At 45.8% G+C, this 285889-nt stretch overlaps 3 protein-coding genes and 3 long non-coding RNA genes across 13 annotated transcripts; 4 read left to right on the forward strand and 2 right to left on the reverse strand.

Annotated features, from left to right (window-relative positions):
- Positions 1-4445: 4445 nt before the first annotated feature.
- On the forward strand, positions 4446-11627 carry CNIH1 (cornichon family member 1). 2 transcript variants are annotated; one of them, XM_064659610.1, is made up of 6 exons: positions 4446-4604; positions 5783-5851; positions 6122-6169; positions 9389-9501; positions 9794-9937; positions 10716-11627. In XM_064659610.1, exons 1-6 carry the CDS (start codon positions 4524-4526, stop codon positions 10741-10743), a joined length of 483 nt encoding a protein of 160 aa, XP_064515680.1. In that variant the 5' UTR covers positions 4446-4523; the 3' UTR covers positions 10744-11627. The 2 variants fall into 2 exon arrangements, with proteins under 2 accessions (XP_064515680.1, XP_064515681.1); XM_064659611.1 differs by lacking the exon at positions 6122-6169.
- Positions 11628-13771: 2144 nt separating this feature from the next.
- Positions 13772-20205, reverse strand: CDKN3 (cyclin dependent kinase inhibitor 3). 4 transcript variants are annotated; one of them, XM_064659602.1, is made up of 8 exons: positions 20108-20205; positions 19950-20032; positions 18122-18177; positions 17437-17481; positions 16307-16529; positions 15289-15320; positions 14791-14894; positions 13772-14067 (listed from the first exon to the last, which is right to left on the reverse strand). In XM_064659602.1, the coding sequence occupies exons 1-8, from the start codon at positions 20159-20161 to the stop codon at positions 13984-13986; spliced, it is 681 nt and encodes a 226-aa protein (XP_064515672.1). In that variant the 5' UTR covers positions 20162-20205; the 3' UTR covers positions 13772-13983. The 4 variants fall into 4 exon arrangements, with proteins under 4 accessions (XP_064515672.1, XP_064515671.1, XP_064515673.1 ...); XM_064659601.1 differs by having other exon boundaries at positions 13772-14070; positions 20108-20201; XM_064659603.1 differs by lacking the exon at positions 17437-17481 and having other exon boundaries at positions 13772-14070; positions 20108-20203.
- A 348-nt stretch (positions 20206-20553) lies between these two features.
- Positions 20554-182958, forward strand: BMP4 (bone morphogenetic protein 4). Of its 4 annotated transcripts, XM_064659596.1 has the most exons (9): positions 20554-21766; positions 49867-50059; positions 56930-56995; positions 58557-58667; positions 65373-65534; positions 69835-69986; positions 168621-168823; positions 180525-180901; positions 181892-182958. In XM_064659596.1, exons 8-9 carry the CDS (start codon positions 180532-180534, stop codon positions 182731-182733), a joined length of 1212 nt encoding a protein of 403 aa, XP_064515666.1. In that variant the 5' UTR covers positions 20554-21766; positions 49867-50059; positions 56930-56995; positions 58557-58667; positions 65373-65534; positions 69835-69986; positions 168621-168823; positions 180525-180531; the 3' UTR covers positions 182734-182958. The 4 variants fall into 4 exon arrangements, with proteins under 4 accessions (XP_064515666.1, XP_064515667.1, XP_064515665.1 ...); XM_064659597.1 differs by lacking the exons at positions 20554-21766; positions 49867-50059; positions 56930-56995; ... (1 more) ...; positions 65373-65534; positions 69835-69986 and adding an exon at positions 163874-164051; XM_064659595.1 differs by lacking the exons at positions 20554-21766; positions 49867-50059; positions 56930-56995; ... (2 more) ...; positions 69835-69986; positions 168621-168823 and adding an exon at positions 179784-179907.
- A 35247-nt stretch (positions 182959-218205) lies between these two features.
- Positions 218206-222287, forward strand: LOC135416443 (uncharacterized). Its single transcript, XR_010431581.1, has 3 exons — positions 218206-218343; positions 218682-218851; positions 222116-222287. It is a non-coding gene; the product is annotated as an uncharacterized LOC135416443 (long non-coding RNA).
- Positions 222288-245082: 22795 nt separating this feature from the next.
- Positions 245083-245580, reverse strand: LOC135416812 (uncharacterized). Its single transcript, XR_010431750.1, has 2 exons — positions 245412-245580; positions 245083-245256 (listed from the first exon to the last, which is right to left on the reverse strand). It is a non-coding gene; the product is annotated as an uncharacterized LOC135416812 (long non-coding RNA).
- A 112-nt stretch (positions 245581-245692) lies between these two features.
- Positions 245693-248006, forward strand: LOC135416813 (uncharacterized). Its single transcript, XR_010431751.1, has 2 exons — positions 245693-245876; positions 247568-248006. It is a non-coding gene; the product is annotated as an uncharacterized LOC135416813 (long non-coding RNA).
- The last annotated feature ends 37883 nt before the right edge of the window (positions 248007-285889 follow it).

The raw sequence follows: 285889 nt of genomic DNA on the forward strand, positions 1-285889 counted from the left end.
GAGTACACATTGGGCCCGAAGGTGCTGGACTCCGGGCCACACAGGATGTCTGTGGGAGAACAGGGACACCAAAGTCTGGCTGTTGAGAAGACACTGAGCTCTGAACAGCTTATTTTTGGGGGGCAGAAACAATAAGGATGTTAATCCCCATCCCTGGAATTGTTCAAGGCCAGGCTGGATGGGGTTTGAGCAACCTGGTCTAGTAGGAGGTGCAGGAGGGTTGGAACTGGATGATCTTTAAGGTCCCTTCCAACTCAAACCATTCTGGGATTCTAAGAGCTAAGGACCAAGGGTGACATTTTTGGAGTCATCATTGCTACAGATAGGCTAACCTAGAATGTTTGGGAAAGTCCCTCTCTTTGTTAATGAGCAGCCAAATCCTGAAGCACGTTATAAAATAGTTCTTGAAAATACAATTATTGGTCCCTTTGCTTGTCCACACACTGGTATCATGTCTTGGTCTCAGAATTGTGCAGAGAGCCATTAACAGGAGCTCTGTGCAGCAAGAGAAAAACAAACCCTGTTGTTTAGAGGACAGGTTGAATATTCAGTATTTAGCCTATTAAATGAAAACTGTTGCCATCTGACAGTAAATGTTGGAGGGATTGAGGCCACGGATGGATTCTGTAATGAGTCATGGTGAGATGCCTGGCAGTGTCCATGCTTTGAAATTGCTTTTCAAATGTGATCGTTTCTCTCGAGACTCACTTTCATGTGCAAATGAATTTATAATGTTAATTTGTTTATGTGGCCATTACATAACGGGAGAGCCTAAACAAGGATTCTGGGGGTGAGTTAATCAGTGCTACAGGAAAGGATATTTGCCAGTCTGGACTTGCAAGTCCAGGCATCTTTTCATCCTGTGTATCAGACTGAACCAACACCCCCCGCCCTGCTGTCTCTTGGTGCATCAAGGGGGGAAGTGGGTGAGCAGTTCTGTGCTTGTGCTGCTCCTGACGAGTCTTTAGAGCTGTGCAGGAAGGTGACCTTGGCTGGGCTGTGCCAGAGGCACCGGGAGAGCCTCTGCTAAATTCACAGAATCCCAGAATGGTTTGGGTTGAAAAGAACCTTAAAGATTATCTTGTTCCACCCTCCTGCCATGGGCAGGGACACCTTCCACTATCCCAGGTTGCTCCAAGCCCTGTCCAGCCTGGCCTTGGGACAGTTCCAGGGATGGGGCAGCCACAGCTTCTCTGGGCAACTGTACCAGGGCCTCCCCACCCTCCCAGCTAACAATTCCTTCCCAATATCCCATCTAACCCTCCTCTGGCAGTTTGAAGCTATTCCTCTTTGTCCTGTCACTCCATGCTCATATAAAAAGTCCCTCTCCCTTCTTTTTATAAGCCCCCTTAAACTGTAGATAAGTATTCAGATTTTCCTCTCCTGAAAACCTGTTAAGCAAAGTCTTTATTGAAGTCAGCAGGATTTTTGTTACCAGGTTCCATAGTATTAGATTCTTCTCTGATGTCTATAACTGAAATGCCAATTTTCCCAGGGATATTATTTTTGATGTTGAAGGATGTGGTTAACCTGTGCATTTCTACCATGATAATTCAGAGAAATTGCTCCATAATCTTCCCTCACAGCTCTCTGCCAAAATCTTCCCTAAAAACAGGCTGTAACACACTGAATTATAACTGATTATATGTCTGTTTTCTGATAAGGACAAGTATTTGAGAGGGATTTAAGATGAACAGGCACTGACATTTTCCCTTGAGATTCCAATCAGGATTAAACTCTATGTGTCCAGACAAAAGGGAAAGTGCATTAAAAGCTGTGGGCCATCTCCAGAGCTCCACTGTGGCTTCCTGGCATTGTTTATGAAGTTTAATCCGAGAAAATTCTGAGAAAATACTCAGCTGTTGTTTGATTTGAGATCCCAAATAAATAAATGAAATGGGTATTGATTAGACCCCTTTCTGCAGAAGTTGCTTTTCATTTCCTTTTGTGTTATCTTAAAAAGAACAACCTATAATACAAGAAATCCTTCGATGCACAAGTCTTTGTTGTGCAAGATTACAGCTGCCTTCCGCTTTTCCTGACAGGATAATTGCAGTTGGATGGTGTGCCAGCACCCGAGGGAATAAACCACTGCATTCCTTGAGGCAGAATCTGGATTAATTGCAAATGCAAATGCATGGCTGACACACCTTTTTTACTTCTGATGCTGCACGTCCCTGTTGCACAACATTCTGATGTGCAAGGAAACACTGAATGCAGTCGGCAACGTCACACCACCTTTGCTTATTGGGGTGTGGAGAGTCCTTAGTGCAGATTTATGTGCGTTTATGTGTCTCAAAGTACAAATTTCTGATGCAGCTGAGCCTGGTGGCTTGTAGTGTGTCTGGTGAGGAGCCAGATCTCCTTCATGAACAGTATTAATAGCTGTAGTGCCACAACATCTGTAATTCCACTGGGTTTAGTCTCTCCAGGGAGGCTCCAGGTATGACAAAGCAGTGTTGGTCACTACATCTGGGTTGGTTTTAGGCAAATATTTACCTTGAACGATCAAACTCCTGGTTCCTGGCAGGGACACCTTCCACTAGACCAGGTTGCTCAGGGTTCACCTTCACTAAGCTTTATTTTAAAATCTATTTTCTGGGTTTTACATGGAGGTTTCATTGGTCACAAAGACACCACAGTGATTTTATTGGAGTAGTTTGTGGATGAGATGAGTGATTTTATACTGAAACATCAACTTTATCTTTGCAACAACCGATTTTCTACAGACAGCTCATTTGCTGCAGTTTTCCCTGTATTTTGTTGAAGGAAATAAAGCATCTGCTCATCTCTCATTGTGACACTCCATTAGTTGCTGTAACGCTTTCCGGCAGATAGCACTGGAAAATATTATTTACTGTTTGGCAGCTGTTAGTTTTATGGAAATTATTCCTCACGCTGCTCCAGAGGAAATGATTGCAGCAATGCCACCCCAGCTTGCCTTTAGTGAAAGGTGACACTGTGACTTTTATATGTCCCTTTGGAAGGACAGTGTGCGCTCCTGTCCTCAAACTCATTTCTCATCTTGCTGTCTCCTTTGAGCAGGCTCCAAGTCGGATCGATTTGAGATCATATGGCCAAACACCCCCTTCCCTGGGGCACACACAGTCCACCCTTCTCCAGCGTTTCTTCCTGAATTTGCCAGCTCCTTTTTCTCCAGACATAGTTTGTGCTGACCAGGTAATCTTACACGGTCAGATAGGGACAGGACAAGGGGGAACGGATGTAAACTAGAAGAAAGATTTAGATTAGATATTGGGAAGAAAGTCTTTACTGTGAGTGTGGTGAGGCCCTGGCACAGGTTGCCCAGAGAAGCTGTGGCTGCCTCATCTGTGGGAGTGTCCAAGGCCAGGTTGGATGGGGCTTGGAGCAACCTGGTCTTGTGGAAGGTGTCCCTGCCCATGGCAGGGAGTGGGACAAAATGGACTTTAAGGTCCCTTCCAACTCAACTACTGGAAAAGCCAGCAGTCCACAGCTTGGACAGGTGCACTGTTTGCTGCCTGGATGGCCAGGCCTAGAGAGTGGTGGGGAGGATCACTGTTAGGGCCAATCCTGTTTAATATCTTTATTGATGATCTGGATGAGGGGATTGAGTCTACCCTTAGTAAACTCGTGGATGACACCAAGTTGTGTGTGAATGTCGATCTGCTGGGCGATAGGAAGGCTCTGCAGGGGGATGTGGACAGGCTGGATTGATGAGCTGAAACCAGTGGTCTGAGGTTCAAGACCAGGTGCTGGGTTTTACACTTTGGCCACAACAACCCCATGCAGGGCTGGGGGCAGAGTGGCTGGGAAGCTGCCCAGCAGCAAAGGGCCTGGGGGTGCTGATCGACAGCACCAGGTGTGCCCAGGTGGGCAAGGACGCCAATGACATCCTGGATTGGATCAGGAAATGTGGCCAGCAGGACCAGGAAAGTGATTCTTCCCCTGTACTTGGCACTGCTGAGGCACCTCGAGTGCTGTGTCCAGTTCTGGGCCTCTCAGTTCAGGAAGGACATTGAGGGGCTGCAGCGTGTCCAGGGAAGGGAACAGAGCTGGGAAAGGGTCCTGGAGCACCAGAAGTGGCTGAGGGAGCTGTGGGAGCTCAGCCTGGAGAAAAGGAGGCTCAGGGGGGACCTTCTGGCTCTGCAAGTCCCTGACAGGAGGGGGGAGCCGGGGGGGGGTCGGGCTCTGCTCCCAGGGAACAAGGGGCAGGATGAGAGGACAGTCTGAAGCTGTGCCAGGGAAGGTTTAGGTTGAACGCTAGGAAGAATTTCTTCACAAAGAATGATTACACATTGCAGTGTCTTTTCCGACCTAAGTAATTCTTTGCTTCTGCGATTCCACGATTGTGTTACAATCCCGTCGCGCTCCGCGCCTCCCACATTTTAACCCGAACCCCCCCGCTCTCGCCCCCCTCCCCTCGCACGCCCCTCACGAAATGGCGGCGCGGGCGGGCCCGGCAGGGGGCGCTGCGGGCGCGGCCATGGCGGCTGCGCGGGCGGGTCCTGAGGCGCCCGGCAGCCCCCGCGCCCGCCGCCGCCATGGCCTTCACGTTCGCCGCCTTCTGCTACATGTTGGCGCTGCTGCTCACGGCCGCGCTCATCTTCTTCGCCATCTGGCATGTGAGTGTGGGGGGCCCGGGGATGCGCCCGGCCCGGGGACGGGTCCCGGAGAGCCCTCAGGGGGTCCCCGGAGAGCCGCGGAGGGAGCGGGGGAGTCGCATCCGGAGCCGCCCTCAGAGGGGGAATCGGCCTCTGTGCGGATAAAATGGGTTTTTATGCGGGCAGATAGTGACTGAATGAGGGGGAATGGCTTCGCATGGACAGAGGGCAGGGTTAGGTGGGATACTGGGAGGAAATTCCTTGTTGTGAGGGCGGTGAGACCCTGGCACAGGTTGCCCAGAGGAGCTGTGGCTGCCCCATCCCTGGCAGTGTCCAAGGCCAGTTTGGACGGGGCTTGGAGCAGCCTGGTCTAGTGGAAGGTGCTCATGGCAGAGGGGTTGGAACTAAATGATCTTTAAGGTCTCTTCCCACCCAAACCATTCCATGATTCCGTGATTTCTTTCTCGAGCCCGGCACAGGGAGAGCAGCCGAACAGGTCCCTGCCAGGGGAGGTGCTCTAGGGGAGGATGTGATGCTTGGCAGGCATTTGTTCTGTAGAAGTGGCTTTTTTACTTCACGCTGCATCTTTTTTTTTTTTTTTAAATTTTTTTTTTTCTTATTTTTATGGCATGAAAAGCTCGAGTGTTCACATGCTTGGGTTTTTTTATGGATGCACCTTTTAGGCATATAAAGTCACCTGCTCTAGGTGACCCTGCCTTGCCAGGGGGGTTGGACTGGATGATCTCCTCCCAGCCCTAAAAATTCTGTGATTCTGTGATATATGTGGGCTCAGCATTTACTTAGGCAGTGAGGCAAAATATTTGGCAGCTTTTAAGCTTGCTGTTGCTTTTTCTGGACTAAGGAAGCCCATCTCTGGTTCCTGCTGGGCCACCAAGATAGTCCTGTGTGAGGTTTGGGGTCTGGGGTTAAGAACTGATGAAGAGGATGTTGGAAATTCATTGCTGGTGGGGAGGTAAAAATGTGGAGAGTGGGCAGAGGTCTTTGAATACCTGAAGAATCTTCTGCTTTCTTGTTTATAAAACCCATTTCCCGTGTGTTTTACCTGTGGGTTTATGATGTTAAAATGTCCCTGAACACAATGGCAGCAGTTCTGTGACAAAATGTCACTTCTCGTGGATAAAATACACCGTTGCTCCTGGACTGAGCAATCACAACTGTTTCATTTTTTCCCCCCCTAGATTATAGCATTTGATGAACTGAAGACTGATTACAAGAACCCCATAGACCAGTGTAATACACTCAATCCTGTAAGTAGCACACTAGACTTTTTGTTTTGTTAAATAAATATATGTAAAGTGCTTATTTTTTTTTTGGTGTTATCTTGATGCAATCTGCCTAGGCAATAGAATTGCATCTGGGTTGACAAAACCTTGCTGTTGGTAGCAATTTTAGGGAAATTCTTTGTCTGATTCTTTACTTTCAAGTTGAATATTCTGACTGTTATTAATCTGTTGGTGATCTTGTCAGCTGTCGTACTAACATTCTTTCAATCTGCTTTCCACATTTTCGGCACAAAGACAGTTGAAAAGGTCAAAAAGATTAAAAGAGTCAAAATTGCATTAAAGGTGTGTACTGCTTTTCAGTTTCGTGTTTTTTTGACGCCACTCCCCTCTCATTTTGTTAGGAACATTTGTAATACTATTAAGCTGTTTTGTTTAGTCTGCCTGTCCATCTGCTCGTTCTTTGTTCCTTGGGGTTTTTAACAACTTCATGGATTTCCATATTTTGTGCAAAAACAATTCTGCTTGCTTACCCAGCGGCGTGGGGAAAACTGTTACATGCCTGTCAGGTGTCAGAAAGTAACTTCAGGCAGAAATAAATCGTGTTTCCCAAGCCAGATTTACTGAACTCTGGGGTTAGAGGAGAACAGTTGTTTGTTTTAAGCACTGACCAACTCAATTCTGATCTTTTTTGGAGGATTTAGGTGGGTGGAAGGCGATAGGAATTATCTTCACTCCTCTATTTTGTGTTCCAGGATCAGGAGTGTGTCCCGGTGTCCTCTCTTGGATGCAACTCTGACACTCCTTGGCTTAGGAAAAGAATTTGAGGCAAACTATTTGCCTGCATCTCTTACAGGCCAGCAGCAGAGGGGAGGCTTGTTGAAGGACAGACAGTTTGATCCTGCAGGATTTTGTGCATTTCTCCTGGTTTTTACTCTGTGTGTGCCCAGGCCGGGGGAGGACGGAGGGGCAGCACAGCAGCGTGGCCTGGGCTGAAACTTTACTGTGGTTTAAGTAAATTATGCAAGTTATAAATGAATTTACAGTAGCTGGAAGGGGAAAAAAAAAAAAGGCCTTTTAGATTTACAGCACACAAATTAAAGTGGTCTTACGGCGTGAGGAGAGTGGGGAGGAGCAGAGGTGCCAGGCAGAGGTTGCAGCTCGGAGAGGGGGTTTCCTGCTCGGAGAGCTGCGCATTTAACAGTTTCCCTTGCTTGGTCTGTTCCAGCCATTCCTGCTGCAGTGTGGGAGAGGCCAGTTCTCATTACATGGATGCATTATGGTCTTCCTGCCACCTTTGTAGTGCTCAGATGCGCATGTTTAACCAAATCTTAACCCTGTGCATGGAGTGTCCTTTACATGGCAGCTTTGTGACCTGGGAGTCTGAAATAACTTCATGTTTGCTGTTCCTGTGAGAGCAGATGAGCCCCTAAAAGTGGAGTTGGGATCCAGGCTCTTAAAAGGAATCTGGTAAATGATGCTGGACAAACACACAGGAGGGTTGTTCTCCTGGACAAAGAATCAAAAAATCCTGGTAGGAATTGAGACACCTCAGTAGAAAGATTATCCCAAAATAGTATCTCCTTAGTACACTGCTGATTCCTTCTCTTCCCTGCTCCTGTTATAGTCATGTCTTTTCTCAGCAACCAGATTCACCCTCCCTCGTTTCTGTGATAAATATGGCAGAATGTGATGTAATTAATTTTCCCTTAGGACAGAAAGGGAGGATAAAGTGTGGGAGATTTGAAAAGAGGCAGGTATTTCAGTGTGGGAGTGGGGTATAATAAACAAGAGAAAAGAAAAACAAATTTTGAGCTGTTGTAGGTAAATAAATACAGACTTTTCAGGCCTGGTGGATCTGTCTGAGCAGGCTGCCAAATGCATTGTGTATTGGACAGGGTGGTGGTTGTTCTGCTATAAATAATTGCCATGTGTAAATGGTAAGTATGCAAAGAAGGGTCTGGGTGAAGATAATTTCCTTGGAAAATTTTGTGTATGACAGCTGAATTTTGGTGGTGTTGATGCAAGTTTCCTTTGTTATTCTTCATTTAGAGAGGCAGGAGGGGGTAGCAAAGGAGGTGGTGAGAATGTTTGTTGGTAGCTGTTAGATTTCTAGGAAGATATTTTTGGGGCTTTAAGAGAAGAAAGAAAAAATTATAAACCACTGAAACTTCGATGTAATCGCCCTGTGCAATGTTAGTCACTGCCCAAAAAAAGAGGGGCAGAGTGTGGGGTGTGTGTGCACACACAGTTTAAATCTTTGGGTGGAAATGGAGTGTTTTTCCTGAGGAGAAGTTTTAGTGGGCCTGAGCTGAGGAGGAGAAGCTTTTACAGATCTGCTGCTTCTCCTGTGGAGTCAGGGTGGGACAGCTGGGGGGATTCAGCCTGGAGAAGAAAAGGGTCCAGAGAGACCTTAGAGCCCCTTCCAGAGCCTAAAGGGACTCCAAGAGAGCTGGAGAAGGACTTTGGACAAGTGATGGAGTGACAGGACAAGGGGGAATGGCTTCCCACTGCCAGAGGGCAGGGTTAGATGGGATATTGGGAAGCAATTCTTGGCTGTGAGGGTGGGGAGGCCCTGGCACAGGTTGCCCAGAGAAGCTGTGGCTGCCCCTGGATCCCTGGGAGTGTTCCAGGCCAGGTTGGACAGCGCTTGGAGCAACCTGGGCTAGTGGAAGGTGTCCCTGCCCATGGCAGGGGGGTGGAACTGGATGATCTTTAAGGTCCCTTCCAGCCAAACCACCCTGTTATTCCATGCCTGATCCCTTCTGACCCGTGTGATCAGGCAGTAAACAGCACTTGGGGGTGACCTGTCGAGACCTTTCCTCTCGTGGTGGGCGTGAGGTTCCGCAGCCCTTTGCATGTGTTTCCTCTCTGTACCTCTCCATGTTGTTCCTATTAACAACACTAATCCACCTGGCATTTCATGCTTCCTGTGGTTCCATGGTACCCTGATGATGAGCTCTGTGGGCTTCTGCTGGAAGCATGGTGCTGTAAGGCATGCACAGTGGGAGCTGGGAGGGAAAACTGCCGAATTCCCCCCGAACTGCCCGTGTGGAGCCGACCCGTGTGTGTGACTGGTTTGGTTGGGTGAAGCTCTGCCCGGGGTGTTACATTTTGGCAGTAATTTGACTTTGAGAAGTTGTGGATGTGTGGATACCAAAACAAAGCTGTGAACCAGGAGAACACAAACATCCTTCTGCCTATGAGCCGTTCTAAGGAGCATGTTTCCTGCTGATATTTCGCTGTTGCATGAGCAGAAATATCACGATGATCTTTTCTGAGGGCCACATGTAAAGTGTGGAATCTGTCGCTTTATTAGAAGCAATAAAAAAAATATCGATCTGAGCATCTGATTTTATAAATTTTTCTACTTGGTCCATGAACATCATGTGAAAACAGCAAGGCAGCACTGCTGGCTGCTGCTTTCACGTTCCACAGTCTTGTTCTTGTTAGTGTTGGTTTTAAATATGATTTTTAAGCAAACACTCACCTCCAAAGCAGCTGAAACGCCACACGTTTTGCTCTGTGTGATCGAAACCTCTAACTCATCTTTTTCTTTTCCAGCTTGTACTTCCAGAGTACCTCATCCATGCATTCTTCTGTGTCATGTTTCTCTGTGCAGCAGAGTGGCTCACACTGGGTCTCAATATGCCCTTGTTGGCCTATCATATTTGGAGGTAATTTTGGTGTGGCTGTGCTCAGTGAATTGTTCTTGTTCTCCCGTTGCCGTGTCCTGTCCCGTGTTCTGTGTCTTGGGAAAACAAAGACGCTTTTTTGACACGACACCGTGAAAGTCTGTGGCTGCACAATAAGAACCATCACGTGGCCTCGTTGGGTGTTTTAATTTTTTTATTCTCTTGTGCTGTGCAAGAGTTGTGTTGTGTGTCCTGGTATTCCTTGGTGGGTGGGGGGTAGGATCCAATGTTTCCCGTGGCCCTCATCCCACACCTCCCTGTGCCCCCGTTCCAGGTACATGAGCAGACCCGTGATGAGTGGCCCGGGGCTCTACGACCCTACGACCATCATGAATGCAGATATTTTAGCCTATTGCCAGAAAGAAGGATGGTGCAAATTAGCATTCTACCTTCTATCCTTTTTTTACTACCTATATGGGTAAGTTTTTTCCCCTCAGTCTGAAGTTTTGGCTCAGTGCACCAGAGAAATATTGTACACAGGGATATATTCCTTCCAGTGCCTCCAGGAGCCTCCAGGAGAGCTGGAGAGGGACTTTGGACATGGGCATGGAGTGATAAGACCTGGGGAATGGCTTCACACTGACAGAGGGCAGGGTTAAATGGGATATTGGGAAGGAACTGTTGGCTGGGAGGGTGGGGAGGCCCTGGCACAGGTTGCCCAGAGAAGCTGTGGCTGCCCCATCCCTGGAACTGTCCAAGGCCAGGTTGGACAGGGCTTGGAGCAACCTGGGATAGTGGAAGGTGTCCCTGCCCATGTTGGGGCATAGAACTGGATGATCTTCAAGGTCCCTTCCAACCCAAACCGTTCTGTGACTCTGTGTTAAGGTGTTCATACAGTGCCAACTTTCTTGGAAAAGAACCCACAATCACCATTAATTCTGTTTCAAACACGAGTCTCAATTTGGTCGGAATTACTGGTTTGAGTCTGTATTCCATGGAGCTGGAAAGCTCCAAGCTTTTCTTTTAAGCATAATATAATAAACCCTCAGAGCATTTCCATTAAGAAGCTGAAACATGAATATTTTTAGAGTAAAGTATTTGATGTAAATGTGAATTTTGTTGAAGTAGAAGAGTCATTGTGTCAAATCTTCAGTCACAATCCATGTATCTCACATGAACTTGTTCCTTAGAATATACATTAAATGTGTAACACTGATCAAAGTGATGCATGTTCATATTTTTATTTTCTTTTGCAGCATGATTTATGTCCTGGTGAGCTCTTAAGAAGACACTCAGCAAGCTTTGTTCCAGTTAAGTGCATGCAAAAGCCACAAAAAACCATGGATTCTTTACAACAAGAACCTCTGACCAAGAATTAAATCCGGAACCCGACGACCGCAATTGCATTAGAAAACAATGACTCCCCTATTTTTAAAATGTTTCCACATTTTACACTTGTGGAAAGACTGTTTTCTTATATTTTCCCGGGACGCTGAAATTAAAGAATTACGTGTAAATTAATATAAAGGTGACTGGGGTTTGGAAAGTTTTGCCTTTGCACTGCATAAGGAACAGCCATAACCTTCGAGTAGCTGTTGGTTACTACTAGCCTTAGGACAGCTAGGGATTTGCTTTAGGCTGGGCTTTGTAGTGGCTCACTTGGACTTGTGTATCCCACTCTTAACTCTAAATCAGCCGTAGCTCCGAGTGCTTGGGAAGGACTGGAATGCTGTGTTTTGCCTGTAGGTGACGTTGGTTTTAGGATATGAATTCATGGACACAGTTGCAAAAATAGTTCTATTTTGGTTTTTTTTTTTTCTCTGTCTGGTTAGTCTTTCCCTTTTTGTGCATGGTCCAGGTCCTTCTGTATCTCTTCCAAACATTAGCCCTGCTTTAATCTCAAGCCTGTGTCACTGTGGTAGGAGAAGCTGAATTGTCCATGGAGGAATGAATTTAAATAATTATTTTTTTTTTAAATGTCTGTGCTGTCTGATTAACAAATGGATAAACCTCCAACATTTACCAAGTCCAGTAATGAAAACACTCTTGGGTTTAAGAGTAATAAATACTCCAGACTTTCTCAAAGCAGAAAGTGAGATTGTGAAACTGCCCCACTGTTCCTTAGTGCAATAAATGACAATAAAAAACAAATCTCAAATTCAGCAACACCTCCTTTCATCTGGTGCCTTGTTTTGTTTCTAAATTCGGCAGATCCTCGCTGTGTCCATCGCTCAGATTTACATGGATAATTGCACTCCCTCTAAAAATAGAACATGGAACCAAATTATGTCTGGAAAAGGGAAGCTCTCATTTCCTGCCTTTTTTTCATGAAGTTTAAATAGTAGATGGGGCAGGGGAAGACGTTTCACATAAATATTGTAAATTGTGACTGCAAACAGCTGCTTAGTTTAATGAGTAATAATTAGGAGTCTTTCTCATTTACCTGTGCTGGAGAACAATGCAGAGTTTCCCAGTTCTAGTAAAACTTTTTCTTTTGTATAAACGGTGTATTTGTTCACTTTGGGTCTCTGGGGTGTCAGAGGCAACAAAAGTTGTACCAGTGTTTGCACTGGGGGCCACCAGAAATCCAGGTACTCCAGTACTGGTGTGTTGGGCAGTGGCAACAGCTGAGGAAGAACAGTATGAGACAGGGCAGGTGTTGAACATCTCTGCCTGAGGAGTGAGAGAGAGTTTGGAAATTTGAGTGTTACAGGTGTCCTGGGAGAGCTTTGGCACCTTAAAGAGCCCTGAAGGGCTCCTCTGCCATCGGTTCAGTTGCTTTCTGAGCACTTTTATAACCTGGTATGGAAGATCCCTGAACCTCAGAATGGTTTGGGTTGGAAGGGACCTTAAAGACCATCCAGTTCCAACTTTCCACTATCCCAGGTTTCTCCAAGCCCTGTCCAACCTGGCCCTTCCAGGGATGGGGCAGCCACAGCTTCTCTGGGCAATCCCAAGAAAGTGAGTTCTGCAGTGGAATTAATTACTGTTAAACATACTTGTTCAGCAGTTCTGCCAGATTTCATTTGGTGCCCCTAAACTCCTATTTCCATGTTATTTATGCTGTTATTTATGAGTGATCTGTTAGAGCAGAGAATTCTGCTTGATCTCTTCCTGGTTGGAATTCCTTTTGTAGCTTTGGGTCTGTCCTTTCTCCTCCACAAATTTTCCCTGTTCCAGGCTATTACCACACCAAGTTTGGGTGCCCAGGGGATGCAGAGTGGCAGTTTCCTCCTCTCTGCTCTGAATTCTTCTCTTTTTACAATGTACTGGGACTAAGAGAACTCAGGCTGTGGTAACTTCAAATCCTCATCCTGAAGGAAGAAGAATAGTCCTGAGAGCTATTAAAATACATAATACATACATAGAATTGCTTTTCTGATTGTCATTAGTTTTGGAGTTCCAGGAGGCAAAAGATTATGGAGAGAATAAAGAACATTTCTCTCCCTGTCAGCAAGTTTCCTGCTGAGTCATACAATAAATACTTAATATCTGAAACCCATCAGCTGCAAGGATTAAACACCGGGGCACATTTGGAGCAGAGTATTTTCTCTAAGTGGAAACTGGAGGAGTTCCTGTGTCTGCTGTAGGAGTGGAGAAGGGAATGGCAGTAAAAATTAATTAATCTGTAGAAATCACCTTCAAACCTGTGCTCAAGTGTCTGGTTTTAAACATGTTAAAGGGAGAAATTTAAATTCAAGTCAGTTCTCCTCCAACTCAAAGCCACCGGAGCTGTGGTGGAGTCTCATGTCACAACTTCTGACTTGGGAAGGTCCTGAAAAAATCAAGGTTTTATCAAAACCTGCCTGTTCACCTTCCCTTCATGAGTGGATATAGTGGAACAGGAGGGATGGGGACTGTTAGAGGAGTGTTCCTTTGGGATCCTCTCCGGCTCACAGCTGATTGTTTGTTTACTGTCTCTGCTGTCAGCAGGCAGAAGGGCTGTGCCAGAGCCTCACCCACGCAGCTACAGCAGTGTCTCTTCCCAGCAGCCACCTAAAAACCCACCTGTTTGGCTTGTTACAGATCTGTGGTGCAACACCTCCTACTTGTGGAACGAGGGGACCCATTCCTAAATATTCCTGAACACAGGGAGCGGAAATGTGACGTTTTAGAACGAGTTCTTACAGCTCATAAGGGGTGAGCCCTCCAGCCTGGCTTCGCTGTAAAGCAGAGCTGAGTGTGTTTGTAAACAGCTCCAGTGTTGTAATTTTTATCCAGCTCCGTCATCCCAACATGAATCCAGATTATTCTATGGAAAGCCAGGCGTGCAGGCCACCAGAACAGCAGTGAGCACAACCACACTTGCAGATGTGTTTTTAAGGCAGTGAGTATTAAAGTCACCAAGGAGGGGGAGATGCTGCACATCCTGCAGGATCTCCATCCCCACCCCCAAGTTTCACAGCCGGCTTTGGGAGGGAGCAGCTGTGTCCCCCAGGCAGGAGCAGTGAGGAAGTCAAGGTCAGGGGAGAGGTGTCTCATCCACGTGTGTTCCACAGACAGAGATGCCCAGGGCAGTGCCAGCTACCGCGATGCCGATCTCGGCACCGTGTCCGTCGTTGCCAGGTGTGCAGCCAGGTTCTCCCGGAAATCATGGAGGAAATTGTACTGCTGGAAAAGCACAACCAGGTCTGCAGTGAGTGCTCTGTGCTGCCAGAAGAGGCACCGCCCCTCTTAAAAATTTGTTTGATACCCCAGGAGGAAAACTGCACCCTCTAGTCTGGTTTGTTCTTCTTGTGCTTGATCCAACCCTCTGGAATTTTTCGCTGTCAGACACAGATTACAGGGATCTTGGCTTGGATCCCGTCAAGGGCAATGTGAGCCCAAGGTAATGCAAAACATGGTCCTCATAGGTGGGAGGTCAGTGTCAGAATTTAAAGCTGCTTTATTTTGCATCATGGAATGATTTAGGTTGGAAAAGCCCTCCAAGATCATCAAGTCCAACTGTTCCCCCTGCACTGCCAAGGCCACCACTGACCCACGTCCCCAAGTGCCACATCCACGTGGCTTTTGAATCCCTCCAGGGATGGGGACTCCACCACTGACTTGGGCAGCTGTGCCAGGGCTGGACAATCCTTTCCATAAGGAAATTTTCCTTAATATCCAACCTAAACCTCCCCTGGCACAACCTGAGGCCATTTCCTTTTGTCCTGTCGCTTGTTCCCTGGGAGAAGCTGTTCAGCAGCTTCAGCAGGGAACAGCTCAGACCCCAGGGAGCAGCTGTGGAGCATGTTGGAAAGACAGAGGGATCCCTTTGGGAATGGCAGGAGGGGCCTGGCCGAGCTGTCCCTCATGTTTGGACACGTGTGTCACCTGCTGCAGCCCCGTTACCTTGATGGTCTGTATGGCCCCGGATCCCCTCAGGTTCCTGAGGCTCTCTATCACCTGCTGAGGTGCCAGTGTGTCCGAGAGCTGGAGCAGGAGACAGGCAGCCACTGCAAGGGAAAGGTGTGTGCACATGGATGCACAGCCACAGGCTTGTCCCGGGAAAGCCACCCCAGCAAAACTCCCGTCAGGGTCACACATCTGTGGGGTTTTTTTCCTGAATCCTATTTCTGGGCACTGGCCCATCTGCTGCTGCTCCTGTCCAAGCCTGCAGGCTTTGGAAACATTGTTTTACCCTGCCTTCCTAGCAGCACTTGGGATGCAATTCCTAGGCTTTTCAAGAATGAGTGCCAGTACACCCAGTTAATTCCCCTTCGTGTCTCCTGGCAGTATCACCACCCCTTCCTTCTGGGTCACACACGGGAACTAATGCTCTGGAACACTGGGGTGAAGGAGGATGCAGAGGAACAAGCCCATCCCCTTTATAGTAAGACAAGTTCTTACCGAGACAGGAGCGCCCGAGGCCACCGTAACAGCTGGGAGAGAAGGAAACATCTGGTTGTAAGAAGCTGTGGGAAACTGCAACACCCAGAGACCCCCCCAGTGCATAAATATATGGACACAATTCTCACCTCAGCATCATCAAGAGCAGCAGTGGCACAAGGGAGTCAACAAGAATTTCTGTGTATTTTATATATTCTATTTCTATTCCTACAGGGATATCTCCTATTGGTTCTTCGGATCTTCCTTAAGTGTCTTCCAGAGAAACTTCAGTTTTAAAGTTCCCTTTCATTCCTGGCAATAGTCCCAAAGGCATGGGAGGACAGAAAATGGCACGAGGATGGACACCCTGAATTTTCTTTAGATCCTACTCCAGATTAAGGTTTTGAGGATACCTGTGAGGACAGCAGGGTTCTGCACCAGCAGGAAAACCAAGGAGTCAGTGGATGTCTGTGCTGGGTCATTCAGGGAACATGGAAAGCTCTTCCCCCCTGAGCTCAGCTACAGGTGTCTAAATAAATTACTTTAAACCAGTTTCATGCAATTTAAGAGGGAATTTTGCACTGCTGGAACCCACTGGGTTCCCAATAAACAGCCCAGGGGCCTGTTATAGAATCATAGACTGGTTTGGGTTGGAAGGGACCTTAAAGACCATTCCAACCCCCTGCCATGGGCAGGGACATCTTCCACTGGACCAGGTTGCTCCAAGCCCCGTCCAACCTGGCCTGGAACACTTCTAGGGATGGGGCATCCACAACCTCTGACAAGAGCTGGTTTAGCTCACATCTCCTGCTGCACACCTGCTATCCAGGTAGGCTGGGAGCAAGGAGCCCTTCAACACACTCTCATGGACAGAGCAAGGGGAAATGGGACACTCTAATCTTACAAAGGACGAGTTCTCTCCAAAAAGGTGGAGAAGGAGGAACAAGCAGCTTTTCACAGCTTGAACTAACCCAAAAGACTGCAATTACCATTTCAAACCCTTCTGTTTCACCTGCTTATACATCTCACCAGGACCTACTGTATCATTGTTTTCCGGTTATTTTCCAGGCAGCTTCTGAGCTCTTCCAGGATTTCGCAGCACGTGGCAATGTCAGGAGCGTTCCCATCAGGAATGGGATGGTGGTGCACACACAGCCCGTGCTGTTGGTAGGTGTCTATCAGGTTTGGCACTCGGTATTTTAAGAGCTCTCCTCTGGTACAGAGCACAAATATGTCCTGGATCCCACAGTTCTTCAGTTCTCCTGCCAATGGATTAATACACTTGCAAATAAACAAAAGCCTATCGAGCTCAGGGATACACAGATAAGCTGCTTGGTTCTGAGTCTCTTGTTTAATCTCTGAGGTTAAGACAACAGGAGTGAGAAATTTTGCTTTGAGCAGCATTTCCTTCCACTGAGTCTCCCCCACGTTCGCCTTCAGATGATCCAGGTGAGGAGTTTTCTCAGTTCAGAGGAGTCCTGAGAGAAGCCTCACTAGGAAGCACATCAACACTCAGGAGAGCATGTTGACTATTAAAGCATCTTTCTGTCCCATCTCCAGCTTAAAATCACTGAGTCCCAGAATGGTTTGGCTTGGAAGGGACCTGAAAGCCCATCTCATTCCACCCTCCTGCCATGGGCAGGGACACCTTCCACTATCCCAAGTGGCTCCAAGCCCCGTCCACCCTGGCCTGGAACACCTCCAGGGATCCAGGGGCAGCCACAGCTTCTCTGGGCAAACCCAGGGCCTCACCCAGGATTTTCTTCCCAAGCTTCACTTGTCCAAACACTGTGGGGTTTGTGCTATCAGCCTCTGCCCTTCTAGTGCTCACAGGTGAATACTCAGCACAAATCTTTAAATAATCCCATCTTTCTATCCCAACCTCACTTTCCTCTGGGAAGGGGATGTTACAAGTTTGTAATTCATCTTGACCCCAGCTGCTTTAAAGATGCCTCATGGTTCCTGTGAAGGACACACAGATGTCTGTGTTGCTCCAGCCTGGAAATACCCCAACTATTTATCCTGTATTTGTAGGGAAGCCACAGGGGAAGTGGCACTGCCACATCTAAAAGTGATCTGTGACTGTGCCAAGATATTTGCTGCAGCTGCACCTTTTCCTTGCCCTTTACACGAGCAAGAGGCACTTTACACACTGGCCAGAAGACTCACCTACATCCTTCTGAAGATTCCTCCTGACATCCTTAAACCTGCAACCTGAAACAAATTGTGGACAAAAATTCCCACTCCAGGTAAGTGACATTTATGGAATGGCTGCTGCAGCTGAAGAGCAGAGCACAGGCAACCTCCCCCCAAAACCAGAGCGAGCAACCAAGCCACACCCCAAGCACAACACAAGTTCTTTTTTTTTTTGCAAGTAGATCCCTGGCACAGGAGGCAGTTCAAGCACCATTATCTGCTTAATGCTCTAATGTAATAGGATTAAAAGAAGAAATCTGCCCAAGGTTTTAAGCTGCTTTGGGTTTTCCAGATAAAAAGTTTTGGAAATTTTAAATCAGGGTAAAGCATAAAAAGACACAAACAAAAAAAAAATAAAAAAATACAAGAAATAAAAAGGGTGGATAAAGATCAGTTAAGAGTTGACTGGTCTGGTGACCACAGGAGATTCACCATGGCTGCAGTTTTGGTAGTTAAAAATACAGTGGAAGCTTGTATGTTTATTCTATACATTAAAAACATGTGATCTTACATTAAGATATTCTATGGATTTGCTTTATTGTTTCCAAAACAATTATTCCAGTGGTAGATTACAAAATAAGCCACAGAGAACTTTGGGGTACAAGGTATTACCCCTCTTCAGCTTTCAAACATGCAAACTTCAGTGAATGCTTCTTACCTGGAAGGGAGCATAATCCCAGGAACTTGGAAGAGTAGAGAGGAGACAAAGACAACCTATCAGAAAATTAAAAATAAACATAAATCAGAAGGTGAGAGTTGGATTAGTTAAATTTATAAGCATCTTGAGGGCAGGTGTCAAGAGGATGGGACCAGACCCTTTGAGTGGTGCCTGGTGACAGGACAGGGGGCAACGGGCACAAACTGAATCACGGGAGGCTCCATCTGATTATGAGGAAAAACTTTTTGGAGGGCGACAAAATCATAGAACCCCAGAAGGGTTTGGGTTGGGAGGGTGTGGTGGTGCAGTCCCCCCTCCTCACCCCTGACTGTGATCTGAGCAGTGCTCGTTAGGCCTCGGCCTTGCCAACGCTCAGGCTGAGCTGCTTGGAGCTGGTCAGAAATCCTGTCTGTTCCCTGTGCTGTGCTGTGTGACGAGTCCCTTGCTTTTCTAATGAACATCCCTGGAAACTTTTTGCCTGAATAACACTTTCAAAGTGTAAGAATGCAAAGTGTGGCTGAGGTGACAGGTGACTGAAGCCCACTCTCTTTTGACCCTACAAACAGTGTCCCAAAACGAGACCCGCTCAGCTCTCCTGGGCTGTGGCAACCAGAGACCCCCCCCTGAGCTGGGACACCTCTCAGAGGTGGCAACTTTCATGTTTGCTATTTCCTGACTGACAGATCCTGGGCTGACATCTCACTCCTCCGTCCTTCTCCCGTTGGGGAGAATGCAAAAACATTCCAAGTGAGTATTTCACGGAACTCCAGGGGAATTTTTCACGGGTGTCTTGTGCAGACCCTTTGTGTCTGTGTGCATATGCTGTATAAATGTGCCAGGGACACTGCTTTCTTAAATTCTTAAGTGCTTTAGGTTTATAAGTAAGTGACTGTCATAGTATAGTAAATCACATATAGATCCAAGTTAAATTGTTAATAGGTTAAGAGTTAAGTTATAAGTTAAGTGCTGTTAGATTAAGTGAAGTCATAAGTTAAGTGTTAAGTTAATGGTATTAAGTGTTAAGCTATAAGATATAAATTTAAGTGTTGTCAGGCCTTTGGGCTGTGTTGGGCTGTATTCCTTTTTGTCCTTATACCTTCTGTCCTTTTGCCTCACTTACCTACCCCTCCACGACCACAGCCTCCACAGACATGGAGTCTCTGGGCTGGTACTGACAGTGATTTTAGATTTTTGTGTGCTTTTTCTCGGTGTATTTTAACTGTTTAGTAAGTAGTAGAGTGACCCTTGCCACGAACTCTGTTGTGCCATTGCCTTTATATTAAACCTGCTTTCACTGATGCCTTTGCTGGTGATTTTTTGAGCGGCCTTAAAACGCTCGTTTCATGGCAAAGGGATTAAAACTCATCCCATTCCATCCCATGCCATGGGCAGGGACACCTTCCACTAGACCAGGTTGCTCCAAGCCCCGTCCAGCCTGGCCTGGAACACTTCCAGGGATCCGGGGGCAGCCACAGCTTCTCTGGGCAACCTGTGCCAGGGCCTCACTGCCTTCACAGGGAAGAACAGAGCCCTGGAACTGCCCAAGGAAGATCTGGAGTCTCCATCCCTGGAGACATCGAAAACCCACCTGGATGTGATCCTGCTCTGGGTGAACCTGCCTGAACAGGGGGATCGGACCGGGCGGGTTCCAGAGGCCCCTTCCAACGCCAGCCACTTCCACTGACAGTTCCCCGGCACCGCTTTAATCCGTTTTCAGGGACATCGCCATCCACCCACAACCCTGGCAGGTGACCAGAGCTCCTCTTTGTCAGAGGAGGGATTTAATGCAATTTCCTGAGGGAAGGGACCCCCGCGGGCGGCGCCTCACCAGGAGATGTGGAGCGGGCTCGGGTCCTCCTCGGCGGCCTCGTCGTCTGAGGAGGCGAAGCCGTCGGCGGGCGCCGCGCTGGGCTGCGGGGAGAGCGAGGGGCTCACCTGGGGGCCAGGACCCTGGGCTGTGCCCCGGCCCCCATCCCGATCCCTCACCGGGTTCACCATGGCGCCGCCACCCGTTCGAACTGGCCCCGCCCACCTCAGCATCGCCCAATGGGAAGCTGCGGCTCACAGGGTGCGTGGAGAGCCAAGCGGGCCTCCCCCGGGGCCGCATGAGAGGAGCGCTCTGATTGGTGAGCGGGAGAGGAGGGCGGGCTTTAAGAGACAAACAGCGCAGCCTGTTGTGGCGATCTCTGCGCTGATTGGCTGAGGCCACTTGGCGGGAAGGGGCGGTCTCGCGCCCCGGGGGGCGGGGCTTCGTGAGGGCGCTGAGAGAGCGCGCGGGCACGTCTCCCTGGCGTCGTTCCATTTTAATCCCTGTTGGATGTGTTTCCACCGCTGTTCATGTTCCTGATAGCCATAAGGCCCTGGCGCAGGTTGCCCAGAGAACCTGTAGCTGCCCCTGGATCTCTGGAAGTGTCCAATGCCAGGTTGGATGGGGCTTGGAGCAACCTGGGCTAGTGGAAGGTGTCCCTGGCCATGGCGGGGGGTTGGAATGAGATGACCTATAAGGTCCCTTCCAACGCAAGCCATTCTGTGATTCCATGATAAAACACGGAGATGGATGTGAGCCTTCTGTCCTAGCACATAACAGAGCAAGAATGTGCTTGAGCAGGTGCCCTGTAGAGTTTCGGGATGATCATTTTGTGTGCAGAAAACAGGACTTTCTAACGGCAGAAAATGAGCAGTCTTTGCTCTCTTAAACCATGATCTTAGTGCCAAATGTTCTTTTCATGCTCCTTTTTTTCTGTTTTGTGCAAATAGGTGTTAGGGCTGTTGCACAGAGTTTTTACTGGACTTTAACTAACGTGGAGCTTTTAACTGGCTTTGACTTTATCTAGCATGGAGTTTTTACCTGAATTTAACTAACGTGAAAGATGGTTCCAGGGGGAAAAAGAAGATTTTTGGCTGCCTCACTTGTAAGAGCTGGGCTGCTGCTTGTCCTCAGGGCATTCAAATGGATCTCTTTTTGCAGCATTTTTTGTTATTCCTTCAGTAACTCTGGCTGTTAATGAATAGGAAGAAATGCATAAATTGATAGTTTGGGATTTTGGTTTTCAAAATTACGTCAAGGCGTTTCTGCAACCTGCGTTTAGACACACACAGAACTAAGTTGTGGAGGAGCCAGGCACAAGCAGGGATTTTTGGCATCAGTTTAGACAATAATGTCACGGGGACTTCCAAGGGTGTTGTTTGAAGTGAAAGGAATGGCTGGGCACAAGTGGTTTGAGTTTGGTGGGATTCCCAGTAGGGCCAGCGCAAGATCTCCAGGTGGGGAGATTTTTGGTTTTTAGTTCTACATTAGTAGCTTCACTTCCACAGCTGGAGGTTTTAATGAAACCTACCCCGAGAAGGATTGTCAGGACAAATTGCTTGGAATGGCAGGATTTAGGGTGGGTCCAGGGAATGAAGAAACAGATGATGGAAGGATCAAGGAGAAGACCAGTTTATTAAACCCCAGAATATGATAGCAGAGGTACAAAAATTACACGACTGAGCATAATGGAGAATTAAAACAATCCAGATGTTGCAGACCAAGATGAGCAGTGGGAAGAAATACATCATAAGGATTGAGGCAACGTGAGGACAGCCAGTCCCTGTTGCTGTAAACATCATTTTAATAACTCCTACAGCCACTGCATGAAGGAACAGGTATGCTGTTTGCTTTTATTTTTAGCTCTGGTGCCTTTAGAGATTATGTGCAACACTCGAACTCCTTGATAAAGATGTGAAATTTGCTGTATTTTTATTCCCTTGGGATTGATTTTGCCTCTTCAGGAGAAAGGTATCACAGACTTGAACTCTGGGGATCACACCTTTATGGAAGCAGCGACATCAGACTGATAAAGAAATTAATTAACAGCAGCAATGGTAAGGGTGCTGGTTGTTCTTTGAAAAGATCAAAGGAATTCTCTGGAGTTTGGTGCCTTCACGTGGCAGAAATCATAATAATGTTGTGTGGAATCTGAAGTGGTGATAATGGCTGTGGCAGAAATAAATAGGGATCATCTGTAAGTGGGAAATCCAAACTAAGTGTAGGAAAAAATTTGGGGAAAAAAAAAAAAAAAAGCAAACTTGAGGAAGTCCTGTGAGTTTCCTTGTTACCCTTGGCACCTGGCAGAATTAAATGACAAATGTTTGTAGCTGATTACTTGTTAGGGTTTTCTGGTTATTTCTTGAATTGAGCTGTTGTCCAGCACATCAAGTTGGGATGTGCTAAAGCTTGTTTATGGTGTATTTTATAGGAAGGACTAACAGGAGTTAGTTTTCTGCCAAAAAAGCGTCCTTTTGGCAAATCAAAAGGAAATGACACCAAGGTTTTACCTTCTGGAAGTTTTTGTCAGTTTGATGATTGGATGCCTGTGGAATGCGAGGAAAAATGGCCACACATAAGGGCTGAAATATGTAGTTTGGGAGATTTAATTGGTGAAATCAAATTGGTGATTGAACCAGAATTTTAATTGGGCTTTTGGTAATTGGTTGGGGCAGAAACCGCTGTTTATGAATGTCTAATAGGAGGGTCTAAAAAAGAAATGGAGCCAGAGAGGTGTGTAGCAGAAAGAGAAGAGATGGTGGACAAGAGTTGGATTATGGGAAGTCTTTATTTCGTATAAGAAAATAGTTTTGTTGTGAGTGTGGACAACAATAAGAAATTGAGTGGTAATTTTGGGCTTATGTGTAGCTGTTTGGGGTTATGAGGTTTTTTTGGTTGTGTTTCTTTTAAGAGATAATAACGCTTATGTTACGTGACACAAGACACTGATGCCTCTGATGCAACAATAAACACCCTCCCAGAAATATTAAAGATTATTTCCGGTGAGGAGGGGGTCAAACAGCAAGATTTTCTGAGGAAAAATTCCTCAGAATGTCCCAGGTTTTAAATACGTGTACACAGAACGGGTTTGTGGCCTGGCAGCAAAATTTGTGAATAAAATGCTTAATGTGAGAAAAGGGTGTGTGAAAATCCTGACAGGTCTGGTGGGTTGGCCAGGGATGGTGCTCGAGTCCTGTGTGCTGCTTTGGGTCTGTAATTTAAGAAGGATATAAAGCTGGAAGTGCCCAAAGAAGGGCCCTCATCCCTGGGGACAGCAGAGGGCTGCAGGGGTATGTAGCATCTTCTCTCTGTCATCCTGCACTCAGGTTTCACAGATAAAATAAATAATTGATTCAATTCAGGTAAAAGCTTGGAATGAACCAGTGTGTGTGTGGCAGAGACAGCTGGGGACTAGTGTGAAACAAGTTGAGGAACTTGATGGTGTATCACAGGTAAAGATAAACCTTGGAAAAACAAGCCATGTTCTCTTCCTGCAAGGAGCCAAAATCAGATCAGGAATGTCCAAACCATCAAAATAATTTTAAGAACGTTGGTAACTGATTACTCCAAACAACCACCTGTAACACCAAAAACTTGTTAGTCACCTCTCAGCTGATATCTCTGATTCTGGAAGTTGTATTTTGGTAAGACTAATTAACACACGTGGTGTGCCAGGAGAGGCACTGTAATGCCTTTGGGAGCACTCCACCAGTGATATCACCACAAGATCCCACAGGGGATCGTTTCACTTCTCCAGATTTTTTTTTTTATGGAGGGAGAAAATAATAGGTGGAAGAGATTTTTCAAAATTTTCAAGAATCTTCTCTTTTTTTTTCCTCCCCTTCACTTTCAGTTGTCTGTCTGTAGAAAGTGGAACCATTACATTATGAGCTTTACATCACACCCCCCAATGAGGGGTATGAATGGAAAATTCCTGTTATGTGAGATAAAACTGTGTCATGTTTGGAGAAACACTTGTAACTTGAGACTCAAAATAAACCTTTCAGAATGGCAAGCCCAATTTGGGGAGATTCTGTACATTTTCCACATCATTAGCTCTTCAGCCACGCTTGAGTTTCTGTTTGGAGTTTGTTCTAAAACTGTGCCAAAAAAACCACTGACAGAAATCTCTGTGAGTGCTGATTGCTCTGAGCCAAAGTGTTTGTGAGGTGTATTATTTCAGAGGAACAAGCAACTCCCCTCCTGCTCCAAGTTGTTCGAGGGAACTTTATATACTTCATGTGCATGTGGGTTTTTCTTGCTTTCCATCCCAACCCAGATCCAGTGCTGGTAGTTACAGACTTGGGTTTATGGACAGTTTTGCCAGGAGAGCACTGTGGAGTTGGAGTTGCAAGGCAGACAGAGGGGTGGAAGCTCTGTCTAGCCCTATAAATTCTACTTGTTTGTTGAATTAAAACCAGAACCGAGTTTTGGCCCTAAAGCTGGTGATGGAACAACAGTGTTTTATGTAAATAAAGTGGTTTTTATTGACCAGTTTATAATGGTGACTGGCAGTTGTTAGTGGAGATCTACATTTCTAGGCAGGGTGCAGCCCTGCTGTTATTGAGACTGATGACATAGCAGGATACATTGACTTGAAGTCTTCAATAAATCCCTGTTTATTTTGGATTGAAATTTGAAGCCTTTTATAGCTACAAAGAAGTTCTAGTGCTATCTAGAGTCAAGAATTGTACTGTCTTGTGCAGCTGATTCAGAATGGTGCATGTTTCTTGTTTGCCCTTCTTTTATCACAGTTCTCCTATTTATATATATATATTTTTTTCTGTGTTAAATACACAAAAGTGGTAAAGCAGATCTCTGTATTGGTACTTTTTGTTTTGTTTTCATGACTTGTTCCTTCTACAGTGGTCTGTATGTGACCTTGAAGAATCTGTTGTAATGAAATAATTATTTAAAAGCAAATTTTTCCCCACTGCATGATTCCTTTTGTATTTCAGGCTGAAACTGCCTGCTGAATGGAGAAAAAAATGAACCCAAACCTAAAAGTGTTTGTAACTTAGTTTTTAGCACAATGTGGGTTGATTATAACTTGACTGAGTCTTACTAGAATACAAGTAATAATCAGTAATTCCAGTACCTGAAGGGAACCTACAAAAAAAGGTGGAGAAGGACTTTTTACAAGGGCCTGGAGTGACAGGACAAGGGGGAATGGCTTTAGACTGCCAGAGGACAGGGATAGATGGGATATTAGGAAGGAATTCTTTGCTGTGAGGGTGGGGAGGCCCTGGCACAGGTTGCCCAGAGAAGCTGTGGCTGCCCCATCCCTGGAAGTGTCCAAGGCCAGGTTGGATGGGGCTTGGAGCAACCTGGGCTAGTGGAAGGTGTCCCTGCCCATGGCAGGGGGTGGAACGGGATGAGCCTTAATGTCCCTTCCAACCCAAACCACCCTGTTTCGGTGATTCTCACTATTTTCCTCTCTCCTGAGCAGTAGAGGGCGATCTTGTATTACAAATTTGGGCTTTACCCCGATCGCTGCCGTTCCTTTGCGAGTTGTTGCCAAAAGAATGAAGGTTTTTATCTCTAGAAACAAGCAGGATCGGATGTCCGTATTATTCTGTGTAAATGTTATCTTTGTTAGAGATACTCGCAGTAACTATCAGGTTTTACACCACACGGCAACGTTTCTCTGTGTTAAGTGAGAATTACTGAAGTAAAACCATTATGATACCAATGGAGCAAATAATAGAATGCACTGTGCAAGAACACTGTAAAAGTCTACTGTCTTGAGTAGTACTCAAGAAGCGTTTTTAAATTAACTTTTTTTTCGACTTAGAATAAAAATGGTAATTATTATTAGTAAGTTACATGACAATTAGGGAAAGAACACTCTAAATGTGTTTTGTGTCTGGGAAGGGGCTGCCATTTATCTGTGCACGTGGAGATGCCTGACTGCAAACTGAGGTGCTAAACCAAGCTCTGCGCTCAGTGAGTAGTTCTGCTTACACAGACTGTTCTTGGGAGTGTGGACAGCCTGACTGACCAAAAGCTCAAAGGTTGATGCTTGAGTTACTCAGACACAAAGAACATGAAGCACGTGACTGGGGAGGGAGTTATTATTGTATTTTCTGGTGGCAGAGTTTTTAAACTGTGTTTTTAGCACATTATTTTGTATAGCAAGTTTGTATCCCCGACGTCACCGGGAGCCTGCTGTGCTGAAGCATTTGGCCCCTGTGAAGGAGAATGACTGAACTATTGCAGATGGCCTGGCTTGATAAACTTCTTTGTCAATTAATCTGCTGCAAATGCCCCTCAGTCTTCCAAGTGGGTTTTCCTCTCACAGCCCTGTGATAGTTCCCTGTGGCTCCAGGATGGAACAATCCTGGGCAGTAAAGAGATTGAGATAATGACAGTCCATGGTGACAGCAGGGCTGGCAGAGCCAGCCTGGGGGAAGAAAGACACAGACTTGCCAATAGAAATACCTCCATCCTTTGGGAATTGTAGCTTGGGAATCAAAGCTGACCTCATAGACAAGAATGATGGAGAACAAGCTTTTGATTTATGACTGGATGAAGCTCAAAGTCTGCCCTCCTGATCCTTCTTTACAACACACCTTTTGTATTTTATATGAGCTCTTTCACTTTATTCTCCCAATGTTATCTCCTGGGGTATCGTTTTTAAGTCTTTCAGTATTGTAATAGTTCACTCATCTCCTTCATAGTAGTTAGTGGTTTTTTTTAAATGAAGCTAAAATCCCCTTTTAATATCACAAACAAACTGTCATTTATATTTAACGTGACTGATCAGCTGCTTTGCTTTTTTATTATTATTTTTTCTGGGTTTCATGAAAGGTAAACCCGTATTCACCTTCTAAACGGCATCCAGGGAATCCCATTTGCATTCACTGGTGCCTTGGCTGCCCCAAGTACCTATTTGCACTTGAATATGCAAAAAAATGCATTTTTGATACTGGAATTTCTGGGTCAGATCCTCAGTAAGATGTTGAGCTCTGCTGAGTTTGATGAAGCTGTGCTGCCTTTCACCACCCATCTCTAATTAAGGCATCCACTGTAATGATTGGAACAATATGTCCCTCTCTGGGGAATTCTTCTCTCTGCCACCTGGTCACTTTGCCTTAGAGGTTTTAAGCCAAATTGTGAGCTCTCTGTTAAAAACATGAACGTGGGTCTAAATCTTGTAGCCTAAGTTATGCATTGTTCACATTTTCCAAATCTTTGCTCGTGTCCTCCAAGCCGTGGAAAGGGCATGAAAGGATTGTTTGTGGCTGGGGAGGGCTGTGACAGCACAAGATCAAGTGCAGCTCTCGGGGAAGGAGCGTTCTGTGCATCGGCCCCGCGGTATCTGCGTCCGGGGTGTTTGTGTTTCCATCGGTCTGTCAGTCTGTCTGTCACTGCCTCCCCGTCCCCCTGACTTATGCGGCTGTTGATAAATACGCCCCGCTGGTGATTAGGAGGAAGTGACCTCATCAGTTTGTCCTCTCGGCCACAAAGGTTTGGTTGTAACGTGACATTCCATCCTATTCCTCTGGTTTACACCAAATCCAACAGCTCGTGGCCTGCAGATACTCAGGATAAAGAGCAGAGAGAGACTGACCTTGACAACCTCATTTCTCATTCCTTTCTTGTTATAGGTAATATAGCTGAAAATGTGGTTTTAATTATAGTACTAATGAAAACTGAAAATCCAGACAGACACTTGACAAACTCTGGTACGCTTTATATTACATTTGTGCTAACTACAAAGTATCCAGCTGGGTGTAACATTATATCTCTTTTCCTTGAGCATCCGCCTGACTTAAGCTGTATAATTAATGTGTACTTTGGCTGCAGGTCAGCTTACAGTTGGTTTTTTAGAATTTTTACATTTTTTAAGATGTTGTAATGAAACGAATATGTTTATTACCTCTGTGCCTGCATTCCCCAGGGGGGGTTAATACCTGTGGAGGAACACTGACTGGGAGAACTTGGATAAAATGCCTCTGCCAGCTGAGCCTGATGCATCAGAAGCCTGTTTTCAAAAGTGTGTGTAAGGAACAGAATCAAAGAATGTCATGTCCACAGATGTGTTTAACTTTGATTCACCTCCTTTGTACGGTTTGTTGATTTTAAGTTATGACACCGATACACAATTGCCCAGAGTAGAATTTGTGAAGGGATTTATTTCTTTTCTTTCTTTTTTTTTTTTTGGAAAGAATTTTGTTTTCAGAACTCACCAACGAGAAACTGATGTTCTCAGCTAGAGCCAAGAGCACTAAAAGCAGGTTCCCTGCCAAACCCCAACCAGTGCACCTTCATCCTGACCTGTCTTAGCTCTCCTATTCCAGCTGGGCATCTGACTGCACCAGCATGTGTATGTGATAGTGTTAAATAAAATCCTGCTTTTCATGATATGGACAAATGCTCTCCTGGGGCTTGGCTGAAATTAGCTTTGAAGGAATTTTATTCTGATGTAAGGCAAAGCTGAAATCAGGTTACAAATGATAAAAATCTGAATACTTACGTTGCACTGCTGTCCTTCTCGAGGACCTGCTGCGGAATCTGAAATTCTCCTTAACAAAAATATTAGTGTGTTTCTCGTGCCAAGCTCCCAAAAACCACTTCTGACATAAAAGGAAATGGCTGCAGCACAGCCACACTCACAGCAGGGGCCACAAGGTGTTGCTCGTAGAAATGAATGCATAATGATTTTCAAATGAACTTTTCTGGCATGTTCCCGTGGCCATTAATGTGGTTTGATGTTTGTGTGAGTGCAAAAGCTCATATCTGCACAACCTATCTGCAGCTGTGCTCTGAACTTGTTTGGGGATACAGATCATCTGAGGCAAGTTTGATTTTTCTCAAACAGCCTCAGATTGTTTCTGCTTTCTGCCAAACATGGATGTGGAAAAAAAAAAAATAGCTCCTCACGAGGAATTATTCATGAGCAGCTTTTGCTAATGTTTAACTGAGTCTTGGAAGACAAACTGAATCCAACCGGTCAAAAGGTCTCCCTGACAGGGTAGAGCAACAGGTGATTGCTTTTGAAAACCACCTTTCTAGAAAGGATTGCTGGGTAGAGTTCCCTAAAGGCTGTGCCTCGTCCTGGAAGACATTTTGGAAAATATAATGCCAAAGTGGTACATTTTCTTTGTTCACAGGAGGGTAGAGATTTTGGAATTTACCATCTTCTCCTGCGCTTGTGCTCCGTAGATGCTGAGAGGCCTTGCCCCAACTCGAGCTCTGTCAGACCAAGGGCACAGTCAGACACAGCCTCTGCTCCAAGGGCCTGTGCTGTGAAGAGATGCCGTGGGCAAATCCCAATCCCAGTTTCTCCCACAAGTGCTTAACTGGTTTTCGTGGTGTCTCCCGAGTGCCCCTTTGGCAAGAGGGAGATGCACCAGTGTCAGTTAAAGGCATTTCCCACCTCAGAGAGGAAATGACACCTGGTCTCCAGTTAGTAAACAGCTCAAAAATGAATTAAGCCAGATGTTGCCGAGCCCTTGGTATTGACACACATGGCAGTGCAGCCTTTATAGTGTCCCTCCTGTGGCCCCTCTGGTTATATTAAGATCTTATTTCCATGCTATAAACATCATGGGGAATGATTAAGCAACAGTGCCCTGTTCACGTCGCGTGTTTTGCCAAGAAAAGTTCATGGCTGCATTGTTTGAGTGAAAGCATGATGGGGGTAATGTAATATCACTCATTTGTAGTTGCATTAACTGTGCTAAACAGACTTACAGGGCAGAAGTACCTGGAAGTGTTTTATGTTTGATATTTGTGCATTGTTATTGTTTGGCTGTTTTTTAACTCGTGGTGATTTGGACTCTATTTCTCATTCACTTTAACCATCCTGCTGAGTGGTCCCATTAACCTCAGTGGAACTAATGCTGTGTGTTCTTTGTTGGGTGATACCTCTGTCAGGCTACACTGACTGAGGAGGGACCTGCTGCTCTCTGAGCCTTTCCCACAAGAACTCAGTGCCTGCAAGTGATAAATCCCCAGCAGTGGGGGTGTTAAGTGGTTCTGGTGTGGAAAGGAGCTCCAGGTAGAAACAGGAGGCTCCTCATGGCAGCACCCTGCACTGTGCCTTTCAGTTCAAGTGTTGGTGTGGTGGCTTTGACAAGGTGCTCGTGCCTTTGATTGTGCAGCACCTGGAATTTCCTGGGGAAGGTTTCTCAGATGGAGCAGTGTTGTTATCATATAACATTTCAGAGGAGTGGCTGGAGGAAAGCTGAGAGAGTTCTGTGTGATGGGAACAATATTGGAAAACAGATCTGTCTGGAATAAAACCAAAAAACCCCCATGCTGTGCTCATGCCATAATTCTGTAGGAAATGAGATGTACTTGTGCACGTTCCTGAGTATTTTGTGTTTAGATCTCTGACTTATTGGAGCTTGCAGACCTGTGGAAGTAGATTTTTCAAGTGTGGCTGTTGTTTGTGTGTTTTTGGTGGGTCTCCTGTCTCTGGGGGGCACTGTCTGTGTTCATGCTCTGACATGAGCTTCTCTACATGTGGGTGTGCTCAGCTGAAGTGTGGATGGTTGGGCATTCAGGTGCTTCATCCTCCTCAGATAACCCTCTGCAAAGCTTGATCTGCAGATCAGCAGCTCCTCATGGATGGACTCCCAGGGTGAAGACTGGAAATTACAGTTTGGGCAGCTGGACATCTCTCTCTTGACCACACAACTGAAGGGGATTAAAAATTGGAATTACCCCAAAGTTACTCGAACTGGCTGCACGTTCTATGGTACAGAGAGAAAAAGAACACAGAAAAATTCCCTGAGGAGTTTATAAGCTAGATTATTAAGTATTTTACTAATATTTTATACCATGTGCCATATTGGCTTGAGCCTAGAATGTTCTCTAGGTCTAATTTGTGCAGATTCATATCTGTTGTCTCCTTTCCTCACTGAACACATTCAGTTCTAGAGCTGTAATTTGAGGCGACAGAAACAGTGTTCCCTAAATAGAACCCTAGTCAAGAAAACATTTATATTTATATACATATACACACTTTGTTTCCCAGACTGGCCCTTTTAAGTTTTGGAGCTGGAAGATAATAAGATTCTTACCACTTTAATCTCTGAAGTATAGTCATGAATAATGGATCTAAGAGCAGGATTTGGCACTAAACACTAACCGTGGTTCCAATGAGTTTATAGAAAGAAATCTATAGAAACCACTTTGACCTTTTTAAAATTAGGAAAAAGAGATACTTTAAAGTAATATTCTTCTGTCTGCAAGACCTAGATCACATAACCTGTGAGATCCATTCTCCCAGCTGTGAAGTGCAGAGTATATCCAGCATGGCAACAATATATTTCTGATACTTTGAATTATGCTCCACGTGGTGGCCCCTGAATTGTGTGTGGAATAACCACAGTGCAGCCCATGGGCTGGTTTGTGCCTTGGATGCAGAGTTTTTATGATGGCCAATACTCTGAAACTCATTCAGGCAATAAATTTACTTGCCTTTGAGTTTACAAGGCAATAAACAGTTGAGGCCTTTGACCTCAACATTTACCAAATACATTTGCAGCAGTTGTGTTTATTGACAACTATTTATAGGGAAGTATTTTATACGGAATTTCACATGTGAAAGAAAACAGTGTAATTTTGCAGCTCTTATTCTTTCTGATTTCCATCTTTACTTCCTGTCTCCTTGACTGACTTTAAATACCTGAAGTTGCAGGTTAATGCTGCAAAATCCTCAGTTATTGACAAAACAGCTAATTCAAAGCTTTGTGTCAGATTTTCAGATGCTCCTCTATTTTCATTTTGGGTGACTGAGCTGAAGGTAGATGTATGAGGCACTGTATAAGTTTATTTTAAATTCTCTTACTAATCTTAATAGGCATTTAGTAACTTGAAATAATCTACCATGGTTAAATGAGAGAGTGTCAGGCCTGAGATTACTGGAAAGCAGAGAGGTAACAGCGACTTCCATCCCTCCTGTGACTGTCAGCTGAGCTCAGACTGGGTGCACCTGATGATCTGTTCCCAAAACAATCCCTGCTTTTGGAATTGATGCTTTTAAACTTGCGTTGGCCCTGACCCAGCCAAATCCTCGAGCTAATGTTTAATTCCAGACACAGAACCTGGGGCTTCAGCGTGGCTGCTCGTGAGCTCAAAGATAAGCACATGCTCAAGTTCCCTGTTGGGAAACAGCCAGCACACTTTTTATCTTGCAGCATCACTCCTGTGAGATACTCACTGCAATCTGGTGAACTCTGGCTGCCCGAGTTCTTCTAGAGAAAGGATTTCAGGTGCTGTGGAATTACAGCCACTCGTGTTTGAATAGCTCAGCAGATTCCTGCTCCGTGTAACTTGCTCCATGCCAATTTGCAGCAGTCGAGGATGTGATGCAGAGTTTTGATCAGGAGTTCTTTATGCCTTTGTGTAATTGGACTTTTTTCCTTGTTGCTGAGGTTTTTAGCATTAGTATCTGCAGGCCAAGTGCAGCAACATTTTGAAGCCTATTAGAAAAATCCTATTTAACCAGATGGTCGACTCTCAGGTGGGTTACACCAAATATGTTTAGAAAGCAGTGTCTTGTGCTTCAATAAATCACCATAAATGGGTCCACAGTAGACGGTCGTCCAGTGCTGATTTTCATTCATGTGACATAAAGAAAATGGGCTGATTCTCTAGAGTGGGTCTGTCCACACAGGAAGAGGTCCATAAACAAGATGTTTTATGTCTTTGGTGTGTTGAGTGTTTAAAAGAGTAAGAAATACACTTTATCAGTGCAGCCTTAACTTGCTTCGTGAGTTATGTTTACAGCCCATATCCCAGATTCACGCCCTGGAGATCTGTGGAAATCATAGGAAATGTCACTGGCGTTGAGGTGGTGACAAGCTGGAGTTGTGGGGTGGGACACCACTTTCCTGGTGTGTGCCTGATGAGGTGGCAGTGACAGTGGGATGGAGTTCAGGGCCTCTGATAGGAAGGTGTGGGGGAAAGCCCGTTGCTTTGTTGGGTTGGGTTTTGGATGAGCACCAGAACCCCCTCAAGGAAATCCCTTATAGGGATGCCTGGGAAGCTGCCTCAGCGTGGATGTTTGGCTGAGCTTGCTGGGAAGCTTAAAGAGGGAATTTGGGCCCTCAGTCCATAGGGATGGGTGTGTGGAGCACTGAATTTGAGCCAAAGAAGTAAAATGACATGGAGGGGACAAGGGGGGAGGGACATGGCATGAGCAGCCTGGCTGTGACAGCGTGAAGGGCAACTCCAGAGCTGTCAGCACAGCTGCATGTGCAGCAAGCCAAGAGCCTGGATGTTGTTCCTGCTGCTCAAAGGCTGTTTTCCACAGGTCACTGCTGGGCCCTGGCGATGGAAATCCCTGCCCCACGTAGGGGCAGAGCTGTGGGACCTTATTCCTGGCTGGGGAAGTGAACGTGGAGGAAAGGGAGGGATCTTGTGCATGTTTGTGTTGATTTATGGACTAAAACCAAATTAATTTGATTTTGTAGCCAATTTAAAAGGGGGGAGGTACTTTGAAACAGTTACTTACATGTTTAGGTAGCAACATCTGCTTCCACTGTCAGTGTGTGTCTCAGCCATTGTCCTCCCCAGAAATGCTCATTTCTAAAAGGGATAAGAAATAAATATATTAATTATAAAATGAATTGTACACCTCTCATTAGCTTAACTTGAAATCATCCTTTATCTGCTTCGTCTTCCTTTGCATTTAAAATAGATTTCCCATTTTCCTTCGCACGCACCCATCCTAAAGGATTAAACCTTCTCCTGGCACACATCCTGGGGGGGGGAGTCCTACTCTGGAAGAGCATTTGGAGGCCAGTGGAAAGAAATCCCCACTAAAGCCACAGAGCCTTAAGGAATTACAGCATTATTCCTAGATCCTGCTGTCCCACTGGCTGCCCTCTGGGATCACTCTGTGTTCCTGTGGAAGCAGTCACAAAGGTGCTGTTCTTCATGGCCCATGAGGAGTTACTCAGAAAAAAAAAAACAATAAGGAAACTTAAAATAAAAAGTTGCATCAAAGAGCATCCATGGCCATAAATATGCTGTTGACTCTTTTTTGTCAAAACATGCAGACTTTTTATTTCGTGTGCAGACAATATCTACCTTCATGGAAATTTTTGAGTAAATCCCAAAGGCCATTTTATGCTGAAAATCTATTTTTTGTTGTATCGTTGGGGTTTTATTGATTGAAATTAATTATTTTCCACTGGAAATTTGTCCTATTGGTCTACCTTTCCTTGACATTTTCAGGAAGAGGAAAATCACTAACCATTTTTCCAGTAGCTTTAACAAGCTTCTAATATTTTTTCACTATTCAGTACTTTTTGGCTTTTATGTGTTCACCATGACCCAGAAATTTGGGGTGTGAGGGAAGAACTTGGTACTCAAATAGTTGGAAGAGGACAGAATAAAGCACTGTCATGAGATTTCCTTTGTGAAGCTTCCCAGCTGACTGGAGTTGAATCCCAGCTGCCAGGAAGTGATTGTTGGATCTTGTTGGTGCTCCACAGAAATTGCACACCTGGGAGGTGCCCAGAGGGAAGAACCTTTATGGGCAGTGCCTGCAGGTAACAGGATCCCTTCTGTTGGGGTGAGAGTGTTTTACACTGATATTCCACTTTCTTTTCCAGGTCAACTGGCCTAACCTACCTTAGCCTGCTGTTCCCTGTTATTTACCTTACATTCAAGAAACCTCATTCCTAAATTTTTATTTTATATCTCACTAGTTATCCCCTGAAGAACCCAGAGGCTTCAAGTACATATTGCACTGATTTCTGTTCCAACTTTTTAACTGTTTCTAATTAACAAAACTCACTCTACTAGAAATGCATTAATAAAAAAACAGTGTTTAAATCAAACTAACAACCCACCAGCAAACCAAAGGTTCATCCATTCTCATTGTGAGCTTTGGACAAACACTTGAAATCTGGAGTGGAAGTTGTTCTGATATCAAATGGAGATCTCTTGGCATCCCTATTAAAATTTTCCCAAATCTGACCAAGCTGTGTGGCTCTCAAAAGATTTTAGTTCACAGATGTTTAGTACAGGCTTGTTGGAGTTTGGCAGCTAAATTCTCTGAAGTTTTCATCTCATGATTCTTTCTCTTTACTGTTAGTGCTTTCTCTGAAGTATAGGCAGGACAAATAATAGGAAGAAACACCTGATTGGAATTTCAGTGGAGAAAATGGAAGTAGAGGTAGCAGGAAATAAGAAATTATCTGAGTGGAAGGTACTAATTCTGTTCTCACATATGTGTTGTGAAGACAGACTTTTTACCTGATGTGGCTTGGGTGCTATTCCAATAGGATCACAGGAATGCCTGCGAGGAAAGGGATAATTCTGTATTAAATGTGGAGTTTAAAGGCCATGTGCAGGAGAAAGCCTGGGGCTATGTGTTGAAGGGAAGAACAGGAAGAAGCATTGAATAACTGCTTGTTTTTGGAATAAGTGAGGTCTCTACAGAAGCTCTGTCCTAGACAACCCCAGTTCTTTCCTCGAGCCATCCCTCACCTCACAACCAGAGAGATGCTGGTTTAGTGGGAAAAAATTGTGTGTGATCCCATAATGGACACCTGAATCATGGAGTGCCCTCAGAAAAGGGCTGTACAACGTTTGTGGCGTTTCCTAACTTTTGGATTCTTGGCATTTTAACACAGTTTTTGGATGTCATGAGTAAAAGCGATGCCTTCGAAGCCTGTATTCCATCCTTAGCTCCAGTGAAGCATTCCTGATCTTCATCTGAATGAGCCTAAAGGGGCTTGTCTGTCAGACTGGGGGTCAGTTTTGCAAAACAAACCTCATGCCAGGTTTCCAAGGATCCTCCAGCCCTGCAGGGATGGGAACAGCCACTTCCACGCTCAGAAGACATTTCCCTGCGGAGCTCAGGAGGTGGGATGTACTGTAACGTAGCTGCAATGTCCGTGTGGATTTGAGTGGCTTTCTTCTGGAAACTGCATTTGGATTTAATGCTTGAAGTAGCATGAAAGCCCACATCCCATTTCCCTTGTAGTACAAGGGAGCAGTCCCTCTGTCAGTGCAGCAGGAACACTAATGAGGGTCCTGGCTCGGAGCTGCCCTCTGTAAAATGGTGAAGCATATTCTGATTGTTCTTATATCATTAAGGCCCTACTTAACCCCACCGACTTAATGAGGAACGTGCAGCTTTAAAGGTAATCACAGACATAAATACTCTGCTGAAAAGGGGTTGATTTAAACCTGATACAACTCTGTAACTCATCCTGTTCAAATTCCTGGCTTAGCTGCAGGGCTGGTCTACACCTTGTGGACATGGCTCGGAGCAGCAGCAGCGTGGAGCTGAACTGCTTCTCCCAGAACTTAGGAGCAAAATAGGGCTGAGAGACACCTGGAGGGGTTCTTGACCCACAGTGCACACCCAGAGGGTTAAACCAGTTTGCAACCTGCTCCTTCTTTCTTGGAAGAAACTCATGAAGCTCAGACTGTTGGCTTCTGGAGTTGTTTGGGTGATGGAAACCTGAGATCACGACTCCTGTTTTCCTTGTAGGGTTCCTGGACTTGTGTTCCATGAGGTGCATGGTGCCAGCTGTGAGCTCCTGTGAAGAATATCAGTGAAGTGTAGACTACCACCTCTGGAGCAATTCCTCTGGCTTGTTGTCTCCATCTTCCCAATTATCCCTCTGAAAAACTAGGGACAGCCTGTTCAAACTGATCCAGCACACATCCATGATTCTGTTTTTTAACAAGGGTGTGCTGGGATGCTTAGAGGCTTTCCTGAATGCATGGAAAACAGAGAGAACTCCCCCTCCAGGAAGTGCCATTCCTGCTATTTGAGGACCTCAAATCTTGTAGTAGAAGGACAGGAAAAATTATTCCATACAGCCAGAATGTCTGAATACTACTCACCTAGTTTGCTTCCCGGCCAAGGTGGGACTCGCTCTACCTACATCTGTCCTGACAGTTTTGTGTTTATATAAGTTTTTTCTATATTCTAAAACTAGTTATTGCTCTTTTTTTGAACAGTGTCTCAGAACAGAGGTATGAAGTTTTCCTCCTGTCTGTGAGTGCTCAGTGGTGTATTGTGTCAAGGGCAGCAAATGCAGCGTGTTGTATCGCAAGGCAGAGACACATTTGGCCAACAGACTGTGAGTCCTCACGGGAAGTGGTACAAGGGTTTTCCAAACCTCAGAACTGGATGTTGAAAATAATTGTCTGGAAGGTAATAGTCCCCCAGAATGGACTAACAGCCTGCCAGGTTTCACGTTTCCTTGAGTCACTTTTGAATTCATAAAACGTCCTGAAATAACTCTGATCCAGGTTTGGTGCTCAAAAAAAACTCATGGGATGAAACTTTGCACTCCAAGGTTTTACCTGAGGAGGGCTCCTGTTTGCCTTCCACCTTTGGATACCCTGAGTGAACCAGGTGAGCCACTTCCTGTTCACTGTCAGTAGAAACTCTGTGAAAACCCTGAATGAGGGTGGTGGTGCTGTAAGTGTCCAGCTGAACCGGATTGATCCAGAATAGTATTTCCCTGGCAAGGTTTAGCATTCTTAATGCAAAGTGAACCCTCCTAGCAGGGCCTCTTATACTTTAGGGTTTGTACTTTAATGAGGTAGATATTTAATCAATTTTAGGGTATACTGGTATCTGCCTTTTGCACATGTTTCAAATAACAATGAAATTTATCCACAGATGAAGTAATTGAGGCATAGCCCGATTTCAGAAGGGTGCACAGCCCTCACTGCAGTGTAATTCGAAGAGATTGAGGATCAATCAAAATGTTTTAAAATTAAGAGTTTTCTGCAGCTGGGACACTCCCAAGTTGAGCTACTTCGGTTTCAGTTTATAGCTCAAGTTTTTTTTTTTTTTCTCCCCCAAGTCAAATGGTTTATTGTACCCGGGATTTTTTTAACCGTCACATCTGAAAATGAAAAGTATCTTTAAAAAACCCGATATCCTGGAGAGGTCTAAACCCACATTGAGCTGCGTGACCCAAACATACCCCGAACTTTAATGGCAAGGAGTTTCAAATTGAAATCCAGGTCCCCATTTCACATGAGTTCCTATCCTTGTATGTCAGAATTTGAATGCAATATTCGGCTAAAATACCTTGGAATTTGCCTTTGCTTAACTGCTCTCACACGAGAGCTCTGGCAATTGTTTATTGCCTCTGAGCATGATTTTAGTGGTTATTTAGAAAATAGCCCTTTTCCTTATGGTGGTCCATACCACACCATTTGGTTTATATCTCTCTCTGCAAACTCTGGAGTATTTGAAATTCAGATACAGATCGTGGGGCCAGAACCATGACCAGATTTTCAGTGTTGCTTTACAAATCTTCTCACTTCTGTAATGAGTTTTCAAACTTTCTTTGCTGGGAGAGTATTATGAAGTTATTCCCTGAGGTTCAATTCCTTTACCATTTCTTGCAGTAACACCACATTTTTGGGGGAGTTCCCCATGGAGTAGAAGCTGTTCATTCTGGGGATAAAAAAAAGCAGAATTTGGCCATCGAGATCGAATCCAGGACCCACTGAGTACAACAAAGGTCTCTCATTGCTTAGCAGGGCTTTGTATTTATGGTTGAAGAATAGGATGATCAAGTCATCAGGAGCAAAAACTAAGACAAATTGGGTTTAACTGATTCTCAGAATGATGTAGTTTGTTTCTGAGCTGGATTCTGAATTTTATAGTTGACAATTAACTTAGAATCTCTGCTAACAAAGAACCTCACCTGGCTGAATGATCAGTCTTAAATGCATTGCTCTAATATTCCTAGGTGGGTTCCATGAGACAGTTCCATGGGAGTCATTACAGGATCAGGCCCTGAAGTATGGAACCTACACCAGACACAAACAAAACTATGTTGAAAGAATTACACTGCACAGGAAAGCAGCGTTGGGTTTTAATGATGTTCTCAGTAATTTGGAACAAAACACTTAAAATGCTTCAGTGGGTTTTTTTGCAAACCTTTACACGGTTTTCTATTAAAATTTTCTTTCCCATTTGAAATAAATGACTTGGCATCCTTCCTGTTAATTCAAAGTGCCGTGAAACAGTGTTTCAGTAGGAAAACCTTAAAATAAGCTGTGTGCCTCATTTTTCAGAGTTCCATCTGAGTGCACTGCTGAGTGGAGTCTCATTAGGTAAAGGATGCACTTTTTCAAAATTCCTTCCAAAAGAGTCTATTTTAGGATGGTGTGTGCAATTCAGAAATAAATGATATATTGCACTTTAGATCTTGATTAGCAGCAAGAATCAATATCAGGTTCTCTAATGGAACATAGCAGCTGGCAGCTGCCCTGGCACTCTGTGCTTATCACTATTTCTTCCTTTCCCTGGAGTTATTATTTATTTAGTTTTCCTCCCTCACCTGCCTCTTTTGTATCCACACAGGTTACATGGAGCATCCCCACGGAGCAGGTGGGAGCCAGGCTGGCCGTGGGGGCTCAGATTCCCTCCTTTCTGACCCTGGTGCTCCTGCTCAGAACAGGTTTATTTATTTTTTTTTGAGCCCTTCTGTGCTGCTGGCGTAGGATAAGGGATGGAATTGGGGCCACTCCTCTTTGGATACATTCACTAAACCTTCCAATTCCCAACGTGCTGGTGGCTCTATTTTAGAAGGGCTTGCCATGAGCAAAGTTCTCTTTTAGAATATTAATTTCAGGGTAAATTACAGTGGAGTTAAGTAGGGGAAAAACTCCAGGCAAACCACAACAAACTGTTTAGCAAAGTAAATATTTGGAAAAGTGAGCTAAATTGTCCAACTTTAGCACAGTGTTAATGGAGTTACGTGGGGAACGTGAAAACACATTAGCAAGTCCATTCCACTTGAAAAGAGGAAAAGAGGGGGAGTTTCCCTCGTGTGAAATATCTGACAGCAGCTTCTGATCACGTACGTGGGGGACACAGGGCTTGGGGATGAGGAGGGTTTTAGAACAGAGGATTCTCTGTGTTTTGTCTTTTCTATCAATAAATGAAAATAGAAGTTTGTGGTTAGAATGTGGCTTTAAGTGCATAGATAAGAGCCCGAGTAAATACCAGCACTCCTCCATTCCTGAGGGAAGTTGGTGGCCTGCCCATATAATTTGCTGATAAAGTCCCATCTGTGAAAACAAAGTCCTGCAGCACGAGTAATAAATTTCAGGCCAAGACCATGAGAGGTTATTTTTGCATGAAGGTCTTTGCTGAGCTTTATTTTAAACCAGAAAAAAAAGCATTTGAAGCTGAAGTCGAGATTATGCCATTGGCTTTAAGTTGGCTTTACACTTTTACAGGGCAAATGAGAAATCCTGCCCTGCTTTATTTCCCTGGTAAACAGTGTGGCAGGATAAACTGTGAGGAGAATAAAGTCATGGGGAAAACTCTGCTTCACAAATGACACACGTAGAAAAACAGCAGATGTCTGATGAAGTAAAGACCCGACTTATTGCCAAGTCTTTGGAAAACAAAATTAATTTCCTTTCGTCTTTGATAATGATGATGTAATGTAGTTAATAGGAAGAGCCTGCCATGCTCATGGAGTTATTAAAGAAGAAATGTTAGACATGCAGCAGGTCAGAAATATGGGTTTACTTACCAGGGCCTTTTCCATGAGAGCATTTATAGATGTGGGGGGAAAAGAAAGTTGATAGTGATGTAGGATGTTGCTTTTTGTCTTGTTTGGAGCAGAAGAAATGTGTAATGAAACAAGACTTGTGAACGTCCCCTTAATGAGTTCAGAATTGCTGTTGTTCAGTGCAAAGGAGAACATTTTTTGGTAGGCAGCTTTTTCTGTTGAGATCTTGCTTCAAGGAATTAAAATACTTTTCTGGATTGAAATTAAAAATAAATTAATTGCCATGCTTTTTCCTGATGAGGGTTAAACCGAGTGAAGATGGTGGATGAGTGGACACGGTATTGGCTAATTTAATGGCTAGAAAATAGCTCAGCACCAACCACTGCAACGAAATAGACTTTAACTGAATAGATTTTAATAGATTTTAACTGAAGAGTGTAGGAAATAGATGCGGTGGGTATTTGTTTGCAATGTCTTTTTTTGGTCGCTAGATGTCCCTGCCTCCTGTGGGAGGAACAGCTACCTGGGAAACAACAAGGTGAAGCCAAAACCAAAGGCGGGCAGATTCCCGGAGGGTGTGGAATCATAGAATCATTTAGGCTGGAAAAGCCCTCTAAGATCATCGAGTCCAGCCCTTAACCCAAGCAGTCCCCAAGTGTCATGTAGGAAAGTGTCCAGTTTAGGAACATCTTGTGCTCTCTGTGGGTGCTTAAATGGCAGGAGAGGTAGTGCAGGAATGTGCTTTTACCAGAGATACAGGATGAAAATGAGATTTGTTCATGGAAACTTTCGAGGAGCTGCTTACTGGGATGGCTGGAGCAGTCAGACATGGTTGGGCAAAGCCTTGGTGACTCAATCTCCTCCCCAGTGATAAACACTACAAAGTATTCTTACTGTAACTGTGAAGGTGCTATTTAAAATTGGAGTTTAATTGCTGAGACATGAGGATGACTACAATGCACATACATATATGTCTATATGTGTGTGTCTATATCTGAGAGAAATCCCACAGTCCTGCCATCGTGGTGATTAATGTTTGTTTTAACAATGTCCACGATAACAATCTCGACAGTCAAGTTTTGTGCCACACAGCAGATTTTATATTGTGTGACAAGGCTGGGGGTAGCCCCTAATTAACCAGAAACCTGATGTTGAAGAAGATTCGCATTTATTTCTAAAATGCCTCCCTTTGAGTACAAAATGCACAGGGTTTGATAAATCTGGCTGCTGAGCTCTACCCTGGTGTGAACAGACCTGTTGCTGTGGAGTCTCGTTCTCATGCTCAGGTTGTAGAAATGGGTTTTGTCTTTCCAGTAACGACCCGTTTGCTGCAGATGGAATCCAGGGCTCACTCTGTGGAAGGTCAGCTCTGGGGAGAGCTGGGACAGATGCTGTTCCCCTGTCAGGAAAGCTTTGGGCTTTAAATATTTGACAGTTGAGTGCAGATCACAAATACAGAAAGCAGAGCAAAACGCTGCAGAAGTGATTGTGGTCTCCAATTAACAAGTGAAAAATAGTGCCAGAGTTGAGTGTAAAATACCAAACATAACTCTCAGGAGAAAAAGCACATGTGACTGAAACAGTTCCCTTCAGCTGAAACGTGGGCACGGGGACTGCTAAACTCTTTTATTGTGCAGTTTTATTTTTTTGCATATATGGCTAAAAGTTTATGGGCATTTAGTTTAGTGTTAGACTGCCCTGTTCCCAATCTGACTTGCCACAGGTTGTTGTAAAAATAAAATTATTTTGGGTTTTTCGAATACCTACAAAATTGTGGCGGTTATTAAAACACACACACGCCGATAGACTGCGTGTTCATTAAGCTTGGGTACTCGTCCCTTTAGAGCCCACCTGCCAGTGAATATTTCACTCCAAAGGAGTCAGTTAAAGTTCAGCAAATTAATTTTGCAGTGGGTAACTTCGTGCAGAGGTGAGACCTGCTACAGTGCCATCCAAATGTTGAGAGGAGTGAATTCTACTGGTGTTGCAGACCCGAGGAGGTACCTTGCCCTGGAAAGCTGCTTTTCTGCCTGTGGAATCCCCAAACTCTTTAGGAAATGAAAATTTGAAGGTTCTTTGTCATGCATCTCATGAGTCCAAACCTCTCTGTCCCCTCGCCCCCCTCACCCTCCCACAAATACTCTGTGGGTTGAAGAATTCCAAAGAATAATTTCCATTGGGCTGCATTTGTTTAGATTAGGGAGTCCATGACTATCCAGCTGGAACAACGGCTCTTAAAATAAAACTGATCCTTTGAAATTTACATTTAGTACCTATTTTTTTCTAATTTCAACTGGGTAACTAATTTTTTTTATTGTGCTAATGGGCTGTTATGCATATGTGGAAGCCATTTACTGCATGCCCTAGATGGAAACAGACTCATATTTCAGCTCTGAATATTTAACACTTAATAAGGTAACCACCTGCTTTTAAACTTACTCCAGCATATTTCAGTGGCCTTTACTGCTCATTGTGAACATCAGAATTATTTTTGATCTCCTGCAATGAAACAAATAACCGAGCCAATTGAAGCACTGCATAAAAATAAAATAAAAAACCCCATAGTCTCTCTATTTTTCAGTAATTCAAACAACTCTGTGATATTATGAGTCGCTTAGAAAGGGTTCTGTAGCTTTAAAAGCCAAGGCTGCACATGGTGAAGGTTTGTCCTTGTGGCCATGACACAGCAAGGGCAGGTGCTGAGCTCTGCCTGTTCCCATCAGCCCTCCCCAAAGCTGTCTGGAGCATTCCTGCTGAAACCTCAAAGCAGGAGAAACCGTTCCCTGCATCTGTTCCACTTTGCCCCCAGATTCTGCTGTGCCTCGTGAACCTGCCTCTGGGGAGGATGGAGTTGGCAGGGAGGCACTGCAAGTGTGGCTGGGAGCCATGCACTTACTGCTCACTTTGGAGCTGGCTGCTCCAGACTTCAAACAGCTTGGGAAACCTCATTGCCAGGGATTGGCACAGCTGAGGGACAGGATTAGTTTGGAGTGGTGGTTTGTGGGGGGGAAGTGTTACCTTAATTCAGCATTTCCTGTTCCTCTCGGTTTTGCTGTTTGATTTTGATGGTGACTCTACGGGACCAGAACGTGATTAATACCCTATTATCAAGCTCCAAAATGCCAACCTTTTCCAGGCAGTGCCAGCAAAGCTGGGGGCTGCTGAGGTGAGCTTTCCCTCTGGGAATTGCCATTCCCCAGTGCAGTCAGCTGCCAGGTTAGCACTGTTGCCTGCTTCTCTGCTTCACTTCTGGTGATTATTTACAAGAAAACCCTACTTCTTTCTAGTTTTGAAGCATGGCAGTGCATGGATTGTGTAAAAGTGGGAAGAAAAGTTAATGGAGGAAGGGTCCCTTTGGTTTGCTGTTTATTGGGTGAGTTGAGCTGTGCATTTTTCATATGGAAAAGAAGGTGGGAAGGCTTGGGTACAGCAGAAAATGTCCTACTGCCTGGCACCTCTATTTGCAGGGCAATAATGCTCATTTTAAAGTCAGCTGTGACAGAATCCTTGAGAAGGGAACTCTGGAGGTGGCACTAGGCTTCTAGACTGATTTTCTTTGTGCTATTTGGTCCCTTAGAAATAAGGGTGAAAACTTCCTCTGAGTCCAGAACTCGCTTTGTGTCCTTCCAGTGCGTAAGTGGGGCTTACAAGAGATCTGGAGAGACTTTGGACAAGGGCATGGAGTGAGAGGACAAGAGGGAATGGCTTCCCACTGCCAGAGGTCAGGGACAGATGGGATATTGGGAAGGAATTTTTGTCTGTAAGGGTGGTGAGGCCCTGGCACAGGTTGCCCAGAGAAGCTGTGGCTGCCCCTGGATCCCTGGAAGTGTTCCAGGCCAGGTTGGACAGGGCTTGGAGCAAGCTGGGATAGTGCAAGGTGTCCCTGCCCATGGCAGGGGGTGGGAACAAGATGATTTTTAAGTTCTCTTCCAACCCAAACCATTCTGGGATTCCATGAACTCAAGAGAGTATTTTATGGACAGCCAGTGTCAGAGCAAGGAAACAACCTGCCCGTAGTTGCTGTGGGAAGGAAGTTGTGCTGCAGCCCTTGGTGCCAGCTGGAGGTTCCTTGGTGCCGATGCTCAAAGTCCCAATGGAGCACAGTGCCACGGCCAGCTGGGAAGTGAGGAAGGCATTTATCCCTGAGGCTGGGCCGTCACGTGGATATAAAGCATTTCTCACAGATGCTGCTGTTGGAGAGCTCAGTATCAATAAGGAGAGAGAAACCTTGTGGAAGCTGGACTCTCTTGGTAACCCCTGAGCACGTGTCCTCTCTCCGAAGGAACCGCAGCGCTCCTCGGAGCATTTCCCTCTGCCCGCAAGCCTGACCTCTGTCCTGCCGAGCCTCAGCTCCAGCCAGCTCCTGCTCTTCCACGTGCTGATCTTGGCGAGGCACCGGGACAACTGGACGTCTGTTGTGTTCTCCTGGGCTGTAAACAACAGGCACAGCCACGTGTCATCTCCGAGCTCCCCGATCCAAACAGTGGCGGGAGCACCGTCGGGAGCAGCTCTGTGCAGTGTCCGGCGTGCGAGGGGGTCAAAGGGAGCTGGGCCTGCCAAGGATCCTGAGCACTGACGAGGCTTGGACACGTGTGCTGGACCAAAGCAGAGCAATAGTGGCAGAAGGGCTCAGTGAAGCAGCTCGAGTCGTTACAACCACTGGTTTTCCTTCTTTCCATGCAGATAACAGGGAATGGTGCTTTTGGAGAGAATGGTTCCCTGTTGAGGGAGCTGGTGGATGTCAGAGGAGGGACTGTCGGGATCGGTGATGATGTCAGCAGAAAAAGAGCATGCTTTTGTTCAAACTTCACATGGGAAAGGATTTTTGTGAAGAAAACAGTTTTTGTGATATGAGAATTTCTCTCCACTTCTGGAGCGAACCAGGGCTTTTCTGAAGCAGATGAGTTGTGTCAACTCTAGGGCCTTATTGAGCCTTTCTACCCTCAAAGTGGAAAAGATTGAAATCTGAGGTTTGTACAGCAAAGGTTACTAAAACAAGGAGAAAACTTGGTTCTTTTCCTGGGTTTTGGAAGAAATCTGATATGTAATATTGAGGAATTTATTTCACCTCTGTGCCTTTCTTTAACCATCTGTAAAATGGGAATGATACTGGCTATGTTATGTCAGGTGCTTTAGGATGTGTAGGACAAACGAGGCAGGGAACAAGCCAGATGCTGATTGTATTGGATTATCTTCCAAAACCCTGAATCTGGCAAATCCTCACTGTACATGGATCTGTCATCCTCCTTCACTCCCAGTATCAACCCCATGCAGAATAATCTGGAGAAATTCTTCCCTGTGAGAGTGGTGAGGCCCTGGCACAGGTTGCCCAGGGAAATCCCTGGAAGTGTTCAAGGCCAGGTTGGACAGGGCTTGGAGCAACCTGGGATAGTGGAAAGTCTCCCTACCCATGGCACAGGGGTAGAATGAGATGTTCTCTAAGTTCCCTTCCAACCCAAAGCAGTCTGTGATTCCATGAATTTGAAATTCTGTTTTCATAAGGAATATGTACTCTGTTATAACTGCCAGTGATGGGAAGGCATAAACAGCTAAACAGCTTCACCACTAAGAGCTTTTTTTCTTGTAAGGGTGAACAATGTACAGATCCTGCAGCATTAGCTGCCACTTATTTTATTTTTAAACAACTCGTCCCCGTCTGTAACAGGGAACAAATTAACTTGAGCAGTGTGACAGTTTGCATATTTTCAGTCTATTCATCTTCCCAGAGGAGGCAGAGCTCGAGCTTTTAAAGCAAGAGCACACGAAGTGCAGTTCCAATCTTTAACAATCCTCCTGTGCCCCGTTTTCATGCCCGGTTATCATCTCCCTCTCTCTTTTGTGGGTCCCACAGAAAGCTCAGAGCAATCCTCATGCTGGGCAGTGGAAGTGTGTGGGATGAGCCAGCAGTGCCTTGCTCTCCTGTGGATACAGGTGAAACTGGTGTCTGCTACGTGCTTGGTGGAAGGATTCCTCCCAAAATCTACGTCCAGCAAGAGATAGACAGGATATAATCAATATCCTAGATATCCTGTATCCAGTTAGAGCTGACTGAGGATGTGGTGCACCCCAGGACATACATCACACACATTGTGCCTCACTCCTTCCTCTGCTGGGTTTTCCTCTGCATCCCATGAACTCCATAGGAGAGAACCTTCAGTGATGTGCTGCTAATGCTCTGTGTGTGTTACACAGGCTCTTGGTGCAGGAATGCTGACCCAAACAAAAAGGAGATAACTTGGAAATTCTATTGCTCCATTTATGTTATTATTGTAGTTAATGGTCTGTCAGCGTTTCCATTATAAATCCCTATTTTTCAGGGGTTTATAACTCAGCCGTAAAAATTCTCTCCAGGCTGAATTTGGCATGTGTGTTTTCAGCCTGAGAGCACATGTGTTGTGTTTTTTTTTAACAAGTTTAAAAAAAAAATTAGAACTGCATTCACAATTTTCAAGATATAGAATTGCCAAAAAAAAAAAAAAAGGCACCAACAAAAAATAGGTGATTGGTTACAGATGCTTTCTTTGCACTCGTATAACTCAAAAATTGCTGAGTTATTTCAGCTGTAATTGTGGGTATGTGTAAGGTTAAAATGGTGGATTTAGTACTATTCCTTTCTTTATGGTGTTGGTATTTGACAAGCAAATAGAAAACAGACCCCTGTACTGTATACACTCACGTATAAGCTGACCCGGGTGTAAACTGACCTCCCAAACCTGCCCCACACCCCCCTCCTTGGGGCCACGTTGTTCCAGTGTCAGCAAGGGTGGGGGTGCTGGGAGAGGATTTTAGGTTTTGGTGAGTTCCTTTGCCTTTATCCCATCACTTCCAAGGTCTGTGCCGGGCTGTGGCCGCGGAATCCACATGGACCAGGTGGTGTGGGCAATAAAGAGCTACAATAGACACGTGTTCCCCCAGGCTCTGAGGCCCAGCTTTGTCCACCTTGTTTACAGAGGGCCTGCCCTGTGTCTGGGATCACCCCGGAGAAGTTTACACGAAGAGGAGTGTAAACCACATGTTTCACTCCGAAGCATCTGAAAGGAAAAGAAACAAGGGGAAGACCAAGAGATCCTGTCTGGATTCTTTGCTGTCTGCACACACAGATTTTCCTTCTGATCTCCCCACACTCTTCACTTGTGTTTTGTTCACCAGGGCTGGAACAGAAAAGGGTGACCAGCATCCAGAGAAATTTTATTTTACGGTCTCCAGATCTCCTAATTCCCAAACTAGTTTGCTTCCGAATGAATTGATTGCCTCAAGAACTGACTCCCAGAACAGGCTGCAATAGGGTGCACAGATTTTTATATTTTTTTTTTTGCATGGAGGGTTCTTTCTGCATAACATTTTATTATGCATAAAACCAGAGCATCACGTGCCTTCCGAAGAATGAACAGTTCCTTTCACACTAAGAGAAAGTGCAAGAAATTCCAGCAATCCTGTGCCATGGTGATTCCTGCCACGTCTGTACTTTGGCACCGTGGTATCTATAAAAATGTGTAAAATAACGATTATGGAAATCTATAATCTGATTTTCTTTTTTTTTTACATTTATCAGACAGATCTTTTTGTAAGTGTTCGGTTCTTTGCGTTTTTGCTGCGCACACTGGATTTGCTCCGTGATGTTTTTAACGTCCTGTGATATATAACATCCCATCATATCTTAAACATTCCTTTACATCAGTATGAAAGGTCATGTACTTGGGCTGTTTTTCATTTCACGAACATCTGGGCTTATGAGATTAACAGAACAGTACAGCATTGCCTTCTTTTTGGTCTCTTTTATTAATAACTTGTGAATAACACTTGTCTTCTACCATGTGGATTATACTTCTGTTGGGGTAATTTCCTCACTGTACTAATGGCTGCTGGTTAACCCCTTGCTCACAACTGCTGCTGTTACCAGCTCAAATGGATTTTTTATGTTCAGATGTATAATCCTGTATGTTTTCATGGGGTAGGAACAGGTCATTTCCCTAAAAAACGGGGATCTAGCACCATTTTCATGCTGTAAGATGTCCCACCTGGGCTCCAGTTGTTGCTCTGGAGAAGGCCTGGGGCTCCTGTAGGTCCTCTGGTGTATCTTCCAGATATCCCTGAGGCTTCAGTGTCACTGTGTGCCTGGAATTATGTTAGATTTTTATATTTGTGATGAGCACAGTCAGGAATTGGGGTCCTCCTACAGTGCAATGGGAGGGTCACATTATTTAATGGTGATGGACGAGGGCCTGGAGTGCCAGGACAAGGGGGAATGGCTTCCCACTGCCAGAGGGCAGGGCTAGATGGGGTATTGGAAAGGAATACTTCCCTGTGAGGGTGGGAGATCCTGGCACAGGTTGCCCAGAGAAGCTGTGGCTGCCCCTGGATCCCTGGGAGTGTTCCAGGCCAGGTTGGACGGGGCTTGGAGCAACCTGGGCTAGTGGAAGGTGTCCCTGCCCATGGCAGAGGATTGGAAATGGATGATCTTTAAGGTCCCTTCCAATCCAAACCATTCCATGATCCTGTGATTTCTGGTTTGCAAAACCATGGAACAGGAATGAGAATAATTGTGACAGTAAAGGCTTTACCTGATTGTGAGGTGGTTTCATATTGTGCAGAGACCACACAGCCAGTCATAAGTGACATGAGAGGTGATCTGAAATCACCTGAAAGGCCAAAAAAGTGTTTTCTATGCTTAGATCATAGAAACACAATATGGTTTGTGTTGGAAGGGGCCTTAAAGACCCCTTTGTTAATTAAATCTTTTACTGGAGTTCAACTGTCAGAACTGTGGAGGAATTGGTTCTACACCTGCAAACAGGAAAACACTGAACTGAGAACTACAGACCTGGAGATTAAAGTCTCCATAGTTTGTCACCAGTCATTTAATCCCTCATTTCTTCTCTTTTGTCTGTGTGTTTATTGTGGGTTTTGTGCTCGGGGTTGTATCTCCCATAGCAATTCCATGGGGTTTGGCCACAAGATGGCATCTGATTTCATGATCTTCTTTTAAAATATCACTCTTTTTTTTTTTTTTTTTCTATCTTGATGGAGTAATGCCCAGTTTTTCCTGAAGCAAATTATAACCTATTTTTCTCCTCCCTTAGGGAATGCCTTCAGGAGCGAATGCAGTAGGATTTTCCATGGCATTCTTGGTTGCTGATAGTTGGAACCACCAGCAGAGATGATGGGTGACAGTTGCTGTGGATCCTCTGCCCTGTAACCCCACTCCTCCACCCTTCCAGGGTGTAACTGCTGCCTCTGTTATGATTGTTGCCTGGCAAATGAGAACTGACACAAAAACTTCAGCTCATTTCATCTGTGAAGTGATTCAAAGTCCCTTGAAGCTGTTTAACAAACTCTAACTGGCATAGAATAAACTTTGCCTGGGTCCCTGCTTACAGAAAAATATCCTACAGTTTCTTAATTCTCACTAACCTGCCTAAATTTAGGGGTGATGTGTTTCCTTCTTATCTCTGCTCCAGAGCATCTCCCATGTTCCTGCATTTGGGGAATGAGGAACAATCAGATTTGAAGGACAAACAGCTTCATTTGAGTAGACAGGGAATTCTGCCTCTACAACTACAGGAGAAATGGGTAACTGAGATTTATCACGGGATCAGACCTACAGCAAACTGCAACAGTTGGTTCTTGGAAGCTTATGGAACATGAATTGGAGTAAGTAGGATCTTGATTTCCAAAGGGAGAACTAAAATATTCAAAAATTATTCAAATGGGTTTAGCTTAACAGTGTGAAAACCAATGATTCAGTGCAGCTAATCAGTATTTAGATAACATGTTGTTTGGAAGCTACTGGATGATGTGGAATAGGGCAATTGACCTTTTTCTAAGTAACTTTAGCAAATAACAAAACTGTGAATTGCTCCAGAATATTTTATCACAACTGACCTTGCAACAGCTTAAGAAGGCAAAAAGTGAAAATGGAGTTGAATAAGAGGTAAGAGAGATTTTCATACAGTTCTTGGTGGCTTTTACAGGTGGTTGTTTGGTCCAGCCCTGGCTGAGAAAGTCCACGTCCCTTTGATTGCTGGAATTGATTGTTCCAGTTCAGCTGGAGAGAAAAGCCTCAGCAGTGTTGCAGAGGCAAGTGTGCTCTACATCCCACTGGGAAGGACTGGGGGAACTCTTCACAGATTAGAGGCCACAGGGTAGGAACCCTCTGTGAGCCAGGATGGGAGAGCACCCAGGATTTCAGATGTGGGGGGAACCACACAGGGAACGTGGGGCTGTAGACATCAAATGGTTTGGCCTTGTTGTTACTGCTGAACCAATGGAGCAAGAAAAATGGGAGATTTAATCTCTGCAGTCTGGTAACCCTGTATGAAATGTAGAAGAAAAGGTAGAGGAATCATCAAATTGTTAAGGTTGGAAAAGACCTCTAAGATTATCAAGTCCAGCAATCAACCCAACACCACCACCATGTTCAACAATAAACCATGTCCTCAAAATGCTCACAAAAGAGAGACAAACTGATAAAGGGTGAAACAGTGAAAAGGATTTTTAAACAAGAATTCTGGCAAATTGTGGTCTCTCTGTTGGTGAATCTCGTTACTGGAGTTTCTGGTTAAAGTTTTTCTGTGTTTGGGCAGAGGTGAAGGCTCTTTGCCCTGTGGGTTCCTGCTGCCTGGTGGGGGCTGAGCTTGTCCCACAGGGTTTTCTCTGTGGTGGGACACAGTGCTGTGCTCTCTGTCCTGTAACAGAGAAAAAGTACCTGCTTTTAAAAAATTCAGTGTCTTTAATTTCTCTGAAGCCTCTTACTCTCAGTCTGGTCACTTATGGCTAAAATGAGCAAGTGGGGATGTGTGTGGAGAGGACAGACAGACAGTGTATGATCAGAGAGCTCAGCTAAATCCTCTGGTTTTCAAAAGACATTTTAATACAAGCTCTGTTAACTTTATCAAATGTCTCTTTCTGTAGATACTTACCCTGACATCTGAGAGACTTATCTTTCTTTATTCCTATAACATTCTAGAGAAGCAAGGAAGGGATGCTGTCTTATTTTTCACTTGAACAAGTGTAACACAGAACATTTTTAACCCAGATGACAAACCTATTTAACTGTATAATTCTGAGTAGCAACTTAAGGCTCTGCAAAGACAGTCCCTGAAGGATCTAGATCCAAACATTTTGCCCGAGGTGAAGTTGAAATTGTGTAGCAGAGCAGTGAGGCTTGACTTCCCTACATGTGGATCTCTCTTGATGGAGGCAGATCCTGCACTGCACAGCAGGTGAGGTGTGGAAGGAGGTTTGTGCCAACCTGCTCCAGCTGCTCACCTGCCCTTTTGCCTCCTCACAGCCACCCCAGCTGTCCCAGCAAGGTGCTCCTGTGAGTCCTGTGTCAGGCTCAGGGACGAGGGCTAATTTAAAGGACATAAATAGCAGACCTTCACTAATTCTTCCTGATATACATTGCTTCCATGAGCAATTTTCCTAGGAAGCTGACAGGGCTGAAGGCTGTCCCATTTTCCACAGGTATTGCTGGGTCCAGGAGAGGATGTTTGCAGAGTAAGTAACTTTGCACATTTCCACTCTGCCTGAGCCTCCCTTCAGCTCCTTGTGGTTGAAGAGTCAGGAAAAAGCTGCTGTTGGCACAATTTGCTCTTGTGCTGAGATTTGGCCTGAGGAGCTCAGGGGTGTGTCTTGGTGAGTTGTCCTTCAGGTAATTATTTGCCTCTTGGTGCACTGGGTGGTACCAAAGCTCTGTGTGAATGTTAAAGAGCAGATTTTCAACCAGCTTTCAGCCAGCCTAGAGAATATTCCAGCTAACGATTTATTTTTGTAAAGAGCTGACTCTCTTACCGAGAGGGGCTGTCTTTGTTTGGTGTGGAGAAGTTTCAAGCTCTTCCACTCCAGGTCTTAAGGAAAGAGATGACTGCAACACTGAGGAGCTAAGGACAGCTATCCACTCACACCTCCATTTTCAGCTTTCCACATCTGGTTAAGTGCATTATGGCATTTTTGCTTTTACATATGAATCATTAGCTCTTGGCTGTGGCTGGTAGGAAAAAGAGACAGCAATTTTCATGTGCCTGTCCATATTCTTATATAGAAAGGGGATAAATATTTTTCTAAAATACACTACGTGAGTGCTTCTGTTGCATCTCTCATCTAAGTACCCCCAGGTTGTCTGCAAATTGTAATCAAGTATGATGAGACAATTAAAACAATAAGGGGAAATATGAGATCAACTTCCATTTCTTTTATGAAGCCAGGGACAAGCACATATTTCTTTCCTGCTGAGCAATGAGAAGTTCCTGTTTCATTCGGATGCACTTGAAATGTGAAGTGGGACTACAGTTTATCCTTACTTTTGTTTTTCTGCTAATGTGTTCAAAATGGGGTTAATTTGGCAAATATGCTTTCTTCAGCAGAACTCAATCTTCATCTAAAGAGCCCTTCCCAGTGTAAGCAGGACAGTAAGTGGAAAAGGAGGTTATTCCTCTATTAATCTCCCACATGGCTCAGTAAAGTTCTGGCAGCCTCTTGTGTGACTTTCCTGTGTCAAATGGGAAAAACTTTTATACTTTCTAGTTCTCACTTCTGTACTTCAGTCCCAACCCCAAATTTCCTTCTCTGTCAGCTGCTGCCTCTGTTCCCTTTGAAGTTCCACCGTGTGACCCAGAGAGATTTGAGCTGTGTTTTTGTGCTTTGTTGTCTCACCTGCTCCCGTTCTGACAGCTCGGGATGGGTGAGTGAGGCAGACAAGCAGCTTTCTGGAAAGGCTCAGGCTGGGGAAACCTGTGTTCAGGGACTGCTGAACTCCTTGGCAAGGCCACATTTCCCCAGGGTCTGAGTGACTTCCAGGCACACTGAAGGTACTCTGAGAACATTACACTGACCCTGGTTGGCTGCCCAACAGGCTTGTTGTGACAGTGACACTTTCTGCCTCCAGTGTGCTTCGTGCCGTCTCTCCTACATCCACAAAACCACCCCAAATGAGCTGCTGCAGAAACCTGTAGCATTTTTTTTTCCTGTAGATTTTGTGAAGACAGAGCAAGTCTTGCTCCTTGTGTAAGGAAAAAAGTCTTTTTGGGTGTTAGAGAGGCGTTTAAAATATGGGACAACACTGTGCCTCAGTAATGGTAGTTGTGAGTCTGCTCAAGGGATGGGAATTCTGGCTGGTTGGCTCTTTTTCTAGAAGGAGCATTTTCCACTGAGCCTGTGATTCCATAGCGGTCTAAGCCAAAATAAATTGGTGTGCTGTGGTCTGGTGCTACCCCTCACCTCTCCTTGCACATTCCCATCCCATCTCCATTCTGTGGACGAGGCAGGGCTGCTCCCTGTGTGCAGGGAGGTTTGCAGTGTGGCAGGAGGGAAGGGCAGAGGTGCTGTGCTTCTGTAACACCCAAAAGCTAAGTCACCACCTGGCCAAAAATTCTGGGAACTTGTGGCCTGCCTTAATCAAACCCACATGTCCAAACAGGAAGCCACTCAGTGCTGTTCTGCATTTCCATGAGTAGCCTGGGATGGAGAGTGGGGAAGACACTGTTGAGTATTTTTCCCAGTTCTACCACTAATTTATGCTCTTTCTGACCTTTGGCAAAACAATTTAATTTGCAGATGTCCAAACTGTACAATGGGGCTATCAATACATTCCATCCCATAGGGAACTTGCTCAGTGACACTGTGTGAGCCAAGACATTTGAGATCCCTGGGCAGAAAGTGCTTCTGAATTGGTACAATTATGATTTTGTTAGTTATTTGCATATTTGTAAACATGGGGCAAGAAGTCTGAAAAGATACCATAAATCTAGGACTCTGGAAAAATGTCTAAAGGAATATTTAATTCCTTTCACTCTGAAGTTTGTAAGTATTAGAGTCCGTGTTAGGAAAAAAATATTTGTATGCATTCTGTCACTTTTCAGATATAACTAGTGCAATTCAAAAATATTGAAATCAAACCAAAAGATTGCTTGTAATTATTTCCACTTTGATTTTTTTTCTTGAGGGGAAATAAAGGATGTCAGAAGGAACCCAGAGCATTACCCTGTCTGTGCTGTGCTGCACAGGACTAGTTCAAAACTGAATCATAGAATCATGGAATGGTTAGGATTGGAAGGGACCTTAAAGATAATCTCATTCCAACCCAAGATCCACAAGATTCAGTATGGAAGAATAAAGTGAGAGGAGCCCAGCCAGACATCTCTGCTTGTGCCAGCTGTTGGAGTTTATCGGGGTCTAAACTCCACGCTGGTCTTTGTGACCCTCATGAGAAAAGCAGAACAGGTCCCCAGTAATGGAAACACTCAGGAAAATGGTTTTGTTTCCCATTTCAATGTTTCTGCTCTTGCACATGTGCAGTCAGGGCGTTTCCATGGGCAGCACTGCTGGAAGCCTGTTTCCTCCTCCACATCTGGGGTGACAGTCGGGAGTGAACGCGGGAGACCAGGCTGACAAAGAGCTGAGTATTATCCCGAGGATAAATGAGTTAACCCATCACTGCAAACACTGTGCTGGCGGATTTTAGTGCAATTAGCTCCACAAATACCAAGACATGCAGTCTGCAACCAGACTAAAAGGTCTCCTAAACAATTAGGGGACCACGGCCCCATGGACCCCTGTCATGCACATTAATGTCACTGGCCTTAGCAAAGGGGATGTGTGTGCTTTGATGCCAGGGGAATCCAGAGTTTGACGGCCCCATAAACTTCGTCCCGTTTTTGGTCCCACGACTCAGTGGCATTTTATTTACTGCACCTAATAACATTTAGTCAATAAACACGTACAGGTTGGAGAGAAGGTCTAGTGTGAGCTTAATTACCTCAACTCTCTGCCTTCTCTTTTGTTATGTACATCATGGATACTTGACAGCATTAACATTCCTGGAATTGTATCTGCCATCCTTTGTAAAAGGATTGAATACTACGCATTAGTTCGGGCTCGTGGGGCATTTGTGTCTCCAACAACAGCTTAATTATGGACATTGTTTACTAATCAGTATTAAATTGACAGACTATGAGGGCTAATCTGGAGATTAACACAATAGCTTGTTTTCATTTTGTTCTTCTAGCAGTTTATTGAATGCAAGATTTAAAACAAGACCCTTTTGTGAGCTTTACCTTCCCCATCACAGCTGTGTGAGTGGAAAAGTCTGTGCATTTCTGTAACGTAGAGTTTGGGCACAAACATTTTGCTCAAGATAGAAGAGCAACCATAAAAAATCCACGTTGTTCTGTTGTAAAAGCAACACAGGGTGTCCTTTCTGTAGGATCAGCAGTTCACAAATCTTTAGGCACATTTAAGCCTCCTGTTTGTTCTGTCTCACAAACTACACAGAGTATCATCGCTCAAACAAATACCAGCAGAGCCCAGGCCCTAAGGAGTAATTTGTGGAGTGAGAAGATGTGATGTCACTGCGTGCAAAGTCATTCAGTGAAAGCTGTGGGCACTCCTGGGCCATCTGTTTTGCCCATACAAATTATTGAATTCCCTGATAGTTCTGATTTCCCTTGTCAGCCCCAAAAGCTGAATGTCTGTTCTGCACGGACAGGTGCCTGTTTGATTATGAGAAATAAGAGGGTTCATTTAGGGAAGGACACACATGTGAGAGAGTCTTACCCATGTTGTATCTGTGTGTCCTTCCTGTCTGATGGCAGCACTGGAGATTTACAGCAGTGACACTGATGTGTCCAGTTCCCAAAATATTCATATCCACATCCCACTCTGATTTTTCAGACTGCTGAAAACACCTCGGGTTTTGTAGCCTGGGAAACTTTGCATCCTGCTGGATTACTTGGCTGATTAAGTATAAATGAATGAAAACTCACTTAGTAATAATGAGATAATCTCTTTCTAGTCTCTTACTTTCTCCAAGAGTGATGTAGCACGGGAAGAAGTGATGCTACAAGAGATGCAGAGTGGGAGAAAGTGATGCTACACTGAACTTCACAGCACCAGTGACATGGGGAGAGTGGATAAAACAAGCAGAAACAAGTGGAAAGGGCTGTTCCCACCCTGTGTCCCACACATGGCACTTCTCCTGTGCAGGGTTTAATGACAGCATGGCACTCCAAGCTCTGTTATGGAGCAGCAGTCTGGCAAGAAAAGAAGACAAATCTGACCAAAAAATCTGACAAATACTTCTGAAGTGCCCAGCAGAGTGTCTCCAAAGTCAGCTCTCTTCTTGTCCATGCACTCCTCATGCTGGAAGTAATTAGTATAAAAGCCCTAATCTTTTTTTGCATCCGAGCCACGCGGTATAATCCAGCCTTTCAGGAGGATAAGTCAGTATTTCTGAGCTCACTTGGATTTAATGTAAACAATAAAGGGCTAATTCAATAAAATGGCTTTGACCCATCAAAATCTACTTTCGGGAGCTGTTCTGCAGGCTGGGAGCCCACATGGGGTGTTGTGCATGCAGGAATCTTCAATCCTGCCTCCTTGGAGAATAGCTGAGAGTGCACATGGACCAGCCCTAAGGAGAGCCACTTGTTAGGGATTTTGCACCTTGCTTTGTGGGGTCATTCTTCATTCTTAGAGAACTTGCTTGTCAAATACAATATGACAACATTTCTGATTTATTCACAGGTCTTAGAAAAAACAAAGGAAGAAAAGGAAAAGGAGAACAAACAGACAAGTAGCTGGGACAAAAAAGTAACTAGTTTTTCTTTTTTTAATTTTTAAAATTCTCTTGTGTTTAAGCTTCTTCAGAGGAGTGTAGTTTTCAGGACACTTTGAATATTTCTACTGATCTGTCTCCTAAAAAAAAAAAAAATCACAAGAATGGTGTTAAAAATTAAGGCATCCAAATGAATTTGTTGGCTTCTGAAAATTGATGCTGGAGGGTTCCAAACATTTCAGCTCACAGACTCTGAAAAGTCTCCCAGAAGAGGTGTGGACTCTTGCAAGTGAATTTAAAACCGTGGCAAATTATTGTGCTCCTGACTCCTTACAAATTGTCTGTTATTCACAGGTTCAAAGTGATATAAATGATTGGTTATTGTAGCACAGGCAAGTTTTATTCACATTTTACTTTTGCTCCTTTCTGCTTAACTCAAGGGGTTGGCAGGTTCCCTGCCCATAGCAGGGGTTGGAATTAGGTGATCTTTAAAGTCCCTTTCAACCCAAACCATTCTGGAATTCTCTGGTTCTATGGTTGTTCTTCTACCCAGGGAGCAGCAGAGTTTTACAAACGGATTCATGTTGGCTTCATACCTGTGAATGTACATCACAGACCAGGGATTTTAACTATTGTGCAGAAAGATTAACAACCTGCTCTCTTGATCCACCTTTTTTGCCATTGCTTATATTCAAGTCCTTTTTTTTAAGCAACAGTCTGGAAAGGGTGGGCACTCCATGTTTTCATGGGACTCTTGGGAAGCTGATAAAGTTTGCTGGTTAATCCAATAAAGCTGAGTCTGTTGCATCAGACCACATCAGTCAGATCAGTTTACACTCTGGCTTTTAAAGCAGGTCTTTGTTTATTTTATCAAAGGAGTACCTGCTACCTGTACATGGGCTCTCCAGGCAGGAGGGACCACCCCACTGATCATCTCTTCCCAACCCCTGTTTCCACAGGCCACACAGTGTTTTCTGGAAGCTGCATTGAACTGTTAAATTAGAACAGTATCTTAAAGCCTTGCTTAAAGGCTCAGAAGAAGAAAGTCAGCCAAAGTCTGTACTAAGATATTCCAATATTTAATAATGCTTATTACAAAGAAATGGCTTTTTATTTCAGAGTTGAATTCACCTGTCTCCACTCCATGCAGCCACAGGATTTTGCTTCTGTTAGATCAAGAAGTTCCTGGTTCTCAGGTCACATCTCCACGTGTTAAGCTCAACAGACTGAGCTCCTTAAGCCTCATACTATATAAGCTTTCCTTTGCAATATCTGAATTTTTTTTGTAACCCTTCTTTGAGTACTTGGAATATCCAAACCTCCTTCAAAGCATGGGCATAAAGCAGCTGCTCTAACAGATGTCTGGTCTGTGTGCAGAGGCAGTGTTGCATCTCTGTTCACAGCCATCTTTTATCAAATGAACCTCTTTTTGCCACAGCATCTGAGAGGTTTGTGTGTGTCCATCACCCCTTGAATCCTCACTGCTTTCCAAGTCTCTCTCCCATCCTGCTGGCAAAACCTACCTGTTATAATATATGTTAAAATGGCCAAGTCACCCATCCATGGTAATAAAGTTTTGCTCTCTATCCATTACAGACTGAGACTTGAAAACAGGTTTCCTCACACCTGGATGCACATTACTGCTCACTTAGACCCTTGGAAGCTTTCAGGCTTTGTGTTCCTGTGCAATCTCTGACAACCTAACAGGTCAGTGTCCACAAAAAAACCTGAATACCCTCTGTTTTCTCCTTTCTTTAGAGAAGGAGATGTAACCACTGCTTTCAACATTCAGGTTAATTGACTTATCCCCAGGTTTCAACTGTGTAATCATTCCTTGTTCAGGGAGAGAAGGAAAGAAAAGGAGGGTTCTTACACCTCTTTTTTACTACTTCTCCTGCTATTACAACGTAGAGGTTTTTAAGCTTAGTCTCCCTCAAACCACACCTTAAAGGGCCTTTAGACATTGTCTTCTAGGTCTCTTTGTGCCAGTTGAGGATATTATTTTATCCTCAGCTATTCTTCACTAACAGAATGTGAAAATTTCTTCCTCCCAGCTCATCAAAAATCAGCCTGTGATTAAATCAGAGCGTGTGTCCAAACAGTTTTAGTCTCTCTAAACCAGAGCTGCAGTGAGACAGCCTGGAGAAGGTAAAACCATTGACTTGACTCTAACTTCTTGTTATGGTTAAGTTGCAGTCACATGAGGTTCCTTTTGTAATTTAGGCAGAAATCTCTAGACTAATCCACGCCACCTAAAATTCTGGTTTTCTTCCTCCCCTTTTAGGAAATCTGAGGATAAATTTATATGATACAGTTGAGCTGACTTAAAATTGTGCCCTTCTGTTGAAAGAGATAGTTCTGCTCCTCCCCACTGTACAGTTTCATGATTATCCCATTTTCAACCTCCCTTTACACAGTTTGGTAAGAGATTCTCAGCCCACCTTCCCAGAGGCTGTTAACCCTCTGTGTGAGACTAAAAACCGTGTTCTCTGTAAAAATTGTTCCAGAGCTCAACAAAACCAGATTTTCCCTCCTTCACTGCTTACTTAATGAGCTAAACTTCCACTTACTGTTCTTTGCCTTGCTTGGAAGGTTTTTTGAGAAGTTCATTTAAAAGCCCTTTTCTGCAGTCCATCAGGATGGTGCCTGGTGTAATGTCATGGATGTCAATGTGGACTGTACTCAAACAAGTACAGCTGGACTTGATGAGGTCTTAGAGGTCTTTTCCAACCCTAATGACTCTGTGATTCTGTGAGTCCTTCCTGAACTTTGGAATCTTCCATGTTCATTGTTAACAATATGTTGCCTTTACTCCCGGAAAACTACTGTTTTTCCTCCTGTCTGCCTTTTGTCTCTTGCAGATCATCTTAATCCCTTTCCTTCACAGGGTTCTCAGCCAGGACTATCTGTAGCCTTTGGCAAGTCAAGGGTTGTGTCTTTGACCCCTGAAGTTCCTCCAGCTTATTCTTGCAAGGCAATCTCTTCATATGTCTACAATGTCAGGTGCAATTAAATACAGCCAGTGATAAAGATTTGGGGCTTCCTCCTTGCTGTGACATGTTTTCAGTCATCTTTTGTTTCCTTGTCTCTGCTTTTTATGTGATTCCCCTGGGACAGTGTGTGGGAGTCCCTGTTGAGTGATTGGAACCTACCTATTGAGGAAAGATGTTTCTCTCAGGGACAAACTTTCTCCTCCACCTGAACTAAAATCTTGTGCTCCATAAAGGCAAAAATACATCTCCTTTGAGGGAGGAACAGAAATCTGGCACATCCAGTGTAGTGGTATAAGCTGGTGACTCTTGTTCCTGATGGGAAACTGCACTGCAAAGCAAAGCCTCAAGCTCAGCTCTGGGAATATTCTCATAAATTCCACTGCCAGTCACTTGCTTTTTGCAGTTTATGTTCCCTCAGTACCATCCCCTTGCAAAGAGTTACAAACAGGCTTAGGAAATCACAGTCAGAACCTACAGCACATCCCTGTACCTCTTGAGTAGCAAACTACTCAAGAATCCTAAAAGCAATTACACAAACCCCAGAAGACCCTGAGGGCAGGCTTTACACAGCCTCCAAAAGTGATGCCAATGGCAGGGGCATCACAGAACTGCCAGGTCACACCAGGGCTCCTTAGTTGTCACTGTTTGGTTGTATCACTCTCTGTTCACCATTAGGAGTCAGGGGTTGATAACTCGGTTTCTGGTGGACAGGCCCATATCCCTTTGCTTCCTGCTTTTCTCAAAGCTCTGTACCCAGAAGGAGCCAAACCTGTTTAAATTACTGCCAGTCACAGAGATGCAAATATCCATCAGGCTTTTTATTGGACTTTCCTTTCCATAGCTCCACCTTGTGCTCCAGCAAAGGAAGCATTCAGAGAGGAAAGGAACTGCCCTGCCTTAATTAGAGACCCTGCTTTTCCCAGTGACAGGCTATCACTAATTACAACTCATCAGTGACCCCCCACTTGCCTCTGATGCTGCTGCTTGGTGAGCTAATGAGGGGCAGAGGAGGAGCTGGAGCAAGAGGTTGTCCTGAGTGGTTTGGAGTGGTGTAGGGAGTGTTTAATTCCCTCTAAAAATGGAGTTTGCGCTGTAAGATTGGGCTTTACAACAGCAATGCTGACACTTTCCTGTGAGTTGATATTTGAAATGTTGCTAATGCTGTATTTGACTAATAAACATTGCAGCACGTGCTTGCCTTTGCTTCTGAGGGGAAGGAGGTCTGTTCCCATTCCTTGTTTGTGTGCAGATGACCTGCTCCACCTCATTAGCTCTGCAGTGCTGGCTGGTGTGCTGGGAAGGATGATCCTGAAAGATCCACCCAGCTGAAAGGGATGAGGAGCGGCAGCCCGGACAAAGCTGCCATCCCTGCTTCCCACGTGGGAAGTGATTCCATGAGGCTGGAGGAACAGGGATGCAAAGGAGCAATAAGTCTCCCTAGTAGGCAGTCAGTGAAATGGATAAGAACGTTCCAGCTCTGATTTTTTAAATCACATACATGCATTTAATATTAAACCACATTCTATAATCAACAGGTCAGGTCCTGATTTGGGTTAAATGGTCCTCAGCTGGGGTGCTGACCTTCCTGTCCCTGGGACATTGGAAAGTGCCAGCTGCTGAGTTATTTTAGATGTTTTCTCAAGGACACAATGCACAGCTAGATGCTGTGATCAACCCCTGAAGGAAGAGAAGTGCTGTCCCTTTGAGTTGTGTAGAATTATAGATTTAAAGGACTTTTGATCCTTAAAAAGCTCTTCTGTAGCTGGATGAAAAAAATCCCTCTTTCCTGAAAGCTAATAGAACTAGCAAACTAACCAGTCAACTAAAATAATACAATAACATTTTTCAGAATTGTCTGATTCACCTCAGCTCTCGAAACCTGATATTTAAATAACATGTTATGACAATTCAAAACACTTCAGTGAATTTTACCAGACATTGTGGTTTAAACATATATATCATATCTCTTTTGACACCAGGGAGATTTCACTCTGTACTCAAAGGCACTACAATGTTTTGCTGAACAGAGGTGTTATAAAATATGTCCTTAAATTAAAATTATTCTTACAAACCTAAATTAGTGAAATGTCAGTATCTGTTATGATGCAGTATGTTATGAGGCATCAGTTAGACTTGATTTGGGGTCACTCAGTACCGTTAGAAGGGAGAATCACACATTTAGGAGGGATCCAGAGAACCAAGTTTCAGGGTGAAATGATCTTCTCTTGTGTGTAAAGCAGTTGTTGAAGCCTCAGGAAGAGGGATTTGTACTGGGAATGCCGTTGGCATAGTGATAACCATCAAACTGAATGGAGTCTTGGAAAGAACAACACTTGATAACAGCTGTGTTTGCATTAAACATTTTTAGAGTTCAGTTCAGAGCAACTCTGCACCATATATGTAGAATTTTTATGCAGAATTTGCATACAGAAAGCACGGAATGCTCTTTGCTGGGGAAATTATTTGCTTCTGCTATTTATTACACTCCCCCCCATCCCCTGGGCACACGTGGCTGCAGGGATTCGAGTTAGTAGAGAAAACAGGTGTGCCTGGTCAGAAGAGCAAAAAAGCAAGTATTCAAGGGAAAAGCAGGATTTTTGTTTGGAGTGAGATGTATAAAGCAGCCCTCCCTCTGGGTCCAGCTAAACTGACCTTCTGGCAAGAATGAATCAAGGCACAGATACCACAGCCCAGATTTACCTCATCTAATGCAGATGCTTTAATTCTGTCCTTATTAGGCAAAGGATTTAAGAACAATCTTAAGTCAGGAATATTGTTGTACTAGACTTAGTCTCTCTTCCAAGGAAGAGGGGTTCCTCTGGGTAGTTCTTCAGGTCACCAGTGCACTGAGCCATCTTCTCTCTCTTCAGAGAGACCAGAGGGAACTTGTGTGGTAAAACTGAACCAGTCCAACAGCTCGTGGCAGGTGACAGGGACATTCTCACTCCTTGCCCTTCTTCCCAGGGATGTGGATCACTTTCCTCTGGTGCAGCGCCTCTCCTGCTTGCCTGACTGCACAGTAAAAGCTGAATCAACTCATAAATCTGGAAGAAAAGTATACTTTTTATTTGGTCAGATGGAGCAAAAACATTCCTGCAGGCTGAGTGAATCACATCCAGGGTCAGGAGAGTGCCAGGGAACACATTAAGGAATCCTGCAACATGAAGGATTCTTTTCCATCAGAACTGGCCTCAGAAGGTTGTCTCTTGCTTTCCAAGAGGCCAAGGATCCAGTAAGCTGGTCTAGTGGAAGTGTCACTGCTCATGGCCATGAGATTGGAACTAGATGGTCTTTAAAGTCCCTTCCAACCCAAACCATTCCACGATTCTCTGATTCTCTGATCCCAGCACAATACTCAGCCTGTGAGCCTCACCTCATGTTATGCCTGGATTTGGGTTGGGAAATGGAAGCCTTGTGAGGGTACAGCTTCTTTGGAGTTCTTCTGGCAGGTTTTTTTTATCATGAGCCTCAAAACAACTGAAAGTGAAGCTCCCAGAGCTGTGCATGTCCCACCTGCCTCCCTGCTCCCAGGACAGCATGACCTGAATGTGTTGGAATTTGGCTGGAACTCTGCAAATGTTCTTTTTCACCTGAAATGCTCATTCTCATTTTAATGACCCGAAGTGTCAAGTACCTGAATTTTACATGTCACGTGTAAGATATCATCCCTGGCAGGTACTGCCATCAATCCCATTTTGGGTCATCTCCTCTGCAGTGATTTAGGAAGTGGGATGCAGCTTCCTGGCTCAGCAGGATCACTTGCAGCACTTCAGAGGGTGCTGCCTGAGACAGTGACCTGGTCCCACCTGACCTGCATAGCTCATGACATCTCAAAGGTCCCATGACCAGCTGATTTCACATGTGTCTGAGGTGACCAGACCATTTTTCTTTCCTTCTGAGAGAGAGGTCCATGAGTAATAGCAGATATTTTCAGTTCTTTTGGTATTTTTGCTTTTCTAATCACAGTTTATTTTTTTCCAAGTCTTTGAGCTGTAGATTTTTCCCCCCTTTTCAGTCTTTCTGCAGAAAAAAAAAATATCTCAGCAGTGGGTTTTCGTGTAGGCCAGCAATAAGAAAGATGCAGTTCTGCTGTGGTTGTGCCACCTGTGTAAAATCTGTATCCAGGTTTTAACTCCTAGTTGTTGCCTGGAGCTCTCTTAGGCTTCTGGAACAGAAAATCCACGTAGAACCATGGAAAGTGCTCTCTGTGTCCGGTGTTACCATAGTCAGAAGAAAAAACCCAACACTACCTGTCTTGTGAACCAGAATTCTGCCTTTTGGGTAGAATAACACTGTTTTTTCTTGTTTTAAAACGAGTTAAACCATAAAATTAGTGTGAGACAGGTGGTAACCATCATACAACTGTGAAGGAACGTGCTGGCTGGTTCTCCTTTAGATACTTGGTGAGGACAATGCCTGAATGTCCAGAGCTCCTTGTGCTGATTGTTCCTGTTCTTACCAACTGGAGATTCAGTCCATCTTATCTCTTCCTTATTTCTTCAGTCTTCCCTCAATGCCACATAGGGGTGGAGGTGACAGCAGGTGCCACGTGGGGTCTGGTGTCCCCAGAGCTGAGACATTCTCTGCCCCCCGTGGCTGAACGCTGGTACACAATCGTGGAGCAAGAGTGAACTTATCTTCCACGTTCCTCCTTTGTGTGCAACCTATAGAAGGCTTTAAAAGAGGGATTCTGGGCTAAGGGAGAGCTGTGCAGTTATGGAAACTTTTTTTTTTTTTTTTGTTGTTATTATTTTTATTCAGGGTGAGAACAGAATTCCTCTCTTAAGGCTGCGTTTCACGTGGAGGGAGGCAGCTGCGTTCCCATGGTTTGAAAGGGATGGGGTGTCTACGGGGTGGGACCTCCCCACTCTCAGTGTCCCCTTGTGCTTTCCAAGTGCTTAGAATTCCTTACAAATTACAGTCTTTTGTGGTACAGGAAACTGTGCTGTTTTAACTGATTGGAGGGGTGGTGGTGCTGGGGGGGAATATAATAGGTTGGGAAGTATTTTCTTACTGTGCTTGATGGTTTGTTTAGGCTTCTGTCCTGCATCAGGGTCTGAAGGAAGGGACCTTTCCATGCCCAGTGGGACTCCCTGCCCTCTACTATCACATCCCTAAGTGTGGCTTCATAATAAAATCTACTGTCAGCTGTAGCACCTCCATATACTTAAACTGCTCAAACAGTATAAAGGAGTTATGAGATATAAATCCCAGAATACTGATAGTTCCTGGGCAGTGGGCAGGTGTTAGTGTTCATTTCAGGTGGTGGAATGATTATTAAATCCCAGATCACTTGAATCCACTAGGAAACCTGAAAAAAAACCCACACACGAGGAAATAGTTTCCAAGATGAAAAACATTGAAGTTTACACTGGAGAGACAATAAGCAAATTATTGACTTCAAGAATCCCATTTTCAGGAGGCTGTGAAAAGTGCCAGGAGAAGGGTCCAGAGATCAAAAGGAGACAAAAATGTTAACAGATCTTCCTGAGAACAAGAATGTGGCAGCAGGAGGGAGACTTGTCAGAGCCATCCAGGGTGACAGCATGGAGGGCAGAGAGAGACCTACATACTCTATAAGGTAATCTAAAGAAACTGGCCCTCCCTGCTCAAAGCAGAGAGAGCTGAGAGCTGGCAGTGAGCACCAGGAAGCCCTGGGGAGCTGCTAAACAGCTGTATTGCTTATATTGTTTTTAAGATTTGTTTTCTCAGAATGGTTTGGTTTATAAGATCTGCCCAGAGTCTGTAGATCTGGGCTCTTCACGCTGCCAGTGGTAGAAAACAAATACTTGGAGCAAAGTATTTTTAGCTTGAGCGTGACTCTGTGGACAAAAATCATCTGTGGATCAAATATTGTTTTTCTAACTTAAAAAAAAAAATATCTTTGACATCCAGTTCTTCAGAATTACAGTGAATTCTCACAGCTTTGCCCACAATTCATGTATCCATCCATCTCTTCATCCACACAAATCCAGTCTAAATTGTAAATTTAAGCACACACTTAGGTGAGTGCCATTTGTTTAACACCTGGTGCACTAAGGTGCAATAAGAAGGGCAGTACATGGGCTGATGTCAGGAATCTGTCAAGGATAAATGTTATTGATAATAAATGCTGAATATGCAGCCAGTAAATATTCATAGATAACAGCATTGCCTTTCTTCCTGCTGTTTTATTTATTTCATTAATTTTTATGCGTACTATGTCCTAAAAAACATAGGATTTATTCTGAAGAAATCCCTACACAGTTCTTTGCTTTTAGGAGAAGAGCAAGCTCCTCAGTTTAAGGGTAAGAATATATTAGAGGTAGGAGATAGTAACTAGAAGAAAAGTAGTTGTTTCCCAAAGGTATGGTGGAGTGGGAGTTGAAAGACAAAAAGAATTTGCTGCAGTCTTGTGAGAAACAATCACCCCTTGGGATAATCCAAACTAATAAACCCTCTCTTTTGCACTATTAAGAAATTTCTTCCTACATTCTTAATCTACCACATTTCCTGGTGCTAATGATGTGGGCACTTCTTTCCTCAAAATGTGTCATTCCCATTATACTTGGTATTCAATGGAATCTCATTTCTCCCCTTAAGATGCAAAGGAACACAAGCAACAGGAAACAATTCTGTATTTTGAAAGACCTGAAACTCCATTTGGTTGTGTCCCAAGTAATTTAATAATATGTAAGTAAGGGTTTACCTTTTCCTTTTTTTTTTGGTGTAAAATGCCCATTTCACAGCTGTGCTACCAACGGGAGCTCAAACCCATCCATGTGCTCCGAGTTACACCTCAGCAACGGCTGCAGCTCACTTCCCACCTGGCTTTGGCTCACACCAGTCAGGTGCAAAGAGCTTGGAGCTGCCTCTCCTTGGAGCTGTGCTTGGGCACAGCGAGGGAGAGAACCAGGTTGCTCAAAATGAGAGGATGCACCAACAAAACATGAAGACACCCTGTGACTTGTGAGCACCTCCTCACAGCTTGCACACCCCGTGTGCTGGGGCTGTTTTCATCTGCTGAACTGCAAAGATAAGTACCTTTCTCATCACTGTTCTGCAGATTCCCTTTACTCATCTCCAGGTATGAGTAGGAAGAGCAAGAGCTTATATAAACAGAAAATTGAGAAGAGTAGCTACTTTAATGTGTCCCACAACTGAGAATGCCAGCTGTAACCCTAATATACAAAGAGAATGAAGGTGACTGGGGACAGGAGGAATGTTTATGCAGGGGGGATCTCACCTCCTGAAGATGCTGCTCTTTTGAAGGGGGTCTGCTTCCCTGAAGAACTGTGGAGTTGGGGAAGGATTGCTTTCTTTGCCATGGAAATCTATAGAGCCCAGTCTGTGACTCGGATGATTGGCAAGAAAACATTCTTTTAAAGATCACTTCTGTTGACCTTGATAGGAACTGTGCCACTGCCTTCAGAGGGACCTGGCCCTGATCTGTTGAAGAAATAACAGTGACAAGGCTGTTTTCCCTCCTGGCCCCTACTTTTGGCTCCTCTGCCCACCCCCGTGTTTATACTTTCTGAAGCTGGGCTGGTTTGATTGCAGCAGCACAGACAGTCCCTGTATCCCTCTGACCCAGCACTGTGTGGAGCTTTTTGCTCAGCCAGCTCCTCCAATTATTAAGGGAATAGCCTCAAAGAATCTAAGGAATCACAGATATTCTGGGGGGGGGGGGAAAAAAATCTGTTGGCTGCGAGTGAGTGTGTAGAGAAGGAAAAGAATGATCTAACATCTTGATTCAACATGTCTGTTATATCAATCAGTTGCTCTGAGTGGGTAGCAAAGATATGATCTAATAGGTGCAGGATTCTTATTTCCTGTGAGAAGCTAAGCATACCTTTTGGGTGAGATCAGAATGTTTTTATTTTGGTTTATTCACTAAGTATTTTTATCAGCTAACTGCAATGGCCAGGTGGCAAAAAGCATTTAAGTCATTATGCTTCAGACTATATAAATATCAATAAGATCTTCTAGTAGCTCTTTTATAAAACTTTATAGTATATATTCTCTAAAACTTTTCAAGTGATGTGCTACTTTTCTCCCTGTGTTGCCCAAGCCCAGGTTCATATTTAGGTATAAAAATTATTTTTTTCCTTTGAGAAAATGCATTTAATAGTAATGCAATCATCCTCAGAGTTAACTTCCCTCAAATTCAAGAAAAAGAGATAAATTAGAATGAAATCAGAAATACCATCATCTGTCCTGGAAATCAGTGGCTGGATTGATATCCACAATCATATTTAGGCATCTCACTCTGCCTGGGTTTCCCTGGGAATTCAGACACTTAATTAGGATTTGGTTTGATTATCTCTGTGCACCTGGCTCCCTGCCTGGTATGAAGTGTCAGCAGGATCAGCCCCCTCAGCTCATATGCTCAAATCTTCCAGGATCCTTCTGTAGGCAAGGCCTTGTGCTCCCCAGTGACTCCAGTGGAGTCAGGAGAGCCTGGAGGCTGCTTCTGTGGAGCTCGTTTGGGAATCTGAGTCTATGTTTTATTACGAATGAGGAGCTTTCCATATTTTTTTTTTTTTGTCTGTGGGGTGATTTCTTTGCCTTTAAGGTATCACAGAAGCAGAAGTAACTGGAAGAGGTTAGCAAAATACAAGATACAGCAAGGAATTGTTCTGGTAATCAACTTAAAAAAGGCTGGGACACTGAGTTTCCTTCAAGGCTGCTTCCTTTCTCCTCCCTGGACTCAGAACTAATTAGTGTTCCAGTGTATACAGCACAAACATTTCCACTGGGAAAGGTTTGGATTGACTGGAGTGACTTGAATGCAAGTGCTCAGAAGGCAAAATTGTAACAAATATATTCCAAGCAGAACCAATCAGCCCTTAATGCCAAGCCAGGCTTGCACTGACCTCGTGACGCCAAGGCCTTGCAATTGGGTGTATTACAAGGTGTATAAATAGACAAATGAGCTCCACCTACCAAATAATCCAGATCAAATTTGTGGATTGACATATCCTTGTTGTTATTTTTCCCTTCACCCAGCTTTGTGCCATCTCCAGTCTTTACCAGCAGCAATGCTGCCTCTTCCTCTGAGCTCTGGGATATGACTGAATGGCACTGCCCACAGTAAGACCCCTGTGCTACTGCCAGTGCTGTGCCTTTTGGAGCTCCCAGACTATTTTCTTGGCACTTTTGGATTTTATTTTCCATATGGAGTGGTTTCTTGGCCATCCTCAAGCCATAACTTGGGTGCTCAATCAGCTTTTTAAAAGAACTATTTTAAAATTGACGTCCTGTGAAGTGTACCCTGGGGATTTTTTGGATTTATTCTGTCAGCTCCACCACTTCTGACCAACCAAATTTATAACCATAGAATCACAGAATGGTTTGGGTTGGAAGGGACCTTAAAGATCATCTTGTTCCAACCCCCTGCCATGGGCAGGGACACCTTCCACTAGCCCAGGTTGCTCCAAGCCCCATCCAACCTGGCCTTGGACACTTGCAGGGATGGGGCAGCCACAGCTTCTCTGGTTGTCAAATCATGAAAGAATTTTAAGAATTTAAGAGCTGTGCTCCATTTAATCAAGAGGATTGATAACTACCTGGGGTTGTGAGCCTTTGGCTTTGGAAGCGAGTGCATCTCTTTATAATAGTCTTACTTGAAATCAATACTGTGCTAATCCTTGTGTAATTACTCAGAGTTCCCAAGTTTCTAGAAATGTTGGTGCATAAATTATTTTCTGCATCTTCCGTGGCTTTACCAGATTTATTATATAAAAACTCTACAACCTCAGGGCTCCTTGGACAGCTTTTCAAAACTCTGAAGTGTAAATTATCTCCTATCTGGATCCAGGTAACCCTGTGGTAACTGAGGAAGCATCAGGGAACTGCCTCCATATGGAACTGTAATCTGTTGCTTTCTGCTTCACAACCAGAACCCAGAAAGGCTCCAGAAGAAGATGTTGCAGCCTTGAGCAGCTTCTCTCCTTGTGCCATGCCTGGAAATGTGTAAGACTGACAGAGTCCACATCATAGAGGAGCCTTCTTTAAATGCCTCCAAGGCTTGGAAAACAAAGATTGCTCTAAGGTAAGAGCCTATAGATAATAGAATTCTTTCCTGTATTTTCTGTGTACTTTGGTAGTGTTTACCAGCTCATCCCTTGTGTTGTGAAAATTAGAAGTTCAACTATTTTGCTGGTTGAGGCTTTCTGCAGAGAGCAAAAAACCAAACTGCAGCTTCATCTCCCAACAGTTAATGCACATTTCCAGAGGAGATGGCTGAGAGAAAGGTGCACTACCTTTATAAAGGAAAAAAAGGAGAAGCCCACTCCACAATTACTTTTCAAGACAAACATTTGGGCATTTTGCCAGAAAAACATTAAATGCTGTCCCTCATCTGCAATGTGCATCTCCCTCTTGCAGCTTATCCCAGTGACTGCTTTCAGGCCTTTGAATGGAACCTAGAAAAAGTTGTATTTCAAGGAATAGCCCTGGAAAGCTTTGATTCATTGCTTGTGTTCAGGATTTGTGAGATGTGCTGTAATTGCATATGTTATTACTCTTGCAATATTTTGTATTACGTTACTGCACATTTATAGACCAAAACTTTTTAGACAGATAGAAAGCAGCCTGAGAAGGAGGGCAGACATAAATCAAGGCATAAAACTGCCCTGAATAATATTTTATGTTTCACTATATTGACCTGGAATTACAGGATAAAGACATTTTCCACTGGTGCCCTGTTCTTTTCTTGCTTTCCCTGTGTATGTGTTTCAGGCTTGTTGGAGTTCTCCATTAAATCCAGAATCTGTATCAAATTGAGCTGCAGTGTGCTGCAGCACAGAAAGATTTCAAAGCAACAATTACTCTATTATTTCAGCAGAGATTACCTGTTTGAAATGAAACCCACACTGAATCCTTTCTGACCTGGTCCTTATTGTGATACTGATAACAAGCCACACTTTCCAGGCTTTATCTTACCTCCTACAGGGTAATCTTTCCTTGTGGAGCTTAATTCTGCTAATAGCACCCTTGACTGGTTGCCAGACAACAAACACAAGCAGGTGAAAACTGAATGGCTCCAGTCTGACCACTGATATCTCATAGAGACTTTTTATTCTCCGAATTCCCTCCAAAATATCCAAGTTAACCGGTGGACAATCAATCACATTCCTTGTATGCTTCTCCCTCCTTCAGATTGGTTATTCTTTGAAAGAAATTGTGATGATCTTTTCTACAGTTTCAGATTCCTTTTTTTTTTTTCCCCTCCTCCAAACAACGGTAAATAGTAATTCCAGATGGTAGAAATTACTTTTAAATTAAAGCAGTTAATCCAGGGAATGAATGCTTATCTAATTCCCCTGTTTTAAGTGGTAATGATACGATGGAAATGGGGAAAACTGATGTGCACCGAAGGTATGCAAAATAGTTTGAGATTGTAAAATGCTTTCTTCCCCCCCCCCCCTTTTCTGATTTACTGTGCATGAAAATGAATTATAGACTCGTGAAGAAAACAGAAGTTTTTATTTGCTGAACTCAATAGGCTGCTTTCTGGGGACTTGAACTTTGCAAAGTGCTGAAAAAAAGATTACTGCATTCCACGGACAATTTCTCTGTTTGAACCAAATGGGAGGGATGACAGTGTGCTGGGCTCTGCCTTTCTGCTTCCCCAGATAAACCTCAGGACTCTTCATTATTCCCCTGTAAACGTCTGTAAAAGCAGACCCTTAAAAACTCTGCTAAATTATGTATTTGAGCCTGGACTTATCTTTGGTTGTGGCTGCCCCATTCCTGGAAGTGCTCAAGGCCAGGTTGGATGGGGCCCTGAGCACCCTGATCAAGTGAGTGGCATCCCTACCCACAGCAGAGGGGTTGGAACTGTATGATCTTTAAGGTCCCTTCCAACCCAAACCATCCCATGGTTCTATCATTCTATGATTTAACCAGTTCCTCTTAAAACCAAGGAGTGCAGCAGATCCTCAGCACCTTGCAGGTCTGGACCACGTGTGAACCAAAACCATTATCAGGAGGAGGGCGGTGTAAAGGGACCTGAAATCAGTGAACAGGCATTAACTCACACCAGCTGAAGGTTTGGTGGGGACTCATTTGTTTTTTTCCAAACTGATTTTGCTTTTACCATCTGAGTATATGATTATAAGGTAACTAGTTAGTGCTAAGGGGGAATATGGTTGGCTTCACTGGAAAATATAAAAGTATCCACTGTTCCTTCAGGGAAATCATTTTAATAGATAACAGCATGTTGTACAATGTTTCATCAGTGATATTTAGATCTAAATTAGGAGCAGTTGTGAGATGGGTTGCCGATTTTCTTGTGATAAAAGGGAAATAGTTCAAGAAATATGGACCAGATGTTATCTTAATCCAATCCTCATGTACAAGAGCACACTATGAGACAGTAATAATAGTCCCTTCTACCTGTTTCTAATTTTCCTGCTCTGAAACACCCCCTGTGAAAAATAGATTAAACCAACACATCATTTATGAATCGGCACTAGCGGGTTGGAGTTTGTGTGGAATGCGGCGTGCGTGGCACCGACCGGAGGGTGCAGCCACCAGATCCTGATCCATGTTTGAAAATGCTCCTTTGACAGTCATGTTTAAGACAGCAGCTCTCAGTGATTTAGAAGGAGAGCAGCCAGTTTGGGTTTGAATCAGGCTTCGGGTTCAGCGTATCCCTACGCAGTTTCAAATTTGTCATCGGTGTTTCCAGGCAGTGCATGTTATACAATCCTCAGCAGGCCAAGGAAAGAGGGGGTTGATCCTCAGCTGCTGTAAATCAACACTGATCCATTGATTTAGATGGAACTACTCTGATTTGTACCATCTCATGGTCTGGACAAAGTGTATTAACTTTCCCCATGAAAATCCTTCCCAACAAAAAGCTCCATTCACAGCCCCACTGCATAAGCAGTAACTAATGTGTCTCTGTTCTCGTAATAATGTTTAATACCTGCATCATTTCCTACTTGCTGGGGCAGCTGAAACATTACTCTTTGCATTGACGTAAGAGGCCGAGTGCTGCGCATTTGTAATATTTGGGACAGCTTTTTCCATAGCTCCCTGCCTGAGCTAAAGCATTTTGCTGGAATATTCCTGTCTCCTGGCATTTTCGTGCCAAGGAGGCGTTTGGGCAGCTGTCTAGCGACTCAGGAGACCAGACTTTAATTTTCCTTTGAGGAACACAAGCAGTATGAAAATAATTTATTCAGCAACATTCAGAACTGTGGGAACTACTGGGGGGGAGTTTATTCACTGGAAGTAGCAATAGCTGTGAGGATACCAACAACAGTGTTAATTAGACTGCTTTATCGAGGCTGGACACCTTCACATTTTTGGATTATTCCAAGCTGTTTAGAAAGCAGAGTAAAATCCTGTTTTCCAGGTTGGACATTTTCATATTGCTACGAACAGAGGAAACAAGAGCAGGCAATGAGACAATTAATCTTCAGAGCCGGCCCACACAACTGGCTGGCTGCTCCAAGGATTCCGCGAGGGCAGAACCAAAGTTTTCCTTTTGAAACAAACTCCTTTGGTCCTACTTTTATTTAAAAAAAAAATGGATATGCACAGGAGAGCTGAAGAGGGACTTTTGACAAGGGCATGGAGTGACAGTGCAAGAGGGAATGTCTTCAAACTGACAGAAGGCAGGGTTAGATGGGACATTGGGAAGGAATTCCTTATTGTGAGCGTGGTGAGGCCCTGAACAGGTTGCCCAGAGAAGCTGTGGCTGCCCCTGGATTCCTGGAAGTGTTCCAGGCCAGGTTAAATGAGGCTTAGAGGAGCCTGGGATAGTGGAAGGTGTCCCTGCCCATGGAGGAGGTTGGATGAGATGGTCTTTAAGGTGCTTTCCAACCCAAACCATTCCATGGTTCCATGGTATAGCATTGCAAATGGATTCACTCCTCTGGTGTTTTTTGGGTATGGGGTTTTTTTTCAACATCTTTAAAGATAAATGATCAAACTTATGCTGGAAAGAATGGCTCTGAAGGACCAAAAAATCAGAGAATCCTAGAATAATTTGGATTGGAAGGAACTATAAAGATCATCCCATTCCAACCCCTGCCATGAGCAGGGACACCTTCCACTAGCCCAGGTTGCTCCAAGCCCTGTCCAACCTGGCCTTGGACACTTCCAGGGATGGGGCAGCCTCAGCTTCTCTGGGAAACCTGTGCCAGGGCCTCACCACCCTCCCAGCCAAGAATTTCTTCCCAATATCCCATCTAACCCTGTCCTCTGGCAGTGGGAAACCATTCCCCCTTGTCCTGTCACTCTGGGCCCTTGTCCCCAAGTCCCTCTCCAGCTCTCTGGGAGCCCCTTTAGGCACTGGAAGGGGCTCTAAGTTCTCCTCAGAGCCTTCTCTTCTCCAGGCTGAACATCTGCAGCTCTCCCAGCCTGACTCCATGGGAGATGTGCTCCTGAGGTTGTGGGCTCACACAGGAGAGCTGGAATCTCATGAGTTCCCTTAAAATGTTTCTAATCTGTCTGTGCATCTATAAATACCCATGGGAGATGTATCAGCACATTAGGGAAAAAACTGTTCAGTATTTCTGTAGGAAAATATTTTTATTGCATTAATCCAGCAGCTACCATTTTATTTGTATTGTGTCTGTACCTCAAGGCCCTACTTATCTTTTGAGGGTCCAGTGTTGTTTGGTTCTGTACAAACGTTTGCAGGGAAATTGTCTTGAGCCAGACAGCACATTGAGATGAGACAGGTGGATCAACAGGAATGGGAGGGATGGGATCATAGAGGGATGGCAGAAGATGTAAAAATAGAGTCCAAGTTGCCACATGGCCTGAACTGCTCACATCAGTGGCAAAGCTGTCATTTGGGATGAGAGTGCCTCAGAAATACACATGGAAAACTTGATGGATTAAAGCAGTTAATGAGAGAATAAAATGAGAGGAAGAAAAACGCGGAGTGGCTGAAAACAGTTATAGGGGAGAAAATCCACCTGTGGATCGGGAACACTTGAAAGGCTGGAGCAGCAGAGCTGCTTACACACATCTAATCAAAATGCAAAGTGCAGTTTAGAGCTCTCAGTGCTAAAAGACACCAGTGGTGGTGTTGGGGTAGGTAGGTTAACACTGGAAGTGTGTTACTAGTAATGACCAAAGACCTTTAGCCCCCTGTCCAAACCCCTTTCTTACTGTATGGAACGGGAAAGTAAACTCGATCATGTTGGGCCATTTAGTAAGCTATTAGTGCATTCATCTTTTCATCATTTGACAGGTGGAAGTAGTAGTCCAGCTTTTAGTTTTAATTATAAGGGATTCCAGATGTAGAATAGGACATAAATTAAAACCAGATCTGCTCATATGTCTTTTCAAAGTAAGCCAACTTCAAGGTATCTGCTTTTCATTTCAAAATGTTATTAAAGCTATTACTAAGAAATTCATAGTCTTAGCATGCTCCAATAATTGACACCTTTAAAGTGACTAAACAGATTTAGAGTGTGCAGAAAAGTAAATTTGTCTTAGAGAATGACTCTAATCATCCATTTACATAGAATGGACAAATCAGTGTTTGTGTTGGGAACGGCTGGGCGAGCAGCCTGTCTACATGGCTCTGGCTGCCTCCTCCTCTGCCTGACCTGGCTGCTGGTGTTAGGTTAGGTTGTTTCCATGATTATGCTGCTGTACGAGGGAAGATGAAGAACTAAGGGCTGATCCAAAGCCGGTGAAAGTCAACGGGAGCCTTTTGATGAGCTCTCTGTCACAGTCTCCTCCTCTCGTGTTGAGCTATGCTACATTATGTTGGAAGTAGCTTTTTTTTTTTTTTAAAGAAAATTAAATCCAGGACCATTTTTTTTCCCACTGATAGTGTTCTTAAACCCCTGACTGTGCGAGGAAACCTGCAGATCCCTTTCCAAAAAGCCTTTCTTTTCCCAAGACCTATTTAGCTGGTGATACGTTACAACCATGCAAATAACGCCGTACATCTGACTTCATAAAAACTCTGAGGTTTCCAATAATTAGAATGATAGCTGGCAAGTCTGATAAATTAGAGAAATAACTTGTTTGGTGTAAACTGAGCCTGTTTCTGAGGCAGAAATGTTAGGCTTTTATCCTCTGGAGTGTGATTGAAAGGGTGAGAAGTTAATTTGGCAGCTTCGCTTCTATGGTTTCATAATGTTTCTCCTCCCCCCTCCCCTCAGCTTCAGGGAAGGACTGTGATTTCAGTACTTTGCGCCTGCCCTCATACAAGGCAAGAGCATGACCCGAAACGAAACCCCTCTCCCCAGGGCACATCCTGAGCAGTAACAGCTTGGCTCAAGTGTTTCTTATGAACAGCCGTCCAGAGCACTTGATCTAAATCATGCCATTTCCTTCACAGTATGGCACAGTTAACAAGTCAGTGCATCAACACAATCTGCAGATGGCAGTTCAAAAGGTGCACGTTCCCCAGCAAGATAAAGGGCAATGAGTTCCATGGGTTAGCTCATTACTTGGATTCAGGCAGGGGCTCCGTAGGGGTGTGAGGGAGGAAAAGGGGGCAGGCAAACCTTGAGAATGCATGTCTACACAAATAAAGGCAGCGTTGCAAGAAGCATGTTATTGAAGTAAAGTGCAAACAGCTTGCAGAGCATGGCTTCCTTCAGAGGTGGCTTGTTTTGCCCCCGAAAAACAAGAGGAAAAGGGGAGTGAAACCAGTGGCGACGCGCAGCCTTCGTTTATCCACAAGGCCCGGCAAATAGGACGACATTCCCTAAGCTAATCCCCAAAATCCACAAGAGGCGAGAGAGCTCGTGGTTGCTCTGCATCCTCTAGGACTCTGAGCAACCTGGTCTAGTGGAAGACTCCCAACCCCGGGGGGGTTGGAATTAGATGATCTTGAAGATCCCTTCTAACCCAAACCATTCCATGATTCTGTGATTCTGTCCTGCTTGGGAAGGAACCTGTTTTCTGGAGCGTCACAGAAGGGCTTCTAGAGAGCAGTGTGCACTCCTGCACAAATTACATTAGAGCTAAACATCCAGTGAAGAATCTCTGAGACATATTAGTTCTTTAGACTTCAAAACAAGGTTAAATTGGAACCATATTGCTGGAATACTTCTTAGCTAACATTTATATTACTTCAGTTACCAAATCCAGACTAAGTCCCAGGACTCGGCAGGGGAGAACATAATATATTAGGAAGTAAGATGGGGGTGTGCACTTCTGGCCTCCTATTTTATATAAATGTACAAAAAGTTTCCTCACACTAGCAAGGAAATGACTACAAGGCCCTAAAATGCCGATTTCCAGCGGCAAACGAGGGAAGTCCGCTGCCCCTCCTCCCCTCTCTCCCCTGACCATTCTGTGTGTGCCATGCCTTGGGGATAGTTTGGATTACTTGGAGTAAGACCGTTGCATAGAAGCTCAGGTATCAGAGCAGATAATTATACACATATAGCGAGATACAGCAAAGGTCTCAGTGAATTGTCAGAGGATGAGATACATCTCGGGAGACCAAACAAGCCTCCCCTATACTGATCTTTGTAAATGAATCTCTTTGGGAACTATCAAGATGGTGCTTTACCACGATTTTCACTGCTGAGGAAAAAGGAACTCTTCCAAGCTGTTTGTTTTCCAGGTTGTATCAAAAGCTGGCGAGTGAAGGGGTTTTTTTTCCCTTTCTGCGCCCACGTTGGTTTGAATGCCCTGAAAGGCGCTAAAATATGTGCTAAGATGGGAGCTCCTGCTGCAGGGAAGTTCAAGGCAGGTTAGGCAAGAGAGGAACAGCAACCCCCCTCCCCTGCCCATAACTCCAAATCTACAAAGGCTGACTTTCCGGTGAACTCCCTGGTCTACATCCCAACTCTTGTGGAGGAACAGTGCTAAAACTGGGCAGGGCAAACCCTGAGTGGCTGCTAAGCAGAGGTGTGTTGGACTAAGTTCATTCCATGTGTAATTTGATTGATTTAGTAGGGTTAATATGCCAGAGAGAAATTTGGCTTCAGGCTTTTGGGTGGTGTGTCATGTTTCTTTATGTAACTTATCGAACAGGTGCTTAGCAACAGCATCTTCCACTGGTTTATCCAGAAATCTTTGCTTCTTTCTTTCATTATCCCTTCTTTAATATCCTTCCAAGCTGTGCTGAGTTAAAAACTGAGCCAAGACTTCAGGCTGTGCCCCACTGGGACACGCAGGGATGTTTCACCAGGCCCTGTATCCATTTCTTTCTTACAACAGTGCCTGGTAATTGCTGTTTTTCTCCATTCAGTGAGATAAGCGAAGGATAAAGAGCTGTGAGTCTCAGAGATTTTTCTGGATTTGGTGAGTTCAACCTTAAGCTGAAGCAGCTGAAGAGGACTGGGTGGGAAGGAGCTGAACTTCCTTTCGTTAGGAATGTTCCAGCTTCTGCTGAGACCGGTGGAAAACAAGTGACCTTTGATATTTCAACACGGTGCTGTGCTTGAACACTGTGTGTACCAGGGTTGTAAGAAATACTGTATTTTCTACCCCTTTTCCAGTCTCTCTCGGGAAGACAGGAGGAAAGAGAGATGAGCAATCCTTGTTCTCAGCCTTTCCTGTGTATAAGCACAAAGCCCTCTGTGCTCTGTGTGGTTTCACTGGTGTGGAGCACAGGTGGTGTAGGTGGTGGAGGGCCTCATTCCTGAGATCTGTGGCATCCACAACCTGCCTAATCTCCTCTCTGTGGCCGTACCCTTCACAGGCACTGCTTGCAGAGAAAGTGCTGTTTGCTTTCTTATGTTACACCTGAAGTTCAGCCTTGTAAGATACACCTGACAAACAAACAGGTGTGACTTATGAAAGGGATTATCCCACAAGGTTGCTTGTAACAGCAGGAAACAGAACTTAGTGAATTAGGACCCTTCCATTCTCATCATCTGTGATTTCCCTCCTAATGATGGATGTCAGAGAAGAAAATGGTTTGTTCTGGTAGTTCTTACTGATCAGTGTGCTCATATTTCTTAGAATTGCAGTGGAAATCTCTGGTGCTGTGCTGAAACAGAATCCCAGACCCTCACAGTGTCTTAGGCTTCCAGAAAACATTCTGCACCTTTATAGTGAAATATTTGGGTTATGATAGCACTGAGAAGCCTTGAAAATGGGGGACTCTGGTGTGCAAGGAGCCATATGCTGAGATATGAAATAAAGAGATCGATCTCATGTATTCTGAGCGGGGCACACAGACCTGGCTCTCCTGCCTCCCATCCCATGCTTTCATCGTGAAATCACTCAGTTCTTTCAGCTGGATCTCCAGGCTCTGTTCTTAGCACTGTAGTTTCTCTGTCCCACATGGAAACCCCAGGGCTGGGCTTCACAGACTCTCTGCAACTCTATCCCTTTGGACTGTAATTGATTTGGAGTCAGGTGGTGGTGTAACATAACCCGTATGGAATCTGCTGGTGAAGTTTATGGCCATTCAGTTAAAAAAGAAAAAAAGAGGGGAAAAAAAAAAAAAGAAAAAAAAAAGGAATATAGAGGGGGAGTAGGAAGTGAACTGAGTTTGAGTTCTGGGATGTGAAGCTGTGCTGTTTCTCAGCCCAAGGAGAAAAGCTCGTAGAGACCTTGGGTGTGGAGAAATCTGTCACCAGCTCGTGCAGCACAGTCCTGCTCGGCCTGGCCATGACAGCCTGTGGATATACAGAGCAACCTGTGCCCAGCTCTGGTCAGCCTTTGAGCCAGGGTGGAAAAAGAGAGGATTGCAGAGGGAATGCAGAGAATACTTTAAAAAAATAAGAAATAATTGCTCAACTGATGGCTCTGCCCTGCCTGGCTGTGTGGCTGTAACCCGTCTCTGGACTTCTATGTCCCCTTACCTAAATTTCCAGGGCTTTTCTGTAGCAAAGGAAGATATTTCAGCGTGGCTCCCAGGTCCCTTGGGGCACTGCAGGCAGCCTCATGTTGTCTGCAGGTTCCAGCAACTGATTCTAGATTGAAAGTCTTGAACTGAACTGGGAAGATCTCCACTGACAGCACTGGATTTTCTGATTTGGCAAATTCATCTGGGGTGACAGAGATGACAGGCCAAAAAACCTGTTCTTTCTGTGACAAAAGAATCCCTTTCACAAGGTCTTGTAGAGGTTTGAAGACATTGTTCCAGGTGCCAAAAGTCCTAGAAAAGATTTGTTATGCAGCTGGTGGGCTTTGCCTCTGAGCTACACTGAAAATACCAACAGTGTTACGTGATAAGCATTATGTGACAACAGCATGTGGTAAGTATGTGATAAGCAAGGCTGTAATTTTGTCCAGGTATTGCTGAAATCCCAATAAATAGAGTGAAAAAGGCAGCTGTGAGGGCTCAGATCATGACTGTATGTAAAGTATTGTGAGACAAATACTCGTAGCTTTGCTGCAGCCGTGGTGATTTACTGATACAGGGGAAGCAGAGTCTGTGTTGAGCTGTAATATTTGTCAACAGGCCCATTTGTACAGCCAGAAAAATAATGAGCAGGCCTTTGAACACACAGGCTGGGTATTATTCTTGCTGCTGTCATTGCTGTAATCCAGGATCCTGCTTTCCAGGAGGAAGGGAGGAAGCCAGTTCTCACCCCAGGCTGTATCAGTGTTCCTCTCTCTCAGGGCTATTGGATCAGTCCTCATCTGACACCAAGTGCTCCCCTACAGGGTGTGTATGGAGGGACATCCTGCTGCTGCCACAAGTCACATTGTCACTCCTGTACACAAGTGAGGTGTGAGGGATAGAAAGGAGAAGCTGAGGAGAGAGAGGGTTTGCCTTTAAGCACTTTAAGCCCTGGGTAATGAGTGGTATCCGAGTTGCATCAGCCACCCAGACATCCTAGGAGACCTCAGGTCCTTGGTTACTCTCCTGTGGCATATTTTTTTTCCTTTGCCCCTCAGAGGCTCCTTCAACCAGTACTAACATGGGGAGGTTTCCTGAGGAAGGGGTAAGATAGTGCCAGGACAAGGAGGAATGGCTTCCCACTGCCAGAGGGCAGGGTTAGATGGGATATAGGGAAAAAATTCTTCCCTATGAGGGTGGTGAGGCCCTGGAACGGGTTGTCCAGAGAAGCTGTGGCTGCCCCATCCCTGGAAGTGTTTGAGGCCAGTTTGGATGGAGCTTGGAGCAACCTGGGCTAGTGGAAAGTGTCCCTGCCCATGGCAGGGGTTGGAACAAGATGGTCTTTAAGGTCCCTTCCAACCCAAATCACTCTGTGATGTTTCAGTCCCTCTGCTATAACCCTATGCAGCATGTGGAGTGGGTGCAATGCCCTTCTTATGCTTAGTGTCCTGCTGATCCTTTTCCCAGGACTGTCCTGGTCCCTCTTGTCAGCCCCACTCTGTGAAGTCACTGTCATAGATCCTGCACACAGCAGGATCCTGGCACAGAGCTGCCTTCAGGGTGATCCCTCTGTCCCTGGGGTGTCCCAAAGCCCTCCTGGGCTGTGAGCTCTGCTCTGTGCTGTTACCCTGTTCCACCTCAGTGGAAAATGTGATTTAACAAGGTTGAACCCAGTCAATTTTTAGTGAAAAATAACCTGCTATAGGAAGGTACAAATCAGTCAATGAAAACAGTAACGGGGACTTCTGAATTACTCCATGACTTTCTTAACAGAGGTTATCATTTCCCGCTGCATTTTGTTGGACACTTCCCACATCTGTAGCTGCTCCTTTGCCATTAAGCTCTACCAGATTCTTCCACAGGGGTGATTTTTTTTTTCTAAAGAGAAAATACTGAAACCCCATGTGAAAACAGGAAACTCCATGAATTTTTTATAGTGAAATTTTTCCACTAGGGAAACATCCGTATTTTACAGTTTGCAAAATGTGTGGGACCATAAACTGTAAAACCGCACGGAGAACCACAACTCCTTTGTACTTTAAAAATAGACATAAAAGTAATTTCTCCAGAAAGAAGGAGCATATTTTTAAAGGTGAATATTTGTAGGGCTTATAAAAGCTATTGGCCTGTTCTTGGAAACGGAATGATCGTGTTTAAAAAAGGAAAAGTCACAGATTGTGGTGAGTTTACTGGGCCTGAATCATCTCTGTAGTATGTGCTCGACTGGACCAGCCATAGCGCAGCTGCACGAGGACGTGCAAGGTTCCCACCCAGCATGGGAGCCTCTGGCTCCCCACTTCCCCCAGGCATGAGGGGCAGGAGAGATGGTGCAGAGATGGGCAGGTAAGTGGTGAAGAAGGTCAGGAAGAAACCCAGGCTATTGTCATTTCTCCCACACTTTACCAGCCAGCGGAGCTGAGCTGGAATGGGGGGAAAGCAAGATGTTCTGGCCATAGGACTGCTGTGTGTCCCCCCACTCTGCAACAGGTGCTGAGCAGGGAAGGGGTGATACTTTATTCTCCCAGTTCCTTGGGGGTGGTGCAGGAATGACCACACTGAAGGCTTTGAGCCAAAGCTCAGTCTCACCCTGTGGCTGTGTCATTCGCAGTAAGTGAGACTGACACTTCTCTTTTCCTGTTGGGATCAGCTGGGCTGTAGCCAGGGCTGTGCAGGACCTGACAGGGCTGGTCTTTGGAGCTGCCCAGCTGGGAGATCCTGCACATGTGGCAGGATGGTGGATTTTAGCAGATGCTCTGTGCCATGGGACAGCACAAGGATGTCATCATGGGGTGTCAGGAGGTATTTCAGGCATCCACTGTGGGAGTGGGCAAATGGAGAGGTGGCTCTGGCTCTCTGTTGGTGAAATGAAGAACCAAGGGCAGGATGTGTTCCTTGGCATATTCAGTCATTTCATCTGAAAACTGAATTGGACCAGGGCAGATTGCAGTTGTAGGCAAAGGTGTTTTGGAGCTGGCAGACCTCTTGTCCTTGCCACCTGCTCAGTGCATGTCAGACCTTGGGAAAGCCATTTCTTCTATTACTGCTTTGGTGAAGAAGTTTGGGGTGCTTGGAGGAGGTGGCCTTTCCCAGCAGCAGCAGCAATCTTGCTGTCCCCTCCTTCTCCCCCAGCAGCAGGAGCAGCAAACCTCACTCTTCACAGCTCCTTCCCCTTTCCCTTCCTCCCTGACTTTCGTCTCTACCTCTGTGTCCAGGCAGGAGGGGCCAGTTCCTGGCATCGCCTGCTCTGTGGGTGACAACATTCACTCCCGTCTGTGTGGCAGAGGACACTTTATCTGACCCATAATTTGATAATGACGTCCTGTTTATCCAAGTTTATCCTGCCATTTCATATGGATAGGAATGTACTTTTCCATGCACTGCTCAGCCCTAGTGCTGCTGCAGAGTGTAATATTCTGGTCTGCTGTTTGTTTACAGCTGCCTTTCATCTTCAATTATCCACTATATTTTAGCAGTGGATAACTGACTGATTCCTGTATTCAGGCCAAATCCCACTTGTTTGGTTCATGTGAGTAATCTAAGGAAGTCTGACCCTTTGTTCCCTGATCTGTCTGGGAATGCTTGCACGACAAGGGGTCCGCAGGCATGGGACCCACGAGCAGGAGTGGAGTCTCCTGAGGCTGAGACCCATCTTCCTTTCACTCCACAGGCACTGGGGAAGTGCACCAGTCCCCGAGCATGGTTCTAGCACTAGAAACTCCTCCTGTTCCTGGCCAGCTGGATAACATAAATTTTTACGGGCCGTTGGTGCAGTGTGGAATATACCAGCTGCCTTTCCATTTCCAGGGAGGGGTGAGACAAGGCCTCGGGCCATTCCAGTTGGACAGCACTCCCGAAAAGGGCAACTAGATGAGTTGGAAACACTCAAAGTTCCAAACTTTCCCAGTTCTGTGCAGCTGTCATCATTAGCACAAACAGGCTGGTGCTGCCAGGGCTGCTGGGCTTACCCACTGCTGAGGCTCCTTTTACACAAAATCCCTGCCCTGCTCAGCTGGCAAATGTTTTTTTGGATGCCTTCCTTTAGCTGAGCTGCAGAGTTCTGATAGTGGTTTATCTCAGGATGGGGCTGCAACCACTCCATTTTTCCTGCCTTAACTGCTTAAAGAGACCTGGAATATGACCACTGCAGAACATGGACCAGGGTGAGGAATGTGAATCTAGAATAATTCATTTCTTTCTGTCACGTACCACCACCACTTCCACAGTGGGATCACCACCTGGTCCATCATAACAGCATTTCCTTTGGACCCGGGAGCCGTGGGTTCAGTTTTCTGCTGTGACAGATTGTCTCTGTGAGCCTCAGTAAGTAACTTAGATTCTCTCTGATTAAGTGTCATGTGTAAAATAGTGATTATAGTCTGACCCTTCATCACTAATGCACATAAAAGAAAGTGAATTAATATTAAGAGTCAACCATTAAAATGCTGGGAGCCCAAGGGAAAGGGGTCTCTACGCTGAGGAGATGAACTAATTGGGAGGCACTAAAGTAAATGGATGAGGTAGTTTAGTTTTGGGGATGAAAGGGGTAAAGGTATGGACAAGGTGAGGCAGGAAGATGCAGTTGCTGGAAAACATTTGGCAGATGTGGAAGGAACATGAGGGTGTTGGAACCGCAGCCACAAGGAGGGGAATGAACGGGAAAGCAGGAGGGGTAAAAAACCCTAGAAAAACCCCTAATTTTTGAGGAGAAGCTACATCATTCAGGAACACTGTTCTGAGCACCTGGGCTGGGAAATGATGAGGAACAGGAGGGTGTTGGGGAGGTGGCTGCAGAAAGATTCCCTGCCCTGCTCACCAGGATCACTTGGGCTTGATAACAGAAACCACACTGTAAATGCCCCAGGCTGAACTGTTTGTCCCCAGGGTCTATCTTTGTCTTGTTTATTTGTTGGTTTACTTGTGTTTTTTCTCGAACAAAGCCCTCATTGTCTGCTTTTGCAAAGTGGAAATAATTTGGGGTGTAAACTGGCAGTGTCTGGGTAGGGCAGTGGGTTTACGGTTTTGGATGTTTGCAGAGCTTGTAAATAAAGTTACCATGCAGAGAGCAATAGCAATCATGGCAATTAAGACCTCTGGTGCCTGAGCTGAGCAGTTTGGCTGAGCTCTGAGCATTTCTGTGGGCTGTAAAGACAAGATAGTCTCTGAACAGCTGTTCCATGGGTCACTTGTGTGAGCCTTACAGCTTCCAGCTTTCCCGGTCTTTTCCAGCATAGGGAGAGTCAAATGTAACACCAGTTCTTCAAAAGGCTTTATCCAGGATCCAGAGAATTACAGAAGTGTAATAAAGGTGTTTATATGGACAAATTGGTATAAAATAGTGGACATGTGCATAAATATGACTCACTTGGGAAGAGTCATCATGGTACCTGTGAATGGAAGTCTCATCTTAGAAATATCTTGGAGTTCTTTGGAGGGATCAATGAACAAGTGAATAAGAGTGCTCTGATGGATATAATCCGCTTGGGAATTCCAAAAGACTAAACATAAAATACCCCACAGATGGCTTTTAATGAAACTCAGCATCCATGGGATAGGAGAGAAGCTCCTTGCACAGATAAAAATAACCAACTTAAAACAACAGGAGGCAGAGAAATAAATGATCAGTTCTGGCAGGGAGGGAAGTGGATTCCTGAGCTGGGGCCTGTGCTGTTCAATGCACTCCTAAGTGGTCAGGGGAGGTGAGAAAAAACAGTGAGAAAATCTGGTGGTGAGGCAGGATTTAGTCAGGGGAATAAAGCTGTTGATGGATAGGGAAAGAATGTAAAAGAGCTTGGCAAAAGTGAGCGATTGGTCAACAAAGTAGAGGCTGAAATTCAACAGACCTACCTGTGAATGGATGCACACTGGGAGACTGGGCTTCATGTGTAAAGTGAGGAGCTTTCAGCTCACTGCTGCCATGCAGGAGAAAGATGCAATGGTCACTAGTTTTCTTGGATACTTCTATGAAAATGTCAGTACAGTGGTTGATAGCACTCAAAAAACCCCAAATCATATTTTAGGAATTACTAGGAAGAGAGTGCACATAAAAAGAGAAGATCTGTTCTATAAATCAGTTTATTGCCCACTCGTTCAGTATGGTGTGCAATTCTGGACCCTCATCTTGAAATCACAGAATCATAGAATATCTTGAGTTGGAAGGGACCCACAAGGATCATCCAGTCCAACTCCTGGCCCTGCACAATCCCTCAGCAATCCCACCCTGTCCCTGAGAGCTTTGTCCAAACACTCCTGGAGCTCTGGCAGCCTTGGGGCCGCGCCCACTGTCCTGGGGAGCCTGTTCAGTGCCCAACCACCCTCTGGAGGAAGAACCTTTTCCTCTTATCCGACCTAACCATCCCCTGGCACAGCTCCAGCCATTCCCTCAGGAACCTTCCGAGTAGAACAGGGCTGCTAAATGACCGGGATGGTGGTTGTCATTTGTCAGCCTGGAAAAGCTGTCAAGACTGGCTGGTGCAGAGGGTATCCATGGGGATCAATTGTTTGTGGATCAGTCTGAGAGCTGGAGGGCAATGGGAGCTAATTCAGCTACTGGGAGTCCTGTTCCAACCAGGCAGAAGGGAAGGGTGGGGCATCCCTGGAGCTCCTTGTCAGAGGATGCGTAGATGGATGCAAACAGTTTTAAGGGTGTTTGTCCAACTGTTTGGAAGAGAGATCTGTAAGGTGTTTCTAAATGGATGAACCATGAGATCCACCAGGCTGAGCACAGTTGGTGCTGAACAGTGTTCAGGCCAAGTATCATAAATGATTGTCCTGTTCTTCCTCTTTCCTGGATGTCTCCTTAGTATCACTACTGGGAAAAGGATACTGGTGCTTGCTCTGACCCAGTATGACACTTCTCAAGCTCTCACCTATATGTGCTGTACAGACAAACATCCACTGGACATTCAAACTCACACATAGTCTTGTATTTGAGGAGAGTGAGGTCTAATCTCAGGGGTAAGAAGGCAGTTTCAATTCAGTTAGACCTTAAATTCAAATTAGACCTTAAACTCAAGTCAGCACAATCTCTTAAGTTTGTCACCTTTCTAGGGCAGAAGGTCTCTGTGAGATCACCCCATAAAGAAGTTCAAAGGATGTGGCCCCTGAGAAATTAGACAATATGGTCAATAATCTTGAAAAAAGAGTTCATAGATGCACCTGTATTTGCAATTGGAGGTTACAGAAAATATAACTTCTGTTTAGGGACTAAACTTTTAGCTGATTGTATCCTGGCCTCTTTCACCAGTGGAGGCTGGAAACTTCTCCCTGTGGAGGCTGGAAATGCTATCCACATTCCCTCCAACTCCTCCTAATTCAGAATGCTGGCACAAGAACACGCTAAGAAGATTTGGAGAGTCTTTTTTAGCCAAAACAGTATTGGTTTTCTGAGCTGCAAAAAGTGATGATCCACCAAATGCTGGTTCTTTTCACTGAGGATGTGATGTCACCATAGCGTGGCTGAACTTTGTATCCCCATTTGTACTGTTTCCATTCCACAATTTATCCAGGAGGTTGCTAATTTCATTGAGGCAAAGTCAGCCTGTTCTTGAAGTGCATAAAATATCCTCCTTAGCTGGAAAGATTGGAACAGTGTACCTTGAAGATAAATAAATGCAATTTTCTCTCCAGGCCTGTTGTCATCTGCTGTTTCCATCTAGAAGGCAGATTCCAAACGTTTGAGGATACCTGCTGAAATGGTAGTGGGCCTTTGGAGAATTGAGGAATGCTCAACATTTTCACACCCCTGTTAAAAAGGTCAATAAAAGGCTTCAAGAGGACTTACTTACCTGCAAATTGTTTTCTTCTGAGCTTTTCTTGAATTCTGACTATGCTCACGAGACCTTTTTTTTTACTTGTTACCCTTCTGTTCTCTTTTTCAACTGTCCAGCAATTGTGATTTCTCCTAAGTAGTAACAGGGAAGAGTAGAGGGAAAAATCATTAATGGTAGATCTCTTTCATCTTGTTTTTTTTTTTCACAAGAAGACATTTTATTAAGACTCATCCTGAATTCCTGTCCAACAAATTAACAGATTTCCACCTTAAGTGTTCAAGTAGTAACTACATCACTTATTTTTGCTGGAAGTGTGAAACATGAGAGACCAGGAGCAAGTTTAATAAACTGGATATATGAGACACCATCACTTTATTTAACTGGATTATGCAGCTTAGTTCCTGTCCAATGTGGTTTATTGGAAAATAGGACCCATCACACCTTTTCAGGACTGGCAATCTTGATTTTGTCTTCCCTGTGTATCTAGAGTGGATGTTACCTGTCAGACTTCCAAGAAGCATTCCTGCTTCTTCACCAGGAGGACTTAGACCATCTGGGGAGAAAAATTCTGGTGGAAAATTCCAATTTGCATCATTTGTCAATTTTAATACATTCATATGTGTCATATCAAGCATCCAAGCTACAAGAGACTTGAGAAAAACATTTTATAGCCACTTGAGGGGATGCAGAGGAGTATATTTGGGATTAATAATAACTGGGAAAAGAAGAAACAGTTCCTTACTTGTGCATGAACTCTTAGCAATGTGATAGGCACAAAATCTCTCCATAGCTTGTTCCTGGATCTCACCTCTGTAGGTTCTACTATAACTTACACATCCAGAGGAGATATTCTTGTAATTTACAATTGGGACACGTTGGTTTTTTTTTTTTTTCCTTCATTCCTGCTGTTTTTTCACCTGCAAAAAAAAAGATTTACCACCCCCTCCTGGGTTTTGAATATCTCAACAACTTTCCATGGCTTTTCAACACTCCTCCCCAATACCTCATTACAGAGCTGGGGGTAAGATACTGTCTTTCATCTGCTTGTTCGTTCGCTTTACAGAAAGTGCCTGGAGTCATCCATAAGGATATCTCACTAGGATTCAGCTATGGATTTTCCTCTTTGACCTTTTCACTGCCCTGGGGCCTTCACCAAGTATTTTGTGGCCGTGGTAGCTCACCTGAAGACACAAGAAATACAAATCCACCCATAAAGATGTTTCCACAGGCACTGCTATCCAAGAGACCTCAACCGCCCGTATGGATACATGAGAAGCCAAAGTAGAATCCATGTGGACGACACATCTTGAACTCTAATTACCATATGGTAAATAGTCATTCTTTATTGTATTGTCAACAGGCAGGGAACATGCTCTGATGTGGGGTTTGGGGTACTGCTGACACAGTTAATGGATGAATCCTGAGGGAATATTCTTTTTCCCATGTGACACTCAAGTCACTTTTCTTAATTGTAAAAACATCTGTGAGAAGAACCGAATGAGTTGTAGGCCTTGACAGCTGATCTTCCCATGACTCACTCCACAAAGACAAACTTGTCTCGTGCTTGTCCTTTATCTTCATCCGAAGCATTTGCCAAGAGGAGCATCTGAATTCTGCTTAAATTATAATACTCAACTTCAGATTTTCCATCTGAAGCCCTTGCTTCAGGAAAGAAGGGAAGCTTCATATTGTGGCAGTAATAAGGTTTTAAGAGTTATTTTGGATAGAGCCAGGGTGTTCAGGAAGGCACTTCAGGGTTTTCTACCTTTGTGTGTAAGGTTAAAGAGGAAAAGAGCTTTTATTCAGTTTTGGTTTGATATGAATTAGATTATTATGAAGAGAGATAATTTTTATTTGGATGTTAATAATGACACTGAGGCCACGTGCAGATGTTAACACAAGTTCTTTACACCTCAACTACTTGTCTAACTCCCAAAATAAAGACTGAAGAGAACTGTGATGTTTCAGTCCCTTGCAAACATAGTTGCCTAAACCAACTCAGGCTGTATGTTCCCTAAATTACCTATTTCATTTGTTTCCCTGGCAAGCTCAGAGGTGGATATCTCCTGTGGAGGTATCTGAAGTGACTTTAATAACCTTCCTCCAGATTTTGTTCCTCAGAGCCTTTTCACTTTCGTTGCTGGCAGGTAGCTCTGAATCTCTCCCAGCAGGTATAAATTAAGCAAGGATGTCCTAATTTCAATTAGATTATCTTGTCAAAGTAAGGTTGATAGTTAATTATCTCAGAGTACAAATACCTTCACAGATATAAAATACTTGTAGTGCTTTTTAATTTACTGGAGAAATGCCACTGGAGAAATTTATTGGAGAAACCTGCTGGCTGGAAGCGAGATGTGTTTGAACTGAAAATGGGACCTTTTTTAATGAGAGGGGTATTTAATAATTAAAGAACCCAAAGACTGTAGCAGAAGGCCTGATAGATTGTCCATCTTTTGAAGTCGTCGCCGCCTTTGTGGAAGGTTCGTGTCAGGCAGCAACGAGCGACACTCGGTCAAACAGGAATTATTGGGTTCAGCACAGGGGTAACCCAGTGAAAGTTAATGACCTGTGATATATAGGAAATCACACTGGATGATCTAATGGTTTCTTCTGGCCTCACACTCTATGAATCCATGAATATGTATCCTCTGAGGTTGCCTGCTGGTTGTGTTCCTAACCAGGGGAACAGGCAGAGGCCGCTGCGAGAGAAGGATTTATGTTTATTCACTGGCATCCCTTGTCCTTTAGCGACGTATTCAGATGGTTCACACCCAGATTTGTAAGGTCTGGGAGAGGATTTGGAGCATTTGGGAAAGTGTGGTCGCTGGTAGCCTCCACTGTGAGAGCTTGACGCTGTGAGAAGTGATTCACACAGTTCCCAAAAGGCGCTGCCTTCCAGCACGTTACCACATCTTGGCAGCGTTTGAAGGGCACCCTGTGAGCATGAAAGGCAGGAGTGGTGACTCAGAGAGCCACAGCGAGGGGTAAGAAACCCTTTCTGGTGGGATATGAAAACACAAAAATACATACACTTGTGTTCAGGGCTATGTGAGGGCGGCGCAGCCTCGGTAATTGGGCTCACGTGTCTGTCTAGAAATGGCTGTTTCAGCTGCCTGTTTAGCAAAGAAAGGCTTTTCCCCACATTTATTTTCTGGAAGGACAGTGGGAATCTGGAGAACTCTTAGAATCCATGAGCCATCCTTGTGCCATGCTGTGGCTGCCCGTGTGTACTTACAACATCAGCTTCCTGGGGCTGGTTTTGTTTTGTTTTCCAATTGGGAGGGAATATTATCTTTAAACAGACAAGAAAACGAAAACAACTGACTTAAAATCTCCTTCAAAATAATAATCGAGGAAGCAAGGATGTTTGCAGGAGGGAAGGAATAATGACTGATGAAGAGGAGAGCAACCCGAGGGGAAGAAGTGGCAACATCTGGAGAATGCTGGGGAGGGAAATCCTGTCTGTTTACAGGCTCTGTTTTTCCACACCTGTGGGTTAGAAATGCTGTCATCTGAGGAGTGGCCCCATATTACAAGAAGGTCAAGCACCAAGCAGACCTAATTAAAAGCTCATTACAAGAGACAATCTCCATTAGCATGCCAAGTTTCATGCAAATCCATTAGCACCAGGGCTCTCTTCGGAAGCTTTAAATTCCAGTCCTGTGCCCCAGGGACTGGAAACCGTGGCCGGTTAATTTGCCATTCTCAGTCTGTGAACATTAGGCACAGTCCTCTTACTTTCTGGATTATTTCACATTCCAGCAAATTAGTTTTATCCGTTCTGAGAACATTTTAACAAAGAAAGTTCTTTTGGCATCACATGGATAAAATAACAAGGGATAAAAGAATGAGCAGTTCCCCCAATCAGGAACAAATAACTTTAAATCTCTCCTGAAAATGCAGCCTTTCCTGTTATTCCCACCCCCCCCTTCCTTTCATTTATCTTTCGGCAGTCGGATTTTTTAATTACGGCTCTGCAGCCAGATTCCCCTCCCTCTCTCTTTATGAGGGTGCTCTCAAGAGCCATGTTTTTTCTTTATGCCATTGTAGCAGAACTTGACTAAAGATCTTCAAACTTGTTAAGTATAAAAGTTGGTAAATGATACTATTGTTTGAGTTAAGGGTGGGGGGAGAAGGGGGAAGGCAGTTTATCTGTGGTGGCTGCGGGGAGGGGGAAGCTTTGGAGAAAAAAAAAAGGGGGGGGAAAGAAAAAAGGCTCAAATGAACTGAAATGGATCAAAGTAAACAGAGACATCTAAAAGCTTTTGTAAGTTAAAAGTGGCTATCTGTTGCAAGTCCTGCCTCATTAACTACTGATAGAAGCACTGTCTTGGCCTTCCCAGATATCTAACGCTGACCGCCTCTAACGAGATGAACTCGGGGTTATTCCCTCTCGCCGTTCCCTGCACGACTGCTTAACCTCAGCCTCTCCACGAATGTTTATCCTCGCCCTGGGATGGGAGACCCAGTCCCCGAACTTCAGCCCTCGCCCAAAGGGAGAAACGAGCCCGGAGAGCAGGAAGGAAGCGGGAGAAAGAGGGGAAGTGTCCCCAAAGTCAGCGTCTGGCCCGGGCTGCGCCGTTTCCACACACCTTTGTCAGGGAGGGAACAGGGAGGGATGGAGTTCAGCCTCTGGGTTACAGAATATCCCCCACGCCGTGCCCGTTCCGAGGGGGAAGCTGAAACCCAGAGGCTTGTCCAGGGAAGCAGGGAGAGCGAGGAGGGATGGGGAGGAGGGGACACGATGGCTCTTTGACTGGGACCAGATAGGTCTCTGTGTAGAGTAATATTACAGCTCACTCTCTCATAAACAAGCTGCATGCCGGCTTCTAAAGAGCCCATCTGGCATAGCTTTGAGAATGGCAATAATTACAAGCTGATGATGGACGTGGAAGAAAAGCCCTGCTGAGCTAACTCATAAGGAAGTACAGGCCAGGACTGTAGGGAAATTACAGGCTAAAACTCTTTCTAGTTTAGGCCTTTTGGTGTTCTTAATCACAGACTTTAAATGTTGTAATAAACACTGTTGCATTTTATTGACCAACTCCCATGACAGGCAAATCTTTTTTATTTTATTTTATTTTTACTATTTGTTAGTTCAGAAAGCAGTTTGAGAACAATCGTTTCTTAAGACTGGGTCTGTAGATTTACTTCATGAAAAGTGATCCAAACAGCAAGAGTCCCTTTTGTTACTTGGCAATTAAAAAAAGAACGAGGGAAAAAAAGGGAAAAGAAATATTTTAGAGTTCCACTTACCCCTATGCAGGACTGGCCCACTGATAATACTCGCTTTGTTTTGAGATTATCATTGAGGAATAAAAGATCTAAAATGAGTTGTTAAGTTTTTAGGTGAAACTCCTGCTGATTTCACTGGCTATAGGATTTCCCAGGAAATAAAGCAGTTTTAGGTATGAGAGGTATGGCCTGATCTTGTGCCCAATGAAGCTCATGACATACTTGCTGACTCCAGTGGTCTAACCCAGTGTCACTGGAAGCTTAGAGGCCTCATCTATGTCTGGATTTAAATCCAGTCTTACTGTTGTGACCCAGAACCATGTTTCTGAATACAAGGGGAAATTCCAGGCTGCTGGGGCTCTGTTCCAGTGTCCCTTAGAGATACCAAACATCATTTTCACAGTGGAACATGAGAAATGTGAAACCCAACCAGTTTAGGGCACCTGCCAGGGCTGTGGTTGCCAGAGGAAGGTCTCTCTAGCACCAGGTATCTCATGTCTGGAGTTAAAAATCACTAAATCTTGAGGGTGTTACCACCTCTCTCTCTCAAAATGTCTGTGTTTTGATTATATGAATATATTGATGGTATGGTTTTTTATGCACATGCATGTGGCAGTGCCATCTCTGTGGACTATAAATGGATGTGGACTATCCTTGTGGACTATTTCTATGGATATAGGAGTGGAGAGCAAGGGACTTGTGACAGTTAACACCAGCTAAAGTTCTGCTTCAGGGAGCCTACCTGTTTTCCCAGACTAATTTCCCTCTCCTTTCCCTTCTGCAGAGTCTAGAAGATCAAGAGTTAAACAGTTCTGTGAGTTTTATTTGACTTGAGTGCAATAAATCTCCCAGGGTGACTGATAGACTGATAACTCTCAAAATCCATTCAGTACTTTGTGTGTCAAAGCAGCAGCGAATGTGGAAGTGTTGTCAGTTGTTTTAAATAACACTGTTTTGACAGTATGTTGTTTATTACAATTCAACACGTGTGATTTGTTTTCTTGGAGGAAATCTGCCTTTATTTTACGTTGGGTTTTATTTTAGTTTAGGAACATTGGCCACATATTAGAAATGCTGCATAACACGGTGGGTTGGCTTTACTGATCCAGTTAAATCTTGGAAAAGTATCTGTGTTTTTACAGGATGCATTCTCCTATGAGATTCCAAATAGCAGAACATTCTGTTCCTTTAGATAAACGTTTGCCTGCAGGTATAGCTTTGTGTTTGTAAATTGTTTCATGTTGCTCCTATTTCTGCTGCAGTTCTTTCACAGACCTTTCAAAGTTTCTGGTTTACTTGTGGCTGTTTGTATCCCAGCATTTCATAACACAGATACTTATTCAGTTTTCCCAATTACCATTTGACTATTTGTTCAGGCATCAGATTTTTTTTCCCCCTTTTTTTGTTGCAAAGTTGAAGAAATGTGAGGTCAGGGAATGGAAATTTACCTATCCGAAGGCAGCTCTCTTTTCTTTCATAAACTTCCCCTGGCTTCTTAATCTGAAACTTGCTTGTCAATGTGAAATGATTTCTTTATATTTAACTGTCTCTTTCCAATACAGACTGGAATTGTTCCTAACAAAAGGAGCATGAATTGGTGGAAACTATATATTAAATGCAGGACTATTTGTCTAGTTTTCATTAGGTCGCTGAGTGAGAAGCCCAAACTCCTCTCTTTTCCCAAGGTACTCGGATATCCACCAAGTGCCTTCATCCCATAGCCTTGTTTCCTCTCCCAGTAAACCAGCTTCCCAAAAGAATGCTACACTCTCTGCTCTTTATACTGTCAGCAGTGACAGCAACCAGCCACGCTGACATTTCTTATTGTTTACAAAGGATGAGCGCCAACAAGGCATCTCTGATCAGTTGATAAACTCTCCTAACCCTCTCCCCCCGCCCAACCCTCTGCTCCACTGACCAAACTAACCTTTTCACGGTACACTGCCTGTAATTACCAGTGAAAGACGCTAACCAGAGAGGATCAGGGCTTCAGCTAAACACAAACAAACCAGCAAAACAGCTCTGAAGATAAACTGCTCACAGCTCTGCGTCGCTCTGCAGACAGGGCAGGCCAGGAGAAACGGAGCAGCTGCAGGCAGGGAGGGCAGAGAGGAGAAATCTAACCCTAAATTCCTCATGTGCATGTGTTTTTTCATATGAATTTTAAAATTGCTTGAAAAACCACGCTAGAATAGCATTAAAATAACCTTATTGTTTATTATCATAATACTGTATCTTTAATATCCTTTTCCCCCTTCGATTCCCCCCACTCCTGCAGAAACTCCCGCCAACACAGTGGTCAAACTGAGTTCACAGCTCCTCATAATGAGCCCAGGGATAATGCCTATACCAAAAAGTTACTTTTCAGTAATGACATGAATTTGACTTTTACCCACCCCCTCCTCAGCCCCTGGTGTGACAAGCAGATTCTTCCCATTCTGTTTTCCTGGAGGTGAGAAGCACCAGCACATGGAATCTCTCTTCACTCATCCCTCTCCAAGAGCCAGTTGGTGAGGAAGGTAGTATTGGGGGCCTTTGTTTGCCAGGAATGTTGATTTGGTGGATGATTATATGAAAATAGTTTAAATTTTATCTTTAAAAAATTTAGTCTGCTGATACAGATTTTACCTGAAATAGCTGGATAATGGACTTGCTGCATGAGCAAAACTGTTGCCACTGATTTTTCCAGTGTTGAAGAGTCAGACACAGCTTTCAGAAGGGTGTGATTTTCTTCCCAGGGGCTCAACTGTGTTGGTTCATTCTTCTTTTCCATGGTGGGAAGACTGTTACACGGAAAACAACAAGATCAAGTTTAGATTTCCAGCAGAAATCCAAATCTTTAAACTGAAGTTTTGTTTTAGGCAAAACAGCAGCAGAAGTTCTTCTGGCTCTGCAAAATTCCTTCCTGTTCTTGCAGAAGCCCTTTTCTGCAGGGAACCCAGTCATGCCATGTTATCCCAGCATGGAATCAGCCATAAAATAATTTTCATTTACTTGTGTTAGTTCTGCAGATGCCATTGATTAAAACCTCCTAAGGAATAACCACAAGAGGAGCACTGCCACTCCTACGGCCTTTGGACAGGCTTTATCATCAGCTGGATGCTGAACATCTGAGGGACCTCTCTTCATCTTTCTTTATTTCATCAAATTGTGGTACCATTGTGATGGATGAAGCAGTTTGCACCTTAGCCCTAAACCCCTGATCCTTGGCTGGAAGCTGTAGCTGCAACTTCAGCAGGAGCAATAACCTGTTGCTAAGTTGAAAGTGGCTGAGATCTGTCCTTGTCTGGCTTTGCAAGGTCTCCAGAAAGGCTGCTCATGTCAACAGAATTGGTCAAGGTAGGACAGGGTGGTTTTCCCTTTCATTTATTTCAATGTCTATTTTTATGGTTCTCTCTTGAGTTTTTATCTGTTCCAAGGAGATTTTACAACATTGTCAGACTAGTAAGATACAAAATGCTGAGCCTATGAAAGCAGACTCAAAAGCCTTAATTTAAGGAGCATGAAAACCTCCTTTAGAACTATGTTTCATTTAGCCTTGTTGGCTTTCCTGCCTTCTCTCTTGATCAGTCTGACTTTTTTGATCTGCACAAAGGTGGCAATTCGTGCACTTAGGACACATGAAGTGGAAAGGTCTGAGATGATGTGAGTTTCCCCAGAAGAACTGGGCATGTCCCTGTGCATGTGATGTGCAGGAATGGCTTTTGTTTCCTCCCAGCATTCCTGGTCACAGGGGGTATATTCCAGGGAATTAGTTTGGCAAGAACAAAGCCAAGTATTGCATAGACAAATGTAGTTTAAGGTATTGACCAACAGGAATAGAATTTAAAATTGCAGACATGAGATGAAGACATGGCTTAAGTATACTGAAAAAACCCTCCCAAGTAAAAGATGTATTTGAAATTTTTAGGCTAAACTATTTATGAGAAAAAAAAATGAAAAAGCTGATCAAAATACCACGGCTATTTACCTTTTTAAACATCCACAGATAGGAAATGCCTTGTGCCAGTCTTTCTTTTGCCCAGAGTACTCACTGACCAGTGAATGTGGATGCTAAATGCAAAGCTGAATTTTTTTTTTTTAAAACAATTTAATGCATTTGGTGGGGGGAGACTGTAAATTAGCCTTATCAGAAAAAGACTTAACTGCTGAAAAACTACTTCCTCCCCATAAATGCAGAGAGGATTCATAGATCATAGAGCTAGAAGGGACAATCAGGGGCCATGCTGTTTCTGAGATGTTGGCCAATATTGGGTATTTCTGAAGTTAGAGACAGGAAAACGTGTAGCTTGAGCCAGGGTGGGTGTTGGACAGAGATGGAACGTGTAACACGTGCTCGTCCCTGAGTTACGCAGTCCCTGCAAACCACTTGGGTTTCTTTTTCCTGCTGCTAATGTAATTAGAGTTCCTGTATTTCCCACTACTGTCCTTTTATCTTGCCTCTCTTTCATGTTCCCAAGGCTCACTGTCACCCTCATGCTAATGAGACACTCCTTGCCTGGCTAAATGCTTGTTGTTACCTTCCTACAGGTAAGTGAGCACTTTGGATTTGCAAGTCTTACCTGTTCTGGCTCAACATGACCCTTAATTCCTGTTTCTTTGTGTTAGTAACTTGGTGTGAGTGTGTTCCCAAAGCTCAGGGTTGCAGCTGAGGGGGATAGGAAAGGCACTAAAATAAAAACATTTAAAGCCCCCCACTCCCCTGTACTCACATGTGCTTGTATTGTATCAATCCCAACAAGTCCCGTGAATTAAGATGAGGATTTTCACCTCATCCAGCCATCCCTTGCCCTTTTATCTCCACTCCAATGAAGTCATGTCTTGCTGTTTAACTTTCGTGTTACAATTAAGGTTTTTACTTCCTTGTGTGATTCACTGCAGGGAAAGTGGATTCAGAAAAGTTTCGAGGGCCAAAAGACACAAGTCAAGAGGAGCAAGTAGGTGGAAATGAAGGTCTTTTTCCATGTTATTTATTTCCAAGTCAGGTTGAAAAGAGCTGTAAGAGCAAGTCTTGCTTCCATCAGCATGCAGTGATTGGAAATAAGAATATATTTGTACCAAAAGCTCCTTAACTGAGGAGAAGATGCCAGTTGACTTTGAGGAGTTAGTAGGGGGAGGTGTGTGAGACAAATAAAGGTCACGCACTTAAAAGCCAATAGGCTGATTGTTGTTTGAGCCCACAGATTTCTTGCTGGTTTTTGGATCCAGTGTTTAAAAATATGAGCTCAAAATTCATGTCTTTAATGCACAGAAATATTTTGAAGGGAGGGCTAAGAGCATAAAATCATATTTAAGGTCATTTGTCAGGGAACTGCACATAGATTGTCTACCTAAAATGAAGTGTCTTTGCTCCACAAAGCCAGTCGTCCTGGCCTCTGGATGAAGCAGCTTTTCTGCTTTGTAGATTCTTGCTCTATTGCATTTGCAGGTGCCTCATATTTAGGCACAGACGGCAAATAATCAGAACTTATCTGAATAAAATTTTCCTGAGTCTTCTGCCTGAACCTTCTCACTGTCAGTTCCCAGCCAAAGTGCCTTTCCAGTCCTTTCCCCTGCATTTCTGCGTAGTTCATTGCCCTCATTCCACCACTGGAGCCTGACCCTTTTGTTTGATGTCTCTCCCCTGTCTGTGCACATCTGTTTGGGCCAGTGGCTTCCAGACAGTGGTGCAGGGAGTCTTGGAATGCAGGAAAAGGAGGTGGCCACAGTTTGCCTCTATAGAATTCTGTGGGATGTCACAAGGAAAAGCACAGTTGCTGTCATTACATTTAGATTTTTCTAGTGCATGGCCTGGACTCCTGTGTGAAAACTTTAAAGGGCTGAAAACTTAAGTGGCATTGCTGGAAGTTGTGTTGTAGAGTAGGAGGAACATCTCTGTGCTGCAAAGCTCCTCCTTATGGGCACGTCCCAGGAGAGCTGCTCTGGGACAGACACACTGTTCCCAACCAGTTCTCTCCTGAACTGCCTGGTCTGCCTCTTTTTCATTTAGAAATTACTGAAATGGGAGGTTTGCTGATGTGCTAGTGGAGCAACTGTCCCAGTGGTTCTTGTGGGGCACTGGATTTTGGCTGTTATAGCTGTGGTGGGCCAGGTGAAGCAGAAACACCCAGCTAAGCATTTCCATCAGGGACACACTGTGCAATGTCAGCATTAAAACCAAAATTGGTTTTCAAGCAATGTTTCTGGGGAAACACTCCAAGGAAGCATAGTAAGAAATGGGGGGGAAAGTCTGTGAAACAGTGCTCTGAGGGATTTTGCTCCCAAGTTGCTGATCTTGTTGGTATAGATAAGGGAGGAATGAGGACATCCCTCCTGATCTTGTTTAACTGTATTTCTATGGATTGGGGAGCAGAATTTTCCTCAGCTGAGAGCTCCATCTCTGCAGTGAGGTTCTAGGGGTGCCCATCTCTGTGTTGCCCTGTCCTTGGGGTTGATAATAAGTTCTGCCATGGAGCCCGATGGAAATGGTCCATCCCGTGCTGGCCTGATGTTTTGTAGACACCATTGAGGTGATTGAGCACTGCAACAGGCTGCCCAGAGATGTTGTAGAATGAGTTTCCTCTCCTGGAGATATTCCAAAGCCCCCTGGACACAATCCTGAGTGACATGCACTGGGGGACCCTGCTGGAGCAGGGAGGTTGGACTGGGTGACCTCCAGTGGTCCCTTCCAACCTTATCCATTCTGCATTCTGGGCTTTATCCATCTAAGCCCAGTTCCCTCCCACAGTGAGCTCAGGCCTATGAATACTCAGCCTTCCATTTCCCCACCTCTGTCTTTAGGAAGCAGCAGGGGTGGCTCCTTCCCCAAGGCACCAGCCCGAACCAGTTACCCCTGGACTTGTGATGTTTGGAACCGCCGTGATTTTAAAGGCTCCTTAAAGCAGAGTTTACCGGAGTTATGTAAATCTTTGCTTTAAATCCACTGTAAATACGTTACAGAATCTGCCAAACATGCATTAAAATATTTTGCTCCAGATATGCCTATGTCTAACCTTTTGGTTTCTAAGAGCTTTAATCAGTAATCTTCAAGTAGGAAGTTATTCATCTTTATTGCCAGGCAGTTCTCAGTGGCGGTCGTGGCAACAATCTTTTCATTGCTTCTGTGTTTAGTTGTTCTTTGACATGATAGAAGTCAGCTGCAGTTCAATGAGCTCACTATTTGTGCAACTTAATTGCTTGCTTCCTTTAATATGTACTCAATTTTTCCTTTTATGAGCAGGGTTGTTGGAAAAATTAAGCTTAAGGATATGGCTATCCACTGTTAATTAACCTCCTTCCCAAACACATTAGTAAAATAGGTCAAATGGCTGTTGAGTGTTAAGTGTACCATTACTAAGGTATTTCTCAGCTGGAAAATGAACCCTGGATTGGATAAGACAGGAGTTTCCAAAGGAGCTTCAAGGACTTAGGTGTCCATATCGCACTGAAATTCAATTAGATCCGAGTGCCTAATTCCCTTAAGCTGGATTTTCCAAAAGCTCTTAAGAGCATACGTTAAGGAGTTTGGATTTGGTGCGTGTTTAGAGCGTGCACGTTTAAAAATAGCCTGAAACTGCTTCCCTTTGCTCTTCACTTAGGTTTAGTGGAATCTTTGGATGTGTGATCCGTGCAGGCATGTGGGTGTGTGTGCATGTGTGCACAAGAGCAGGAAAAAATGGGAATAGTTTTCTTCGTAGGAATTTGTGCTTTGCATCATTAAGGATACTGCATGTGTTTGTTCTTTCAAGAATGACTAATATTATAATTCAGATTTGAAATTCCTAGAATAGCTCTGTTATGTGAGGATGTATAAATAGTTTTGATGAGTATAAAATATGCTCAGTGAGGGAACTGATCTATCAAAACAGCTTTATACAGTGATAGTGTAATTTCTTTCCATGTCAGGGATATATTCGGATGGAAAAATCACCTTAATTGCAGTGGTGATAGCTTGATTGGAATTCTGCCCATTGTGCAGAATTGTGCATGATTTTTAAAATCATATTCAGAAAAATGGGTTCAGTTCGGGAAGTTCTTAATTTTTTAAGATGTATATATCTTACAAAGGGATGGGTAAGGTTCAAAAAAAAAAAAAATGGAAGCTGGAAGATTTCCCAGTGGGAGATAAAGGCTGTGTTTTGTTATGATAACATCTCCCAGTGCAGTTCCCAGGCTAAGCCGGGAGACTTCTCCTGGAAGCCAGTGGGACTTCCCACATGTGTAAACTCTCCTCATCCAAATATTATTGTGTGCTACAGCCAAGATATTAGGAATATTAAGGATTAGGAAAAGGGAAAAGGTTCTTCCCCCAGAGGGTGGTTGGGCACTGAACAGGCTCTCCATGGAAGTGGTCACAGCCCCAGGGCTGCCAGAGGTCCAGGAGTGTTTGGACAATGCTCTCAGGGACAGGGTGGGACTGTTGAGGTGTCCTGTGCAGGGCCAGGAGTTGGACTGGATGATCCTTGTGGGTCCTTTCCAACTCAGTGTATTCCATGATTCTGTGATTCTGTGAAGATTGGAGTTGCTGTGCCAGGCATGGTCCATGTGTGTAGGAGGCAACCTCTGCCTCCTAGAGCTTCCAGGCTGAAGAAGCAAATGCAGAGGAAGGAAGGATTCCTGTCTGGTTTAGAGGGCAGGGATGAAATTCCCAAGGGCACATGGCAAATCCATGGCTTCCTTGCAACAGCACCAGGGGGAATGTTATCCCTTTGGGTTTGAATCACAAGCAGGGGTTTTGAACACTTCATGATGTCATACCAGAGAACAGAGAAGTGTGTCATCTTTGAACAGGCTTTCTCCAGGCAGGGATTCCCAGTGAACCAGCCTTCTCCAGGCAGGAATTCCCAGCGCTGTGTCCCACCAGGAATGCATAGCTTGCAATCCCCCAGGCCTCTTCCAGGTGCCATAGCTACATATCCCCCACACAGAGAGTGAACTCAGTCCCTTCCAGCACAAGTTCTGCTTCTGCTCTATTATCTTTCCCTGTTTTTCTAATATACCTTTATAAAGGGCTTGATAGATGCAAGACAGGGAAAAATAAGTGTATTAGAGGAGACGAGGCTCTTCCTTTGAATCGTCTTCCCAGCTCACCAAAGCCAGGATTCAGTGGAAAACTTCTGGCTTCCAGGATGCAAGCTGGAGCTGTACAATACACTGTCTCTCTTTTATACCAGATCAGGACGCCGTAGAAAGGACATAAGGTGGGTGTAAATGACATTTCTGCCAAAATCAAGTCCCCTTCAGCCACTGCCAGCGGTGTAATGGGGCCTATAATAAACGAGCATTAAGTCTTTCTTTAGAGAGATGCACTGGAATTGCTGAAACGCTGCCAGGGTGATACAAGCATCAGGAAATCACATTTGTTCCATGTGGCCAAAACCCACAGAGAAGCTCCACGAAGCACTTCATTTTTTAGTGTGGCTGTAAATAATGTTGTAGAGCATAAATACTCAAGTCCGGCGAACAACTTGCAGACATGCTCCTTCAAAACACGTTTTCCCCCTCCTGTGGCTGATGGTGCTGCAACTGTGGCATGGATCTGAGGTTCTCCTGGATAGGAAGAAGACACCTGTCAATAGGCAGAAGGTGTGAAGTACCTCCAGAGCCAGGTGAGAGCCATAAGCATTTAAAATGAACGTAGAGTTGCTGCTGTTTGCAGAGTGGCTGCTCCTTTCAGGACACAGGGAACTGGAACTGGAGTATAGCTCACACGTGGATACTTGGGAGCAAGAAATACATCCTATTTCTAAATCCTGGGATGCCAGGCCAAAAAATGTAAAGATGGATAGTGACTTTTTACACGGGGGGATAACGATAGAACAAGAGAGCACCATTTTAAACTAAAAGAGGGGTGATTTAGATGGGAAATTCCTGGCTGTGAGGGTGGTGAGGCCCTGGCACAGGTTGCTCAGAGAAGCTGTGGCTGCCCCATCCCTGGAAGTGTTCCAGGCCAGGCTGGACAGGGCTTGGAGGAACCTGGGCTAGTGGAAGGTGTCCCTGCCCATGGCAGGGGGTTGGATTGAGATGGGCTTTAAGATCCCTTCCAACCCAAACCATTCTGGGATTCTATAAAAATAGTGCAGGGAATTGGCAGTTATTCCCTTGTTATACATCTTCCTGTGTGGGGGAAACAGTGTGAGGATTCCCAAACTATGTGGAGCTGGAGGAAAGTGTGGCACCTGGTTATGGCACAGGGAGAAGTGGCTCATGTCACATTGCTGGTGTTGGGCACAGCGTTAAGGACCCAAGTGCTCCCAGCTCCTTGGTCTGGGAACTGGGACGGTGCAGCTGGCATTCCTTGGGGACCACCTCCCAGTGGAATTTGGCATGTGGCCATGCGAGCTGTACCCTCTCAGGGGCCGGGAGGGTTGTCCAGCCTTCCTGCAGCAGGGCCTGGCTGGTGGCTGGGATTCGTGTCGCAGGCCAGAAGGTGGCACTGCCGATACTGCGTTGGAAAGGTCCCACCGGCACTGGCCGGAGCAGGAAATTTGGGGGAAACACGGCAGAAACGAGGCACTGTCAACCCGGATACGTGGAAGGGTGTCGGGGTCTGAGAGAGCCTAAAACAAACAGCATGAATGGACAAGGCAGCAGTTTGAGTACGAGTGATGTGAGGGTACACGAACATCCTGGTGCTTCATCTTCCACTGGCAAGGATTTAATCTCATTAATCACAGAATCAGACTGTGCAAAATGTTGAAACTTGCAGATTTATTGCCAGCTCCCAAAGGAATGAGCCTGGCAGGAGGTTTACGAAGTGAGCATTGCAGAGGGGAGCTTGGCTTTGGTTGGACAGTATGGAAAGCTGGGTTGTTTTCCACTGAAAATGGGCAAAACTCTCCCTTATCAGCCCCTCAGTGGCTGCCTTGGCAGTGCTGGGTTGGGAGAACTTCTCCTGCCCTCCTCTCTGACAGGAAACAAACACCTTTTTGTCAATGAATGTCTGGTGGTGAGGGACAAACTGGACTTTGGTTTGGCTAAAACAGGAGACTGACATCGGAAGGAAGGAGCAGGTGAACAACTGGCAGGTTAACATTTTGTTAACACAGGTCATGCATACACACAAATATATATATATACACTCACACATATATACTCTGAGGTTATACATCCAACTTCTTCACCCTGAGACTGTGTGTATTTAGAAGAGGATTTTGTGCTCTGCTCCAAGGGAAGCCTCCTAAAGACAGTTTGATTGGAAATTACTCTGGAGGGCCAGTGGGCGATTCATCATCCAAATGACTTATCCCTCCCCCAGAGTTTCTCTAAAGTTTCCTGTGAGAGCTCATGTGCCCTGAGGAAAAGTGCTTTTTCTTTTTTCATTCCTTCACTCTTCACCAGCTACTTGTGTGGGTGTCCTGGGGTCTTGGAGAAAGTGGTGCCGTGCCTGGATTTGTCTCAGCTTAACTCCTGGGGAACTCTGTTTCCACCCCACCCCTGTGTGAACCTGGAGTCACATATTAAAGTTAAAGGTGATCCACTCGTGGACAGACTTACCAGGCACATCAGATGGGAGCTTTGCCTGCTCCAGAGCATCTCCCAGCAGCTCCCCCTCCACTGCCATGAGGAGATGCCTATACAGGTGGCAGGAGAATGGGGATCTCTGGGTCCTAAACCTGCCAACCCTTGTGAACAGTCACCCTGGCCAGAATTTGTGCCTGGGTATGGTGCCAAGCTCAGGAGAAGAGCAGAGCCTATGTGGAGATCTTGAAGCTTTCAGCCCTCTGGGGACCAGCTGGATTAAATCATGAAGGGTAACAGGTTTTCCTTCCGCTGTCCTGCTGTGGGTAGGAGCTGCCAGCTCAGGGACAGTAATGAGCAGCTGGAGAGGAGAGAGCTGGGAACTAGGAAGGGAAGATGAACAAGAGCTAAGACATCAAGATCAGTGTTTTGTCCCAGGAGCACCAGCCCTTTACCTGGAAGAGAACATGAGGGGGGAAATAACTCGGTCTCTGTGCTCTGCTCTTCATTTGAATGCATAAGAAATTGCTTCACCACAGAGGGCAAAGCTCCCAGACAGATGCAAGAGGCTTGTGCAGGGGAGGTAAGTCCTGCTGCATCCTACCCTACTCCCTCTTCCCCTCTGTGGGCAGACAGGGTGGCTCTCAGTGTGACCAAGCGTAAATGATGCGGCTCTCAGAGTTGGCAGGGAGGGAATCTGATTTTTTTTTTCCTTTTGGTCAGGATTGCACTTGCAGTTTACAGCAGGCTGGTTTCTGCTGAAAGGCAGATGTGACTTTGCTGTGCTGCAGAGCCAGCCTCCCATCCCTCCTCTTTCAGCCCTGGTGGAGTCCTGAGGTGGGAAGGCCGCGTGCAGCTCCGAAGGGCACACGTTTCCTGTCTCTTCCTCCTGGCAGGTTTTGTCTGCAGACACTGGCTTGAGTACCCCATAATTACATTTTCACATTTTTTAATATAGTAACACATGGCTGGGCTTGTGGTAGAGAGCCAAGTGATGTCTTTGGGCCATGAGGACTATAAATAACCAAAGGGATCATTTTATTTGGTTGTGGAAGGAAGAAGGTCTTTCTTCAGCAGTTGCTGTACAAACACAGCTTTGGAGCAAATAAAGAAGGGTTCTTTTTTTCTATATGTTAGGGAGATACCCATGGATTGAACAGAACGCCTCAAATGTGAAAAATCCTGTGAGTTACATTTCTCTACAGAAGGCCTTCACACACTGTCAAGCTGTCCAAATTATAGCTTTGTTTTCATTTTAGTTGTGGCAGTTATTGTGCTTTTGTTAAAAATACCATTCTGTGTCCATTCTAAGCCCTTAGTAGCAAGGACTGTCTTAAAATAAATGTGTGTGCACTGCCAGGCACAACAGGTCTGATCTGTGCCCGAGACCTTGGGGCACAACTGCCATATGTACAGTAAATATATTTGTGTGATGGGATGCAGCTTTTCAGGTCTAGATCTCGGCACTATGAATCTTGAAATCCACAATTCCTCCTTTTCCTCCACAATGTGCTCCTTGGCATTCAGGTGTGAGCTGTATCTGATTCCACTCTGCTGCCAAGCAGCCTCTGCACTTGTTCCCCCAGCACATCTTTCCCCCTCTGTGGTGATGCCCTTTGTCCTGCAGATCTCTCCCCTGGATCTGTCCCCTGCTTTCCACCTCCAGGCAGCCCCTGGATCTGCATGTCTCTCTGACCAGAAATGCTGAGCAGAAGATGTAACCAAGGCTGTGGTGCTGCCCTGCCTCCAAGGGAATTCCCCACACAGCAGCCTGATTCTTCAGCATTTCTCCGTTGGGTGGGTGGCCTTGTGTCACCCAGTGTTGGGACATGTCCTGCTCTGAGCTTCAGCCCAGGAGCACATATTTTGTGCTATGAGCAGCCAGCCATTCCCACCACGTGGCTCATGGATAATTTGACACAGGATCAGAGTATGGTTTGGGTTGGAAGGGACCTTAAATACCGTCTCGTTCTAACCCCCCTGCCTTGTGGGGTTCCACCAGACCAGGTTGCTCAGAGCTCCATCCAACCTGTCTCGAACAATTCCAGGGATGGGGAAGCAACAGCTTCTCTGGGCAACCCGTGCCAGGGCCTCACCACCTCATAGTCAAGGATTTCTTCCCAATATCCCTGGCAGTGGGAAGCCATTCCCTCTTGTTCCATCACTCCAGGCCCTTGTCCGGAGTTCCTCTCCAGCTCTCTTGGAGCCCCTTCAGGTACTGGACAAAACTGGTACAAAACAAATGTTGAGATTCCTCTAACTTGTGGAGTTTGCTTTTAGTGTGAATGGCTACACACGAGGCTCGGGCAGGAATATTTCAGCCTGTTACTTATAGCTTTACTCCTGCTTTGGAATAAGGCTGCCATGCCCAGTATCTGTGCTGGGTGCTGGACCTGCCGCAGAAGGTTTGTAGAACTTGAACACAAGCTTCTCCTGACAGAAAAGAGATGTTTGGAGGGAATACAAACACATATGGTGCATCTGCAGAGGTCACAAATCAGAGAGACCTTTCTGTGCACCACAGGACGCCTGGAGCATCCTGTACATCCTGTACAAAAGTACAGCCAGGTACAATGAGGCCATTTCTACCCCCATTTTGTGGATGCAAAATGTGATCAAAGAGTACTCCAACTCTGATTCCTGAGTTGGTGAAGTGTATTTACCACAGCCTTTCTCATTTCCTTTTGGGGACTGTTTTCTCCCGCACGTGATCCAACTGTTGAGCACAGAGGAGTGGCAGACCAAGAGGTTTCACTCCTGGTTGTGTGTGAGCTGCTATGTTTCCGTAGGGAAGGCGCTGTCCCTACAGTCCCATCGTTACAAAGAGGCCACAGTCGCACGATTGCCCTCAATTAGTGGCGCTGCCAGATCATTCCTAATATTCTTCTTTTTCCATCAGCAGAACAGTGCAACAGATCTGACAGTGTGTGTGTTTGGATGGGGTGCACTGTGGTGTCTATCAAGAGGGACAACAACTCCAGATTAAATAGCAGGGCGCTCTCTCCATCGCGATGGGGCGGTTTTGGGGAAAAAGCTCCCATTGTTTCCTCGGCCATATCGACGGGGCCGACACAAGGCCCTCTTGATTAAACGAACTGGCAGTAGAACAGCGAGTTCTTGTTAACCATACATGCCAAAAGGCCCTAACACAAACAATCCCCATTATAAATTAGGCCTTTTACAAACAATATTTCAAGAAACTACTTGTCCGTTTTCCATGCCATTATGCATTTTTAGGATGATTACATGTTTCTGCTGGATAATGGCCTTTTGCCAAGGGCAAAATGGAGTTTCAATAGGATTCATTATGAAGTGAAAAGTTTTTCTGTTCCTACCTCCTGGAAGGAAAAAGCCACTCACAGATAAAGCTCGCGATATAATTACGTTGCTTTAGATAACCAGCGACATTACTTCCCAAATGATAAGTACTTGTTTTTATCCTTCCTTAATCTCACAGGCCTCTTGTAGTCTTTTAATAGGAAGTGGTGGCAGCTGTGAAGGCCACTTGATCATCTGGGTCCGAGCAGAGTGCGAGGCTGCCCGGCTGATAAAAGCCAAGACAGCTCCAGTTATCAGGAGGGCTATTAGAGGAGGAAGTGCTGTCTGCAAGGGCAGGCCATGCCAGGCAGCTCTTCAGTGCACTGCTAAATAATTATGGCCCATTATAAACCTTTCCCTTCCCCCTGTTCATTTTACAGAGCCTGATCTTTCCTGGAATTAAGGCGTGTTGTTCATATGCGAAAAGGAACATGAAATGCTGAGCTGTCAGCGTGGGGATGTCAGGGTTTGATCCTGAAACGGCCATGGTAGGAGCCAAGTCCTTGGATCCTGGTGCTGTGCACAGGAGCTCAGCAGTGCTCAGTGTAACAGAGGAGTTACACAGCAGCTTTGTGACTGGGGTCCTGACAAAGGCATAGGTTGCCTTGGGAATTGGGGAAAAAAAAGGGGGGCTTGTAGTTCAAGACCTGATCTGGGAAACCTGGCTCAGTTTCCAGTCCTCCCTCAGAGTCCTCGGTTTTGATCAGTCGCTCACTGCCCTCATTTCTCATTCGTTACATGTGAGTGGAAATGATTTCTCCTTTTGGCCAACTCTCAGGATTAGAGGATCTGAAGATAAAGACTGTCATCTGTACAGAATATCAAGATCAACAGGCTTTTGCCTGTCTTAGTTAAGACATTGAGATGTTACTGTACCAGATCCCATTTCTCTGATCTAGGGCTCATGTGACCCCTTTTGTTTATAAAGATGCCCATCATTCTCCATTACATGCTTCCCCCGTCATTACTGCAGGAATTTCACCAGGAGGGCCAAAAAAATAGCTTGGTGACTGTGAGAACAAAAGCCCCAATTAATGAAAATTCATTTTGAGGTGGCAGAAGCAATTTATTATACCCCTATAGCAATTATTGTCAAGTTAGTGATTCCAGGATTTCATTACTATTATTAGGAAGACAAGGCGTTTACACTTTTATAGTCCGAGGTCTTTAGGAACACTAATTAGGGCTTTTCAGCACTCCTGGAAGGGAGGAGGATCAGCTCATATTCACTGGGAAGGGAGTAGGGAGTCTCTTGCCTGTGTGACAGCGAGGAGCCTGTGATGGTATCTAAGGAGTTAGATGAGGTGAAGGTGAGCCGAGGCCACCTCACCCTTATTCTGCTTCCCCAGCTGTGAGGAGCCAGGAGAGCTGAGAGGAGGAGTAACCTGGGGGAAGGTATGTGCTATCCAAACTGAGGGAGGGCATGGGAGTTTGAGTGAGACAGGGAGGAGCAGCAAAGGTTAAGGTGGTCCTGGGATTTAGATAATGAGGGTTTGACAAGGTGGGTGTTTGTTGGGCATATCAGGCAGAGCAGAACCTGAGCAGTTCCTGTGCTCTGGGTGTTAAAGGAGGAAAAAGAACAGATACTTGTGGAGTGTTCACCCAATCAGACAGGGGAGTTGAAAGCTGGTTGTGGAAAGTGGGAAGTCTTTTTTACATATTATATTTTATATAATATGTATAGTATATAAAAACATTAAAAATCCATAAAAATTAGGGAGATGGACTTTTTATATGGGCAGGTAGTGAGAGGACAAGAGGAAATGGTTTTAAACTGAAAGACAGGGGGTTAGAGTCGATGTTAGGAAGAAATTCTTTACGCAGAGGGTGGTGAGGCCCTGGCACAGGTTGCCCAGAGAAGCTGTGGCTGCCCCATCCCTGGAATTGTTCGAGGCCAGGTTGGACGGGGCTTGGAGCAACCTGGAATAGTGGAAGGTGTCCCTGCCCATGGCAGGGGGTTGGAACAAGATGATCTTTAAGGTCCCTTCCAACCCAACCCTTTCTATGATTCTATATAGATGAGTGTGTATTAACTGTATATATTTATGTTTATTTAGGAAGAGAGATAAAAGTACATATACGTGTAAAGAAATGTATAACTGGTGGACTCTGCCTCTTGGACTACAAAATCTAACTCTCTCATGCTGTAGGCAGATAGAGTGAGTGCAAACAGGTGTTGCCAGCTCCTGCTGCCTCTGGTAGGGAAGACTGAAGCACCAAGTGACAGCAGGTCACAGTCAGGGACCTGAAGCTGCCAAGGGAGTGCCAGGACATACTCACTGAGGTAACACTTGTGGTCAGTGTTACCACAGCCTTGAGCAGCCAAGTCACATAATCCTGCTCCTGGATTTACCAAGCTCCACCTGAAAGTGTCCCAGTGAGTGGAGAGGAAGGAATCTGCAGGCCTGACAGTGCTGTCCTGACAGGTCCCACCCTGATAAATGGAGCCAGTGCTGCAGGCACTGTGCTGTACTCCCCAAAAGGCTGTTAAATGCATTAGTCATTAGGCATTTAATTACCTCTTTTCACCTGGACTCAGCTGACCTCTAATGACCAATATCTGTGTTCAGAACAGCAGGGACTGAGAAAGTCTGATGGCAAGTGACTTCTTGCCTAAGGTCATGCAGGAAGGCTGTGGCAGAAACCTCTGCCATAAACCCAAAGTCATTCCTGGCTGCTGGAGTCACACACCATCCCCAGTGACTGTGCTCCGTGTACCAGGCTGTGCTCACGAGGACAAGTGAAAGGGAGGAAATCCTCTCACAGTCCTGGGAACTGGGAGCTCCATCCCCTGCCCCTGGAGATGGTGGAAAGGCTCATTGTCTTCTGTGAACTTGGCGTGGCGCCGCCGCGAGTCTCTCCTGCGGAGCACGTGGGGAAACTGCAGGCTGGAAAATATCCTGGGATGCTGGGAAGAAGGAGAGAGGAGAAATGCTGCTGCCTGGGTCGAGAACAGCCCTTTCTGATCATCTAACAGCTGCCTCTGGGCCATCACAGCTACACACTTCTGATAGAGGGCTGTGTCATGCTCCCCAGAACAGAGTGATGCACATGGAAACCCCAACCCAGAACTTGTGCATGGAGACCCTTCTGGCATGGGAAAAATGAAGAGTGTCCAAGAGAACACTCCAGAAATTCAGGTATATAGTTGCTATACTAAAAAGACCAGGGTATTCTTTCTCAGTTAGTTGCCTGAGCCAGATGGTAGAAAGAAGAAGGATATTATTAAGAAAAATCAACTTTATTGGGGAAGGGGCAAGAAAAACTGAACAGAAAACAGATTGCTTCAAGGCAGTTGGATTCTCTTCCCATTTTTAGTGTCAAAATCACATCAAATATGTTGACAAACTAAGAAAAGCTTAGGAAACCAAACAAATATTAAGCCCTGATAACCAGCAAGCTCCCCAAAGACCCCACGTGCCTCAGGAAGGGGAATTCCAGTGAAAATCACCGCATTTCCAAACTGTTGGTTCGAGTGTTAATCTTCTGGAGCTGTTTTTAAACAAGGTCTGCAGCAGCTTATGTAGCCAGCTGAGCAGATGATGTGAATAAAAGAAATGAGCCACAGATCAAAAAAAGTCTACGGGGTTTGGCTTTTAATTTTACCTCATCGTCTTTTCCCCAGATGTGGCTGTGGGGAGGTATCGGCCAAGAAGTCGCAGGTGGCACGGTTATCTTGCTATTTACTGAGCGATGCTGCTGCTACCAGCTATTCAATAATAGGAAATGACTAATGATGTGGTGGAAATTATGAACCAGGATTAATAAAACTTGAAAAGGAACAGTCTGGTCTGTTTGATCCTCTGAAGAGGAAGTCTGTCTGTGTACAAGTCTTTTCCCTGAGGTGATGTTCTTATTAGTCTGATCTGAGCGAGGAGCAAAAGGGAGCCGAGTTTGGAAGTGGCTTAAAAAGAAGACAGTAAGAGAGGACATGAAGTATTGTTGAAAAACATCCCTGGGTGACAGGCTCCTGTCTGATGTGCCTTGCAGGAGGGTGGGGGTAAGTCACAGGAAGGCAGTTCCCATCTGCGCGTCGCTCGCAAGGGAAAAGGAATTTCTTGGAGAGCCGCGTTTGACTCGGGTCCGATTTTGCTGTTCTTTCTCCTGCCAGATCCTCCTTGAGTCATTTTGCTTGGTGAGGGACTGCAGTCCCAGGCTGCTGCCAGTGCTGTGAGCATGGAGGTGCCATCTCTGAGTGCCATGGCAGTGCTGCGAGTAATTCCTTGGAGGATTGCTGGGGGCAGCTGCTGCCTTTCACAGGGCTGGTGCAGGTGCTGTGGTTTGAGAACAAAAGGGTGTCCTTAAGGATCAGGCCCAAGAAAGGGAAGTGGAGGGCCTGAGCGGAGTAAAATCCTGAACTGAGCCTAAAGGAAGTTATTTTAGGAGATATATCCTAAAATGACTGTGTGAGTCTTGGAAAACTGGAGTTTTCCCAGGTAAAGCCACCACCTGCTGAGATGGCACCAAGCTGGGAATGTGTTTGATGTGACAGAGCTGCCAGCCAGGACACATGGTGGTTTCCAGGTTGTTACCACAAAGGCTGGGGAAACTGTCCTCCCCTAGTCCCCTTTCATCTCCCAGAGAGGAGGCTTGCAAGGCAAATTTCGAGGAAGATTATATATTTCCTAGGTTTCTTGACATATCAAATTCCCATGACTACACTGGGGAGTCACTGGTGATCTCTTCTGCTCTTCTTGAGGCAGGTCAGACTTGTGGCTGCTGCTCCTTTCCTAGAGGACTGAATGTGGTTCAGAAGGGAACTAAATAATGATATTGAATGGCCTGTAATGTTTGACGTGTGAAGGAAATGCTCTCCTGTAATATGTGGTTCTGTGTCATTGGCTGAGGTTGCAGAGATGTGAGTTCAGTGTGAGACTGTCTGGTCCAATATTTCTACCTAAAATGACGCCAGAATTTGACAATCTTGAATATTTGTACCCACCACTAGTTCTTTGCTTTAATCCTTCTTGGCTTTACCACTGTTTGAACCTGTGCTCTCAGGCATGTGGTGGGATTCTTAGGTTGTCCTGTGGAGGGGCAGGAGTTGGACTTGATGATGCTTGTGGGTGTTTTCCAACTGAAGGTATTCTGTGATTCTGCGACAGTCTTGAAGTTCACCAAATTTATTAAGTTGGTGTAAATCAGTTGGATCCACTGTAGTTCCAGTCATAGCAGCTGAGTGTCTGTCTTCAGCCTCACCTGGTCCATCAATCCAGACAGAGAGGTCAGTACCTGGCAGTCAGAGCTCATGCCTTATAAAGGAATAAACATTTGGTTTCCTTTCAGTGTGTAAGTAAAGAACAAGCCACCCCTCAGATTTTGGTGTTCAGAGTTTGCTGCTCAGGCCAGCAGACTAACTGGTCACTAACGTGGTGTGTGAGTTGGAGCCCAGAGAAGGTACTGGGGTAGTTTGTGAGAGGCTCTACCTCCTCCTCTCCCATCTCTTCTGTTGTCTCCAGTTCTTTTTCCCCTGCCAGCTTTCTTTTTCTCACTCCTCCTCCAGCTTCCTCTTATTCTTTCCAATAATTTATGTTTTAAAGTGAAACTCAGCTATGCAACTGATTTTATATTTATAAATTGTATTGGGCTGACCCTCTCCTTACCTCAGAGCTGGTATTTTTAAAAGGCCCGTTGTTTCCCACTGCTTCAGAAGGTTAAAAGTCCAATCTCATTACAAGTGCTGTGCATATGTTGTTGTTTAGTGTTGTATCAGTGCACTACCTAAAACTGCACAGCCAATCATAGCCCTGGGTGGACTGTGTCTCACATCATCACACGGGTGGGATGGAGGCACTGATGCTTTTTAAAGACATGAAATCCTGGTCCCTGCTTTGTAATATCTCAGGATCTTCCTGTTGTCCTTTTGGTATCATCAAGCATTTTCACTCCTTTCTTGGGCAATACAAAGAAACATTCAGGGCTTGAAATCCCATAATCAGCTTTGATCATGCTGCTTTTGGGAAAGCAAGGACAGATGACTTTGTCTTGGTGGAATGTTCCTCCCTGCAAATGCTTTTGAAGTTCTTTTTCTTATTATTTCCCTCTTGATTTAAAACCAAGCTACTAGATTTTTGTTGCTGTTGTCTTATTCTTAAGCTGTGCACCAAGTGGCTCTTTTTCTTAGTTCTTTTTGCCCAAAGAAGGTTTTCTTGACACCAAGGTTTTTATCTACTAAGGGGAACAAAAACCTGCTTAATACTTGATCAAAGTGAGTTTGCAGTGCCACCTGCACCTTTTTCTAATATTAGAGTTCTCAAACTGAACCTTTATATCAAAAGGCTTTGCTTGTGTTTGGAGTGGACTTGGTCCTGTCATGCTTAAGTAACATTTCTAGGCCAACGTATTTGAAATATCCTGTAACTGGTCCCCAGAAAGAAAGCAAATGATCATCCTTGACTGTGGGGAGCGTGCTGAGGCTTAGTTTAAGCCAGGAGGAATGACTGTAATGCCCTGATCCATTGCTGTTGCTGTTTGGCTACAGGAGATCCAAGCCCGACACGCCTACACTGGGTGAATCTTCCCCCAAAACATAATGATGGAGGTGAGGCTCCCACATCTTCTTCTCACAACTGAAGCCTTGGCATCAATTTTATCTGTACTAATAACAGTAATAACATCTCTCTGTTACTGCTTCACCCACAAAAGCAGCCTCAGCTCGGCAGTGGTTTCCTCTCTTTGTTCCCTCAGAAAGTGTCCACTCTGTGCAGAAACAGATGCTCAAGCTATTTGTTTTTCTTCTTTTCGCTCTAAGCTAGACGAATATAATGTTCTCCGGAGTTGTAAAAGACTGTTTTTGTGTCTCACAGTCACGTTTCAGTATCAGCAAATATTTTAGATATGAGTTAAGAGAGGTACCCCACTGACAGAAGAAGGCTGGCGGAGCTTGTAGTATCACATCGTAAATTCCCTCTTCTGCTATGAAAATGTAATAAAATACGTGGCACGGCAGATTTACAGTGACAATGCTGCTGCTGTGTTAAGGCAAGTATTTTATCCCTTTGTTTTAAACCACAGTTTTTACTGTACTGCACACAATGAGCCTTTCCTCTGAGAAACAATGCCCACAAGCCTCACATTAAGTCAAACACAATCTCGTGGCGACTCTTCATTAAATTGTTACACCATTATCTCTCCGCTGCTAATAAATTTTGGGGGTGAAAATTTATATGCAAATGTTTTATTTCAGCCATGGTTATACTCAGCTTATCGTGAGCCTGGTAGTGCCCCCACCCACTGACATCATCCTTGGAAAAATGTCCTTCAATAGGGCTTTTATATTCTCAGTGCAACGTTATATTCTCGGTCTGACCACACACGTGTGATGGGCTTCCCAGCCACCGAGAGGTGATGCAGGTGGGCAGGGTCTTGCTTACCAGGGGAGCTGTAGTAACTCAGGTTGTGTTTTTCTTCTCGCTGCCTTTTTTTGTTGTTGGGTTCTGACCACAAAATGACACGTTTGGATTGCAGCCTTTTATTAATCAAACTTCAGGCTTCTTCTGCCTCTTGCTGTTGGGTTGTCATAGGGGTGTCAGAGCTCGTCTGGGGGTGCTGCTCATCCTGATTTAGCAGAGCATTTAAACATGTGCTTGTGTCTGTGGCAGCCCTGTGAGGGTTCATCCTCCAACTGCAGGCAGGAGTGAGAGGGAAGAAGAGAGTTACTGGTGATTTTTCATGTGTAGTTATAGAATCCCAGAATGGTTTGGTTTGGAAGGGACCTTAAAGATCATCTTGTTCCAACCCCCTGCCATGGGCAGGGCCACCTTCCACTAGACCAGGTTGCTCCAACCTGGCCTTGGACACTTCCAGGGATGGGGCAGCCACAGCTTCTCTGGGCAACCTGTGCCAGGGCCTCACCACCCTCCCAGGGAAGGATTTCTTCCCAGTATCCCATCTAACCCTGCCCTCTGGCAGTGGGAAGCCATTCCCCCTTATCCTATCCCTCCCAGCCCTTGTCCCCAGTCCCTCTCCATCTCTCCTGGAGCCCCTTTAGGCACTGGAAGGCTCCAAGGTCTCCCTGGAGCCTTCTCTTCCTCAGGCTGAATCCCCCCAGCTCTCCCACCCTGTCTCTATAGTAGAGGTCCTCCAGTGCTTGGAGCATCTCCGTGGCCTCCTCTGGACTCAATCCAGCAGCTCCACATCCTTCTTATGTTGTGGGCCCCAGAGATGGACACAGTTCTCAAGCTGAGATCTCACAAGAGTGGAGTGGGAGATTCACCTCCTCCCTTGACCTGCTGGTCACGCTGCTTTTGGTGTAATATTGAACAAATAAAACTACAGGGCTTCTGTGCTGCTCACCAAAATACTCCTGTAGGTCATATGCTTTTGGAGGGATTGTGAGGGGCAGGAACTCTCATCTTCTTTATGTGTATTACTTTGAAACTATGGATACATAGCCAGATACATAAACAGATCCCATCATGTTAGATCTTAAATGCCGTTTGGTTTGTTCTGTGTTTGTGTTGTGATCAGAGCTGTGACTGTTGATGAGAAATTTGATGGTAAATTCTGCACCTATAAAGCAATAACACAAGTGGGTAGGTGGGAATTTCAGGAGACTGAACCTGGGAGCAGAAAGGTTTAGTTATGATCCTGTTGGTGTTTTCATGCTTAGGGAGTATAAGTAAATTTTATCCATATGATTTTTCCAGGGGTATTCCTTTGGAAAGACTGTGATTTTTTTGGAGCATGCTTAGTGGATACATGAAAGTTAACTTCCTTCAAAATTTTCTAACTCTTGTTGAGATAATAAAATGCATTTCCTTTTAAGGAAATTGCCTAATTATTAAGGACATACCTCATGATTGTTATGATTTACTTTAACCTGCTAATATATGTTTCCATGAATGCCTCAGTATAATAGCAATGGTGTAGTTTAGGAAGTTTATGTCTCCCTGCTTCCCAAAGACACAGGGGAATAAGCTGATCTCATGGGTCTTGTTTTTATGTGCTCACCAGGTATTTTGCTTCTTTGTCCAATATGAACTTAAAAAATTTTACAACTGCTTTCTGTCTGTGTTTGCAGCTGTACTGTGAACACTGAGATAAATCTCAAAAGACCTGAAGATTCCTAGGCCAAACAAACCTTACCTTACTACACTTTTATTCTGTCATTGGGCAGAAGAAGTCTGAAGAAGACTCTGAAAGAACAGGAAAGGAGTCTGTAGGTACTGACCTTGCAGGCTGTGGTCATTGTAACTCTTAGATACAGAATATCACGTGTAGTCAAGGGAAAAGTACAGGAGAGGAAGCAGCAATTGGAACAGTGAGTAAAAATTAGTTACACAGATTGGTATTTTCAACAATTCTTATCAAATTAGAAATATGTGTTGTCAGACTTGTGATTCTTCATCATTAACACATATTTGGGAACCTCACCACACGGGCTGAAGGGGATCACCTTGGAGGGGTGGAAGAAGAACATAAAACTTGACATCAGAAGCACCTGGTAAGGAGAACATTCCACCCAGGAACACAGACTTTCCTCAGTGGCTGCAGCAAATTGCTGTGTCACTGTCAGGATTGTGACACTTCACACACACAGGGACTGAAATAGGATTGATTTGACACTTACTCAGCAGATCAAAAGTCACATACACAAAAGGCATTAGGAACCAGGAGCCTTGGGTCTGTAGTACACAAAAATATCTCAGCTACAACTGCTTCTAAACCTGAACTGGTTTCTCCCTAATACTTAAGAGACCAGTGGAAGGCAGTAGCTACAACAATGTGTCCACAGATTAGTGAAAGCCTGGCTCTGTGTTTGAAGTAATTCATGGAAGAAGGACAATGAAAATCAAAGGAAGAAACAAAGTGGGTTCTACTGTTACTCCAGGTCCTCAGGAGAGACTCAGCCAGCCAGTGATTTAGCATTAACAACACGGACCAACACATGTGGACAATTCCAGTCGAGCCAGGAACTGTTTTTTCTATAGCCATGAGGAAAGTTGACTATTGTATCCCAAGCCATCTGACATTTTTTCCCAAAGAGCAGAATTTCCTCTCTTCTTCTGGAGAAGTTTGGATTTTGCAAGGGAGTGTGTTTACGACAGATTCCCACATCAGAAACGGTGACATCAGTGATTCCTCTTGCAATTTCCCATCGGTGCCCCAGGGACAGGGCTGGCCTTCCTTTGGCAGCACGCGCTGAAATCTGGGGACAGCAGGTGCAGGAATGCTGCAAGGGCAAGTGCTCTCACCAGGCATTACAGCCAGAGAAAGTGCAGGAGTTACCTCAATGCACAGCCTGTTCCAGGGTCTGGTTGCCCTTAATTTTATGGGTCTCAGAGACAATTGACGTGTTGTAGCCCAGCAGTGACATGAAGTGGTGACTCGTGTTGCAATAACCATTGTAATGGGTGGAATCTTGATGTTCAATCCCAAACTAAACAGGAACTAAGGTGTTGTTAAGTGGAACTGAGGTATTTTAAAGTGTGCAGCCTGCATGTGATTGGTGTGAATGCAAAGGGCAGGCAGGTGTGGATTCACTGGGTTGGGTGAAAATTAGCTCATCCCCCATTTCTTATTGCTCCACCTTTCTTTTCAGGTTCTGGGGACAATCTGGGGCTGATGGATTATCCCCTTCATAGACTGGGCTCTGCAACCCCAGGAGAAGGTCTAATTATCTTCCTTCTCTCCCTTGAGGCAGGAGATGGAGGGAATCCATGTTGTCCCAAGAGAATCCACATGTGTTTGCCATACTGGAAGCTCTGCATACTCCTCCTACTCCTGGATAACTCCACATGCTGATGAACTTACCACAGGTGGTCTGGGGATGTGGGTTATCTGTAGTTTCATTTCTGAGGGGGTGAGCTGTCTGGCAAGTGAAAAATCAGCTTTTCACTAAATTACGCTAAATATGACTTTTCTCCTTTTTTTTTTCTTTTTTTTTTCATTCCTGCTTGTGTGTGGGATGTCCTTGTCAGGATACACAGTGAAATACTGTAAGACACACTTCACATGACTCCTGAAGATTTAAAAGCACTGTGAAAATAAATCAGGCTTGATTAGGATTTAGGCTTTGAGAAACAACTTGTTGAGGTCGTGGTTTGACTATCCATGATGTAGTTACCCATGGTTAAGGATAATTTTCCAGTTAGCTTGCTGCTACTCTTTTAGTGTCTGATGAACATCAGCAGCTGAGCTGGTTGATAACTAATCATCTTTTTTTGGCTGTTAATTGCTTATTTGACCATCCAGTTCTTCCTTTGTTAGATTTTCAGGTGGCCATCAGAAGCAATGAGTTTTCTGATCGCTCGCTCACCACTTGAACACACAGTCAGATCAATCAGCTCCTAATAACGTATTTTCAAACCCAATCTGTAGGAAGTCGTTTATGACTCGAACCCTGATGAGTTTTAGGCTATTATATGACTTTCCCAAGGAGACACCCCTCACCAGAGGGACTTTAAAGGTTTGTTACCAAGATGGTTGGAGCTAATCCTGCCGAGATTGCCTGGGTGGAAAGCATGTGTGTGTGTGTATTTCTGTATCCCCACATGCCATGTGTTTCTCTTCTGTGCAGTCAGGAAGCAGATTTGTCCTCCTGCCATGTATATTCATCAGGTGTTATCTGACCTCGGGTCCTACTTAAGGAAACATCTAACTGAGGTTGATGGAAGACTTGCCCAAGTAATGACATCATTAACAGGACTTGTGATAAAAGTGGAGTGTCACCCACAGTGATTGTATGGAGCATTGCATGATAGCTGGGATGTCTGTAAAATCTGTACAAAATTAACTACAGCTGCACAATAGGTGATTAAACTAGTTTTCTCATGCTGTAACTCAGCCCTCTTTACTCATTTAAGAATTCTTTCTTTTATAGGACTGTAATATGCATGAGCCCATTCCTTTCCACCCTCCCTATTACTCTACAGCAATGCCTTATTTAATACCCTGCTCTTATTTTTATTGCTTCTAGCAGTTGATCTCCTCTCCTCGGCCTCTGTCTTGGGAAGCTTAGCCAAGAAATGGGGAACTTCTTGGTGGAGACAGGGATAGAAAAGGAACAGAACCACACCAGGCTTGTTGAATGAGTCCCACAGCAGAAGTAGCTTTTCTGGAAAAAGATTAGCACAGGGCAGGTTCCCTTCCTTCTGATTTTTCTGCAAACCTCTAAACCTGCAGATGTGGAGTCCATGTGGGACAAGATTATCTCACTTCCTCAGTCTCCTCAGGTCCTTTTGTGGGATAAGAGGAAATTCCTACCAAGGCTATGTGGGGCTGGTCTGTGACTTTTGTAAAACCTGGGAAATCTGAGGGATGAGGCTTTCTTGCAAAGGTGCTTGGATCTGGTAACTGCTTCAGGAGGTCTTCCTGAAGGAGAGGAGAAATTGTTAGATCTGCTTTAGGTAAAACCCTGAGGTAGTTCATCTCGAGTGAACTGGCCGTGCTGGCTGAGGGCTCTGGGTCTGCTTCCTGTAGAGAAATGTCCTGTAAAAGGGACCATAAAAGAGAATTTTCAAAGGAATTGGGTGCAGTGCATCTACACAGCCGGTGTATAGCATTCAAAGCTCATGAATTTGTCACTAAAAGCACGAAACCAGAGCATTTTGGGTTCTCTTCTACCAGTTAATGGTCTGAGGTCCCCAGCAGTGGTTGTGCTTCTTTAACATGATCTGAGAAATACGAGCCAGAGAATTTCCCTGCGTGATTCCCGAGCAGAGCTCAAAAGCTCGTGTGTCAGACCACCCTCTGCCTACAAGAGGATGTGTTCTACCATCTTGACTTAAAGACTTCAAATCAGAAGGAACTTAACATATCTCAAGATTAATTGTTCCAATGGTTGACTGTCCTCGTGGCTAAAACCCACCTTTTGCTTCTTAACCTTTGAGATTCACCTCTTAAGGTTTTCTTCATGACTGTAAGGGTTTTGAGACCTGTTTTCATTTTTAATGAGCTTGAAATTCTTACATAATAACAAGCTTCTGGGACATGGGGCTTTGAACAACATATTTAATAAAGGAAAACAGCAATAAAATGTTTGGAAGGATGGATTCGGCCGGGTCGCCTCATCTTTCCAGTAGCAGAAGGTAATAAGCGAGTTGTATTGTTTTTGCTAGCAAATGACTGAAGATATTTTTCTGGAAAATGAATGCAGCCTGATCAAAGAGGCTCCTACCTAGTGAAATGAAACAGATTTAAAATAGATTTATCCATTAAACCGTTGAGCTAAGCTTCCCTTGGTCCCTACTGAGCAGAAGACGCCCGTCCCATCCACCTCTAATCTGAGAAGCTCATTGTGTCTACCAGACCTATTTCCAGCGAGACACTTGCAGGAGACAAAACCTTGGCATGGGAGGTTGCCTGTCTCCGAGGGCTGTTGGAAAGGGGAGCAGAATTCCTTGTCTGCCTCTGTCCACCCACGCAAACAGGAAGGGGGCCGTGCCAGATGATAAGTCCAATTTACCATCCAGGGTAACTAGATGCCAGAGAGGATTGTTTTCATTTCCATGGGATTTCTAATTAAGGGACATGCTTTAACTGTGTTTTCAATGGCTGAACATCCAAATGACAGTTTGATATGAGCAATTTGTCTGGCAGGATAGATAAATTCATACCAAAGCTAAAGGATTTTTCCGTTTAAAATGGGTACACATCCTTAGCTGCGAATTGGATCAAACATTCCTGTAACTAAAGAATCTCCTTTATGTAATAGCTTTTTTTAAACCTTCATTCTTTGCAGTTTTAATGATCAAAGTCTCTCTTTCTCCTGATTTGTCCCCAGTCATTGACTCTGGCAAGTGCTTGTTTTTTTTCTGAACTCTCAGTCTTGTTCCAGTTTGATGAATGAAGGGAAATGTCTATTCCCACTTCTCCTGTCCCACCCAGCCCTAATGAGCAGTAGCATTGTCTGACTGACTCCTGGGGGAGTTTGCTACCTGCATAACTGCTGGGCTGGGCTGTTGCAGCTGGATTTCTTTTGATGCTTTGTTTTCTTGAGATGTGATCCATGTCTTGAGAACAGGTAGAGAGGAAAGGTGCTGGTGTCTTTCTGTCCCAGGAAGTTGATGCAACGTCTTTAGGCTACTGGGTTTCATAGAATCATAGGCTGGGATCATCCAGTTCCATCCCCTTGCCGTGGGCAGGGACACCTTCCACTATCCCAGATTGCTCAGAGCTCCATCCAAGCTGACCTTGAACAATTCCATGGATGGGGCAGCCACAGCTTCTCTGGGCAACCTGTGCCAGGGCCTCACCACCCTCACAGCCAAGAATTTTATTTCTAATATCTAATCTAAACCTACTCCCTTACAGTTTTAATCCATTCCCCCTTGTCCTGTCACTACATGCTCTTGTAAATAATCTATCTAGGAGTTTCTGGAATACTGGAAATCCACCCAGTCAAGAAAGGTGTTGCTTTGGTTGGGGAAATGGTGCCTTTTATCACGTTCACAGAAATAGATCAAAGACACATTCCCGATATCCGTGGCCAGCAAAGGGGATGTGGGCAAACATTAAGTGGGTTTGTTCCTGTAGGAGTCCCAGTATGAAACTCTCTTGATAACTTTGCCAGGTTAAGCTAGAAAGGCTTTGACATTTAGTGCTGGTTAATGAGAACTGTGAGCTTTGAAGGTTACAGGATTGCATGTTCTCCCTTCCCCCCATCATCACATGGCACCATTCAAAATATGTCTGAGCAGGCAATACAGTTATTTTTGGTACTGGCCCAGAAACTTATCAGGTGAAGTGCAATTAATGAATCAAGTGCCTTAAAATATCTGCCCAGAAGCAGCAGGTACTCTTTTGGTGACTGAGTACAGGAATTTCATTCAGAAGAACAGCAAAAAGCTTTTCTTACATAATTTCTTCATAGTGTATTTTTCCTGCTGCTTCCAGGACATTGTATTTTTGCTATTCCAATATAAATCTGCCTGCACCTTGGAAAATCACAGGACTGGAAGATCTCAGTTTGTATGTGCCCAGTGGAGATTCAGCTGAAATCCTGAAGGGGTTTGCCTGCCCCAAATGTAACTGCAGTCCAGGAACTCAAGGGATTGTTGCTCTGGGAGGGAGATGCATAGAATCATAGAATATCCTGAGTTGGAAGGGACCCACAAGGATCATCAAGTCCAACCCCTGGCCCTGCACAGGACACCCCAAAATCCCACCCTGTCCTTGAGAGTGTTGTCCAAACACTCCTTGAGCTCTGGCAGCCTTGGGGCTGTGCCCACTGCCCTGCGGAGCCTGTTCAGTGCCCAACCACCCTCTGGGGGAAGAACCTTTTCCTGAGATCCAACCAAAACCTCCCCTGGCACAGCTCCAGCCGTTCCCTGGGGTCCTGTCACTGGTCCTCAGAGCAGAGATCAGTGTCTGCAGACCCTGATGAGGTCTCCCCTCAGGCTCCCTCACATGCAGATTGGCTTTAGAGATTGTTCTGCCTCTGCTCTTCTTTCCTGGGCCATAAAATGCCAGAAAATGTAGAGGAGGAATGTCTAACTTAAATTCAGAGGGGACCAGGACTGGCTCAAGGACTGGGGAAAAGGAAGGTCAGAGCAAGGAGTCTCCCAAGATTATGCCTGAAGAAACGATGTGAGGAAGTGGAACAGGCCTTACAGAGAGACAGAGACTAATGAATCAAGGGAAACTGAGAGTGGGTACAAGTAGTGGGATAGAGCAGTTGTCTGGGCAAGGAGTGATAGAGATTGAGATGGGCAATTGGGTGGGATAATAAAATTATAATAATAAAATACATGTATGGGACAGAAATGATTATCTGTGGAGGCAGGAGGGGAGGAGGAGGCACAGACAGGGCTGTGTGTGGAGAGGCACATTAACAGGACAAAGAGTGAGGACTCACTGGCCAGGCAAAAGGAGACAAAGTGTTAGGAAGAGAAGTGTGACTGAATGTGAAAGTGGGAACTCAAGTGAGTTAACTCAGAGGAGACCAGCGCTGGCAGGAAAGCTACAGGTGGTTCTGAAACAAGATCAGGTTGAAAGGAGTCAGACACTGGGACAACAGTGATCCATTTGTGTCCAGGCTGGAACGAGACCTGGAGCCAGGGGCACACCACTCCAGCATGTCTGAATTCCTCTCCACCTCTGCTATCCATATCCTAAGGCCAGTGGAGAGAAAATGTGGGCTGAGCATAGACAGAAGGTGTGTTCATCACTGCCTGCACTCAAGGCATGGGCAGTTTGACCTGTGCATTTTCTAGTAGCGTGGAATGGTTGAATTTTGAACTATATTCACATCCTTTAAGTGTAGTCTTGGGGAATAACATGGAGCAATGGGTTAAGGAGACAGGGAAGGTTTATGCTGTGCAGATGGGAACAGCTTGAGCAGATAAGTAATTAGAGATAACAGGGCTGGAGAACACGAGGCTGATAGGTGGCTGAAATACCCACATCTATTAGTAGAGCCAGGAGGGAAGGGCTGTCTCTGTGCTCTTATTTTCTGTAATACAGATGTTTGATAATCCCAAAAGAGGTCAAGGCTCCAGTGCTGGGCACTCAGTGCTCTTACAGGAGGATGGTATTTGCATTAAGGAGCCTACAGTTCAAATAGACAAGGCAGACACAGAGTGGGAGAGGAGCAGGAGCACTGAGAGGTAAAGCAGGTGGCCATGGTTTGCAGCAAAGCTGATTCCTGAACTTCTGAATCCCAGTGCACTGGTTGTGTCTGTTAAATTGTGCTGCTGTTTGTGCTCGTACTGGAGCCAAACAGACGTCTGAGGAAATGCTCAAGGCTAAAAGCACTGTGGGATTTCTGCCCTAGAATCCAGAATCCAAAATGGGTTGATTTTGCTTTTTAAAAGGCAAATGGATCAGTTCCTGTTCTGAATGGTCCTGCTGCCACCAGAGCACACAGTGACTGAGGGGAGAAATGCCATTAAAATGGGACTACAGCCCTCAGTCCTGGTTATTGGTTGGGATAATTGGTTGGGAAATACATTGATTAGTAGGAGTTTTAGCATGCACACAGGACCTAGAAACATCCTCAATGCTTTGCACAAGAGATAAAATAAGTTATTAATTATTTGTCCTGAAGAGTTATATAATGCACTGTTAGTCCTACACAAGGAAATTAGGGCAGCAAGAACAGAGTCATGGAAATACAGAGTGGTTTGGGTTGTAAGAGACCTTAAAGACCACCTCATTCCAACCCCCTACCATGGGCAGGAACATCTTCCACTGGACCAGGCAGAAGCTTTGGTTGCACAGCCCATGGAAGCAGCTACACCAGGGAACACTCCAGCTTTGTTCTCTCCCTGCCCAGCCCAGCCCCTTGCTCCTGGGGCATTGGTTTACCCAGTGTTTGTGCAGTCAAACCCCACACTAGGTTTAGCAGGAATTTACATCAGTCTTTTTGTATGCAAATCTCAACTCCTCTTCCTTCCCATCAAAAACAGATGAAAGTGTCAAGGCATTACAAGATTTGATTGCAGGGTTCTGCTGGTCATTTTAAAATAATGAGAGTTTTAAAATGAATATAAGTGCTTAGTTGCCTTCCCATACAGTGATTGACTGACAGCAATAAACCCATCAGAAGAAGCAAATCTGGGCAGTTATGTCACAACTGAAAAGCATATGACAGCATATGTTTTAGTTGAGTTTATTTAGGACATCCTGCTGCTAAAATCAGCCAACAGAGTGGTTGAATTTCATAAAGGTAACATTCAGACCATTGGTACTCCCTTATATGTTTATTTAAGGTTTCCTCTCAGTTTACTGATGTAAATGTATTGTTCATTTTTCACATACCAAGCACTGTTGTTTAGTCTCAAGGGAATTATTGCTACGAATTTAACAACTGTGACATATTAAAAAGCACATTTAAGGAAGAAATTAAGCGTTGAGAGGATGTGACCAAACGTTTCCATGATGTTTTGCCAGAATGTCACTCAAAATGCCAGGGCAATTTTAATCAGAGTTGCTCTTTCAGAGCTCATCTTGCCCACCAAAAAAGTAAAATAAATCTTGTCCACATCAGTAGCAGGCAGGCTTTCAATGCACTTGCCAGAAAGCCATTTCCTAAGTTTTATTTTCATTTTGGAAGATGCACGTGTCAGCTCAGTGCGTTCCGCAGCTGATGGGAGAGGAGGAAGTCGATAGCTCAGAGCGGGGAAGCAGAAATGTCCAAATTAGATGCCTCATGTAGGCACCTGCATCTCTAATTAACAACTGGCCCATAATGTCAGGAACTGATTTTCAGGAAGTTCTTTGTTCTTTGAAAGTCAGGCCCCAACCTGGGCAATGAAAAATTGAAACCTGAAACATCGATAATGACTTGGGGAGAAACTCGAGCCTGATGTCAAAGCAAATTGTGAATGTGCATGTGCAAGTCTGGGAAATGCTGTCTGTGCTGGTTTTTCTATAATTCTAATTGCTTTTCTGAAGGAACCAAAGTGAGATTGGTGCAAGAAGCTGTTTCTCATGGATGATTTTCTATGAGCTTTCTGGGGAAAGCTGGAGTAGTGATAGATTCCTGGGAGATACATTCCTCAAATAATTCTGTGTTTTAAGTGTTTTAACCTATGATAAGTTTTCTAGGGCTGTTTTGCTACCTGTGTGGAAAATACCACAGTCTAAAAACTCCATATATGATTTCCTGTGCCCTGAAATTTGTTGCTCCACAGAGTTGGGATGAACTGCCCCATGAGCACCATCTTCTCCTCACCTTCCTCCAGCTGCTGCTCCAGGTGTCCCACTTGCTCTGATGCTCAGGTCAGTGACATGAGGAACAAGGTGGGCTATTTTCTGGTCAGGATGGCTTGAACCTGCAGACTTAGCTCAGGCTGGGACTGCTGGCCTTGGGCTGAGCTCCTGGGCAGGGCTGGGGGAGGAACCAGGAGCACCCTCAGGGCCCTGACAGAGCCACTTGTTGATGCAGATCTAAGTGAGCAATCTGAGAAACAAAGCCATGTTGGGGACCTCACAGGGGTGACTCACCTTGAGATGATCAAGATACTGAAGCACAAAACAGCAACACTAAGGAAGCAGAGATCAGTGACCTTTCCCTTTCCCTTTCCCACAAGCAGGACTGGGTGCTCTCCCTTCTGCAGCAGATTTTATTTATTTCTCCTGCGAGGCTGTATGTCCAGGAAAATCTAATTTCTTTCCTTTCTGTCTTGAAGCCATTCATCATTTTCAGGTGGGTTTTTTTTGGTTGTTTTTTTTTTTTTTTTTTTTTTTTTTAATTGAAAAACGTGGAAAGAACAGACCTGAGAATTACAACTGCCAGAGCCTCTACAATTTTTGGACTTTTCTCCTGAGAAGAACCTGCTCCTGGCATTTGCTGGAATGTGTTTAGCAAAAGCTGGATGCATATGGATCAGTTGTGGGGACACTGCAGAGGACTGGTATGCCTGAGGGAGGGATGGTGAGATCCTTTGGACAGCTCAAGGGCACACTTGTGATTTGGATGCACTTATTTAGCCCTACCTCATTATGGGGACATTGCAGCCCGTGGCTTGGCAGCAGCTGTGACATTAAAATGTATAGGATGTGACCAAAGGAAGCACTTGGCAAAACTTTTTTGGCTTCCCCTGACATAAACAACAGATTTTCTCAACAATTGTAGGCTCTGGCTGGGGGTGAGTCACTAATGTCTTTAGAAGGATGTCCTCTCCCTGCACTGAGGAGACCACAACTGGCTAAATTAAGCCAAGACAGGGTAACCTTTGTGGTTGAGGGGCGCAGTGGGGAATTCCCAGGTGGCTCTCTGAAATCTGGATGTTATACACCACTGCTGTTCAGTGTGAGAGCTCTGCAGGAGCTCTCTGAACCTGCACAGGACATATCCTCCAGTGCTAGAAACTGCTATGGCCCTTTGGTATCTGTGCAGATAATCTGATTTATACCAGCTGAAAAAATCCTGTTTAGGAGCAGATCCTGGTTCAGCTGTTAGTGAGAAGGGAATTTGGATGGGGTCCTGAGCCACCTTATGTGTTGAGTGCTATCCCTGCCCACGGCAGGGGGTTGGATTTATATGATCTTTAAGGTCCAACCCAACCCATTCTGTGGTTCTATAATTTGCTAATTTCTGGTATTTCTAGTAGTTTCAGTGAGGTACCTGCCATGGAACCCAAAGGGGACTTCGAGCATCCTGTGGTTTTCTGGAGATAAAATTTAATCTTTGTATCTGATAAGCCATTTATGAAACTTTGATTTCTACTTCTGAGCTAACCTAGCGCTCAGGAGCTTTTATATCTGGCCCAAGCTGTAGAATAAGTTCTTTAGTTTACCCCTTACTTACAAAGGAAAAGTGTGGTGAGGCTGTAGCACCATGATGGGTTCAGAACAATCCACAGAAAAGATCTGCCCCTTGGAGAAGTGGACCTTCATTCCTGGGTGATGCAGTAACAGTTTAACTTGTACAAAAATATTTATTTCAGTGAAATTAATTCCAGCTCACTTTTAGTTTCTTCTTTGAGTATTTTTCCTTGTTCCTTCTTTTGGCTCGTGATGAGGTGAGAGCTGCAGTGATGGCATGTAGGGACTCTTGTTTGCAATAACATCACTCTACCAGTGCAGCCTGATGAGGAGCTCCATAAGGCCACAGACACTGATGCACCAGCGCTGTGATGTCGAAATTCAAGTGGGAACGGCTTCACATCTGCCTGGTAATGCAACAAAGCAGTATTAACATGCTCATAAAATGTTCTGAAGTCAGTTTGGCTTGGCTGACCGTGCACACACTCGAGCCAAAGAGACTGTCCTGAGCGTGGTGTCAGCAGAGGAGCAACACAGAGTAGTAAGTGAGGTTGCAGGACCTGAAGAGACGTTTGAATAGGGCACTTAAAGTGGCAGAGCTTTGAAAAATCCCTTGTTTCTCTGCCTGTGCCTACATGCTTGAAAAAGATGTGAGGAAACCCTGCACACACAGCACTGTGCAGTGTATGGACATCCTCATCCTTATGCTCCCTAAGAAATTCATAGGAAGTTCAACCCTTATTTGATATTTTTCCTCAAGTTCACCTCAACTCTGCAATGTTTAGAGAAAGGTGCTGGTTGAGACAGTCGCTGTGAGTGTTGAGAGAGGAGGTGAAGAGTGCACTTGACTGCAGTGTGTCCGTCACAAAAAGGCATCAGCAGTGATTTTTAATCCAGCTGTGAAACAAGTACCATGAACTGATAGGTGGGAATGAACTGAGGATGTTCATTTCTGCACGGGAAAATGTAAGGAAATAGCAACACTGAGTAATTAAACATTGCTGCACCTTACTAAGGGATGCCTTGAATGCTTCATCACTGAAAGCCTTAATAGCTGTGCAGGGAGGACACTCTAATTCAGCCACAGTTTAGTGGGATCCCTGTAGGAATTAGAGGTTGAAATCCCATTGCTGTTGGGACTGAAGTTTAACTAGAGTGGCTATAACAATCCCTTCAACACTCATACTTTTTACTCCAGCTGAGCTTGCCAGACTGAATCTGTTGGTGTCCCTGATAACTGTGTGTGCCTGGATAGAATTTTATTTGCGTGCTAGTTTGGGAATTGGTTGTTCTTTGTATGTGTACTTGCATTTACATGTGAACAAGAATATTTGTTCTTCATCAGCCTTTGTTCTCCTATTTTTAAAAGGCTTACTCATCCCCTCAAAGATTAGAATCAGCTCCATCTGATTTAGGTGACAGTTCTCACCCCATGAGCAGCAAGAAATTGAAATGAACTGTTTCTGGAATGAGCCATTGTTGATCCAAGCTGTCCAGCAAGCACTTGAATAACAAATATCTCTTACCAAACCAATGTTGGTTCATGAACAGAGAAAAAGAAAGAAATTCACTGCATTGCTTGTTTGCAAAACACAGTTCAGCCCTTTCTTTGCCAAAGTCGAGCTGTCAGGAACTAGATCCTTAACTGCTCTGAAGCAACTCGACTCAAAGACTTCGGTGCAGGTGACAATTTACATTAGGTGATCATCCAGCCTCAAAGAGCAGCAGGACAGCAGAGTGAAAAAAAGAACAAATGGTGGGGAATGGCAGCAAAACACAGGACATCGAGATTTCTGGGATAAACTGCGGGTATGGTCTGGGATTTTTGCAAAGATAAGTTTAGGGGAGTTTTTTGTCTCTTAGCTCCTATTTTGCTTAGTGCTTGCAAAGATCAAATCTGAAGATAAATTTGTAAGGAGGGATAATGTGAGCATAGATGATGCAGGTGATGCTGGTGGGGGGATAGAAAACTTTAGGAACAAAAGCTCTTCCTCTTGACAAGATTCTTCCCCCAGAGGGTGGTTGGGCACTGAACAGGCTCCCCAGGGCAGTGGGCACGGCCCCAAGGCTGCCAGAGCTCCAGCAGTGTTTGGACAATGCTCTCAAGGACAGGGTGGGATTGTTGGGCAGGGCCAGAAGTTGGACTCGATGATCCTTGTGGGTCCCTTCCAACTTGGGATATTCTATGATTAATTTTGCCCTTCTTTGTACCACTTGGTTCATAAAGATTCTCATTTGCAGCCCGAAAAATTGCTGTGCTCATGTTTCTGGGTCATCCCCGTTACAGGAACCCCGTCCGACCAAGCACATCACATTTTCCACTGAACTTGTGTTTATGGGCTTAGCTGGGCAACTGGCTCAAGTATAAAAATCCCAGGGATTTCAAATGTTAGAAATTAAATCATTTGCTTGATCTTCTCATCTGTGGTTTGATCATGAGACAGTTTTATAAGGAGCTGTCATGCCCAGGATGCAGGAACTCTGTGAAACAGTAAATTCTTCAGACTGAGGGAGCCCTGTGTAGTATCCTGCACCTGTAAGGTTTGTCCTATTTCTTTGGATAAACTTTTGCCTCCTTGAACTCAAAACAGATTAAAACGAGCCGAGCTCAGGGGTTGGCTGCTGTGTGTACTGAGGGGGGTAGAGTGAGTGCAAACTCAAGCAACTGTATAAAGAATATTCAGTCATCCAAAATACAGAATCACTTAGGTGGAAAAGACCTTTAAGATCATTGAGTCCAACCATGAATGAAACAAACTGAGGAGTAAAGCAGAGAAAATGTTCTTGCCTTACATTGCAATGGGTCTCTGGGTGTGTGGAGGTGTGAGGGTCTAAAAAGTGAATGGGTCACCCGTAGATTCAATTGGGCTGGAGAGGAATCTTAATGGAGAAGTTCCCCTCCTGACAGAAGGGCAAAAAACAGCCTTCAGCACTAACAACTTTCCATTAACATTTTTAAAGCTAATTTGCTATCATTTAGCCCCTTATATTCATGGCACTTGGAAACAGGAATTAAATAAGACCCATAATTAAGGGTTATTAGCATTATTTACTACCACTGTTGTAGTGTTTAGAGCCACTTCTCGGGTTGCTTTTTGCTGTAGCTTTTCAAATACATAAGGACAAGCAGTTCTGCTCCAAAATATTTCCATTTAAGAACACTGTTAGCATTAACAGAAATACACCCCAAAAGTGAAGCAAGATCTCCTTTTTATTGCACAGACAATATCAGCTATGCCAGCGACTTCACTTTTTGCTCACTTGCCACTTGTTTCATGGATGAAAAAAATGCTGGTATGAGATTTTTAAATTACTTTTGCAGCAAGTGATGCCAGTGGAAATGTTTTGAAAGAATTAATCTGTAAAACTGTGTAAATGCCAGGGCAGATATTGCATACTTTAATACTTAGTAGGTTGGTGAATTCTGTAGCTGTTATCTTGTCCCAGCTACAGGAGGCATTTCTAACAAAATTCTGTGGAAGATTGGAAAAATCTGGAAATTAGCCATAGAGTTTTAAACCATCTTAAAAGAAGAATATTAGTGAATAGCTTCTCTGGCATCCTGTTAAGTTTCAGGAGTCTGTAATTGGGAATAATCTGCCTCCCTCCAACCAAGCCACAGCAGCTGAAGATTTGGCCCAGGAGATGTATCCAAAATACTGCAAATTCCTACAAAAAGGAATTCTTTGTCTCCATTAGCATTTCAACACACACTCACTACAGAGATCTCACTGGGGGTAAAGCATTAAAACCCTTTCAAAAGCGGTTTAGTTGGCTAATTAGACAATAAGCACAAACCTGATGCATCCAGCTGTACAAATAAAACGTGACTTTAAAGTTTAATGTCCTGAGCTCAGAGTAGTCGTGAACTTGGAGCCAAGAGGGGCTGGGAGGAAGGTGGCTGGTTTACAGCTCGGTAGTGGCGTGTCTGAAGGCTGAAACCTTTGGAGGACTCAAAGAGAGTTTATTTTAAGTGTAACTAAAAGGAACTAAGTACCAGTTACCGCAAATAGGGTGATCTTTATCTTCCTTTGTTGGCTTGTGCGGAGGGAAAAGAATCTTGAAAGACTTCGCTCAGCCGCAGGCTTTACAAAGAGATCTCCCTCACATTGCTGACATGTCTCTCATTTTTTGGGTGCTACTTTCCCGCTGAAGGAAATTAACAGGTCATTTTAATGCCCCCTGACGCCTTCGGCTCCTGGGGAGGTGTGATCAAGTAGCTAAACACTGACATAACTGACATTTCTCCCCTCCGTCCTAATGCACCCGTCCCGCGATTGCTGAAGGAAAATTAGGCTCCTCTCCGGAGCAGTTTTCCACTTTGGCCATCTCGGAGCTGCACCTGTAAGCGCTCACTCTGAGGGACGCTTAATGTGCTAATTACCCAGGACCCAAAAATGCAGGCTGTAAACAAATGAGGGACTGTATTTATAATCAATCAATTTTATGACCTTCTGATGGCGATGATATCAGTGGAGTTTACATTGAGAGCCCTTGTACTCCTCCAGGGCAGCTGTGCCCTTATGTTTTAGTTGCAGCTCGAAGAAGATTTTGCTAATTTTACTTTATGGTAGGCATGCTTAGGAAAAATATTACCTTCCCTAAACAGCTGAGCCCGTTACCAAGTCTCATTTTTAAATAATGAAAACACACGGACTGTCAGTACCTTCAGGGTGTATTGTCAGGTGACGAGCTGTTTTCAAAACATCCATGGCAGAAAGTGGTGACTTCAGAGCAAAATATTGTTCTCATTGGTATAAGTTGCTGTGAGACAAATCCCACACCCTCTGATGTCAATGGAAAGACTCCATTCGACTTCAAAGGAGGCTGGATCAGGCCCTAAAAGAAATGTTGCCATCATAAAACACCGAAAATGCTTTATGGTTCATACATTTTAAAGCTGTTCTGCTCGCTGGTGATCTCCCGTGCAGTTTACCTGGCTACGTGCAACTTGTAAATTCTTGTGTTTGCTTTGCAGTGGATTTATGATAGAAGAATGTCCATAAAGCCTGATTTGTGAAGTGTTAAAATGATGCCCTGGAAAGCCACACAATGCCAAGGTATACAAGATGCCCTGTAATACCTCAGCCCCAGAAAGGCTCTCCAACTTTCCTGATGTTATGAAGTTCTCACAAAGAAAAACAATGTTGTTTAACCGTAGGCAGATGTGTTTAAATAGCTTGATTTTGTGCCCTTTTTCTTTTATTGGAGTCACTAGCCTTTTAATCTAAATTCAGGTAAGATTTTGAGGACAGCACTGCTTCCTGCATTTCCCAAAGCTTTGTTTGGATGGTTGCTGGTTTGAGCAACTTTGAAAAATGGGGCAGGATCGGGGTACACTGTGTCCCCTCAAGCTGGAAGTGCAGATATAAGCTCCAAACCAGCTGCAGATGCAAGTTATTCTGCATAAACCCTTTCTCTCAACATTGTACCCTGATCTAAGCATAGGTTATAAAACAGATTTGTTCCTTAGGGTTGTGAAGGATGTGGCTCTGCAGACTGGATCAGAGTTGTATGTTTTTCCCTGCATCACATCTCCTATGATCAGATGCCTGAGAGGACTATGCTGGAGCCCTGATAATAAAATCATAGAACTATGGAAAGATTTGGGTTGGAAGAAACCTTAAAACTCATCCACTTCCAACCTTCTGCCATGGGCAGGGACACCTTCCACTAGACCAGGTTGCTCCAAGCCCTATCCAACCTGGCTTGGAACACTTCCAGGGCTGTGGCAGCCACAGCTTCTCTGGGCAACCTGTGCCAGGGCCTCACCACCATCCTAGGGAAGGATTTCTTCTGAACATCTAATCTAAATCTCTCCCCTTTCAGTTTAAAACTGTTCCCCCTATCACCAGCCCTATCACCATCTGCCATTCCCTAGTCCTATCACTGTCTGCCTGTGCAAAAAGTCACTCTCCCTTCTTTTTCTTAAACCTCTTTAAGTACTGGAAGGCCTGATGCTGGATGTTCAGTGGAATTAGTCACCCTAATGTTGCTCTGGATCTCTTCTGAGCTTCTATGAATTCATGCTTTGCTTATGCTACAGAGCTTGTGAACGCCTGTGATCTCTGCCAGGTGGGAATGAGCTGTTCCTACCCATGGACTGGCATTCCCAACCGGAGGGACAGGACCGTGGTGGCCCCTGGGGACATCCCACTTCCCTGGGCTGCAGGGATACAACGGGCAGAGCGTGCAGGGAGCCCCTGGGAGGGGGCTGCCCTCCTCTGTGACAGCTGAGCTCTGGCAGTGCAGGGCAGGCAGGCAGCCAGACAGCTGGATTGCCATGGCAAAGACAGTGTCTGGCCTTTTGAAAAGAGAAACTTGCTGGATTTATGTGCGGGGATGGATGGAGTCCTCCTGGAGCTGACGCGCTCTAATGAATGGGATGGGGAGTAAAATACTTTATACTTGCTATCAGGGGTTAACGACTCCTGCCCTCTCAGCTTTCCCCTGCTCATGTTTTCCCTCTCTCCCCCTCCTGCACTCCCAGTCCCCCGCTGTGTCTGTATTTTCCGAGCAGTGGCACCACCTGGTTTGTTTTCTGTGTCAGGTATATTACAGACTGTCTGTCAGAGGTTAAACTGCCGCAGCCAGCTCGGCCTTTTCTCTTGTTTTACCTGGTCTAAACTCCCTCCCTGCCTGGGTGCCTCTGGTTAGGTTTCCCAGAATGTAGTGGCACCTGGAGAAAACAGCTTTTTTGGCTGTTTTTAGTTTCTCAGTGGTTAATGGGGTGATGGGGATGGTATCTCTGCTGACCCATGCTCTTGGGAACCCACTTGAGGTGCCCCCATCACTCTCCCTGGGTGCTGGAGGCCTTACAGCACAGAAATGCACTGAAGTCACACACCAGAGATTATTTTTGCCTTTTCTGCTCTCAAGAAAAACCCTGATGTGAATTTTCCTCTGTTGATGCCGACTCTGGCCGTGTCCCCAGTCCATATCAAAGAGGTCAATAACCCTCCCCAGCTGCCGACATGGAAAGGAAACTTCAGCCTGCGGCTCACATGGGAGGTCTGGGATGGTTGTACAGGTGCTTGGCCTTAACCCTGAAAGATTCAGGGCCCTCTGATTTGGGCCAAGAGTGTATCTGGGCCCTGGAGAAGGGACAGAAAGTCCTGGCTCCTTTCAAGGTTGAGTCCAAGTGAAAAGGAGATTTAATAAACTGCTTGAAGGGCAGCTACAAAGATGGTGGGATCAAACTCTTCTTGGTAGTGTTGATCCAGTATGGGGGCAGTGGCCATGGATTGTGGTGTGGAAGGTTCGCACTGGACATTAAGGAAACCTCTTTTTTCCTGGCAAATGCAAGACTGAAACAGGCTACTAGTGAAGAGAAAGGAGGGAAGTCTTCATGCCTGGAAGTTTTCAAGACTCAGCTAAAAATAGATCATCTCACACGTGGCTTTTCCTCAGTGGGCAGAGGCACAAGCCCAGGTACAGAGCTGCTCAGCAGTGCCAGGACTGTCTCTCTCTTAACAGTCTGACCAAGCCTGACAGAACTCAAGAAGCATTTGGATGATCCTCTAAGGCTCATGGTGTGACTCTTGGAGGTGGTCCTGTACAGGGCTAAGGGTTGGACTGGATGATCCTTGTGGGTCCCTTCCAGCTCAGCTTATTCTGTGATTCTGTGATAAACTACCCACAACCCACCCCCTCGGAAAACTGGGCATGTTTTACTGCAAATCTGAAGGGCCAACCCCAAATTTTCTTTCTATCAACTCTCCAATCTGTGAAGGAAGTATCAGCATAAAGCTGCCCTTGATGTGCTCCCCTGCAATGGGATAGAGACCTTTAATTGCATCTCCACAAGCCTTTTTGCCCTCAGACTGCTGCCTTGTTTTGGAAATGGGAGAAGTGTTTGGATGAACAATTCCCGTTCTCCCACTCGTGTGGTTGTTGTCAGCAAGATTCCTTTCTCTGCTGGTGCAGCCACTGGGAACAGTGTGATGAATGACCAGTGGGATGGTCCCAAAATTCAGGTGTTGTCGTGCTGCCTGGGAAAATGGGGCTTCCGTGTCCCCAGGTGGGACTGTCCACCCCTTAACTGGACGTTTCCTGGGGGTCCCTGTTTGCTGCTCACACCCTCTGTGTCCCTGACTTACGATCCTACAAACTTGATGTGAAGTGCACAGGACCACCAGCAGCCACATTATTCAATAAGAGTAGGATTTTGGATGCATAGGGCAGTATATAATGCTAAGTGCCATGAATAATCACGTCCAAGGCATATCGAATTGGGCTCTGAAAATTAATGGGCACTTTTGACCTCTTTTCTGTGTCTCAGCTCCCTGCCTATAAAATGGGAAGTGGATCACTTTCCCATTTTGCAGGGTGAGTGGGAATTGATTGCTACTGGGCAAACACTCATATCTTCCATTGAAATGCTCTTTAGGAAAACCTAAAGAGAAATCATTAATCCTGCCTTCAGAGCAGGATTTGGGTGGCCAAAGAGGGTGTAGAGACAGTGTGTAGTGAGGGGGGAGCAAAAAATTGAGTAGCTGCTCAATCATTCAGAACTGATCTCTGTGTGAACAAGATCTGCAAAAATGGTCTAAAATGATTAATTAAGTAATTAAGAGTAATTAAGGACCCCATTACGAGACATAACTCAAAAGACCTGTAGTGAGATACCTGCTTTCCTTACTTGGCAGGGCTTAATTTTAAAATTTCATTTTAAATATGGTTCCTCGGGACAGAAAGGTTATGTTCAAACAAAGGTCTTTAACTCGATTAGCCAGGAATTACATTCCTTTTTGCTTTTCAGTCTTTTAAGTGAATGAGTTCATAGAATCATAGAATATCCTGAGTTGGGAGGGACCACAGGGGTCAATTCTTAGAAGACAGTGCCCAGAAATGAAATGCTTAACAATACACATACTAATGTGACTTCAGAGAAGGAATTAAACTGTAGGAATTAAATTTTTATAGCTTCAGTCACTGAATGAGAAACAGCAACTACATCAGGTGTCTCAAAGTTCACAGTAAATACAAACACAGATACAGGAATCAGCTAAAATCAAATCTATAATTCAAGTGTATTTGTGCAATACTCTGGAAAACTTAAATAAACACCAAAATCTGAGTGTAAGGTATTGAGATTATGTTTTTTTTCCCACATGATTCAAGATGAATAGGGGATCCCACATACAATGGATTAATTGTGAAATACTAGAGTTAATTTTCCTCACTGGAGCAGTAGGCAAAAGGATGGAGATTTGTGATGCAGAACAACACAGATGAAATATGAATCAGAACCAGTTCTCAGCTCAAAAGTACCAACAGGACTATAGTTGGTAATAATAAACAATGCTGTCGTTGGCAGGCATTTTACCAAGGTGAGGGTTGATCTTCATAGCCAGAGATATTTTTTCATGGCCCTGCATTTTTCCCAAGTTTTTGCATTGCCTATGAGCCTGTGGAACACCGGAGCATCTCCAGCATCGCTGGGTGTCCCTTTGCCAAGTTCCAGGAATAGAAGAACAGCTTCCAAGAAAGGTCGTTTTGCTGGTATCCCAACTTGTGCAGTGAAATGCAAAGCCTCTGAAAAATAAGTCTGGGAACTTGGCTGGTGCTCCTTGGGGATTACCCATCCATTACCCATTCCCTGTTTCACAGACCAAAGGGCAGAACTGAAGCGAGAAGGTTTCCTGAGAAGAACAAGTTCCCTGGCCAGGTTCATACTTCTCTGTGGAAGAGTCAGATCTCGTGCCACATCTCCCTCCCAGGCATCTGGCTGACAGATCCCAACTCACACACATGGAGGGGAGGCTGTTTCCCATCTCCTGGTGTTGGGGTGCCATCAGCCCCCAAGGAGCAAAGCAAGGCACTTTGCTCCTGCTCAGTGAGGCACTTTGGGGCTCCTGAGCTGCTGCTGCCTCAGCCATGCTGGGCTGTGAAGGGCAAAACATGAGACCATCTGTCAGGTCCAATTGCTGCCCAGAAATCTGGAAATGCAGTTTTACATTTGCTGGTGTACCAGCTTTTGGCAGGAGTTTCTGGGTTGTGATAGTTTCCCCCTGTATTTTACCGTAGCTTAGAAGGGGAAGAGTTGTCCCCCTTACAGCAGGTTCAATTCCTTCTGCCCTTCTTTTGAGGGCTTGGTGGGCTGGGAGCTTCAAATTTGTCTCGACAACCAAGTTTCTGAATTTTACTTCATCACAGTGAGCTAAGCCCAGTGCCAGCCTGGGCAAAGATGTGGACCCAGGGGGTGGGTGAGCTCTAGCTGGTTTTCCTCTGCTTTGCTTAGACTCCAGTCTAATGGATTGAGATTATTCTTTGGATCATGTGTTGTGCAGAGGTGCCTCCAGCCTGGATGGGAAGATGACATGTACTATAAAGGGGAAAAACAAAGGGGATGAGCTGAAGACAGTCAGCTCAGAGCACTGCTCTCTGTGTTCTCACACCCGTACCTCTGGGGCATTCATATGCTCAATACAGTCAGGAAAAAAAATCCCTCTTCCATATTTTTTCTTACTAACTTGTTCCAGAGTCCTCCCAGGGAAAGACTCTGATTTACCTCTGTGGTCCTGCTGCCCTTTCAACTTGAATAACACCACAGGCTTTTCCAGACTCCCTTAAATAATGTGAAGGTGACTCACGAACTGAACTGATAAACACACCCAGCCCTGTCTGAAGGATCAGACTTCATAGTCTCAGCTTCACCATCACTTTTGGTTACTCCAGGTACTCAGAATCAGGGTCCTAAATTTTTCTCCCTTACTGTTATTTATTTCTCTGCTACACTTAACCAGCCTCTCATTAGTGTTCATTTAGATATTAATTTTTCATGGGAGTTAGTTTTTTTGACCCACACAAGCAATTAATGGTTATTCTTAGAGCTTGAGTGTAATGCCTTGCATGCAGCTGCCTTTGATTACCATGTTTTTGAGGCCCCCCTGTTATTTTGCCTCCTCAGTAAAGCCTTATATGATGTTACAGTCACAGATAGAACAGCAAAAACTTTGAAAGTCTGAAAGAACAGGGTAGAAATAATTGCCAGGAGCTGGAGTTTCCATTCCTGTGGCATCATCGCTGCTTGCTAGTCCGACTCCTGTAGAGCAGGAACGAGTTCAGTGACAGTGAAGTGCTGAGGTTCTGCTGATGAATCTGGACTCCAACTTTACTCCTGAGTGTAAATCATTCTCCTGCTCCTTTTTCCTCATTAACCAGATGGTTAAGTGGAGTTGTGGGTCTAACACCTCATGCCAAGTGGCTGGGGAAGGGCAGAGCTCGCCAGAATGGGGTTGATGCCTGTGAGGTCGGGGCATTATTTTGATCTAAGAATTTGGATTTCCTCCAGCAGAAGTCTGGAGTATCCTTGTTGACTTGCAAGGCTGTCCCGAAACTAATTTGCTTGAATTTTTCTCTTTCAGTTTGTTCATTAATTTTTCCTTAAAGCCCCTCATCTTTAATAAACCTTTCCATCGAACAAGGGCTAACTGGGACTTTGCTCGAGCCTAAGGTGGTGGTCTTAAATTGTGCTAAACTCCTTATTCCTCAAGTGAAGAAACAGAAATAAGTAGGAAAATGGCCCTGCTTGTCTTGGGGTGAATGAAGGAGCAGCAAACAGTGCCTGGGGCCACGTCTGGCTCGGGTCAAGTGGTGCTCAGCTACAGATCGTGTGTAGCGTTACCAGTAATCCCACAGCTGCTTCCTTTGCTATATAAAGCAACTTACTGAGAAGTTAAAATAAGTCCATTTCATTACTAAAGCAAGGTTTTGAAGTTTGCTTCAGATATGTTACATGCAGGGTTTTTTTTTTTAAGTCCAGTGTTTCAGACCCGGGTCTGCAGAGAAGGTTTCCTTTGTGAGTTGTGTTAAAATAAGTAAGAACTCAAATCTTCGCAGAATTGAAGTTCTCTGAAGAGCTGGATGGCTAATTTTCTGCTGCAACAGTTCTCAAATGGTTCAATGGCTGCCAAAACACAACAAAAACAGCTCAAGAAAAGACACTTTTTAATATTAAAACAAAAAGTAGGAAAATGTTAAGGAAAAGGTTGCTTTTTATTTTTTTTTTTAATTTTCCTACGAGTTTCTCATAGGAAAACAAATAATTTCCTGAGTAGTTTCAGCTTTAAATAGTTCCTTTAAGTGTCTTGTTTGTTGAGTTGAGAGTGAGGCAAGCTAAAGTTTTTGGCTTGGGGTTATTTTTCAAGTAGGCCCATGTGACAGGTACTGCCTTTGGATGGAGATATGGATAGAGATACTCTGATACACGCACAGGTTTGGCAGAAACAGGTTCCCTGCCCGTGGCAGTGGGGTTGGAACTAGGTGGTCCTTAAGGTCCCTTCTGGGATTCTGTGATTCCATGTGACTTTAGCCACCAAAGAGCTTAAAACTCCAAAGTAGTTTCATGAACTGTAGAAAGCCCAAATGTGTTTTTTAAACCCCAGAAGTGTATATAACCCAGCACACAGCTGTTGGTTTTAACTTCAAGGGTGTATCCTAGGGTTTAAACTGGTCATGGCAGAGTCCCTGCTCTATGAGTAGTAACACACGGGAGTAGCTTTGCACGTTGCAGTTCTTTGGTAGTATCTACTCAGCGCTGAAAGCAGAACCAAAGGTTGTTTGGTTCCTGCTTTCCACCCACATGGCTGCACACATGGGACACGTCCCAGAGGGAGCAGGAGGGCCACCTGCAGCGTGTCCCTCTCAGATGAGCTTTCTGCAAATACGTGCATGTTTTGAAGTCACCCTGCCCAGGGGGTTAAATATTTTTGCTCTACCTATACCATATTTTAAGTGTTTCAGGACAGGGGCAGTTCCCTCCTCTGCAGATCTTAGCAGGGCCTCTCGGTGCTACCAAACTGCAGATATTAAGAACAGTTTGCAGGCCTGGGCACCAAAGTTTGTTACAACACTTATTTATTACCAGTCTCATATAACTCACTCATGGTAAACAATGCAGGTTTTATTATGTGTAAGTAATAGGAGACCTTTGCTTTTTCCACTAACAAACATGCCATGGGTAATTATTTCTGTATTAAAACGACATGTGGACATATTTGCGACATGCAACAGTTCCATGGCTTTGAAGAGATGTATTATTCCAAGCAGGGTTAGCCACCATTTATTTTGGGGGGCTCTTGCCTTTCTGTGTTGGAAGCGCTTTGCGGCTTTCCTTGTCTATTTGATAATCATTAACATGTTCTGTCGTTAACCTTCAAGCAGCTCTGCCTGAAACTTTATATGCAGCTTCTCCAACATTTGCCTCGCGTTGCAGACTGTGGTTTGCTGAGGCTGTTTTTATGATCACTCGTGGTAAAATCAGGAAGATGAAAAATGGGTGTGTATTGAAGAGCGGCGTATCCAGCATATTCTGGGTCTTAAATTAGAGTGATGAGCATGAGCACTGCAAACAGAGCTTTTTCAACTCGATTGCAATTATATTTGAAATTACCTACAATTACCAGTAACCATCTCAAAGCTAGAAATTAACTTTGTAGGCTTTGCTCCAGATGGATCAGCTGTTAAACGTGCTGTCTCGTGCAGCTGAACGGAGGGGAGGGCAGAGGGTGAGGAGGCGTCGGAATGGCAACTGTGCTGTCTCCCAGCTGAAGCAGAGCCTGTGCAGGCTCCCACTTTGAAATAAACCCATATGCCACTTTTTGAGACACAGTTTGGGAAGCTGTGGCTTTGCTGACCCTTTGCTTGGGTCTAGCAGAGAGTCCTCCCTTCCTACGCGGAGCTTGGTGGGCTGTGCCGGCGGAGAGCAGGCTGTCCATGTCTCCTTCCCTGGGTCAAGCCATGAGCAAAAGGTTACGTTTGTGGCAGATCCACTTACTGCCTGACAAGCTAGAAAATAATATTGTCTAATTCCTGCTCTGCCTGATGATTTCCTGCTGTTATTTCTTGAACTGATCTTCATAACTCATTTGGATAACTCTGTTCCAGTTTCTTCCACGACCGCTGTGGCCAGAGAAGTTCAGACTCTTCTTCCTCTTCTTCCAGGACCAACCCATGCACAAGGATGTTACTGTGGCTCTGTAGCCACAGTGAACTTCACTGATTTTCGGCTGGTGGAGCTGAGGGAGGTATTTTGCCCAAAGCATCTCAGAAATGCTTGTGATTTCAGTTTCCAACATGACTCTGAGCTGGGGAATGAGAACGTGCCAGGAGTGTCAGTGACAGCTTTAGAAATGGATTGTTTGCACAAACTTGAAAACAGTACAAGCATAAATGTATTTCCTTTGTTTAACTTTTCACTCTTGTTTACTCGTCTCTGCTTCTAAAAGGCTTTGCAAGTAAACTCTGCAAATCTTTAAGTTTTGCAGGCATTAATGGGGGCTGGGAGTTGTGGGATGGGTCCTTGGCCCTGCTGTCTGGGAGCTGAGGTGCAGGACAGGGACATAAAGCTCTGATCCACAAGTCATCAGAACCAGCAGGATGGTTTTTACTAAGCTGGCCTTGGAAAAGTCTGTAGTGGAAAGTGATGTCTGATAAGTTCTGAGAATCTCAGCCCTTTTTCCATGTGCTTCAGGGCCGTGTGGGCATTGCAGAAAGTGACCTAGAAAATCAGGAAGGGTCAGGATTGGCTCAGTGCAGCTGAGGAAAATCGAGGCTCCTATGGACTGTAGTGTGCTTTGCTAGGGAAAAACTACTTAGGTGTGAGTTTTTGAGGGAAGCAAATGGTTTTTAGTCCCCTGTTTTACAGCACCAGTACAGTGAAGTCCTGGTCTGTGCATTTTGGGGAGGAGGGAGAGGAGCTTCAACTATACAGAAATGAAAATCCAGGTCTCTTGTTGCCTTTCATGATAAAATTGCTCCTCCCCTGCATTTATCTAGTCAATCACCTTGTTAAACCTGTGCATGTACCTCTGTGCTGTCCTTGTTCTGCATGGATTTAAACTGGATGTGCAGATAAAGGCAATGGAGCTGGGGAAGGGTCTGGAGCACAAGTCTGATGAGGAGCGGCTGAGGGAGCTGGGGGGCCTCAGCCTGGAGAAAAGGAGGCTCAGGGAGGACCTTTTGGCTCTCTGCAACTCCCTGACAGGAGATTGGAGCCGGGTGGGTATTAGGAAAAATTTCATCACTGAAAGAGTGGTGGGGTGTTGGAACAGGCTGCCCAGGGCAGTGGTGGAGTCCCCATCCCTGGAGGGATTTAAAAGCCATGTGGATGTGGCACTTGGGAGCTCAGAGTTAGAGTGGAAAGGGCTGACATCCCCATCCCATAGTTGTGGCCCTGGGGAATTTATTCCCTGTGACTGCTGCTCAGCTGTGGGAGGAAGGCTCAAAGGCAGAGCATGTGGGACGTTGAGCAGCCTCCATGTCTTGCACGGCTTTCCAACCCAGGGCAGAGCAGAGGCAGCTGTGAATGGGCTCTGGAGCACAGAGAACTGTGCTTTGTGGATGGTGGCTCTCTTGGGGTTGGCAGACTGCTCCTCAGGGGTCTCTAAAAGTTAGCAGGGAAAATGATCAGCAGGCTCAGATTGGCTCTGCAGGGGTCCACGCTGGTGCTGGAATGTTCAGAGGATTTCTGCAGGTCTGGCTTGCTGGCCATGGCTTGCTCAGAAAAAAAAAGATCTGCTCTTGCAGTTCAGGCTCTCTGAACCTATTTGTGAACATAAAGAGCTGGTTTTTTGGTGCAGGTCAGTGGAGTCTGGCACGAACTTTGCTGCAGCCAAGTTTTCCAAGCACAGAACCATGTCAGATATGTCACAGGGTCTCGTGTTACGTGATTGAGAGGTTGCAGTGTGGCAAACCTGCATTTTTATTTGTGTTTTTAGCCCATTTTTCTAAAAGGAAAAAAGATTTATGCAGTCATGCTCTGTGTGGCTGCACAGGTCTGTGGGTCCCAGCTTTTTGCCCCCATCACTCTCTATCCACAGCACAGTTTCACCCAAATCTGAAAGAATCTCAAAAATATTCACTTTTAGCAATTTTTATGTAAATATATGGCCAGGCATTGGAGCGAAACCTAATCCCTCCTCCCAGCACAGGGAAAGCTAAGCTCAACCCTTACTGACATCAGGAGATGGAACAGAGTGAGAAAGCAGGAAAAGGTTAGAACATGGTGTAATCTAAGTGGATACCTAGAAATCCACCCTTCAATTAGAGACAATTTTATGTGGCCTCTCTAGTGTTTACTATGATGCACAGTGGGTGATGATGATATTATCAAAATAAGCCCTACCCTCTTCTGACTGACGCAGATTACACTTGATTCCACACACCTTATAAAACAATATATCATCATTACTTCTCCTTTCTTTTTTAAAGGTTGCAGAGGTACCAACAGTCCCTTTTCCAGACACAGTCCTTGGAGTAAAATTAGCCCCGTGCCTTCACCAAGCAAGGATGATTTTACAGATCTGTAGTGGATGTGGTCACTCTGGATCTTTTCCTTGTCTCCTAAATTAAATAGCTGGGGTAGATGGGATGCTAAGCAATATTCAGATTTTGGTGAGCCTCTAACCTTGTCAGACATGTATTAATGCTGTCAGAGGCATAAAACTGTCTGGTAACAGTGGTAACAGTTATTTGGTAATTGTGTGGTTATTGTAGATTTACCTACTCCTGCCTCCTTTCCCTTTCTATACCTCAGTACCACCATCTGCTCCAAAAGCTTGTCCCCTGCAACACTGGGTGAAGCTTTTCCAGAGCTCTGTGCTGGATCATGCAGGAGTCATATGGCACAGCCTAAGGAGCAGGGAAAACCCTTCTTGCTCTGCAGGGTTGCTCTCTTATCTGCTGGATTCCAGCTGCAAATGGAAGAGCTGATTCTAAGCTCAGGTTGTGTCTGTAAAGGTAAGAAGCTCAGTTGCTATTGCTGCTTGTGCAAGATGAATAATGTGAAAGTACTTTCCTTGAGCTGCCTGGTAGGTCCACATTCAGGCTTTGTTCAGTAAAGCACTTAAGCATGTGCTTAAAATTAAGTGTGCTGCTGACTGGAGGGCTTGGACAATAAATATGCTACTGGAAAAGTCTCTGGACCATACATTTATTAGTCTGTCTAAAAGCCCTGTTATTTCTTCTTCAGTTCTGAAGTAAATCACGTCTTTCAAAAGCCACAGTTGTGGGTGAATGTCTGATTTTGATAGGCGTTGCATATTGCAGCTATTGCTGATTTTAAATAAATTTAGAGATGCTCGGTACATCTGCAAATGAGACCCAGCTTGGCTCCTTTCAGTGGTTTGGTGTTTTTTTTGGGAAATCTCTCTTTGAACTACCCATCTGCAGGCTTTTTCTTTTTACTGTCTGTGTGGCCATCCTACAATTACCTGTGGGTTTATGATCCTTCTCTAGAGAACAAGTTGGTTGAACGATAAAGATGGGGGTGATAAAGTGGGGCAGGGTATGATATCAGTTACAAGTGTCACGTGAGTGTCCCTCCAGATTTACACTGCTGCAGCTTCCCTCTGGATCTGGCTCCCAAGATTTGCCATAAAAGGCCATTTCAATAATTTTGGAGTTTAGTCTGTTGAGTAAAAATGTACAGTGGAGGCTTGAGGGCCTTTGTGACTGCAGTGAAGACAGACTGGAGGGAGCAACTCACTGGCAAAGTAAACTAAGGTAAATCTGTGGGAGTGGGAGGAAGAAACTAAACCATGTTTTTAAAGGGTTTATGGCTGGCAATTTATTTCCTTAGCCCCTGGTTCAGTGCTGGCCAACAGTAAACAGTGACATTTAGTCTCATAGTTGCCTCTGAAATGAATTGACCATGCAAAGAAAGGCTGTAACTCCTCAAAACTGCAACAGATTTTGGGAATCTGCTTGAAACGCCCTGAAAGGGTTGGTGAGTGCTTAAGCCTTCTTGGAAAACTGAATTTCTATGAGCAGATCTTCTCCCTCTTCTTTCTCCCTCTAGAGCAGATCCCAAACTCATTGTTTGCTTGTTCATAAATCCCATCTCTGATTATTCCCGTGCAGGGATCAAGTGTTCAGTTCTGTGAAAAACCCTGGAAAATAAACAAGTAGAGATGAATTCAGGAGCTGAAGTGAGCACAGGAAAGTCAACCTGAATCAATGGTGCTGCCCAAATCTAAAGTCAGTGCAGAGCTGGGCCTTAAATCAGCTATTTTTAGCAGTCAGCAGTGCAAGAGCACAATCAGTCTATCTTTGCATCAGATAATATTTGTGTTTAGTGTGTAATTACCATCGACCCTCTTTACACATATAATTAACAGTTTGCCATCGCATCCCGCTGGGTTGACATCTGTAGGATTCAAAAAAGGGCTCAGGATCTCCAAAGAGTGTTTTTGTTTCAGGTTAGACGTGGTCTGATTGTCTAAATTAAAGACATGTCAAACCACATGAAAAGTTCAGGGCAGAAGGTAACCACACAGGACGTGGCATGTGGGCCAGGTAATCATAGTGGTGGAAAGAGAGGCCACACTTGTGAGGAGCTTATCCTCTACAGGCTTTGGAAAAAAAAAAAAAAACCAACTAAAAAGAAGAAAAAGCTCCTTTTTCTGTTTTTAGTAGGAAATAAAAATTAGTAAATGCAACCCCTGGCTGCAAGGAAGCCCAAATAAAGCAAACCAGATGTTCATTAGCTAATCACTTGCAATTTTTTTCCCCCCTCTTGTTCTTCGTGGAGGAAAAGAAAATTGAGCATGTGGGAACTTGCCTGTTGAGAAAACATTTGGATCTTCAGTCATTTATCTGTTTCACCTCTGACTCGGTTCAGGCCTGTGTTAAAAGGCAGGGGGGTGCTATCAGAAGGAAAGGTCAGCGGGGATCACTGCAGATGCTTTTCAGCTGGGGCGACCCTCGAGGCCATCCCGGCTTTTGTGGGCGCGGAGAGTCGGCTCAAAACAAACCAGCAAACCCGGCACAGAGCCAGGGAGGGCGGCGGGGCTTTGAACTCCATCCCTCCCGATTGCCCTGTGCCTGGATTGCAGTGTCATTTCTGTACAGGGCTCGTTACAGTCACGTCTGTCCATCGGGGGCTGTGTTTGTGATGCTGAATGCCAACGAATCCCAAATGATGGGCTGCTTGTTTCCCAGCGTTATCAAGGGAGAGTAGCACAACCTTTACTCCCTTTTGGATTGATGTCATTTCGGTTTCCTCCTCGCTTAAGATGAGACAAAAATAGGCACGAGTTTGTGCTGCAGTCGGGGGCTTTTATCAATAATAAAATACTGGTATATAAAGCCATCTATGTGCATAAGCATCATAGAATCATTAAGGCTGGAAAAGGCCCCTGAGATCACCAATTCCAGCTGTCAACCGAGCACCATCACCGTGTTTGCCACTAAACCATGTCCTCAAGCCACAGGCCTTTCTGAGATGGTGTCATTCCATTAGGCAAAATCACAGTAACTCAACCAACACCTCTTTCACTAGTGATACTTCCTTCATGCTTTATTAACATGGATTTAAATAAATGTAATAAATTTATTCTTAATTTTAATGCACAGTGGCCTAATGGTTCCTAGGAACCTGACACTGCACAATAAGTCAGACAGGTGTAAGACCTCACTTACCAACAGGCTGAACTGTCCTGATCACATCTTGGGTGTCATAGGAAATATGTCCTCTTGCTCCATATAGAGTCATAGAATCCTAGAATGGTTTGGGTTGGAAAGGCTCTTAAAGACCATCTCATTCCATGGACAGGGAAACCTTCCACTAGACCAGGTTCCTCAGAGCCCCTTTGAGGTGGTTTACTTGGGAGTGTTGGTTTGAGAGAGTTCAAAAAGTCTTTCTCTGTAAGGGTGAGGCTTTATTTGGGTTTTATTCTCCTTTCATGCTGGTAGCACTGAGATTCATGGTCATTCTGCTCCTATGGCAGACCCATGGGCCAGCTGGAAAGAGGGCACTTACAGGGGGTCTCTGTTGAGACCAGCAGACCTGTGGTTCCTGAGGGAAGGAGATGTCAAGAGAAGTCAAAGACAGAAAGAGCGAGGTGGAATCCTGAACGACTTGTGTGAACCCAGGGAGAAGTTATGCCAAACTAGGCAGTTCTTGGATTAGATAGCTGGGATTTGGAGGAAAGAGGAATGCAATGGGTTTTATCTGTCCGGACATCAGTGAATTAGAATATCCTGAGTTGGAAGGGACCCACAAGTCTTATCAAAGTCCAACTCCTGGCCCTGCACAGGACACCCCAAAATCCCATCCTGTCCCTGAGAGTGTTGTCCAAACACTCCTTGAGCTCTGGGAACTTTGGGGCTGTGCCCACTGCCCTGGGGAGCCTGTTCAGTGCCCAGCCACCCTCTGGGGGAAGAACCTTTCCCTAATAATTTGATGTTGTGCTGTTTGCACGTTTAACACATAAACCGGAGATTGAACGAGCACTGCTCAGATGAACCAACTGAGTGACAACAAACAGCATTAAAAGGGGAAGTGTCTGGCTGGGTATGAGTGGAGTTCTACAAGGATTTTTCTTGGGGATGGATCTCATTTAATATTTTCATGAATGACCTTGGCACAAAACGTAGCACGTTGCTGAAGTCTGCTGATGACACAGACTTGGGAGACGTGCCATACAGAGAGAACTGGATGACCTGGAAGGCTGGACTAACAGAAACGAGACAAAATCCAGTGCTGAAAAATGCAAAGTCATGAGTTTAGGGAGTAATAAGGATTTTGAGTATGAAGGGTTGTCAGCTGTAGATGACAAAGGATAAGATGGACACGTGGATGTCTCAGTCACAGGAGGGGCTCTGAAAACGGTGTGCACACCTTCAAATATACCCTGGGAGGTGTTTCTTCTAAGAGAAAGTAAGAATGACATTTCTCAGGAACTGTGAAGCCTCATGTGGCATCCTATGGACAATTCTGGTCCCCTTATTCCTCAGGCATGCATTTGACATAGACAGGATGGTGGAGATGCTGGGAGGACGAAGAGCTTTGTGCTATGAGAGAAGAAGGAAAGAGCCAAGTTTTCAACCCAGACAGATGGAAGCTGAGAAGAAGGGTAGTGTCTGTACGTGTGTACATCAGGATGGTGAACATCAGAGAGCCAAATAAGCTATGTAAGCTAAAGAACACAAGGATAAATGGGTACAAATTTTAGATTAGATGTCAGGAAAAATTTCTTCATGGAAAGAACAGGCGTTGGAACAGCCTGCACAGGGCAGTGGTGGAGTCCCCATCCCTGGAGGGATTTAAAAGCTGTGTCAGTGTGGCACCTGGGGACATGGTTAGTGGTGGCCTTGGCAGTGCTGGACTCGATGGTCTTATAGGGCTTTTCCAACCCAAATGATTCTATTCTGTGATTCTCTGATTCTGTGATTACATTGGACTGAGTACACTGGGTTCAAATCAGAGGAAGGTTTGTGACTCTGCAGAGCAGGGAGGCTCTGAAACAGCCTTCCAGGAGGAGCTGGGGAACAAAAATAACACTTTGTTGTATGAACAAGCTTGGCATGTTTGTGGAAAGGGTTATAACACTTGGGCTTAGAGAATATGGACTTTGGAGGTGGTTTCATGGGGAGTGGCCATATCAGAAGTCTTTTTGTGGCTAGAATTTCCTTACCTGGACATGACCTTGTTTCCAAGGGGCTGACAGCATGTTTGGTAGGGGCAGGAGGCTGGGGAGGCTGGTCATGTCTCAGGGTGCTTTAGTATTTACTCGGGTTTGTATAGTTAGAGGTTGGTGGGAATCAGATGTTTTATGTTTGGCCTCCCTCAGTGTGTATGTGATTAATCTGGTTCAGTTAATGGACACTGCACTCCATCCTGTGGTTTCTGTGTGTTGATTCTGAGTGTGGTGTGTATCTTTTGGGTGTTTGAGTTGGTTTATGTTCCTGGGTGTCTACATGACCTGATTAATACTCCCAGGTTAATGCAAATGCAAACAGAGACCACAAAGGAAGGCCTGGCCAAAAAAGGCATATTGCACAGCATATGACTGGCTATCAGTTCATCAGATAAATAGGAAATGGAATATATTAACCCACTGTTGTTAATCTTGTCATTGGTGGTTAAAAATTAAGTATTTAGGTCTGGAGTAGCAGTAATGGATAAATAACAGTATTGTTATTTTCAACTGCTATGCAAAAAACACTCCTTGTCTTTTTTGTATCCCTTGTGTCCTCTGAACAACCTTTCTATAGGGCTCTGTAGGAATCTTCCATCCTTGCTTTACATGTAGCTATTTCTACTTCAGGGCTGAGAAAATCCTGCTTAAACAGACCTATCTATCCTTGAAAGTGAATTTCCCAAGACAAATCAAACACCCCCCCACCATGTACTGTTCAAAAAACAAATGGAAAGAGAAGCAGAGAGGGATGTCAGTGTAATCCAGGCTCTGGAAGAGCCAGCAGGAATGTCTCCAGCCACTCCTAGAGGGGTGAATTTCACAGGTGGCTTTGAAAAGTTGGCTGTGGACTTCAAAAGAGAGGAAAATAAATGAGAAGTTAGAGATGGTTTCAGAATAGATTTCTGTGCCTGCAGGGAGTCTGATGCACTGACCCCACACAGCCTGAGCAGGTGCTGGAAACAGAAACCTCTGGCTGGCAAGGTGGGCTCATTTCTGTGCTGTGACTCCATCATACAAAGCCCCACACAGACTTGTCCTGAATGTCCCCTGAGACACAAGGGTGCTGATGGTTCCACTGATTCCAGTGGCTCCTTCAGGGTTAAAGTAAATCACGTGCTTAAGGGCATTGCTGGATCAGAGCCAGCCTAATCTGCCTTGCTAGATGCTGGCCCAAAGCAATTCCCAAAAATTCTTTTCTTCGCGTCAGCCAACCCCTTGATTTGCAAACTATCAACTCCCTGGAGCTGCTAAGGCTGTATGTTATTTTCTGGTAACTGCAATACTTTGATTGGGAACTTGTGTAAATACTGTTCCAATATTGCACTTTTGGAGTCTTCCCCTGTGAAGATTTCTCTAGCAGAGCCCAGCACATCTGGCCACTTCTCATAACCCTTGGGAGGGCATGTCAGTTTAACACTCAAGTCTCTCTGCTTTGCTAACCAAAGTGTTCAGCTCCACTAAAAGATCTGAAGGGATGGTTGATTCGAAGAGCAAAATTGCTTAATGGGAAGTAAGGAAGAAGCCAAAGAAAAGATAGAAAAGGCTTTTTAGCCTGCAGCTTTCCTCTAGCTTGATCTGACCTAGAGGACAATGAGTATTTAGCATCGCTGGAGGGTGGCAAACACTTTCTTCTGTCGATGACAATTGCCTGCTTAAGGGGCACTCTACACCTTGTAGCTGACAATTAACAGTAAACCTGGATTTTCCAGTCACCTGGTATCACCTTTCTTGCAGGGAAGTGAGCCCAACCTGCCTGTGAGTGGAGAGTCAGAGTTTTTCAACCCTTCCCTTACAATCTTTCATGAGTGAAGCTCCTACATCAGCTCTGGGTGCTCCAGGAGCTGCCATTTCAAACATGGTGCTAATTAAGGAGATGACTGTGGGAGGGAGATGCTGAGGGAGAGCTCATGAAGTCCTGTTGCCTCCACAGGATCAGCTCCTTATGAAGATGTGGCAGATTTAATCTGTAAAGACCCTTCATTGCTGAGGGCACCACTTCCCTCCAAGAGATTCAGCTGAGGATACAGAAGGGAAGCCGTGGTGCTCTGATTTTTGGCTGAAGGAATACGTGTTCTCTTCCTTTCTGGGAGGCTTGTGCTGTGCTAAAGAGACCAGAATTTACTGGGCAGCAGAGTGGGGCAGTGTATCTCCTGCTCCCTTTGCCCAGGGCATATTGGCTTTTTGTACAGGTTTTGATTGCACCCTTCATTAAAAGAGCCATTCCTCCCTCCAAATTAGGTGGAATCCAGCACTGAAAGAATCCAGCCCAAGTCCCAGTTTATTTCTCCATAAAACATCTGTATTGTTCTTCCAGGATGGCTCTGCCAAATGAGTCCTCAATAAACCCAAAACCTGGCAATAGACAAAACGCTAAAAAGCGCCTTTTTAATATGGAAAAGTATCCTGCAGTGTCGCAATCTTCCAGTGGAGACCACCCCCTGCCCCTGAGAAATGCAGAATAGCACCAGGCCCACAATTTGCCTGGGGTAAAGCAACAGAGCTGGGTCTGTGCTGATTTACTCCAGCCAGAGGATCTGCCCTATAGTTTCTTGGAGGTTTTTTTTTCCTTCTGTTTTTTCCTAAAGTTCCTTTACTTCTTTTTCCTTTTTTTTTTTTCCTTTTTTTTTTTTTTCCTGTGGATAGAAGCTTTGCAAGTTCCTTCTTTTATTGTTAGCTCATTTGGCAGGAGCAGCCAAGCAACAAAAGTGTTTTATTTGGAAATAGTTGAGGGGGGAAGTCTGCAATGTCCGAGCCCTATTCTGATTGTGTGAGCTCTGGGAGGTTTTCACCTCTGCTTCCAGGCAGCACCAGGCTGGGATTATCTCATTTGATTTCATTGGATCTGTGTGCTGTTAAGAAGTGGGGAAAATTGAAGGTTAGTGAAGTTTGCCTTTGTGTCACACTAGAAGCTTTCAGTTATTTAAGTGCAAAGTGCTCACTCTCTCCTCCTTCTCTGTGGACTGAAATATCCCACAACGTTCTACTGAGCTGATTTGAAAGTAAGATGGGACTTACACAGCTTATATATCCCATTGCAGAAGAGATCCCGAGAAAGAAGCACGAGGGAGATGCCTATATTGGCTAAAGTGGGGAAACTGTAGTCTGTGAAAGGCACTGAGAGCTGAATCTCCTCCATCTGAGCATCACCCTCAGAAATGCTCTCTCTTTTATGGCCAGCTGTAATACCTGCTATGATTTTGATCTGTGATGTTGCCTATCCCCATTGATTTCTTTCCAAATCTTCCCCTCCACAAAAACACCACTTAGCAGAGATGAAAGGCTGCACTCAGCAAAGACTCAAAACAAGCCAGGAGCAGTGCATTAATGCAGGCAGATCTTTCTTCTTTTTTTCCATGATGCTCCTGTGGATCAGTTGGGATCTGACCCCTCTTGTGCAGCATTAAATGCACATGTGAGCTGAGGTCTGTCAGTCCTGCTGTGCTGTGCAGGGCCAATCCAAAATAGCTCAGGGCCAGATTTCTAAGAATTCAGCACCCAGGGCCAATTTAGGAAGTCAAGAGTCATCTTAATGTCATGAGTAGGACATGGCTTGTGGTGTGGGGAGGAGCTGTGGAGCTGTGTGTGTTTATGTGGGTGTTAAGTGATTCACCCAAGGCCGAAGAGGCCCTCACTGTCAGCACCAAGATAGCCTTTTGTGGCCTGGGAGCAGATTTTCAGCCCCTCATTTTCCACCAGGACAGTTGTGGTGGGATTGTCTGAGCGTGGTGCACATGGGCATGCTGAGCTCTTTGGGAATCCCAGCTGCTTTTTGTGGTGTGTCAGTGGGAATGGGGTTACTGGGGAAGCTCATCCTCTGCCGAAGTGCTGAGCTGTTAAAAAGCTAGTCCTGACCCTGATATCCCCACTGGCCTGGGGTTGGGATATGGAGCCTCTCTGCACCTTCACCTTTCTAAGCTTCCCCAGCTTAGAAAAACATTTCCTACTTCACTGGTGAGTTAAAGTTAATTAATTGATGCTTCTGAGACAATGTGATGATAGAAAATGCTGTTTGCCAGATAAATATTACTAGTGCCCTGTGGGCATTTGCAATTCAAATGTGCTATTCCCTGCAGGGATTGACTCTTGTCATCCCCACAGAGCTGATTAGAGCTGTCACATGCTTTCCACCACCACCAAACCAATACCTATTATCAGACAGTGCACTTTCTCAATTACTTGTTGGGTTCTCTATAGCCTGTCATTCCCCACATCACAGGTCAGGCCCCCAGAATTGCAAAAATCTTTTAAAAATCGTGAGATGGTTTTACTCTGTGAATGCTTTTAGCCTTTAGCATGTGTTCAGACCAACTCCTGAAAAGTGTTTTCTTTAAGACCATAAAGACCACAGATTTGTTTTTTTCCTTTCCTTTTTTCCTTTAAAGTGAAAGTGCTGGATGGAGTGGCACATCAGAGGCTCAGGTTTCATGTAACATGAGGGAAGATTTGCAGTAAAATCACAAGAGCTGGCAACAGAGGGGGTTTCTCTCTGAAAGGGCCAGCACAACTCAATGTTCCAGAGAGCAGCTCCTTGGCTGGTGTGGCTCCAGCTCTATGGATTCCAGGGGAAAGATGCAAATTGATGGTTGCTGAGGATCTGCCACCCTTGGGCTTGGTGCTGGTCTGTGTTTTAAGGACCACAGAGATGGTGTGGTGCCTTGCTAGAGACATGCCAGGTAGTGAGCACAGCATTAATCATGTCCCTGGAGAGCTTCATGATGGAGAGGAAGGGAAGTTGAACCCCCTTTCTTCCTGGTCTTCACTTTAGCGGTGGCTGGTGCCCAAAGGGAAGTCCCATGTCTTCTGTTCAACACCACGCTCTGAAAAAGGGAGGGAAGGATTTCACCCTGCAAAGCTGTGCTGCCTATCACCAGCTTTTGCATCCAAACAAGCACCGCTTGCTCCTGCTCTGTGGAGTCAGGCTTTGAGGGCATCTGCAGAAGAAGGGTGGGCTTGGAGACAAAGATCAAGGCTTGATTTTAGGAAGTGACCCTGAGAGCCTGGGCTTGGGGGATGCTCCCTGTATTTTGGGACGGGATGTGACAGGCTGTGCTGCAGGGACTGCCTTCTGCCCTTCCCCAGCTGAGATGCCCCCTCGCACACAGCGGGGTCAGCCCTCCCGCGCCCGCCCAGCCGGCACACACAAAGCGCGGCTTTTGGAGAAGCGAATATAATTTTAAAGTTGGCCTGAGGAGCCTCCATCTAGTTTTCAGGGTTCCAGAATGTTGTTTTATTAGGATTACAGTCTTGTTCTTCTTAGGTTTCAGCAGGCGTTTATGACTGTTACAACAGGAATGAAAAGCTGGGGCTGGAATCGGCCCCGCGTTCTCCTGCCAGGCGCAGGGTTCACGGTGGAGGCCAGACATATGTCTTTCTCCCACAGATGCTACTTTTTTTTTTTTCTGGATGGGGAGGTGAGCTCTGTCCTCTCCCTGGAAGAGAGGGCTGGCAGCAGCTCTGAGCACAGACGTGGGGGCTGCACGGGGGGGGCCCATCTGCTGGAGGTAATTGCCCTGTTGCTTCACATCATTCCCCTCTGCCCTTCGTGATGAGGAGAGACCAGGCTTGGCGGGTCTGCAGAGAAGGTTGTGTTTGTGCAGGACGCTGTGTTGTTCCCATTTCCATCCTCCCATGCTCCATGGAATCCTTTTCTTGAAGGCTCTGAGAGAGGCAGAGGGTATTGGTGAGGGGGAAAGCACTTCAGGGCCAAAACCACCTGTGCCTGTTGACATTTCTCCCTCTTTTTTTCCCCAACCTGCTTATTCCAGACCCAGTACCTTTCTCTTACCCATATTTCTCTCTGTGTGGGTCAAAATATCTCTTCAAGGGCTTCTGAGCCAGTGAGGAGGTCACTGCCTCTGCAGAGCCCACACTGTCCACATGTGAGAGGCACAGGCAGAAAGGTGAGGTAAAAGTATCCCCCACCATCCACCACAAGTCCCCTGCTATCACAGAATCACAGGATGGTTTGGAGTGGAAGGGACCATAAAGACCATCTCATTCCACCCCCTGCCATGGGCAGGGATACCTTCCACTAGACCAGGTTGCTCCAAGCCCTGTCCAATTTGACTTGAAACACTTCTAGGGATGGGGCAGCCACAGCTTCTCTGGGTAACCTGTGTCAGGGCCTCAACACCCTCAGAAGCAAGAATTTCTTCCCAATGTCTAATATCTTCTAGGTTTTGTGGCTGTGCTGGTGTGGGGAAATAAATCCTTCAATTTACCCCGCAGAAATGAAGGAGTTCAGCCTGTCCAAACATCCCAGTTTGGGGTGAAGAACTCAGGCCTCTTCTTGGGTAATTTCTGGTTACAGGATAGTTCATCTCTCTGCACGGTAATAATTAGCAGACAGATCCTGCTGACTTGGGAAACTCATCTGAGGGTGTGTTTGTGTGTTTGTTGTTTTTATGAGAAGGCCCATATGCCTTTCAGATTTTGTTATTTTCAGAGAGCTGATGATCTGAGGAGCACAATGAAGAGTTGACATTGCTGGTTGTTTTCTTGGCCCGCTGTAAATAGCAGATGTAGGTTGGTAGAAGGGCTACAGCTCGTTACTTTATACTGAGGGAATTTGATGAGTTTTATTGCAGAGGCATTAGTGCAGCTCATGACAGCACTCAACCCGGGGAGAAAAGAGAAAGCTTTGTACCTGGCAGGTAGCGATCATCCACCAGTGCACCCCTTCATGAGCTGGACCATATCCAAGAGGCAGTATGGGAATTTCTGTATGTAGTTAAAGTTTATGAGCCTGCCTGAATGCATGTGTGTGTGTGTGTGTGTGTATGTGTGTGTGTCTGTGTGTGTGTCTGTGTGTGTGGAGTGGAACGAGGATCTCTGACACAATGCTTAGTAAAAACCCAGTTTCACCAGTGGGATAAGAGAGATCAAACACCAACCGAATACAATCCTCAGGATCTGCCCCTGCAGCTCAGCCGTTGTGTTTATGGCCTGCACAGTAACTGCTCACACACCTGGTTTATGATTTACTCTGAAACCCTGAATTTGACCTGGATTTTCCAAATCAGAACCTTGTTTTAAATCTAAAGATAACAATGCCTAGTAATTCATGTGTCTGCTGATCTCTGGGGCAGTTCTAGTTCAATGCTGGCTTCTTTCCAGGGGATGGAAATCCTGTCTAACGTGCATGGTGGCTACTCTGAAGTGTAGGTGTGTAGGAAATGGGCAGTCGAGTTTGAGCCACAACTTTATCAGCTACTCAGCTCTAAGTGCTTGCTAAGTCCATTCCTTCTTCCAGCACTCTCCTGCTGAGTACCCCCCATTTAGTGTCGTTTTTATCAGGTTTTTGAGATTAAGTCTCTCTCCCTTTTGCTTGCTGAGCTTCCCATAAATGAGAGCAAGCAGCCTCATTTTATATCTGTTTTTAGTCTAATGAGGGTGCAACTTCAGACTTCTGGAGCTCCTCTTGGGGTCCTGTTTGTGAACCCCACTACCATGATCCTTAGAAATCTTCCTCCCTTATTCCTGGCCACACTTGTGAGCGTTGTCTCCTGGATCCTGACCAGCCTTTGCACCTGTTTTCCACTCTTGTCCCACTTAGAACTAATCTTTTCCAAATACAAACAAGCAGAGAATTCTTTGGGAAGAACCCCCAGTGCCCCACACAGCATCAATGTCTGTGATAGGATGTTGTTCTAGTCCCTGACTCATCTTGTGGTTTGTAGATCATTTCCTCAGGTGTGATATTCTGATCTTCCTGGTACTGATGGTGGCTTTTAACTCTGTACCTCAGGCAATTTGGTTAGAAGTAATCCCACATTTAGCAGCAGCATGGTGGAGGCAGTGTTAAATGCAACCATCCCACAGCTGATATTGAGAATTCCTCCAGTAACCTCCCTTCAGTTCACTTGTTCTGTCAGTGCAATGTGCTATCATCTCCATTTTAGACAATTTATTATCCTCCTTACACTTGTCTTATCCCAGCCTTCTCCAGTTTCACTAGAAATGTTGTGTGGCAACGTATCAAGGGTTTACCTAATATTTGGATAGAGCAGCCTGGTACAAAAGCCTGACACTGTTATATCCAGGCTGAAGTTTGTCCCCTCTGTCATGTTGTGTCACAGCCCTCTTTATTCTTTACCCAGTGTTTTTTCTGCACCTTTTTATAATATATTGATAATGGTGTTATGAGTGATCAAGTTGGGTTTTTTCTCATTAAATAAAGGCACTGCATTTGCTTTTCTCTAATCAGTTTTTGTGTAACAAATCTTATCAGCAGATTTGCAGTTCCATGTGCTGCTTCTTCCAGCATTCGGAGCTGGGTTGATGTTGCTCCCTCCCCAGTCAAGCACATTCAGTATTTAAGTTTTACTTGGATAAGTGACATGAATATTCACCCTTGGGGCACCACTGCAAACTTGATATTCTGCGTGTTGGTCTCTTCTCCCAGGTAACAAGCGATAGGACAAGAGGAAATGGACCCAAGTTTCACCAGGGGAGGTTTAGGTTGGATATTAGGAAAAATTTCTTCATGGAAAGGGTTGTCCAGCCCTGGCACAGCTGCCCAGGGCAGTGGTGGAGTCCTCATCCCTGGGGGGATTTAAAAACTGTGTGAATGTGGCATTTGGGGACATGGGTCAGTGGTGGCCTTGGCCGTGCTGGGTGATGATTGGACTTGATGATCTTGGAGGGCTTTTCCAACCTCAATGATTCTATAATTCTATGTACCAAATGCAGCTAAAAAGTTGGATTTTTAACTTTATACACACACAGCATTCAACATCTCCCTTGACTGTACAGGCATCTCTTGGATTCGGGGCTTCTGCAGTCAGGGGCCATCTCAGCAGCTTGTGTGCTGTCACTGAGCTTGTGTGTGAAATTCTTGCTGGAACAGGCTCAGGGATACACAAAATGGGCATAAAATCACCGAGTGGTTTGGAAGGGACCTTAAAGATCATCTCGTTCCACCCCCTGCCATGGGCAGGGACACCTTCCACTATCCCAACTTGCTCCAAGCCCTGTCCAGCCTGGCCTGGAACACTCCCAGGGATGGGGCAGCCACAGCTTCTCTGGGCAACCTGTGCCAGGGCCTCACCACCCTCACAGAGAATTTCTTCTGTACATCCTAACCTAAATTTTCCCTGTTGTTGGTTTAGTTCCTTTCATCAGAGGAAAGCTCAAGGAGCTGGATCTGAAGAGAATAACCTCAGCTGAAGGGGACATGATTTTCTAGGAAGGATGACAATTTTCTCAACTTTTGCCACTTCATTAGCATTTTCCAACCTAATTTCACCTGGAAGAGTGGCAGACTCTGAGTGTGTCACAGGCACCAGGATTGGAGTCTCACATGATGCTTCAGGGAATTGGCACCATGTGAACCCTTCCCCTCTGCCAGCACTGACCTGAACTACCAAACCCCAAACCTTTTGGGGGTGCTTTCTGTGAGGATGGGGTTTTTCTCACTGTAATTTTTCCCCCAAACAATACTAAAAAAGGGGAATTCTCTTAGCATGGAATGTAGGTTCAGGTTGGAAGTGAAATTCAGGTTTTACTATCAACTTTTTGAGATGTCTCTCCGTTCAATTGGTGAATAAGTGCAAACAGCATTTTATAAACACTTGTATTTGGGGGCATTTTCATGTGGCAAGTGAAAGGTCTCTTCTTCATCCAGAGATCCCCTTGCTAGGAATTTTTAAGCCCTTCCTGCAAGGAATTAGGACAGCAGAACATTTCAAACCGCAGAGATTGTTTGAGAAACCCCTCGAGCGGTGTTTGTTCCCCTCTGAAACAGGTGAGTCATTCTGGTAGATATTAAAAATATATTAAAAAAATCCTCCCCACACACAAACCAACCCTGAGGGCCATGATCATCATGGGATATTTCACCAGTGTGGCTGGAGAAAGGCAACATTTTAAGCAAATAAAACCATATTCTTGCAATAGGAAGTGTTTAATAATCTTTATAAGAGACAGTAGTGCTACCTCTACCTTTAACAAAGGTTTTGTTCTGCAAAAACTTATTCATAGCCTTCCTTCTGAGAATATATTTAAGTGTTGGCAGGGCCAGTGACCCATGGAACTGTAATGCAGTGGGTTGCTATAAAACAGGGGAGAGAAATCCAAGGTTTTATTCTGGCAGCCTTAGTGGAGGTGAAATCAGGGAGTCTGAGAGCTGGAGCTGTGGGGATTTTGTAGGAAAAAATCCCCACTTGTAATTTTCCCATTAGGAAATTTGCTGTAAAAAACCTAATTTTTAAAAGATCATGAGGAAACCCTTACTTTTTCCAAATCTATTAAGGTTTTCCCTGCTTGATTTAAAAAGAGAAAAATGAGTTATTTCATGTATTTCTGTTAAACTTTTTTCCCCTGGAAAACATTTAGAAAGTAAAGTATTACTTGTGTTACTTCCTCAGGGAGAGGGTTAAAAAGTGAAAGTTTTATACTTAAATGTGAAAACCAAAACTTTAAAAAGCATGATTAAAGCAATTTAAAATGTTTAAGGTGTTTAAAAGCAATGTACTCTCTCATATATATATATATCTTTAAACATCACTCACTATTGAGGAGGAGTCACTTCTTTATAAAAAGAAAAGGAAACATTTCTAACAATTCTCATATTAAGATGCTTAAAAATTTATTTTTTACTGTAAAGCCTTTAATTTTGAATTTAAGAATCCCATTTAGCTGAGAAAATTACTTTCAGATAAAAATTGCCTTCGATAAATCCCAGATTTTCAATTAAGAAACTTCACAGTTTGCTTAGTTTAAGCTTTCAATGTATAAAATACAGAGCAGCGAAATTGAGGGTGGCGAATTTGACCTCAAAAATTTGCTAGAACCTCTGGACTTTTCCTTCCAGGCTTTTCGAATACATTGCTAAAATATGAAAGCAGAAAGGCTTTTCTCAGAGAAATGTGAGTGAAATGTGAAGGGTGACAGGGAGTGATGTTAGAGGAGGTGCTGAACCTACTTAATCATCTTTTGTTCGGGTTTTAACAGGTTTCATGAGGCTTTATTTATGTCTTTGCCTGTTGTTTCAAGAGCAAGAGATGGAGGAGGCAGATGTTTGCTTATCAAAGGGATGATTTTGCAATGCTGTGCTTTTATGTATCCTGATATCTCCCCGATATCTCTCCATCACCAGGGTCCAGATGAATGGGGGTTGTTGCATCCCAGAGCCTCCAAGGAAAAGGTGATTGTCCATTTTGCATCTCCCATTTGTGTGCTAAGTGGTATCTTAAATACAACCACAGTGGCAATTAAATAATGAGATACATAAAGGGCACCTGCTTTGAATAAATACAGTAATCTGCCCAAAGCTCCCTGAGTGAGCTGGGATTCAGTGAGAGCCCTGAACCTGCACACAAACCTACCCTTAACAACCTAATCGTTAAAGAACAGAAACCTTCCCTTCTAATCCCCCTCACACAGGACAACATGTGGATGTTAGCATATTTGGACTGCTTTGCATTCCTTCTTGCCTGCTTTTGAGAACATACTACATTTTAAAACTTGTTGGGTTCTTTCATGTTTTATTTGACCCTATGTAATTGCATTCCTGAAGGAATAACAGGCTCCCACAGTGATTTATACCCTGTATTAAATGTCAGTTTTGAAGAGACACAGTTAGCAGTTTGGTTTAACCTCCTGCCTTCCTATGGAAGTTCAAAACTGGAGTGGAGCTCAGGATCCGAGGGGGAAAGTAAAAAAAAAAAAATAAAAAAGATGAAAATGGGCTCACAGGCAGCGTGGAATGAGATGTATGTGTTCCTGGCCCTGTACCTTTGGAAGCCACCGGAATGAGATTCCATAAAGCCATCTCTATTTTTAACTGTAATTTGTGTACTCCGTGGCTGCCCTTGACCACTCGGGAAGGCTGTAAATTAGCCCTGAGAAACGCTCTGCTCTCCCCAGGCAGACAAACTGCAGCCTCTCCAACAACATCTTCCCTGCAAAATCAAACAAATCCGCCACCAAACCAACCCCCAGTGGGCCTGGCATGTGTCCCAAAAAGGAGGTCAGCGAAATAAATTGTCCTTGTAATTAAGAGTTGCTCCTTTGTTTTTATGTGTTTAACTGTGCATAAATAGCGAGGCAGGATAGGTATGTTATTACTGTTTTAAATATTTCATTCCCTTTGTAGATTCCCTTACGACACAGTTTAACAACTGCTTAATCAGACGTTATGACCTAATTATGGGGGATTCAGTTAAATAAATCTTGATGTAACAGTATATTCTTGATGTAATGGCTCCATTTATGTGCATGGGGGCATTTAAATGTAAAAGTAAATGCAGCCCACGTTAGGATCTGACACATGACTTGAATTATCATCATCTTTAGAATCACTGGTCAAACAAGTTACAAGGAGACTTATTTTAAGCAAGAATATCCCATTTCCCATACCCAGGAACTGAATATCCTGGTGATCACTGTCTTTAACATACAACTGTAACGTTTCATTTCCCATCGTGGAGATTGAGCTGGAGCTGCTCCACGGAGGGTTCTGTTTTCACACTGAAAGCAAGAGGTTTGATCCATCAGACTTTCACTCAGATTAGTTTTCCCCAAATATCTTTGACAAAGGCATTTAAATTTTTTAGGATCAGGCCAAGAGAGCATTGGTAGTTGTTCTTACACAGCTGAAGTAATTCAAGGTGTTGCTATTGCCTTCTCCAGAGCCTCACTTGTCCATCAGATAATGATGGGTCTAGATCTGATCTGCTCTTTGCCAGGTGGGAAGGCTGACAGTGATCTTCTATTTTGAAGTGAAAAAATAATGTAGGTGATAAGGTTTTCCTAGGGTTGGATTTATTTTGCCAAAGACAGGTGTCTTGAAGTCATGGAATAAGTTGCCCTCTGGAAATGCATATCTCTGCTGGGTATTCAGGGAGCTAATATGACTGGCTGGGACCTGACTCTTCCCTCTCAGGTGGATAGAGTTAGGTAAGATGAATCCTACATGTGATGTGTACAAGGTATTGTGTATCAGCTCCCTGTCTTCTAGATGTGCTGCCAGATCACTGTCAATGTTTGTGCCTTGATGGGAGAGACTCTGGAATAGGTCCCCCACCGGCTAAATCCACCTGGAAGACAAGAATTTTGTGTTAATCTGAGGGAACAAGCCCACGGGATGCAATGAATACGTGAGGAATGTAGGATGAGATTTGCCTTCCATAGCTTTAGATGGCAGAATGAGAGGTATCCATCCCTGCAGCTGGAGTACCAGAGTGGTTTTGCTTGGAAGGGACCTTAAAGACCTTCCCATTCCACCCCCTGCCAGGGGCAGGACACCTTCCACTAGACCAGGTTGCTCCAAGCCCTGTCCAACCTGACCTTGGACACTTCCAGGGATGGGGCATTTATCACATTTTTAGCATCAGTGGAGGGAAGCAGTCCTGTCTAGTGGGATTGTTCCTGACAATTTCATCAGTCCAAAGTTAAAGGATCAAGTCTCAAATGTGAATTCCTGTGCTTCGTGACGTGGGGTTATACCCTGGGCGTGAATCTGTTCCCCTCCCTGGTGGGTTGATTCAGGCAGGAGGTTAATCAATATCAGAAAAAGAATCTTAAATCAGTGTGAGCAGAGAAAATGAATTCCTAATCAGCATCAATATATCAACATGATTGCACTTAATACCACCTAACCCTACAGGCAGCACTTGGTCACAGTAGTAATAATTAGGAATAAGAAAACCGACTGAGGAGCATCTCCTGGATTTATCAAATCTTTTTGAAAATATTAGTATTTTTCAGACATTCGAGGCACTAAAAGCTGAAACACCAGCAGATGGAGACAAACCCTGTTATCAGACCAGCCCAGTGGAGCAGGACCTGTAGGATTCACAGCTTTTTGATGGGAAGTTGAGCTGGAAACAAAAGGAAGCACACCTTTTGTGGAACGTTGTGTGACATTGATGTCTCCACATGTTTTAATAGCAAGAACTTAGGGAGAAAGGAATTTCTCTCAAAACCCCCCCAAAAAACTCTTGGTACCATCCTAAATGTTTAATCAACCTGTAATTAAATTTTGGTGGGTTGCATATACATGAGGATGTGTGTATGCATAAAACACATTAGAAATGCAGTTAGGCTAACAATTTAAAAAATTCATTTCAGGTGAAAAATGAGAACATCTAAAAAAGATTCATACAAATATTCTTGCCTTTTTCTGTTTGTTTTGTTTTGTTTTGTTTTGTTTTGTGTTTTTTTGGTTTTGTTTGCTTTGGTGTTGTTTTTGTTTTGGTTTTGGGGTTTTTTGGGTTTTTTTTGGTTGGTTGGTTGGGGGTTTTTTGTTTGGTTTGGTTTTTTTTTTTTTTTGGGGTTTTTTTTTCCTTTTTTAGGGAGGGTAAATAGTCATTGGACTTGACACAGATAAACCTTTAAGCTTGACCACTCTAAAACTATGTTTTATGGTGTCTGGGACAGCTACATGAAACATTTTTATCAGACTGAATTGTGATGGTTGGCCTTAAGTAAAAAAAGTTCCACAGGTAAGTTAATTTTAATGACATTTGAAAAATAAAATAATGAAGAAACTGCATCACAAAAGCTTTATTAAGGTGTAAATGGCAGAAGATGTTGTGCCTCAGGTTGGATAATTTTGCTCTGCAGATGACACAAAAAAAGTCATGACTGGATCCAGAACTATTTTGCTTCTGTAAAGTTCAGTGCCTAAAGAAAAAATGTCTCCTTGCTGTCCATAGCATCAGACCCTTGGGACAGAGTGGGAATGGGGGGAAGAGGGAGAGACAGATTTGAAGATTAGTTACTGTCTTCTACTTTGGAGCTTAATGTTTAACCTTTCCATGTTCTGGAACCATCCTGGTTTGCTTGAGGCATAAACATGGAGATTTCCTTCAACATTGAATAATTATATTTCTGGTTTTTTCACTGGACAGAGAGGTTGTGTTTTTACTCCGCTGTCCTTTGCACTGGAGGTGAACTGGAGGGGTTGACACAACTGGCACAAGCAGTGTTGGAGTAGAGAATCCAAACCCAATCCGTGCTCTGGGGTTGAGCTTCCCACCTCAGGAGGAGAGGGATCCTGCCTGCCAAGGTTACCCATCAGTGCCTGCTCTGTGAGTGCAATTCCATATGTTTCCTGGAAAACACTCATTTTAAGCAGAGTGTGGGGTGTGGTATGTACAGTTGTGGCTGTACCTGAGACCTGAGGACCTGAGGTGGAGGAACCTCCCTCACTCAGATGATGTTCTCACTGGCTGGGTCCAGATAGGACAGGATTTACTTGTCTGGGAGTCCTGCACCTCTCACCTGGGGGAAAGCTTTTGAACAGGGTGCTGACATATCATTTTATGGCATGAACCGTGAGAGAAAACATGTGCAGGAGGGGTGGATCTGTAAAAATAGTCCTTTAGTTAATTGCTTAAATAGAAAGAAATGTGGATGCCTTCAAATGCACTGTAACTATAGATAAAACCAGCAGTAAAAACCTCCCGGGGGAGGAGGGGGGGTTCAAGAAAGGTTTTCTCTTTCCTTTCTATGGAACAAAGATATTTTTGATCATTTTGGCTGGTATAAGTACAGACAAGTAGGAAAACAGGCAGAGAGGACCTTGAGAGATGGTCTATCCCTCTACCCCGAGGCAAGATTTGCCAGGTTTGAGCCATTCCTGGTGACAGGAGAGTCTGTAGCTCCTTGACTAATTTATTCCAGTTCTCACCTGTCCTTCCTCTTAGGAAACGTGTCTAATGTTTGACCTATATCCTCCTTGCTGCAATTTAAACCCATTATTTCTTGTCTTATACCCAGTGGACACAGAGAACAATTTATTACCTTCCTATCTGCATCAACCTTTTACATAGTTGAAGGCTGTTATCATGTCTCCCCCTCAGTCTTTTCTTCTCTAGACTAAACAAACCCAATTCTTTCAATCTTTCCTCATAGGTCATGTTTTCTAGACCCCTGATCATTTTTGTTATGGAAATAAACATCCTTTAAATCAAGTTCTGTGAATCAATCTTGTGTGGAAAGGAAGGGAAACAGAGAGGTTAGAGTTAGCATTGGGAACAGGAATCTGGTGGTGAAAGAAGTGAATTTTCTGAGGTCTACTGAGAGTACAGCCTTCCATTCTTCTTTGGGTTTAGGAAGTATATTGAACACAATTTTCTTTCCACAATTTTCTTGGGAAACTTTTTTACATATTTGCCACCAGAAGGAAGACAGGATTCCATTTCCACGAGCTGTAAGCGGAGTGGTCTCTAGGAAAGCATTGGGAAGGTACCAGAGAGGTAATTTTAAATTGTACTTCATGCAGACTTTCTAAAATCAACTTTCCAGCAGTGATATCAACCCTTGTTCTCCAACAAGTGATGTCGGCCCTCCCCCAAAAATGGTTGAAGAGCGGATCATAACTCTTGGACATTTCATGCAATCAGAGACGCAGCACAGAAGACGCTGATGAGTATTTACCTTCTGTTTTGCTTGTAATATTCTCCTTTATTACATGGGCTGCTCAGAGAACATTGGAAATACCAGTACAACTGTTTCAGCTGCTAAAACCAGCCAAGGCTGTAGTCCAGCTGAAAATCCATCTTGTAGAAAAGACTGCTCTAAGGATTGCCACCGTTTTTCTCTATAAGGGTGATTTTTTGACAAGGAGAAGACTCCTGCTGCTCCTGTGTTCAGCCATCCCTCAGTGCAGGAATCTACTGGAGCCCAGAAGTCTAACTCGTCCTCTTCATCAGCTCTGTGGGTTGTTAGTCTCTGTGTAACATCCCACTCATGACCAAACATCTCAGACCAAGTCCTTTTAAAAGCTCTTCCTTGCCTTGACCACTGACTGGATCATGAAACTGAGGGAAGAGGGAATAGCTGTCGCAGAGTAAGGGTTCACAAAAGTGTTGGATCAAGATATTGATCCAGCAGGCCCTAAGCTACAGTAATTCTGTAATCAGGACATTATATTTGTGCAATAGCTGATTCAGTAGGGTGCCTCAGAATTTAGGGCCAGTGACTGGAAATGGATTATTGTTGGATGGACATCCTGGGACCTTTTGCTTTGGGTCTACTGTTTTGTGGTCGAGAGAAAGGGGATCTGATGTGTCTTACAAAATTTTGATCTCTTCTATGGGGTCACTATGAGCTGGGTCTTTGGCACTGAAGAGTGAAGGAGTTAAGGAGATTGCCATGTTAAAAACTGGGGCTGCAGAAGGACCCAAGAGAAGTTCCCTGTGTTTATCCTCCTTTCCGTCCCTAAAACACCATGGGCTGGGCTGAGGTTATTTTAGGTGTTTATCTAGACTCTGGATTATGGAGGACAAGGCTCCAAGGCAAGCACAGCCTGCAGCAGCCTTTTGTTCTTGGTGGTTTGGATGGTTGATGCATCGACTCACCATTTCTCTGTTCCTCAGAGATAAGTGTGAAGCTGTGGTAAATCTAGTTTCAGATCAAAGACACTGCAGCCACATGATGTAAAGCATTCAAAAAATATTCCTCTGAAGGCTTTATGCAGGGTTCAGATATCACCTGTCTTTCCACAGCCTGTATAAATAGTAAAGCCAGTGGGAGCACCAGGCTGCGTGCTTTGGCTAAGCTGAGAGAAGTGTTGTGTGCTAACATCTGATCCAGATCCCTCACTAATGGACACAGAAACATGGCCTTGTTGTTCAGGCTGCAGAACAATGAACCTATAAACATGGGACAGCATAAAATTTTATAGAGAGAGCTGAAAGTCCAGGAGCATCTGAAGTTGAGTGCACTGATGCACCTTGAAAAGGAGTTCAGGAAGATGCATTAGAAGAGATGGAGTTTGGGAGCCACAGAGAGACAAGTTCCTGTCCTGGCAGAGGAGATGTTAAAAGGTGAGAGGTTTCCTGTTAGCTGGCATGTGTTTTGTGAAGAAACTTCCCAAATGTCCTCTCACCAGAGACAACATTGATTTGACCTGTCAAACATATTAAATTCAGGCCTTGTCTGTGATCAAGATAGCTGAGAGTTCTCACACTTTACTAAAGGTCCAAAATAATCGTGGTGTGGTGAAGAAAAATGCTTTTAGCTCTGTGCAGACTACTGGGAATGCTCTTTCATTTTCTGTCTGACCCAAAGGTAAAGGCTCACTTATCTTCCAAGAGCCAGACTCTAGAGGATGCATGAGTGCTTCCTCTAAGCAGAGCGAAGGAGGCCAGGGACAGCACTTTGGCTGAAGTGAGACCCTTCTGCTCTCGAGGTGCCACTAAACACATCCATTCCAAAAAGCAGTTCTGCTTTGCTAAGTTAGGTCATCCTGATGGGACGGTGTTGTAGTAATAGCCAAGGAAAGGTTCTGGTTTTAGGTATTCTCATTTTTACAAATACCTAAGGAACTCTACTTCCCTCAACCAGTTGTAAATGGTGTTGTAACAGAATCAATCTTAAAGGCATTAAAGGCAGGCTTCCAGCATCAGATGCAATACTAAAATTTGCACTTCTGAGATTGTCTCCATGTAATTTTTCCCATATGGACCCTAAAATCCCAGATACTCTAAGATGAGATTTGTGTGAGACACAGAGCCATCACTAATTAGCAAAGACCCCAAGCACATGTTTAACTTTAAGCATGTACTTTTCTTTCCCAGGACTCCCTAGAATTAAGGACTTTAACTGAATGGGTTTAGGGATATGCTTAAAGCTAAGCACGTGTTTAGTTGCTTTCTTGTGCTCTGGCTTTATTTGTTTTTACAGGAATAAGAGAAATGAAAGATCCTATTACAGATCAAACACAAATAAATGTCCAAACCACAGCAGGGAGGCTTTACTTCTTGGTTCAGAGCCCAATGAAGTCAATGGAAAAACACCCCAACACCTCAGTGGATTTTGGAGCAAAGTCCTCAGAGAACTGACGATGAACCCACTGCAGAAACCTGTTGAATACCTCATGTTTCTTTGCAAGGTTCCCTTATCTTGTATCCAGATGTTGCTAACAAGGGTTTTTATTAGCTGCTGAGAAGTACGAGAGCAGCAGTTTTTCAGATCTTAAAATCATGCACATACAGATGAAGTAGAAACAGTTTCCTCTGCAGTAACAATTGTGGTCTGTGGAGCTGCGAGTGTATTTTGAAAGTTCCCCAGTTCTTATCATAAAATCTCAGAATGGTTTGGGTTGGAAGGGACCTTAAAGCTCATCTCATTCCACCCTCTGCCATGGACAGGGACACCTTGCACTACACCAGGTTGTTCCAAGCCTCATCCATCCTGGCCTTGAACACTTCCAGGGATGGGGCAGCCACAGCTTCTCTGGGCAACCTGTGTCAGTGCCTCCCCACCCTCACAGGGAAGAATTTCTTCCTAATCTCCAATCTAACCCCTCCCTCTGTCAGTTTAAAGCCATTCCCCCTTGTCCTGTCACTCCAGGCCCTTGTAAAAAAGCATTTCTTGGTCCCACTGATCTCAAAGTGTTTGCTCTGTCTTTCACACAGTGCAGTGAGGTAAGTGTTGTCACACAGTTCCTCAGGAAAATGTTGCCTCTTTGTAGAGGGAAAGGTTTACACAACAGGAACAGCAGGTTCCTTTGAATAGCATTTATCTTTACTGCCTTTAGATCTCTATGGTCTCTACAGCAACACCTGACTTACTCATTTGGATTCTCTTTTTAGGCAGGGAAACAGCCACTGCTTGAGAGCAATCTGATCTATTTTTGATTTTGATTTCAGGATGAGACAATGCTGGAGACTTCTCTGTTTGACCAGCTGAATTACCACCCATACACCTGGATTTTGATCCTATGGCTCAGGCTGAAGCTTTCCTCACTTCTTCAGAGACCGCGCTAACCAAGGTCAGCAGAACTGCCTGAGCCATCGGCCATCACCCAGTAGGGAAAATGATCATGTGGCATCTTGTCAGGCTTGTCATGAAGGTAGGTGTCATTAGAAAGTGTTTCTGCCTCCTCCTTCTCCTCCTCCTCCTTGGAAGTCATTTGGGTCACAGTACCAGGGCCATGGGACAAGCTTTGTCCCAGCTGGGGAGCAGAGTGCCCACGAGAGTCTCTGGAGAACTGGTAAGCAGTTAAGGCTTGCTAAGCTGATATTGCTTCCTCTTCTATTATTACTTGTGTTTACCAGGTCAAATTGACATTGGTGTGCAAGGATGTGCTGTGGCCACATCAGAGCACCCATCCAGAGTCTCTGGGAGATGGATTAGCTGTCAGTACGTGCTGATGTCACTGCACTGGCTGTTATTGCTGGGTCAGAGTGACACTGATCTACAGTGATGAGTTATGGTCACACCTTCATTTTGCTCTGTCACTCCAGGCCTTACTTTCCCATCAGTGAAAAACTTCTGGTGGTATCCACTGACAGCAGCTCTGGGGTTTGGTATGTTGGGAAAGGGTTCTGTACCAACTGCCAGCACAATGGAGTTGTCCTGTTCTAAGTTTAATAGAGTCAAAGAGAATAAAGTGATATTATTTGCAGTTTGGATGCTCACTGGGTGAGCCCCACAAAATTCCATCAATGTTTTATTCATGTTTGGTATCTTGGTCTTTAACTGATTTTAAAGCTAGAGAAAAAAAAATGCCAGTGTTCACTAAATCCTAAAATGCAAAACCGAAATGTTGGACCTGATCTTTCTCTTCATGGTTCAAAGATTGCAGGCAAAAGGATTTAAAGCATTTTCTTACAATAACACCAAACCAGAGCCTGGCTTTTAAATATGTATTTCTGTTGAGTGCCAAGACCTGTCCTTTTCAGTCATTTCACAGAACTGGAAGACACAAATCAGCAGCTAGATGTGCAGTACTAGTATTCTAATTATTATTTCTACTTTTCTCATGATTATGATCACAGGAAACATTTCTTACTTGTTCCCTGGAAGAATTATTTCTCCTACCTAGCCCCCATCTTAAATTTTTTTGTAGTCCCCTGAATAGAATCTGCAGTCCTTAGTAGCATTAAAAAAACCCAAATCAACCCATTGACTTGAAAGGAAAATGTTAATTTCTTCAAGGAGGGTAAAAATACTTCTATTGCTCAAACTTAGGTAATTAGACTGAGGACTTTCTCCAAAGTAAACCCTGACAATCAAACAATCATCTTTGGCTTTTGCACTGCATGGAGTTTCTCTTACATTGTTAAATGCATTCCATGTTTCAGTAAATGACACCAGGCTCACCAGCAGTGACTGAGTGATTAGTTTATCATCCTCTTAGTGCAGCCATCTAGATCTTTAACTCTTTAAGCAGTGGCATTTAAGTCTTGAGAACACCCAGGATCATGCCTGAGGCTTTAGACATTCTCAATTCAAGCAAATCTTGGATATCAAGTGAAAATGAAGAAAAGAAAGTAGGTGGTTGCATTCTGATGACACTTTAAACAAGTCAGGTAAGTAAAATTGCTAATAAACACCTCTTTTTTTTTTTTTTTTTCCCCCAGAGGAAGCCAATTCCTCTTTCTTGGGACCATTTAGGTCATTGGGTGTTTGAGCAGCATAAAATTACAGAGGAAAATTTAACAGCATACAACGAGACCGAAAAGTGACAAATCTGCATTTCCTAAGACCCAGGGATGCAGGGTAGGTTTTTTTGGCTGGATTTACAATTCACATCTCACGAGCCAGTAAAATGAACAGTTTTGCAAAAGAATTGATTCTAAAAAAATCATGTGAGCTGAAACATACTGAGCCAATGTCCTTGTGCTAAAATCTTGCTCGTGCAGGGATGTGTAAGTACATATAGCTTGGTAGCAACAAAAGTCTTTGGAGAATGAAGGGCTTTACTTACTTACTTACTTTACTTGCTTACTTTGGAAAAGAAAGGTGCAGGAGGATTTTCAGACAGAAGGAAAAGACTTTGACCTGTGAGCTGCTGCTCAGCATCATGGATCTTCATCTATCATCTGATCCTGCTCAGTAACACGAACCAGATCACTCTGTGTGCCCTCTGCCATGGGAGACATGGAGCTGCTCACCCTGTAGAGAAAAAGTGCTTTGGGAACCCTGTTGCTGGGGAGAGTCTGAAATGTAGGAACAGAGCATTTACATGCCTTGAGCAACAGAACAGAGCCCAGCCTTTGCTTAGTTTTTATTTTAAAAATGCCTTTTGTCCACTGGCTGGGGTTTTTTGTTTCGTTTTGGCTGGGTTGTTTTTTTCAGACTGGACTTTGAGCTTTGCTGGTTTGAGTGAAAGGAGTTTTTACCCAGGAGGGTGGTTCTGTGTGAACAGGGAAGGGATGATGTGAGGTGAGATAAATTCTGTGTTCTGGAAAGGGTGGAGAGTGGACTGGGAGATACCCCTGGGCAGCAGAGCTGTGCACCTCCTGCAAGTATAGACAAACTGGTTAGGCCTCCAAATTTCTGGAGGCTCTTGTTCAGCCCTCAGATCATAGCCATTCTCAAACTTGTAGATGTATTCAGGCACCTGCTTCCAGTGCATCTCCAGAAAACAAGATGGAAGTGATCCAGCTGTGCCATTCATTTCAAGGCACCTCCTCTCTGGTGGTCCCCTCATGGGCTCTTGGTGACTTACCAGCTGGGGAACCCTTGAAAAAGGAATGGTTGGCTGTTCTGGTGGCTACCAGTGGTGCCAAGAGAGGGAAATGAACCACATGGCAGCTTTGCAAGTCCAAGCTGCCTCATAGAATCCCAGAATGGTTTGGTTTGGAAGGGACCTTAAAGACCATCTCATTCCATCCCCTTGCCATGGGCATGGACACCTTCCACTATCCCAGATTGCACCAACCTGGCCTTGGATCCTTCCAGGGCTGGGGCAGTCACAGCTTCTCTGGGCAACCTGTACCAGGGCCTCCCCACCCTCAGGGGGAAGAATTTCTTCCCAATATCTAATCTAAATTTATCCTCCTTCAGCTTAAAGCCATTGCTTTCTTGTCCTGTCACTTCATGCCCTTGTTAAATGGCACCTCTCGTGGCACCACACTGAGAGAGATTCTGTCAAGCCTGACTCAAGACAATACTCATGGACTCAAAGTCCTCTTTGACCTTCTCATTTTATCCTCTGCTCCTCAAATCCTACCTTAATCCACTTCATTTTTATCTTGCAGTCTCTTAAGCCCCAACCCCACTCAGCTTCTCTTCTGCCCTTCCCATGCCCAGCACGGTCTGGAGTGGATGGACAGCAGCATTTCCTGCCCACTTTGCCTCTGCACCAAGTGTTATGTAGGGAAGGAATGATGGGATATGAAGTGACTTGCTGAGGGCTTCTGGAGGCAGGACAGGTGACTTTTGGGCAGCCATGGACTTACCTCCGTGTTGGGTCTTTGTGAGGAACATTTGTAAGCTGATGCCAGTTTTATAAATGACGTTGCACATTTGCTTTCTGCAATATTTCTTCAAATTGGGGTGTGGTGGTGCACACAATACCTGGTTCTGAGGCTTGTTGCTCTATCAGGTATGTGTACAGAGGGTGGGAAAAGGCAGCAGAGTCAGCAGGACAGAGGTGGAACAGGCAGGAATGCAGGGTGCAACCAGGGGAACAAACAGGTCCTCAGGGAAATAGCTCTGACTTAGTTCTGCTTTCCCTGACTCAAAGTGTAACATCCAGTGTGCCCAGAGGGCTGGGACTGGGAGATACCAGTGCTATGCTAAGCCCAGATCCTGCTCAAGTAGGAACTGCTGGTTTAGACCCTCTGTCCTGGGACTTTTGTTCAAAAATCTAGGTTTAGGGCTGTTTCTCTTCACGTCTGGGGGATGCTGTGCACCTGCCAGGTGTGTCATTCTGGGTTGTCACTGCAGACTAGTGCGAGCCTGTCATGACACCTTGGGGCCTCTGGCTTCGGTCCTGTTTTCTAGAATTGCACTTGGCCTTGCCTTGGCCCTTTGCCCAGACCGAATTTGCCTTCTTGGTTTTCACTTCTTTCCCATATCGATTTTCTCTCCTGCTCTGTCTTCCTGCTGATCCTCTGGGGTCCATAAAGCCTCTGCCCAGGTGGAGCTCTGTGGGGGTGAGCACCCCCTCACTTCCGAGGTCCCTTCATGTGTAAGAGGGAGTGAGATGTGGGATGTCTCCAGACTCGCTCCCTTTTTGCCATTGCAGTTTTTTTCCCTCTTCAAACTGACTTTTAGATATTCCTTTCCTCTGCTCTTTTTTTTTTTTTGATGAGCCGGTTCCTCAGTTTTATCCCTCCGTAAGGTGTTTGGTGACTGGTATTTTAAGAAATAAAAGAAGTGTAGATCCTGAAAACATCCTTTAATAGAAAGGCTGGTTTGCCTGTGGGATTAGACACGCACGGAACACACGTACAGCGCTGGTTTGCCCACATCGTTTGGATAAGGTATCAGGGAGGACAGACTGTCTTTGCATTGAAACCTGCAGGTCAAGAAATTGGCCTCCCTTCAGTTCACGGGCTGCCAGCCAGTAATGTAAAGCCCTGATGGCTATTTCTGGAAAATGCTGGAAGCTACAATGTGTTTAATCTCTCATTTCCAGGCATGGTTGGTTTTGCTTCTTCTTCCCTTCTTCTTCTTCTTCTTCTGCCATGGATGAGAGGTGAATCACCGGGTGTCTCTGCATGATGGACAGGGCGGTACAACCTTTGTTCCAAGTGCTGTAAAGGAGGGATCATATGGAGTCTCCATGTCATGTTACTCTTCCTCCTTGGGGCTGGAGTCCCGCTGAAATGGTTTGAAAGCCTTTTGTTTGTCAGGTTGGAATTTGAGGACCTGTTTAGAACTAAAGTTTATTTTTTATTAATTTCGGAGAATGGTGCAAAATGCTCTTGTTCTTCCAGAGTGGAGGCTCTGACATGCTTTTAATTCTAATTGCCTCCATGTTTTTTAATTACTCTTCACTGTTTAGCATATGCTTAGCCACTTGGATAAAGTAGGTTCCTGGTGATTCAGCCACTGCCACAGAAGCACAAAGCTGAACCTAGACCTTCTGAAGTCCAAATTAACTCCTTCATCATTAGGCCAACCTTCCTTTAGGCATCCCAGTACTTGCAGCACTGCACCAAATCTATGGCCTTTGAACTTCCCAGGTAGCTAAAGTCCCCCTTTGGGCTGCTGAGTCAGTGCCTGTGTATGATGGAAGCAGTGAAGGGGAAAACAAATAATTGTTTATTTAGAAAAGAGAGGGAAATTAAATCAAGTTTTGCTGCTGTTGGCACAAACTGTGCCCTTGCTCAGGTGCTTTTGGGTCGTAGCTGTTTGGGAGAGGAGGTGGGCTTTGATTCTGCTTACACTGGTTTTTCTTTGCCCCAGAAGGAAGCAGAGCAGGTAACAGTAAGTAAGAATGTCTCTACCTTGAAAATAAACCCAGCTAACACCTTACTCGTTAGCTTGCTTTATCAATTATGGAACAGAGAGCCTTGACGTGCTGTCGTTAAGTAGGTCCTGCTAAAAGGTTTGTCAGGAAGGACTGCAGCTGTGTCAGGGGAGGTTTCAGGCTGGATATCAGGAAAAGGTTCTTGCCCCAAGGCTGCCAGAGCTCCAGGAGTGTTTGGACAACGCTCTCAGGGACAGGGTGGGATTGTTGGGGTGTCCTGTGCAGGGCCAGGATGGCCCTGGATGATCCTTGTGGGTCCCTTCCAACTCAGCATATTTGATGATTGTATGAGCAGGAGCCTTTCCTTCAGAAACCATCTTTTTTGTGTCTGTGGGAGGCTCATGCTCTGCTCATCCACACCCACTGTGTAAGTTTGATCAGTGAGCACTTTCTAAGAATGATGATTAATTGCGAGTATGCACCTTGTCACCAGGCAACGGGTACAAACAAGCCCCACCAGTTTATTATTGCTGAAGATGGAGGCCACAGGGCATATCCATGTTTCCCAACAGGGAGCCCATGGCAGAATCCTTCCTCTCTGCTTTGAGGTGAGGATGTTCACATCAACAAATTCGAAATTCATCCACGTGCTGACGTTTCCCAGCACTTGCAATAACACCTGCCTGTAAAGTCCTTTGCTATTGCTGGAAGTCTAATAGAGCTGGTGTGAACTGTTTCTGCAGCAGATGTCCTGCTCTGCTTATTTACACCTTGGAGTAGTGTTTGAGATCATTGAAGCTTCTGCTGATGGCAGATCTCAAGCTACAATAAAAGGGACAAAGACAAATGTCGGCACCCCGCGGTTGTGTGGAAATATCAGAGTCGCAGCAGGACTCAGGCAGAGCCACGTATCAGCACTAGAGACACACTGGAGTGGTTTGCAAGGCCAGGGAGCTGCCAGCACTTGTGGTATTCTCCAGAAGTATTCATGACTCATCAGATCCCAAACGAATCTGCTTATCTCCGATGGCCATATGGCCGGATGGCGCTCGTTAGAGGAATGACGGTCTTTATTAGTACCAGCCACAATTTCAGAGCAGGAGGAATGTGTTCTTCGCCTTCTGGAGGTCCCCCTTGCCTCTCAGGGATGGGGCTTTGATGGAGTGGGGAGTAATACGGTGAATGTGGGCTAAAGGTAAGGATTCTTTCCAAAAGCTGCATGAGATCAGTGCGTGTTCTTCTTGTGACACCGACTGAGGAAACCAGTCGATGTGTAGATGATTTTAAAACAGATGTGTTTCTAACACACTTCAGGAGAATGTTCACAACGGACCATTAAAATGGCTCTACCTTCATTTCATGAGTTGTGTTGCTGAAGCACTTCCTAATCACGGAATTCCAGGATCATTAAGGCTGGAAAAGAGCTCCAAGATCATCAGGTCCAACCTTTGACCCATCACCACCTTGTCAACTAGACCGGAGCACCAAGTCATTTTTTGAACACCTCCGGGGATGGTAATTCCATCGCCTCCATGGGCAGCCCATTCCAATGCCTAACCACACTTTCCATGAAGGAATTCTTCCTGGTGTCCAACCTGAAAGAGACTCCAACCTGAAAGAAACCTCCTAGTTTTGAGGCACCAGCATCTCTAAAGGAACAACATTTACCAGCAGAGACCTCAGAGTCTTGCAGCAGAAGACAGACACTCCCTGTGTGAACATTTCTAGCCTCTCTCAGTCTTGGGGATCTTTGAATAGTGACGAAGTGAACAAGTCAAGTAACAGCAATTTAAGGTTCTCCCTGCATGGGACACTCAACCTTTTAATAGCGTTCTTCAAACAATAAAAATCATCCTTAAAAACAGGAAAGAGCAGACAATCCTACTGTTTCAACTGCCATGTGTCTGATTACCAAAGACTGCCTTTTTAGAACTGCATTATTTTAATGTTCCCACACAGTGTTTTTGTAGGGATTTGCAAAAAAACCCCAAAAAACCAAAACCCTGTTTGGAATAAAACAGCAATGCTGAACCTGATTCTCCTCTTAGCTCAGGAGTGGTTCTAGACGTGGTCCTGACACCTCAGCAGAGACACTTTAATGTAAAGCAGAAATAGAGTCCAAGCTGGGCCCAGTCCTGTGTTTTAGGAGAAGTATGAATTTATTTATTCAAGAGGAGGCAGAAAATTCTGGTAGAACAGGCCAGCTCTGAAGCACTCAGAGAAATCATGAAAATCTCACAGTGGTTGTAAAAAATGTTCCTTTCACCATTCAAGCAGCTGCACTTGTTTTTACCAGTCGTAGTCCAGCTCTTTAGTGAAGAGCTACTTTGGAAAACATAATCCCTTGGAGTTGTTTGCTCAGTTCCCTTTGTTTTAATTGACAAGCTTAGGCAGCTGAAAGGAAAGGGTAGGAGGGAATTGATCTGAGCACACTTATGGGCATCCTGTAATTCATGTCATTAAAACGTCTCTGACATATGCCTTTATTTATTTATTTATGGTTTTAGGCTTGTTTCTGCTCAAGCACAAATCTGGTGAGACAAGTTCTTTTATTTTTTTTTTTCCTCAAGGCGGGTTGTTTGCAAACTTTAGAGCCCAAAAAAAGGTGCAGCTGCTCTAAAAATAACATAGGATGCAAGAACTGGTTTGGGAAGGTCCGAGACCAGAGGCATCTCCTGAAATGTTGCCATTAGAGGAGAAGTTTTCCTTGTAAACAGAGCTGGCCTAATTTCTAGAGGTGCTGAACATCGACCTGCAGTGCTTGTTGGTAGGTCCTGAGCACACAAAACCTGGAAGCGGGTCGGGTGTGTGTGGCTGGGATTTTATCAGGAACACGTCTGGGCAAATCCACGATAACCAGGTTGAAACAAAAGAGAACAAATAATTGCCCCTCAGCTGGTGACCTCTGTGAGCAGAGCTGGGCACTGGGGCTCCAGGAGACCTACCGGTTCCTGGGCTTCTTGCTGCCACTGACAAAGTCTTCTGTCACAGCCAAGGTCTGCACAGGATGAATCACCTCTTTGTCTGGCCATTCTTCGCAGGGTGAGGTCCCCAGTGACCTGGTTCTTTGCTTCCAGAGGAGACCAATGGTCTTGCTGCCCAGGTGCAGAGATTCCCAGAAGGTTTTTCACGGAGGACAGAGAGGAAAAAACCTGGCTGCAGAACCCCAGGTAGGGCTGGGACTGAATCACCGGCAAGAACCCCACCAACCCCCCCTTCACCCATGTAATCAGAGGGAGGTGATCCTTGCCTTGAGCACAGACACAATGTTTCTATTTTTGGTGTCCTGGATCTTTAAAGTTGCATCCACCGCTGAATTAAGCAGTGTTTGCTTTTCAAACCTTCCACATTTGTATTTTTAGCTCCGTTTTGGCATCACTTTTTTTTGGTTGGAATATATAACACACTGGGTTGTTTAGTGTGCCTGGACCGAGTTCAGCCGATGTGTAACTCCACGGGCTGGAGCAGAAGCTCCGTTCAAGGTGAATTACACTCTATGGGGCTGAGGAAATACAGCTTCTGTAGAAAGGCAGCTCGGCTCCCTCGGTAAATGCTACACTATTTCCATCCATGGTTATTCCTTTGTGGTTTGGGTTATGTATTTACATTTTACGGAATAAATACTACAGCTTTCCCCATGACTAACACTTCTTAGTAACCAAGGAGCTACTCAAATACGCTCTTGCCTCCTACGAGAGCCCAAACCACACTGCTCTGCCCTGGCTCCCTGGCCCCAGCTGGCCACCTCCTCGCAGGGCACGGTTAACCAGCGTTACATAAGCGAATTTTGGGATCTCGGTTTGACGGGATGGCTTAGGAGAGAGCAGGCACTGGATGCCGCGGGACTGAATTTCTCAGGGACAAACGTTTCCAGCACGGCCGCCCTCTGATCCCAACAAAATCCGAGCGAGGACTTCGGACAAAGAGCACAACTGCTCCCACAAAGAGGGAGCCCGTTGCTTTTCCCGATCCAGAGGTCTGTTTTAGAGCCATACAGGCCCTCGTGTAAACTTTGTTTATAGACTGGAGTATTTTCAATGAAAATGTTATTTAACTTTAAAAAGTTGCACAGCAGCTACTCCCAAAATTGTTTTCACTTGTTAAGAATAACACACAGTGTGATACGTTTGAAATGGCGATAGCAATATTTCACAAATTTTGATGGATTCATAGTCCAAATACCTTGCTAACAGATGTTTCTTTTAAACTCGGAGTGGTATAGGAATAACTCAGAGATATTACCGTGTCAGCACTGCCTTTTATCTGTGCGTGTCCTTTCGGTGACATCCCTGGGCTTTTCTAATGCATGGGTCAGGTCTGAGCTAAAGGAAAAAAAAAAAAAAAAAGTGAAATATGAAAAGGAGGCGTCTGTGATGGGATGGTGTGTGAGCTCTGGGGCAGCGCTGGAAGGACGCCGAGGTGCTGGTGTGGGCTTGCTGCACACTTGGGCACGGCAGCCCGGTGGTTTGTGGCCACGTGGCTGGTTCACAGTCATCGTTTCTGAGCTGGTTTTTGGTTGTGGTTAATTGATGAGCTTCGGAGTTCCCATGGCCACTCCACGACCACATCTTTTAGTCTCATAAATTAACCAGCTGTTCTCGCCGTGGGTGACAGTTTGCCCAACACAAAGGGACGCCCCAGTAGGGCAAAGGGGCAGGATTCTTATGCCCTGGTGGAGTTGGCTTCATTTATTGTGGGGTGGTTCAGTCTACTCCGTGTCTCCAAAACACGTGGCATCCATCACTTTTCATTAGGGTGTCCTCCTCTGGAGCTGCCTTCTCCACATCAATCCCAGTATGCCCAATTGATGTGCCCTACTGGGAGACCAGTCTGTCCCCAGACTCCAACTGGGAACAGTCTCAAGCCTTGGGATGTCTGGCTCTTAGTCTCAGCCCCAAAGCTGGCCCAGGGCAATGCTGGGGTTGAACTGTGGGGCAGGGAGCATCCTTCCTCCTGGAGATCCCTCTGGAGCAGCCAGCTGTGGCCTCATACAGCCCTTGGAAAGGTGCCTGCTGCACATCCAGGTGGGGGTCTGGGCACCGGGCATGGTGGGAAGGGGGAGAGAGCTATGCAGGCAGCCAGGGAGGGAAGGGGCAGGAGAAGGATGAGAAAACCTGGATGGTGGGTGGGAACCCAGGGCAGCGAGCAGGGATAACCCCCAGGCCTGGCAGCGGGCTCCCAACCCCGGGGAGGGGACTCTCGGGTGGTGGGAGCGCAGGAGGGACCCTTTCTCTGCCGCCGTCCCTTTCCCCGAGCAGCTCCTCCTCGTTCCCAAGCGCTCCCTCCCATCTCCTCGCGGGAGAGCCGCTTCCCGAGCCCCCCTTCCCAGACCGGTCCCTCGGGGAGAGCCTCGCGGTGCCCGCACCTCCCGGAGGACAGCGGGGCCGGGGCGGTGCGGGAGGGTCCCGCGGGGATGCACCTGAGCGGGGCGGGGGATGCGCGGGGGTCCCACCGCGCCCGTCCCGCGGCCCCGCCGGGGGGTCCCCGCTCTCCCTGGCGGGCCGCGGGCGGGGCGGTGTCGGGCCGTCCCCCGCGGGGCCGGGCCGGGCCGGGGGCGGGCCGGGGGCGGCGGGCCGGGCCGGGCCGGGCCGGGCTGGCGGCGAGCGCGGCTCCACGTGACTGCGGGGCCGGCAGAAAACCGGGGCCGGCGGCGGCGGCGGCCGCACTGCGCCGGGCGGCGATCGCGGGAGGCGCTCGGCAGCCGCTGCCCCGGGGCTTTCGGCGCGCTGGGTCCGGGCTGGCTCTCCAGAATCATGGACTGTGCTGATATGCCTTGCTTGCTGTCAGTGAGTACAGCCCTCTTCTTCCTCCGCCTCGCTTTTGGTTTTCAGCGCGGGGCTTTTATTTTACTTTTTTTTCTTTTCTTTTTTTTTTTTTTTTTTTTTTTTTTAATTTTAGAAACTTTTATGTTCTTATCCCGGGTTCTCCCTTCCCGGGATCCGGCGGCGGGATTCGAACCTGGGGCCCCACATCGCGCCGAGCCGCGCTCCCCTTCGCTTCCCCGCCGGGAGCCGCCGCCGCTTCTCCCGGTCCCGTCCCGTCCCGGCGGGGCTGCGGGGCCGGGATGCGCCGGGGACCCGCCTGGGACCCGCCTGCCCGAGGGGGCTGCGGGGCCGGGATGCGCCGGAGACCCGCTTCCCGAGGGGCTGCGGGACAGCGGGACCGGGATGCGCCGGGGACCCGCTTCCCGAGGGGCCTGCGGGCAGTCCGGGTCCGGGGGCTGGTCACTGCCCCGGCAGCCGCTCGAACGGGGGCTGCTCCCCATGTCCTTTTGCCAGTTATTATAATTGTTATTACTACTACTTATTATTACTTTTTTAAAGTTTATTCGGAAGAGAAGGGGGGGGTTTGCTTCTCATCCTGACTTTTCTTCTTGTTTGTTGTCGCGTTTTTTGCACCCCAGAGACACCATGATTCCTGGTAACCGAATGCTGATGGTCATCCTACTATGCCAAGTCCTTCTAGGAGGTACTAACCATGCTAGCCTGATCCCCGAGACCGGCAGGAAGAAAGTGGCAGAGCTTCAGGGACAAGCCGGATCCGGACGCCGCTCTGCCCAAAGCCATGAACTCTTGCGGGGTTTCGAAACAACTCTGCTGCAGATGTTTGGGCTGCGAAGGCGGCCTCAGCCCAGCAAGTCAGCCGTCATTCCTAGTTACATGCTGGATCTCTATCGACTCCAGTCTGGAGAAGAGGAGGAAAGCCTCCAGGAAATTAGCCTGCAGTACCCTGAGCGATCGACCAGCCGGGCAAACACCGTGAGGAGTTTCCACCATGAAGGTCAGTGATGGGAGGCGGTAAATTCCCAGCCCCGGTAGCGATCGGGATTTCCTTGCGTTTGGAAGCTCACAAATGCCTTTAGAAGCAGGACGTGCCCGGCCCTAAATTTATGGGAGGAAAACCACCCCCCAGCCTGCCGTGTGTGGGTGACAGGCGTGCTGCGCTGTATTTTTTCCAGCATCCTGTGCTTAACCCGAGCTTGACCATATTTTGAAGTGCTTTTGCTTCTGTTGACAACAGCGAGTTTCCTTCGGTGCCTCTGCCTCGGGGTCACTCCCTGGGCTCGCGTGGATTTAATGGCTCTGGATCGGATGCGGGAGTAAAGCGAGGGCGGGATCTCGCCCCTGGAGTGTTTCTTTTGAACTATCAAAGCGATTGCTGCCTGCTTTTACTCTTTTTAAAAAAAAAAAAAAAAGAGAAAAAAAAAAAAAAAAAAAAGAAAAAATCCCCCCAAACCCCGACTCGAATTTAATACTTACAGCTGTGTGTTTATATGGTTTATTCAATAGACCCTTGTAATCTGATCCAAATGTTTCCTAGCGGATGTTTCTTTTCCAAAGTAAATCTGAATTATTAATCCAGCCGCATCATTACTGAGTTGGAATTTGCTTCTCTTTCTCCTCCTGCCCCCTGTAACAAGGCACCTCTGTGCTCCGCGGCGCCGCATCTCGCCGGGGGGACGATTTTGGAGCGACTGGGAGGGGGAAGAGCGAAAGGGGGAAAAAAAAACCCCTCTCTAAAAGGGGAAGCGAGATGGGAAGGGGTGTCCCGGTCAGGGCGGAGGCGAGCGAGCGGTGCCGAGGCAGGAGCCGCTCCGGGTGCGGCCGGGAGGGATGCGCGGGGGAGCGGAGCGGAGCCGGTGTCCGCCGGGCAGGTGAAGCGCAGGGTGTGTGTGTGTGCTGTGGCCGCGCCGGGGGCCGTGGCTGGGTGCTGACGTGCTCTTCTTTGCTTGTCTTACCGTTTCCCTCCCCCGTCCCTGCTCCCCTCCAGAGCACCTGGAGACCGTCCCGGGTCCCAGCGAGGCGCCCCGGATCCGCTTCGTCTTCAACCTCAGCAGCGTGCCGGAAAACGAGGTGATCTCCTCGGCGGAGCTGCGGCTGTACCGGGAGCAGGTGGAGGAGCCGAGCGCGGCGTGGGAGGGGGGCTTCCACCGGATAAACATTTACGAAGTGATGAAGCCGCTGTCGGAGCGCGCTCAGGCCATTACGCGCCTGCTGGACACGCGTCTGGTGCACCACAACGTGACGCGCTGGGAGACCTTTGATGTGAGCCCGGCTGTGATCCGGTGGACCAAGGACAAGCAGCCGAACCACGGGCTGGTGATCGAGGTGACCCACCTCCACCACGCACAGACTCATCAGGGCAAACACGTCAGGATTAGCCGATCTTTACCTCAAGGGCGCGGGGACTGGGCTCAGCTCAGGCCGCTCCTGGTCACTTTTGGGCACGACGGGCGAGGCCACGCGCTGACCCGCAGAGCCCGGCGGAGCCCCAAGCACCAGCGTTCCCGCAAGAACAAAAAAAACTGCCGCCGCCATGCCCTCTATGTGGATTTCAGCGACGTGGGCTGGAACGACTGGATCGTGGCGCCCCCGGGGTACCAGGCGTTTTACTGCCACGGGGACTGCCCCTTCCCTCTGGCCGACCACCTCAACTCCACGAACCACGCCATCGTGCAGACGCTGGTGAACTCCGTGAACTCCAGCATTCCCAAGGCCTGCTGCGTGCCCACGGAGCTGAGCGCCATCTCCATGCTCTACCTGGATGAGTATGACAAGGTGGTCCTGAAAAACTACCAGGAGATGGTGGTGGAGGGGTGCGGGTGCCGCTGACCCCCTTCCCCGCCGCCCTCTCCTCCCCTTCTCTCTCCCTCCCGTCCCACCCCAGAACTGCTTGCTATAGCTGGACTCTTCTCTAAACTAAACGTTCACCTTGACCTTATTTATGACTTTATGTGCAAATGTTTTTGACAATAATGATCATATATTTTGACAAAATATATTTATAACTACATATTAAAAGAAAAAAATAAAATGAGTCATTATTTTAAAGGTAAACGCATTTTGTGTCTCGCCTCTCAGGGTGCTGCTGAGGCTGTGCTGGCTGGGAGTGCAGCCGGGAATTTATCTTCTATCCTTGTCTTTTCCACCCTCCGACCCCTTTTTCCTCTCCCCTACTCCTTTTCTACCTGAAGGCTTTGCAAATTTTAGTCTTTCTATTTCTCGCCGAGGTTCCGCGGATCCCCCGGTGCCGGGGCTGTGCCACGTGGGAGATGAGGGTCCCTGGAGATTAAGAGCCGCTGGGAATAGAGCCGACCTTGCTAACCTGGCCCGAGCCTTTGCAAAGCAACCCACCAAAAATGCATTTGAAAAGAAGGTGAAGATTTACCTGAGGGCTTTATGCTAAACCCAGTGGGTTTTATACCCTTTCTCCGACTTCAGGATTCCCCAGGTTTTAAAACTATTAACATTTCTCCCCCCCTCCTCCCCTCCCCACTGGAGATGGGGAAGCTTCAAAGGTTTCCACGGGTCCTTTGAAGATCAAATCACTCCATTACAATGCCAAAAAAAAAAAAAAAAAGATATCTGGAGCAGTTAAATATGTGTTAGCTAATAGCTACCTGTGCTGTGTCCTTTCTAAATTGCTTCCGAGCAGGAAGGTGATCAGAGCCAAGCAGGTACAGTTGGAGGTATCCAGGGCCTTGAAAACTCTGGCTCAAATGCATTGGAAGGGCTGTGTTTGGCTTGGAAAATAGGCAGCTGGGCTGGGCTGGGTGGTGTGGGGCTCGTGTCCTCAGCCATGGTTGGAGTGGGAAGGGGCAGCAGGGCGAGGGTGCAGGATACTTTTCTTTTTTTTTAATTTATTCTTTTTTCTTTTCCTTTAATGATTGAAGCTTTCCAACCCTCCGAAAGGGGCAGCTCAGTTGAAACCAATAAAAACTGCAGTGGAAAGCTTGCCAAAAGCCTTGGCTCCCTGAAGAGTGCAGGTGGAGAGAGGAGATGGGAGCTGTGGGGGGAGGCGAGCATGGCCCTGTGTTTCTCTTGGAAGCCAAAAAAACCCAGCCCTCAACCTCCTCTGTGCCAGGGAGGCTTTTCCACCCCTCCATCCTAGCGGTGTGCAGGCCCACAGAGTCCCCTTTGCTGCTGGAGAGCCTTTGAATGTCTCTGGGTGCTGGGGGGGGGTGTCCTCAAATCTTTCCAGCAACCCTCGAAGGAGTGATGGGTGTTGGTCTCCAGGGCCGCCTCGGCCCCGGAGCTGACACTCCCATTCCTGCTTTTTAGAAGGGAAATGCGTGGCCTGGGGCATCGGCGACCTGCTGCCTCCCCTTTGATGCCTGCATATCAGACATAGCCATGCCAAAGAAAGAATTTCATTTTGAAGTGGCATCAGCTAAAGGCGAGCGCCTTTCAGCTGCCTGACAGGGCAATTACACACATCTCCATCGATAACCCCGGCTGCTGCGGGGTCGCTCCGGGAAAGGGGGTCCCAGGGCCCCCCCGGCAGCCCTGGGTGTGGGGCAGCCACTGCAGGAGGGTGCCTTGGGGGGGGATGAAAAAAAAAATCGCTGTGTAACTTTATTAAAAGAAAGAGTCTTCTCCCAGGTTCTCTTCCTTCTTTGTCGGTACATCCCGGGTTGTCCTGGAGGCCACGAGGGTGTTGTGGAGCTGAGCAGCATCTGCACCAAATGCCTCTTGGATTTAGGTCATTCTCGCTGGAGGAGCCTCCAACTGCTTTGCTGCGTTCCTGCTGCTTTATGGAGCTGTTTATTTTGGTGCTTCTTCTTGCATTGCGTTTCAGTGATGAAATCAAAGCCTCTGCCCCGTGGAGGCTGCAGGCACTTGCTTTTCCGTAGGTGCTGCCGTTGTCCTGATGCCTCTGTGGCCCTTGGGAGATTTTCCTTTGCTTGGTGAGATCCTACGTGGGGTGTTCTGTTAAGAAACTGTAGAAAAGAAGTTTCTTTAAAAAAAAAAAAAACTGAAATATTTTAATTATGTAAATTTTATGGGAATCTAAACTGTGGCTATAAACCCACTGACAGTAAAAGTGATCTCTGTGACAAAATACTCATGGATGTATTAAGGAATTTAGTCTAAACTTGTGAATTTTACACAGAGCACAGGGGCTGAGGGTTTCCCTCCTTGTGTGTGTGTGTCCCTGTCACATGTGGGTGTCAAACTGTTGCATGGCCTCGTGTGATCCAGGAGGCATTAAGCAAAATTCTCAATCTGCTAAATTGTTTAAAAATAGGAAAATAGAACAAAATTGTAGGGAGGCCAGAATTACCCCCTTTCTTGTTTCCAACTGACAACCAGTGGTGTTTTTTTTTCCCCACCACTTAAATTTATGCTGCATTTTACCGGTGTTAATCCAAACCCTCTTCACCATCCTGGCAAGGAGGAGAGGGGTTGCAGGGAGACCCTGAGGTTCCACACAGCATTTCTGGCCATTGTTTTGTGCATTTCTTGCAGCAGTTGTGGGGTTTAATCCTGCGTGCTGGAATCACTGCGATGACCAGTCCTGTTTGCCAAGCGCTCCTTGCCGTGGACGTGCCAGTTTGGTTTCAGCAGAGAAGAGCTGGAGCGGTGGTTTAATCTCAGGCAGCCAGTGTTTATCTTTGCTTAAAAATATAACAAAATTTATCTGCTTTCTGAGTGCCATCATCCCCCTGACCGTGGAAGGTATTATTTGCAAATGTTGCTCGTTTCACAGCGAGCACTTCGTGTCGGCTGGCGCAGAAATCCCTGGAAGGTCTGAGATAAGGGATATCAGTTTAATCCCCCCCTTACTCAATCCAAGCTGTGAATGGAAGGGGAGCAGGTTGCAGGTGGGTGTGCAGATACTTCCCACCATCTGGTGTCCTCTGGACAGCTGTGCTCAAGGATCAGCATCCCAAGAGGCATGAGCTGGATGGGAGATGCTCTGTGGCTCACTGTGATGGGAATTCATCTCTGTGCCCTCCACAGGAAGGCTGTGGCTTTGGCTACCTAAAAAAATACTGTCTGTGTGGCTTATGGATATAGGAAATGAGGAGAAGATCTCAGTAGGGTTTACTAACGCCCCGTGGCTCCAGCTGAATTGATCCCAGTGGTGTTGGTGAGGGCCACTGGATGCTGTGCAATGACATTATTGCTGAGCTAAGGTGAGAGTGTGGGGTCAGGTGGCTGGAAAATGGGGTCCCAGGCTCTGCCATGTGTCAGGAGCTCCCCCCAGAGACTTCTGCTTACAACGATCCCATCCCCAACCCCTCCTCTCTCGCCTTATGTAGGATCCCAAGAGTTTTCTGGCAGGATTTTCTTCTCCCAGGTAAAAACCCACCCCCAGGTCGAAGCTCACAGCATCACGTAGAGAGAAGCCTGGAGATGCCGTGGCTGAGGAGGCTGCACAGACAGCCAGGCTTTGCTTGTAGCCACAGGGGCCGAGGCTTTGCAAATTAGTTTCTAAAAATGCAGAAGGGTTTGGAAGAGAAGCACCGAGGTTTGCACAGTTGCTATTCTGGGAGGAGCACGAGGCTTTGCTACGGAGCCAGCAGAGGAAGACGGGGGCCCTTCTCTGACTGCAGTGCTTGGACACCTCTGGCAAACTTCTCACTGACCACGATAACAATTAGCACAGTCAGGCTGTGATGGCCTGGAAAATGTTTGAATCTTGGCACTGACAGAGGCTTTGTTCTCCTTATTCTGGGGTTTCATAGCATGACAGCAGGTCTGAAGGTCCTCTGCTGTGCACAGTCCTTATCTGAAGTTACAGGACCTAAACAGGTAAGAGGAGATATTACTGCCCTCCTATAGGTAAGGGTCTTGGGCACAGTCATGGAGAGAGAGCAGGCAGAGCTAGAGGAGGTGTTTGAGGCCTCAGCACCTGTCTTGTGGTCTAAACAAAAAAGTCTCATCTGGTCTTGAGTCTTACCTTCTGAAGATCCATCTCTTAACCTCAAAGCACTGGTGGACTCCTGTATAATGTAAAGATGAGGAAGCTACGAAGTCCAAGTTGTTTTCTAGGCAGGAGTGATAATGACAGGGAGCATCAGAAATGACCCAGACACTAGTTTTCCCTTCATTGATCCTACATTCAACTTTGGAAGTGTGAAATAGGATTTTCAGTATGTTATTTTCACCTGACTTCTTAAAGATGTGCCTCAAACTTACTCCTTAGTTGACAGCAGAGCATCCACCGAGATGCAAAAAGTGAAGGGAAAAATCCATCAGTCCCTTGCACCTTAACAGAGCCCAAGAAGGAATGAAGCCATGGGGAACTCCAGCTCTCTTGGATCAGCCATGAGTCAGTTATTCAACTCAGCAGATGAACACGTGCTGGGGCTTGGTTCTGAGTGGTCCATTCAGAATTTGCCCCAAGTCAGAGCTGTTTTTCACACTGTCAGCATTTTTTCATGCACTGCCTCCCACTTGTGCCTTGATTCTGTATTTTACACGAGAATATCAGGATCCCATTGACCCCTTGTGTTCTCCCAGAACTCTGGTTTGGCTTTGCCAAGAGCTGCTCTGAGCCCATTTGCTGAGCAATGGCAGTGGAGTTCATGGGAGAGCTCCCAGCACCTGTGTCCATGAGAGACATTGTGGAATCACAGAATACTTTGTGATGGAAGGGACCTTTATGGGGCACAAAGTCCAACCCAACCTGCCATGGGCAGGGACATAAAGTCCCAGAATCCCAGAATGGTTGGGGTTAGAAGGAACTTTAAAGACCATCTCATTCCAACCCCCTGCCATGGGCAAGGGACACCTTCCACTATCCCAGGTTGCTCCAAGCCCTGTCCAACCTGGCCTTGGACACTTCCAGGGATGGGTCATCACTCCCAGCCCCAGGTGTGCTACAGACTACAAGGGCTGCCTGGACATTTTGCTCAGCCAAAAGCCATCATCAGTAGGATTTCATCCTAGAAAGGACCTGTGATGAGATGCCCCTTCCAAAACATCAGGGAGAGCCAAGGAAAGCTTTATCCAAACCCTGTGCTTTGGATCTGTCCATATGCTGCAGGTGTGTTTGCATTTTGAGATGCTCACCTGCTTTTGGGACTCTGTAGCTGGCTGGTTGTATTTACATCATCAATGTTTCTGCCAGTCTTCTTTTCATGCAGGTGCTGGCACAGGGTGTATTTGTAAATGCAGATTTTCCTTTCCACTTTTGGTCTGATTCACCCTTTTCCTGGAGATCACAGATGTGCAAATCTAGGGAGACCACACACTTCCCAGAGGAGAAGTTGGCTCCCAGTTCTAGCAGTCTCTGGATGGAAAATATTGAAGTTACTCTATATTCACAGAAGAAAGAAAAAAAAAAAGGGAAAAAAAATCTGTGCTAATTCTCTCCAAAGGTCCACCTGCTGCCGTGGGAGAAGGCAGGAGCACCCATCAGCCTCCAGCTATTTACAGGTCAGAGCTTCCAGAGGCAACGTCAGGTCACTGTATTTAATAGGCCAGTGTGGATTTTACCTCAAGAAATTCATAGGATTACTTTATAAATCTTAAATTTTTTTTTTCAGATCAGTGTAATCCTCTGCCAGTGATTTCCCTGCTTTGTCTATCCCTTCCTTTTGAACTGTTGCCTTTTATTGGTTTTGAAACCATCACCTAGAAGTTCATCCTCCTGCCCCAGAAGCTTCCTATTTCCCTCCTCTGCACCAGATCACATCTCTTCTGCTCTGATAAATCTGTCACCCTTGTGCTGTACCCGAGGTGGAGGGACCTGCAGGTCTTCCTGTGTGGAGGCTGGTCCTCAGCTGTTTTGGGACTGGACAGGGGATCCTTTCCTCTCCAGCCAGCTGTGGAACATGGAGGGGATGCTGTTGGGTGGGTCCTGTCAGGAGCAGGACTTTGTGCACTGCCTCAGGGAATTGCCTTTATGGCAGGGATTTCAAACCCTTCTGAGCTCCTGCAGCCTGATCTAGGGGAGGGTGTGTCTGCCCATGGCAGGGGGTTGGAACCAGATGTTCTTTAAGGCCACCTTCTGACCCAAACCATTCTGTGATTGTGTCTTGGCTCTGCCCATTCCTGATTAGATAATGTCACACCTTGTGAGCGTGTCCTGGTAACATGAACTAATTCCTTCATGCTTGAATGGAGGCTTCTTGTCGCTAAAAACTGAAAGTTTGACTCAGCCTGGAGTCCCACAGGCAAAGAGCAAGTGGTTTTCCACCTGTTCCTTCAGTAATATGAGGTTATGTGTTATGAAGTAATCACCTGATATGGACTGTGCTGTTTTGCATATCAGATTCTGCAGAAGGCAGTGACAATCTGCATTGCTGTTATTGGCTTTTCTCGTTTTGTCTGTGCTGTAATGTACTGAAATGGGTGAAATCCTTCGTGCCAAGATTGGCTAAGAAAGGCTAAATTGATTATACACCTTGCTGGGGGAGCCCTGGGTTGGATGTCCAGGTTGAAGAGAGTTTAATAGGGAATTAAATAAATAGAAGCAAACGCTCTGCTTGAATGCCATGCTAAGCAGTTGTGTCTAAAGGAGGAGGACTGAGGAGCTTAGTGAAGAGCCACCCATGTCCTTTTTCCCCCCGTCTTTCGGAGTTTATCTCTTAAAACTCCTTCCATCCTGAGTATGTGGCTACACAACAATACTGTATGTGATATGTACAATGTATATATATAATATAAATGTGCTGGTCAAGTGCCAAGTGCTTTGAGTGGTGCAGAGAACTCGTCCTGCTGGTCACTGAGGTGATGGAGCTGGGGTAGAAGCTTGTCTCTTTGCTGTGGGTGTCCTCACAGCTGCTGGGCCCTGCACAGCACAGCCAGGGCAGCCACACAGAAACCACCAACCACAACACCACTGTCCACTGCAGCTTTGAGCTGGACTGCACTGGTGGACGTGTTGCTTTCAGTCTGAGGGACCTGTGAAGAGACCCTGCAGCCCTCATGGTGGGTAAGAGGTAAGCAAAGGTTGCCCAGAGAAGCTGTGGCTGCTCCATCCCTGGGAAGTGTCCACAGCCAGGTCAGACAGGGCTTGGAGCAACCTGGTCTATGGAAGGTGTCCCTGCTCACGGCAGGGGGTTGGAATGAGATGGGCTTTAAGGTCCCTTCCAACCCAAACCATTCTGTGGTTCTATGAAAATGCTTCCCAGGGCTGGAAAAAGCTCTTGGGGTGGTGGTGGGGGAATGGCTGAAGCTGTGGGTTGGGTGTGGTACTGGTGGAAGCAGCACAGCCCCATCGGTGCTTCAACTTCATGTAGTTGGGTTTTGGGGGTTGTGCTCTGGATCTGCTTTGAGGGGAACCCATGCTGATGGGTTGGTCCTGGAGGAGAGTTTCTTGCTGTTGGTTTGCATACAAAGTGAAAAACAGGGCTGTAGGACATGCCCTTATTCCATTGGTGAGATGAGAGTAGGCTCCTACTTGGATGTCTGGGTAGAAGGGCTCTGATCCCACTGTGCTGCTGTTCCTCACCACAGAAACACTTATCCAAGGACCTTCAAGTCATGAACGTGTCTGGAAGAGGCACTGAGCAAGACATCCTGTGGAACATGCTGATCCTTCCTGCTTCTGCACTTGGAGCACCAGAAACAGGTATTTCTAGGTGTCACATGAAGGGAGTTAATATATACAGCCTGAGTAGTCGCTATTTATTTTGGTGTTTAAAAGTATTAAAAATAATCACTGCAGTGTTCCTTGAAGGGCAGTTTGTAGAGCTGGACAGCTTCCCAGTAAAAGGCAGTCCCCAAGGATCGTTTGCAAAGATAATATTTTTAATTTGATTAACAACAGTAACACTGAGAGGGACTCACATGTGCCTCAGTAGCAAGACGGAATTTGGGAGCAAAATTTGATGATACGAGAAGCAAAGTGCAGTTCTTCCCTTGAACGTGGCAGAAAACAAAGACCTGAGGGCTTTGCTGATCAGAAAACAACTCAGGAGAGTCCAAGTTACAACACCTGAGATGGATGAAGTGAGGATTTTCCCCTAGGGCTGCCAAAGGCAGGGCTAAATACTGAGTTGGTTTCTGATCCCTGCATTCACGGTGAGTTGTTTCAGACCTTACTGGACTGGTATCAGGATTAAACAATCTTAGAGAACAGCCTGGCCTTGTTCTTCCAGGAAAATTGGAGGCTGGAGGGGAATTATGTGTGTGTGTGTGTTGGGGTAAATCCCAGTGAGAGGGAAGGGCTGATTGTCTCTGAGTAGAAAAAAAAAAATCCATTTGTCACAAGTGAGATCTCAGATGAGACCATTTCAACAGGACTATCCAGGTTGAAAATCTCTCCTTGTTTGAAGGTGACTCCTCTTTGCCAAGGGGAAAGATCCTCAGGACAGCAGAGGAGGGGGGTCTCTGTGGGCCTCTGCAGCACTGGGTGCAGGATGTCGAGTGAAAACCACTACCCAAAGTCACTGAGGGAGGACCTACAATCCCAGGTGTCACTGTGGATGTCAAAACAGAAGCAACCTCAGACAAAATTATTTCTCATCATCAGAATTGGGAGAGAAATGTCTTTTTCTGGATTGACAGGAAGGGGGTGGGACATGGAAAGGGGCATTTTCTGTCACCAGCCAGCCAGAGGGTTTTGGAGGTGGCCCACGGAGAGAGAAGAAGGGTGGGGTCCCTCGCCACGACTCCCTTGGGTGCTGGAAATAGCATTATATGGCACTGTTCACAAATTGCTATTCCTGTGGGTTGAATAATGGCTTGTAATGACAACGTGGCTCGTGTGGCCTTGGGGCAGCACAGCCGCCGGATGGGAGAGAGGAGGGCTGGATTTGCTTCCCACCTCCATCTGTGTGGTCCAGGGTGGGTCAGTAAATGGCCTCGTGCCTCAGTTTCCCCCCTTGCAGGCCAGCAATGCGCTCATCCTGCCGACAGTCACGGCCATAAATAATATCTCACAAGCAGCTGCTATTTAGAAGATCTTTTATTGCTTCCCGTTAAGCTGATGACTGTTAATGAGGAGAATTAAATTCACCGCCCTGTTGCCATTAGACAAATATGTGCTCCATCCCCATCAGAAAACCCCATTGTAAATAGCTGTGGGGGACTGGGATAAACATCGTCCTTCCCAGGGCAGGGCCGGGCAGCAGGAATGAGCAAACACAGGTGTGGAAGATTTGTAAGCTTTAGGGGAGATTGGGGATATTTGGGAACGAAATCTGGTTTTGGTTATAGGAGCATCTTCTGTGGGAAAAAAGTCCCAAACCACCAGCGAAAGACCCCACAGATGGGGCGGTGACGGCTGCCTGCAGCTGGGGCTGTGGCAGCATCCCAACATCCTGGTGACAACCGGGGTGCAGTGGTCCTGACGCTGCTCCCACATCCCATCCTTTCGCCACTTGGCATCCCCAGATCCCTGCTGGGTCCGAAACCCTGAGCAGAAAACCCCTTGTGCGCCAGGTCAGCTCCTCTCGGGTCGGAGTGTTGGGTGTGTAACTGGGGCTGAGCCACTTGCTTTATGTGACAGCATTTCCTTTCTGTTTCTCCCCTTCCCCTTTTGAAGGTGAAGGTTTTATGTGGCTGAAATGTGCTAACGCTCCCATAAAAGTGAGGGAAATACAAGCGGACCTTTTCTTTTTTTGGGCGCAGATGTGGTTGGTTTGGGCCTGATCCAGAGGCCACGCGAGTGATGATTAGCAGGGCTGAAGGGAAGGGCTGGGAAGTGTTTGCTGCAGGAAAGTGGAGCACAGAAGTGACATCTAGGAGAGCCAACTGTGTACCTGTGCTTTGGGGGCCAGTTCCTCCCCTCCCTTATCTCAGCCCCGTGCTGACACCGTGGCAGGAGGGTTGACTCTACTGCAGGTAATTTTTTCAAAGGATCTTTGATACCAAGCTCAGCCCATCCAGCAGTTAAGGCTGGATTGCAGGATAGAGAGTTTTCACATCCTAAAAGAGGTCCCCCAACACGAATGCAGAGATGGGACATTAGCCCAGTGTCCTCCCTGATGAGCTGGGTTTGTCCCTGTTACTTCACAGTGCAGAGGACAACAGGATGTTTTGCACGGAGCCCATGGCATCCTGCACACATCCGCTGCTCCTGGTTTCTTATCTCGTCCTGAACAACTCGTTTCAAACTCAGCAAAACCAGGAGCAGGGATGGACTAAGTATTTCCTGACCTTGTTCTTGCGTGATGACACAGGACTCCTCCCTTTGCTCCCTGGAAAGGGCACAACCAGGCAGAGCAGTGCAGGAATCTGACATGAAAATGCTTCTGAATTTTCTTCCATCCTCACCTGGAGGAACCACCACTTGGTGGACAAGCTGGCCATGAAAAACTGATGGGACTCCACCATTCCCCATGTTCCCTGAGGCTGGGTGATGCCAGGACCACATTCCCCATCTGCTGGGAGCTCAGGGTGAGAAACATCTCCAAATGTTGGGGCTTCTGCCCAGCTTTGGAGTCCACCATCTCTGTGGCATGCACAGAAGAGGGAGGCCAAGGAGAGGATGTTGCACAGCACTGCTGGTGCACAGGACACCAAGGAGGCTGACGGCTCCTGACAGCACTCAGCTCAGCCTTGTCCAGCTGAGCAGTGAACCAAGTGCCCTTTGGGCAACCAAAACGATGACCATTATTTCTACAAGTTGGTACAAAGCCAAAATCTATGCTGAGATGAGGCAGCATTACCTGGTGGTTCCCCATTGCAGCTCTGGATGTCCTTTGGCATAGAATAGAATTAAATAATTTCGATTGGAAGGGACCTTCAATGAGCGTCTGGTGCAACTGCCAGACCACTTCAGGGCTGACCAAAACTTAATGAACCTAATTAAGGGCATTGCCCAAATGCCTTTTAAACACTGACAAGCTTGGAGATGTTTCCCCTTCTCTGCAAGCCCCGAACTCTTGGTGGTCAGAGCACAAATGGGATTTCTTCAGCCTGTGATGGTGTTTTGGAGATTGATTAGGCCTTGGAGCACCATTCCATGGAGTGAATGTGACAGATGTGTGCCTGGCGTGCTCTCCAGTATTTTCCACACCCTTCTGAAACATGGGAAAAACATAACAGTAAGAGGCTGAATAACCTTTGCCTTGCGCTGAATCCATGCAAAGCTCCAGAATTCCCAAGAGCAGACAGTTTAGCTGTTGGGATAATTAGGATTATTCATACAGAGGCCTGTCTTGCGGGCACTGCCATCCTGACCTTCACAAATCTTCTCCAAAGGAGGAACTCCATTTGCAGGTGCCCCAAATCTGGGATTTATGATGGCAGAGCAGTGGCTTGGCTTTTGTTGAGGAACTGTCCAATTCAGCTGTTCTGTGTCCATGTGTGTGAGCTGGGTCCTGCCTCCAGGACTGTGTGTGTGAAATCTGTCCCAACCTTCAAAGCACCTGCCCTCCTGACAAGGGAAGTGATGCCTCATGAGCAAGAAAGAAGTGGATGGCCCTGTGTCACCACGATCTCACAAAGCTCCAGTGGTGCCCAGGGCACCAAGCCCAGCTGCCCTGTTTTCACCCTGGACCTGGACACCTCTCCAAAAGCATCAGCAAGGGTCTCCATCCACAGCTCCTGCACCTGCAGATGAAAGGCCACGTCCCCTCAGAGCAGGAACAGCTTTGAAAAATCCCCACTGTGGCTGCTGGGATCACGTAACACTTTGGCTCAGGTGACCCAAGGAGAGCGTGTCTGGCTGGGAGGAGATTGCTCAGGTCAGTGGTGGGGCTGCTTTCCATGGTGAACACCTGCACATCTTGGCAAAACCAACCCTGCGGCCTGGCAGAACTTTCTGATGAATATTTTGGCTGTATCCGTGAACTTGTGCGGCTTTTGTGGCATGGAAACTGCCTGTAATTTATGCTGAATGCAGCCCCGTGTGTTGTGTTGACAGTTCCAGAACATTATAACATCATTTAGTCCTTTAGAAACAGTTTCAACCCACAGGGTAATTGCTTAATGATCAGTAGATGAGTCCTCCAGTAAGCCCAAAATTAAAGAAAAAATATCCAAAAAGACACTCCCAACCTTCAGCAACCTGAAACTCAAGACTTGTCTCCTATTGCACCGGTGGCTTGAAATTCCAAAAGAAGCAATGGCTCCTGGGGAAACTGCACCATGAGGCCCCAGCATCCCAACCCAGGTGAGTGTGTGGCCAAGGCTGCCCAGCCTGTGATGAGGTTGGGTGCAAGTTGAGGAAAATGCATTTAGAGAAGAGATTTAGGAGTGGGGAGCCTGGATGGGTTCAGCTGGCTCATTCCCTCTATTCTATTCCTGTGCTGGGAGGAATATCCATATGGCATTCACCCCACCCCTGTGTGCAAAACTGCTCTTAAGTGTCTGTAAATCCAAGGAAAATATTGTTAGTGTAGCAGCAGCCTAAGAATGCTCCAGGAAGCCAACAGAGATCCAGCCTTTTCTCTCTGAGCCCTCTTGAATGGCATTTTTTCCCCAAGGGAGGAAGATCCAGTGCTTCAGCGGTGCAAAACCAGTGTAACACCACTGAAGCCAATGGCACTGAAGTGGTTTACACCTGCTGAGGAAGTGGTTGAAAATCCTTCCTTTGAATCAACACCTTGTTAATAGAAGAGACACAGAAGAGAATTCTGTATCTCATGAAGGTCCTCCTGGGGTTTCCATCCCCCATTATGCAGTGGATGGGAGCATCTCAGCCCATTTGCATCTTAGCAGAGAAACTAGGCAGTTTCCCAAGCAAGTTTCCTATGCATCCAAGCAAGGAGAAGTCCAAGGTGCTTGGATAACCCCTAGGAATTTCATGGATATGCACCTATTCGGCATGGATAGCTTTATGCTACTTGGGAACTTCTCCTTGCGAGACCTGGTTTCAGTTTTGGGCCCCTGATGACAAGAAGGAACATTGAGGGGCTGGAGCATGTCCAGAGAAGGGAATGGAGCTGGAGAAGGGGCTGGAGCAGCAGGAGGGGCTGAGGGAGCTGGGGGGGCTCAGCCTGGAGAACAGGAGGCTCAGGGGGGACTTTCTGGCTCTGCAATTCCCTGACAGGAGGGGGGAGCCAGGTGGGGGTCAAGCTCTGCTCCCAGGGAATAAGTGACAAAACAAGAGGAAATAGCCTCAAGTTACACCAGGGGAAGTTTAGGTTGGATATTGGGAAACATTTCTTCACAGAAATGTTGTCCAGCCCTGGCACAGGCTACCCAGGGCAGTGGTGGAGTCACCATCTGGTGGGATTTAAAAGCTCTGTAGATGTGGCCCCCTGGGACATGGGTTGGCTTGGCAGTGCTGGGGGAATGGTTGGACTTTATGATCTTAAAAGCCCTTTCCAACCTAAATGATTCTGTGTTCTCCCCAGAGGACTGAGCTATGCCTAAACTCTCAGCACCCCAATGGGTGTCATCTCCCCTGTGTGCTTTGTTTTCTTGCCCTTCTCGAGCACCAGCTGCAGGTTGGGCTTTTCCCCCAGCGGTTTGATCTGTGCTGGTTTTTGTCTGTGCTGGTTTTTATCTGTGCTGGTAGCAGCAATCCCCACCCTGCAGGATTTATTTACACTGAAGGGTAAGTGGGAGGCTGTAATTGGGATGGGATTTGAAGAGGTCAGAGGGAGCCTGTGCGGGAAAACTGTAAATGAGGGAGGGCTGGGAGTTTGCTCAGTCGTTAGACACAGATCATTCCAGCTTCCACTCAGTGCCATTAGCTGGGGGTAAACGTGCTGTCCAGGGACATATGTATATACATCAATGGGGTTTTTTAAACAGACCATCAGTAATGAGCTGTTAATGTTTTCCAAGCGGTCTTCCAGTCCCGTGCTCTGATTTCCTTCGGTCTTTCAGTCCCGTGCTCTGATTTCCTTCGGCTGCAGGGCGCGTTGGAGAATTTCGGATCTCTCGCTCCCCGTGCAGGGATGCAGATCCCTTTCCATGCTCAGTCCTGCTCAGTCTCAGCCCCTCCATGCCCTGTCCCTGCCCATCTCATGGCAAGTCCTGGCTCAGCGTGGCAAACACATGGGTTGGTGTGGCCGATGCGAGCTTGGCTGGGAGGAAGGTGTAGGATGAAAGTACGAGGAATTGCCTTTCCAGGAAACCTGGTTAAATCACAGCCTGAAAACCCATGGCTTGTGGCCTCAGGCGCACTCAGGAAAACAAGAGCTAAGTTACTACACCCCCTTTCCTTCCACCCCCAGCTCATCTCTGGGGTACCCTTGGGAGGTCAGATGAAGAATCGCACCAGTGATAGAACCAGTGATGGAGGAAACTGATGCAAACGTGATCTCCCAAAAGGTTGTGTGGGAAGCATATTTGGGAGGGATGCTCAGATAAGTGGAATTTTTTGCCTTTGTGCCTTTCTTGAGCAATACCATCAGACCTAAGGGTTTCCTGTTTATTTATTCAGCACTGAACCCTCTATTACACACACAGGAAAGCACAAAAGCCCATCGTGTTTTGAGGACAGGTGAGGTGGAAATAAAGGCTGCTATTTAGGCTGGGCCATGTTGGCTGGTGCTGAGCATCTTGTCTCGTGACTGTCTTCATGCATCAGCGAAGTGAGCACAAACACACCCTGCAAACATCTGGAAGGAAGATGCCTCAGCTGTGCTGAACAGGAGCAATAACAATAATAACACAGAGCAGCCCCCAAGCTGCTCTGCTCTGGGCCAGGTAGCAGAGAGGCCCCTGTGCTGGGCTCTGGGGTGAGCTGTGGCAGAAGGCAGATGTAGAAATGGCTTTATACCACCCCTGGAACGGCTGTAGTAAAGCCTGGGGGCTGGAGTGGACGGTGCTGTGTGAAAAAACCAACTAGATAGCAACATGTCATCCGCATCTGTTCCCCCCAGGGAGCTTTACATCCAACTGTTCTCCCAAACCAGCCCACCACGCAGCCTCCTCTTGCTGCAAAAATGTGCTCAGATGACTTAATGACTCTGCTGGATTGAACAGTTTCCAGTAGCTCAGTCATGTGTTTGGAGGAGGAAGAGCTTTCGGAAGGAAGCTGTTTGCCCATCTAACCCAAACAACTTTCCATTGCTGGCGGGGAGAGAGGAAAGTCTGAGCGCCCCGTGCAGGGTACCCATGACTTCATTCCTACAGTACCTGGCAAGGGAAGTGCCCATCAGGCAGCAAAATCCGGAAATTCAGGTCTTCCCCACGTTTCTTGGCTATGGGCAGCCAGCTGTGGGAATCTGTGGGGAGGCAACATGGACTTGCAATAGGATGGCTTTGATGAGCCAGGGGGCTGCTCTTACCTGACAGTACCAACAGGGCTCCCAATATATGGGACTTCTTCCCTTTCTCAGGAGTAACTGGATTCTTCTGCCTCTCCCTGGTGGATCACAAATAGGGATGCTTGATAGGACAAGGGGTAATGGTTTTAAACTCAAAGATGATGAATTCAGACTACATACAAGGGAGAAATTTTTTCTGATGAGGGTAAAGAGGCCCTGGCACAGGTTGCCCAGAGAAGCTGTGGATGCCACACCCCTGGAAGTGTTCAAAGCCAGGTTGGATGGGGCTTGGAGTGACCTGGGATAGCGGAAGGTGTCCCTGTCCACGGCAGAGGCTGGAATGAGATGGTCTTTTAGGTCCCTTTCAACACAAACCATCCTATGAGTCTATGGTTTGTTTGAGGAAATAAGGAATAGACAGGCTGGTTCAGTATCCTGGGGCTGGGAAAGATGAAATCTTTTAGGATCTAAAAGTATGTAACTAAAAATGCTACTTCATCTTCATATAATTGCTGGGAGCTCCATGGGACTGTGGACAAGGATGCTGTTTCACCTTTGCTCAGGTGGGGCCCAAAATCACAGTTTAACAGATTCACTTGCAGCTTTTTGTAACTGTATTTTCTCCAGCCAAAGATGGGATTTGGTCAAAGATAAAGGGTAAAAAAAAATAAATTCTGGAATTCCAAAAAACCTGATTTGGTTCCAGTGCAAAATTAAAAATTTTAGTGTAGTTTAACTGAAATTTGTTTTTGTTTAATTTTATTATATTCATTTAGTCTTATTTAGTTTCATTTTAATTTCATTTAAGTGTGGTTATAGAAGGTCCCCCAACCTTTTCATTTTACATCCTTTGTGATATTTTATTATTTTCTTTATTTTAACCAAATATCTAAACAGGTGGCACGATATTGAAGTCATCCAGGTGACTGTAACTCTGACTTCTGTTCAACCCCACCTGATTCCTTGAGCCTTTTCAAAAACTCAGCAAGTGGGATACTGCTGTGACAACTTAAAACCAGGTAAAAACCAGGTAAAAACAGACATATCAGTTGCTCCCTTTGCATTTTCTTCAGATCAAAGCTTCAAGACTACTTAATACAAAAGAAAAATTTAACATGGGAAGGATTTTCATCTTCTTTTTATATCTTCTTTGTCTTGCCATAGGATCTACCTTGTAAGAACTAATTATAACAAATAATAATAATAATAATAATAATAATAGTGACAGCAACAATAGCAATAATAATAGTAAAAGAAAATAAAAATAACTCCCCCACAATTGATGTGTGGAAGAACCAGTTATTTTTACTTCTGGCATAGTCTTGTCTAAACTGTTTTATTCTGTTTTGTGAGTTGTTTTATCTTATTGCTACATGGTGCACCAAGTCCCAGCAGTGGTGCAGGTTCCAATCATTGCAGGGCAGTCAGGCTCTGCTGGAGGGTCATCCTAGGCAATCCCACCTCTTTCCTGATGGGATGAAGCTCTCAGGGTCAGTGTTGTCTGCCCAGGTACAGGGTGCTCTGGGCAGCAGAGGTGAGTTGATGTGCACCCCCTTTTCAAGCTAAACTTGGCCTTACAGCAGCTCTTTTTGTTCCCATGACACTGGAAGTGATGATACCATGGCACACTGGACCTGGACACTTTGGAAAGAATAAATGGCACAAGCACTTTTGAAATCCATGATCTTAAGGGCCTTTTCCAACATTAAAGTTTCCATGATTCAGCAGCTCCCCTGTGCACACTGAGCATCTCATGGTGAGGACTCAGCAGATGTTCAGCCAGCAACATGATGGGTAATTTCTGATGGAAAACATTCCCAGCTCGAGCTGAATCTTGGTGTTGCATCCAAACCCACTGAGCTCAGGAGGAGCCCTTCCCAGACTTGCACAGGTCTCCCATCTGTGTCTGAGCAAATGGTGAGAAAATCACGGAACGGTTTAGGTTGGAAGGGACCTTAAAGACCATCTCATTCCAACCCCCTACAGGGACACTTTCAACTAGACCAGATCACCCCAAGGCCCATCCAACCTGGACTTGAACACTTCCAGGGATGGGGCAGCCGCAGCTTCTCTGGGAATACAAGTGCCCAGGTACTGACTTTCCCTGCATCCCAGCCTTGGTATCTCCGTGTTTAATATGCTCAAGGATCACCTTGTCACCAGACCAGCAAGGACTAAAATCCTGGAATCCACAGGAAATCCATGCCCCTGAAATCCTGGAGTGCTCCAGGCACAGCCTTGTGGCAGAAGCACTGTTGACCAGCACATTGCAGCTGTCATTTCATAGCCTTGATGTGTTGGAAAGAAACAGAAAAAGGAAAAAAAAAAATCCAAAAGACACAATGACCCCACAATGCAGCCCTTGTTTCATCTCACGGGGAGGTTGAATGAGGCCTTGCAATTGCTGGAAGATTTATGAGACTGGAACTGTGCTCGGCAGTTGTGACCAATTGTCACAATTGGTTGTGGTGGGGATGTTGTGCAAGCACCTTAGGAGGCAACATGTGAGGGAACTTCAGCAGGTGTGTGATCTCTGGGGGGTAAAATGAAAAACCTCTATATCCTGCAGCTGGTTGGTTTGTACGTGGTGTTGACAGGACCCATTGTCCCCCTTGGCCAAACTAAAACCTCTGGAGCTGATGTACTTGTGCTGAGCCAGGTAAACAGTGGTAGGGTTGGTCTTTGTGTTCCAGGCTGCCTATAATTAGGGTTTTCACGTGCCAGGGTGCTGCGTGGGAGTTATTCACAAACCTCTTTCAAAGCAGAAGGTATTGAAGCAGCCACGTGGTTTCCTTCATTCCACATGTTCTCCCTGCGAGCACAACCTGGATCCTTCGAGAGGCACTGGCTTTTGGGGTCCAGGTTCCTCCATGGTGGAAACTCAGTGGGATAATCCAGAGCTATGCTGGTGCCTGGGAAAGCATCACAGGATCCGTTTGGTTCAGAAAATGCTTCTTTTCCCTGGAGACCTCACTGCCAGCCTGCAGCAGGCTGTGCATGGATCCCATGGCTCAGGTGCAATCTCATTGTCACTGGTTGCATTTACCCCATCAAGGCCTAACGATGCCCTTTAATATTTTAATGCCAAAAACATCCCTGTAAGAGAAAGGATGCTGTGTTGTGCCCTGACCCATTTGCTCTATACTGTATATTTGCAGCCCATATTTAACCAGCTTGACCTGACCACAAGCCTGCAGGACTCACCAGATTTAAGAATTGTATCTTCTGGTCAATTTTTTACACTGTGCTTTTCTAAACCCCCTTTTCCATGCTTTTTTTCCCCCCCTCAGCTTTGTGCAGCTCTACCTAAGAGCCAGTGGAGGCAGTGGCACCTGACCCATGCTGTGCACAGAGAGGGATGCTCATCACTGCTTGCAAACCTTTCCATGACTCTTCTATGTCCTCCTCTGCTGCATCCCACTGCTGCCTTCGATTTGGTGCTTCCCAAGGTTAGAAAATTCTTCTCTTTCACAATGGGGTGAAAGCAATGGCTTGTAGGTGTTCTAGTAAATATTTGTGGAAGTGGGTGACTCTATTTGGGCAGTGGGGTGAGGGAAGTGAGCGAAAGGGTGTGAAGCTGCAAGAGCAGCCTCTGCTGGAGGTGGGTTCAGGTGGAAACCTCAGCTGACATAAGGCAGCTCAGCGCTCTGCCCATCCCTGCCTGGAATAACCTGCGTGTCTGCAAACCATTGCATGAGACTGGCAAGTTATATAATCACAAATATGTGTTTAGGTCATAGCTGTTTCAAAAACATGTAGTATATAGTCATGCTGAGCCCTTTCCCCAGGCTTGACACCCCTAAGAGCTCTCCGTGTGCAGGCACGAGGCGTCTCCATCACTTATTGCTGTTCTCCTGCGTGGTTGTTGATGACTGTGGCCCAGCCTCTGTCAGGTGTGTTGTGACCTGCCCACCCCAAAGGGCTGTACAGGTCTCTGTTGGTCTGGCAGTAGCTGGGACTGTCCTGGGGACCTGCTCGTGGGGATTGCACCCCTGAAGCATCCATCCATCCATCCATCCATCCATCCATCCATCCATCCATCCATCCATCCATCCATCCATGAGACACAGGGTGGTTCTGCCTGTGGTTTGGTGAATCTACCACCGTAACAAGGACTGGGATGAAGCGAAAGCAAAGCTGATCTCTTCTCTGGTGAGTAGTGACAGGACCTGAGGAATGGCATGAAGCTGTGTCAGGGGAAGTTTAGGCTGGATATCAGGAAAAGGTTCTTCCCCCAGAGGGTGGTTGGGCACTGAACAGGCTCCCCAGGGAAGTGGTCATGGCATCAAGGCTGTTTGAGTTCAAGGAACATTTGAACAATAGTCTCAGGTACAAGGTGTGGTTTATGGGATTGTCCTGTGCAGGGCCAGGAGTTGGACTTGATGATCCTTGTGAATCCCTTCCAACTTAGGATATTCTATGATTCTGTGACAAAAGCTGAGAATCTGCACCACTGTGAGGAATATACTGTGTTTGTTGTGTTTTCTATGAATGCTTAAAAGAGCTATAGGATTTTGTTGAAGCACAGCACTTTGCAGTTGCTGGAATCCTGCTTGCAACTAACTGAGAGTCACTGATAATGTTTTCACATCACTCAGATGAGCTATTCCCAGGGGAGACAGTGCCAAGCGAGCACCTTGCCCAAGGGCAATGACATTTCAATTCCCAGTTGCCTCTTCTTCCCTCAGACACCTACAGACCTCCCCAGCCATTGTCCTACCATTCCTAAATTCTTGATCAATGGACTCTTTCAACCAAGGAATTCCCAAGCACTCCCCTGTAAGCCAAGACAATTATAGCTGTAAAAATAATATGCATCAAGTTTGGCACCTCTGAGAAATCCAGAGGTGCTGGGTTTTTTTCCTTTTTTTTTTTTTCTCCTTAGTTTTTAAAGGATTTAGCTCCAGATGTTTCAGCATGTCGACTTGGTTGAGCTTCAGTGAGTAGAGAGGTGCCTTTCTCCAAGGAAGGGAGCAGGTTTCTGGTTTGGCTGGTTACCCCACAGCTTCACACCTTGTTTGGGAGATGCAGCTGCAGGCGTTTGGTTTAGGGCTGGGTGAGGGCGTTAGGAATGCCTGAAATACATATTTGAGTAGATGCATAGCCTGGAGGAGGAGATAAGTTATATGGTTTTGCATGATACAGGTGGAATCTTTGTTTCCTGGAAGATGGGAGTATCTCTGCGAAGCCGGGGAGATAGAGAACAGCAAAACCTCGAAGCCGATCTCTTTGTATTTTTGTCTTATGAACTTTGAATTGAACTTCTGCACCGGATCTGATCTGGATGAAATATCATATCTGGGGCCGATCCTTATCTCTTAAACCTTTCCTTTGTCTCTTTGATTCTTTGGGCTTTACCCTCTTGTTTTGTTGTGAGTGGCCCAAAGCTTTGATCTCGGGCTGAGCCCCCGGCGGGCGGCACAAACCTTTGCTTTGGTGTGAGACACACAGAGGGACGCTGGGGTCTAAACAGACAAGAGGTTACTTCTTCTGCGGCGAAGTCCGAAGGCAAACGGGGTAACTTCAGAATTTATTGTCTCCCCTTACATGATGGGAAACTGGAATTTCACACGGGTATTTCCCCAGTGGTGAAAACGCACCTGTGGGAACTCGGTTGTTGTATATCTGTTTCCAATTTTATTTACAATCCCTTTTATTTTTATAAAGAGTCTGAGCAATTTAATCTTACCTATCCTTTAATATAAAATAATTGAAACCAAAGCTCTTAAATGCTCTATAATGTCTTTTTCTCTGCTTTTTATGGTCATGAGCAGAGGTTTTTATTCTTCCTAAGTATCTAGGCTGCTAAGCTTGAATTATATTTTACCTTTTTGGGAAATTCCTTTACTAGAAACCAACAGCTGGTCTTAATCTAATCTGATGATACCTGCTGATCTATACAGTAAGAGCAAAGTGAGGCCAACCGTGTTGGAAAGCATCAGGGGCTAATCTGCAAATATTCATTCATTGTTTTGGACTTCTATCTTTTTTTTTTAAAGGAATGATGTAGAGAGACACTTCAGACCTGCTCCCCACGTTTTCCATTAGTGGTAATTTAAAACTTTGAAAAATGTACAGTAACTTGCCTAGGTCAGCTGAGTATCAGCATGTAGCTTTTCATTCACATTTTTCATTTAATCCGGTGGCTTTGAATTCCTTGCCTTGTAAGTTCCTATATATGAAGATTAGAAACTGCTTCTGGCTATGGAGAATTACATGCTTTTAGATGAAATTTAATCCCCTGTAAAGGGTTTTGTTGGTGGTGATTTTTCCTGTTTGCAGCAATGGGCTGCCTGGCTGAGAGCAGGTGACACAGGTGAAAATATCAGCAGACAACAGGCAAAGAAGAAAACAGAAATCTAACAGTCACAGCCTGCATTTAGGATTAAATCTTTATCAGAGGTTTTGGCGATCTGGCAGCTTAAAGACTTCTGCCTTTGATTCCAGGAAAGCAGCCCAGCAAAACGAGAGTCTGCAAAACCTATTGAGAATAAATTGGATGCATCCACACTGTCTGTGTTTTGACAGGGTTTGAAGTGGGAAGTCTTGGCTTTGGGAGGGTTTGGTGTGTGATCCAAGCACTCCACATCCCACGGTCCGGCTGGGACTTCTGCCTTCCTAGCAGGATGGAGAACTTTCCCCCAGCTTCGCCCCCCCAAGAACTCTCCTGGGAGGGCAGAGCCAGGGCTCACCTCCTGCCCAGGGGCAGCTGAAATGAGAATTTCTTCTCCAAGCAATTGGTCATTTACACACCTCATGATGCAGAACTCTCCTGTCAGGTCTAGGGCTGAAGGGGGTGTCACCTCAGTATTTTTTTGCCAGTGACTCCTCAGGCTGCCCAGAAAAACGAGGCAGAGGCACAATATCTGGACTTCTGTGTCCAGCTCTGGGGCCCCCAGCATCAGAAGGACATGGAACTGCTGGAGCGAGTCCAGAGGAAGCCATGGAGATGCTCCAAGGGCTGGAGCCCCTCTGCTCTGGAGAGAGGCTGGGAGAGCTGGGGGTGTTCAGCTGGAGAAGAAAAGGCTCCAGGGAGACCTCAGAGCCCCTTCTAGTGCCTAAAGGGGCTCCAAGAGAGCTGGAGAGGGACTTTACACAAGAACATGGAGTGACAGAAAAAAAATAAAAGAAATATTATCTCTCTCTCTATCTATCTATCTCTATCTTATGGCTGATGGATTCAGAATGGGGTTTTGAATTGTGTTTACATGAGGGTATCACTGGGGCATGTTGAATCCTGCAGAGGAGGAAAAGAGAGGAAAAAAAAGGCAGATGAGTTAGGAGATAAATTCTATAGGTTAAATCATAAATATTGCAATGAGTGCTGGTCGATGGTGAAAGGTGGTCTGCTGGCTGGGATGTGCATACGACCTTTATGAAGAAGAATTGGTAAAAATCCCACTGTTTTCAGTTAATTTTTAGAAAAAGAGGGAGGAAAATAAGCATTGGTTTAGTGACTGAGCTGTTCACTGCAAGTTGCTCACCCGGCTCTAGCAGAGTTAAGGGGCTGGCTGAAGCCAAACAAAATTCGGAAATTTCACTTCTGAATAAAGCATGTGAGCCTGGCCCAGAAGTGGGCTGCTCTCTTCCTTTTATGAATCAGTCTCCAAGATATGCTCACATTCCTGAGGAACAAGCCTGGAATAACACGGCTGGTTTTTGGGTGTAATACACTGATTATGAGGAAGCGACAGTCTCCCGTGTATGAACAGCTTTTATGTTGCAATAGGTCAGCGCTATAGCATTCGGTGAAAAATGGCTTTTTAATGTGCTTTACGGGCTGTCAGGGCAGAGTGAATGTAAACCACAGACCTGGCTTCGTCAGGATGATATTTTATTTTTTTGCTTTATCGCCCAGACGCAATGAATCTCAGATCAATTAGTCTTGCTTTGAAGTTTGCTCTTGATCCAGATCTTCAATAAAAAGGAAGTTTCCAAATCACTGGTCTGTGAACACTGTTTGTGATTAATTACCCTCTTATAATCTGAGGAATTCTGGTCGTCGCTGTATTTTGAATACCTCAGACTGCATGGGGAGTTTTATTTTGGCTGGTATATTTGGAAACTGCTAATAAACACCTACTTCCTGTTTTTCTTGCTACTGTGTATAACAAATTGTTAAAAAACTTGCTTTCCCATTTCAGCCTCTTGCCTGTTCGGCCAGAACCTGAACCGTATTACTGGTTCATCAACATCGTGTGTCGTTTGCCAGGGAATTTTCTCAGCTGTGGAAAGCAGGACGTCGACTCCGGCTGTAACGAAAAGCGGGTGACTCGAGGAGACCTTAAATGAAGCCTCTGCTAGGGACAAATAGCGACTGATCCGGTCTTAAATTCGAAACCAAGCTTTATGCAAAGCTTCCTAAAATAACAGCGTGTTTTCCTGTCAGTGCCTGGGTTAACTGGAGCGCGGGGATGGTCGTGGATGGGGAGGCTTTGCCTCATCCTGGGAAACGACGCCGAGCCGTGCCCGCAGCGCGAACATCTGCTCGGGCAAAGATTTTAAGGTTAATATTGTCTGGAGGATGTTTGTTTAGACAGGATGAATGCTTTTGTGAAATCTAATATTAGGCTCTATCTAGGTATGTCCGGTTGGCACCGGCTCCCGCATTTTGTGCGCGAACAAATGTTAATTAGCGGGGGGGGGGGGAATAAAAATTCCCCACTTTGTCTCTGAAGTAATGCGGCGTAACAACAGTGGGAATAGATTAGTTCTGGCTGCCGAAAGGCCCTGTGGTTGTTGCCCTGCACAAGTGTTATCAGTGTTTGTGTGGAGCTCGGGGTGTTTGTTTGCTGGCGGCCGTGGGCTGGTGCCCGCTCGGAGCGGGTGACTCACGGCCGGCTCGCTCCAGCAAAGGCTGTTTTCAGCACGTCGGCTCTATAAGTTCCTTAAATCCACCGCTCTCGTGGTAATAGATGCTTCCAGAAATTTCCCCGAAATTGTGTGTTCAGGTTGTTTTGAAGTTCAAGCCTTTGTTTTCAGAGTGCGTGCTACTTTTAACCTTTTGTATTTCGAATATTCAGGTACCGCAGTTCCTTGACCTCCTTCACCCTCTGGTTATCTGTCTGGAGTAGCTGGCTCTGGGTGAGCAGCTCACAGAGTGCGGGGCAGGTTGGGTGTTGGAAGAGTGGAAGGAAGGGGCATGACTTTTGTAAAGCAATGATGGCTTCTGTGTGTCACCTGCATGTTGTCAGGTCCGGCATTCCCACCACTTTGTGTGAACCACCTGGTGAGGACACCCACTCTCCAGCCTTTGGGACCTCCCTCCTGGTTCCTGCTGATGGGGTCTGGCAGTGTCCCAGCTGGCTGCAGGTGGCCACAGACCTGCAGGGTTTGTCTCTCCAAAGTTCCCATTGCTGCAGGAGGAAACCTCTCCCCAGGCAAACCGTGGTTTGGTTGTCCCTGTATGACCCTCCTGTGTCCCTGTGGTGGTGATAGACCTTCAAGCTCACCAAACTATCAAAGCAAAGCACAACCCTGGGGATGCAGGTTGATGGTGTGTTTCAAACCAACTGTATATCTTGGTTTCTGGTGGGTTTGGGTCCTCAATGCTCAAGATCACCACAGCCCCAGGCTGTTTCTGCTGTGGTGACACAAGGCAGCTTCATAGGTATGAGCTGACTGGCCATGCATGTGCTGGTGGGGTAGCTGGTTGTGTGTGCCAGCCATCCTTGTTCTTCCAGTTCCTCATTTTCAAAAATCTTGTATCTTTTCCACATCAGTCAGCTTCTGTAAGCCCTCCTGCTGGTTCCCTGATCAGTTGCTTGTTTGGAAACATCTTTAACAGCATAATTTGGAAATGATGGAAGCTGAAGAGTCAACATGGAATGAAAAAGCTCCGGGTGTAAGGGAGGGGAAGGCTCTCAGGTTCTCTGCTTCCTCACAGGTTGGAACACCTTATGGCTGCTTCACAGTCAAATATAAATGATCTGCGTTTGCCCAAGGATGGTGCCAGTCTGTTGGCACTGCCACTTTACTCTCTGACACTTCTCCTCCCAGCAATACTTCCTGCATAATATCTTAGTTGTCTGCAGCCACTGAGCCTTTAAAAACACTAAAAAGAGAGGGAAGGGGGAGAAGGTGGAAATCTTCATGAGTGAGGGCTGGAAAATCCACCTGTAGTTTTGGACCATCGCAGTGTGATCCTTTTGGGTTGAACACCTGCAAACATGACTCAGACATCACTGTTTGAGTCACCTTGAAATGGGGCAGGATGTGGGAAGCAAAACCAGCAGAGACCACGGAAAGCTCTGAGTCAAAGAGGTCTCTGGCAGTGCTGGGTGGGAGTTTGGGATAGAGGAGGACTCCGGGGTGCATAACCTCCCTGAGGGAAATGTACTGGAGGGGCTGTGGATGCTCCAGGGAAGTGGGGCACCCCTCCCTTAGCTCAGGTGGCCAGCAGGTACCCGGTGGCCCCAGCAGCATCAGAAGTGCTGAGCTTTGCCAAAACATCCTTTGGGCTGTGCTGCTGACAGCGTTTTATTCTTGACTCATGGAATATTCACCGGATCAGGGCAGCGTGCAGCTGTGCTGCCACCTCTCCCACGTAACCTCCTGAGCCGCAGCACACCTTAACAGTCACTGTTTGCTTTCCACCTCCCATGTTTTTGTTATATTTAGAGCTTATTTTTTGGCTGAGCTTCCCCACTGCTGGGGCTGGCTGATGCTCTCTAGTTGGGCTTGGCTCAGGGTTTTATGCCCTGCCCTCAAACAGCAGGTCCTGCCCAGGTGGGTGGAAGCAGGCCAACTGTGTGAGCCTGGATTTTTGGCAGTGGGGAGGGAGAGGACAGTGGGTGGAAGTGCCTGTCCTTGCCAGCTCCTCTGTGGCAGCCTGGTGAGCTCAGATCATCCTGGTACTGTAGAAAAAGCTGGTTTACCCTGAAGCTCCAGGTCTGAAGTGTTTGAGATATACTCCAACTGAGTGGAAATTAAATCCCCCATGGAAGGAGATTTTTCATCTTATTTTATTGACCCAATGAATGGGGAGGTTAAATGAGCTACCCACAGCCAAACGAGGCCCTGGACCAGGCATCTTGCTGTTGGCCCCAGATTTCTGTATCACAGCCCCATTCCCATCTCTTTTGGCACTGTAAAATTCCATGGGAGCAGCGGCAGGCTGTTGCCACAGCACTGGGCATCATGGAGGGCTTTGCAGGCGTCACACTCCATTCCCACCCCTTCAGGGGTTTCTTTGTGCTCCTCCAGAAGGCTGTGATTGATTCCTCACTGGAGGAACAAAGCACCTCACTTGAATATGCTAAACTTTATTAATGCCCACAGAATCATAAAGGAAAAGAAAAGAGAGGAGGTAATCTGAAGAATGTTTGACCACGAGCCCATTTGTGTTTTGAAATGACACAATGTGTGTGTTTTATGATAGCTGCAACCACTTTGTGTGAAGATAAGAGATTTAACATAATGTTTTTTTTCTTCGCCGTCGTTTAGGAAAAAAAGGAGCCAACATACCATTGCTGAAAAACATAAACAAAGTGGCCTTTTATATCTCTTTCTTAAAATTTAGGTGGTTCCAAATGTGTTTCTACTGAATGGCTGGTGGGTTTGGTTTTTTTTTTTTTTAAGTAGCAGAAACCTTGGTCAGTTTTAAAACAGTTCCTTACAGCTTCCCAGGTAAATAAATTAGAAGTTAGAGCTGGTTTAGTAGCCACTTCCTGCCATGAAGGCCAAACAGGATTCATTCCCTGTTTTCTCTGTCACGCAAGGACCGGACAGGGAGCACACAGGTTATGACTAGGAGAGTGTTTCAACCTCCTCTCTATTTAATTAGTCATATAATTAACACTTACTAAAAGGAGGTAATTTTTTCCGAGCCCTTGTAAACTCCTAACCACTTCATTGAGCTGTTGCTGCTTTCAAAAAGGCTGCTGCAGAAAATGCTGGTGTTTTCCAGCCTCAGACACTTTTCTCCCAACCAGCACACAGGGATCACAGAGTTGTAGACAAAAATCTGTACCAAAAAAAACCAAAAAAAGCCAATTTGTTCACTCCGTCTCTCCTAAGGCTGCGGTTGCCTTATAACAGGTGAAAGGCATATAGTTTCAGTAATAAATAGAAAAAACAGCGGGGTAAAACTGATCTAAAGGTAGCAGGGAGGAAAATATGAGTATTCTGGAAAACTTGATGTGAAACATGACTATTTGTAAGACTTCTTGTTGGCACATAGGCAGGGGATGTCCCTGCAGCTGTAACTGCATCCCCTTCCCTCCTCCACTGCTCATACCCCAGGAGCTGGGTGTTTGCCAGGACCAGCCCAAGCCCTGCAGATCCCGTGGGATGATGGAGCAGCACCAGCTGGGTGGGATGTTAGGAGAGATGTGACCCTTGCTGGGTGAGAAACCACCTGCAGACTGGGACAGGAACCACATCCCTGGAGTGATCCAGACCTGTGGAAAGCTCTGCGCTCCCCCAGTTGCTATTTTTTTAACCTGGGCCATTTCACCAGGGTAGGTGAAGTGATCTGAGGGGGGAAAGGGGTCATCCATGAGCAGCTCAGCTGATGGGAACATCCTGCCCCATCTCCTTGGCTTTGTTGGTGGACAAAAACCATTACTGGGCTACATTTGTGCTCAAACCCCACCAAAAGTCCCTAAACTCAAGGCACCGTTTTTCCCTGTCTCAGGACCGAAAGCAGGGAGCAATTTTCCCCCAGCTACCGCTGAGCAGCTCCTGCAATAACCCGAATGATTTCTCCCGCATCCCAAAATTGCTGGTGTGAGACACAGAGCCATGTGAGCTTCCTTCCCCTCCCAGCAGAAGGCCGGGGCAGGGGAGCAGGACGATGGCCCTGTGGAGAGGCCGGACATGCAGCTGGATTTGATCAAAGCCTGGCAGCACTCGCTGCACCCGACAGCCCTGTTTACATTATCCGGCGGGAACGGGCTCGCATGGAGTTTGCTAACCTGGTTTTTGGTTCTGGGAAGCACTGCTGCCTCCAGGGAGTGGGGGAGGACGGGAAAGGGCAGACAGCCCCCTCCCAGAGCTCTGGATGGAGCGGAGTGACGGGCTCCTTACATGGATCCATCCCCTGTGGAGTGATGGTCACTGCGTGCAGCAGATGTGCTGTCCTGGCAAAGGGGAATGCTCCCATCAGAGTGATGGGAAACTCCCTCCCTGTTGGGTTTTTGGCTGTGCTGCTGTCCCTGATTCCTTCAGAGCATTCGGGTGGTGGAGTCACAGTGTGAATGTTCCTGTTCACAAGGTTTTTCCCTTTTTTAGTTCATGAAATCATAGAACCACAGAATGGTTAAGGTAAGGGACCTTGAAGATTGCCTTGTTCCAACCCCCTGCCATGGGCAGGGACACCTTCCACTAGCCCAGGTCACTCCAAGCCCTGTCCAACCTGACCTTGGACACTTCCAGGGATGGGGCAGCCACAGCTTCTCTGGGCAACCTGTGCCAGGGCCTCCCCACCCTCACAGCCAAGAATTCCTTCCCAATATCCCATCTAACCCTGCACTCTGTCAGTGGGAAACCATTCCCCCTTGTCCTGTCCCTCCAGGCCCTTGTCCCAAGTCCCTCTCCAGCTGTCTTGGAGTCCCTTCAGGTACTGAAAGGCCACAAGAAGGTCACTCTGGAGCTTTCTCTTGTCCAGGCTGAACAATCTCAGTTCTCTCAGGCTTTCCTCATAGGAGAAGTGCTCCATTCCTCTAATCAATTTGGTGTCCTCCTCTGGACTCATTTCTTCACTGTGTACAAGAGGTTTCAATGTGGCACTGGGAGTACCAGGGGCTTGGTCCATGCATGTTTGCTAAGCTTTTGGCCCCTACTGGCTAACAGCAACCTGTGGGATATAAATTCCAGCAGCAGTATCCCAAAAAACACACAAGCCTTTAGGATGAGAAACAAGATGCAGTGTTTTCTTCTCTGGGCAAGAGTTTTGGGGAGTTACAGCAAGGCACAGAGGACAGGCTGGATGTGCTGATGGAGGGAAAATCTGGCCTCTTGGAAGTGATGGAAAAATATGGGTCATGTGGGGACCCAGTTAATGGTGTGGGATTTGTGTGGGCTTCAAGATGCAGGGCAAAGAGTTACAGGAGGGGTCTTGGGGCTTCTGTGGTGAGGCTTGAGGGTGTCCAGTAGGTGTTTTGCAGGCAGAGAGGAGCATACCTCTGCCCATGGTTGATGCTTTTTGGCACTTCTTTTACTTTTGCTCTAAGTTGTTAGTGTTATTCTGGTTGTAAAGGGACTCCAAGGCTCTGTCAAAGCCCAAGGCCTGTTTGAAAACTCACAATGTGAAATGGCCTCTTGGTCACTCATCTCAGGGTGAAAATTATATAACATGATGGGGATAAATTCTCTTCATTTTTTAAGGAGGAAAAACTACTGCCTGTAGTTGTGGCTGGTTGGTCCTGTGTCCTGCTGAGGAGGGTCTTGGATTTGCCACGTGTAGTAAGAACCCACTCATTAGTGGGTGACAAACTGCATATTTCCAGGGCAGGGCTGAGTGTCCCTGCACATCTCCAGCGGGGTACCTGCCATTACTCATCACTCCTGAAAACTGTCACCTTCACTTTGCAGAACATCATCCATCGTGTTTCCTCGCACTCCTTGGAATGCACTAAGTAATCAAAAGGAGCAGCTGACAAAATAAATGAGGAAAGTGTGCTTTTTATAGGGACGTCGCCCAAAGGCCATGATGGGCCCTCTGGGATGTGCCGCTTCTGCCCTTCAGGAGTGCTCATGTTCCCACTCACGGGGCAGCTGGCAGAAAGGGTCACTCCCATCCTTCGTGCGCATGGACACGATCCCGCTGTCCTTGGCTTTGTTTGGTGTTATCTGTCTGCTTTCCTAATTAGCCATAGTCCTGCTACCTCTCCTACCAGACATGATGCAAAATAAATGACCTAAGAATTCCCCCCAGAACATGGCTCATTAGTGATGGACCAAACATGAGGAAACCCAGGAGAAAGGCTGGTCAGAGCCCATCGTGAGGTGAGCTAAATGATCTACCAGCTCCTTTCCCCTCACAGGGTGCAGGGCTGTGATTTGGGTCACACACCAAAGGTTCCCTGGCTCATACCCTGCAGCCACGCAGCTCCAAGTGTGGTCGGGCTCTCTCTCAGTCCACACACCCTTCCCAGTTATCCCACAATCCTCATGAACATATGGCTCTGTCAGTTGTCAAAAAATGCTGGACAGAGGCTTTGTGGTCAGCTTGATCTCTCCCATCTGGTCATCTGATCTCTTTGTTCTCTGGACTCCCATCCCTCCACTCACTGTGGAGATAATTTGAGTAATGCTTCCCTTGTTCTTTTCGTTTTGCTGCGTCGTTATTTTCCCTGCTAGGAAGTGCAATCTTCTCCTTCTTCTTGGCTTCGGGGATAAAAATGGTATGGCTTGACCCTGGCTGCCTGGAGAGATTTGTTTAGTCTTTCCTGTGTTGTGGAGCACACAGTGTGTGCAGCGCAGCAAACCTGTCCAAGTTCAGCGGGACAGTTTGCAATGGGGAAGAGATGAGAAATATCAGGATCCAACCTGAAGATTTTGATTTCCATCAAGGTGAGCTGTGGCAGGAGGGCTGTACCATGTTTTCTTCAGTCCACTCTGAGCTGTGGGTTTGTTGGAGCTTGTCTCTTCATTTCCAATGCCTCCAGCACCTTGTAGTGACTGGAGAAGGGATGAGGAGTCCCTGGGGGTCACGTCCGTCGCAATTCCTCTCTCCTTTTTATCAGACCTCTGTTCTTCCAGACCCAGCTTTGGCTGAACCCCGGTGAACTTCCCTTCCATCCTCGTGCTCTTCCTCCTTCCCCACCGGTGCGTTTGCAGCCATGAACTTCCCGTGCCCGACCCGAGAGTGTCTCTGAGAGGTGTGATCCAAGTCGTGGTAGGAATGGCTGCAGCCGCAGGAAGGAGATCGCTGACCCACCCCTGGCTCCCACTCAACCCTCCTAATCAGGGCAGGAATGTCTGTGGCTGAGTGCTCCCGGCTAAAGGCGCTGTGGCCTCTTGGCTCCCCTCGGCGAGCGCTTCCTTTGCGGGCCATCCGTGCGGGTCAGGCCGGGCAGAGCACGCCCTGTGCCCTGGTGGATCAGCATGTTTTGCTGCAGTGGCACCAACGGTGCGGGAGAGGGCTGGGAGGAAGAGCAGGATGACACACAGACTGAGGAAGGCCTGCGGGGTGAGTCGGTACCACTGCTGCTCCTACCTTTGTGCGTGGAGATGGGCTTCTTCTGGTAAAGGCAGTTCCTCTGTCCACGCTGAGAGTGTTCTGGGATGGTCCATCATGGCATCCAGTGCTGGTTTCTTGGTGTGAATTTGGAGGTTTTTGGTCAAATGGCAGCTACTTTCCACTGCTTGCTGTTGCATGATTGATCAACAAGGAGGTAAGACCAGACCTTGCAAACAGGGGTGTCCTGTGTGCACATGAAGACACATAGGATGAGGGGGAATGGCTTTTTGGCTGAGAGAGTGGTGAGGCACTGGCACAGGTTGGCCAGAGAAGCTGTAGCTGCCCCATCCCTGGAAGTGTTCAGGTTGGACAGGGCTTGGAGCAACCTGGGCTAGTGGAAGGTGTCCCTGCCATGGCAGGGGTGTTGGGACGAGATGGCCTTTAAGGTCCTCTCCAATCCAACCCATTCTGTGATTCTGTGATCACCTTTCTCACTGAGATCCCCACCATGGCCACAGCTGCTCCCAGCAAGTGAGATGCAGTCCCACGAAGGAGGCTCAGGTGGATGTAGCAGCTACCCGAGTGGTGTGGCAGCAAATTCTGCCCACGACAGCTACAAACCCCATCTGGCCGGGGTTCAGCCTCTCCTTGTGGTGGGTCTTGCTGCTGTGCTTGGAGGCTCAGGGCTCAGGTCGCTCAGGGCTCTCTGCATCCTGCAAAACTGGGGGCAGGTCCTGGTGTCAAAGCCTCTCGCCCTCCCAAAGCCAGCGGTGGAGTCCGTGGGGCTCCACGCTGGAATAAGGCAAACAGGATTTAACCTTTGCTACGGCGTGTCCCAGCCAAGAGCTATTGTTAACAAACTTGGACCCCGTCCACTTGGCCGGGGTGGTTATAAGAGCGGAGAGTAAATAATCTGACATTAGAAATAAGTTAATATTTACAAACTCAGGGCCTGCTCCTGCTTCCATCACTCTTGAGGAAAAGGGTTTTGCTGTGGGCTTCGCCCTCGGAGAAGCCTGCAACAGAATGGGTTGAAAAGTATAGCAGTGCAGCTAAAACCCCTGTAAGCAGATTTTACACCCTGCCCTGCAAATACAATGGCAGGTACTGTTAGAGCAGGGCCTGGCAAAAAACCTCCCTTGAAAAGATCCCCTTTACACCTCCACGCAGGTCTGTGGAATGTGATTTCTTCATTTGCCTTAGCATTTTACCTAATAATTTAAGCTGACACCTCTGCGGTGGCATTTTTTTAATGTTAGAAAAGGTGGCATTTTTTAAATATTAGAAAAAAAATGTTTAAAAAAATGTCCCCCGTATTTTTCCTCCTCCTAAGAGGATTTTTACCCCCCCTTTTTTTATATCATCATCCTTCTGGTGCTTCCACTCCCACAAAGACAGGGGCACATGCTTGACTGTAAGTATCCAGTAATCCTATTCACTCCATGGGTGTTTGAATGCTTCCAGTTCAATATGGATGTAGTCTTGCCAGCCCTGGGGTCTGGGCTCTCCATAACTAACTTCATTGATGGATCAAGCCAATGCCTAAGGATAACTCCGAGCTATCACGGAAGTCGGAGCTGGAAAAGACCAGGAGGTTCCTCCAGCCTGTCTTGTCGCCAGTGCAGTGCTCTCCATTATTTCTCATCAGAAAGGAGATCCAGTTCCCTGGATATTTGGTTTAGCTTGGACACATCTGCTAAGGTCTGCAGATTTCAGTCCAAAAAAAGGGTTATTTATTCAGTTATATTTTCAAGTATTTTCGGGAACTTTTTGCCAGAGTGTCCTTTATTTTTTTTTCCCCTGTGCTTCCAAGATGCCTATTTAAGCAATTTTTCATGCACCTGTAATGTAGAGCCCTGCATATTTATTTTAGGGAAAAAGGTGCAGGGGATGAATGTCTCATTAGCACTGCTTTAATCACTTAATTTTGGAGGGAAGCTGCCAAACTCCGAGCTAGAGCATTGTGAGCAGAGTTTTCAGGGGATTTTATTTCTCCTGGAGTTTTCTTGGCAGGGACAGGTTGCAAAGAATTGGTAGCTGAGCGGATGGTGGAATTATAATCCAAAAATTGTCCACTGGAATTGCCAGGTAACCACATGCACAGATAGCAGAGCTGTTTCCACATGCAGACACAGCAAATTTCAGCTCCTCCTGTGGGACCTGCTCCCTGCTCTGGTGGTTTGTGTGTTGGGTGCAGGTGCTGGTTTCCTCTGTGCTGCTTCTTGTGGGGTCTGAGAGCCCATAAATCGGTTGCAGAGGGAGGGAGAACAGCTCAGCACAGCACGGTGAATGAACTGTGGGGCAGCAGAGCCTCTGCTAAAACCTGGGGGAATTTGGGAAAGAGCTGGGTGCTTCCTGTGCAAAGCTTTCTCTTCCTCCTGAAGAGCCTTGGAGGGGAAGTTTGGGGCAGAGCTTTCCCTCTGCAGTGGGAAGGGGTCTGTGCACCATGCAAGGGGTGGAGAGGACAAAGCACAGGGTTGGTGTGGACAAGAGAGGAGAGAAACCCTAAAACATTCCCAGAGAACAGCAAATAGTTCAGCTGAATGAGGAAGACCAGGTGGTGACTCCCGGGGTTCTTGGGAATGCCACACGAAAAGCATCCACTGCTGAACTGCAGAATGTTTTTTCACACATGAAGGAGGTTGGCTCAAGGAAAACCCAGGACAGGAGTCTGTGGTGTCAAAAATGGTGCTCCTAGGCCAAGATCTATAATATATAACTTTTAGTAGATAATAAAAAACCATAATAGATAACACGTACATATAATTATATATATCTAACTATATATCTCTAATTATATATAAAAACATTGTTCAGAAACCTTTTTATTTTTTATTTTTAATTGATGTTTGGAGCAGAGTTCCAGACAACACTAAATTAATATTGCTGCTCGGCCTCTTGGGTGGTGTTAGCAGGGTTAATGGATGAACTATAACCTTTAAATTAGGCACAGGTGCAAAAGTAGATTTGATAAACACCACCCAGGAGGCGGAAGGTAAAGGTGAAAAGCAAAAGTACTAATGCCTTGAATATGTTGCTTTGCCTCTGTCCAAACAAGCAGGGCAGAAGGAGCAAAACACTCGAGTAGTTAAAAAGTTACAGATTAAAAAGTGAGATTTTGTATTGTTTTGATATTTGATCACCGCGACCAACAAAGAATCATCTGGTAGTTTTATGATGATAATTTGGTCTGGGTTAATATTTAGGTACTGGAAGAGGTTGCCCAGAGAAGCTGTGGCTGCCCCATCCTTGGAAGTGTTCAAGGCCAGGTTGGATGGGGCTTGGAGCAACCTGGTCTAGTGGAAAGTGTCCCTGCCCATGGCAGGTGGATTGGAATGAGATGGTTTTTAAGGTCTCTTCCAACTCAAACCATCCTGGGACTCTGATTTTTCCAGCCTCAGATAAATTGGAGGTTAATTTCGGGGGCTGATATTTCAACAGGGATAAACTGAAAATTGTCCATGTTTTTAACAAAGATAAGTATAACCTGAGCTGACCACCAAGCCAGTTATATCCCAAAGTTGCTCCAAAAAAATGAAGCCTGAGCAAGGAATTACCACTTGGAGATATCCAAGCAGTGCAGCCAGTTTCTGACCAGGGCTTGTATCCTGATTTACCAATTGGTAAGGGAGCCTCACAGATGTGGGGAACTATTTAGGACTGAGTGTTGTTTCCAAAAGTTTTGAAGGCACTCAGCTGCCTGCAATTAAGTCACTGGTTAGTTTTTGGGAGAATATAGCTGGTATTTTAGGTAGGAACAAAATGAAGTGGAGAATTCATAGGTATCTCTGGGAGAGTAAACACCAAGCTTATTTTGTTGTACTGAAAAGTCTCATGCACTAACTGTCGATTATTCTGTGAGTGAGCTGACAAACACAATGTTATTTATGGGACACGAAATTTGTATCTATTAAAAAAAGGAAAAGGAACAACAGTACACAGGTCGTAACTAAAGGAGTTAGCCCATGGAATTAGCTTTATTTTTTTCCTTTTTGGCCCATCCTCCCTGGTATTTGACATGTCATTAGTCCATGCTGGGAGGGAGAAAGTGGAGCTGCACACACACGACCAGAAGACGTGATGTCACAGTCCACGAGGAAAGAAACAGCCAGAAGAAATGCAAGAAAGCACTCGCTCAAGGAGCCTGTGCTACATCCAAGTTGTGTAATGGGTGTCTCCTAAAATTAAAAATAGTGGTTGACCCAAGAGCCAGGAAACGCTTTTCCAAGTTTCAGTCATTTTCCCGTACGTGCGGTTTTGTGAGACCATTTCAGAGTGTGGTGTTGGAGCTCTCCTGGATGCTTTGTCACAGCCCCTTCTCTTTTCTGCTGGACTCAAGTCACAACTCCTCCTGCCTTTGCAGAGCAGATGTTCCCCAAAAATGCCGTGTGGAAGGGTGTGATGATGGTAGAAGTTTCTCATTCTACCCCTTGGCCAGGACTTGTAAGAAATTGCGCCTGGACTTGGAGATCCATTGATCATCAGCACTATCCTGTGGTGTTTTTACAGCAATGCCCCTTTTGCTATGGCATTGCTCCTATGGCCAGGGAAAAGCACTAATTAGTTTTTTTTCCTTCCTCAAGAGAGGAAAACAGAGGGGACAGAAAGATCCACTCATGCCCCATAACTTCCCTGCCTGCTGCCAACTTCCTTGTCATGGATGTGAAAAGGCCATCACTGGAAGATGGTTGAGATGTTCATTCCAAGAACTGACATCTCCCCTTGCCAGATCCCTTCTGAAAACCCCTCCAAGGTAATTTTTTAAAATTTTTTTTAAATTTATTTTTTTAAATTATTATAGCTGCAGAGACAAAGACTGAGGAAGCAGCACCAAGAGAATTAGCATCTCCGTCTGCCCTAGGAATGGGACTGCAGCTCTGATGATCTGCAGATTGAAAAGAAGCAAAGCTGGAGGAAGAGGTGCTATATAAAAAAATTCACGTATCTTTTCAAATAGTTGTAAAAAGCCAGCTGAGCCTTGAGAAGACAAACCTTTCCTTGTAATCTCTTAAGTGTGATTATGTGCTTTGTCACCTAAATGTGCAAACACCATAACGCTTTTAAATTTAACCAAAATAATTCTAAGCCTTATCTGAGATGACTGCATTCGAAAGCAGTGAAAATGTTAATGCTAACAACGGGGTTTTTTTGTTCTCTAAATTCCTATCTTTAATTTAATATAACACACTGCTGTTTTAAAGGGATATTAATATTCTTTTCAAAGTGTTTGGGACTTTTACATAATTTAAAAAATATTTGCAGCTGTTTTGAATGTATCTGCAAGTACTGATAGACAAAAGGCATGGATATCCATAAGAACGTTGTCATAATACATTCCATATTAACGTAAGCAAAAAAGAATGCTTGCTCAGGAATACCAAAAAAGGTGATTGGAAGACCCACTTCTGTGGCCTTAACATCTTCCTGCTAAGCAAGTTACACTCCTTAATTTTTTTTATTTTTTTTTTTTACTGCATTCTTAATTGGTTACTTGCATCTGCCTTTTAGAATTAGCAGCTTTTTTGCATTTGGATCATCCATAGAGCTGAGCTTGGGCCATTTGTTTTAGATTTCCAGGAATGATTTATTTGTACTGTAATGGGATGGAATCATACAGTGTTTCCCCATTTGTTTTCAGACTCAGTTCAGGGTATGGTTTAAGCTCTCATAGTATATCTGGGAGTGCCGATTCCACTCTTGTGTCCAAGGCCCACAAATCTTTTCTTCCCCACTGTTTGCACCTTTCTCTCACTGCATAAAACTTGAGGTCCCAAAGCCAATAGTACATTAGGGGGGGAAAGGGAGAGATTATCACAGATGCTGAAGAATTTACTCCTGGTTTAATCACTGAAGGATGGAGTGTGTGTGTCTAAATAACACGGTAATGAGCAGGGCAAAACCCTTCTCAAATAAATTTGTTTTCCCCTCCATGCTCTGCATTATTTTAGAAGTCCTGACAGAGGGTGGGATCTTACTTAGTCTTTGTGTTGGACATAGGCATAGCAGGAGAACTTCTTTGGGAGGGGATATCCACTAAAGTTACTTTATTTTCCTTCCTTTCCAGTCATTGGGATGCTGTATGGATTTAGAAGATAGCAGTCTTTTCCTATAATAACTGACAACTGTGGAAACCTAGAAAAATATGGTGTATGGGATCTCATGGAGCTGCCTTGTCAACTCCTCTTTCCACAGTAGGACTGGCTATAAAAAAAAAGACTTCTGTTCCTTTTCATCTTCTGTTCTTCCAGCCTTTATGTTAAAAAAAAAAAAACGCAACAAACCCAGAGCAGCAAACCAACAACAAATAATATTGGGGGAAAAAAGAGGGAAGCAACAATTTTTATGGCATACTCAAAGCTTCTTATGGCTGTGTTTGAGGGCAATTCCGTGTCCACAGTGCTTTATGGCAATTTTGTTGAGCACAGATCTGGGCTTATAATGAATGAACTGTCCCTCTCGCCGTGATAATAGAACATGAGAGTATAAAAACTTTGAAGTCCAGGAGGCAGCTGAAAAGAAAACAATAAACTATGTATATGAGACTAGCTTGTTGCCTGGTGATTAAGAGATGAGGACCCCGTAGGTCAGCTCCCTATAGGTACAAACAGATGTTTGCACTGTTTCACAGCTGCTAAATATGATATAAATCCAAAGAATTTCTCATGTTTTTATAAAGTTTAAAAAAAAAATACCCAGACAGCAAATTTTTGGTCATTCAGATACTCTTACCAAATGACATCTGGTTTCTGTACTGCTTATTTAAGCAATCCTTAAAAAAATGTTTGCCAAGGGGAATAACTCAAACCTTTTAGTTCTTCACCATATATAACTGTACAGTTTAGATTACAATGTAGCATGCAGAGTTTATTATAAGCAATGCAGTTCTTCATTTCTTAGCTAGCAAGTATTACTTTAAAGAAAATAGGATAAATATTATGTAATTAGTTCAGGGAAATTCATGTATAGTTACATTTCAGAGTACCCGAGTTTCAGATCCAAACGATGACAAAGAAAATGAATTGTTTCCATATGTTAGGAGATAGCCCGACAGTTATGAGTTAAGGCACAAAAATGCAATGGGGGCTCCCATTAATTGGGAATAAATGACTGCAGTAAGTGGAGGATTGGGATGGGAAGGTGCTCTGAAGGCACCATCACGGCCTTTGGGACCAAAGGAGAAGGAGAAATGGGTGAATTCACCAGCAAGAGATCAACAAGTCTTGTGTTTTGGTGTGGGTTTTGACTCAAGCTGTTGGTTCATATGCTCCTATTTGAGCATTCATGAGGTCTTTCTGGACTCTCTTCGGTCTGAGAAAGGGTTGTGTCTACATTGGTGACATTCCTTCAAGGCATGTGCTAATGAGTCTGCCACTCCTACCTGGCCACCTACTATCACGGCGCATATGGGAACTTAATACCCTCAAACCCTTTATCCCTGTGCCAAAATTGGTTGATATTGGCTAATGGGCTCAAAAGTTATTTTCTTTGGGACTGAGAGGGGACAGACGGACTCGATCTTAGGGAACATAATTGCCTGCACCTCATGTCTGTTGGAAGCCAAGCTAAAAATCTCGGTATTAAGCTTATCATATAAATTATATATGCATGTATTTTACAGGGGAAGATTTATTGCCTTCAATATCTAGGCATTTCATGCTTTTGAAGTAATGCATATCTTGATCCAACAAATACTTAGGCTTTCAATTCTCCCAGTGTACTGAGGGTCCAATAAGGCTGCTTTTTTTGAGAAAGATAAATCCCAAAGAGCCAAAGAACCAAAACTAGCCTATGATCTATGTGTTTTCTTTATGGCCTTTACTACCATTACTATTTCAAAGGATTAAGGCTAGAAAGGGTGCGCTGCCCATTAGGACCTTTGAGTGCTGGTTATTGACCTATTCAACGGTCTCAGCTGCTGTGACTCAGTGACTTCCACCCTTTTTGAATTGGTGGATGCGCAACTTTTTCCAGTTGTTTTGGATCTAATGAGTATGCTTTTCTTCATTTCTTTTCACAGGCCCGTCTGTTAGTCTGCAGACAGGAATTTGCACGTCCACAGTGACTATAACATTAAATTTATCTGTATCTGCGGTCTTTCTCGAGGTGCCTGGTAATCAACAGCTTTCTTCTCTCTCTTTGTCAAGCAATTCCAGTGCAACAATTATCATGAATCATCCATTTTGTATATATCTCAATGACTGGTTGGGCTTATTTTCACATGAATACACACATCCCATAGCACTGCTTGGTAGCTTGAAGCAAAATGTGGTCATATGTTGTCCAGTAATGACATGATTGCATTTTTGTCTGTACTTTTTTTCTCTTCTTGATTTGGTCCGTTGCCACCATTGTGAGATGCACTGGACTAATTGCCCATCAGATGACAGGAGAACGTGCAAGTCCTTGAAAGTGGAAGCTTGGTTTATGTGGATGAGAATGGAACAAGCAGTGAGTTTATTCTCCTTTGTAAGCTATATTTTAAACCATCTTTTGGGGTTGGGGCTGTTAATTTTGTTCCATGTTTGAGCAACACACTGGGATCCTCCCCCAGGGCAGAAGAGTAAAACCCTGCTGCAGTGCAAGTATTGCTGCAGTTGTAATTAGTGGTAATAACAACTGTTGTGGTAGCAATCTTAAGAAATATTAATAGTGGGACTGGTTTAATTACAATGGTCTTCATGCCTGTGGTGGCTTTACCCTTCCTCTTTCTGAAGCTCCTGCAGCTTGCTTTCATTTTATTGCCAGTCTTATCAGACTGGATATTTCCCAAAGTGGTACATTTAAAGGGTATTTTCCTGACAAATAAACAAAACCCCCCAGTGGTTAATTTGTATTATTCCTCTCCGCTCTCTCTCTAGCCAAAACACAGATTTACTCCTCCTGCCACAGTCCCACAACTTCCTGTTTAGTAGGAAACTTGATTAACTTGTTGGCTCCGTCAGTCTCGAAGGTCTTGCTTTTATTAGGGAGAAAATTGTTTGTTCTGCTTCCACGAGATTTCACTGGGAAGAATTGTTCACAGTCAGGTGTTTCAGGCACAGCTTTTAACTCGAGTTAAATAAGAGCAAACTACCACAGGGGCAATTTTTGGAGAAGACACGGTGCTTCAACATTGCCTTAGGTGTTACCAAGCTGAGATAAACTCAGTTTGCAACTAGATGTGGTCACCTGGGACACACCAGGCTTGCTCTAGTTTTTAAAAAGGTATGAGCATGTTTCAATACGTGAACACTGTGTTTTGGTGTTTTGGGGTTTTTTTTTGTCTGATTTAAATAAACAGACTAATTCTTGCAGGTGGAGAGAAATTAATCTTCTAGCTGTGTCTTGGCCTCTGCTGACCCCGTGAAACTCCAACCAAGGACCCAGAGGGATTGACCAGTTTTGTTTTCACTCCTGCTTTTCTTTCCTGCCTGGTGTGTAGCGACATGCTCTGGCAAGGGGCAGGGGGTACTGACAGTGTTTGGCACAGAGGGGGAAATCAAGAGCTTCACACCTCCTGAGAGCAAGTCTGGTTCCCCAGGCTTCAAACCAGAGACCTGCATTTGATGGAGGAGTTATTTCTAAGTTTCGTAGGTCTTGGGAACATTTTATCCTAAAGTCACAGTGCCATCATATAAGAAAATATTGGGTTTTATATAATTCCTGGGGGGTTCTGTTCAAGTTTTTTTTTTTTTACTCTTTTGATGTTGGGGTAAGCTTGGCTTCTGCTACAAGAAAACACAAAAGTGGGAAAGAGGACTTTTGAGGTGAGGATTATGTCCATATATAATAGCAGACCCAGTAAGAACTTCATAAATCCTTAAAATATTATTCTTCCTGTAAGAAATGCAGTGTATTTGTGATGGTGCAACATGCTACCATGCATTCAACTGCGTGGTCTTTACTGGACATCCATAGGTAAGTACCATTCTGTGTACATTACAGGATGGCCTAAAGCTTTTTAAACAAAATCAGACAGAGGTATTATTTTAGCAGAAAGCTTTTACATTGATTTAATGATGTTTGCAAATATTTCTGCAAGGATAAACATCTCTGAAGAAGCCAGCTCTAAATAAAAAACGCTGCAGCAAACGAGGAATACCCTGACTGGGTGTACTCCAGCTGTTGGGGTTCACTGGATGAAAACCAAGTGATGACAGGCATTAAGCAGAAACTATCTTTTCTTAGTCATCATCACAGTAATCTGAAAAGGTGGAGAGGGGAACATCACAGGCTCTTCTGGGTCTAAACCCAAATTAGCATGAGCACCATCAACACTTCTCGAGAAGCGTGCACTCACCAACGCTCCACAGCCAGGCTACCGTGTCGTGTAAACGTGTAATGTGATGCAATTTGTCTGCTGGTTGCAGACTGAGTTTGACATTTTTGCTTAATTCACCATAGCCATGTGAGGGGAGCGCACGCTTCACACAAATTCCACTCTTGTTACTGCTCTGCACTGTTGCAGAGGCAACACTTCTAATTAGAGACTATCTCCACATTTGGCTTGGCAGCCAAAATAAACTTCTAGGAGTTGCATGCTGCATGGCTTTTATCTCCACTCTGGTGGTGGGCTCTTTCCAGCAGTTCAATTGCAAACACATATGGAGACCAAGGACATAAACATTTTGGGGGGGAGGAGTGGTGTTCAGTTACCTTCTCTCAGCATCGCTTTGGAAAGCCCCATCCAGCGAGGTTTCTCTTACACGTGACTCTCCAGTAACATTGAGAGGGAAAAGGTTTCAGCTTGAGGAAAGACTGGGAGCTAGGGTGTGTAAGAGCACGAGGAAAAGGAGCATATTGGTGAGAAGCTGTGGAGGAGTGACATAGGGGGGGGTCTCATGTATTGATCTTGGGGGTCTGTGTACCAAAGCAAAAGACCGGCTTGTTTCAGGACACCTCACCTCACCTTGACCAAAATGACACCCAACAGAGGTAGGGAGGATGCCCACATTTTTGGTTATGTCAAATGCAACCCATCCTTAGCCAAAGGTGGTTTCTGTACTGTGACTTGCAGGGGCCAGCTGCATTTGGGATGGGTTTTCAGGAACTATAAATGCGGCACTGAAATCAAGTACCAGAGTTCATCCTCTACACCTGCCTTTCTGTCGGTAACCCCTTGAGCTGGACATCAAGGGAAACACAAGTTTTCTCCAAGTGGAAAAACACTGAGTGGTAACAGAGGAAAACATAGCTTTAGATGATAAAACCCAAGACCAGCGTGGTTCCCGGGTCTCCTGACTCCCTTTTGGAAGAAGCAAAATCCCGGAGCAGCCCAGCATAGACAGAAATGTGCTCCTCGTGCTGTTTTATGCAGGGCTTCGTTATTTCTCCGCCACCAGAACCGATTGCAGTGACACCTCTGGAGCTGGGCAGACCTCACCCCGTGCCGAATTCCTTTCCGCTGAGGCGTGCCAGCAGCCCACCCCGCGCTCCAGATGTTACTGCTCTCTGAGAAACAAGAGCTTAAAAAACCAGGCTCACCCTTCCTCCTGGGGTGAACCCAAAGACAGTCAGAGATGGAAAATTGCTGCTCAGTACCATGAACAATGCACTTGGTCAAAGAGCAGTGCCAGCACTTTGTCTTAATAGAAGGGAAAGCCGAGACGCGCAGCGCAAAAATCCGAACTGGCGGCGGCCAGAGACTTTAACATACATTGAAAACTGTCCATGAAAGAGCACACTTAAACCAAGAGAAAAAGCCTGGAGGTCTATTTAGACAAACTGGAAAAGAGCAAGGGTTGGGGAAAAAAAAAAAAAAAAGATTGTGTGGCTTTAATAGGTTACATTTTTCCCAGCCTGTATTTCACTTGTGTTTCTTTCATTGGCTTATCAGGAGCACATGCACCACGAAAACACACACATGCATAGGACTGAAAAAAAAAAAAATCTTATAATTTGCACACACAGGACCCAGTTTTGCAATTGCCCAGAGGTGTTGGAGCTCTGATCCTATGGAATTTTGGTCATCATTGAAGGTTTGTGCAGAGATGGATGTTGGACAGACCCTGGATATTTACGTGCTCAGCGCTGTGTGCTCACAACATCACTGCTTTTGCTGAGCTAAGTGACTATATTGCTGGCTTGTTGTCTTGTTCCCTGCTTTGTTTTCCTGCCTCCTCCTCCCACACTTCACAAATTAGGAGACTTTCTTCCTTGCTAGAGCCTGAAACACAACAGTCAGGAGTCAGGAAACACAACATCCTCCTTCTGCTGGGGCAAGGTGACTCAGGACTGATGTAGTAACTTACCAAAAATCACACCGGGAAAGTGTCTAGGCCAAGATGTGCACCTGGGATCTCATGTCCTGCTCTTGCAGGACAATCATCCTCCCAGCATTCTGAGCCCTCTCCCCACTGGGCTCCACTCTGATCGGTCCCACTTCAGGTCCCAGCAGAGCTCAAGGCACTAAAACGCTGCTCCTGGCCAGGTTGGCAAGTGCTGTTGGAACACTTTGTCGTAGGGAAGTGGTCTGACAGTGAAATAAATGAGCTCCTCATTGCTGGGATGGTGACCAAGACCGGAAGGGAGTGCAGGGGACATCGGTCCGGATCCAGGCATTGTGTCCTTGGGTGCAATACCCCACAGACACGAAGTGACAACATTTCTCCATGAAGAGTCTCATTAGCTACCAGGCCTCGATTTTCGGTGAGCTGTTGCTCGGTGGAAGGCGCTGGAATCTGGCCCGGAATAACCTTCCTCCAATTCCTTCCTCCCTGAAGCTGCAGGAGCCTTTCTGCACCCCCATTCTGCATGGCCAAGCCCTGGCCCCAGGAGACCAGTCCTGTGCACATCCTGAGCTCAGCACCAGCCCATAAATCTTGCTGCTGGATGCAGGCAGTGAAATATGAACAAAGGAAGCCACCATGCAGGGGGGGTGGGTAGGGTGGGGATTCGCTCTGGCACCCTCCTTGCTCGGAAAGAAGTGAGAAAACATGGCTTTGTGTTGCTGTTGTTGTAGTTGTTGTTTTATGGTTTCTGCAGATGCTTCCAATAAAAGAATTGTGAAACTATTCCCATTGGTGGCCTGTCCTCTACCCGCAGTAGTGACGGAGGAGATTGTTGGATTTCCGTCAGCAGAACAATCTGAGGGTGGACTCCACTGCTACAAATATAAGAGAGCTCTCCATTTGCTGCCTGCCAAAGAAACAGGTGATTTTTTTATTTATTATTTTTGGATGCTGGCAAGTGATGATGATAATCAACTGCAACTCAAACGCTTGTGCCTTAATACTTCTGTTAACATGACTTTCCTTCCTGGTCTACGGTCTGCTGATGATGTTTAATAATCGGTGTTAATAATTAGTGTTCTGGGGCTTAAACCATGATCTCTGCCTGCACCAATACTTGTAGCTTCCTAGTGTGCTCCAGGGAAACACACGAGACCATTGCAGACCAGTCAGTGTCTCACCTGGGAAAGGTGTTGAGCACAAATGTTGGGGTGCTGCACTCTTGACCACTCCTTTCTTTGGAATGAAGCAGCAGTGCTGTGGTTTAAAGACAGATGTTCACCCAGAGTGAAGAGACTACATTTTGTTCAAGAAGCAACTTCCTAAGTGAAGTGGATAAGCAGCTAGCAAATGCTGGATGATGCATTTAATCCATAAAATGCCATTCCTGGAGAGGGCTCTTAGGAAACCAGTCCTGAATTTGCTGTTTTGAAATGGAGTTTGGGCTTGTAAAACCAACTTTTGGGCATACAATAGCTTTTCTGAGAAACATGACATTTTTTTCCCGGTATTTTCTGTTGTAATTTTCTGTTTCAGTCTTTTATAAGTGAAATAATATTTTTCTCCTCTTTTCCCTCTGCCCAAGCTTGAGTCTGAGGCTCCCAGCCCTCAACCAGACATGTGAAAGGCTTCTTTAATGAGGTTGCAGAGATGTTGCCTGTATGGCAATGGCTTGGGCGGTGTGGAGCTCTCAAGAGCTTGAGCAGCAAGGGCTGTGTCTGCAGAGGAGGGAAAACATCCTGGAAACATCTCAGCTCTGGCTCTGGGGCTGGACTGCTGCACGCAGAGCCAGAAATGAGACCTGATCTCTGCTTGTTGGGATGGAAGGAAACATATGGTGCTTTGGGTTTGTCCTTCCCAATGAGAACGCGTGTGGTCTCTTGCTCTGGCTCAGCAGACACGTGGCATCTGCTCAGCTGTTTGAGAGTCTGAGTCCTAAAATATTAGAAGAGGAGATAAATAATGAAAAGAAAACAAAATTTAAAAAAAAAAAAGAAAGGAAGAAGAAAGCCCAGTGGTTGCAGCAGGATCTGAGAGGTTCATGCTGGAGTGGACAGGCATGACAAGGGCACATTTAGCACCTGGCTGTTCTTTACATCACAGGGCAGAAATATGAAAAATATGAAATATGTAGCAGGGCTGGATGAAAAGGAAAATGTAATAAGAGTAGGACAAAGAATGTCACATGCTCCAACCGCATCTGAACTTGGCAGCAGCAGGCCAGGGAAGCCCATGTAAATCCTAGAAGCATGTTAAAAGCATTTTCACCCCACAAAGACTGACACACATGAAAAGTACCTTTTCAACAGTGTCAATCAAGGGCCTGGAGAAATAATTTACTAATATGCTGCATAGCAGGGCAACATGGCCAATGGGAACAGTGTTCACATCTCAAAATGGGAATTAATTTGGAGTAGGTTTGTAACAGGGGTAAAGAGGTGAGAAGGAGTGTGAACAAGCTTGTGTGTCATTGCTGAATTCAAATACGGTGAGCAAAGAGAGAGATTTTGCCAGGGGGCAAAAGGAAAACACAACAGCAGAGGGAAAGCGCATGAAAATGAAGCACAGACAATAAAATGTAAACCCAGACCAAGGGGTGCTGTGGAGAAAGCCATAATGGAAAATGCTCTGGGTATTGTCTAAGTCATGTGCAAAGGAAATTGCTATCCAGGCAAGAAACCCAGTGCTGGTGTGTGCAGTGGGAACCAGCTCAGTGCTCCAGCAGAAGCAGAGTCAGACTGGATGCAGCAGAGAAGAGTGTCCAGGAGCCCCGTGCCCACATGGAGAGACTCTTCCTCCCAGAGAGGTTTATGAGCTGAGCCCTGACTTCTGGAGGCAGCATGGGCGTTGGATGTCTCCTTGGCCTGTCCTTTGTGTATTGTAGACACGCCAAGATCTGCAAAGACTTAGCTACACCGGTATTCTTTTTCCCTTAAAAAAATATACTCCCTAATTTATTGAATTAAGGGATACATGTTATTTTGCATTAAAGGGGATATGGTGAAATGTTAGCATGTTAATCTATTCATATTTAATTTGGCTGTTGCGGCAGGAAATACTACAATATCTTCCTGAAAAAAAAAGGTATTATAGGATATTCATGGGCCAGGCAAGGAATTTTAATTTTTTTTTTTTCCATGTAGGTCCCTGTCAGCTTCTGCAGGTTGGAAAACCTCGGCTTAGAAACAATTTATGGACCCAACTCCCCCAAAGGTCTGTGGGGCACAACTTGAACAACAGCCAAGGTGGGATCATGCCTGGGAATGAGGTAAATGCTGCAGGCAGGACAGGTGGGAACTGTAAATGCAGCATAGAAGTAAAGAGAAATTGTTGCTCCATCTTTTTGATCACTCTTTTTACTCATGCTGGAGTTCTGATAACACTTAGTATAAGATAGGATTTGCCTGACCCTGCTTCCCAGCCTGGGGATGAATGAGCCACATGGGAACTCCACTGGTTCATGCCATGTATCAGTCAAGTTGGAGGGGGTTTACTAAAACCCCAAGGGGAGGGATGCAGCCCTAATGGCTGTATCCAGGTATCCAGCGTCAGGCAGAACATGTCTTGCCATGGTGTCTCCTCCATCAATTTCCATAAAAGCATTGGAAGGAGCTGGCAAGTCCATTATGGTCCCCAACCTAACCCGTGAGCACTGCATTCACTCTCTGCTCTCCAGTTTTGCAGCAAAATGAACAGGGGTGGAGGCCCAGGACTGTCACAACTGTTTCTGTCACTGGCTTTCGAATCATGAAGTCATAGAATTGTTCAGGTTGGAAAAACCCTCTGAAATCATCAAGTCCAACCATCAACCAGTGCCATGTTCACCACTAAACCATATCCCAAGTGCCACATGCACATGTTTTTTGAACACTTCCAGGGATGGTATTTTTTGAACACTTCCACCACTGCCCTGGGAAACCTGTTCCTTTTAACGAAGAGTTTTTTCCTACTATCTGGTCAAAACCTCCACTGGTGCAGCTTGAGGCCTTTTCCTCTGGTCCTGTCACTTGTTACCTGAGAGGAGAGATTGACCCCTACCTGATTCCACCTCTCTGTCAGGGAGTTGTAGAGAGTGAGAAGGTCCCCCCTGAGCCTCCTTCTCTCTGGGATGAGCCCCCCCAGCTCCCTCAGCCTCTCCTGTGGCTGCTCCAGACCCTTCCCCAGCTCCATTCCCTTCTCTGGACACACTTCAGCCCCTCAATGCCCTTGTGATGAGAGGCCCAAAACTGACCCAAGGGATTCGAGGTGAGGCCTCCCCACTGCTGAGTACAGGGGGAAGGTCCTGCTCCTCCCTGTGGCTGATTCCTTCCAACACTTTCTCTTGCCTGTTAAAGCCGTCACAGCGGAGCCGTGCTGTGCCCCATTCCAGTGCCCAACCTGGAGTCTATTGGGACAGCTGCTCTCCCAGCCACCCACCAAATGGCTGAATTCCCCAGCAAAGACAAAGGCTTATTTATGCTCGCTCCTCTTAAAGTACATATATTTTAGTCCGGGAGGATTTACTGGCAATAAAGTTTTCTTCTGAGATTCCTAAATCACGAGGTACTTACGCTCTCCAGACCGTGATGCCCATGGACAATATTTGCACTGTAGCCTGACACATCTTTCTGCTTTAGAATAACAAAAAAACATGCAGCCAGGACCTGCTTGGCTGTGAGGACTTTAAATTACCTTTAAATTTTTTTTTTCTTTCTTTTTTTTTTTTCCCCTGGAGGGGCAGGTGCAGCTCAGATTATCTGCAAACTATTTTTTGTTACTTAACAACGTGGGCTTTAACACAGTTAGAGATGTCTTTATTCATTCTTACACTCCTGAGTATTTTTGTGTAAACATTTTTCATCTGTGGCAAGCCAGTTTGTTTGTTGTGTTTTGTCATGTCAGAGCAGACTGTGATTAGACACTGAGATGAGACTACTAAATATTTTCAGATGTTTTCTATTTCCTCGGCGAAGAGCTGGATTTGAACCAAAGCTCTGAGGTGAAAGGGTGATGTGTAATATATTGAGACATCTGAAATAAAATAATGTAATGTTTTTAATATCTAAGAAGAAAAAGGCAGCAGTAAAACATTGTGGAAGGAGGAGAACATGAATACCTATATATTTTAATTTTAAATGCATGCAGATGTTGAATTTTAATCAGAGCATGTCAGAATCGAACTGTAACAAAGAAAAAAATGTGAGATCTATTTTCTTGAATTGCTTCCATATTTTGGGCTCCAGATTTTTATTACATATAGCAGTGCATCATCATATATTTATGTAAAGTGCCAGCATCCATTGACTTGGTGTATGCCTGATGGTGAGCATATAAAACACTTTACAGTGAGAAGTATATTCTTGCTTTCAGTATGTACATATTGTACATGCCTGTGCCTTCTCACACAGTGGCAGGGCTCATTTTCACTGCTTGGTACATCTGGTGTTTCTTTTGGAGCCTTCTACCTCTTTTCTCAGTTCCAGAGGACTCTGCTGGTGAAAACCTTGGCTTGTGCTCACGAGAAGGGTCTGGGGCAGAGGGAAGGCATGGTGGGCTGTGTGTTTAAACAGAGCGATAGATGCTGGGCTTGGATAACTGGCACAGATGGAAGATGTAGAAGCCAGACATCATTTTGTCCCCTCTAGTACTGTGTTTGCAGCTGAGCATCATCAGAGCATCCTGCTGCCACCCAGGAGCCATAGAGCAGCAAAAGTTGGGAATGGAGGTGGCCTGGAAGCTCCCTGCTCTGCCCCAGCCAGTGCTACCCATGGGCAAACACCAGGGCTGGCTGGGCATGTGGGTACTCGATGCCTCCACTCTGGGGCTGGGCATCCCTGCTTCCAGACACCAGTGTTTCCACGTCTCTGGATTTGTTCTAAGCATGAACCTGTGATGTAAAACGTGTTTTTCCAGCATACCTGCCCCACCTGCCACCCTGCTGGGGAGGCTGCCTTTTGCAGAGGGTCAGTTCTAGTGTAGAAAAATGAAAATGAAAAAGACTAGAGACAGCAAGGAGCTGCCTTAAGCTATGTTGCAGTGACAGGGGATCAGATGTGCTGCAGGTACGCTCCATCCTGGCAGCAGGACAGCCAGTGGCATTTTAGGAAATAATTGCAGTGGCATCAGAGGAAGGCAGAGGTTCCTCAGTGGGGCTACCTGTGCCAGCAGCAGAGGGCAGAGCTCCAGCATGGGGCCAAAAATACGTGCAGCAAAGCCCTGGAAACCCCTGGTCTCAAGAGACCAGCACCTTGCACCCATCCGCTGATGCCTGTGTGGGCCAGGGCTGATGCTGTTGTGCAAAATTTCTCTTCTCTTCAGGATGCCCCACAGCTCTCTGGGGGGATCTGCATCGGGACTGCTTCCTTTTTTGGTTTCCTTTCTGGATTGCTTTTCTTCAATGAATAGAATTTTTTTTTTTTTTAAGCCCTTCTCACGCCTTCAGCTCCCGGAGCGAGACACGTGACCGCTCTTTGCCGATGTTTTTCCTAAAACAGTGATGTTTGTGGAGCGTGTCTCGAAAGCTGCAGCCCTGGCTGGTCTTGGCTGCCAATTGCTCTGTCCTGGGAGCCTCCAGCCCTGGGGCTGAGGTCCAGACTCACAACCCAAACTGGGAGACTAGTGAGGGGCAGCTCTGTGCCATGTTCGTGCTCTGGGTTTTGGCAGTGGGGGTCTGTAGGTTTGTGGTAGTGCAGAGACAGGCCTGAGGCTACAAGTTAATCAGGATAAGCTGATTTTATTCCACCTGGATTATTTAACTGACCCTCTGCAAACACTCTCCCAGGGTCATACACCTTTTCACCTCCTATCTGCGGATATTCCCATTGGGTTGGAAACTCCCCCGGTTCAGCTGCGCTTGGCCATTCCCCCCATCCCCTGACCATCTGTTGGAGGCAGCACTCTTAATGGGAGATGTCTTCAAAAAGCTATTTCAGGTTTTTCCATGACAGCAGAGATGTACAGCGTGCGAGGCGGGATGTCCCTGTGGAGGTTTTGCATCGCTCGGTGTTCCCGCAGAGGAGTCATTTCCACCAAAGGCCTCACCCTCACTGACGTGGCTGTGGGGAAATAGGAGATATCATGTGCAGGTTGGATGTTTTCCCTTCTCTGTCCCACTCCATCTCTTAATGGGTCCTTTTTGTTCGCGGGGTTTCCTGCCCCCTCTTACAGCACTGTGAGTTGGATTCATGAGTGTTTTATTCGCTTTAATGGGTTCTGCTAGGATGACAGATGACTGTGGGATTTCTGACCTTTTGTTAGGAACTGGTGATATTAACAGAGATCCAGAACAAACAGAAGGACTATTCCAAAGGCCAGATAATTAAAAGCCTCTGCGTGCCTGACCCCGTAACACCATTCGAGGTGTTGGGAGCTTGTGTGCTTGAAATGAGCGCCTTGTGCCTTTGGCTTCCTTGCAAGGAAGGATGATCCTCTGCTGTCTCCTGGGTGTTTGTGCTGTTCCCTTGTTCAGGGCAGGCAGAGACAGAGTGTAACAGCCCTAAAAAGATGTCCTTGGTAGAATGAGCTCTGGGTTTGTGCTCACAAAGGCCTCCAAGTTAACTTTGGGAGCTGCTTATCTAAAGCCCAGGTCTTTCAATCCCCACTGATCTTTGTCTTCAGCCTTGCTTTTCCCCTCAGCCCCCTCCCTTAACCCACAGCTTCCTTGCCTTGTCTTGCCTTTCCTCCCTTCCCCTTTCTGTTTCTCATTCCCCTTCCCTTTCCCTTTCCACTTCCCTTCACCTTTCCTTTCCCCTTCCCTCCCCTCCCTTTCCTCTTTCCCTTTCCCCTTTCCACTGTAATTGCCCAAACTGCTTGACTGTAAATCTGACTGTGACTCCCTGGGACCTACATGTCCTGTGCAACACCAGGATTTTCCTTGTGAGAGGGATCCCAAGCCTGAAGCCGACCACAAACAGCAGATGAAGTGGGTTGACCCAGCTCTGCCTCTGCTCCAGGGACTGGTGTACACCTGACACCACTAGAACTTGGAATAAAACACCTGAGCAGTGATGGAAGCCAGGACAGAATCTGGCTCCTGTTTCTGACACCCCTCAATTACTCTCAGGGCTGGATGGCAGAGCTGGGGGGTCAGTGCTCCAGTTCCTGCTAGGAAAATGGTCTGGGATTGCCTGACACAAGTAGATGTCCTCTCATCAAACTGTGTGTCATCTGATGCCAGGACTTTCTCCCATGAAGTCCAAAGCAGGCTCCAGGCCCCAAGTGATGCCAGGTTGGACACTGGTGGTCCTGCCTCTCTCAGGAGCCTCTTAGTGCCCCCACAAAAAGTGATCCTGTTCCTCATGTGTCTGTGTTTTGCTGAGCTCCTGAAGCTGCTGGGATTGCATTTTAAGGCCTCAGCAGGGAGGTCATTCCCACACCAAAGGTGCAGAGGGAGCAGTCATGCTGAGGCACTGCCAGATGTTGAGCAGGACAGGGCTCTCACACCAGGGATGAGCTCCCAGTGAAGATGCCAGTGGGCCTCGACTGTTCAGAAAGGCTTGTTACAAGCTCAGAATTGATTATTTTCTATTTTATCCACAACCTTCTAGGACTTTTGGAGCTGAAAACAGTTTGGCTCTGACCCCACAATCTTAGCTCATACAAAACTCTCATTGACGCCAACAATTTTCCAGCCCGTCATTCCCAGTGACAGCAGCAGTTTTGTCTGGGCAAGAACTTTGCCATGAGGGCACATATATTTTCCAGGGTTTTCTCAGGTAAAGGTTTTATTTTCCTAATTCTTTCCCCCAGTAGGTGCTGAGCTGTCAGAATCACAGCCATGTAGATTTCCAGCTTAGTTAAAACAATATCCTAAAGGTTGCAAAGCCTGTGCTGCTTGCCAAGATTGAAAGTTGAATGTTCCACTCTCGTCACTTGACTATATTTAGTTCGGGATCCTAATGAAGTCTTTCTTTGTGTAATTTCATGTCTACAGGGCAACTGTGAGAGAGGACTTCCTAATTCTGTCAGGATGCTGGCAGCCCTTATGCTGGGACAGCGTGTCCTCTGGGCCTCTGTTGTGTTGCTGTTGTACAGTGCTGGATTGTGCCCCATGTACCATTGGGGAGATCCTGTAGCATTATTCTTTATTTTCCCTTTTCCTCTCTTTCTCTTTTTTTTTTTTTTCCTTCCTCCTTTATGAAAGAAACCTGTGTGTATTGCAGCAGGTTAATTCCTGCTTGGTTTCCTGCAGATTTTTGATAATTGTGCTGCCTGGTGACAGTGGGTTTTAATGTCACTGTTCAACCAGAGAGTGTTTTGAAGGGTCATTTGGGATGAAATTCCCCTTCTTTTTCTGTGGTGTCCAAAATGTCCAAATGAGCAAACATGGGATGGTGAAACACAACATGATGCAGGAAATCTTCTCTGTGTTCCTCAGCTGTTGGACCTAGCCATTGCTGACCATGGGGTGAAATGGAATCATAGAATCATTTAGGTTGGAGAAGACCTCTGAGATCACCTAGTCCAACCTTTGACTGATCCCCACCTTGTCAACTAAACCAGAGCACTGAGTCCCATAACGAGTCATTTGTTGAACACCTCCAGGGATGGTGAGTCCACCGCTTCCCTGGGCAGCCCCTTCCAATGTTTGACAACCCTTTCTGTGAACCTGAACATCCCCTGGTGCAGCTCGAGGCTGTTTCCTCTTGTCCTCTCCTTTGTTCCCTGAGAGCAGAGCCTGACCCCCCCCAGCTCCCCCCTCCTGTCAGGGAGTTGCAGAGCCAGAAGGTCCCCCCTGAGCCTCCTTTTCTCCAGGTTGAGCCTCCCCAGCTCCCTCAGCAGCTCCTGCTGCTCCAGACCCTTCCCCAGCTCCATTCCTTTCTCTGGACTTGCTCCAGCATCTCAACACCTTTCTTGTCATGAGGGGCCCCAAACTGGACACGGGACTCAAGGTGTGGTCCCAAAAATACTGACCCTGTATTGCCATCCTACTGAATATTGAATTTGAAGCCAGTGTTGAACACCTAAAGTCAGGAGTCCTGTCTCATTGGAGAGTGCTCGTAAAATCCCAGATCCTCTCCTAAAAACCTCATGCTGGCAGGGAAATTAAATCCCTTTAAATGAAATATCCTATTCCTTTGTGCTCAGAGCTTTCAGTGGTGTTTTTTGCAGCTTGAAGCTTTGTCCCTTATGATTGCAGTGGATTTAACATACCTGTGGGCTACCCTACCTGGGTCTTAAGTTATGAATGGCTGCACTTAAAGCGCTGGTTTTGGCAGCCAGTCAAGCTTCATCACAAGCTCCATCAAGTCTTAGGTCATCTCACTGCCCCACATTCCCTGCCCGCCTCTGTACTCAGCTGAGGATTTGAGGATTTGCCTTGTTCCTCACTTCAGTGTTACATCACCACAATATGCCAAAAAGGATAGAAAGCAACATTAAAAAAATAACCTCTCTGGGATTCTGCTGAGGTTTCTCAGCATGAGGATAAGGCTATGCTGGGGGGAGATGTGCCATGTGGGAATGTCCCAGAGAAACACCAACTCCCCAGGGCAAAACCCCTGGAAACCCACGGAGAAAAAGGCTGTGCAAGAGCTGTTTTTTGCACTTGTATTCCAGCAGAAGCACAGGGCTGGGCAGCCTGCTGTTCATCAGCCTTCTGGTCCCCAGCTGGCAGTAAATGTATTGTCGGATATCCCTACAAGGTTGTGTAAGTTATTGCTTTCTTAGAGTGCTTTTATACCTGTGTGTATTTTTATTCCTGTTCCAGCATCTTACAAAGCTCTCTTTGGAGACGCTCGGCATTGCTAAATATAGTTTTTTGCAAAATTCCAGGACACGTCTTCACTTGGCACATGAAAATTAGTTAACAGACTGTCATGAGACCTTTCTTTGCTCTCCCACTGTTCTCACTCCCATGACACCTGACATGGAGCACACGGGTTTGCGAACGGCCTCGGGTTTGCTCCGTGACTCACCATTAATCAGGATGAGGAATGGCCTTCTCAGTTCATAAATTCAAGGTAAACTCCATTTCCCACATTTTCTGTCAAACGGACATCAGCAGGCTGTTTGTATTAATTCATGCCCTCTTAAACCTTGTGTTAGGGGGGCTCTGGTGTATTGACAAACACGTTTGCACCTTCAGTCCCAGACCTGTTCTCCCTCTGAGGTCTCTGAGTTGCCTACGAAGCCCTCGAGCACAGATTGTTCAGTCATTGAAACCACAAACTAAATATTTGAGCTTCCAGAGCACACTAAGTAAACATGTACTATCTACACCCCAGCTGCAAAAAGAGATGCTGAATTTGGGGATGAGCTCGCTCCAGTAAAAATTCCTAAATATCCAGGGTAAGCCATGATCACTTACCAGGGGATTGCTGTAAATAGCTGTAGCTGTTGAGCAGTGGTATGAAATTAAATCATAGGGAACAATAGTGATTTAAGTGGCATTTCTGGATTTTTATGGGGGAGGCAGGGGAGCAGAAGGAGTGTTTCACAGCACAAATCATAAAGATGGTTAATTCTCCCTCAGTACCCCCAGTGCCTTGGAAAAGATCATGGAAGCCGAGCTGATCTCCCTCAAAAGTCCAGTGCATTGATGGAAAAACTCAGGGCAAAACTGGAGTGAAAGAAATGTTGATAGAAGGAGTCAGCAGACATTAGTAACTGTGGCTATTGTGCAGCTCTTTGTTAGGTTATTATAATGGAGGGTTGATTAAAACCGGGGAAGGACAAACATGTAGGAATGAGGTGGTGAAAACCAGATCTTTTCCTGTGCAGCAGCTGAGCACAGCAGTGGCTCTTGGGGGATCCCTCCTCACTGCTACCTCACCTCTGCTTTTGTGTCTTGCCAATCACTGAGCTCTTTTTCCCACCCACCGCTTTCCAGGTGGAGCTTTAGCTGGATTACTTTCAACATTTCTCCGAGTGCCTGGGGCTTTACTAAGTTACTCCCAGGGAGTGTGTCCAGCCTTCATGGAAAATGTGTGGTGTCTTTCCACCAGCACACAGGGAGGTCAGATGCTCTGCCTGCGCTCAGCATCCATTGCACCCCACACCTTGGACCTTACCAAGGGGCGCATGTGCCTTTCCCCACTCTGGATAAATCACCTTTAGGGTTTCCTTCAGAAGATGTTATTATTAGGGGGGAAGTGTTAAAAAAAAAAAGAAAAAAGAAAAAAAGTAAGGAGATAAAATGTGCACTCTGCCATGCTTGGAGAGCTCGCACCATTGTGGGCAGCATTTCTAGATGTATCTGGTTGTGGATATCACAGATGCCTGAGCAACTCCCCTCTTCTCTTTCTCTTCTCTTTCTTCTCTTCTCTTTCTCTTCTCTTCTCTTTCTCTTCTCTTCTCTTCTCTTCTCTTCTCTTCTCTTCTCTTCTCTTCTCTTCTCTTCTCTTCTCTTCTCTTCTCTTCTCTTCTCTTCTCTTCTCTTCTCTTCTCTTCTCTTCTCTTCTCTTCTCTTCTCTTCTCTTCTCTTCTCTTCTCTTCTCTTCTCTTCTCTTCTCTTCTCTTCTCTTCTCTTCTCTTCTCTTCTCTTCTCTTCTCGCTGCTCTGCTTCATTGATCCCCCTGACCCGCAGACCACAGACTGCCACCACTTTGAGACCCACAGGACCCCAAAGGACAAGGAATCCAGGTTTGGAGGTTTAGCATTTCCCTCCTGTCAGCTGCAAAATGAAGATTCTAACAAAAGCACCCCTGCATAGCACATCCCTGGACGGAGAAGCCAGTGGGAGCCTTCAGGCAGCTCCCAAACTCCCTCTTGGACTCCACAACATCGAGAGAGGAAGCAGTGAGTGCAACAACAATCCACACCACCCTTCCCACAGAACAACCCAGCTGGGCTCCAGAGCAGTACATCCTCATGCATGCGGTGGTGTTTACCTCCTTGCACTGAAATAGAGGAATTATTTATTAAGATGCTTCTCTTCATCGTGCTGCATTCTTGCCATGTCTGGATGCTCTCCCTCATACAGAACCATTTTAGAGCATGAAGGAGAAAACCATCAAGAAAAGCACATCTTTGCAGGAAGATTTCTAAGCTATTTATCTCCCGGGAGGCTAAAAAAGTGGAGATACTTTGTATCTGGGAACTCTTAAATTCATATTTATACGCATTTCCCCTGGGGCAGGATTTATTGTTAAGTAACAATAGGGGAACAGCATGATTTCAGCGAAGACATTTGGGCTAGTGAATGTTGGAGTGAATTCTGTTTTAGTGTTACCATTCAAAGTCAGAGCTGCTTTTTAATTGCTTTAAAAGTACATCCTGAGCAGAAATGTCCCAGCCCAGGCGCTGCTTCTCAGTGGTACCAGTGCCAGTATGTCTTGCTTTGCTGAGACCAAAGGGTTCCACAATGTAGGCCCTTAAAATTTCCATTTTAGTAATAAAAAAAATCTGACGTAGAAGGAAAATATAGTATCTGAGGGCTTAGAGCCTTTCAAAATTCCATGTAACTGCTGGGTATTTGAAGAGATCTTCTCCTTTCTGCTTTTCCTGTGGGGTTAAACACCAACCCTGGTGTGGGATGATGCTGGCTGATGCCCCTCTAGGGATGCAGGCCTTCCTGTGGATCCCACCCCACTGGGAGCGGGGCACAATGCCTGCTTTAATTCATGTGGTGAGCTGACAAAGCCATCTGCCCTCACCACCATTTCATTAATGATGAGGAACCTCCCTTGTCGCTTCAGCGGACTTGTTTTACATGTCATCTTCCAGCAGTTGCTTCTGCAAACGTGGCAGATGCCTCCCCTTCTCCCTCTCCCTCCATCTGCTGATCAGGGTCTTTGCAGACCAGTACTGAGGTCCCCATGGGCCCCCGCCTGTTCCCCACAACACCAGAATTTGTACCCTTAATTCTCAGAGTTGTCCCAACTCCCCTGCATAAGTGACATTTGTGTCACAGCCTGCAGCAAAACCCTACTGTAGCTTCATGCACATCCCTGCTCTTGAGTAATCCAGTCTTTCTTTCCACTGGAAAAATATTTCCCAGGCAAATTTCAATGTTTATTTAAAGAGTTAAGTCTTCATGTGCCCCTAGTATAGGATAAGGGACAGGGAAACCTGACCAGGCAGGTACCAATTTATCCCAAGCCCTGTCCTTTCTGTGCTACCCCAGGGGAGACCTGCTCAAGGCACAGCATCGTGGAGATCTGTGCTGAGAACATTTCCTTCCTACTCCCACGAAGAAGAGCCTTTAGGGCTTTAGGGATCACGGCAGTGCCCCGACAACCACGAGCCCTCTCGGGCGAGCAGCTGGAGACTTTTATCCCGGAAAAGCCCACAGGAATACCAGCGAAGAAACCCAAAGCAGGAGTTCAGCAGTCACAGCTCTACTCTTTGCACGCTGCCCTTCGGTTGCTTCCCCATCTGCAGCCCATCCAGCGATGGCCTCCCGTCCCAGCTGCGGGCTGCTCCGGCCACCGCTCGGGTACACGAGGCAGCTTGAGCTGCTGTCCGAGTGCCAGAGGGAACGTCTAATAGGGTATTGTTTGTGTGTGTTCCTGAGATGGAAGTGATTAACATAAAATACGTAAAAGGATCATGTCAGGAATTCGCTCCAGATCGGCACGGTTAGCGAGCCGCTCTGTTTCGCATTACGGGAATTACAGTATGTTCTGTGACTGCTCCGGGTTGGACACAGATTTGGGTCCTCTTTCCCCCAGTGTTTACAAACACGGATGGGAGCTGAGCAAAAAAACGCAGCCAACTGCTCATGTATTTATGGACCTCTGTCCCATCAACACACACACACATAAGGATATTTACGTTGCCTTCATATCACATCAGATACCGGAATGTCCTTAAATAACCCCTCAGGGCCGAGTGGCTCATCCACATTTCAGATTCAGGCAAACAACCTTCAGAATTCCTGGCAACTCTTCTTGCTCTCGAGTGATAGACTCTTCATCAAGAGCCTGGAAATGTTGTTCCTTTGAGCTTGAAATTAATTCAGCACCTAAAATGTGTGGGAAAGAGCTGCACTGAGCTGGTGGGAGATTCAAACAGCCCCAGGCACCGGAGCCAAGGAAGCTGCTAAAACATAAGGTAACGTTTCAGGCTCGGATCTCCAAAGTGTGATCTGTTTGTCAGCACAGTTGCATTGATTCTTGCCTCGTGATCCTCTCACATGAAGCAGCCAGGAATGTCTCCCTCCCTCTCCATGCAGTGGAAGTGGGTTTAGTGGAGAACCACTAAAATAAGGGAAGGGGGGAAGGGGGAGGGAAAAGAAAACAAAACAAAGCCAAAACCCCAAAAAGTTCTATTGTGAAAGTGTCAGAATAACTGTCCAGGGGCTAATTTTACCCAGGGTGTAGCTTTATTGACATCGTTGTGAAAAGGCCTGATTTGCCCCTGAGTTACAGTAATTTTAAGCTGAGGCTTCTGGGATAGTTGCAGTGACGTTAAAGTGATGTTGCAGAATGAGATATCAGCATCAGTGGGCTCCCATCGAGCTTCATCTTTTCCACTGGAGGTTCTATGGAATGGTAACCAAAGTGCACAAAGCACAACCCTTGTTGGGTGGTTTACCTTTGCCCAGCTTGTGTTTGGACAGACAGAGCAGCTCATTGCTTCAAAAGCACCAACCAGACCCAGTACTTGGTGGACCTGCATATGACTTAGATGACCCTCATATCTACATGCAGGGGAGATTTTTGGAGCAAGCCCCATGCTCCCATTTTCCTCTCCCTTGACCAGACCAGCACATTTCGGAGAGAAAGTGATGTTATTCATCATGAAACCTTGTCTTTCATGTTTCTCTCTGCTTCTATCTCTTCTCTTAATCCTGCAAGCTTGCCTTCAGTTTGTCCGACTTTGACCTTCACATGGGACCTTCCCCTTTTCCACTTCTACCACTCTACAAAAATCCAGCTGGCATCTCTCTGCTGCTTAACATTCCAGTCTTGTTCTCTACTCCAAGAACGGCTCAGAGATCTCACTCCTCCACTGCTCAACATGACTAAACCAACATGTCTTCATCTTTCTTTCCATGTTTCTCCACTTCTTTCTCTGCTGAATGCTGAGGATATCATAGCCAGTACTGCTTCCACTCCTGTCCATATTGTGCATCATCTTTATCCTGATAATCTCTTTGCCCTTTCATCCAAGGCATGGTCAATTCTTGTAGGCTTCCTGCAGAACATCTCTAACACAGTGGAATTCTACCATTCCCACAGCTAAAGTTGTCATCCACCATCTCACTTTTTTTGTCCTGGTTTTTGCAATACCTTCACCTCTGGTCTTCATAAGAAGCTCTCCATAGCTTAAAAAAGTTATTGTCTAATTCTCTTTAAACCTCTCCTTTTGTCCTGTGGTCAGTGTCATCCCTACTATTTACCTGTTGTCTTCTGTCACCTCTTGACTGAACAAGGTGAGTCCTCTTGTTCATCCCTTCTGCAGTGCCCATCACAACTGGCCCAATGACTGTCATAACACAAGTAGACAACAATAATTCAGTAAAATCTGTAGCGATTTCCGTGACAAGGGTGGGAAGAAAAAAATCTGTTCATCTGCAACCAGCTAAGCGAAACACAAGGATGCTGGAAAGGATCCTGATTGCTCCTAAACTCACAGCAAATCCCTCCCCAACTTCCACAGTGATTTCATCCCTCTAAGTCAAAAGGGCTCTGAATCTCACTTACTTTCCCTCTTATTATTTATTTTATAATTGACTCTCTGAACTTCTGCCTGAATTGGAGCCAAAGCTAAGAGTGACCTAATTCCAGCAGCACTTCTAGGATGGGAAGGCCTGGACCTTCCCACTGCAGTCCCTACATCGGCTTTAGACTGATATCTACACAGTTAAAGAAAGCCTGTGATGTGTCCAGACCAATATCCCCATCCTTAAGAGAGTGGTAGCATAGGACAAGGGTCTTTCTTCATTGCTGGTGTCCAGGAGACACAGCATTGCCCCACCAGTTCCCACAGCAATGGATAAAATGCCCTCAGATGTGTAAATAAGAGCATTTTTGGAAGTCTTCTTATTCAGCAACAAATGAAATACATTCTGGTCTTTTGCTTTTGACTAAGCTAAACTCGGGTATGAGTTCACTGCTGGCTTTCTGGTCTGGGAAGGAAATAGGGAAGAAACCTCCATGATGAATTGAAGAAAAGATAGAGCTTTTGCTTGTGTGGGATTTTAGGCTCACCTGGATTTTGAAATAGCTAAGATAGGAGCTAAATCTTCTTAAATCCATCAATATGGATGGTTCCACCTTGGTAATCTATAATGGTTTCTCTGTTTTGGGAGTATCAGCAACAATGGGAATAAGCAGATAAAGACACAGATTTTAGATGACCTAATCCCAATACTCAATCATTTTGCAGAACTCTGTCTCACTGTCCCTGCAAGACTTACACAAAATAACATGGGCTGTAGAGCTGGAGGCCGTGTACCTGTTTGAAAAGCCAGCTGGGCTGAAAAAAAAAAAAAAGGACATGCTTGCTTGAAAAATCTTTCTTTTGTAGGAAAGTGTTTTAATGCATATGAAAAGAAAAAAAACAACAAAACCACAAGTGAAACCCTGCAGCACACAGTGCATCTTTAGGTGCCATGTTCCTTTTTTACAGTGGAGATGAGCGAGGTTTCTGCTGGTGGAAAGCAGGTCTGCAGAGAATTAACAGACACTAGCTCAAGATATGTTCCCTGTAAACTAGAAGAGAGGAGATACTGTGGTGCTGGTGAAAGGGAAGGGTTCTTGAATGGTCCAGCCAGATTGTGGGAGTCAGTCATGACCATTTACAGCGGCTCTGGATGTGACCCAAAGCCATTTTTTGGCTCCTTTCCGAAGTTAAGCAGTTCTGATAAGTCTGAGGAAAGCTCAGGCGAGATTTTATCTAACGCTCAGATGCTGTTCAGGACACAAAGGGTCTGATCCTCACCTGCTGGAAATGGGAGTAAGGCCACTGACTCACACAGCTCCCACTTCTGGGAACGCGGCCCGAAATTACTCATTTTAGTCCAGGACTGTTGGCAAAACACGGCATTCACCCCCAAATTGAGAGGGAGCTGCTACCATTCAGCCAGTTTCCAGCACGGAGTACTTTGGCCCCATCACACGCTGCTAATCTCTTCAATGATTTATGTGCTCTTTTAAGTTTTAATTCTCCCTCTGTCATGAACCTTCCTCACTAGCAAGTTGACAGTTTAAATTAGTGTTTAGACATGGCTTTCATAATGTCAGCTTTTGTTTTGTCTCAGTCATCTGTTGGAATTCCTTCCATTGTATCTGAAGTGACTCATGACAATAAATGACTTCTTTTCTTCTTTTGTTCTTAATCGGGGAAGAATGGAACGAACCATGCAATATTTGTAAAAGAGCAGTCTTAATTAGTCCTCAGCTGTAGCTAAAGATGCTTGTCTTGTCTCTTTAGCATATTAATGCAGGAAGCCATGCGTTCACGTGGGCAATTGCCGTGTTCCTGAAAAGCCTTGTTACAAGCCAAATTCTCCAGCGTAAAGGTATTCCCCGGCCCCGCTTCTGGCTGAGCTCTGCCAAATGAGGAGCCTGTGCCCCGGGGGGCTTTGTGTGAGGCTGCTCAGGCCTGCGAGGAGAAAAACGGGCACACTTTTGAGTGACTCATCTCAAGGATTGTGTTTCTTTTTTTTGTTGTTGTTTTGTGCCTCTTAAAGGTATAAACTCTCCAAGCTGAAAGCTGGAGCTTCGTCTCTCTCTCGAACCTCACAGCTGCTGCCTGTGCTGTTTCTCTGCTCTCAAGGGGGTGATGTTCGCTGATGATGGGCCTCAAAACCTTCTTTGCAAGGTTTAAGTGGCTCAAGTACCCGAGTGCTAATGAAAGGTTTGGGTGGGAATGTGTGATTAATTTGCGCAAAATGAATAGTGACATCTTTTAGGGACAAAACATGTTTTTGTGCAGAAATGCAAAAGGCTGCATCTTGTATTGCCAGAAAAAAAAATTGCTGTGCCCATGTCATCTTTAATACACTCCAGGAGCTTGTGAATGGCAACAGCTTTCTTCTTCTTCTGTTTTCCGTTTGTCATTTGGGAGAAGAAAATTGATCCTGTAAGAAAGTGTGGGAAAACGGCGTTGCCAGCTCAGCTCCCCGTTCCCTGAGCGCTCTCCTAGTCCATGTAGGGCCATGCCCACGACGCCAAGTTATGTGGTAACTGTAACACACAGCTAAATAAAGGTTTAGGTTGAGAGCCGGTTTCTTACTGATTGTGTTCTGAGGAAGGGCTACGTCCCAGGTCTGGGGATGTATTTGTAGCTGTCATTGAATTGCAGGCAGTAAGTCTCCTTTCCCTTAGACCTGGCTTGCACCCTTGTGTTACTGGTAAGGGGTTAGGCTCCCATTTGATGACATATTTCCCATCTATCTGTCTTTCTCTCCACTGTCATGTCTGATTCTGACATAATAAAGCAGCTGGGAAACACCCCTTAGAACCTGCTGAGTTGCTTCCTATTTTAGGTTATTAAAGAAGATGCTGCCACAGGGCAAAGCACAACTGCAGAGGGTCAGAGGGAGGTGTTTAACAGTCTGGAGAGCCAAAAGAGGTCATCAGGGACCAATTTTCTCAAGATCCTCCCTCCTCCAGAAGACAATTGTGTTTTGCGAGTTCTGATCCAAAGAAAGGAAGGAAAAATGAAGCACGGATGAACAAGGCTGTGATGAGAACACTGGTAAAAGCTGGGCTTGAGATGCTGTTTGTGCATAACAACAGCCTCGCTGGACCTAGAAACATATGAATAACACTAGGAATTCTTCTGTGCCAGTACACGGTGCTCTTTATTTTAATGGTCTGTTTAAATATACATACAGCTATTTTTCTCTTGCCCAGACCTTATAACAAAACCAAATGTCTTAATGAACACAGGGAGAAAGCAAGCAGCTGGAGAAAGACATTAAAATGTACAAGCCCAGCAAAGTCCTGGGGAAATCATTGCGACTTTATTCAAAGTAGTTTCAAAACTAAGCTGTTCCTCTGGAATCGGGCTGAAATAAGTGCTGTGCTGCTTTCCCTCTGTGCTCCAAAGCAATCCATGTTCCCTGTCAGGGTTGTGGTCTTGTATAGTCTCCAAAAATATTCATACAATTTATGGTGAGCTCGGCTGGATTGTACTGTCACCAGGTTCATAACGACCACGGTCTCCTCTCCAACTCTGCCCCTCCAACTCTTGCTGAGGATTTGGCAGATCAGTATTAGGGCAGCGAAGGTTCTCTGGGAGAGTTGGTATCATTTACTGGCCTCATTGGTAAAACTGAGGAAAACAGATCATGTCTGGGACACAAGCCTTTCTGCAGGTGCAGTAAAGTTTTAGGCAAGTGCCCAAACCAGCCTTGGAAGTCTGGGTTTTTGCAGGCACAGATATTCTGGAAGTATAATGTCATGCTTCAGAGTAGACTTCGGACAACAACTTTATTTCCAATATACAGAGATTGTCTGCTGTCTGTCCATCTAACATCTCACAGTGAATTTCAAAGGAAATTGTAAAATTGCAATGGCAAGGCCAGGGTGTGAGAGTGCAGGGTGGGTTCTTTCCCTATAAATGAACTGTTACGTCTTTATTGACTCCAAAGAAGTATTTTCTACTTTCACAACCTTGCAGATTTCTGTGTGGTGGTGTGTGCTTGCTCTTCCCTAAAGCAGAAGTTGTCAAAAGACAGAAGTTCACTAATATTGCCTTTTTGTACAGCTTCATCAAATGTGTTCTTAGCTTGTCATCAGCTGAGGTGGACTTTTCCTTCCATCTGTGTTTACACTGGACTGAGACGAGTGGGTCCCGACCATGATCAAAGCATCAGGGTGATTGTAGCATAGAGGTGGTTTATGCTTCTGCAGTAAAAGCTGTCCAAAGGGTTTATCAGTTTGGCACAGAGCTAATGTGGCCGGGATTTGGCAGAAAACCTGGCAGATTTGGATGCCTTTGAAATGTAGGGGAAGATGGGGATGTGTAAAGACTTCCAACCCCTCCTGGAAAACCAGATAGTTTTGTAAGGGCCTCTTAACCAGCACTTCATTACAGCTTTCCCATTGGCCTCAAACTCAATGTTAACCTTGGCCCTGGCGCAGAGAATATTGACTTTCAGGGTCAATAAATCTTAATATGGATCAAACTGGAAGTCATGTTTGCTTAGTTCGTAACTCCCTTCCAGTGCAATTACTCTTTACACAATGCAAGGACATTCTGCACATTTTTCCTCTTCTTCGCCATTTTGAGGCGCATTACTCTTCCAACCAGAGCCGGGGGTTTCCAAGGCTCGGCTTTTCTCTCCCAAGTTTTCTGTCACGGCCACTTTGATTCTTCGTGTTATTTATCTCCTTCTACAAAAGGCAAGCATAATCTATTTTTTTTTTTTTTTTTTTGTGCAGCTACATCCCAGCTCGGATCCGCGTCAGACGACTGCCTCCTGGCGTAGCCGGCCGCGTCGCCACCTCCTGCGTCCAGGAACGGCACGGGGTTGTGCGTGGGATGCCGGAACCACAAGAGGTTTTCAGATTTCCAGGATGCTGAACCGCGCTCCTGAACCACACGACCTGCTCTTGCAGTGATTTTTCCTGCGCTCGGCAGCGACGCGGCGCTTCCTGCTTCGTTCGTATCAGCCAATACCTACAGAATTTTAATGAGCGTACAGTGAGTTGCCTATATAAGTCAGCACATGGCAGAGTGTGTGCTGCTCCTCGTAACGAGGCATATAGAGCGCCTGGGGCTGTGGAGGCAAGAAGCCAAAGGATGTTATTATTGCCCTTATAAATTGTTTTCAAAATAAATAAGATACAGAATGTTTCGCTTTGAAGGGGAAAAATGGAAGATTTGTGCTCTGCACACTGACTGGCAGTGGGGGTGGGAGCAGGAAAGAGGAGAAAGAAGGGTGGGTTGATCTGTAGCCTTTTGATTTGAGTCACTGCTGTTGAGCACATGTGAACTCGGTGTACACGTGTTGCTGGGGTTACAGCCAGGCCCAGATGTGTCCAGGATCACAGAATCCCAGAACAGTTTGGGTTGGAAGGGACATTAAAAAACATCTATTACCAGCCTCCCTACCATGGGTAGGGACACGGCAACCTGTGCCAGGGTCTCACCACCCTCACAGGGAAGAATTTCTTCCTAATATCCAATCTAAACCAAACTGATCTTCCAGTTTAAAGCCATTCCCCCTTGTCCTGTCAAAGGTGTGGAGAAATACTGGGAGTTAGCTGCTGCAGGGAGCAAAGGTAACAGAGGGAGGATCCTGCACATCTGTTACCCCATTATCCCCATGAATCCATCCTGGACCATGCTCTGTAATTGTGGACACATGCACAGGCTCCCAGGAGCTGAGATGAGGAAAGTGGTGCTCTTCATTCAGAAGGATCTGCCCATGCCCTCAGTGTCCTGGGTGCCTGGTTGGGCAGTATCTATTTAGGGGCCCTGTACTGGATTCCTGCCTTCCCCTCGCTCACTGCCACAGTGTGAAGGTGACCAGGTGTGTCACCTGTGTGGTAAAGACAGAGAAAATCCTGCATCCCGTTTGCAAAATTCAGGATGAAACAGCATCCCTTGAAAAGCAGAAAGGTCCTTATTCCAGGACTGTTCAGATCAGTAAGAGACATCCAGTCAACCTGGCAGGAGGTGCCTGTAGTGAAAAGAATTCATATCATAGAAGTGCTTTACCTCAGTTGCAAAGGATTCAGGTTTGGCCCTCAGGAGGAGATGAATCCCAACTGCTGAACACATGTAATTCTAAGGAAAAAACAAAATAAATGGAAGGCTGTCCAGTGCATGGGCTGCACTGTGGCTTTCAAGGCTGGCTCTACCAAAGGACAGGCAGACACACCCATGGCTTGGCCTCTGTGGAGCAGCTGCTTTGGAGAGCAAAGTTTGTCCCTTGCTTCAGGGGACAAATTCCGGGAATGGCTTCCAGGCAAAAGTTGGAAGAAGGAAACAAATGCTGAGGGATGGTGTGATGCGACGGCAGAGCAAGGTGCTGAGAACATCTTCCCTTCAGCGTGGCCATGGGACACAGCTGTGCAAAGCAACACCCATGGAAGTGCAATAACCCCGTGGCCATCCTCGGGTGGAAGGTGAACCCCGAGTTTGCATGTGATCAGCATTCCAGAAAACGCGCCGAAAAAGGGAAGGAAACACCACCAGCCAACTCTGTTTTCTGTCGACCCCTTCAGAAACAGACGGAAAAGATTAAAATCATTAGCAATTGGAAAAATCTAGTTTATTCTATGGATTAGCACTGCTGGCGTGCAAACACATCTTCAGAGAGCAGCTGCTGTCCTAGGGCGCTTTAATCCTTCCAAAAGTAGCATGAGAAGACCCAGTAGGTGCACTGTGCTTTCCATTGTGAGCTGCCTGGTATTAATAAACTGGAGCACGTTCCTGGGCAAGGTCTCCTGCAGTGTTAACTTTCTGCTCTCTCTCTTGTAGCTACTGCTGAATGTGCCAGAGCACCCTCAGAGTTTGGTGTATGAGGGGGCAATATCCAGATAAAGTTGGCAGCAGAAGATACCAAAAGGAGAAAAAAAAAAAAAGCCACGCTGGAAGCAGAGTGAGAAGAACCGAAATAAAAGCAAACCAAAACAACCTGCTCCCAGCCCTTGACACCAGTGCTGGTTCTCTCTCCCCTGCAATTTCTTGGCTGCTCTTGTGCCTTTCACCTAAAAAGGGGGAGGAGGAATCACCTCCATCCATATGGCTAAAAGTAGAGTGGATGTCTGTTGGGACTGTGATGGAGTGGCTCAGATCAGCCCAGGAACTTCAGATGTGCATGGCTCACCTTGTTGTGACAGCCCTGGCTGTATGACACAGACCTCCCAGAGACTGGGAGACACTGGTGGATGGGGGCAGCTCTCCAGCCAGCTCCCAGCTGAGCAAGGAGTAGAGCCGTTGGAATCTTCCTGATTCCAGTTTCTTCCATGGAAGATCATGTCTGGATGGAGAAGTGGGAGAGAAGAGAACTGATCAAGTTTGTTGCTTCCTCAGCTCAGTACAGAGGCAACCGTGTGAAATTCAACATCCTGTTTCCAACGTGTGGTTGAACTGGATGACACAAGAGTTGCCTCTTAGAGGAAAAATGCGTGTGTGGCACTGGTCTTGGAAAGTGTCTGTAAAATCATGGAATAGTTTAGGTTGGAAATGACATTTAAGATCATTGAGTCCAGCCATTAACCTAACAGTCCCACTAAACCATGTCCCCAAGTGCCACATCTGCTGATCCAGCTCCCGTTGGCAAAGGCTGGTGACAGCATTGATTCCAGCAGAGGTTGGCACACATCTCAGAGGCTGTGGAGGAGCAGCCAGTTGTAGTCATGTCATCAGTTCAGGAACCTCCAGGGTGGGAATCAACCTGCTTAACATCTGGTTGGTGCTTCAGAGGTTGGCTTGGCCTGGGAAGGCAGTTAATCCCTGTTCTTTCTGCTTAAAAAACTGTGCGAGCCATTTCACCATTCAGTGATGGAGTGTTCCATGAGCACATAGTTCCACAGATGAAGTTTCGGCAGCCCTGACCAACTGGTCAGTGTTCTCCTTGTCCAAGAAATGTTTTGCATTTGTTTCTGGGATTTATTAGTTGTTTAGGGTTTTTTTTTTAAGCAGCTATGACTGTTGCCAGTGGGCTCAGAGACATCCCAGTTCATCACCTAGAGCCTGCCACCAGGAAGATGGTCTAACCTGTCCAGGAATGATCTGGATTTTGGAAGTTGATTCCTGCCCTTGATGCAGAGACAGGACACCCTGTCACTCAGGAAGGAGCTAAATTGATGCTACTGGGAGGCTGAGGGCTTTAAAAGGTAAGAAGCTAAGGAGGAAAATATGGGAAACAGGGATATGATGATCAGAAACCAGGACAGGAGGGAAGATGGGGGGACCCTGCAGGGTTCAAGCTCCCTTTTTTTTTTTCTTCCCAGTTTGGTTTGTGGTTTTGCATTTGCAGCTTGTAAAACTGTATGGAAGGAATGTGCAGCTGGGGGCTTTCGCCAAGTTGGTGTCAATTTGGGTTAAACCAGAGGTCCTGGAACAGAGCCTCCTTGGGAGAGTGGGTGACTTTCATTAGGACCAGAGCTTTCATTATTCTCCCTTCAATTGTGGTCGCTCCTCGGGGACCCCATTCCAGGAGCAGGGCCCAAGCTCTCTTACACCAGGCACACTGGAAACCAACAACCCGAAGGCAGGCCCTCCCCCTGAGGGCTGGCAACCCTCAAGATGCTCAGTGTCCTGCCATTGTCCTCCTCTGGCCTCCAGCAACGCTGTCCTGTCCTGTCAGCAGCAGCCCACGTGCTTCTCAGCTGGACCCCACCAGCGCTTGGGATTTGCTCCATCCAGGATGTTGACCACATGTTTTGTGAGGTGCCCAGCATGTCTTAGGAATGGTACAATGAAGACACTTTCTTTCCCCGGTCCCTGGGGATGTTGGTTCTGGATCATCTCTGCTCTGCGCTTACTGCAATCCCCGCGTGCAGTCAGTCTGACACGGGGTCCCTGCCAGCATCCAGCACCAGCCAGTGCTCCTCTGCACTCCAGTTTGCCTCCTTGGATACCCTATTTTGTCTCCATGCACAGATAAAGAGGCAATCTCCTCACTTTCCCTCATTTTCAGGGTTAAACTGCTGATAAGGGCAGTTGGTTCCAAGCAGGGGGATGACTTGGAGTTGTCCTGTGCAGAGCCAGAGCTCGCACTCTATGATCTTGTGGGTCCCTTCCAGCTCAGGACATGCTATGATTCTTTGATTTTGGGACTTTCAGTTAGGGATTTCTCTTGTTCTGTCTGTTTCTCTGTCCTCACATGTCAAAAAAAATGACTATATATCAGTATACAGCCACTCTTCCTCAGGCCATGCAGAGCAGGTCATCTCCAGGATGGTGGTTTTTTGGCCAGTATCTCCTGGCTCTATAGTCTGTATGCCAAAGGGGTTTCAAAATCCTAAACATGGCTTGAATGTACCTTCTGCCGACAGTGCCAGGTGCACCCTGAGCTCAGCTGGAATCACCTCCCTTCACCAAAGGCCCCAAGGCAGGAATCAAGTCTAAGGTAATGATGCATCCTTTAGAGCTAGAGGGGAGAGATTTGCAACTCTGAAATTGGCACCTCTGAAATCCAACTCATTCCGGTATTAAACGCATGTTGAGGCTGGATGAGTTGTTCTCAGACTGTTCCTCTTCTCACAGAAGATGCCAGCATGGCTTGCAAAGCCCACACTTGCCCTTGAGTCTGGGTGATGTGGGTGAAGGAGCTGGGCTTGTGCTGTCTCTGTGCTTCATGTAGGTTTGGCCTCGTGTGTAATCAATGAGTTTCACTCCTTTTTGGGGCAGGACAGCTCTGCCTTATTGCCCTTGTCCAAGTTTTGCCTACAGAGCTTGGCTGGACCTTTCTGGTGGGAGGGGATCCTTTCCCCAAAACCTTGCAGGTGTTTCCTCAGGAGCCAAAGCTGCTCTGACAGCTTGGCCCTCCTCACTTGCTCCTCAAAGATAACTCAATTTTACAAACCACACAAGTCTTCATATGCCCTTATTTAGATTCCTGACTTAAACAAAGCAGTCTGATTGCTATTACTGCAGGGAAACCATTTAGTCTTGTGGTTTATTTACAGAAGGCAACATGCAACCAGCAAGTCTAATAGCTCACCATTGTTTCCCTATCAGTCCTTGGGCTGGCAACACTGAGCAAAGCAAACACATCATAAGAAACCACCTTTAATTATTCATATGCTCTCTAGGGGAAGCGAAGATCTCTGATGAAGAGGAAATAAACAAAATATCTTTGAACTGTAAATCATGGCTGCAAGAGCTTTGTTCTTTGTTTCTGCCAGAGTTGTGTTTTATCTGAGATCATAATTTGTTTTCAGTGAAGCACTAGATTAAATTAATTGAGGTTTAGAACGCTATCCATTTCCTTTTGCAAGTCCTTTCACTGGTAGTGTGATCTTATCTGACTTGTTACCCCTGCTGGCTCTGTTTTCCTGACCTCCCCTTAGCATCACATGCTTTAGAGCTGTTTCTTTCTGTTCTTTCTTTTCTTTTTCTTTTTACTTTTTTTCTTTTTTTTTTTTTTTTTTTGTTTTAATTTAAAAAGATTGTTTATTTTTGAAAACATCCCAAGTCTTTCTCCAGCTATTACTCCTTTCCTATGGGTGACTGGTGAACTCCCTCTCTGAGGGACACAAGGGCAGTTTCCCAAATAAATATTTCTGGGGTCCCGTGAGCAGCAACCTCTCTCCCTCTCCATGATTCTTGGTGTGTGCAAGACAGACTTTACAGGAGGAGGCAAATCCAGCTGCTGCAGCACCTGGGCCTAGCACTCCATGTTTGTTGGGTTGTTTGAGGCTGGTGTCCCCACGTGCCAAAGTTGACAACAACGTGCTTTGAAGCCTCATTGGAAATGGGCAAGGATGTTTCTCTGGAGAAAGTGTTGAGATCTATTACAAAGCAGAATCCATAATAGTTGCTCTATTGCTAGTTCCAGGTGTAATTACTGCAGTCCTTTCCTGTGGTCCAAGTCCAGGACTGGTCATGACTGGAGTCACAGTCGCAGACTAAAGGAGCTTTTGGTTTGACCAAGTGCTGTCAGTGTTGTATTCCTGGGGAAAAGTCTGTCATGATCTCTCCTGCAGGACAGGACAGCACTGCACAAGTGGGAAGGACTTACGGGAAAACCCTTCACAGGATGGTTTGGGTTGGAAGGGACCACGAAGACCCTGCTGCCATGGGCAGGGAGACCTTCCACTAGACCAGATTGCTCCAAGCCTTGTCCAATCTTGGACACATCCAGAGATGGGACAGCCACAGCTTCTCTGGGTAACCTGGGCCAGGGCCTCACCACCCTCACAGCCAACAATTTCTTCCCAATATCCCATCTAACCCTCCCCTCTGGCAGTGGGAAGCCATTCCCTGTGTCCTGTCACTCCAGGCCCTTGTCCCCAGTCCCTCTCCAGCTCTCCTGGAGCCCCTTTAGGCACTGGAAGGGGGTCTCAGGTCTCCCTGGAGCCTTCTCTTCTCCAGGCTGAATGCCCCCAGCTCTCTCAGCCTGGTTCCAGAGCAGAGGGGCTCCAGCCCTCAGAACATCTCTGTGACCTCCTCTGGACTTGCTCCAACATCTCCACAATCTTCCCATGCTGGGGACACCAGAGCTGGAGGCAGCTTTGCTTGCTGCCCACACTGTGGGGGTGAGCCCGGGACACTGCTGGCTTTCTGGTCTGCAAGTGCATATGTCCAGGTCATGTCAAGCTCCTGGTGGCTACAAAAGACCAAATAATCAAGCAATGCCTTGAAAAGCTTTCAGCTCATTCCTGGGGAAAGCTGTGAAACAACAGCTGCTCAGGGTATGGAACAGATCCTAGTCACCATGTCCTTCTCTTGGCAGTGCATCACCTGGATGTTGCTGTTGCTGCTGCTCTTTCACATTTTCACTGGACTGGCTCACCTACAAAGGGTAGGGAGGGAAAATACAGTGAAGTGTCTCCATAAACAACCTGTCATCTGGAATTTATTTGCAGAGATCTGATAATTGAGTGTTCTTGTAGCCATGTATTGTATTAGCTTAAAAGAAAGGAAGAGGCAAAAATCATGGTGTGTTTTGTTCTCCTGCATATTTGAACAGCTATAAATAGAGTCTTTCAGATTTAATTAAAAAAAAAAAAGGGGGAGAAAAAAAGGACCTGTGTTGCTTAGTGGACTTAGAAATTTAATTAAATCTTCCTGGTGTCACAGAAGTGCAGTCCCAGAGACCAGGTTTCTGTCCTCGGAAACCTTTTCACAGTCACTGAAGACACCTGGCTTCACTCATGACAAATCTTTAGGACCAGAATGATCTTGAAGCATTAAGTGGGCTCTCAAGCACATCACTTTCACCGCAGCACCAGCACACCTGCCCACCAAAGCCCTCCTTTCAGCAGGAGTTTGCAGCTGTCCCTATCAAAAAATACTGTAAAGGAGCAGAGAAGGCTTCTCTCCCTTTCTCTTTTTTCCCCTCTGATGCTCATTTCTGAGGCAGATTTTCCCCCTCCTTACCCCAGCTCTCCATATTTATTTTATTACCAGCATTTTCGCTAAAACGATTAACTCAATTTAAAATTTCAACTGTTTCCTTGCCAAGGATTTTAGGAATTTTCATTATTTCCTTTGGGAATTCTGAGACTGCGGTTAGCCAGTTTGGAGTTCAAGACACGAGAAATGCCAGCACAACTGAGGACTTGGCTGTAAAAGCGTTTTCAACATGAAAGAATTCCAGCGTTTCATAAAAGGAAGTGTAGTACTTGAAGAGATATGTTGATATAAGGAAGGTCTTAACAAAATGAAAGCCAATCTATTATTGCTTAAGTATCAAAGAAATCCCTTTGTAAAGGTGCTAAGCCCTCCTGGAGGAGCACAGAACGTGTCTATTTATTTGTTGTGTGTTCAAATGGTTTATGTATGATTAAGGAGCCAGGCCAGTATTACTGAGCTGGCCAGGGTTTTGGAGCTCTGTGGCTGTAGGCAAACATTAGGAAAAAGGTAAAACTTCTCTGCTGGGATGGGACTGCAGCGTTTAGCAGGGCTGTTATTTCAGAGGGATTTCACCAGCCATGGGAGAATAGGTGCTTTTCTGAAAGGGGGCCTTAAAAAAAGAGACCCTCTCTCTGGGTTGTGATATCCAGATCTAAGGGACCAGTTCTGACCCCATATCAGGGTGGAGGCTGATCTCGGTCTACCGCTGCAGTTATATCTGCCTCAGAGTGATTTTTTTGGCCATATTTTGGTGGTTGAGTGTAGTGTCACACTCTGCTCCTCCTTTGTGCTCTGCTTGCAGAGGAGGAGGGAACCCTGGGTCAATAAATCACCCTGAGGCCTGAGTGTGGTGGGTGAGAGCCAAAGTGCTTTGTTTTCACCTGCCTGGAGCAAACAAAATGCTCCTGGTACAGCCCTGGAGAACTTCTTCTGCATAGGCAGGGTTGCAGATGCCTTAGCAGTGCACAGCTATGGAAAGCACTCTCCAAGGGGAATCAGTAGAATGCTGTCCCATGGATCAGACTGTGTGTGCTGGAACAGCCCTGGGACCTGCCTAGGCCAAGGGCACTCATCTGACCCCGCATGTGGGGCTACTAAATCTCTCCTCTGGACCCACAGCAAAGCCCCACCACATGATCCTCTCCCACCCCGTGGCCTGAGCAGCACAGCTCCCAGAGAGCTTTGCAGGGTGGGGATGCTGTCCTTCTCGTTTGTGCAGCAGGGAAACAAACAGTTGTGTTGCCATGGGGTCCGAGTGGTGCTGCTGTAATTACAACAGGCTGGGCCTCATCCCGTCCTCTTCTCCCTAAAACACACCGGGGACGTGAAAAATGCAGGCTGTTCCCTGGCCATGCCAGTGAGGACATGGGAAAGGCATGTGAGCAGAAGGTATCTCAGGGTGGTTGAAGAGGTGCCGTGCTTTGGCCAATATCTGCTTGCCAGGAGATCAGCTTGGAAACCAGGGATACTTCACTCGGGAACCTCCCTGATCACCCTTCTGAAAAGTGACTTGATTGGTGACACTTCAGTAGAAACCCCAGCTGCACCGTGCTCCCAGCTTCCCTGTAAAAAAAAAAAAAAAGGAAGCCAATGTTTTTAACATAAACAGGATGCCGAAGGCTGATCCAGTGCAGTTCCCGATGGAAACAAATGTGCTCCCATGCTGTTCCGACGCACCGCAAGCCGCGGTGCTTGTCAGCAGGATGGGAGCCCTGAGCGACAGATCATTTCCCTCTGCTCTGGGAATGACATCGCCCCAAAATGAGGCCCCAGTACAGCCTAGCACCTAAGGAGTAGTTTAGGTCTTGCTGATGCAAGAATTTTGCTGAGCGGCAGCAAAGGGGGCTGGTGGCTCCTCTTTCTCTTTACTACCTCTCCCCACCTTGTGATCAGTGGGGCAACACCTGCTAGACGTGAGAAACTGAAAAAGAAGGGTTCTGTCTGCAAGTTTTCAGAGCAAATATGGCAACTTGGACTCTCAGTTTCCAGGCTCCCATCTTGCCATGCCACCAGAATTCCTGGTTTACTGACCCTCCACCCCAACACCCTCTTTTTGCAAATCGACTCCATCTGCGGTTCCTATAACTGGCCCCTTAAAAAAGATTATTCAGAGCCATTCCTGGAAAAAAAACACAACACACCAAGCCTGGGCCCCCGCTCAGGAGGAGTTTGGCTGAGCCAGATGCCACCAGCAAGGGACATGAACAATAGGGACTTGGTGGGGGGCAGAACAACGGGACTGGCAGCTGAGCCGAGCTCAGGAAAGTACACGCGAGCTCTGGGAGCTGGTGGCTGGGTGCATGTGCCTCTCCAGAGCCTGAGAAACTGCACTCTAACCAAGTCAGGCAAACAATATTGAGGTGAATTTCTCCAAGCAGAAAGCTCTTCCCCACCAAAGTGCACCAAATTGTGTCCCAGCAAATGCATCCTCTGCCTCCTGTGGGGAGCTGGAGCACCCCAGGGATGCTTCCAAGGGGTCCCTGAGCTGGTGGGAGGGCAAATGGAGGCAAAAATCCCATGGAGAGCAATCCTGGATGGGCTCCTGGGGCTTAGAGGAGGTTTTTTTTCTCCACATATGTCTGCACATGGGAGAAAACCACATGTGGTCTCTCAGAGAGGGCTTGGGGAGCCCACACTTAATGTGTTCCCGTCCAAAAGGTCTTTCTGTTCTCCATTAAATGTCTCCCCTCACCTTGAGCAGTCTCTAACTGTAAATAAAAACGAAGGGAGGTCAGAATTTATAAAAAAAAAAAGACAAACCCAACAACTGAGCCCCAAAGGAGGCCCCATCCTTTTTCTTCCCCCCCTCCTCTCCTGGTGCTAAAAATGCAGGTAATCCTGGTTTTATTTTCCTGCAACTAAATTTGATGATGATGTCATGTGTGTGGCTGAGCAGAGCAGTTTTCTGACTGGGCAACTGTGGCTCAAGATGTATTTAGTACTAATTTATTCACAGCAAATAAAGCTTTGGGGCCAGAAGGTGGGCAGCTCTGTAGATCAAGAGTCTACAGGGCTCAGACCTGCTCTGTCTGGTCCTGAGGCTTTTTACCCAAAACCAAGGCTTTTGGCAGCAAAGACCAAAGGACTGTCCATGCTGGAGGTGGAGGTCCTTAGGGATTAACAGCTCCCACTTTGGGGGTTTGGGATACCCCTATTTAAGGTCTCTGAGTAACAGGGATGTCTGGCCACCAGAAGGGGTAATAAGCCACTCGACAGAGCCCTGGCAATTCAGTGAGAAGATTTGCATCTCAGATAATGGCCACCAACAGCCAAGTCGAAATTTTGTTTTCACATCATAGGAAAAAATACCAATTGCCAAGCCATGTGGTAAACCAAAATAGCTCATGAAGCATGCAGGTTTTAGAACACGGGTAAGGATGAACCAGGAAGAAAAAAAAAAAAAAGTGGCTTTATATATAGATACTGAAAACCAAATAAATCACATGACCCAGACCAAAAAAAGCTTCAGTGAAACGTTTGTGTCTGGGATTAAGAGCACTAGTCATTACTTTAACTATGTATGGTATGTTCTCGTCTTGAAAAATGTGTACACCAAATATTTCAGCCTTTTCTCATGGAAGGATCCGAAAGGCAAAATGCTTTTTAGTATTATGCAAATATTAGCCTTTCCAGGACAGTGTTGGCCAGCTGGCTATTTCCTGTGATCCAATATTTTGATATCCGTGCTTGCACGATGTCCCCTCTGACTCTATGTGTGGGGTTTCTGTGGGTTTTTTTTTAAGAGAGACTTTCCTTCTCCTATTAAAGGTGGTGAAATATAGGGCAGACATGAGCTGTGGTTTAGTTTCTCCTCTGACCTCTACCAGTCCTGGTCGATAAACACTGAAATCTTTGATGGGGTTTAGTGTGTTTTGGGGCTACCTGCTCAAATTTAATACCTCACAGATGTCTTTGAGAATTGCCCCATCGTGAGGACAAGGATTGGTCATGTGGTGTCAACATATCCACTTGAAATCGCCATCCTACTGGGAAGAAGCCTGAAGGTTTGTAGGAGAGGGCTGTAGTCTCATGGCAGCTTCACTAACCCAGTGCAGGATGCAGGAGCCTGGAATTCAAATTATTCCTTCCTCTTTCTTAGTGCTTTGTCCCACAGCCTCACTTGTGGGGGTTGACAGACTTCCAGCCTCAGTTGCTGTCAGGAAGCTCAGTCAGAGTCATGCAAAGGATGCTGAGAGCAGCATTTGCCCCCTGGTTTGCCAGGTTTATGGACAAACCAGGCTCTTCCCATCTCCTGGATAATTTTTATATATATGGGGTAGGATTTAGGGCTCTCCAGGACTTGCCAGTGTTCCGAACTGTCCCATCACAGCCACTAAAGGGAACATCACACTGGAGGTATGTGAACAAAGCTTCCCTCCATTTCTGCAGAAAACAGACTGCTAAATTAACCCAGCCAGGCTTAACCTCTCCCAGATGTGCAAATCATGGAATCTTCAAATCATCAAGGTTGGAAAAGCCCTCTAAGATCATCAAGTCCAACCGTTATCCCAGTACTGCCAAGCCCAGCACTAACTCGTGTTCCCAGGTGCAGGATGCCCTGCCAAAGGGACTGGATGTGGAAAGGAGTTCAAGAGATGTTCTCTTCCTCGCTGATGTTGCCATGAGCTGTTACCAGGCCTTTGGAAAGTCACACAGTGTCCCTGCCAATAAAATGGGGATAATGACAGAGAGTGGTTTGTCTTGTGCTTCACGTTTTGTTGATAAACAGAGCGGTAAAACCAAGATATCCCTCTATTATTGTGCATCTCAGAAAATTTTTCAAAGAATATTTGTTCATCTGTTTTTCACAGAATCACAGAATGGTTTGGGTGTGAAAGGACCTTAAAACCATCTGGTTCCAGCCCCTGCCATGGGCGGGGACACCTTCCACTAGACCAGGTTGCTCCAAGCCCCGTCCAACCTGGTCTGGAACACTTACAGGAGTGTGAACACTTCCAGCCACAGCTTCTCTGGGCAACCTGTGCCAGGGCCTCACCATCCTCACAGCCTAGAATTTCTTCCTTATGTAATGTAATCCTGCCCTCTGTCAGTTTGAAACCATGTTAAGTTTTCCATTAAAATAAACCTTTTTTAAAACCTGGACTTACTGAGTGGGTTCAGCAATTCTTCATGTTTCTTCATTTACAGTCCCTCCTCCACACTGTTAAAACACTTTAATTGATCAAAATCTCTGTTGTGCTGGTAATGCTTTGGAGCACTTCCATAAATTATAAAAAAAAAAAGCAATTTATCACCTTTTGTTTGGCTGTCCCCTGTACAAACAAGCTGCATTTCCTTCCGTGCCCAAGCTGGGACTGTGCAGGACCTGGAGCTGCCTCACTTTTTGTGGTGGCTTTGCATCCCTGTGGCTTCTGTAGCTGCTGTGAGCAGTGTTTGGGACTTGCACAGACTTTTCTACACAACAGGAGCTACACCAGTGCCAGAGTCCTCCGTCTAGACAAGCCCTTAAACCTGATTGCTTCATTCCATTACTGATAAAAAGCACTAGACATGGGAATGAGTTTTCCTCTCCATCTTTTATTTTTTTTTTCCCCTTATATCCCCGAGGAAGGAAGACTTGATTTTTTTCTGATCCACCCAAAAGAAACCACAGTAACCACAACTGCAATTATATATATATATCTTTAAAAAAAACCCCAAAAAACCTTTCTGGCAATTCTTTCACATTCTTTTTTAAGCTTCTTTGCTACATGTAGAACAATAAATGATTTAAAAATGAAACATAAAGGCATCTGTTTGCACTATATTTGAAATTAAATTGGATAAAGCTGAGAGGGAGCAGCTAGTGACTAATACCAAACAGTGCCCAAGTAATAGTATGACGAAGTTAACAGGACCCAAGTTAAGCTAAGTTTCTTCCTAAGGCAGGAAAGACTCCTTTTCTTAGCTCCCTCTAAATGTCACACTGACTTTTTGCAAGATGGGGCCAAAATATTTATTTTCTAAAGTTATTTTTGGTAGAGAACAGTTTTAGGTCTTTTTTTCCTTTGTCCTAAGAAGATGACAAAGCCAGTGAACATCAACACCAAGGGATTACTGTCTGGTGACTTGGCTGATACAGAGCCATCACCAATATAAAATTTTCACATCAAAGTGTTTTAGTGACTTACTGGAGAAAACAGAGCACAAACCAAAAGTGACGGAAAAGAAACATCTGGATGTTTTCCTTGGTTTTATCCCATCTGCCCCTTCCTTTGAATTGCTTGTGCTGTATTACTATTTCCAGTGAGGCCAGGCTCTAACTGGTTGATGTTTATGGGGATGAGAGACTTGGGAAAAAGTGGATTTGTGTTGAGACAATGCTGTACCCTGGGAGATCCCCGGTGTCCATGGAGATGGGATGTAGTAGCTGGGCAGTGGATGGACTTGCTGGGTACCACAAAAGGGCCGTGGCACTGAAGCCCACCCTCCCCACAAAATTAGTTATCTTGCACAATATTTCCTGCAATGTCCTTGATATTTGGAGACACATCCTACAGATGTCTGCACTCCCAACAAACTGCCCTGACAGGTGGGCTTTGAGCCGTCAGCCCTCATTTCTGCAAACATGCCTCTATCCACAGGCTCCTGGAGGGAGAGCAGATGACCAGGAAAGCAGCTGGCAGCTACTGTTACAGCCACAAACCTTTCCACTGAGGTACACGGTGTTGGATTTGATCTTATCATCTCCAGAACTCAAAAGAAGTATCAGTTCCACGAGGCCCATAACCACAGCCCTGGTGTAATTACAGCAGTCTCGCAGGGCATTCACACTGTAGGATTTTCCCTGTCCTGCCAGCTATAAATTATGTACTAAGTAAGACTCATAATGAAAAAAATGGCATCCTCAGAGCAGCTACCAAGAACATTTTAAGTGCTTGGTTATTGCAAAAGGATGGAGCATTTGTAATGAGTCCATTGTTATGGTTTGGTTCTCTTTTGCACTTGGAGTGGTGGTGGTGGCAGGGAATTTATCCTCTTATTTTCATATGTTCCCATCTTTTTTAAGGCTTTTAGCACTCAATAAAGCTTAGGTTTTCATGACAATATTCAGACAAGCTAGTTAATGAATCGGAGTCTTTAGCAATCGCGAACTGACTTTAAATGAAATTTATATTCTGAATCTGAGAATATTTAGCCATTTCTAACTTTAAATTTATTGTCTATCTGCCTCACAAATCAGGACTATGTGCAGAGTAAGTGCCCATAGGTGGGGCTATTATTTTGTTATGTAAAAGGAAAAAACATGATGATTTTTCATCAGAGCTGAAGGCCTTTGCATCCACATGGTGAGCAGAGTTGTGGGCTTGCCTCAGCTGTTTCTGTTGTCTCTAAGGTACTCTTTGAATCAGCCACAACTTTATTATTTCTTGACCTGTCGATGTGGGAAGACTTTTCCAAGATGGGGTTAAGGACAGGTTGTCCAAGACTGGGCACTGATGGTCACGGATGTGCTCAGTGGGGTATCCGTAGTTTCCACGCTCCTACTTTTGGTGCCACATTAAAAAGAAAAGGAAACTCATCTTCATGGGCACTTTTGGGTATTTTGCCTGTGGCTCTTTTCACTTTTGAAGGTTTCACTGTATTAAGCATGAAGATTTGTGTGGCACATGGTCTCGTGATTCAAAGATGGGACAGGAGCTGGCCTGTGAAAAGTTAGATTAATGAGCTGAAAATGCTCTTCGGAGCTGACAGATGATTTTGGCCCCTTTCCTCTGCTTCAAATTCAGTGCTAAGGACCAGCCTGTGACAGGGAAAGTAGTAGGAGCTCCATCAGCCCTGTAATTTCTCTCAAACTAGTAATTCATGAGAGTTAACATGGGTGATGCACTCAGCTCTGGATTGCCCCAAGTTGTGATGCTGTGAGCTCCAAGCACACACAAATGAAGCTGTTCTCTCAGGGAGAACAGAGTGAAGAACAGAAAAACCCCAGTGATATTCTTCACTATTGTGCCAAGCAAGGGCAGGCAGAAGATTGGTCTCTGGTGTCTTCTTTGTCCAAGGAACAGGTATTTTATAATCTGAAAAAACCAGTCACAGAATAAGAGCATTTCCAGGGAGAGGAGTGAGTTTTACTGAGCCGATTCATCCAAGGGAAGTGTGATAAAAAGGAAAGCAAAACCAAAACAAATACAAAACCAAAACACACCACCACCTCCAACAACAACAAAAAAGAAAGAAAAGAAATTGTGTTTCCAGAATCACATATTGGTGGGAAGGGTTCTCTGCAGGTCTGTAGATTCTGCTTGGAATGGGAACTGATCAGAGCTGACTTTAGCTGTCTTGAAAGCCTCCAAGGATGGAGACTGTCTCCACATCCTGAGTGACCTGTCCCAGTGCCGTGCCACCTTCAAATGAGGGCTTTGCTCTTGATGTTGGATGTGAACACCTTGAACTTCAAGGCCTGAGGGGATGCCCAAAACCGGACTTGATATCCAGTGTGTGGATTCATCTGTGCTGTACTATCAGATCCGTGGGATCTACCAGAAAACTAGGATCAGGGTATAGCCGGGTTACCCACAGAGGAATGACATCAAAGGTCAGAGCAGACTCAGACAAGTTTTTCCTTGCCCATGTTACTCCTTATGGATCTCAGCTGGAATGGTTTGGATGTGGGTCTGCATGGAAGACTCCCAAATTGCTGAGTGTTTGTAGCCAGAACTGTGTTTGGGTTGGATCTGTGAAGTTTGTAGCGCTCCACAAGAGTGAGTTATTTGTTCTAGCAAATGTACAAACAAGCAGACAAACAAAAACAGAAACAGAAAGAAAATCTGAGCTGTTCCATCAGCAATGGGATTAATAAGTCTCGGTTTCCTATGGCTTTGTGATTTGAATGTGAGTGCCCATGTGGATTTGATGATGTTTCATAAGAGTTGATCTCCTGCTTCAACTTTTCTCTCTGGCCTTTTATTTTTTCACTGACCTTGTAGGAACTTAACATCTTGAAGATCTCATCAAACCCAACCAGAAAAGGGCAGGGAATTCCACAGTAATTGGTGAGGAGTGATGGGCAGATGGACACGTAATCTGATCAAACAGGGCCTTGTTCCTGTAAGAATCTGGGCTAAAAGCATGTAGATGGAGGTCATAAGACATCTGTGTGAGGCCTGTGTTTATTAATATAGATGGGTCCCTGTCTGCCTCTCAGCAGAAGAATTTGTTGTTCTCTTTATCAGAGATGCTGTAATTTTTAAGAAGAGAAGCAATGGAGAAGGAAGAAAGACATGTTAGAAAAGAGTTTGCAGATTTGGGACCGTACTTGTTCCTATTCTGAAATCACTGGCCTCAAAGCTGAGAAATAATTTGAGAGTTTCAGGGGGAAAAAAAAAAAGCTTCTTAAAATAAAAAGAGTGGGTGGGGGTGGAGTGGTGGGGAAACCACAAGGAAGAAAAAGGGTTAATTCTGCCTGCACCAAACAGCCATTTCCCTGCTTCCAGCTGAAACCATGAGGCACAAATTGCAGGAAGAAGACTGGAAATGAAAAGTGTTTTCGCATTTGTAAGCGGCCCCTCTGACACAAGGAGAGAGAAGGTGGCGGGAAGAGCCGGCCCGAGTGAGATGGCAAACAAACAAACAAACAAACAAACAGAAGGGCTTTGAAGGTGGGTGGCTTCCATGTCCGACTGTTTGCCATTGACTGAAACAAAGTCGCTCTGTGGTTTGTAATTGAGCGGATGAAATGGGAGCGGACGGGCCTTTGATGATGGGTGTGGTTATACGGAATTCAGCAATTTTGGCGTGTCCCGCTAAGTATGGAGTGGTCTGTGTTGTAGCACTTCAGCCTGGCCTCCAAGATGTCCAAGCTGTGTGTCCGGGTGTCAGCTCAGTGAAAGCAAACCTCTTTGAGGGAACTTCGAGAGGGATTGACGGAAAGAAAAGGAAAAGCAGAAAAATCCCCTCTCTTCTGAGCCCACGGAGATAAACCCAGGGGTTAAAGACTCTGCCTGGCAACCCTTGCTCTCTTCTCCTCAGGAGCTTCCCAAAGAAGTCATCGACAAGGCGGTGCTTCCCAGCGTGGGGTGGCAGAGGAAACAATGAGTCAGGTGAAGAGTCCCAGAAGAGCGTTTCATAAGCCCTTGGAAGGGAAACTGTGTAGTGCTGCCTGAAATAACTCCGGGTTGAGAACCAGAGAGCTCAGAGAGAGGCAGCCAAAGCACACTGGCCTTGAGAACACGGCCAGGCAAGGCGAGGGAAGCACGGGCCCGGGTGGTGAGCTGAGCCACGAGGAGGACGGGAGATGCCAGGCCTGTTACAGAGCCAGGCTCTGTTGGGGTCACCCCAAATCCTCCGTTCCCTGAGTCCTCAGCCACAGTGATGGGTCTGGGAGCAAGGACAGAGGGATTGAGCTGCTTTAGGCACGCTCTGGTCTTGCAGACAACCTGGAAAGAGGAAGACCAAGGTGACCACTGGGTGTTGGCTGCAGAGGACACCCCCACTTTTACCTGCCAAACACCTTCTGTCCCTGCATGAGAGGAAGGTGGGGAGAGAGGAGTGAGAGGGAAGGGGGCAGATGGAGGGGAGAGAAGGTTTGCAGCAGTGTTCATCTTGCTGAAGTCAATGTATTGTGGTTCCCAGGGGACGGGGCAAAGAACCCCCCCATGTCATCCAAAAATGAACTGATTCTTGTTCCTTGTTTTCCACCCCAAAATTTTATATTTATTCCCTCTTTATATGCAAGCCACATAAGTTGATCAGCTTCTATGGTGGCATTAATTGGTGTTTAATAATTTTGGGAGACTAGAAGTTGGTTAGGAGCCTGTTTTCAGGCTAAACCATACAGGCTCCCTCCTGTGGTATAATTAAGATCTATCAAGGAACGATTTATGTTACAGTATGCTCCATAATTCAACCCAGGATAGAGCCATCTGCCATGTCAGGATTCATACATATCTATAAGAAATTTAGCCTTGGATCTTGCACTGACAGTGTAAGGATCAGTTAAAAGATTGGGGCTTTGCTCCTTTGCACGATACTGTGGCAGAAAAGAAATTAAGCTGTAGAATTCAAAGTCAATCCAATCTGTATAAATAGGCACTGCAGAAATCCAGAGCTGCCGCTAACCACACATGGCTCAGGCTGGACTTCTGACTTACACTGCAGTTCCTTGCTGGAGCACAGATGCTTCCGAGCCAAAACATGGCATTACTGGTCATATGGTGTGTGGAGAGCACCAACTGTCCTTGCTCTAATTGCAGGGAAGGGACTGAGGATTAGGAGTTCTTTGAGTTCAAGATGGCTGGGAGCTGGATGGTGTTTGTGCATACATCAAAGGCCGTGTTTCTCCACAACTCATTAATTTGGGCTGGAAATCGCACAAAAGCAAGTTTTCCAGAAATTCTGTGTTCTGGTTTTACCCAGACAGTGGCAATTGTGACAGCAGACCTTGGTGTGGGCTGGCAGAAAGTACAGAGGAAGACAAATATGATATTGGTGTCCTGTAGTAACCAAAATAATGCCCTTTGATCAGAAGAGTGACTTTAGTAGATGGTACGTGAAGAGGACTCAGAACCAGTTGTGCATTTCAGCCCCAAAGTAGTACCCAAGGACTCCTGACACCAACCTCCAGCCCCTTCTCCACAGGATGTCTCAGCCCCAAGACACACACCTTCCATAATTGGGGGTTTAAACTAGACAAGGCTCATTTTCAAGCCAGAGGACACCTTCTGCCAGGAGGCACAGCCTAGGAACAGGGTCTAGCACTGGCATGGAAGGCAGGAAACATGGACCAGGACTCAGGGACACTTGGGTCATTCAAAGGCTGAGTCCACCATCTGCTGGGAACGTCACACTGCCAGAGATCAGCAGCTTTCAGGTCACCTTGGATCATTCCCAACACCTTGCCATGGCATGAGGCAATGCCAGTGAGCTCAGGAGCGTTGCAGCAGGCCCTGGCTCTGATATTCTTTTGCTCTGTGCCTTCAATCTCTTCTCTTCCATTCCTCTGTGCCTCAGATGTCCTGGGTGCAAGGCAGAGATAAATAAAGCAGTCCTCATGCAGAAGGGCACTGGAGTTGGTGAAACCTCACCTGCATGAAGGCATTTGCTGTAAGATCAGAGTTGGGCCCTCTCCCTTGGGAGGTGGCATTGCAAATTCCATTTAGATTATTTAAAAAACATAGCGATTTGGTTACATAACTAAATCCAAGGCAGAATGAACCGGAGTATTTTGCTTAAAAGGCCAACATGTAAACTAGCTGTTTTGCTTAAAATAAACAGGAGTCTCCAGAGGACAGAATTTCTCACAGTCTCCTCTGGGCTGGCAGTGTTCCTGCAGGACGTTGCTCCAAAGCAAAAGGTTTAGATGATCTGGGGCCTATGGCAATATGAACATGCATTGCCTCCAGCTGGTGAGAAAAGTTGAAGTGTTTCACAGGCAGGATGAGACCTCCAGAGAGAAAGAGGCCCTGACTGCACAGCAACGAGTGGTACATTAAAAATTCCGTGCTGAAATCCGTTATGAAATGATGCCATGGGCAGTTATCCCCATGCTTTGCTTCAAACCTTTCTTGGGAAAGTCATTGAAATAAAGCAATGTGGATGAAAACCTTTTCAGTTCTGCAAAGCACTTGGATTTATGGGGTTTAGCCTGCAGAAAAGAAGCCTGAGGAAAGACCCTCTCACTTTCTACAACTGCCTGAAGGGAGGTTGTATACAGGTGGGGTTCAGTCTCTTCTCAGAAATAACAAGCTGTTACTTGACAAGAGGAACAGCCTGAGGTTGCACCAGGGGAGGTTTAGGTTGGATACTGGGAAAAAATTCTCTGTGGAAAGGGCTGTCCAGCCCTGGCACAGACTGCCCAGGGCAGTGGTGGGGTCCCCATTCCTGGAGGGATTTAAAAGCCATGTGGATGCGGCACTTGGGGCCATGAGTTGGTGGTGGCCTTGGCACTGCTGAGGGAATGGCTGGACTTGAAGATCTTCAGGGTCTTTTCCAACCTCAATTATTATATGATTCTATTTTTTTTTTTCTCTTCTCCCACCTCATGCTTATTTGGCTTTTTTTCCTGATTGTTTCCCATTAGACATATGTCAGTAGTAGCTTTTGACAGATCAGGAAAGGAGGATCAGACCTCCTGGTATATCTGTCCATCCATCCATCCATCCATCCATCCATCCATCCATCCCTGATCTGAGAAACACCTGTTTGCTGAGACAAGTCTGGTGGAGGAGGACATCTGAAGAGAGCGAAAATTGCTCCACTGCAGCCTCTACCTAAGCTGGGTGTTATTTATAAAAGGAGGGCACTCTGGGCTACTATTCATCACAGCAGGGAGAGGCAAGAATGAATTGTGGGCTACTACAGCTCTTTGCTTTCACAGGATCCTGGTGCTGAGAGCAGCTTGATGGGAAAGCAGAACACCCTGCATGAGACAAAACTAGACTGACTTATACCTTCCACCACCATCAGTTCCCAAGGCACATTAGTACCCCAAAGTTAGGCCTTCGGATTGCTTTTTATCTTAGTTACTGTCCTTTCTGTCATCCACATGAATCCTTGGCTACTTCCTTAGCTTTCTCCAGAAATAGAACTTCTGAACTCAAACTTTACAAGACGTGGAGTGACAGGACAAGGGAGGATGCCTTGAAGCTAACAGAGAGCAGGTGTAGGTTAGATATAAGGAAAAACTTCTTCCCTGTGAGGGTGATGAGGCACTGGCACAGGTTTCACAGAGAAACTGTGGTTGCCCCATCTCTGTAAATGTTCAAGGCCAGGCTGGATGAGGATTGAGTCAAGGTGTCCCCACCCATGGCAGAGGGCTTTGGAAGGAGGTGAGCTCTAAGGTCCCTTCCAACCCAAACCAGTCTGTGAATGTATCATTCTGTGATTCTATGGTTATGTTCAGCTGGAAAGGTGGTAGAAGAAGACAAGGACCCAGTGAGGGCCACTATCTCCTCCTGGGGCAGTCCTACTAGAAGTCCAACAAGAGCAACTATGTCTGCAAATCAGGAAGGGGATGTAGGAGGTTCCCTGACATGAATGGGCAGCGAGGGCGGCTGAAGACACTGCTGGGAGGTGTCACAGAGACACACAACACCCCCTGGTAAGAAAAGTGCTACCACCTGCACATCACTTATGAAAGCAGATGCCTGGAGTCTTAGCCCACAGTGTTTAAGTGATATGGTGGTGGGTGTGCATGGGTCCAAACACTTCGTTTCTCTCAGCATCTTGTGGCATTCTCTGGTCCGAGGATAATTCTGAATACTGCCATAATTAGGGCCGTGCTTCAGAGTCAACAGAAAATCCCATCTTGGACTCCCGTGACTCAGCACTGCGGCACATCACCCCCGCTCAGCTCCCTGCGAGCCATTGTCTCCTAAATTCGAAACAGAAGGTTGGATAAACAGAGAGCCCTGACCTTTTGGGAAGGTTGGGTTTTGCACCACGCGGAGGGGCTGGCTAGGGGGGAGGAAGCCTCCAATTCAGTTTACCAGCAAGGAGCCGAAGCAGAGCAGCCAAAAGGATGTGGCTAAGGAAGCTGAGGGCAGCGTGGCCAGGGGTGATGAGTTCTGTGCAGGGCGGGGAGAGGGCTGTAGATGAAGCGGCCAATTCAACAAAAATAAGGCTGCAGCCTTCCCTATCCAATGGATCTCACATCCTCCAACTGGCACCACACAGAGCTTCCCAGGTGGACATGCTGGGTGCTGGGTGCTTAGGCACTATCTGTGGGAGAGTTTGGAAGCTGCAGAGCATTTGCTGTGGTGGTTTTCTTTAAACAAAAAAAAAACAAACACCACCCCCCCCCGAAAACAAAAAAAAACAAAACCGAATAGGCCTCCCAAAACAAAGCCAAACTGTAAAATAACAATGCATTGAATTAATTCTGCGCTCCGGGAACATTGAGTGGCTAGTGGTGAAGTCCCAGGAATGTGATGCTGCTGCTTCCCAATTCACCCTCACAGAGCAGGGGGGTGGTGCATTGTCTTCCAGCTACACTCTGAGGGCCCGGGAAGAAGGGAAATGCATACAAGTCTCACAGGAAAGTCAAGATGTCTATGTTTCTTGGTCACAGGCAAAGGATTAGTAAAGCACCATTAACCCTACTATAAAAACACACCAGTTAGGGCTTCTTTCATCCCAAACAAAGTTTATAAACACACCCTTATCACTCGGAGAATGTTTATCTTCATGTGCTATAAGCGGATTCCAAGAAAGCAACAGTAGCTAATGAAATTAAATATGATGTTTGGAGATACATTTTCTTCATTTAACTAACTATGCACGCGTGTGTGCGTGCAGGTCTCTGTGTGTTTAAAGAAGAAGAAGCAACACTGGGTTTGGTTTAGCCTAAGATTCCCATTCCAACATTAATTTAGAAGCCTGACGGATACACGTGGAAGAGCAGGAAAGAGAAAGAAGAGAAGAAATCTCTCCTCTCCTCTCCTCTCCTCTCCTCTCCTCTCCTCTCCGACCCTCTCCTCTCCTCTCCTCTCCGACCCTCTCCTCTCCGACCCTCTTCTCTCCGACCCTCTCTTCTCCTCTCTGACCCTCTCCTCTCCGACCCTCTCCTCTCCCCCTTTCCCAAGCCAGCTCAGAGAAGGCAGCTTTTCAGACCATGCTCTGTACACGTTTGTAATTTATGGTCACTCACTTTAGGAGCGATTAACAGCAGCAGAAACCTAATTACAGCCTCCCTGGCTGAGCGCAGCATCCTTTGGGGCTCCGGTTTTAATTGTTTTCTATTTACATTCAAGTTTCCAGGGGCTAACAGCCCAGCAAAGACCCCCAACTAACCCCTTCTACTAAAAGCTTCATTTATTCTTAATAACATGTTTATAGACCCAGCCTCATTTTTCATGGGAAGGTCACGTTTGTTATCCGTGGTTGTTAGGGAAATGATTAAGGAATCCCGGAAAGAGTGGAAGTCTCTAGTAGGGAACTGCACAAATATCTGTTAACAAAATGCTCTTTGCAGTCCATGAACAGCCATTCATGATCACGGACAGGAGGATGCCTATGGCATATGGGATCTGTACCCCGGAGAAGAGCAGGAACTTCCAGCATGGTTCAGCTTAATATGCTCTAATTAGTCCTCTTGGCCTTGACCAAAACATAAATTACTGCCATCAGTGTTGTTTTTTACTAAGGGGAAAGTGGAATAGGTTCAACCCACCTCACAGAGGTAGGAAAATATTATTGCAGACAATAAATTTGTCAGTACTTTATTTGGGGAACTCGAGTGCAGCCACTCTGTCGTGCCAGCATCCCGGCAAGCACGGAAGCTTTCATATAGAAAGATAAAGGTCTCTCAAAAGAAAATCTCCTTAAACAAACTGGAAGCACAGATCCCACTGAGGAAAAGTGGTGACTTTGCATTTCAGGTTTACTTACTTGTGCTAAATGACCATTCAGGGGTGTAGAACTCAGTGTCCACTTCAAATCAAATGTGTTGGTCTAACTACTGCATGGTTACAGATGGCCACTGGGGAAAACAGACAGATGATGCTACTGTGGTGTTGAAGTGTTTGTGACACTTATTTTTGATAGCATGTTCCATGAACAAAAAAGAAAAAAGTGTTAGTTTCCTATTTTTTACTAACTCTGCTTTAGTGACTGTATTTTGCTCATCTTGATTATTACATATCCGAAAAAGGGGCTTAGATGTGGCTTGCAAGGAGACTTCTAGGTTTTTTGGAGGAGCTTAGATGCACATTTAGGTTACTGAGAATTGCTGCACATCAGCTGAGCCTTGACAAGTGGAGCAGTAGATGTGACTCTAGATGTCAGGCAAAGAGTCCCTCTGAAGAGGTTTTCAGGACTGCCTTTAACTCATGAGAAATAATGAGCTAGACCTAAGCAACTTTTCTCAAGAGAAAAAGTTGGTTGAAACTGACACTTCCCTACAGGAACTTTGGTTTGAACTCATCAGGGAGCACTTGGACAAGGTTCTCAGGCACATGGTGGGATTGTTGGGGTGTCCTGTGCAGAGCCAGAAGTTGGACTGATGATCCTTGTGGGTCCCTTCCAACTCAGGAGATTCTATGACTCTATGTCAGTCCCATGGTGGCAATGAAAAGGCAGAGCAACTCCTTCCTGCTGGAAAGGTCCCTGTTTGGGAAGCAATGCTGGACAAAGTGGCATGTGCTCCCCCTTGGGAAAGGATGGAGTTTGGCTGTCATGAACTCTGTGTGCCAAAGGACATTCTTGCCTCTTTGCTAATCACAGTGGTCATTCCAAAAGGGAATTCCTAAGGGCTGGCTGTACGGATGGTCACAGTCAGCTGTGCACCTCCACCTTTGGGACACACTTCCTTGTCTTTAGGTTGTGGTGCACAGTGCAAAAACTGATGGAAGTGCAGGGCTGAGGGATCTCAAGAGGTTTCCTGCCTCAGCTTTCTGCAGTGACACAAGGGTGAATCTTTCTGGATCCTGAGATGGAGGGTATGAACCATCAGCCTTTCCTCCCACACTGGCCATGGAGGGCAAGTGAGGCCTGAAGTTTTTAAAACAACCTTTTCTTCACAAGAAGTCCATTACCCTATACCTTGCTTCAACCTTTTCATCTCTAAAGCAAACCGACTTGACCCCTCCAGTATTTCCATGTAGGTGTGAATAATCTTTCCATCAACTCCACCATCCAACTTTTTTTGGACTCTCATTTTTCCCTTGTTTCTCCTGGGAGGATCTCGAGACTTACATAAACATTCCTGGGGACTCCCAACTGTCCCTTTTCTGCTGAGTTACACTTCTGGAAACCCCCTCACTGGAAACACTGAAGTCAGTGGAGCTACTGCAGCGAACACCAGTGGGAGCTGAGCAATGTCCTGAGCAGTTTCCCGGTGCGTTTTCCTCCCTTTCTGTTCCTGTTCTCTTCCTAGGGGAGAGTGAGAAAGAGATGAATGGATGTGTGAACCATGCAAACACATCGACTCCCTCTAGTGGCTTTGACTCCATATGGAAGCTAATGGCTCGTTCCTTCCTCTCCAGCCACAGAGGTCTGTGGCCTGAGCAGGACAGAGTCTGGGCTCAGACATGACTAGGGATACTTGTCATGCTGTGAGTCCCTTTGCCCTGAGGAGTGAGTTGATTCTGAGAAGAAACAGCTCATGTGCATTGGGAGGAGACAGCAATGGAGCCAAGAGCTCCTTGTGAGTATGGAGAGGCTGGGACACGTTTGGGATCAAGTACATGATGGCCTTTTGCTTGCAGAGTCTCCTGTAGACAGTGCTTTTTCTAAAAAAGGAATGTGTTCAGATATTTCAAAGCTCTGCTACCAGAGACACTTTGATTTGCCTGTATTTTCTGCCCTGTGTTGACTATTTTGTTCTGGGTTCTCATTTCTTAGCTCCATGAAACTATACATAGGTGTGACTGCTTCTTCCTTTTATACTGAGTGAAATTCTGCATTTATTTCTGCAGCTTCACTAAGCTCAGAATCATTCCCGATATTCTCTTCTCTAACACATGAATGCAAGAGTTAAATGAGTTTTACTTTTTCAGTAAATAGCTTTTTTAAATGTTGTTTGTTTTTTTCTTTTTTTACCAATACCACAGGTCCCTAAGGGATTTTTTTTTTCTCCCAGAAATAAAAGAAAAGAATTGTTTTCAAATTGTAGCTACAGAGGACAATGTCATTAGTTAACTAGGTCCTCAGTGCAAAGATCTCAAAAGTCCTGCTAGGTTTCCTTGGTTTCCTGCAATCCTCAGTCCTATTACAGGCATTCAGGCAGCTGTGAAGTCTTTGCATGTTCAAATTGTAGCCAGTGTGAACAGACTTCCCCTACTTTAAAAATATATTTTTAAGAATATAGGAATATTAGATACAAAGAAGAAATTTCCTACAATAAGGTGGTGAGGCACTGGCACCCAAAGAGGTGGTGGATGCCCCATCCCTGGAAATGTTCAAGGACAGGTTGACTGGGGCTCTGAGCAACCTGATCTAGTGGAAGGTATCCTTGCTTATTGCAGAGGGATGGACTAGAAGACCTTTAAATGTCCCTTCCAACCCAAACTATTCTATGATTCTATGAATATAACTTTTTCAGCACAGTTTACTGCTGATCTTATTCCCTGTCCATCACTGGGAGCCAAGCCTGAGGCTTGGCCAGGGGTTGGGCTTGTCAAATCCTCCAAAAAACCCATTCTGAGCCTACCACCAACACAGTCCACACATCCTCCTCTTGTAACATTGCCCATGCTGGTGGAGTGTCCCCATCCTCTCCCAGCTCTGTGTCTCCCCTTTTCCTTTGGAGCTTGGTGCTTTTCACCTCATCTCTCCACATCACTCTGGGCTTGCTCTTCGTGTTGCAGCTCTGGAGCATCCATACCTTCAATCCCCTCTAATACCTTCAGCTAACACTTACTGGTGCTCTGCAGGACTCCTTGAAGATATGGTTTCTTCTGTCCACCAGTGGGGCTACAACTTAGTCCAAGCTCTTCCCGTCCCTGCAACATCATCTCTGTCTATTACCATTCCCACCTAGAAAGCTCTTGGAAAGGTGCCTGTGCCAGCGTGTGGATTTCGCCATGTTACACCACGAGTGCACTTCTAGATGGTTCCCAAACTCGTTCATACCAGCCCTTTTTGTCCTTTCTCCTGTTCTCATGCCACTTGCCACTTCCCATTCAGTATCAAGGAGGTTTGCACGGGTCCCTGATGTTCTCCTTCTTTGCACATGGTGCTGCTGGATTTTGTGCCCTCTCCCATGCTTGAAGGAAGCAATCAAAACACACAGGTACTTCCTAGACCTCCTGACAAAACTCCTTTAAAGTCTCTTTTGTGACAGCACGAGGAGAAAATGCACAGAATTGGGGTGCTGGCTTGTCACACTGAATGTTCCTGTGCCCTGTGACAGTGGAGTAAGAATGGAAGAAGTGACGACAATAATAATTAGGATGGGCTAATTTTTATTACTTTTCCATGGAAACTGGAGTGTTTCCGTCAATGTGCAGAGGCAGCCAGAGGAGAAGAAGAGGCACAGTCCCTGTGGGGTGACTCAGACCCTCTTCTGGATGAAGCAGAGACGTCTGGACTACACAGCTGAGCTCAGGTGAGATTGATCCCTTGGGACAGCAGGGAGGTGGAATTTGAAGCTGGCTACACCCCAGTGCTTTTATCTGAATGGAAAACATTTCAGGCTTCTTGAGGAGGCAACCCCTAAATGCTTGGTGAGAGTTTTGGTTTTCTTTTTGTAAATGAAGTTAGTGATCCCAGTTCCTGACCAGTCATTGTTTGCTGACAATGTAAACTCCTGGGGCAAGGCTGGGATACTTTTTCCCCTCCGATTGCTGCAAAGAGCTTGGCTCCTTGCTCGTCCTCTCCTGCTTGGGCCTCTGGCTGCTGCGAGGGCACGCAGGGATCATCACTGTCAGTTTACAAACACAGGCATCTCCTATTTTTTTTGTGGTTTCCTGCTGAATCTCCAGACTAGGACACTGAAAAACATACAATTAGTAAATCTTCAAATCCCCAGCTGAAACAATTACAACTCCATGCCTGTGTAGCAATGCCATTGGATAACGTAATCACAGCTTTACATGGTTGCTGCTGATCTCTTGGTCTATAATGATTTCATTTCCCCTCTCCCACCTCCTTTATATTTTCTATTATGTAAAACCCTAAGAACTAATTACAAGTGGGTGGATCAAAGATCATACATTTTAATTTTCCTTCCAGCCTCACCCACTGACGGTGAGGAATCCAGCATAACCCATTAAACTGTAGGTACTTGCTGACAGAAAGGGAACCATCTGCTGAACAACTTCTGTTAATTATTTTGGAACACACTGATGAGAAGAAAGTACAGGCCTGTAATGACCTTTCCCTTGGTGGCAGAATCCACTGCAAAGTAGACAGTTGTGGCTTGAAGCCAAAAGTTAATGGTTAGTATTGGCACAAAAGACTCAAACGTACTAGTATTTATTAATTTCCCCGTAGTGGAGAAAATATTCCAGGCATTCTGAGTATAAAACTTCCTAGCACCTGCACAAAACCAAGCTCCAAAATATTCATTTAGAGCATTTTTCAAGAGTCCCTCAGAAAATGTGGACTTCACATGTTTACTTCCTTGTGGTGTTCTTTTTGTTTTGTCACATCTGATTTGGTCAAACAACCTTTTGTTTTGTTTAGCGATGAGCAATATTTACACAGGGTTTTTTTGGCACATAAGGATCACAATTATTTCATGTCCCTGAGGCAAAGAGGTCGATGGAAACTTATGCCCCTTGTTAGACACGTGGACTGGTAACTCATAGGTTTTATTTTTATCTAGTTTGTCTGTTTTACTGCAACTGAATAAACTGGCTTTTTCTTTGCCCTTTCCAGTAGATGGGCTTAACACAGAGCTCACAGAGGTTTCTGTGAGCCTCCTTTCTATGGAGCTGAGCAGACTTTGGATCACCCCTCAGAGTATCTGGATATCTTGTGTATGAATTACCCATCTGCCTTAATACTTAAATGGTGTGAAACTTCACCGCGTTTCTTAATAGGTTTTGCAAGAGAGCTGTGCCACTGTTTAGAGGGAATAAAACAGAAGGAGGATATCCCACTGAATTCTGCAGAGCATTTCAGCTACAGCTCTGCCCCTAGATGTCAAAATATTGGATCTTTGAACCATGTTTTAAATTAAACAAGGAATTGCCCATTGCACAGGGAAGCTGGTCAGCTCTTATTTCTGTGGGGTTTTTGTGACTGTGGAAACTGTGTCATTTCAGTGCAGAAAGGCCATTTCAGGGACAGTTTCCTCACGTGTCTAACCAGGAGCTCTAACCAGGAATGCTCTTTCTAGGTCTGTGTTTGCAGCCTTACTGCTCTAATAACAGCAGGTAAAGTAAAGACGCAACATAAGTGGTAAATTAAAAGCTGTTTGTGTCTAAGTCATCCCATCTGTGTCTTTTGGATGGAAGTCAACCATCTTTGAAACCACATGCATCAGGCAATTGGCTAAATGTCCTGGTAGACAGGATGTCTCCTATTTGCATTTGAAGTGCTGCACTTTCTGTTTAAAATATGAACGCAACTCACTTATACCATTTTCCTAACCTGTTTACAAATAGCGGCCGTTGCGTAATCAAAAATAGGTGTTAAAACGCCGGGGCTGTCAGAGGGCTCTAAAGCATCTTTGTGTGAAGTACATGAGATTTATTGAAAACACCTGAGGTAGAGAATGCCCCGGGCTCTCCCCTGCCTCCAGCCCAGCCCACCACCACCACAGCCACCCACCACCACCTTTGAAGTCACTCCATTGGTCATAGATGCTCTGCGAGTTCGTGTACACACCTATCATTCAAAGGGCAATATATTATCCGCATGACAGATGTAATCAGTCCCTTGGTCTCTTAGAAGTGCAGCTGTTGGTGAATTCTTTTTTGTGAATGTAATATTTGAGAAGACTTAAGTTAAAAACCGACACTTCCATTGAAATCTCATCTCCTTTGGAAAGAAGGTTCCCGTTTTCTGGCTCTCCTCCGCGTGTGACAGCCAGGGATGTGTCAAACAGCATTCAACTGACAGTTTCCAACAGAGATGCCATTAGCGAAGATGGCATGAAAATAACACTCCCTTAGAAACGTTTTTAATGTGAGCTGTTTGTTTTCAGAGCTGTGGCAAGGCCAAACGAAGAGGAAAAACCTAATTTAGGAGGAAGGCATATATGGAAAGAGAAAAAAAAAAAAAGAAAAAAGAAAAAGGTGCTGCAGCTTGGGAACAGGTAGATGCAGAGGAACCAGAGGGAGCAGGACCAAATGAAGGGTGGGAGAAATACAATGATCAACGATGGTGTCTGTGATGCTGGACCATTTTTACTCTTTTTGTCTGTGCATACATCAAGTAAGGCAACTCCTGCCTAGCAGCCACCCTAGAAAAGGACATTAAGGCCATGGAGAGGTGTGGGGGAACCATGGTGACAAAATGGTCAGCAGCAGTTGCCCAGAGAAGCTGTGGCTGCCCCATTCCTGGAAGTGTTACAGGCCAGGTTGGATGGGGCTTGGAGTAACCTGGGCTAGTGGAAGGTGTCCCTGCCCATGGCAGGGGGTGGAACTGGATGATCTTTAAGGTCCCTTCCAACCCTAACAATTCTATGATTCTATGATGCTCTGAAGGGTGGAAGGAAAGCAATTCCTTGCTTTCCAAATGGGGAAAGGTACCTGTCCCCAGCTGGGCCCTCTGCCCAAAGCCGTGGCTGAATTAGGAAGCAAACCCTGGGCTGCCCAAAGGCTCGTCCAGTGCCTGAACCACAGGCTCGTCCTTTCCTTTTATTGGTAAAAATAAAAATATGACCTTCTTTTGGCAGCCTTACAGAGCAGATGCTGCTTTTTAGATGACAGCATAGAAATGCAGAAAAACTTTGGGGATTTGCAGAAATTCTTTCCAACGACAGATTGTCTGGCCTACTAGTGTCATAATGTCAGCCCTGAAACATGCCATAAAGCTTTCTTTCAGCAGAACAAACATAACCCCCTAGACCAGCTCTGTGACAAGTAAGTAAAACAAAGCAGGGTAATTGCGGCTGGAAACCCACCAGGCTCTTAATGTGACCTCTTGAATACTAATAGTTATTAGAGATGCAATGAATACACGTCAAGAATATTACAAGCAATCCGTATTTAAGAAAAGGACTCCAGAGGAAAATTTGTGAACAAAAAAAAAACCAAAAAACTTCTGAATGTGAGTTACAGTTAGGAGGAAGCACTCACGTGGCTCCTGGAGAGCCTGGATGTGTTTTTCATGCACTGGTGGACTCGAGGATGGAGGCAGAAGATTCCAGGCTGCTACAAGCTACCAGATTAGTGGATCCCCTGACACAGGAGATAAAAGTCCAAGCTCTTTATGGAGCTCAATAAACACACAGGTGGAAAACAAGTGAAGAGGGAATAAAGAGGGTATGGCACACTGCATGTTGATCTACCTTAGCATCTTTGGAAGACCACAGGTTGCCTATAAACAGTCTTTTGTGTGTGTGTGAATGTGTCAATCACGCAGACAGGGCAGCCCCAGGTGTCCAAGGCTCTTGGGAGATTCCACTCCGTTCTCCCTCCCATCCAATTACTGAGTAACTGGAGGAGGTGAACCACTGGTGTGTAACTTGTGGGGTTAGGTCAGAGTGCCTCTGGGGCAGAAAAACTATCTTTCCTGGCAGAGTTTGCCTCTGCCTTTAGCTTTGGGCATTCTAATTATAGTCTCAACAGCTTTTCCACTTCCAACTATTTCCTTCTTGCTCCGGCACAAAGTGTGACATATCAGTGCACAGGTTCTGCTCAGAGCTAATTTTCCTTTGAATGCAAACCCAGAACTTCAAGATATGCATCCAGAGACCTAGCTTTGGTAAGCCCAGACTGCAAAATGCAGGAGTTATGTTTTGTGATGTCATTCTTGTTCAAAGAAATCCTGGTTTTGCTGAGAAGTTTCTCTTCCTCCTTGCATAACAGCGTGAATAGAATTGAGAGAGTAAAAGAGTACAAGAAAAACTCCTGTATTTTGTTTGTATAGGAACTGGAAGAGGAGAGAAACGGGACACTAGGGTTTTCCATAAATGGGCCTCAGTGCTGCAAGGGATTTGATCCCAAATAGCCACAAGTGTGTGACCATCATTGTATCTCCCTGAACGGCACATTTTCCATTAGACTCCTTGCATCCATTTTTTAATTGAAGTGGCTCAGATGACATGGATGCTCCTTTGGTTGGTGCCTGGCCCTATACCCATTGCAAGGAGCAGGCTGACCTCTTTAATCCACATTTGATGGAGGTGCAGGGTTAATGAAGGTGTGGCAACACAGCCAAAAGGATGTGCGGCTCGTGCAGAGCTGTTCCCCTTTAAATTGGCTTCTCAGCTGAGCCATTTTTGACTGTGATTTCAGCAGATCAGATATGTCAGCCTGCTTCCTTTTTCTCATTCCCTTCTCCAGCGTCACCAGTGATATGACTTAAGACTTGGGAGGTAGCGCTGAGGCTCGTTGGGTGGTGTATGTAAAATGAGACACTGTTTAGTGTCAAGGCTGGGAATTTAACAGCTTAGTTGCACAGACTGAGTAGAGAAGTGTTTCTTTTTATTGGTTTTCAGTGTGCCACCTTTAAATGTCATGGAGAAACCCCTTGTCCTGGCCACAGACCTCTGCATCTGCTTGGCTGCTTCCTACTCTGCCATGTCCTCACCTCTTTCCCTTCTTTCTAAGGCAAACAATCCCTTGGAGGATTTCTTTTAAGGATTTTTTTGTTGTTTTTTTTTTCATGGGAACACAAGATTTCAGCACTAAAGCACAGGTTTAACTTCAGTGATTGAGTTTGACAGGAATATAACAATGCCCTACAGGTACAAAACCACCCTAGTTGTAAGAGAGGATGAGCCAACCCAGGCCAGTCTAATTTTGAGCCTGAGTTTCAAACCCACATCTCACCCAAGAGCAGAGATGTCCTGCAGGGGAAGCTGTGATCAACATGGTAATTAGTAGACCTAAAGATGGCATGAGATTGAGGTCCTAATTGCTTTCACGGGTATTTGCATCCAACTGGAGCAAACCTGTGCACTGCAGGATGGGGGGCACGGCTGGAGGCTGTTTTGGTGGAGGATTTCTTTTGTGAAGAGATGGATGACTTGGGCCAGTGACACAGGCTCAGTGCTGATGGGTACCTGAAGGGTGTTTCATCCCGTTTCTCACTTTCTGCAATCAAATTTCACCCCTGTTACCCCCGCTACACTTCCAAAAACCTTTTCACCTTGCTTTTGGCGCTGTGATCCTCCTGCCCAGCCGCTCCCTCACTGCACGGTGTGATCACCAGCCAGGCAGGGTTAGACCAGAGCTGTCTTAGTAATGAAGTTCAGAAAGACGGGGTTAGACCAGAGCCTTCTTACTAATGAACTTCAGAAAGACAGGGTTAGACCAGAGCTTTCTTACTAATGAACTTCAGAAAGACGTGTCCGCCTTATCTGATGGGCCCGGGGAGCCTCGCCGGCTGCTTTGTTCCCAGCTGTCCGTGTGGGGAGAGAGCAAATGCTCCTGGTTTCGGGATGGGATCTAAGTGGACCGGTACCCAGAGAGACTATCAGATCTGTCTGTCTGCCTCTGAGTCCTAAAAAACACACTGGCTGCCGCATGCATACCCCAGTGTGAAGTCAGCCAGGAACAAGCCAGAGAACCTGCCTCTGACCCTGAGGACACTGCTTGAAAAATATTTTCCAGAACTCAGTGCCTGGGGACCTGCAGCTAACAAACATTCTGGAAGTGTAATCACAGCCTTTGGCTCTGCTGCCGAACCACCTACGGGAGGTGAGTTTAAAGAGAGCGGCTTTAAAGCTGTCAACATAAGAAGGAGGGAAGCCAAATTGCTTTCGTGCTTGCGTTCCCGTGCCAACTGGTTTGTCATGGGATTGGTATGTAGCAAAGATAGAGTTGTCTGCAGAAAAGCTGTATTATTCTTTTTTTGGATGTGTCCGCTGGAGATCAGTCAGGACCCACAGTAATTTCCTGAGGGGACAAATCCAGCCCTGAGATAGGCCACTGGCTCCTCAGAGGTTGCGTGGAGCTCTGCGCTGGGTCAGAAAGTCAGCCTTTGAGGAGAAGAGCTGGAGAAGCCTTCCAGGAGTGAGAGCTGATAAGACAGCAGCTCCCCAGCTGTGCTGTGGCCACACAGTGCCGTGTATGTCATCGGAGGAATGAGAATTAATAATGCTGGGCCAGACTCTGACCTCTGCTCTTCAGGCGTATATCCCTGGCAGCTCCACCAGGCTGCACATTGGCTTGTGTGACTTGTCTCAGCCCTCCCACAGCCCAGGTCTCCTTGTCTCCCATGAGACAATGCTCTAAATGGAGCTGGGGACAACTGGTCCCTCTCCAAGGGAGATCCATGCAGAGAAGGACGTAGCATTGTGGAGCAAGATGAATGCCAAGGGCTGTGCTCCTCTGCAGAGCATGGAGCACTCCTCCTCCTGGCACCTGAAATAGAGAGATGTCATAAGGACCACCCAGCCATGGATACAGTGTCGTGTGCCAGTCAAAGGGGGACCACTTAGATTTGGTGAGAATGTAGCACTATGGGTCAGAATTCATGAAGCAGGGATATATTTTCTTGATAGAAGAGAAATACCTGGCCCCAGGCAAAGCATACAGTGTATTCCCACAAGGATCCAGGTGAAACTAAGGTCAATCACATTAACAGGAGCTTTTCTAGATGAAGAATTTCCCAGGTGTCTCAGCTGCAGGGTGAGAGGTGGTGGTCAGCATGGAGCATCCTGAAAACATTCAGCTGGTGTCTGTGGGCTATGGGGACACACAGACCCTGAGTGACAATGATGGGGACAAGGTGGCCCCATGCAATGGTGCAGGGGAGGAACACCTGCTCTTTCCATTGCCAAACCATCCTGGGAGGATGGAGAGACAAAGTCTTCCCCCTGCTAACTAATCCCCAGTGCTTTTTCAGTTTTTTTCCCCAAGATGTAGACATGGATGCCCAAGGTGGAACACTCAGTATCTCTCTCAACAACTCATTGAGCCCATTTGCTCAGTAACACACAGAAACGTAAGAGTGGGAAGGGCTGAATGGGCTGTAGAAAAGCAAAGGTCTAAATTTATGCAGCATAAATCAGGGCTAAAGTGTCCTCAGCCTGAGCTCAAAGAGCTGTGTTTGTGGTCTGTTCAAGGCTGGACTTTTCCCTTGGCTCACCTTGGGCACCTCGAGGTGAGAAATCTGGCCAAGCTGAATAGGAAGGACGAATTGTCCTGCTCTAAACCCCCATCTGGGCTGCAACCCTCCAGCAGATAGGAAGCTCTCCTGACCCTCTTCCAAGAAGGTGCCTTCCCAGAGACGCGTGGCTGGCACCCACCACCTCTCCGTGCCTGGAGCTGCGAGCGCAGCCGTGCGTGAGCTGGCAGCCCCTGCAGCCTCCTCCCCAGATGTGGCTGATCCCCGGGTGATGCTCAGCCCACACCCTGAGTCCCCATCCTTCGACGAGCTGTTCCCACCCTCCAGCTGGTTGGGGAGAGTCTCCAGCTGCCTCCGTGAGTCAGGAGCGCCGGCTCGGCCCGTCCTCACCTTTCTGAAAACATTGGCAGCCGCTCTCCGGCTCCCCCTGCCCCCCAGGACACGGCTGCAGGAACATTTTCTCAAGGTCTGCAATGTGTAAAAGGTGTGGTGAAGGAAGGCAGGTGGAAAGCTCAGTCCTGGGCTGCTGCAGGGCACTTTGCTCAGGGGAGAGGGGTCAGGCTCATGGTTATTGGGGATGGTGGAATTTTTAGTCACTTTTCTTACACCGCTGTTCCGTTGTTGATTAAATCACGAACAGCCAAGCCTGGCTCAGTGACTCCTGGGTTTATTGGGGTGGATGGGTTGAATGGAGTTCTTCTTATTTAGTGGAGGTGATCTGGAGGTAAACTGTGGTGCCTGGATGGAGATGCTCAGATGAAAAACACATGTGGAGCTGAAGGGCTGGGAAGGGGCTTGTAAAGTCCATGTGTTGTGTTGTATTTCTCTCTCTGAGTCCCAGGCTGCAGGCACTTACAGGACCCAGGAGACTCCACAATGAACAGTTCACCTGTGCATCTCCTCTGGGTTTTCCCCTGAACCCCTCTGCAGCCCCAGAGAGGTCCCAGGATGGAGTGGACAGTGCCAGGTTGCACTGAGGCTGCACTGAGGATGAGGATGGTGGTGTTCCCCAGAGATGAAGCAGGGGCATTTCCTTCCATCTCAGCTCAGGCAGAAGGACTGGCACAAAGAAGAGGGTTTTTATTTAGTCTTTATGCAGGGAACTGATACTGTACCTCCAAGATCTCTGGGCCTTCCCAGGCTACTGCAGGCCTTCAGGACATGAATAATGCTCTCCTGTTTTTTTCTGGGGACTTGTTACAGCCTGTAGGATGTAGATCCTGATGTTTGGTGGGGTCCTGGTGAGTGCTATGTGGCCAGGACTCCAGAGAGCCACAGGCTAAACCTCTGCCTGCCCGAGCCGGCTGGTACAGGTGGTCCCTTCCCATTGCCAGTTCCTGAGATATTATATCATATGATGTGTTTATTCATCTGTTTGCAATCTTGGGGAGGTTGGTGTGGTTTTAATTAATGAGCAATTGTTTTTGTGGTTGTTGTGCAGCGCCCTGAGCGATTCAACAGGGGTGGGGGATGCTTATAAATAAAACAATTATTATTACTCAACTTCATTAACATGCAATGCTGCTGTTCCCTCCCCCTGTCCTGCCCCCTTGCTGCTGTCCCTATCAGGTGAGTCTGGAAGGGAGAAGAGTTGGCAGAGCCTGACTGCCCTGAGCAGTGGCAGTGTGGACTCTGGTGACTCCTAAGGGCTGAGCCTTTCCCTCACCCAGGGCAGAAATAAGATCCCTCTTCTCTAACCATTTCCAAAAAACTTCCAGAAACCAAATTCTTTTTGAAAGTTTTACTCATCTGCCAAATTGAGCTGAAATCATCAACTAGTTAGAAACCACTTGGAATAGATGGTGTGTGTATACACCTGTGTACAGTAGATATATAAATTCTGGTTTGGGGGGGGGGGGGAAATGGGGCTCAGAAATGGACATAGGTGCCTAAAACCACATTCAGGCATAATTTAGTTTCAAAAATCCCTTTTAGAGGGGTTCCTGGATGCTCCCAAGGTGCTGGATGCTTTTGTGCCCATCAGGTGTTGCAGCTGGTCCGTTCCCCATGACCTGCTTCACCTCAATAATGGTTATTCCCAGGTCTGCTTTTCTACTGCATGCCTTCTTACAGCTCCTCAGGCAAAAAGGGTCCCTGGAGCCTTGTGATCTCCCTTCTCCAGAAGATTTTATAATTGCTGCTTTGTTTTCCCCCAATAACCAGAGCAGTGCAATACAGATCAGCGTGCTCAGCCCTGCACCTGCTGTGGGGATGGAACCTGCGCCCACCCCCACTGCTTTGCACTGGATTTTGGATTTAAACCATGAAGTGATACTGCACTGGACATGGAATCCGTGTGGTGGGATGACTGTGGGAGTGTGTGATGTGGAGCTGTACAGTGCCAGTGGCATCTTTCTCCCTTTCACTGCACGGCCACAGCCTTCCTGGGACACACAAGATGCAGCTCTCCAGGGTCCAAGTGGCTACTGGCCCTCAGGGTCTGAAACTCTGGGGATGAATGTGGTCAGCACTGACTCATTCCAAGGACTCGAGGGAACAGGCGCAGAGCCCAACTGACTTTATCTGTGCGGATTTGCCTGGATCCTCATCTCCGAGCTAGGCCACACTAATCACATAAACCCAGGGTTTTGGGGAGAAGCAAGTGGTCTCACCACAGGCAGACCCGGATGTGCTCTACAGGCACAGCACAGTACAAACTAGGAATGCCCCATCAGGCAGCTCTGCTTGACTCTCCACAGCCATGTCTCCTCACTGGGGAAGGGCTGCAGATCCACCACATCCTGGGGTCAGCAGAGGAAAGGCAAATCTGATTGTGCATTGGACAGGTCCAGCCACTCAGTTCCCTTTCCAGGTGTCCTGAGAACCCCATCAATCCTGAGGCATCAGCTGGAGCTGGAGGAGCTCTGCAGAAACCTCAGATAACCCAATGCTTAGACACCAACCTTGGGGATTTCATTTGGGGGGGGGCACCTCAGACATTGAGGAAACAGCACCTTTGTTCCTTTCCTTCCTCACAGATCCCCCATCCCAGTGCCTTGCACAGTGGGATGTGCACCGTTTTCCAGTCCCTATTTTACCAGGAACAGGTTCCAAAGCTGAGCTCTGATGCAGCACAGCGGGATGTGGGTGATATGAGCTCTCCCATGGCTCTGAGCAGACGGGAGCAATGGGCAGCTGTGCTGCAGGAATAAGGG

Source organism: Pseudopipra pipra, chromosome 6, assembly GCF_036250125.1.
Source record: "Pseudopipra pipra isolate bDixPip1 chromosome 6, bDixPip1.hap1, whole genome shotgun sequence".
NCBI classification, from domain to species: Eukaryota; Metazoa; Chordata; class Aves; order Passeriformes; family Pipridae; genus Pseudopipra; species Pseudopipra pipra.

Bases quoted from the DNA above. Each gene is read 5' to 3' on its own strand.
- CNIH1 (XM_064659610.1), top strand. From the start codon at position 4,524: ATGGCCTTCACGTTCGCCGCCTTCTGCTACATGTTGGCGCTGCTGCTC. The intron at 4,605-5,782 runs GTGAGTGTGGGG...TTCCCCCCCTAG, and splicing joins TCTTCTTCGCCATCTGGCAT to ATTATAGCATTTGATGAACT. The intron at 9,938-10,715 runs GTAAGTTTTTTC...TTTCTTTTGCAG, and splicing joins TTTTTTTACTACCTATATGG to CATGATTTATGTCCTGGTGA.
- BMP4 (XM_064659594.1), top strand. From the start codon at position 179,875: ATGGACTGTGCTGATATGCCTTGCTTGCT. The intron at 179,904-180,524 runs GTCAGTGAGTAC...TTTGCACCCCAG, and splicing joins GCTGATATGCCTTGCTTGCT to AGACACCATGATTCCTGGTA. The intron at 180,902-181,891 runs GTCAGTGATGGG...GCTCCCCTCCAG, and splicing joins GAGGAGTTTCCACCATGAAG to AGCACCTGGAGACCGTCCCG.
- CDKN3 (XM_064659600.1), bottom strand. From the start codon at position 20,119: ATGGTGAACCCGGTGAGGGATCGGGATGGGGGCCGGGGCACAGCCCAG. The intron at 15,321-16,306 runs GTAGGTCCTGGT...CTTCTCTCCCAG, and splicing joins AACCGGAAAACAATGATACA to CTGTTACGGTGGCCTCGGGC. The intron at 14,895-15,288 runs GTAAGAACTTGT...TTTCCCTTGCAG, and splicing joins CCTCGGGCGCTCCTGTCTCG to TGGCTGCCTGTCTCCTGCTC.